This window comes from Ictalurus furcatus, chromosome 25, assembly GCF_023375685.1.
Source record: "Ictalurus furcatus strain D&B chromosome 25, Billie_1.0, whole genome shotgun sequence".
Lineage (NCBI taxonomy): Eukaryota > Metazoa > Chordata > Actinopteri > Siluriformes > Ictaluridae > Ictalurus > Ictalurus furcatus.
In genome coordinates, this window is record NC_071279.1 from 17,970,078 (window position 1) to 18,217,577 (window position 247,500).

The 247,500-nt window shown below is 42.5% G+C and overlaps 7 protein-coding genes across 14 annotated transcripts in view; 5 read left to right on the top strand and 2 right to left on the bottom strand.

Moving 5' to 3' along the window:
- The window catches only part of susd6 (sushi domain containing 6), a 33,378-nt gene extending 17,322 nt beyond the window's left edge, over nucleotides 1–16,056 (top strand). The window contains exons 3-7 of the mRNA XM_053613744.1: nucleotides 9,454–9,645; nucleotides 10,359–10,550; nucleotides 11,031–11,169; nucleotides 12,300–12,718; nucleotides 13,639–16,056. Of these exons, the coding sequence (XP_053469719.1) occupies nucleotides 9,454–9,645; nucleotides 10,359–10,550; nucleotides 11,031–11,169; nucleotides 12,300–12,718; nucleotides 13,639–13,664 (968 nt within the window). The 3' untranslated portion in view covers nucleotides 13,665–16,056. The remainder of the gene's footprint in view (nucleotides 1–9,453; nucleotides 9,646–10,358; nucleotides 10,551–11,030; nucleotides 11,170–12,299; nucleotides 12,719–13,638) is intronic.
- Nucleotides 16,057–17,912: 1,856 nt separating this feature from the next.
- On the bottom strand, nucleotides 17,913–21,000 carry slc10a1 (solute carrier family 10 member 1). The gene is made up of 4 exons (XM_053614918.1): nucleotides 20,594–21,000; nucleotides 18,806–19,007; nucleotides 18,530–18,708; nucleotides 17,913–18,138 (listed from the first exon to the last, which is right to left on the bottom strand). The coding sequence occupies exons 1-4, from the start codon at nucleotides 20,992–20,994 to the stop codon at nucleotides 17,913–17,915; spliced, it is 1,008 nt and encodes a 335-aa protein (XP_053470893.1). The 5' UTR covers nucleotides 20,995–21,000.
- Nucleotides 21,001–31,436: 10,436 nt separating this feature from the next.
- Nucleotides 31,437–52,125, top strand: max (myc associated factor X). 3 transcript variants are annotated; one of them, XM_053613754.1, is made up of 4 exons: nucleotides 31,437–31,936; nucleotides 43,148–43,302; nucleotides 45,880–46,066; nucleotides 50,340–52,125. In XM_053613754.1, exons 2-4 carry the CDS (start codon nucleotides 43,168–43,170, stop codon nucleotides 50,525–50,527), a joined length of 510 nt encoding a protein of 169 aa, XP_053469729.1. In that variant the 5' UTR covers nucleotides 31,437–31,936; nucleotides 43,148–43,167; the 3' UTR covers nucleotides 50,528–52,125. The 3 variants fall into 3 exon arrangements, with proteins under 3 accessions (XP_053469729.1, XP_053469728.1, XP_053469730.1); XM_053613753.1 differs by having other exon boundaries at nucleotides 31,454–31,936; nucleotides 43,195–43,302; XM_053613755.1 differs by having other exon boundaries at nucleotides 31,466–31,936; nucleotides 43,195–43,302; nucleotides 45,880–46,003.
- Nucleotides 52,126–52,443: 318 nt separating this feature from the next.
- Nucleotides 52,444–65,168, bottom strand: fntb (farnesyltransferase, CAAX box, beta). Its single transcript, XM_053613738.1, has 12 exons — nucleotides 64,653–65,168; nucleotides 64,252–64,316; nucleotides 59,708–59,780; nucleotides 58,839–58,930; nucleotides 58,091–58,237; nucleotides 57,920–58,003; nucleotides 57,702–57,788; nucleotides 56,773–56,902; nucleotides 56,038–56,170; nucleotides 55,168–55,279; nucleotides 54,076–54,190; nucleotides 52,444–52,913 (listed from the first exon to the last, which is right to left on the bottom strand). The coding sequence occupies exons 1-12, from the start codon at nucleotides 64,737–64,739 to the stop codon at nucleotides 52,791–52,793; spliced, it is 1,248 nt and encodes a 415-aa protein (XP_053469713.1). The 5' UTR covers nucleotides 64,740–65,168; the 3' UTR covers nucleotides 52,444–52,790.
- Nucleotides 65,169–66,729: 1,561 nt separating this feature from the next.
- On the top strand, nucleotides 66,730–80,650 carry rab15 (RAB15, member RAS oncogene family). Its single transcript, XM_053613748.1, has 7 exons — nucleotides 66,730–66,950; nucleotides 73,661–73,721; nucleotides 73,813–73,873; nucleotides 75,336–75,413; nucleotides 78,830–78,919; nucleotides 79,011–79,076; nucleotides 80,019–80,650. Exons 1-7 carry the CDS (start codon nucleotides 66,827–66,829, stop codon nucleotides 80,175–80,177), a joined length of 639 nt encoding a protein of 212 aa, XP_053469723.1. The 5' UTR covers nucleotides 66,730–66,826; the 3' UTR covers nucleotides 80,178–80,650.
- A 15,557-nt stretch (nucleotides 80,651–96,207) lies between these two features.
- sipa1l1 (signal-induced proliferation-associated 1 like 1) lies at nucleotides 96,208–168,191 on the top strand. 6 transcript variants are annotated; one of them, XM_053613711.1, is made up of 22 exons: nucleotides 96,210–96,924; nucleotides 121,846–121,919; nucleotides 134,569–136,332; nucleotides 136,646–136,776; nucleotides 140,280–140,468; nucleotides 140,587–140,761; nucleotides 141,803–141,906; nucleotides 142,002–142,159; nucleotides 147,540–148,119; nucleotides 150,946–151,220; nucleotides 152,201–152,491; nucleotides 152,708–152,860; nucleotides 153,060–153,178; nucleotides 157,647–157,744; nucleotides 158,142–158,581; nucleotides 158,697–158,915; nucleotides 159,385–159,544; nucleotides 159,737–159,971; nucleotides 162,353–162,520; nucleotides 163,000–163,111; nucleotides 163,658–163,736; nucleotides 164,607–168,191. In XM_053613711.1, the coding sequence occupies exons 3-22, from the start codon at nucleotides 134,793–134,795 to the stop codon at nucleotides 164,748–164,750; spliced, it is 5,370 nt and encodes a 1,789-aa protein (XP_053469686.1). In that variant the 5' UTR covers nucleotides 96,210–96,924; nucleotides 121,846–121,919; nucleotides 134,569–134,792; the 3' UTR covers nucleotides 164,751–168,191. The 6 variants fall into 6 exon arrangements, with proteins under 6 accessions (XP_053469692.1, XP_053469686.1, XP_053469688.1 ...); XM_053613713.1 differs by having other exon boundaries at nucleotides 162,353–162,499; XM_053613715.1 differs by having other exon boundaries at nucleotides 162,383–162,520.
- Nucleotides 168,192–187,702: 19,511 nt separating this feature from the next.
- Nucleotides 187,703–247,500, top strand: part of rgs6 (regulator of G protein signaling 6) — a 99,869-nt gene continuing 40,071 nt past the window's right edge. The window contains exon 1 of the mRNA XM_053613756.1: nucleotides 187,703–187,898. Coding sequence (XP_053469731.1) covers nucleotides 187,797–187,898 — 102 coding nt within the window. The 5' untranslated portion in view covers nucleotides 187,703–187,796. The remainder of the gene's footprint in view (nucleotides 187,899–247,500) is intronic.

Genomic DNA, 247,500 nt, shown 5'->3' on the forward strand with positions numbered 1-247,500 from the left:
AACGTCTGCTGCCCGACGGCGCTCAGTCAGGTCAGGAATAGCTTAGTCGGCTTTAAACACGTCGTCTCTCTGTGGCCGGAGTCGCTAAGGAACGTGAGCATGCAGGGTGTCGACGCGTCTGAACGCAGCTGCTGTGGAGTAAAGGCGAACACAGTTGTGTGTGTGTGTGTGTGTGTGTGTGTGTGTGTGTGTGTGTGTGTGTGGAGGGGGTGGTGATGGGATTTACCTACGAACAAACTCCGCTCTGTCCTCGACAGCAGCTACAGCACATTCCAGGAAGGGGACAAGACATGAGACGGACAGAAGCGTTACCCTGCTCTACTCCGTCTCTCTCTCTCTCTCTCTCTCTGTTTGTGTAAACCACGGAGGAGGTATTCCTGCCCCACAGATGTCCCATGCAGGGTGAAAGGGCGTCTGACCCACCCCAATGTCAACTCCCATCTGTCACTGTTTGAGAAACAATAGAGATTCCCCCCCGTTCCAGATCGAAGGGCACACGTGCGAGATATTTCTCCTCCCTCCTCCCATTCTTTTATTCGTTTAACGGGGCTGCCGGAGGGCGCGACCCAGAGCGCCGAAAAGACTTAATGAAGAGCATGTGGCACGTGGTTTTGTGTGTGTGTGTGTGGGTGTGTGTGTTGCCTCTCTGAACTGGACACACATTGAGAGCGATACCGATTTGTAAATGTGCGCGTCCTTTAGAACAGGTCTGTTTACCACATTATGGCCACATATGCCAATTTATGATCATTGAATCCTGATCGATCCTCGGTTAATGAAACACATCTGGCGTCGTCAGACGTCTTTACACCGTTGGTATCTGTGTATATACGACGATTCACTTTAGATGGATCGCCGTACAGACTTATTCGCTTAACTGAACAGATTTAAACGGTTCGCTCTTCCGAGGAGGAAAATGTTTCTCGCTAGATCGAGGGAAAAACCGAAGGGAACGCCCGTTTGAACTCGTGTGCGGATGTTCAGGAAGGTGTCGGCTAGCTAGATTGTCGCTGACGATGTAAGACGAAAGCCGAGGCGTCCGTGTTTCCCCCCGCGGAGGTGGGAAGTGACCGGGCGTTCCCGCTTCCGAGTTGAGTCGAGCGCGGCGTTAGCCGTGTGCCCTTCGTACGCGTAGGGAACACGAACGTGTCCACTAGGGGGCAGAAAACCTCAGCGTAAACGAATACTGCTTTACGTCCGGGTTGTAAATCATCGACACGGCGGTGTTGGGTATTCAAATCGACCAGGGAAGAGGTTTGTTTATTTATTTATTTACTCTGAAAGTCTTCACCAAACCTACGGAACGCTTCACCACGTCTCCAGGTGCGGGACCGGACACGCCTCGCTGCCTCGACCAGTCCCTCCCTAAATGTTTTCCATATTATTTATTTATATTATTTATTTCGGCTCTGCGTTATCGATTCCCGGGATTTCCTTCCGTGAGAATCGGACCGGGTCTGGTTCTGTGTACTCGTGATAAACCGTCGCGAATAAATGTTGACGTTTAGTCGTTATGATGAGCAGACGTCTATAGCATCCTATAGCTTACAGGATTAACAGAGTAATCTGTACACAAACTCGGGCGTCCTGACTCAGTGAGGGTGTGTGTGTGTGTGTGTTTTTGTTTACGTGGTGCTGATCGCAGATCGGCCCTGGGTGTAGCTGCCGTGCCTACACAGCGCTGATGTTCTGGGTTGGAGAGCCGAGCGAGCGAGTGAGTCAGTAGCGTGGGCCTGTCAGTGTTTCTGCCAGGGCTCATTCCATTCTGACAGCCACGTCTGTCCATGCGCGTGTGTGTGTGTGTGTGTGTGTGTGTGTGAGAGCATGTTGAGCTCTGACTGAGATTTGTTCTCCCTTTGGAGATGATGAGTGCATGTGGAAACCTGCCTCCTACCCAACATTCCTATCACAAGCCTCCACTCCTCCACTGTGTATACGTGTGTGTGTGTGTGTGTGTGTGTGTGTGTGTGAGACCTCTGGAGCTCCGATTCCGACCTCTGACACTCATCTCTGAAGTGTTTTAGAGCGATCTGTCTCTTGCCCTGTGTTTCCTCGATGGATTAAACCAGAGATGGTGAATTAAAATTCACTCAATGACGTAAAATTCCAAAGACAAACAAACAAGAAGGTCCGACGGATGACGCGACCGTATAGCGATCGTTACGCGTCGGACGGCGGTCTGATATCCAGGATCGAGCCGGATAACCAGCAAACATGCCGGATCGGATATCTGATGGGGAAAAAGAAGAACCCGATCCCGTAACAGAATGGAAAAGGTTGGAATTGGGTTTGGAGAAGATTATATAAGACTTTATATAATATAAGGTTTCGGTGTCAGTATCGCGGGGACACGCATACAACCAAAGCCTTTTTCAGTTCACGTGCGTCGAGCACGAGGACAGCTAAAAGGTCTCGTTTACCAACAAACATCACCACGAAACACTGTGTAGTTTCAAGTAGTTTTACACACACGCACACACACACACACACACACAAAAGCATACGAATTGAGCATTCGGTGACCAAACACTCCAGAAGATGCTGTACGGACCGATGAGTAAGACTGTGTGAAGAGCTTGTTTCGTTTTGCCTCGAGTGAGCACTTTTTTTTGGCTTTTGAACCCATCTTCTGGAGCGTTTGCCGTCCGTTCATCTGTTTCCCTCGTGGAACGTTTCCTCTACGTGAGGAAACCGATCTCTGTAAGCGTGTACGGGAGCTAGTCTCTGATCCGATGAGCTGCTTTCAGCGAAATCATTTCCATAAACTCACGTGATTTGCTGTAAAAGAGGATCTGCTACCTGAGACATATAAATATACGCGCACTCGGTTTGCGTGTCTCCGGTACACATCGAGCAGCTTTTACTAATCATGCCACAGGAAGTAAAACCGCTAATGAAATTTCCCCATGCCACAAGTTCCCATGATGCACTTTGCGCATGTTTTGTTCCCGTCTAGAGTCTGGGGATTTTCCCCCCCGCCTCTTATACACACCAGACCTTCACTTTTCAGTACTCTAAAGCATTAACTATTAAGGTTAACTAGCTAAAATGATGTACGTAAGTAAGGAATAAATCACTTCGGAGAGTGCTGCTCTAGGATAATGATCACGTGCGTGTCGGTGGACGTGAAGCGGGGTTACTGTTCGCACCGGAAAGCTGATCATTTTAATCTAACGGCATGTTCCGAAGTGTTTTGTGCTTCTTATACCGCAGCAAATTGCCAAAGAATGCTAGCGAATACTTTTATTTTTTTTATTTTTATCCATTTACAGGTGTAAGATTCCGACTTTAGTGACGGCAAATAAGCTGTCGTTATAGAAACGATGACGTATTGAAACGAGCGCGTATAGAGTGTACTACTCGACGCCTTCCGACCAATCGGAGTCCGGAATGGAGCGGCGCTGCGGTGTAAACGGCACGTTCGCTCCGGGAGAAGACTGAATCGTAGTGTTAGTCAGCGTTAGTAATCGATTACAGAAAGGAATCCGGAGCTTTCCTCAACACGCCCCCTCCTCCAAAATCTGCCTTCCTTTAAAAAAAAAAGACAAACCACAAACAAACAACAGCAGCAGTTTCCCAGCAGCCATTACGTTTACCCAGAAGTCCTATTTTCATCACTCGGACACGCCTGCACACTTCTTTGTCTTCTCTTCACACACACACACACACACAGACATCTGACTATCCTTGTGAGGACCTCCCATTAGGATAATTATTACCGCAGCTCATTTGCGCCGTGTTAAACGTCTCATCTAAACGTAACTTCATTATCTTAAATCCTAGAAGTAAACATGACTCATCAACAATTTTATTTATTACTCTTCTTCTTCTCTCACACACGCACACACGCACGCACGCACGTCGCGACTCGGCCGACCCGTCCCCTCCGGGGAAGCGTTATACGTGTTAACGGGTTCCGAAAGCGCACCTCGGCCTATCTTTTCCACTTGCTCTCGCACAGGAAACCGCACACCGCTCGTTTCTCTCTGCTGGCAGTTTGAGACGTGTCGAGTTGCGTCACGGTTTGGTGTTCGAGGAGCGCTTGCACTTCCTGAGCACAGAAACATATTTACACCCTGTATCTCTATCAGCAGGGAGCTCCAGCAGCCCACACGCTAAAATCCTTCTGTTTGGGGGGAAAAGTCTGTGAATTGAACAGACTTTCAGAGTGTGTGTGAGGTGTGTGTGTGAGGTGTGTGGGGGAGAAAAAAAACAAGCTTAATGTCTAGCAGATAGATATTCTCTCTTCCTCTCCTCAGGGATTAGGCTCAAAGGACTGGCCCAGAAAAACACACACACACACACACAAAACCGTGCTGAGTTTAAAAACCCGAACTGGTGCTCCGTCTAGCGGATCAGGTCCTAATCCAGGCATGTGGAGCAGGGTTTAGCCTGGCTAAGCTCTTTCGGTCTGAAGCGATCAGTATAATGTGATCAGCTTTACAATGATTACAGTTTCTTGTAAGTCCTCCTTTCCCCTGTGTTCCAGACCGCGTTCCTCCAGAACATCCCCCGAAAATGAAAAAACGTTCAGACCCGCTACATACGCGCGCCTGTGCAGCGTTGCTCAAAGAAGAGTTCCTGAACTCTGCCTTTATCAGTCGCTGTACCTTTTACTCGGAAAGATGCATCGCGTTAAAGCTTTACTAAGCTTTCAACATGAATTACGCTCCGTTTATGTATACGGAAGGTACAATATGCTTATTATTAATATCGCTTATTATTATTATTATATATTAATGATATAAATACTTTAATTGGCATTCATGCTTTACCCAGATTGTTTATTTCATGCACTCTGAGCACTTTTATGGAGTTTTGTGGGTGTCGCTACATGCAAATGAGCTGTGTCAGAGTTTCAGGGAAAACCGGTGTACGCGTTTAGTATTTAAATGCATTCGAATATTAATTAGGTATCAGATCTGCGTGAAATATCTACCCCTTCATCAGACGAGCAAATATTCGCTCCTGTAGTGTATAGATCGCGTGAGATGTGCTAGTCACAGTTTAACGTGCTAGTCAGTCGTTCCGTTCGCGTTACGGATTCCTGACGGTCGTGCCCGGCCGACCCCGCCCCCTGTCGAGAGCGCGCTTTTCCTCCAACGAGCATGGAAAATCATCTCACCAAAAGCAGAAGGAATTAGGAAGCGCCTGTTTCTCAAGAAGTGAAAGTAAAACACGCGAGTGTAAATATTTCAGGGTGGAGCTCTACTTTCATCGTGTGTTCGCTGGAAAAAAAATGTTTTTTTTTTTTGAAGAGCGCCTGCCAGAACAAAATGCGATGGGGGGGGGGGGGGGGGGGAGTGAAATATGCTGCACAGATGGCGTTGCCTTGCATTCGCCTTTCATCGGTGTATCGCAGTCGTGCCAAACCGAAAAGCAATCTCTGGCGGATCGCCGTAAGGTAAGCTGCACTCAGGAGTGTGAACGTAATCGGAGAAGGGCGCGAAAGCGACATCGCCAGTCACATAAAACAACGCCCTAGCGCTGAATTTCTATAATAAATTCCTGGCGTAGGCAGGGACTCATTCTTGCTCAGAACATGTGACGGACACAGTCTTTTCTAACTAACACCACACCTGCATACCATAAACCAAGAAGGAAATAAGAGCGAGTTTGCGAAAGGTCCGTATGACCATGTTAGCCAGAGACATTTGTTTTCCATCTGTTACAGCAAACATTTTCAAGAATTCACAGGTTCACCAAGACGGGATTGGAGTTCGTGTGGGTTTATTTATTTATGTAGTTCGATTATCAACCGTATATTCACTTCAAGGAAGAAATGATGCCGGTGGTGGGTCCAGGGTTGGGCAACACAAGTCGCTCCCGTTTTATACAGACAGCATTAAAAGTTTATGGCGTCTGGCGGAGGTCATTCAGTGTGGAGAGCGTTTGTGTCCGTGTGTGTCAGGTCAGGTTGACACGCGCGGTATTTGGTGTGTGTGGGTCGACCGTCCTCGGTGAAGTGCGGTTTGTTTGGGCAGAGGTGTGAACACGAACATCGCACTCGAGTGTCGATTAAAAAGCGCATGACCCGGAAGAAGGAGCTCGGAGTGACGGCGTTTTCCAGCTACGAAGCCGCCAAATCCTCCGCGTTCGTCTTCTGTAGCTGTGATGACTGATGCGTGTAGTGTAGTGTAGTGTAGTGTAACTCGTTTAAACGTAAAGACGCGCAGCCGTGTGGATTTGCCGTCACTTGCTGAGTTTCCGAGTAGGAATTCCTTGCTTTTTATTTAAGCAAGAGCTCATTGACGTGTCCCGAGCCCCAGGTTCGGCACACGATGTCACGCCGACATGGCCGCTCACAGCGCCGACGGTACAGAAAGCGCCACTTCTCTTCTCTTAAACGAAAATATCGTCGTATTCGCTTTAGCTCAGTGAGCACGCAGAGACATTATTCAGTTATATGTAACCGCTCATCATTATCCAGAAGCGAATACATCCCGAACTGTCATGACCGTTGGTTAGTTAGATCGCTTGTTACGAGAAACGACAAAGACACAAGCTCTCATGGGGTCGTCCATGTTTGTTTGTTTGTTTTGTTTTGTTTTATCCCCGCTTTGCAGCTCAAATACGCAGATGTCTTCTACGACGAGTAAACGACGGTTAATTCGAGCGCAGCGTTAAAACGACGGTTCACGATTGCTCGGTTGGATCACACCGAGAACAAGATTCAAACGTAACCTTGAGAGAAATGTTCACATTCTCAGAGCATCGATAAGCGACTCGTTTAGGACTTTCGACTTTTATAGTTGTGAACAGACCTGCACCTGTAAATCAGGGAGAGCGGATAATAGAGCTTTTCATGGATGGATGGATGGATGGATGGATGGATGGATGGATGGATGGATGGATGGACGGATGGATGGACAGATAGATAGAGCTTTTGATAGATAGACGGATAGATAGATAGATAGATAGATAGAGCTTTTGATAGATAGACGGATAGATAGATAGATAGATAGATAGAGCTTTTGATAGATAGACGGATAGATAGATAGATAGATAGATAGAGCTTTTGATAGATAGACGGATAGATAGATAGATAGATAGATAGAGCTTTTGATAGATAGACGGATAGATAGATAGATAGATAGAGCTTTTGATAGATAGACGGATAGATAGATAGATAGATAGATAGAGCTTTTGATAGATAGACGGATAGATAGATAGATAGATAGATAGAGCTTTTGATAGATAGACGGATAGATAGATAGATAGATAGAGCTTTTGATAGATAGACGGATAGATAGATAGATAGATAGATAGAGCTTTTGATAGATAGACGGATAGATAGATAGATAGATAGATAGAGCTTTTGATAGATAGACGGATAGATAGATAGATAGATAGATAGAGCTTTTGATAGATAGACGGATAGATAGATAGATAGATAGAGCTTTTGATAGATAGACGGATAGATAGATAGATAGATAGAGCTTTTGATAGATAGACGGATAGATAGATAGATAGATAGAGCTTTTGATAGATAGACGGATAGATAGATAGATAGATAGATAGAGCTTTTGATAGATAGACGGATAGATAGATAGATAGATAGAGCTTTTGATAGATAGACGGATAGATAGATAGATAGATAGAGCTTTTGATAGATAGACGGATAGATAGATAGATAGATAGAGCTTTTGATAGATAGACGGATAGATAGATAGATAGATAGAGCTTTTGATAGATAGACGGATAGATAGATAGAGCTTTTGATAGATAGACGGATAGATAGATAGATAGATAGAGCTTTTGATAGATAGACGGATAGATAGATAGAGCTTTTGATAGATAGACGGATAGATAGATAGATAGATAGATAGATAGAGCTTTTGATAGATAGACGGATAGATAGATAGAGCTTTTGATAGATAGACGGATAGATAGATAGATAGATAGAGCTTTTGATAGATAGACGGATAGATAGATAGATAGATAGAGCTTTTGATAGATAGACGGATAGATAGATAGAGCTTTTGATAGATAGACGGATAGATAGATAGATAGATAGATAGATAGATAGATAGATAGACGGATAGATAGATAGATAGAGCTTTTGATAGATAGACGGATAGATAGATAGATAGATAGATAGATAGATAGATAGATAGACGGATAGATAGATAGATAGATAGATAGAGCTTTTGATAGATAGACGGATAGATAGATAGATAGATAGATAGATAGATAGATAGATAGAAAGCACAGAAGCCAATGTAACCCGTCACTGCTGTGATTCAGAATCGGACTTCAGCAGCAGTTCGTATCTCTAGATCTGTATTTTGGCTTGTTTGTAAACTAAACAGAATACTTCCTCTCAGCTTTCTGGTGATGGCTGTACTGGTCAAACTGGTTTGTGCTGGAGAATCGAGAAATACCAGCACCATACATAATCGCATGTACATGCCTCCTTTTTTTATTTCTTTCTTTTCCCCCTTTAAATCTTTTGTTGGCATGCCAGTTCTCCAGTCGCGTTTAATAAGCGTACCATTGTCTCCTTCAGATTCAGAATCAGTGAAGTTGTGGCCCGACCTGTCCAGACATGTTTCAGCAGCTGGCCTAAATCTGTACCCTTCCGCAGTTCCGCGATTCTTTTCATCACCAGTTTCTTTTCGGTTTGAGTGACTCATGGAATGTTGGAACAAAGTTAAGAGGGGGAAGAGCGTCAAGTTCCAGTTTTATGAAATCTCGCTCTCTCTCGCTCTCTCTCTCTCTCTCACACACACACAAAACCTGTTATTATTATTATTATTATTATTATTATTATCATAATCACCGTGTTAATTATGATGTATTACATACATTAACGCTGTGATCTCGGGCCTTGCTCGAACGCCCGATGAGGGCAATAAATTGCAGGTAAATCCATGTTTTATTAGCTGGATAAAAAAAAGAGGCAGAAAAGCCTTTTTGTAAAGCGCGGGGCTCAGAGGACGACACGGTCCACTGCTCTCGTCTACAGCACGGACAAACGTGCACGTACAAATTTGCGTATGCATACTTTTTATTTATTTATTTATTTGTTTGTTTGTTTGTCTGTCTGCGCTCGTATTGGCCATCGCATGCGAGTGCTCCCGTACTGCAGGTGGCGCTGTTGTTGAAATTTCACGACGATCTCATTACTACAGGAAGACGATCACCCTCTTCAGCGTCGATACGACAGACTGTTGCCGCCTGTCGGAAATATCGTAACGGCCGAGCGAGCGCACTTGGCGTCGATGATGATGAGAAAAAATAACTAATAAAAACAAAGTCCGTTTATTTCTCACGCCTTCAGAAACGGGATTTTTTTCTTTTAATGATGTTACGCTTCATGTGATATCAAAGGTTAATGTTGTAACATGCAGTATGGATAAACCGATGTATACTTGTGGAGTCCTGCCATGGCGTATGTGTGGTGTTGTATATGGTAGTGACTCGTTCCCTCTTCTTCTGGTCCTTCTACAGGTTGCTCCAGGCCCTCAGCAGTGCTGCATGGCCGAGTAAACCTCACCGAGACCAACCGCGGCTCCTTCCCCGTAGGCACAGTGCTGCAGTACAGCTGTGATTCAGGATACACGCTGAGCGGCGAGAGCGTCATCACGTGCACCGCACTCGGACGCTGGTCCTCCATCACGCCGCACTGCCTCAAAAATGACGGTGAGTTCGGAGATCATATATATATATATATATATAAAGTCCAGTATGTACACACTTTAAAAAAAAATATATGTAATTATATATTTAACTTTTATACAATTCCCCGCTTTATTCAGTTTGTTATTCATATTTTCTCTGAATTGTTGACCTGATATTTAGGGCTGGGCGATACGACAAAAATATCACATCACGATCCTTTCTACGATACATGATGCGTATCACGATATGTAAATTAGCGAACGAACCGTCTGTTAAACAGTAGTAAAATAAACAGTATTCTTCTTTAATGCCTACAAAGACAAAGAAAAAATGACATCAAATCAACGGCATCTATTCAGTACCTTTTAATTTCACCACCATACCAACGATACCTCAGACGAGTGTATCGCGTAATCATTCATCACGACATCGATATTCTATCCGTATATCGCCCAGCCCTACTCTTACTTGTTCTACGGTTCCTTTTTATTTAGTTCATTATTTGTGAGAAACATTTTTCATTCTATTATACTGTTTAATTTACAATTTGTATTTTAATGTTTTCAAATATATTTATTATTTAGTTTTATTTTTATTGAATTTTATTTGAATTTCTAATACCGTTATTATTTTTTCTATTTAGTTTTTTTTTTTTTCCCCTGATGCTTTTTATTTCTCTTTTTCCCCTTGCTTTATTATTATTATTATTATTATTATTATTGTGTGTTGTCCAGTGTGCCGTCCCCCCAGCGAGCCGGAGAATGGGGGCTACATGTGCCACCCCTCACCCTGCCACAGTCTGACTGAAGGCACAGTGATCGAGTATTTCTGCGATGAAGGCTACACGCTGAAAGGATACAGGTACCACACGTGCAGGAACGGAGACTGGGACTCTGCAGCGCCCATCATCTGTCACCTGGGACAAGGTACATATTCCTGCAACAACAAAAACAAACAAACAAATAAATAAATAATGAGTGTCCAAACTTTTGAGCGGTAGTGTACGTTTTTTATTTTTTTAATTATTATTATTTTTAGAGAGTTTGAATTGTACCGAAGTTTACATTTTGCCTGAACGTTACCGGGACGTTACCCCAAAAGAAAAAAGAAAAAGTGAATTAATAGACAGACGGAATGCTTTTTGAAAAATGCATTTTTCAAAAATTAAAAAAGAAACTATTCCAGCGCCCTTTTTCCGCCCGCGTCAAGCGACGAAGGTCATTTGGCTGAGAAGTTGACGTGGGATCTTCAAAATTCAAATTTTATGAACATTTGAATATGTAAATAAATATGAAAATGTGCTGTTTGGCCAGACAGGCCTAATTATATATGCACTATGTGTGGACTGTTTATTTCCTCCAGCTGTTTGTCTTATTAAGCTGTGTGTGTGTGTGTGTGTGTCACAGGGAAGGAAGAGCGCTCTCCTCTGGGTATGCCAGCTCTCTCTATCGTGGCCTCCACTGCCAGCTCCGTGGCCCTCATCCTGCTGCTGGTCGTCCTCTTCGTCCTGCTGCAGCCCAAACTCAAATCCATCCATCACAGCAGGTCCGACATTGACCTCCTCTCACACCGTTTCAGACGGCTTCACGTCACCATGAGAACGCTCATGAAGCCAGAAATTCACTGAAAGATCAGTGGAGAGCTGAGATTAACAGTACACTCACCGAGCACTCCTTATTAGGAACATTCACGTAATCATCCAATCACGTAGCAGCAGCAGCAGCAGCAGCAGCGCATAAAATCCCACAGATACCGGTCAAGAGCTTCAGTTCATGTTCACGTCAAACGTCAAACGTCAGAATGAAGAAAAAAGTCTGTAAAGCGTGATTATTTGAGTTACTATATAGTTACTATATCCTTCCCGGCAGCTCGAACCGATTTCCTGGCCATTTTCCTCTGCTCTGATTGTTTTTAGTTTTTCGCACCATTCTGTGTAAACTCTCCAGACCGTCACGGTTCAAGTCGCACTTTAGAGACCACACTTTTTTTTTTTTCCTTCTTTCTTCATTCCGATGTCTGACGTCAGCATTAACCGACGCTCTTGTCATATAATCATCTGTTTTTTAACGGAACACGTTAGTCAGGACGTTTTAATTCCAAAGCGTATTTAAATCCGTCTGTCCGAGTCCGTTGTACGTCATTACGACGTATGAGCTTTTACGAAAACCACAGACATTACGTCTCGCTTTGTTTAAAGAGAGCAGTGCAGCAGCGCTTTAGTCGTGTTTTTAGGAGCTAATAGTGAAGCCTGATTGTTTTCTTGAGGAATTTCCCCGTGATGATTTTTAAACAGTATTAAAGGAGTTCACCCTGACGCCGGACTCTTATCGGCTGCTTTTCCCAATATTTCTCTCCAAGTCGTCCGATTAAAACAATATTTTTTTTTTGTAAGTAAAATGTTAAACGAATACACATCGAGACGATTATATTTTTGTCTACGACACCGATTTAATCAAAAGGGTTTTAACATCATGAGAAACGTTTCAGTCGGGCGTCCACAAACTTTTGACCCGCGGCGTGTGTAATGTTCGAATATAGACGTGTTTAGAATGTTTCAGGGTGGAGTAAATATCCCTGTAATGTATAAAATACCAGCTTGGTGTGAGGTGCTGCACGGTTTGTCGTCCGTCCCCTACTTTTCACACTCCTCCTTTCCCCTCTCTGTGTTGTTGTAGACGTGAGCAGGGTGTCTGCGGCCAGGCCGCCTCCATCGTCGTAGAGGGAGTTCAGGTCTCGCTTCCTTCTTACGAGGAGGCGGTGTACGGCAGCGGCGGAGCAGCCGCTCCTCCCCCGGAGTCCCGTGTGAACATCGTGCTCTCCGAGGGGCCTCAGACGGAGCCTCCTGCTTCAGAGCTCAGCCAATCCCGACCTGAGCACAGCCTCCCCTCCACCTCCACCGCGGCACGCTCCTGTCACGCCGAGACCGTGCTCGTTCACCAGGACCCCTCCTCCTCCTCTCCGTCCTCCTCCTCCTCCTGCACCTGGGTGTCGGAGCAGCGCGGGGCGGCGGGAGCAGGAGCGCGTAGGCCGAGCAGCACGAGCAGCGACCAGCACAGCCTGCTCTCGCTCACCTCCGTAGAGGAATATGGAGACGGTACGCTGGGTTTTTTGTCTTCTTTTTTTCCTTTCTTTTCTTTCTATGACTATTTCAAGACGTGAATGCATCCATACCATCCTAATGCTAATGTAGGAATTGATTTAATATGAGCTTTATTACAAAACTATACAATTTTATGTCACTTTTTTATATATATGTTTACTGTCTGGAGGACTTCAGAGGATTTGTCCTTGGGTGTTCACAAATGAACAGCAATTTGCGTTCACTGACAAAATCACCGCTTCCTGTGATTAAGTAGCGCCCCCTTGTGCTAATTTGACTCTTTTATTCACCAAAACAGCATCTTGTATTATTATTATTATTATTATTATTATTATTATTATTATTATTTTCTGATGTAAACTTTGTCAATAATTGAGCATGATTCCTCCGACAAACCTTTGACTTTTGACCTTTTCGTCTGACCTTTGACTGTGTTACTGTAGAATTGGGGGCGGGTTTTAAAGTCCCCCTTGAAGCGCGCAGTAATTTCCACAGAAACAGGAAGTCACGGCAGGACATATCGAACGACGACGACTCCTTTTAGAATAGCCAATAACGTTTAGCTGACCTCACAGCCCGGGCTAATCCGTACCGTACTCGACGACGGCAGCTTCGTCAAGGCGATTTTCGTAACGTCGTGGGCGGGACACTTCGGACTCTAGAGAGCGTTCGGTTGGACGGGAAATCTGACGAGACGCTGAAGTACAGAACGGCGTCATCGAAACGGTTGATCCGTATCGGTGGTAGAGAGCGTGTAAGTTTTAATATCTCCTAAATGCGAAATCCACTTCGTCGCCACGCCATTCCGTCGTCGCTCCGTTTCAACCCCGAGTGTTTTATTCCCGACTTAACGTTTTTGTTGATCTAAGAATCTACTACTCTGTGACGATTTGTTTTGTTCCCTGTTTTTACAGATATTCCTCTGCTGAAGGAGGCCTGAGAGCACAGCGTCCTCCCGTGTGCGGACGATGACCAGGACTGTGGCTCCTTAAGCTTTTTACCAAACCCTTCTTCCCCCATTGCTGCCGTACAGAACGCAGGAGTAACCAAACGCCCCTCCGTTGACCTCTCCGCTTCACCTCTCTACAAACTCTCTGAGCCGCACCGGCACCGCGTAATCGCTCGTCCTCGCCTCGCCTCACTGTAGAACACCGCCACACGCTCCCACCTTCTCCCTCAAAGACGACCGCACAGATGCTGTAGAATATATAGAATTATGTATAGCGCGTCCCTACGGGCTGAATAACACGTTTATAAACGCCACCTGTTCCCCAGCCGTGTACTAACCAGCAGTTGCACTTCATCTTCTCATAGCTGTCGCAAATCACGAACGCATCCGATCGGTTTCTGTGTGAACGGCGAACCTCTGGTCGGTCAGTGACCGTGACCGTTTACTCAATCAGGTGTTTGTTTGTTTTTGGGGTTTTTTTTGTTTGTTTGTTTTGTTTTAAAATGCTGCATGATCTGTGCATCTGTATTTTTTTATTTTTTTTTTTTCTTTCCTCCCCCAAACTAGCGCACACGTAAGAACGCGCATGCTGCACAGGATGGATGGACAGGAGCGAGATACAGAGATGAACTGGTTTACATAGTACTGTATTCAAAGACATGCTTGCCTTTCTGTTCGCTGCAAACTCTGTGTGTGTGTGTGTGTGTGTGTGTGTGTGTGTGTGTGTGTGTGTACGCGTTTCTCTGAACGAAGAGGGCTCAAATGTGTCAACTTTTTTTTTTATTCCATTTCTCATTTTAACTCCGCTTAGGATTGTTATTTTACCTCCCGGTTTTCAACCGAGAGACTATCACGTATCGGATCATATCGCAGGACAAGTCTGTCCGCTTTTAAACGTCTCTGGGTCGTCCTGTACTAAATAAACAATGATAAATTAACAACGCTCTTAAAACGTGAAGCGGCAGACAGATGACTAGTTCACGCGCCGAGCTGTATAGCCGTCAGGTTTGTTTGTTTGTTTGTTTGTTTTTACTTCATCAAAGAGTAGAAAACGTCTACTTCTCAAACGCTCCCACCCTGTCGAGGAATTTCACAAGAGCGTGTGAAACGTTTGGCGTGTTTTTGAACGACGAATCCCAACAGCGTAGTCCGAAATGAAACCGCGGAGCTTGTCCGGTCCGCCTTCGGCGAAAAGGACACGTTTTGATATGGCGTTTTTGTTTAAACACAGCACGCTCCATTTGGACCAAGCTGCTGCGTTACGCTCGAAACCAGTGACCGTTGATGATGGGAACTCTTTTTACCAGCTGATCTTTATCAGCTCGGACGGACGCCGGACAATATTTCCCCAGAATGTAGAAACCAGGACAACTGAGCAGAATACTGTTGTTGGGTTTTTTTTGGTTTTTTTTTTACGTGCAATGATCGAGTACTACATCATCATCATCATCATAAAGCCATGAGACGTGATCAGGAGAGGATGAAGACTAAAGCTACATAAAACTGCTTATCTTCCATCATCTGTATTAACGCACATAATTATACCGTCACGCTTTTGAGTTAAATCCCGCCCAGTTACGCTTTACACACCGACGTTGCTAATAAATTTATAATTTGCCCAAACCTTGAACAAATCCTACTCGAAGTAAGCGTTTTTTTAGTGATTATTTTTGCAGCCAGAAGCAGCTCTTGGTCGCGTATGTGCGTTTTTGCATGCACGTTTAATTGCAGTCGCTATTTACTGATTCGACAAATTGGTAACGAACAAATCCGTCATTACGTGTCCTGATATTTCGGCTTGCCCGAGTCCAGATAAGCGAGGGTCGGGTCCGTGTGGTCAGACATCCTTTTTTTAGTTTAGTGTTTTTTTGTTTTGTTTTTTTCTGCAAAATTGCTCACCGAAATCAAAGCCGAGCTTTCGCCTTAACAATCTTGTACGTTTCGTTATTTCTGTAATCATGTTTCTTCCATCACGGTGTCGAATCGTCTTCAGTTTACGTTTTATTTTCCTATGCATAAACGAGTCTTACGGCTTTTTCGGACGGTGTCGGGTTCTTAGTTCTTCGACGCCGTTTTTTTTCCCCCCCAGTCGGTGACTTTGATCTCTGAAGTCCGCTGCAGGTCTAAAGTCATACTTTCAGTTGTTGTACTTTTAAAAAAAGAAAAAAGAAAGAAAGAAAGAAAAAGAAATCCTCGACACCATTGTATGGTGTTACCCATCTCATCTTACCCTTTTCAAAAAAAAAAAAAAAAGAATTTTCTTCTCTGTACATTGCAGTGGGTGTGAAGATAGAATTTTAATATTTGTATAAAGTTTAATTTAATTCTACAGTTTGTGTGTGTATATAACTATTTCTAATTAAAGCTTTTCTTTTAAAGTGCACCTTGGACTAGGATTGCTTTCTGAATGGACATCGTCACAATACAGCGTTTAAAATATATATATATATATAATAAAACTGTGACGAAGAAAACAGAGGCGCCGGTGATGAGGAGGAAAATCTTTTGACATGGCGTGAAGAAGAAACCTTGACTCAAGGGCCCTCTTTTGGGTGACATCGGGTAGTGCGAGTTTAAATCAAGTAAAAGTATACAGACTATTCAGTGTGATCGTGTTCTGAATGGGAGGCAGGGGATGAGAGACTTTATCTGCTAAATACAGTCCCCTCGGAAAGTGTTGGAACGGCGAGGGCAGTTCTTGTGTTTTTGTTTGAGATCGAAAGATGAATCCGAACCGATAGATCAGAATTTCAGCTTTCATTTCCTCATATTTACATCTGGATGTTACACAGCTTAGAACACGGGCAGCTTTAGTGGCAGACCACTCAGTTTTTAGGTGCGCATAAGTGACACTACGTCCACCGTGTTTCACGGAGGAGCTTGTATGTTTCGGATCACGAGCAGATCCTTTCTTTCTCCACGCTTTGGCCTTTCCATCACTTTGGTAGGGGTTCATATTGGTTCCTGAACTTTTGTGGATCGTCTCTGTGTTTCTTGGCTTTTCAGTTCTTGCTGATGATGATGAGCGGGTTGCATCTTGCGTCATGGCCTCCTATATTTCAGCTCTCGGAGTCTTCTTCCAGCGCTGGATTGTGATACCTTCACCCCTACCCTGTGGAAGTTGTTGTCGAGGTCACTGACTCTTTTGGGTTTTTCTTTACAGCGCTCACAATGTTTCTGTCATGAACTGCTGCTGTTTTCCTTGACCCACCCGTTCCATGTCTGGTTGTTTAGTACACCAGTGGTTTCTTTCTTTTTCAGAACATTCCAAATTGTTATATGGGCTATGCCTGATGTTTCTGCGATTTGATTTTCCCTCTTTTTCTCAGCTTCAAAATGACTCGCTTTTCTCCCATCGACAGCTCGCTGGTCTTCACGTTGGTTTATCCTTTTTAACAACAAACACAGTCTTCACAGGTGAAACCCAGGGCTCAGACCAAGAGCAGACATTCAGAGCTGTTACCTCTTTAAACAATCGAAAGCAAAAGAACTGGCCTCCACCATGTTCAGAGCTCTGACACCGGAGACTACTTCCATAAATATATAAACAAACATCTTTAATAGAGGAAAATGTCACCATATCGACAGTCTCACACTTTTTTAAACTAGTTCAAGTCGAGTGTCAGTGGTACAACTCCCTGTGGATAAGTGGTTACTATAGAAACGATAACGCTTTCGAATTTCCTCTGCACACATTTAATGAAAGGTTGTATATGACCGGATGAATGTGCGATACAGTTGGTCAAACTGATACGATAGGACGACTCGACAGCGTACCCAGTGGTTCATGAGCACGGTTCAGCCCAAGACGTCGTTTCTCTCATTGCCCACAAAGAAATGATTACAAGTCGAATTATACCTTACATCACAAGCACAGGTTATGTCACGAGGCATACACTGTTTACCTGTATTTATTTACTTTGTTTTATTTTTTGACCAGGCTCCATCACTGTTGTGCTTCCGTGCCATGCGAGGTCACATTTTTAGCACATCCGCAGCAAATGTACTCCATTGAGGAGGGTAATGTGAAGTCCTTACTTTGCTCGTACCATTATTGTTTGTAAAGTTCTCTGCTTTATTTCATCAAACGTGTAAGGGAAAGATAAGCTGAACAACTTTTCTACAAAATAATAGCACGTCCGTTGAATATGTAGACTTGCATGCAATTTCCTCAGTCCTGACTGGACGTTGGCTTATAGTACGGTCGTTTGTATTGGTCCTAGGTTTTCTCCAGTATACTCAGAGGTCCTGATTACTCACTGCCGGTTCAGCTGAAAACTTCTGCCTGGTGTGCCACCGGAAGAGCGCGATAAAAACCATCGCCTCCGGAATTTGGAAGAAAAAGTACAGAAACGGGAAAAGGAAATACGGGCCGATGAACTCTGGCTCGAAGGCTACTTTTAGGATCGTGTAGCAGAGAGGGACGTTCTGGCAACCCGTCTCTATAGCAACAGTCCTCTGACACCTTAGGGTTACAGTAAAAGAGAAATCGAACGTCAAAAAAAAAACGTTTTCGTGGCAAAGAATTTAAGACCTTTCTTAAGATGAATTAGCACGCTCTTTAAACGTGAAAATAAGTTTGAATATTAATTATATCGGCTTTGCTATAGACTATATTCTTTAGGGTTTCAAAGAGGCGAGTCTAACTTGTCGGGTAAGGTAAGTGTAACTTATAAGGACTTTTAAGAAACTTTTACATGTTATATAACTTCATACGATGGAAGTCTATATTCTAAATGAAGTTGGACATTTTACTTTCCATTTTAAAAAACGTATGCATTTACACTGTAGAAGTACCCGAGGCTAGAATTCGGTTTCGCTATACAACGTTAAGAGGCACAAGTTCCTTTACTTACGGTCCGTCAAACCTGAAGAAGAGTGACAGCACGTAGCCGAGTCCATATCCAATAAGTGGCATCAGTGCTGCTGTGGCCACGAGTCGAGGTGCTGCAACCGTCAGGATAGACTCGCCTAGTAAAATCCCGACCAGAACGGCGAAGACGATCAGACTGACCAGCATTATACTCAGCCCGACCTGTGGCAAAAGAAAAGATGCCGACATAACGAACCACGCTTCCTGCTCTACAACCTTTCCTAGTGTCCGCTGCAAGCGGATCGTGTTGTTGACCTACCCTGGTGAGAAGTTTGGAGTACTGTGGTATGCGATAGTTAATATAGATGCCAGTAGCACAGGGCAGCAAAGTCAAGAACAAGGCCAGGATGATGCTACCGTAGGGGATTGCACCCAGGTTGGAGAAGCCGTGGCAGTAAATGAAAAGCAGAAGGGGCATCATTCCCAGCGCTGCCAGTGTAGAGCAGGTCGTCATCACGATGCTGAGATAGAAGAAGAACAGTCATAAAAAAAAATCTTGACGCCGAAAACTCACCATCACCGATTTAGCTACGATGGAAATGTCCCTGGGCAATTGTACTAACACAATAGCGTGCAAGGATTATTGTGAAATCGGTGTTCTGCATATACGCATGCTACCGAGAACTCATGAATAGTTTGAGAGAAACTTGTTTGGTATAATCCAACACTGTCATATGTTCTGTATCGTTTAAGTCATCAACCACTTGACAAGACGAGTTGAAACAAGACGGAGCTCTTTGACCGGGCAGCGAATGGGCAGTGGCTAACAGGTTGTGGAAAATCTGGCCAAGGACGGCTTAAAATCTAAGGCGGTAGGGACTCCAAGGGGTCCCTCAAATGGCGGAGGCTACCGAGGCCACCCTCTCTGAGGAAGGAAGTAGCTGCTGCAGGGCTGTGTGTTACTGAATACCGCACTCCTCTAGACCAAACACACCTTCTTGAGCTTGTTGAACATCCAATTCCAGATTTATTCCCCTCTTTGCTGTTATAGTGACCTTCTGGGAAGGCTAACTAATGCAGCTAACATCAGAAGATCATTAAGAAGCTGTGAACATAAAGTCTTCATCTATCTGGGGTGCAAAAAGAAAGAAAAAAAACGAATCCTAAGTAACTCGATTTAGTCGACTTGTCTGCTCTCTTGCAAACCCTTTAATGATGTAATTGTAATTCTAATAAGTAGTAGGCTAACATACATTAAGTTGCTAGCTCATTGCTGCTCGCCATGACAACAGTAGCCTATCACCGTGCAAGCCAACCACTACCAGTGAAGAAATGATTTACCGGTGTTCAAACCTTTAACCATGTAGTAGCTGGTTTTTGTCTACTTAGCGTTTTTGTAGCTGGTTTTTGTCTACTTAGCGTTTAATGATCATTTTTCAATTCTATAATTGCTACAAATTTTTATTTCCTCATTTGTATAGTGCTTGTTCGGTCGTTCAGTTCATCCAACCATCCATCCATCTTCTATACCGCTTATCCTTCAGGGTCTATCCCAGAGGGCATTTGGCACAAGGCGGGGTACACCCTGGATGGGGTGCCAATCCATCGCAGGGCGTAATCACATAAACATTCACACACTTTGGATACATGCATGTCTTTGGACTGGAAACCGGAGAACCCAGGGGAAACCCCGCAGCACGGGGAGAACATGCAAACTCCACACACACAGGGCAGCGGCGGGAATCGAACCCCCGACCCTGGTGGTATGAGGCAAACGTGCTAACCGCTAATCCGCCGTGTGCCCTCGTTCAGTTCAGTTATTTAATTTATTATTAAACTGTTTTGCCTTACGAAAGGTAATGCTAATGATAAATCATGAAGCATTAATTCTGTTCATTCGTGCGTATGAAATAATATTGACTACCCTGTCTAAGTAGTCGTTAAGGGCCCCAGAATGTACAGAAGCGGCCCTGGCTGTCACTACGAGTATACAGATGTCTACCAATGGAATAAATGCTAACTGATTCGTGAGCATGTGTAGACATTGGTGTACAAGTCTCAAAGACTCTCACTATAGACCGTTAATGGTATAATGTCAGAAATGTACCTGAGATTCATGTCCCCCCGGAAGGCAAAGGACAGGACATTGGAAAGCACGCCTCCTGGAGAGCAGCCACAAACCAGCACTGCCATGGCCTGACTGGTCCTAAGCTGGAACACTTTAGCCAGAGTGAAGGCCGTGAGGGGCATCACCCCGAACTGAGCCAGTATGGCGACCACCACCCCTTTGGGCTTCACGATGTGGGCTTTTATCTTGGAGACCTCCATCGTGCAGCCGAGGGCAACCATAGTGTCACAAAGGATGAAAATGCTAACAAAGTTAGCAGCCTTGTCCAGATTCACAGAAACTACGGACCTGTTCGAGAAGGTGACATCGGTGAAATTCTTTTGGCTCCATCGATCCACATCATGAGAAACATCTGCAGTTCGGTTGAAGGCCAGCTCCATTTCCAGTGTGAGTATTTCTAGACAAAGTAGACGTGGAAGACGAGATCAAGTTATGAACGTGCAGATGGAGTAAAAAGAAACGCAAGGTACCAGGTATTTACCTCAATGAGTACCCCCAGTTGATGAGTTTGGATCTTAATAGAGATGTTTTCCCACCCTGTCTTTGTTTTGCACTTTTTGGCTAAGGGGTATTCATTTGAATGGAGCAAATAAAATACAAATCCTGATTAAAAATGATGACACGTGACGGCAGAGGTGGGGTGTTGGGCGTTAGGTGTTGCTGCCTCACATCTTCAGGGTTCCCGGGTCGATCCTGAGCTCAGTGTCCTTTATGGAGTTGAGAGTTCTTGACATGTTCGCATGGGTGGCCTTCAGGACCTCTGGATTCCTCCTACCTCCCACCTCCCTTTTAGATGGACTGGCTATGTTAAATCAAACATCTGGGTGCATAGTGCTCTATGATGGACTTGAGATCCATCCAGGTTGTATTCCCATCCCGCATAGGTTTCACATACAGCACATCCCTGACCAAGATAAAGTGTATACTGTACCGAATGAAGGAATGACCGAATCAACAGATATCATATTATGTATGACTTACATGCTAGGGGAAGCTGGGTAAAATCTTCGTTCGGTCACTACTGCATCCCATAGTCTTTGCCCCGTCTCTCACAACCTGTGCGTTGTGTTCCTGTAAGACACAATACACAGGTTGTGAGCTCAAAAGTGTGGGAAAGCAACATCTTGCTGTGGGCTTTTGACAGTCTACCCCAACGCTCTGTATTCAAATCGTGCAGTTACGTCAAATCTAAACTTGCCCGAGAATACACTCCTACATACGTACAGTACGGTCTGGGCTGCGTTTAAACCCAGCATTAGTAACAATGTGTGCCTTAACATATTGTAGCCTTTCAATAATTTGTGATTATTAGGAAAATTACACAAGACGGCACACAATGTAAACGTTCGAAGTACCGAACCCTTCTTTGTAGTACATCTTGTTTTAGGGAGGCACGGTGGCTTAGTGGGTAGCACTGTTGCCTCGCACCTTCAGGGCTGGGGGTTGGAATCCCACCTCTGCCCTGTTTGCATAAAGTTTGCATGGATGTTCCCTGTGCTTTCGGGGTTTCTTCTGGGTACTCCGGTTTCCTCCCCCAGTCCAAATATAAGCGTTGTAGTCTGATTGGTGTCTCTAAATTGTGTGAATGTGTGTGCAGTTGTGTTCTGCGATGGGATGGCATACCCATCCAGGATGTCCCCTTCCTTGTGCCTCAAGTTCCCTGGGATAGGCGTCAGGCTTCCTGCGACCCCGTGTAGGATAAGCGGTGATGATTCCTTCCTAGTTTGACCTAGAATGAATTTGGAGAGTTTTAATTTTGAGAAGTCGATGACAGAATTCTAGCCACTGTGCATTTGCACCCGCTCTTTAGACTTTCTTTAGACTTCTCGATTTAGATGGACGACCACGTAACCCACGTCGAGTTCAATAGATTGAGATCGAGAAACGTGATTATAATCTTGGACAGAAAATCCAGGTTCAAGTTATCTCCAGGCTTATTTGTGCCACGCTACTTGCGTCTTCTGTGGGATCCCAAAGAGGTGACGTCCATCCAGAACATTCTGTACATGGCGAAGAGAGACCATGTGACACCCTGAGGGAACCTTAATGTGGGAAGGTATGATGAGCAATAAAACGATCTTGTTTCCAGTGTCCCAGTGGCACCACGAAGCCCTTCAGCCTGTGAGGCAGGCTGTAGTGATGACTGTAGCTCTCTCTGGTCTCTCTGGTTCGGTTATAAATGCACTACACCATCTCCAGGCTCCCTCTACCGAAACAAGGACACATTTCAGTCTGTGACATTTCAGGTCCAGTTACAGTCTGATGACTCATTTCTGGCATGCCCACATTTCCAGCTAGTCTGGAGGAATTACAGATGTGTCTGTCTGGCTTCATCAGTCCAGCCTTTCTCAACAGAAGCCGATACTGCAGGCGATGGCTTGGCTTGGATGATCCTGATTGGTAATTATGATCATATTTGTCACGTGATGGCGGGAACATGTGGATTGTGTTCCAGTTGGCCTGCTCATTGGTGTGAGCACACAGGAGCTAGTCGTTCAGATAGACACACGTCAGGAGATATTCTGATGCTATCCGTTGTACACTAATCGTAGGGTCGGCGGTTCGATTCCCGGCCCACGTGACTCCACATACCGAAGTGTCCTTGGGCAAGACGCTGAACCCCAAGTTGCTCCTGATGGCAAGTTAGCGCCTTGCGTGGCAGCTCTGCTACCATTGGTGTGTGAGTGTGTGTGAACGGGTGAATGAGAACCAGTGTAAAGTGCTTTCAAAGGCCTCAGACTGATTGGGAAAGGAGCTGACCAACTGATCTCTCCAAGCTCTCTCTAAAATGAATCTTATGTTTGAAAACAACATGAAGAAAACTATTCATACGATTCAACTATTTATAACAGCAAACTAAACACAATAACGATTCGACTATTTCGCGAACATGTTTCCGAGCTGTGACTCGCGCTATGTAAGTTTGCCTGCTCAAATTTTATTGAACGTATATTACAGTTGAGTAAATATTCCTAGTCTGTGTTCCTTCTTTATTGGACCTTTTTCATCAGAGAATTGCCGAAAATCTTCACTTTCATTTTTAATTTTTTTTTTTATTAGTGTAAAAGGATTATGATCGTGAAGGCTCTTTCCAATGCTCCGGTGTTTGATTTGACTTCAAAGGAAAGCCTGTTGACAGTAAGAGAACATTTGCAGTCGTTAGATCTGTTATTGCGAACTCATTTCATTCGATTGTATATCAAATAAATTGGTGAAATATCACCGAGCTCAAAAGATTTTGAATGGGCATGAGGTCTGAAGGATTTTTGAACGAATCATGACACTTTTAATGATCAGAGATTTGTCTCTAGAGCTTGAGTTATTTGATGTTTTTTTTCTTTTTCTTTTGTTTTTACGTAAACTCATCGAGGCTGTGATGATTCAGCGCTGGTTTAGATGAAGATTTCGTGCTGCATCTGAAGATGACGATGAAAGCTAATGCCTCAACGGTTTGAAAGAAAAAGTAAACAAAAGGGAAGACGATGAATGGGAAGATGAACGCTTGCTCGAAGGTTACTTCTAGGATTGTGTAGCAGAGATGGAGGTTTTGGCAACCTGTCTCCACAGCAACAGTCTTCCTACAGCTTAGGGTTCAAACAACAAGAGAGAGACAATCTCAGAAGTGTACATTCGAAACATGATATCGCACAGGCATGTTAAAGAATGTGTCAGATGGGGTGAGGAAGCGTTTTAAATACCTTCCTTTACAATAATACAACTTCTTCTCAGGGTAAACTACAGCTAATGCATAACAATGTTCCCATCATCTCTCAGGATCCAAGGAAGGCCTGCATCAAGACTCTTCTCAGTTCTGGCACCTCGGTGGTGGACTGAACCTCCCCTAGATGTCCGAACTGCTGAGTCACTGGTGGTCTTCAAATAATGATGAGAACGTTCACTGGCTTGTTAGTCAATGAACACCTTTTTAAAATAATCAGCTAATGGATATGAACTATACATAAGAAGATACACAGTGTCTTTTAACTTAATCTGTATTATCTTTAGTGTGTAATATGTAATTACCATGGATTAAAAATCCATCACATGCAGTGACGGGCGGCTGTGGATCAGGTGGTAGAGCGGGTTGTACGCTAATCGTAGGGTTGGAGGTTCGATTCCCGGCCCACGTGACTCCACATGACGAAGTGTCCTTGGGCAAGACGCTGAACACCAAGTTGCTCCCGATGGAAAGTTAGCACTTGCATGGCAGCTCTGCTACCATTGGTGTGTGTGTGTGTGTGTGTGTGTGTGTGAATGGGTGAATGAGACACAGTGTAAAGCACTTTGTGAGTGCAGACCATTTACAATACAGTATCAACAATCGAGGACAGTACCTCACCTCACCTGTAGAGGTCAGTTCTAATCAGCTGTTCACTTCCTGGTTTGTCTCTATACAGTACACGCACGTCACACGGTCACTCGTTGCGAAGTCTTGCCTTCAGGACAATAGTGCAGATTCCTAATAATATTTGGGATTCCCTTTTCTTCCTTTTGAAAAGCGCACTCTTTCCAGAGACGTGATACAGGACGGTCCATCAGACTCGAAGGCCCGTTCATAGCCGAGTCCATATCCAAGAACCAGAGAGTTCTTGCGGAGACTGCAGAGAGAATCAAACCCAACAGCGCTAACCTCAGTGACAGAAAAGACCCCATGCTTCCTGCTCATTAAAACGTCCCGCTCTTCAATTTTCCTCTAGTGTTTAAAGGCATGCCTTGGGGATAAGTGTGGAGCGCCGGGGATGTGGCCTCGTCAGGATCCAATCTTCCGAAGACGGGGTGAATGCTTTTCTGGTGTGCTCAGAAGTTGATCAGGTCATCAACGTCTTTTCTCGCCCGGTGATCATGAGATGAAATGTTGCTAGCTAATTAACTAGTGTTACTCGGGTTCCCTTCTGAGTCTGGTTCCTCTCAAGGTTTCTTCCTCGTATCATCTCAGGGGGTTTTTCCTCACCACCGTCTCCACCGGCTCGCTCAATAGGGATAAATCCACACGCTTAAAATCTCCATCCTGTGTTTATATGTTTCTGTAAAGCTGCTTCGAGACAACGTCCGTTGTTAAACGCGCTAAACAAATAAAGTTAAATTGAATTGTTACTTATAAATAAATCCAACCATGTTCTGATGCCTCCGCAAAGTTTTGAACGATGCCAGTAAGGAATCTGCTTAGATCCTAAGCAAAACACACGCCGCTAGTTATTAACGATTAATAACGACTAATTAGTTATGATAAGAGTATGATTCGTATATTAGTTTTTAAAAACGCTGTCTATTTTACCTCTAAACAGTGAATTCGTGTAGCAGCAAAGCACCACCAAGATTCAACTGCTCGCAGGCGAAGGCTCTGCCCCTGTAAATAATACTGTGTCCGGGCAATCTGGCGCCACCTCGTGTCGATATTGTTTATTGTACGAGTTGTTCTGGTGAAAGAAGGGCTTTGTTTAAGTTATGACTTTGAAAAGCCAAGTACTACCCCTCACACGGGGCACCAGAAATGTAAAGGTCTATTTTAGAGCATAGAAGAAGCACCAGACCTGCTTCATTGTAAATTAGTGAATGAGTTTCATTACATAATCAGTCAATACAATGTTCAGTAAAATGGGATTTAATGAAAAAGAAATAATAATAATAATAATAATAATAATAAACTCTAGTTAACTAGGGTTAATTTATAAATAGGGACAGAAAATGCAAAGGTGTGTGTGTGTGTGAGAGAGAGAGAGAGAGAGAGGAGGAGAAAGGATGAGTGTGTGTGTATGTGTGTGTGTGTGTTTGTGTGTGTGTGTGTGCGTGCGCTTCTGTATGTGTTGACGTGTGCTCCACCCTAGAGACTGTGCATGCCCGTCTACATGTTCGTATTGAGCTTCCTGTGTGAGACACCTGGCCACGCCTCCTCACCTGTCAAATATTCGAGCGAAAGGCAGAAAAGTTTGGAAGGGAGTTCAGAGACACTCCACCAGGAGGACGTCCAGAGATAGAAACCATCAAAATGCAGTCATTCTGATGACGGGTAAGTTTCGAATCTCAGCGAGGTTAACCGGTTCCACACATCAGGGTTTATTCTCCCTCTGTTCCTGACTGTAAAGGCAACACAGTCTCCGCCTCAAAGCCTTTAAAGCTCTGCACAAACAATACTGAATGCAGTCGCAATCTTACTATTACTGGCTTTCTGTTTGTGGCATGAGGAATGTGACTCCTTTGTGTGCTTTGAATGAATGCCACAGCAGGAGATTGAGAAGCTTGGGCTCCAGGTGTGAGTGCGGTTTACCTACGGAGCCGTCGTGGATCTGAACGGATGACGATGTGGCACGGTTAGGTCTGGCCGCGCCACAAAGATGCGTAGCAGCCTTTTCATGACTTTCTGTACAGACAAAATGTACCTCACGTTCGTGTCCCCATTGAAGGCGAAGGGCAGGAAATTGCTGAAAATTGCCCCGGGGCAGCAGGCGCACACCAGCACTGACACCAGCACTGACACACAAAACAACAACAAAACCTTACACATGTCAGCTGGAAATTTTCCAGGAATTGGATTCATGAGCTAAGGCATCTGGACTCCAAGAGTCCAATAAACCCTGTATTTATATACTTTAATACCATTATACGCACTGCTGCCAGAATGTCTCATATCAGAGTAATTATTGAATACAAACCTAGACAGACAAAGCTTGTGGAAAGCTAAGCGAATCCTCGAGGAATAGTCCAAAATGATATATTTCAGTCAGAGAGAGAGAGTTGTGAGAAACAGATGTTTTCCTCAGACGGTTCTCCAAGACCTCAATGATTTGCTGCCACGAAAGCAGTGGACTCCTGATCAGAAGGTCGTGAGGTCAAACCCCAGCACTACCAAGCGACCACTGTTGGGCCCTTGAGAAAGGCCCTTAACCCTCAACTGCTCGGTGTATAAAGTGATTTTAAAAAGTGTTAGTCGCCCCGGATAAGGGCGTCTGCCAAAATGCCGTAAATGTAAAAGTCAAATGCACTTTGCGTGTGAGCTTTTTTCAAGCCAGCTTTGAAAGGTACAGTATATTGTCACGTGGTCGTATCTGTAGGTGGTAGCTTGCATATATTTTTCATCACTTTGCCTGAAGTTTTTGACTAAGAGGCATTCATTTGGATTTTAGCAGAACGCATATAGCGCTCACGAGAACGATTACCGTCCATATTACACATTTCACGACACGTTACAAACGAACAGTTGAGGGTTAAAGGTCTTGTTCAAGAAAACCCAAACAGTGTGGTATGATGGAGCACGGATTTGAACTGACAACTCGCTGATCAGTAGCCCGAAGCATTAACCACTGAGTTAGCACTTCCCTGCCAGGCTTTAGTGTCCATGTCTAACCCACCTCCAGGCCTTGTGCCGGTATATAATGGAAAATCTGCATGTATATAGCACTTTTATCCAAAGCTATGTGTCTCATTCGCCCATTCACACACACGGTAGCAGAGCTGCCATGCAAGGTGCTAACATGCCATCGGGAGCAGCTTGGGGTTCAGCGTCTTGCCCAAGGACACTTTGACATGTGGAGTCACGTGGGCCGGGAATCGAACCGCCGACCCTATGATTAGTGGACGACCACCTCTACCGCCTGATCCACAACCGCCCCGGGAGTGAAGTGGGGAGTGAAGTGTATTATTTATATGGAAGTGAAGTGTGTTATTTCATCCCAGAATGGCTGGAGATCTTTGGCTGTCAGGGTGGGAGATATGACACGCTTTCTGCCCTGTCATTCACAGCAACTGCAGTCATTTGTAGGCATCTGTGAGCAAACATATGTGCAGTAGATATGCTTCACGTGTCTCGGAGAAAGCGCACGTTTGCCACACCCTCCTCTGTTGGTCGTCGTTGTGTGATAGCAGAGAGTATCTGGTGGGTGGGAATTGGCGAGACAGAAATCCAGAGTGGATTTGTACTTTACCCTCCAAGAACTATACAACTACACGTTGACAGCATGTTGCCAGCTGCTAATTCAAAAGTGTACAGTATGAACGCAATGACTTGCTGTAGGCCTTTCACGGTACACTTCACAAAATATGCAAATACATTCATATAAACGCTGTGGCCCTGGCAGTGGATTTGCATGTTTTGAGACGTGTATTGGGGGGAAAAAAAGACTGAGAATCCAGTGGCTTTAGGGTTGTTTTTTTTTTTTTTTTTACATAACAAATGTGCTCTAAAATACTGAAGGGGGACAGTGAGTTTGCCTGAATTGATTGATTTATCATTATTGTTTCTTTGTTTATTTACTTACACTTGTTTACAGCGTAAAGATCAATGAGACTACTGTGGATGGTGCCATAATGAAACCGTGAAGATGGCTGTGGATGTTCGTCTTTGGATATCTTTAGGACTGCGATCGCTACGAATAGTTTTGTGCCCAAATCTCCCTCACTGAACAGTTAATAACGTCAACGTAATAGACTTCAAGACAGACTTAAAACGATAATGAGTTTAGAAATGACTCTGATGCTCATATTTAGAAGTTGCTCATTAATTCGTAAGTTCCTGGTTACACAATTGCACTTTTTGACTATTATATAGTACTTGGGTATAGAAGAGAAAGTGTTTATTGTTTTACTATCCGTCGTGACCCAGATGAGGACGGGTTCCTGTTTGGGTCCGGTTCCTCTCAAGGTTTCTTCCTCATGTTGTCTCAGTGCGTTTTTCCTCGTCACCGTCACATCTGGCTTACTCATTAGGGATAAATTTATACATTTAAAATGTATATCCAGAATGTATATATTTCTGTAAAGCTGCTTTGTGACAATGTCCTTTGCTATACAAATAAAATGTAATAAAATTGAATTATTTACCATATTTATTAATTATTCATTATTATGGTGATTAATTACCATATTTGTTCTTAGATGTCTATTAATGTCATGCCCTATTACTTGTAAGCTTCTGGTCTTGGTAGTATGTCAATTACTTGCGAATATTTTAAAATATATATATATATATATATATTCTGGGTGTGTACAGTGCTGCCAACTTAGATTTGGCAACTTTTTAGATAGCTTATTGACTTTATTTTTTTTTTCTGTCCTGCACACAATATGGCTCCCCAGCTCACATCACAACTGCTGTTATAGGAGTTGAGATAGCAGGTTCACTTGACTCACCACCAATGTCTGACTTGAAGTTAAGCTTGTGCAAGCCGATGCTCCCAGCAACCAATCACCGATCACCATTGTTCCCAACGACCAATCACTGCTCACCATTGTTCCCAACGACCAATCACTGCTCACCATTGTTCCCAACGACCAATCACTGCTCAACATTGTTCCCAACGACCAATCACTGCTCACCATTGTTCCCAACGACCAATCACTGCTCACCATTGTTCCCAACGACCAATCACTGCTCAACATTGTTCCCAACGACCAATCACTGCTCACCATTGTTCCCAACGACCAATTACTGATCACCATTGTTCCCAGTGACCAATCACTAATCACTGATATTTGTCCCATAAAAGTGAGTTATTCCAACTGTAACTGTTTCTATTGTCTATTTCCCAACTTCTCATTACAAATGCGCAGGAAATAAGAGTGTAATTCAAGTAGTCTTTTGAGTTTCTGTTTATATTTCAAATCAGGTAATACTTTGATAATTTAAATATTAATTCACTTTCTGCAATATTTCTGTTTGTTTAATCAAACTGATCTATCATGCAATTTTCTGCGCTGTTATCCTGGAAAAAACAAATCGGCTGTTGCACCTTTAAAAAGCAAATCAAGCAATAACCAAACCACTCTTTAATTCCAGTTTGTTTGTTGTTGTTTTTTTGTAAATAGCATAGGATAAGGAAGCCTTTTATCCATCCATCCATCCATCTTCTACCGCTTACTCCTTTTCAGGGTCGCGGGGGAACCTGGAGCCGATCCCAGGGAGCATGGGGCACAAGGCGGGGTACACCCTGGACAGGGTGCCAGTCCATCGCAGGGCACACAATCACACACACATTCACACACTACGGACACTTAGACACGCCAATCAGCCTGGAAGCCTTTTATTTACTGGAATAAAGTTGGTATGATGCTGGACGTTCGATATTCGCGAAAATGCGGAAATTAAGGGACCGTCTCTAAAGTTACATACGACATTGATAAACACGTTTCTAACTTCAAGAGCATTTGAAGGGAATGACTTACAGTCATATAACCAACTGTACAGTGTTCATCTGGGTGTCAGTCATGAGGCCCACCTTTTAGAGTTTTCATATTTATCAAAATAAGCTATTAAATCATATGTAAATTAGACATGAATTTCACTGCAAAATGGGCTCATACACAAAATATACCATTTTTAAAGCTCCAGGTGTTTCTCATACTTGACACCTGGATGAACACTTTCCAGTTGGTTGTGTGATTGTACATCATTCCCTTCAAATGCTACTGAGCTTTAAATCATGGTATATTTTGTGTATGAGCCCATGCAGTAATAAAATACATGACAATATTTACATATGTTTTAATAATTTATTTTGTTAAATATCAGAAATCTAAAAGGTGTTTCTCATACCTGACACCCAGATGAACACTGTACAGTTGGTTATATGACTGTAAGTCATTCCCTTCAAATGCTATTGAAGTCAGAAACGTGTTTAACAATGTCGTATGTAACTTTAGAGACGGTCCCTTAATTTCCGCATTTGCGCGAATATCGAACGTCCAACATCACACCAACTTACGAATATCGAACGTCGAACCAACTTTATTCCAGTCTTTTATTTCCGAATTCAGGTTTGTCGCGGACGCAGGATTTTATTAGCGAATATATTTATTTTTTATTTTACTTCCGCCTCACTAATCCGTCCGCGCTGATTGGCCCAACATATTCGCAAAGGATTTCGGGTAGGAGGTCGTGTATCGAGATGGCGCTATCGAGCACCATTTTGAAGCCTGAAAACGATCAATTAGGAGGGTTCAAGTGATACAACACATTACGTGAATGGTGAAGTATGTCTTTAAAAAAATGAACGAGTTTTACTTTTCGTGAGAAGAATAATAAAAAAAAATTATCCGGGTAAATGGGAGTTGTAGTTTTTCAACTATGTCAACCCTAGCTTGTGAGCAGTAAAGAAACCACAACTCCCATACGCCTTAGCGCGGGTAGCACTGCATGCGTCACGCGTCAACGAATGTCCGCGTGTAGGCGAGTCACGTGCGGCGCAGCTCGCGCATCGCCTGGCTGTTGACTGTTGGTCTGATTGAGCAGGATCTCCTTCTCTCTCTCTCTCTCTCTCCGCTTCATGCTTTCCCGTTAAAAAACTCGACTGAAGAATGAGCGATAACGATGACATCGAGGTTGACAGTGACGTGAGTGACGTGAAATGTTTTTTATTATTATTTTTATTGTCGCTATTACAGTCATTGGACTTGTAGTAGTGTAGCGCGAGCGGCTTTTTTTTTTTTTTTTTTTTTTTGGAACGCGCGAGACGCCGCGCTGTTTTGTCGATATCTGATCCTCTTCAGCGCCCTGGGTAGCTTTAGCCACTGAGCTAACAGCATAGAGAATCATAATCTCTCTCACACACACCGATAAAAACCTTTACAACGACAAGTAAAAAATAAATAAAAAGATAAACCTGACTCGGAGATGTTTAGTGGTCAAGCTACAGTGCTAGCTAGCTGTGGCTAAATCCTATAACATAGCCACAAACTCCATCCTCTAGCAGCAAGTGTAATCCTCTTCTTTTATTTCTTTTCTTTTCTTTTCTTTTCTTTTTATTTTACAGGAAGAGTCGCTGAGATACCATTATGTGGTGCGCAATAAACGGAGGAATTAATAACCTTTAGCCTTTAATGATAACAATGATAACAACAACAACAACAACAATAATAATAATGACTGCTTAACTACAATATAATCAGTCCAGAAATCACTCAGAAATGGTATAAAAAGAGTCTTATTTTATTTTAATAACTTTACAAGAGTCAGTTTTTACATTACAGACTCCTGGATTTATTTAGGAGCCTCCTTTTATCTATCTATCTATCTATATCCATCTCTCTGTCTCTCTCTCTACATATATATTGTGTGTGTGTGTATATATATGTGTGTATATATATATATATATGTGTGTGTGTGTGTGTGTGTGTGTATATATATGTATTTATGTGTATATATATATATATGTGTGTGTGTGTGTGTGTGTATATATATATATAATATATATATATGAACTATGTATATGATCTATCTATCTATATTATCTATCAATCTATATATGATCTCTTTATCCATCTAGACATGATCTATCTCTGTTTATCTATCTATCTTTATGTGATCTATCTATCTATTTATCTATCTATATATATCAGCGTATATAAATATAAACAGATCTAGTAAAGGTCAAGTGTAGTACACAGTGTTTCCATGGCAACGCAAGTCCTTTCTTCCTGAAATGCACTACAAGGAATTGTTTACTACAGCCGTTCTCAAACTGGGGGCCTCCAGATGGTGTTGTGGGGGCCACATAGTAATTCTAGAACAATGTTATTTAAATTTATATATATATATATATATATATATATATAAATATAAAAATTATATATATATTTTACCTGTATGTAAGTCGTGATTCTGAACCTTTACACTATGATGTATATAAAAAAATGAGAAATATTAATAAATGAAATCAATTATACACCGCACACTATGACGTGCACCAAACGGAGACATCCGTTGATGTATTAGTGCACAGTACTGTTATCCACACGCGGATAAATCCTCGGACTATTAGGATATAAATGGATGAGTTTTTAGATGGAGGACGTAGTCTCTTATCTTAAAAAAAAGTGTGTTCTGAAAAGTGTGATTTTAACCGTGGCGTGGATGTTGTTACTTAAATGAGATGGAGCTGGTTTGAATACAACCCCGATTCCAAAAAAGTTGGGACGCTGTGTAAAATGTAAATAAAAAAGGAACGCAATGATTTGCAAATCTCATAAACAGTATGGAATGGGCAGCTTGCACATCTGGAAAGGCACCATTAGTGCTGAAAGGTGTATACAGGTTTTAGAGCAACATCTGCTTCCATCCAGATCCCATCCCATCTTTACTTCTGAGAGACTCCGCCTCTTTAAGATGCTCTTTTTATACCCAATCATCTTACTGACCTGTTCCCAATTAACCTAATTACTCGCAAAATCTTCCTCCAGCTCTTTCTTTTTCCTAACACTTACTTTTCCAGCCTTTTTTTTGTCCCCCGTCCCAACTTTTTTGAGATGTCTTACAGCCATCGAATTCAAAATGACCTTATTTTTTCCCCTTAAAACGGTACATTTCCTCAGTTTAAACGTCTGATATGTTTTTCTGTTCTGTTGTGAATAACACCTGGGCTTATGAGATTTGAGAATCATTGCGTTCCGTTTTTATTTGCATTTTACACCGCGTCCCGACTTTTTTGGAATCGGGGGTTGTGTATCTCAGAAGCTGCTGTTAGTGCAACAAAAAACAACCTAGATTCTGGTGGCAAACTCATGACTCGGAATTTCCAACCAGGAAATAACCGGATACTCGGAAACCTCTGTGTTCGGCAGGTGACGTTAAATCAAAAATGGCCGCTCACAACATCAACAGTGAAACACAGCAGCACTTCGTGGCTTATAATGAGTTACACTGTATATACACGTATTAGCTGTAAAATTCTAAATTCTAACTCCTCCTTTCAGAGAGCATACTCTGCTCTGATCGGTCAGACGTCCCAGTCTGTCGTGATTGGTCTTCCACTGTCAGCGAGCAGCCGATGAAGACCAGAGGCGGGGCTTTTTGTTACAAACCTACATAGGTTAGTACAGGAAGTAAAGTCTAACGACTAACGACTCGTTTCAGCTGTCCAGAATCGATTCCTTCTTTTCGGAGTCGATAACTCTGTTTGTCGTGCGCTTTGATCGTTGAAACAAACAGCTCTATAACGCGCTACATGAAAGGGAATATTTGAAAAACCGCAATATGTGCACTTTAAGTCGAACGCACATTAGCTACAACAGTACGATGTAACCGCATGATGTTACGTCCGCGTAACAGGTTTACGAATGTCAAAGGTTTTGTTTTTTTTTTAAACCATCAGCTTCATGAAAGGGAAAAAAAAAAAAAGATGAAGGTGGCAGTGCTGGTTTGAATTGTTGCTGTGAACGTTTCTTATGTCTTCGTTTCGTTTCGAATGTAAACGCGACTCCCTGATGCCGCATAGCTCGACTTCCCTTCGTAGCTAGAAGTTAGTACACACACACAAAAAAGTTGAGAATCGTGTTTTTAAGAATCGATTCTTGGGTGGAAGAGAGCGTCACGATGTGTTCTACAAACCTCTGATAAATGAAAACAAAGCGTCAGAAAGTCATCGAGGATGGAGGGTGTTGGATTTATCCATCCATCTTCTATACCGCGTGTCCTACAGGGTCACGGAGAACCTGGAGTCTATCCCAGGGAGCATGGGGCACAAGGCGGGGTACACCCTGGACGGCGTGCCAATCCATCGCAGGGCACACTCACACACACATTCATACACTACAGACACTTGACATGCCGGCGGGAATCGAACCCACAACCCTGGCGGCGTGACGCAAACGTTCTAACCGCTAACCCACCGTGCGCCTTGTTGGTTTGATCACGTCGCTGTATCGAAGTAGACTGAAGCGCTTTATTTAAATCGTCCGCTTTATCGACTACACCAGTGGTCACCAACCCTGTTGCTGGAGATCTACCTTCCTGAAGACTTTATCTCCAACCATAATCGTGTCCACCTGACCAGCCTTAAGAAGTTCTTGATCGACTAAAACTAGGTGTGTTGGATTTTGGTTGGAGATGAAACCTGCAGGAAGGAAGATCTCGAGGAGGAGATCTGGTGGCCACCGGACTACAGGCTGTCAACACGGGGTCATGTGACCGTCATGAAGCGGCCAGTCAGCTGACTCTCAGCCGGTGTTTAGTGTTTCATCTACAGACTGTCTGCCGCTTTTGCTTTCACTTCACTTCACTTCACTTCACGTAAACAGCTCTGAACCTGTGGGCCTTTGCCAAATAGACAATCCACAACCTGTGAACTGTAACAGGAAATGGGATTTAATTTTTATATATATATATATATATATATATATATATATATATATAAAAAAGGACTACACGTACATATTTGAGGACCATTTATAGATTACAGGAGTATAAAATGTTCTAAAAAAGGCGAAGATTATAATATAGCCTGGAGTCCTACCCAGTTTAACGTCTGGAATGTAGATATGAGATATGAGAAGAGCTCGTGTCTGTCCGTATCTCTTCTTTGCTTTTGTCTGAGCTGAAAATATAATAATTAATACATCATCGCATCGTCCTTTTCCTCACGTTAGTGTCTTTAGGTCTGTTTGATTTGACCCCCGTTCCTTATTCTGCTGGCTGAAAGGTTTAAAAGTGTTGAATATATCCTCATCGATGGTAATGATGATGATGATGAACACGTGTTGCATCTTTTAGATTATAATCGTTTTTAATTATTACTACAAAAAGACATCACGTCATCTTAAACCTGTAGCGATCCTCCCTGATGTGGGCAAGCTTTAAATATCAACTTCTTTTATTACGTAGGAATAGGGCTGGGCGATATATCGATATAACGTGGTGATATCGTGATAAATGATCACGCGATACACTTTTCTGAGATATCGTTGGTATGTGATGTTTTTTTTTTACTTTTTTTTTAATAATTACAAATAATATTTGACTGAATGGATGCCGTTGGTTTGACAGAATTTTTTTTTTAACTTTGTAGGCGTTAAAGAAAAGTATCGTCAAACTCAGTTTAACAGTTTAAGTTTATTTTACTGCTGTTTTGAAGACTGTTTTTTTTTAAAATAGCTAAATGATGTATTGTTCTACGCATCGTGTATCGTAGAAATGTCCTCCAGTAACGAGTGGATTGTCGATTTTCCTGGATTTGTCCATCCTTTGGCATTGAAGCTGCTTGTTGGATTTGTTACCAATGCAACAGTTCAAACCTGCTCAGCTGGTTCAACGTAAACAAGATTTTATATTTATATATATATATATATGTACACATACGGTGCCCTCCACTAATAACAAAGACGGCTGTGAAAAATTGTCTTTACTGTTTAACATTTTGAGCTTTTGTTTAAAAAAAAAAAATTCACGAAAATACTCTGCTCTCATGGAGATCAATCATATTTGCAAATACAACACCGGTTTATCAAAAAACAACCTTTGTTAAATGTGTGTGCAACAATTCTTGGCACCCTTTTAGTCAATACTTTGAGCTAGCTCTCTTTACCAAGATAACAGCTCTGACTCTTCTCCTGTAACGCCTGATGAGGTTGGAGAATACATGGCGAGGGATCTGAGAGCGTTCCTCCGTACAGAATCTCTCCAGATCCTTCAGATTTCGAGGTCCACGCTGGTGGACTCTCCTCTTCAGTTCACCCCACAGGTTTTCTATGGGGTTCAGGTCAGGGGACTGGGAGGGTCATGGCAGGACCTTGATTTTGTGGTCAGTAAACCGTTTTTGTGTTGATGTTTTGGATCATCGTCCTGCTGGAAGATCCAACCACGGCCCATTTGAAGCTTTCTGTCAGAGGCAGTCAGGTTTTCATTTAATATCTGTTGATACCATTTGAAGTTCCGGTAGTGTCTGGCAAACTGAAGATGCTCGAGTTTGTTTTTGGATGAGAGTGGAGGCTTTCCACGGACACAAAAACTCTTAAAGGGACAGGCAGATTAAAGCAACGGTGCTAACGGCAAAATGCACAACAGGAAAGTTCTCTGAATTAGCGATGTCATGTGGGCGGGGTTAACAGACTGAGGTAAATTCGTTGCCGTTAGCTTGGCCGGCTAATGCACGATGGAGATCAAACACTCGGAATCATCTGAAGGGGTTTTGATGGAGCTGGCTGGGAGGCCCGGCAGTAGTGCGCTGCAGTAATCCAGTTTTGAGATGATAAGAGTCTGGACTGTGTCACCTGATCAGTGAGCTAAGGTCTGGTTTAGATCGGTGAGATCTGTCCACGTCGGGCATGTCAGTGTTTTTCTCCGTCCTCAACTGAAGGAATTACAGACCATGTGACCTGCTGTGGACCTGCTTACCTTTTTACGTATTTTGTATGTAGACAGAAGCAGCAGCTTCCCCCTCTCCGCCTCTCCCAGGTGCCCCCCCCCCACCCCTTCCCGGTTGGGACTACACGTTGTTCCTCTTCAGGGTTAGGCAGTGCTCATGTTTTCGTTTGTTGTTTTTTCGTTTGTTGAAAAAATAGTTTTTTTTTTCAGAGGTCTTTTTTGTCTCCATACTACGTAGCACGAGTGCGATCCTGAAGTCTGATTAAAGGGGATGTTATAGAGACAGCTACAGCTATTAGCCACCGATATATTCACACGCGCTACGATATACGTTATTTCGTTTTCTGGAAAGAAAGGGATGCGCATCGCTAATGAAGTGCCTTGTGTAATGCTCACGCCGTCTTCAGCGAATTTATCGACGAATCAGTTTACGAACTCCACGGATTCCTCGCCTGCTTCAGTCTTATCAGATACAGTACTGTATACCCAGATTCACGACACGACATCCCAAAGTCGCTTCCCCGCGGCGTGTAACACTGTGTATGACGGTGTAATAATCCGGGTTGCGTAGACAAAGCACCGTTTTGAAACGTGACCCTTGTACGTTAAGTTAATCGCTGTCGTTTATATACGATGTGAAGAAGAACACGCCGTTGCTCACCACAACGGAACCAAACAACCATCTGTTTTTGGCTTTTTCCTCACAACCACCCGCTCGTTTGCGTCATGACAACCACCGACAGTGTCGCTTCAAGCAAAACATCGACGAACAATTAGAGGATTTTCTGTTTGTTTTTTTTTGTTTGTTTGTTTGTTTGTTTTCTTTTGTTTTGTTACAAGCTTATGTACCTCCCTAATTTCTCCATCTGGGGATTAATAAAGTATGATCTTATCTTACAGACCGACTTCGCCGTGAACGTTTCCTTTCGTTTTCACCACCGGCTTGTGTGGTTTTTAAACGGTTGTTTTCAATACAGCGCTTTTATTATTATTTTTTTAATTATTTTTTTTTTTCCTGTAACGAGCATAACCGAGCACGACAGCCCTAGTTATGGGAGTACGCTGTTCTCTGTGTACACAGTCTCACCGTATAGTGCTACAAATGAAGAAATGACTGCGCTAGTACCGATCGGATGGCGTGGCGTGTCGTGTCGTGTTGTGTTGTGTGGTGTGCACAAGACTCTTTTCACACTTCACACAGTTGTTCTCAAGGTGGTGTCGTCACTTCTGTGTGAGGGTGAGAGAGTGTGGTTGGTTTAACGAGGGCATTTCTTGTGCAACGCCAATGACTTCCCAATTTCAGACCGCACTAGATGACAGTACATTACCCATGCGTGAAGTGTTAACCTGTTTGGTCAGGAGACACCCAGGCACTGTGTATACTTCCTTGTGTGTGTGTGTGTGTCATCACAAAGCCCTACTTACTGACTACTACACATTCCCAACCCATGTCCACACAGTAGTGGACTAGTCGGACCGGCATCGCGTCCTCGGCAGGCGTATCGGCGGAGGTGTGCGAGACTTCATCTCCTCGCCGTACGCGATCGGAGTCGAGATGTCCGAGTTTTATCTTCTGTGCCGAGAGGACGAACTTTGTTTAATATCAAGGTTTTTAAGCAAATATCGAATCAGACATTAAAACAGCACTGAGACGACGGAGAGCTCGTCTCGGTACACGTTCGAGCGTGGATTCGTACCAGTTTGTTTACGCGCATTGATGGTGACGATGGCGGTTAGTTTGCGGTATAACGTAAAGGGCAAGGCATACCGAATACCTCAAAGCATACATGAGAACAATATACCTGATCCTCAGGATAAAAGCTTTGTGTGCATTACCGACCGTATACAGAGCCACACCCTAACCTATATAACACACCATGCTCGTGTGTTGTCAACGAAACTCATCTGGATAACTGGTTTGCTTCAGGTGGGGAAGAATACAGAAGCGAAAGAGACTACAGTTTGCTTAGTATTGAAAGAAGCTATAGAACCTGTGTGGTTTTTAAAATGTTTACATATTCAACAGTGAATTAATTCAATGTAGTCACGCGTAGCAGCCTATTTTATTCGGTTTTATTTCACCTAGAGACATTTGACAAGACAAGACAAGGCAGCCAACTGTCACCACTAATAACCTTCAAACAGAGGAAATAAATAAATAAATAAATAAATAACACGAGTTGTTGGCCAAGATCAGGATGTTTATTACACACACGCGTTTCCTATTAGAAAGAATGTTGAGCAGTCTTAAAGGGATAGTTCACCCAAAAATGAAAATCCTGCCATCGATTCCTCGGCCCCGCGTCGTTCCAAACCCGTAAGACTTTCGTCCGTCTCCGGAACACGAACGGAGACGTTTATAATGAAACCTGGGAGATTTCCGCTCCTCCGCTTACAGTCCAAGTAACCAAAACTTCCAAGCACGCACCAGAAAGTTCAAAGTCGTCCAGCTGTTTAATCCGAATTTTCACGAGAGAACCACGACGCGTGCGTGTCGCGTCGACGCGAGAGTCGAGATCTGTAGACGTCTTTTGTTCTAAAGATCGTTCTGTGTGAGCGGAGGTTCTCGCGATACGACGGGACCCCGGAGCGCTGCACTGTGTACGGCAGACGAGGAGGGACGCTGTACACAAACTGAGTCACTTGGAACAATCTTTGCAATGAAGATGTCCGCAGATTTCGCCATGGAGGAGGATTTGGATTGTTCTCGTCAGTGCGTCAACGCGACACGCGCATGCTTCGTGGTTCTCTCGTGAACGCGGAAGAGAAGATATTTCGTGAATAAAGACTTCATTGCAAATTCTTTGCGCACACAAAGCGTCCGTTTCGCTTCATTAAATTGGGATTAAACCGCTGGAGTCAACATGGATTACTTTTACGACGCCTTTACGAACTTGAAAGTTTTGGTTACTTGGACTGTAAGAGGAGGAGTGGAAATCTCCCAGGTTTCGGAGACGAACGAAAGTCTTACGGGGTTGGAACGCCGCGAGGGCGAGTAATTGATGGCAGGATTTTCATTTTTGGGTGCAGCATCTCTTTAACTTGCAGGAAACCACCACGAGCAGTAAATCGTTCTCGTCCAGGTGACTCAGACCGTGGGATTATTGAGAAACTCTGACTCAGTAAACCGAAACAAGTCGCTCTACACCTTTTGCATTCGATGGACACCGTGTCCTCGGCGGTTCATTACCCCCTGCTGGTTAGGAGAACACCGTGGCAACACCTGAATCTCCCCGTGAGGGATTAATAACTTATCTCGTCAAGCTCATACCGAAAGTGTAGGCGTGACCGTGCAGTTTGTTGCTGAGGTTTACTGGCGCGCAGCGTGGCATTTAAAAACCTCTCGTCACTGGAAACGAAATGAAAATGAAACCAACCTGAGCAGCAGCACGAGCCAGTCCATAAAGTAGGCAAACACGCATGTAAATAACGACGTCAGAATATAGCTACGTCCTCTATATGACCTGCGTTCTAACCTGCACCGCGGCGTTAACCTAAAACACGTACTCTACAACCAAAAGTATGTGGACACCTGACTGTCACACCCGTGTGTGGTTCTTCTCCAAACTGTTACCACAGAATTTAACGCACACTCTTGTCTACGATGTCTTTGTACGCTGTAGCATGAAGATATTTACTTTAACTGGAACTAAGAGGAACCCAACCACAGCCACGCCCCAAAATCTAGTGGACAGTAGATTCGGAGAAGAGTGGAGCGCATTCTATCAGGAAAGGAGGAATACGTATGGAATGGGACGCCCGACAAGTGATCCGGTCGTGCGTTCACAAACTTTTGGCCGTGAAAGAAAGTCAGTCCTGTAGGGTTTGTGTCTCTCTTCCTGTTTGTTAAACCTACCCGTCAACTACCAGTTAAAATAAATAAATTAGCCCGGATATGAAATTGCACGTGTCGCAGATGCCCGTTTTTTTAAATTTGTATTTTTATACATGGAACAGATGGATGACTTTGTGGTTTTTCCATCATAATCAACACACTTCACCTTTTTAAATACGTATTTGCTATTAAGTATTAAATATGCCTGTACGTTGTGCTCTGTGTACGCCGTGGTCCCTGTGTTTTAGTTTTTTGTTCCTTTAATGAGTCACTGGATGTGAAACAGGTTTTTTTTTTTTAAACAATGTTGGCCGTAATGACAGTTGCGCCAGAAGCCGTATTGTTTCCGTCCCAGTATCAGCCCAGCTCATTAAAAACAGAGTAAACTGGAAGTCACTTCTACCGTATATGATCCAGCCCAAAGATATTCAAATTAGATTAGAGTAAAAAAAACAACAACAACAACAATCCAATATGGCAGTGCATCATCGACTGCAGGAGATCGATGACTTAAAGTGCATCCTGTTAAATATTCAGCACACCTAATAGCTGGGGAAATCTCCCGCCTAGAGTAAACCTAGCGACTCTTTAACGTCAGTCTACAGCACTGTGGGGACTCGTGATGGGCGCAGTTAGAGAAATACTCCTTGAAGATCACAATTTTAATAACGGGGGGTGGGGGTGGGGGGAGAGACAGACACGTGGGTTATTAAAATAAATAAATTAATGAGGTAAATAATCCCTGTGCTTCGGGGGTTTCCTCCTGGTACTCCGGTTTCCTCCTCCAGTCCAGTGACATGCGTTGTAGGCTGATGGAAGTGAACTATTGACTCGGGCGTAAGGCTCGCACGTATTTGTTTTTTTTTCTTTCCTCCCGTGTCTGGATCCGTATCGGATTGTTTTGTGCGTACGTTCTACAGCACCATCACGTTGTACCCTACAGGAAGCCATTTTAAGTGAAATTCAAGATGGTGGACATGCGGTGTCAGAATATATACATTATATATGTATGTATGTATGTGTGTGTGTGTGTGTGTATATATATGTGTGTATGTATATATATGTGTGTATGTATATATATATGTGTGTGTATGTGTATATATATATATATATATATATATATATATATATATATATATATATATATGTGTATATATATATGAAAATAAAATTTTTGGTTTCTTTCCTTCTTTCTTTGTCTTTTTTTCATTCTTTCTTTTTCTTTCCTTCTTTTTTCTTTCTTTTTCTGTCCTTTTTTCTTTTTTTCTTTTTCCTTTTTCTTTCTTTCTTCTCTTTCCTTCTCTTTTTTCTTTCTTTTTCTTTCCTTCTCTTTTTTCTTTTTTTCTTTTTCCTTTTTCTTTCTTTCTTTTCTTCTCTTTCCTTCTCTTTCTTTTTCTTTCTTTTCTTTTTTCTCTTTCTTTCTTTTTCTTTCTCTTTTTCTTCTTTCTTTTTCTTTCTTTCATTCCTTCTTTCTTTCGCTCCCTTTTTTCCTTTTTTTTTTTTTTTCCTTTTCTTTCCTTCCTTCCTTAAGTCAATCAAATTTATTTATAGTGCACATGTAAAAACAACCAAGGTTGACCAAAGTGTGTGTGTGTGTGTGTGTGTGTGTGTGTGTGTGTGTGTGTGTGTGTAGGATTATGAACATGATCTCTGATGAAACCTCTGACTGTGTCGTTGCAGGCGGACAAACGAGCTCATCACAATGCGCTGGAGCGCAAACGCAGGGACCACATCAAAGACAGCTTTCACAGCCTCCGAGACTCTGTGCCCGCCTTACAGGGGGAAAAGGTCAGTACACATCACAGGTTAAAACCAACACACACACACACACACACCATGAGCTGCTCTGAAACGTCCCACATGTTTTACATTAGCTTTAGCGTACACTGCAGTACTGAATGTCTGTAATTTCCTCCTCAGAGAGTCAGTTAGGCTCGTTTGAATATGAACATGAGATCATTATCGCTATCACTATATGCTCTACAAAGTGCAGTGCATTGTGGGATTACAAAGGTGCACATTAATTGTTAATTATCTGATTGTAACCCGGCATTTTAAACAAAAGCCGTTCAATACGTTTTCGACGGCGTTATTGAGATAATAAAACAACTAAGAGACAGAAATGGAGGAAAAGATTGCTCGACTTGTGAACGTTTTCCCCCTGTTAAATTTAAAACACAGTAAAAGTGCTGTAACGTGCAGCGTGTGTGGAATTCAATCCGTGCCAAAAGTACTGAACGTAACTTTTCAAGAAACGAACAACGATATACAATGAGAGAAGAAAAATAGAGTTTTCGTTTACGCTTACGTTCGCCGTTCTGGCACAGACCTCTCCTGTGGGCGGGGCTTAGCAGCGCTTTACTCACATTGGCTAGTGAGGTTTGGATGGACAGCTCCCTGACCTGGAAGTACAGACTTAATTCTATTTATTTTGACTTTTTTTTTTAGTACTTCACTTAACAAAAAAATGACACACAAATACATTTCTGAAAACAGTAGCTTTTTTTGGGGGGGGGGGGGGGCTTATGTAATTAAATGTGTACAAATAAGTAGTCATGTCTCTTTCATTCCAAACATTCCCCGTTCTGAAATATAATATATTTTCCTTTTGTTACAGGGTCTAATTTTTTTCTACGATATCCGATCCAACAATTTCTTGGTTTCTTTTTCTTTCTTTCCTCCTTTTCTTCTCTTTCTTTTTATTTCTTCTTTTTCTTTCTTTCCTTCTTCCTTTCTCTGTCCTTCCTTCCTTCAGTCAATCATATTTATTTATAGGGCACATTTAAAAACAACCAAGGTTGACCAAAGTGCTGTACAAATATAAAACTAACTACATACAGCAAAGTAAATGACAAGTACTATAATAAACAGAAAATAAACCACAGTGATCATGGAATATTGAGTACTGAATATTTCCCTCTTTCTTTCCTTTTCTTTCTTTCTTTCTTTCCTTTCCTTCTTTCCTCTTCAGTCGTATCAGACCTGATGGTGATCGTGGGTATCGGCTTGGTGTCGTCTCTAATACATTCTCAAAGAAATGCGTTTCCTATAAATAAGAAATGACGTAAGGAAGTATAAGCTCCTTCCAGTGTGCCTAATCATGCTGTATCGATACGTCGCAGAAGTCTTTCATAATAGCAACGCAAAAGATAACAAAAAAAGGGAAAAGAACAACTATTTTCATAACAGGCATTAATACGTTAAAAATAAATGCTTCAGTGCAGGGGCGTAACCCGGCCTGGGATTTAAGGGCTGTAGCCCCGAAGTTTTTTTTTTTCTTTAACGTCAGTAAAAGAAGACGGCGGAGTTATAAATTTTATATCTTCAGTGAACGGAGACGAGACCAATCAGACAGGGTTTACAGGAAAATACGTGGAAATACTCGCGTCCTATTGGCTGTTATGACGCGGAGTGTATCTGGGTTTTTTTTTCCAAAGTATTTTTGATGGAGAAGAATCTGGGCTCAGCCCCGGATGATTAACAGTCCAGCTAACACCACTTGTTTAGTGATACTGCTTTATAAATATTAGAAAGGCCAAAAAAAAAAAGTCGTCGCACACCCTAATATTTCACCGCACCACCGTTAGCTTTGATTAAGGCAAGCGTTCGTCGTGGCTTCGTTTCCGACAACCTTACGCAACGTCCCGTTTCATTTCCAATCCAGAGGCGCGTTCACTTTCCTCCAGCACTTCCCGAAGACCTTTAATGTTGTCCAATTCATGTGTGAAAATGATTCCTTATGCTCCCCGAACGACTCTTTCACAATCCGAGCCAGATGAATCTTGGCATCGTCATCCTGGAACATGCCTGTGCCGTCAGGGAAGAACAAATCCGTTGATGGGATAAATGCTGCGTACTCGGCTGACTTCATTTTACTGCCGCTGGACCTGGCCAATTGAAGCAACCCCCAGTTCATCACACTGCCTCCAGAGGCTTGTACAGTAGGCACCATTGCTCCATGCGCTTCCCTTCTTACCCTGACGTGCTCATCGCTTTGGAAAAGGGTCATTCTGGATTTATCAGATCACATGACCTTTTTCCATAGCCCCACTAAACATGTGGCTTTCACAGCTGTTTGGTCCAAATCCTAGAAGTTCTCATCGCATTGTGCGTGTGGAAATGCTCTTCGTTTCACTATAAAACATCGTTTTTTTTTTTTACGATGTGACGTCGCCGAGCGTTTTAGAGCTCTCCGATCACGATCGTTGAAGAAGTGGACAGTTCACCACTCTCCGTCCAATAATGCCTGCTGCCTTCAGGGAAGAGTTTTTATTTTCATTTATTTATGAATTTATTGAATAAAGTAACTGATAAGGAGACGTTGTTTCTGTTGTGTTTGTTTTTCACGCTCTGTGTATGAACCAGGCCTCCCGAGCTCAGATCCTAGACAAAGCTACAGAGTACATCCAGTACATGAGACGGAAAAACCACACGCACCAGCAGGACATCGACGACCTGAAGCGACAGAATGCTCTGCTGGAACAGCAAGGTGAGAAGCTCCGTCTCCATCCCACCTCCTCCTCCTCCTCCTCCTCCTCCTCACACCACGCAGGTACTCATCATCTGCTCAGAGTTCACCATGCCAAAACTCAGCACTGTGCTTAAACCCTGAATCTGGTGCAGAAACGTCCTCTCTCCCTCCCTCTCTCTCTCTCTCTCTCTCTCTCTCTCTCTCTCTCTCTCTCTCTCGGTCTCTCTACCTCTGTCTCTCTCAGGGTACGACTGAGTGTTCCTTTTAATATTACAAACGTAAATACTGTGTTCAGTTCAGGAATTATCTTCAAACGTGTGTATCGTAAACAATGGTGACAAGTATTTTTTTTTTTTTTGTTTTTGTCCCCCCCAACCCCACCCCACCCCCCCAGACATAAACCGAACATTCTGCTAAAATCACGTAGACACTACAGCTGGGCGATACGATAAAAATATCACACACGCAGGCCTGTCACGATAATTCCATCGATTCCGTCATGGACTTGTGCTAGGACATACGGACGTGACGGCGGTCGTTATTACCGACCTCGAGATCGCCCGTCGTGTTCACATGCGTGTTCGTGTACAGAAGAATGAACGTCGCCAACATTTTAGCCGTTCGCGCCGCTTCCGTCCTCTCGTCCGCTCCAGTGCTGTCCAACTTCAATCGGATGAAAACTTCCAACGTCGGTGGAATTTAAGATAAAAACACACATCGGAGTCGCAGGCGTGTCGCGCGCACTAGCAGCGGTTTTAATCGAAACACTCTGAAAACAACGGGTCGGATATTAACGGTGCAGTAACGGTGTTTTTAGAAGAAGGTAAATGTAGAAAGAATAGCTGTAGTGTTTCAGATAATCCAGTCGTAGTCAGTAACGCGGGGGATCGAGGAGGCGTTTAATCTGCGTGAGCTGAAGCGGAGCGGTGACGGGACGGCGGTGAACTGAAGCGCTTTACTAGCGGGTTAATGAATTAACTCACCCGAACGCTTCCTATACACACACGAGATTAATCAGATATTTACACACAGCATAAACACAATATTACAACTCGCCAACGCACTGAACGACGCCAACGCATGAGCCAAGCTGAACTTCAGTACGGCGCCAGGGTAGAGCGGGTAAGTCACGTCGTGAATACGCTGTTTCCATAACAACGCACTAAAACACGCACGAGGAAGAACTACAGCGTAAAAAGTCCATTTTATTTATTGTTTTGGTTGTGTGGCTTTTATTTTATTTACGTTTTATTTATTTAGGATGTATTTTTTTTTTTTGACATTCCAAAACCAATGTCTGAATATTTTTAAGTATTAAAAGTTCATCACTCTGTGAAAGGCTGTACTTGCATTATTACTCTGTTATATTATCATTATATCAGTGGCATTAAAATGACAATAATATCGTTTATCGCAATTATTTTCCGGGACGATATATCGTCCGACACAAGGAGCTATCGTGACGGGCCTACCTACACGACGTATATCGCAACACAATCTGCCAGCAATACGGTAGTTTGATGATCGTTTCTTTTAAAGGTGCAATAGGCGATTATTTTTTATATAAATAAAAAAAACTTCTATAAACACCAAATCATAAAAAAACCAAACATGCGTTAAGTTGTAGTCTTGGCAAAAGTGTGTAAAGTTTGAGAAAACACGCTTGGAAAATGGACTCCTGGTCCCGAGAGCTCGTTCATATTTGTACGCGCTTCCTGTCAGACGTTTTATAGATACTATCATCTATGGGCTACTGAAGTTCTGGTGGGCGGAGCTTCATAAATATGGGTGGGAATTATTCAAATGTCAAACCCACCTAACCGTTAGAGACCTGATCTTTTTGGGGGGATCTTACATAATGCACCTTTAGTGTCTACGAATATGTATCTCCTTTTTATATTTTAAAGAATTATTTATATATATATATATATATATATATATATATATATATATATATATATATATATATATATAAAAAAAAAACAATTACACTCTGTAAGTGTTATCATTTTACAATTTAAAGTACGAAACTTTAACACCGCTTCGGCTGCCTCCTGTCAGTTTGTAACGAAATTTATTTCACAAAAATAAACTTTATAATCAATTTTATAATACGTCTCTGTGACACAATATACTCAGCTATCCGCAGTATCAGAAAAGCATATTGTGACATGATTTATAACAATATAAAAATGATCATATCGCCCAGCTCTAGTACACACGAGTTAGAACTAGTTATTATTATTATTATTATTATTATTATTATTAATAATAAATGATATATAAGCACCTTTCTGGGTACCTAAGGATGCCGTACATTTTTTAAACATATATATTTTAATAGCACTACAAAAGAAAAGAAAATAGAAAGGAAAATAAAACAAAAGCAATATTTATTATAACCACTTGTAATAAAAAGTAAATGGTTTAGTGAAAATGTTGTATAAATATTAAAAAGTAATAAATATAAGTACATGGTATACATAGTAGCTATAACTGTAACAAAGCACTGACACTGGAGACTCCTTCCATAAAAGTCTGCTTACAGAAAACTTCTCCGTATCAGCGATTACAGACTGCGTTTAACGTTTTACATGCAAGTCCCTGAACTTCTGTCAGAGCTGCTTTTATAGAAGATGAATCAACACCTCCTGACCAATCAGAACGGAGACTTCAGCAGCGCTGTGGTTTAATTATACTCTTAATACGTTATCGTTTCTATAGTAACAGCTCGCTTAAGGGGGACTTGTACGGCTGATGCTCCACATTTTCTAAGACTTTCTAAAAGAAATGTATAATCGTTCATGTGTCGTTTGGAGAAGTTTATTTAATATTTATGGAAGGAGTCGCCGGTGTCAGCGATTTGTAACGGCGCTTTGTAAAGTTTCCTCACACGGGAGAGTCTTCAGGACAGAAGTTTCCTTATCTGATTTCTCGGTTAAATGATAAGCTGTGGAGAGGAAACGACAGAGGAAGGGGGGAACGGGAGGGAGGGAGGGAGGGAGGGAGAGAGAGTGAGAAAGGGAGAGGGTGAGAGAAAGATATGAATAGAGTGATATGGAGAGAGAGATGGAAAGAGTGATATGGAAAGAGGTGAAGAGTGATATGGAGAGAGAGATGGGAAGAATGATAGGGAAAGAGTGATATGGAGAGAGAGAGATGGAAAGAGTGATATGGAAAGAGTGATATGGAGAGAGAGAGAGATGGAAAGTGATATGGAAAGAGTGATATGGAGAGAGAGATGGGAAGAGTGATATGGAGAGAGGGATGGAAAGTGATATGGAAAGAGAGAGATGGAAAGAGTGATATGGAGAGAGAGAGATGGAAAGAGTGATATGGAGAGAGAGAGAGAGATGGAAAGAGTGATATGGAGAGAGATGGAAAGTGATATGGAAAGAGTGATATGGAGAGAGAGAGAGATGGAAAGAGTGATATGGAGAGAGAGATGGAAAGAGTGATATGGAGAGAGAGAGAGATGGAAAGAGTGATATGGAGAGAGAGAGATGGAAAGAGTGATATGGAGAGAGAGAGATGGAAAGAGTGATATGGAGAGAGAGAGATGGAAAGAGTGATATGGAGAGAGAGAGAGAGAGATGGAAAGAGTGATATGGAGAGAGAGAGATGGAAAGAGTGATATGGAGAGAGAGAGAGAGAGAGAGAGATGGAAAGAGTGATGGAAAGAGTGATATGGAGAGAGAGAGAGAGAGAGAGATGGAAAGAGTGATATGGTGAGAGAGAGAGAGATGGAAAGTGATATGGAAAGAGTGATATGGAGAGAGAGAGATGGAAAGAGTGATATGGTGAGAGAGAGAGAGATGGAAAGTGATATGGAAAGAGTGATATGGAGAGAGAGATGGGAAGAGTGATATGGAGAGAGAGAGAGAGAGATGGAAAGAGTGATATGGAGAGAGAGATGGAAAGAGTGATATGGTGAGAGAGAGAGAGATGGAAAGTGATATGGAAAGAGTGATATGGAGAGAGAGATGGGAAGAGTGATAAACAGAGAGAGAGGTGTGGGTGAGGGAGCGACTGGTCCTGTACGGTCTCTGTAAGGTGAGTGAGAACAGGAACTAACTCGTCTCTCCACAGCATTAACTCCAACTAGAATCTGTTCATGTCCACCATGTGCTTCATTAATAAATGAATAAATATAAAACCTTGTAATGGAGGCCAGACTGCTGGGGTATAAACCGGGGGCAATAACACTCCACATACCCTTCCTAATGCCCTTCACATCGCGCCGCGGCTGGAAGAAAGGTCGAGGTGTTGTTTCAGAACACCATCACGCTCCTACATGACTGCACGGTTGATCTGAGTGAATGTTCCTGGTGTGTGTGTGTGTGTGTTGTGGCAGTTCGAGCGCTGGAGAAGGTGAAGGGGAACACACAGCTGCAGGCCGGCTACTCCTCCTCAGACAGCAGCCTGTACACTAACCCTAAAGGCAGCACCGTATCAGCCTTCGACGGCGGCTCCGACTCGAGCTCGGAGTCAGAACCCGAGGAAACGTCCACCAGGAAGAAGCTCCGCCAGGAGGCCAGCTAAGACCAGCACCTCCTCACGCGCTTCCAGCTTCTCCTCCGCTGCTCCCTTCTTCCTCCTCAGTGTGCACCAATCAGAGACTCCACAACTTCCTGTTTCGTGTCTTTACAGGCTTCCCAGACACCGGCCCACACCCAGAACCAGAACCAGACCCAGGGAGCTAGTAGAGAAGGACTCGTAGCACACGTCTCTCTCTCTCTCTCTCTCTCTCTCTCTCTCTCTCGTCCGTCCTCCCTCCGTCTCTCTCGGGCCGGCTCAGCAGTAACAAGCAGCATCTCAAACCCACAACGAGGCAGCTTCATGATTTACGGACCTGACGCTTCTCCCGTATGGAAGCTTACAGCTCCGGGCACTGCTCAACAATTCCTTTGTGTTTTTTTTTTTTTGTACATGTTAAAAAGAACAAAAAAAGCAAAAAAAAAAAACAAACAAACATCATAATCATCCGAGTACTTACCCTTAGCGTGACCGTTCCACAAAGGAGCGGTTGGGTCATCTTTCTAAATATTTGTACTTTTCCACAAGAGAACGTTCTACACCGCGAACGCAGACCGATCGAATCTGATCAAACCACTGACTAAATTTGGTTTAAAAACAATAATAATAAATGAATCAAATTTTCTTAAGTTGTTTTATCGTGAATTAGTGAGTGAGTTAGTGAGAGATAGCTGAAAGTTTTTTTATATAAAGGAATACATTAATTTATATTCTCCCCTATAGATATATATATATATATATATATATATACACATTATAGATATATAGATAGATATTATATGTACTGGGTTTTGTACGTTTCATGCAATTTTGGGGAAATTAAATTTAATAAAATGTCCCCCATCGCCACAGTTTAGAAAACAAAATGTCTTCAGGGAAAACAAAATGTCCATGCTGATTGATTTTTTTGACGCACCTCCCATCCACTCCTTTTTAAAAAAAAATGTTCATGTTTATAAGTTGTGTGTAAGTGTGTATATATAAAAAAATAATTTTATCCATTTTTCCCCCCCTCATAGCACCTCCTTAAATTGATTCCGTTCCACGGAAGTGACCGGTATGTCGTACGTACCGCCAACAAATCGTCTTGCAAAATTGAGGCCTACCTTTAACTACGAGACTATAAATAAAAACTATTTTATCCTTTTCCCTGACTCGTCAAGTTTTATTTGGGATCATGTACACGTGTATAGTAGATCTCGTACCCCGTGTTCGCACGACGAGCGGGTGGAGAGTCCTCGTGTCGGACGGTACGACAGAAATAAACGATCGTATCGCGACACTCCTAGACGTTTCTATCATACACGACACGGTTTACCGACAAACTGCATTTAACAATCAACCTTTAAAAAAAAAAAGTGCTTTTAATGCTTTTATTTATTTTATCGTCTACAAAAATGACCCTGAAAAGCGGGAAAAATTGTTTACGAGACTGTTTGTAAATAAGTTTACAGTGTTAATGATTTAAACGGTGTCAAATCGGTCGCTTGTTATTTTAAACTAAAAGAAACATGTACTGAGAGACAAATGATCACAATATCGAGTAAGGACTGCTACGGGTGTTGCTTGTGGGCGTGGCCTGGCCATTATTATTATTATTATTTTTTAAAAACCATTCTACTTTTAGCTACTAAAGCTAAATAAATAACGCACTAAACAGTATGACGGTTGGTTGCGTCACGTGTTTAACGTGGCGTACTAGCTCTGTACGCTCAAGCAGAGGCACGGCGATCTCCGCTCCTTCCTTCTACGCTTTGTTTTTCTTCCTGCCATCTCTATGTTTAACGAGCAGTCGTAGATGACCGGGTTGACCCACAGTTATACGTTATTTTTTTGTGGGACTGCGTACCGTGTGCATCCGTTCTTTCAGTTCCCCGCTCCCCCGATCGGGCCAAGGAATCGTTCGGAGAAAATGATGACGCTTTTTCATTTCATTTGTTTATTTGTAAATTACGTAACCACATTAAATACAAACCGCTGAAGCTTTTATTTCCACAGCACCACGGAGGCAACGTCACGTTTTTAAAAAGAAAAAAAGCCACCGAGTACATTTTGACTGGTCAAGGACAGCAGAAAGCGTTCAGGTCCTCGCCGCAGAACTGAGGCCCTACAAACTGAAGGCCTCTGCTTTAGGTTTCAGTAAGACTGGTGCATTTTATTTTTCCCCCAGCATGGATTTTAATTACAGTGTTTTTACACACCAGGTTCCTGTGTACAGCCCAGATAACAACAGCAACAACAGCGTCATCTCTTAACAAAAACAAAAAGCCTACAGGTGGTGGTGTGCGCTCGCTGGAGCTCCTCTCGGCGCTGGTGCAGGCAGCTTGTGGAAATGCTGGATGGCTCGGGCAACTCTCTCAGGGCAGATGTTGTACACCGGGTGAGTCGGCGCCTGGATACAAAAGGAACGGTGATGAAGAGCACGTGTCACGTCTAATATACCCGATCAGCCAAGTTTCACGTGTCGTGTCTGATGTTTACACGCCGTAACGTCACAGCAGGTTTTGTATTTCACAACGCCACGTGGTGAGATCTGAAGCATGAAATGTTCACATTTTGTACTGTTCCTTCTTCACCTTCATTCTACCTAAACAAAATCATGCTGCTTTGGTAAAATCTACGTTTTCTGAAAGCCACCCTCCCCCCCTTTATGTTTTGATGCGGAATTACATCATCGTCCGTATGAGTTTCGGCATCCTGTACAAAATGGCCGCCCTGGTTACGTTCCAGCTCTAGCGCAAAAACGAAAGAAAAACAAATGTTACACGCCGAGACCATCTTGGCTGATCGACTGTGATTGTTCAGTGATTCGGATTAGCATCATCTAATTATTATTATTATTATACCACGGTCGGTCTGAATACTCGATTCTGATTGGCCGGAAGGTGCGCGATCAAACCGTATACTGCGCAAGTAGTTCCGGTCAGTTTAATCACCGTCCTAAATTTCTGCACTGTTTATAAACATCCGTAAGCACGGTAACAGTTACACTCACAGCTTCATTATTAGTGCACAGACGCAGGTAATTCACACACACACACACACTCTCACGTTCATTCAAATAAGTGTACTCTTACGGCCCTACTTTATCTGTGTGTGATTTCGAGCGTGTGGGATTCTGGATCTAACGACCCGTGTATAAAATAACGAACCCAAAATTATCCCTTATTCTCATCCTTTCAGTCGAATTCTGCGCCGCAGACACGGACGACAGCTTTAACTCGTCAGTGCCGTCACGTGACCGCGGTATCGGCGGGATCCATAATCCACGGCTAGGTGTGTGTTACACCGTTTTAATACACTCCGCTTCGAGTCGCTGCTTCTTTACCTCCACGTCACCGACTAAAACGGTGTAACGCACACCTGGCCGTATGTGGATTATCCCTCACGTGTTCCTCTGTAAAATAAATATATACATACTGTAGGATTCTTTATTACAATACATGACATCATGACCATTAGCCAAATGCACTAATTAAACACTCTCAGTCAAGACAACGATAACGTTCACCATCAGGTCGCTGATGAGCTACGGCGTTTCAGTATTCTCTCACCAGTCTGTTCTCAGCTCTGCCGACGACCAGCTGGTGGTGGAGATCTTTGTTCCCGAAGTGCTGTGCTATCGAGAGACCGCTCAAACAGTAGCACGTGTGGTAAAAATCCCGGGACCTGGAAACACAATACATCGTGTGTGAAATATCATCATCATCATCATCAGGGAATAGCTCTAGTTCTAATGAATAATGAATGAACGTTTATTCGTCAGGTTTAAATCGTTTCACCTCCCCAACGAATGAAACATCTTTTTGTAAAAGTGTACTGAGCTTCGACCGAGTCAGCTAACTGGCTAACGTTAGCCTTGGGTTATTATGTGATTTTTACTAATCACGCTCTGTGTTCGTGTGTTTAACTCGAGACAGAAACTCTTGTGAACGTGATTAAAATGACTCAGGTTCAGATATTACACTTGGTCCAAAAGCGACGTGTTGATTTACCGTACTAAGTAAGGAATAAAACACTCAGGGTGGTGCTGTTACAGGAAATAAATCAGTGACAGCACGGTGCCATGAAGATGACTATTTCACTATAACATCACGTCCTGAAGTGTTTTATTCCTTTTATCCCGCAGCAACCTGCCGACAGGTCCTCTTTTTTTTTTTGGTAATCATCAAGTAACGTCATGGCGTACTTTTTATCGGTTTGTAGTTGCCGAACGTCCATGAAACAAGTTCTCACTTACGTTACCGCAACTACAAATAAACAAACGAAACAAACAATCGTGAAGCGTCAACTCCTCTGTCCTGGAGCCTTAAACGCTTTAAAAAAAAACAAAAAACTTCGCCATATACAACGATTACTGTTGCTATAGAAACGACAACATAGTAGAACGAGTGCGTTAATATAGACCTGTGATTTGCAGCTGCGCTACTGACAGAGCTAGTGTTATATCGGCGAATTCTGACCAATCAGAATTCAACAGCGCTGTGGTATGATGATGATGATGATAAACTCATTAAATCATTATGAGTCAATAATAATGTTTAACACTCATTAAGACAGTGTATCTATTCTAGACTCAGAGCTATAAAACAGGTGAAACACACCCGTGTGTGTGTGTGTGTGTGTGAAACTGGAGCCGTACTCACTTGCCCGGTTTGTCCAGCAGGCCTCCTCCAGGGTTCTGGCAGCAGAGCAGGATGTATTCCTGTAGCGCTTGCTGCTCGAACATCCAACTGCTCACGCTCAGCGTCTCGTCTCCTACAAACGGCATCACAGCACGTTTACGCTCACACAGGTACCTGCTCACCATCACGACTCAACACACACACACACAGCACTGTTACACAGCTCTTACCCTCTTAGCTCCAATAAAATGAGGGAGAGAACGAGAGAGAGACAGACAGAAAGTCAGAGATACAGACAAATGGAGAGAGAGAGAGAGAGAGAGAATACAAACAGACTAGATAGAAGACAAACTAAATTACATCCAGTTACATGCTTCAGTTAATCCCCCCCCGCTAGGAAATTTTAGGAGCGCCAATAATTCCGACATGTGGCTCAGTTGAACTATTCTTCATCCGAGATTCATGCGGCCGGTTTGTAGGATTTATACGGAGTGATTCTCGTTAACCAGCAGGTTTTTTTTTTTTTTTATCAATCCAAACAGGGTCAAGGTCACAGCAAGGTCAAATGCGTGAAAGACTTGTTGGTGGCGGAGGCATCCCTGTCGACTCCGTTTGCCCCGTTTATTTTATTATAAATAATAAATCCATTATACACTCAACTAATACCAACTGTAATTTTATTTAGTGGCTACACTTAAAGGGCAGATTTCTCATTTGTGTGTCTCTCTTTTTAAAAAAAAAAACAATACCCGTCTTTACCGAGGGTGCCAATAATTCTAGAGCTGAGTGTATAAATATTGCCCGTGACAACCTTAGAAACGCTGGATGTTGAGTGAAAGTGGTACGGTAGGAGCAACTTGATGAGGCGGAGATGATACAGAAGAGTCTTACCGTCTTTAAAGAGCGCTCTGTGGAGCAGCGGCAGCAGGCCTGCCTGCCAGAACGAGTAACAGCCGTCCACCAGCTTGTTACAGCGACCCTGAAAACCGCCCTCGTAACGCATCTGCCTGCTCGTGACCCAGCGCTATAGATCACACACACACACACACACAGGAATAGAACGTCTGTTACGTCTGTACATACTGTATGTTTAGTCATTTAACACACATCATCGATATGGTGAGGTCTTCCTGTAAGGACACAGTTATTTAGCATTCATGGGAGGAGTCTCCAGTACCGCTTTGTGGTTTCTCTGTAACATTACAACTTCGAGGAATGGATTTAAAAAAAAAAAAAAAAGGTGATTCGTGTTGATTTAAAGACTCGAGGTTGTTTTAGTCATTAAAACCGAAAGATGGAGAGATCGACACTTCCTGTACGCTGTGGTTATTAAACCCAGGAGCTGATATCAGACCCTTCTCTCCTCCATACTTCCTGAAGTGCTACAAACAGCGTGAGCCGTGACACGGACTGGCTTTTCGCCCAGTAATTCATCGGCCCGTGTTATTCTGAGCAGAGCTGCGGTCTAGAGCGCTATCGGGTTAGGAGTTTATCGGGCTTTCACACTCGTCGCCAGTACGAGGTCTTGGAGAGCTCTCTGTTCGGTTACTGATCTGTTTGCATGGTGAGTGAGTTATAGAGAGACGACAAGGCATGCTGGGTAATAACGAGGGGGAGGGCACTCACTAATAAGGCCTTGAGGTCCAGCATGTGTTCCTTTCCCAGGATGACCAGAGCTGCCATGCCACAGAAGGTGTAGCCACCGTGAGCCTCCAGACCAGGCATCCCTCCCAAACCACCTTCCCAATTCTGACAGCTGGTGGGGGGGGGATAAACAAACACACACACACACACACACACACACTATTCAAGCTTTACCTGGGTTTTCTACTCATGCAGCTCAGTCTGAGTCCAAGGCGTCAAATCTATTCTTTTTCTCCATCATTCACTACTTTCACTTTGTAAAAAGTGAGAAATTTGGCTTTAAGAACAACAACATGAAAGAAAGTCAAGAACATACACAGATCTGAGAGGAGAATGCTCATCCTGTCTCCATTATTCATTCTAAAATGGGGTCGTAGTCTGATACGTTTTGTTTTAGTGATGTTTATCTGAGTCTGATACGTTTTGTTTGAGTCTGATTTTGTTTTAACGATATGGTTTGTCTGAGTCTGATACGTTCGAGTTAGCTCATTTTTTTCTGTTGGAGTTTGTTTGGTCCGAGTGTGTTACTTTTTTCTGTTCGAGCGATGCGTTTTGCCCGAGTCTGATATATTTTATCTGATTTAGCAGAATTTTTTCTATTGGAGATTTTGTCCGAGTCTGATACGTTTTATGTTCGAGTACTGGGTTTCGTCCGAGTCTGATACGTTTTGTCTGTATGACTGATATGTTTCGTCTGTCGTTTGTCCGATTCCTTTTCTGTTATGTTTTATCCGAGTCTGTTTAGTTAAAGTCGGACCTCACGTCGCGTACCTGTGAAAGTCCCAAAAACGAGACGTTCTTATCGTCGGTTACGTCGTCATGTCGGGATGTAGACGATGATCATGTTCACTCACGGACAAGATGTGACCAATAAGACAGCAGTGTGTTTTAAAAAGCAGCTGAAGAGATACCTGAGGATCCAGTTGTGTGTTCCCTCGAACAGTTTGGGGGTCAGGATGTTAGTGAGAGAGGCCACTGACGCCGCGCAGTACGCACTCCTGTAGAACAGCAGCACTCATTTACATTCATATCAGCTCTTAAGTTAGGCGAATGTCTGTTTGAATCCGGCCCTGGGGAATACGCCATCGTCATGACAACATAACCACGAAACCAAGGCAGAGAAGCTCACCTGACGTCCACCTCCCCACCCACATGCATGACAAAGGAGCCATCTGGCTGTTTCACCGTGAACAGGAAGTCCAGGAGCGTCTCTCTGGTGGGGGGAGGGGAGAGGAGTGGTGTTATACCATGGCTGTGAGTGAGATCTGTGTTTTAAAGCGCCGGTGTGGAAGGTACGCACCTGTTTATGACGCTGTAGGCCTCCTCCGTTCCCAGAATGCATAGGGCATTTACGGCGGCGTATGTGGGTGCCAGGTGAGCGTGCTGCCCCGGACCTCCTGCGAAACCCCCTTTCGGGCTCTGGCACCGCGCCAGGAACTGGCACACACTGCGAGATAAGCGTGCGAGTGTTATTACACGTCATATCAAACACAAAGTCTACAGCCTTCTAACTCTATACACGAGGGGTGTATAAACGACTACATACGGACATGACGGATTCTGTGACCTCGAGCGCTTTTTATTACGTCGACACGTACAGTACGTGGAACCCGGGTGACTATAAACCCAAGGAACCTTCCTTGCTTAGGAATATTAAAAGCAGCCTAGTGGGAAGTGTCGCGTTGTTATAACACGATAATCCACACGAAACATCCCCTGTCCAGACCGTGCAAGTTCCATATTAGGACAAAAACCTAATCTGGACAAATTACGAGCAGAATAAAGGCATCTTGCTCATACTACTCATTAAAATTCGCTGCATCCGCTAAAACAGCCTACGGAATTTCTGGACAAAAGGAGCCTCTGTGGCTGAGAGGCGTAACATGTGCCTGAGCTCACACCGCCACCAAAACCTTTCTGTGTGCCGTTTCTCCGAGCGAATTGAAAGGTCAGGGTTCAGCGCAGGCCCTGATCTCCTCCACCCCCACGCCGGGAGTCCTGGGTGTCCGCGGGGATGGTGGAGGGGCTGGGTGATGTTCTGTACTCACTCTGATGCTACAGAAGCAGGCACGGGTTCCTCCAGAAGCTCCAGACTGTGCAGGATCCAGTAACACAGCCAAGGCCGACTGGCATCCAAACACTGAGAGCAGCAGACAATACAGTGAGCCAACAGTCTTTACTACCACACACACACACACACACTAGACATGTTGTTTAACATGCAGTTACTCATGCATAAGCCCAAAATGATTCAATATGTCTTTGCTAACGTCTAAAAACGTAAAAGGAACTCAAATCACTCAAAAGAACGTGTTAATTAAGGCGCAGTCGACGACATTAATTGGCGAGTGTGGTTAGTGTTAGCGAACATCTCGTCCCGAGTGGTGCAGCACGAGCTAATCTGCCTGAACGCTAACTCTGGGGCTAACACGGTCATCAAGTTCACGGTCCGCGATTACATTTCGTAGTAAAGTGACCGAGCTCCGAGGACGTTTAGGCCGGACGAAGGCAGGCGTAGGATGCACAAGGTGACAGGAACTCTTTTAAAACAAACGCTCGTTATAGGGATAATTATAATACGGAGGAAAAGTTGAAGAAAAGCCAAAATGTTTTCGGTCCGGTGAGGACGAGCTGTTACGCCACGTTCGAGACCAATCACACTGTAGAACATGATCATCGGCGTCACTGGAGCATATGCTAAGCCGAGCAGACAGTACCGATTAACAATAACAAGGCGGAACTGGATAGAGAGAGAAACAACAACAAACGCAAAAAACGAGTATTAATAATTCATTTTGCCTATGGGGACGAACTGGGAAAAAAAAAAAACCCCAGACAACATTTATGTCCATTTAAAACCGTCTTTATCTAGATCAGTAACTGGCTTTTTTTTCCTGCCCAAAAGGCCACTGCTTACCTCATAGGCATCCGAGAGATGGCGTAAACCTTTCTTCAGATATTGGTAGTGTTGTTCTCGTAGTAACGTTGGCCTAAAAAACAGAGCGGAACAGATCGATCACACCAGTTTACTCACCTGTCTCCTATAACACTCTCTCTAAATGAAGACGGTTCAGACTTCAAAGTCGATATGAATTGATCCATTTCAAGGTCAAGGGCCTAGGGTTAGGGTTAGATCGGCTAAAAGATTTACCTGCTAAAATGCTGTTAAAGTGAACCGAGAGCCAGCGTCTCAAGTCTAGAGACTGGTCTAAAGTCTGAGGTCTAGTCTGGTTTAAAATCTGAAGTATGGTGTAAAGTCTGGTCCAAAGGCAGGTCTGAGGTCTGTTCTGAAGTCTAATCTAGAGACTGGTCTGAGGTCTGGTCTGGTTTAAAATCTAAAGTGTGGTCTAAAGGCAGGTCTGAAGTCTGATCTAGAGACTGGTCTGCAATCTGAGGTCTGGTCTGACCTAAAGTCTGGTCTAGTCTAAAATCTAAAGTGTTTTGGTATAGGGATTGGTCTGGTCTCAAGTCTGGGGTCTGAGATTTGTTCTGAAGTACGGCTTAAGGTCTGGTCTAAACACTAATCTGAAGTTTGAGCTGCAATCTTATATGGTCTAAAGTCTGGTCTGATGTTTGTCCTGGTCTATAGTCTGAAGTCTGATCTGATGTTTGTCCTGGTCTAAACTCTGAAGCCTTATCTAAAGCCTGGTTTAGAGTGGATTTATTTCCACAACCTCGTTAACAAAAACTAGCAGCAGGTTCTGAACCTCACACGCTCTTCTGCCACACTGAACCCACCCTGGTTCCACGGAGACCCGAGTGTTCGTCAGCGTTGGTCCTAGAGTTGCTTCTGCTGCTTCTCTAATTGTAACTAAGCTTCTCTGTACTACATGTGAGCCACCTATCATTAAGTCCCGAGCTCAAATCTGCTGCTTCCCACTGAGCCACGGCAAACCCAGTAATTATAACGGAGTATCAAGCGGCTCTACACCACGCAGGGGTACGAACAGCCCTGATATGCACACCCGCTCACCGCTAAAGCCTCTAATCTGCACAATAAACACAACCTAACAGCAGGAACAAACACTCGGATTCTCACCGCAAGCCGTAGAGCCCCAGATAAAATGTCTCTCGTCCGAAAGCGAGATTAGAAGATTAAGGAAGAGGTGTGGGTTTCACATCATAAGTTAATAAGAGTGGAAAAAAAAACAAAAACGCAGCTAGTCGTGTCAAAGCGAAACCGCAAAGAAGCGTAAACTCCTCTCTCCCGAAGAGATCAGAAAACTTTACAGCTTTACCACTGCCCGTTACAAAGCACTGACGCTGGAGACTCCTTCCAGCACTGATGCTTACGTATCACGTTTTGGCGGATGATCGAGATTCGCTTACTGATCGAACAATCTTTGGTGCTTGGACCCCTCGAACTCATTCATTCACGCAGCCACTTCCTCCAGCGCCTGACTAAACTGGATTTATTTATTTATTTAAAATACATCGATCTCAAAATGAATCCAGATGATGATGATGATTTGTATGGTGTCATGAAGAGCTTTCATCCATGACTTTAATAATGACTTACAGATCTAGAAGCATGTCCCGATGTCAACAACAGATTCTTTTTTTTTTTCCACCGGAACAAACGTGTGCCAGACGTTCACAGAAGAATCTGCTAACACGAACAAAATGTTTAGCATCACGAAGATGGCACGAGGACAGTCGGTACAAACCGCATGACTCACGGCACAACCGTTTCTGACATGAAACATACGAGGTAGTTGGCATGGCAACCTCCCAACTTTAAGTTGATTCGGAAGTGGGGTTGAGAAATATGTATGGTTTATAAATAATAAATGAATGGCACGTGATGATGATGTGTGTGTGTGTGTGTGTGTGTGTGTCACAGATACAAGCAGTCACCCGGTTCACACTCGACTTGTTTACACCCACGAGATTTAACACTTAATGGAAAGTTGAACAGAACACAGAGTTCTTAAATAAACTCACTGCATCACGCTACACAGATACAGAGTTTAACTGTAATGACTCCGGGAATGAAGAGTAATAACCAAGCGTGGAAATGTTATCTTCAGCACAGAAGAAGAGGTTTTTACGGTTTGCGGGTTTCACCATTACGTGACTTGTAGAATATTCCAGAAATTCCATATTGGCAAATGCGTGAGACACCTTTATCTTATAATATCTCATAACGCAAGGGTTCTTCACCTTTATCAAGACTCCGTTTTAAGGGTCCGGTCTTCTTTCGACGCCGTACACGAGCCACAGAACGGCAGGCACCAGTAAGGCTGGGTTTGTTGGTGTAGTCGGATTTCACGTAATGTCTTCAGAAGCCCATTTTACAACAAAACCACCAAGATCTGCACACGTTGAAGAGCGGAGCGCTCATTTCTGTGCTTTCTAGCACTGGTTTAGCAAAATATAGCATCCAGAGTAGATAGTGGACTTAACCGTTACTGATAAACAAGTCGGGCTCCGAAAACCCATTAATCGACCGATAGATTCTAAACCTGATACTGAATGAAAATATAAACACTCAAAGTAAAATATTGCTGCAAAAAAAAAACACTTCAAACAACATGACAAAATTAGTCAGTGATTTTTTATTTCGCCTCTAGAGGCCGCTCTCGTACCGTATAAGGACAGCGGACGCTTCTCAGCCGCTCCTGCAACCGGGAAAAACCATCGGTGTGGATTTTTGTTGATAATCAATAGTTCTTAGCAAAATATATATATAAATAAATCGTTTAGAGGTTGACCTCTAATTCAGATTACTGTAAATATTATAAACATACATTATTACTGTATGCTCTGAGGAAGTTTGGACTCCAGAGCGCTCGCTGCAGGCTGAAATATCGCCCGTGTGCTGTTTAGATAATCGTCATCTATCCGGTTTGGGCGATTCCCTCCTGGGAAGTTCGTATTTACGAGTTGGGAAGACATAATTATGAGGTCAGGTGCGTTCGAGTCATGTCGGTGTACCTTCTCTTAATTAACTACAAAAAAATACTGCAAGGTTTTTTTTAACTCCTTCTAGAAAGCGAAGAATGTGCATCAGGCGGGTTTTGCGTTTTTAATCCATTTATGAAGCGATCGTATTTTGTGCAGGCAGTTGCTTTTTTATTTACAATAAAACAAGCTAAACGCATAATAACAGAAATCAGCTTCTGAGACGAGTAAGCAAATTTACGAGTAAAACAAATTTACCGTCAACTACAGACGCCGCATCCAGCGATTCCACCATGTTTTCTTACCGGCACGCCCACAACGCGAAATAAATCCAGAGTTTCCATGCTCGTAATTACGACTTTGCCGTGGCGTTCATGTGCGTTCAACTCGGAAATACGATCTTCCCGACATGACTCGGACTAGGGCTGTGCGATTAACCGAACTTTCTATTTCAATTTCGATCATGGCCTCCGACGATGATGAAAACAAAATAATTGAGATAAAACGGTTATTGTACCACGTTCCGTTCCGCAATGTTCTCGTTTTTTGTTCTCTTTTTAAAAACCGAGCGCAGTTTTTCTTTACAGCGGTGCGGTGTTTAATAATCATGATCTCAATATTGACCAAAATAATCGCGATTATGATTGTTGCCATAATCGAGCAGCCCTAACTTGAACGCACCGTTAGTCCCTAAAGCCTCTGGTATACTTCGTTTTTAAAGCGTACGCGAGCGTATGCGCACAGTCGTATGCATAGCCTCTCAAAGTATACTCCATCTGACGTGTACGCTTACACAGGCGGGCGATGACGACTTGCGCTACCCCTCCTGGCCTACAAGAGTCAGTACAGAGCAGTAAAGAAGGTCTTTTGGGGTCACAACAACACGAAGAACAATGCTTGGGCCATCTCTCACCACGATTAGCACCCGTATGCAAATCCTTATACTCTTTACGGCTAGAATTATACAAACGCGGGTACTTTCTAACCTGCACTTGTTTCCGTCTCTTCTGACTACCTTGAGGATCCACGGCCCTGGGATACTGCTGCCACCTTGTGGAAGACCTAATAGTGCAAAAGCGTCCTGCATAGCTGTTCCTAGCTTATGTGTAAAACAGTGAAGTATACTTTCTGCTTAAGGGTTAGGTGGGCTGGACGTTTGACTTATTCCCGCCCATGTTCATGGAACTCCGCCTCCAGGCTCTACAGGGCGTGTCTATAAGGAGGCGCATCCAAACATAAACAAGTTTTCCGAACAGGTTTTCTCAGTGAAGTAATATACTTTTACTAAAGCCAGGTCTTTTTCTTTAAAAAAAAAAAACAACAACAACAACACATGCTCTATATATCTCCCATGTTATTTGTACAAATAAGGAATAAAAAAAAATCTACTATTGCACCTTTAATACTTTTATATACAGTATTCGTGTGTGCATGTCAGCACAATTACTCTAAAGCCCTGCCAGGAGGCTATTTATAGCCATTTTAAATACATGTTTTGTTAAAAACCACTCACTGGAGTTATGTATTTTAGCTCGGAGAAGGTTGGAGATTACTCACTGGGGTGAAGGGTGGATTTGCTGGTAAACACTGAGCACCTCTTTAATGCTGCGTTCAACTTTCCTCTGCACAAAGAGATTAAAAACACAGAAAACAAACACATGATTTTCGCGAAATTACACAGTTCGTTTATTTATCTCGAGCTAGTTAGTTTATAAGCCGTTGAAACTCTTAAAGAAAAATAATAAATAAATAAATAAATAAATAAATAAATAAATAAACTACCTAGCTAACTCGTTTGACCACCGGAAGTGACGTAACTCGCTACATGCACATGCTTAGCGCTGCTGGTTACGACACAAAAGCAGCGAGTTAACGATTACTAGTCTAACGTTTCTCCACTGTTGCTAATGGCAACCGCTAGTCCTGAGTTAGCTACCAGCGCGTGACATGTCTCTCACCTGCTCTGCAGAGGTCACGGTCTGCAAACCGTCATCTTTAAACTCCTCCAGATGATGGGAGATGCTCAAACACCGCAAAGACTCCATTTTAGCACAGTAATAATAATAAAATTAATTATACCAATAACAATAAATTACAAACGACTCCGCGGACTAGCTGTTAAGCTAGCAAAGTTTTTTTGTGATTTCTGCCGTCAGGGTTTTCCGTCTTTCCTTTAGCTCAGATCTTAACCCCATACACAGGGCTCACTTCCGGGATATAATACATTGAAGATCCGCGTGAAATTCGCGTCACTCTAAAGCACCCACAGATTAAACCGGGTATTATATTTCCCCACACTCGTATTCCGACAAACCCCGCCCACCTCTCGATCCCGAGCGCTTAATGGCTATTTGTGAGTGCCTGTTACAGCGTTAACCAATTGTCTCGTGGGATGTCAGGATATTAGCCAATCATAACGCGGGAAACGAACTTTATCATAATGCGCGTGGGAAAGAAATAAACACACGTATAGGGTTTGAGCCTACTGAATTTTACCGACTACGGCAAGCCGGAAAGGACTGTTTTTTTAGAAAAAAAACGCACATTCACAGTGTAGAAAGTAAATCCTTTTATTTTTCTTAAACTTTTATTTAACGAAAAAAAAAATCAACAATATGTGAGTTACAAATCATCAAAGTAGGCATACATTTTAAAATAATGATACTGAATATTATTATTAAATGATTCAAATTTAATTTATTCATAATATTTAAATAAGGTCTAAATCTCAATGCCTTTTAAAGCAAACAAAAAAAACAGATTTTTTTTTTTTTTAAAAATAGAATTTACACTGAAGAATATAATCGTTAAAGTAAAAGAGAAAAATTCACAATAAATTTCACAACGTCTTCTCTTGTAGAAGCACAAAAAAAGCTATTTGGCTGAGATTAATTAATGAATACATTTTTTAAAAGGTAATAAATGTATCTGGAACGGTGCATGTGCTATAACTTTAGCTAGATTTTTTCAGTAAAGCTTTAAAGCTACATGAGTGGTACTTAAGGTGAAGTTACTGTATTGTAACTTGAATTGTTTTTAAAGGTGTAGACACACAGTAACATTACCACTTTGATGGTACCATCCGCGAGATGGAAAAGTACAGTTCGGTACGTTTATGTCTAAGAGCGAATAATAAATATAATAACTTGTAAAAACAAAGGGTTGTGATTTCCAGCTCTGTAACCAAAAATTTTAAAAAGTATCAGGATTCCTATCGCTTTGCTTCACAAAGTTTACACAACAGGTCTATAAATACTGTCTGAAATGTCACTTACTCAATATTAATGTCTCATTAACATCGAGTATGAAGTGCAGAAAATATATAGGATAAAGTGATCTATCTGTCTGTCTATCTATCTATCTATCTGTCTGTCTGTCTGTCTGTCTATCTATCTATCTATCTATGTGTCTGTCTGTCTATCTTTGTATCTCTCTATCTATCTAAACACAGTTAGCAGAGATGTGTATGTTGCTTGTATAAAAAAAGCAACTTAAATATTTGTTAAATGATTTAACGGACACCTCTGATCTACTCTGAAGGTTTAATAAAATGTAAGGAGTGAAAAGTCTTGGGAAAGTGATGAAGTAAGAGTATTCCATTTCAATAATCCTTACATAAAGTATAAAAACACCAACTTAAGTACAGTAATGAAAAGTACTGTACACTCCTGCATTCTCGAGCTGGGAATAAGCTATACAGCGCTGAACCTGCTACAGCACCACACAGTAGCAACGTGGTAACCATGGTAACCTGTGACATGCTACAGTAGGGTAGGGTAGGGTAGGGTAGTGTGTGTGTGTGTGTGTGTGTGTGTGTGTGTGTGTGTGTTTAGGCCCCGCCCCTTTCCGAAGGTGAACGGATCTCTCACCGCACCCTTCCTCTCCTCTCTCCTCTCCCGCACCGCACCGCAGTGTCTCCTCCTCCTCCTCCCGCACTCTCTCCTCTCTGAATGAGCCGAGCAGACCCGCGCTGTGGATGGACAGAGGCGGAAGGGTAGCGCAGGATGCGGGTTCGCGGTGCGGGGCGTGTGTCTGTGCTGGGAATCCGTCACTGAGCTAGCCGAGCGCTTTCATCTTCCTCTTCCTCATCCTCCTCCTCTTCATCCTCCTCCTCCTCCTCTTCTCCGACATCATGGCCAAGCAGTACGATGTGCTGTTCAGACTGCTGCTGCTCGGAGACTCGGGAGTGGGAAAGACCTGTCTGTTATGCAGATTCACCGACAACGCGTTTCATCCCGCACACATTTCCACCATCGGTAAGATCTCACACACGCACACACACACACACACACTGTGCGGGGGCGGGGTGGGGGAGGTGCAGGGGTTGGTTAAGAATGGCTAAAATAATATGATCACTGCCTCTGTTGTATTGAGCTGATATCATAGTTAGAAATGCATTATTATTATTATTATTATTATTTTTATTATTATTATATTTATTATTATTATGATGATTATTATTATGTTTATTTTATTTTATTTTATTATTTTTATTATTAAGCCAAATAGGCCTCTTGTTCTGGTGCCAGCAAACATCACTAGGGTTCTCTTCTTCAAATAGTAGGGATTTTATTTTATTTACATTATTAAATAATATGCTAATTTATTTCAACAATCCCAACAACAACAACAACAACAAAAGCAAATATTATTATTGTTCTTTTTGTCGTTGTTGTTGTTGTTCTCAGGTATGGACAGTGTTTACGGTCAGGGATCAAGGTGGAAATCTAAATAAAACAAAATATTAATGAATGTAAAAACAAATAACAATTATAACAACTATTATTATTATTGTTATTATTATTATTATTATTGTTGTTGTTGTTGTTAGTGTCTAATGACGCTAAAAGTCTGATTATTTATTGGATGCCCCAAACATTATCAGGGTCACGCTTTAAATCGGTATCTCTTGTTTAAAAATATTAAATACATTTTTTTAAATAATTTCAACAACAACAGCAGCAACTGTTATTATTATTATTATTGTTGTTGTTGTTGTTGTTGTCAGACATTGATAGTGTCAGGAATAAAGGATGGAAATCTATAAGAAAATAAAAAAAAACAAATTACTAAAATAATAATAATAATAATAAGTATTATTATTATTATTATTATTGTTATTATTATTATTATTATTATGGGGAAATAACTATTAACTCGCCCTCACAGCTACATTATTTATGTAGCTACATCATTAATATAACACATATTTGTGTTAAAAACAGAACTAATCACATGACCTGTGAATTAGAATATTTCCTATTCAGACAATTCAGTAGCACTTTTGCTAAATATCAAGAATTCAAGTGTTCGAGAATTCATTACCGTTTCTATACTGTATATAACTCATACATATCCACAGGCGTGATCCAGCATCAGCACAGCGCGGGTGCGTTTAAATCGATATTTATTTAAATCGATAAAGTATTAAACGTTAGAGTATTGAATTATTTTCTACACTGTCATACTTCTCTAACATAGTCGTTTCCCAAAAGCATGTTAGTTTAGATCATCTTAACCGGAAACGAGAGAGAGAGAGAGCGAGAGAGAGAGAGAGAGCGAGAGAGAGAGAAAGAGAGAGCGAGAGAGCGAGAGAGAGAGAGTGCAATTTGATGCTCGCTTTACAGTGTAATAATGAACTTTGTGAGCTTTTAAACTTGGTCCCAGTTTGTGTTTCCGTCCTCACGCAGAGTCGAACAGAATAAATACTGTGTATAAACCATCAGCTCAAAGTCACCCGTCTTCTGTCACGGTCCACGACTGAGCCATAAACAGGGATGAAGCTTTATTTATTTATTTTTGCCATATCTGATCCACTGATGTTTATCGCCACTGGCGTGTTTGAAGGAAATGAAAGTCCCAGATGTTGCCAGGTTGAAGCATCAGAAATCCTATTTTTAAAAATCAGCCCCGGGTCACTTTGGTATGTGGTCGTATTCAGAATGAAGTCGATGATCAGATTATTGCTGTCCATGTAAACGTAGTCACTGAGACGTGTGTAACAGGTGTAAACGAACCCTTTCTGAATACTCATTCCTGTGTTTTGTAGCGTGTTTACCGAAAACAAGAATTTCAGCACATTCCCCTGAACATTAGCGCAAGTCGCTCTTCCAAAATTCACATATAATTAAAGTCTGGATTCTAATTTCAGCTATAAAGAGTTAAAAGATTCACACGCAGCCTTTACACTGAACTGTAAATGTTTTTTACGAAATGAGAGAAAGTGACGTCGTGTCCTACTCTCCAGTACGCTCAAAAGTAGTTCCGGTTACTTTACACTTCCTTGACGGTTTTGTGGTATCCGTACGCCACCGGAGTCACACGACTTCAGGGTCCCATTTCAGAAAGGACAAATTCTACAGGTTCAGAGCGTCGTTTACAGTACACACGCGATAAAATCATTCGATTTAGACTCGCATTAGAATTGAGTTTGGAATAGACCGCTTTTCTGGTCTTTTCTCGGGGCAGGAGCTACCGTCGACTCGGCAGAACGACGAGGATCCGTGTCTGGAGTCGATTTTAAACGCGAACTAAAATCCAAGACATCAAGCAGACGAAAGCGAAACACGGTGAAGACGCAGGTCGTGTTAGAAAAAACGCAATCGGCGAAAGCACGGCTCAGAAATGACACAACGCAGGAGATAGACGCAGGCAAGACTTCGCAACGAGTGACCGTGTGACGTGCGTGTACTGTATAGAGACAGACCGGGAAGTGAACAGCTGATTAGATCTGACCTCTACAGGTGAGGAGAGGTACTGTCCTGGACTGTTGATGCTGTACTGTAATTACATATTACACACTAAAGATAATACAGATTAAGTTAAAAGACACTGGAGTATTCCTTTAATGCCACCTTTCTACCTAAATTATTTGCCGTAATACCTTAAAACCACCTGGGATTTTTATTTTTATTTATTTTTTACTCATCTGCTTTTTCCTCATGTTTTCAACCTTAGCTCGGAACACCCGACTTAGTCTTGTAGTCAAGGCTTCCAAGGGTTTTTTTTAAAAAATTTTTTTAAGAAAGCTGACTTTTGTTACAAAGCTGCACCAAATGTAAATTCATAAACATACATTTTTTTTAAAAAAAATTCAGTTTTCCTCGCTGTACATAGAGAATGTTTTGGAACTGATTCGTTGTCTGATTTGTGCTTGGATGTCTGATTTGTGCTCGTCTTGTGTTGTACTCTTACTGAAAACATACAGGACGTGTCAATTTTAAGAGCTCTCGAGGTGTAGTAAAGATGAAGATGTTTTTGGGTTGTTGTGTTTTTTTTTTTGTGTCGTGAAGAATGTATTAACTTGCTAAGACTGTATTTTACGTTTTTAACTCTCGCACGCTAAGAGCTGTTATCACATGACATGAGCAATTCAATCAACCGCTATCTCTTGTTACGTGTGAGGTTACGGTAAACGTTGGAATATGAACTATTCTAATTGATTACGCTTTTACTTGTAATCGTATCCAGTGTCTTATTCAAATTGAGCTTAACGCCAGGGTCACATTTCCATCACAGTCTCACAGAGTGCTGGTTGGAAATCCCGGCTTTATAGAGGATATTAGGATTCTCTATAAAGATGCTCGTGGAGATCGTAGGTACCAAATCCACCACTGATTCATGTTTCTAACAGAACCCGGGCTTTAACACCATCCATATCAATACCAATGAAAAAAAAATCTTAGTCTGACTCAAAAACAAGTCAAAAATATTCTTGCTATATTTTTAAAGTGTAAACGTCTCACCAAGATGGATCCATGTTCTGATCTCTGGCTTCAGAGCAATCACGAATCCAAAAGTACGTCAGAGAAATATTAAATTAAACAGCGGTTCTTAATCTTTTCACCAGCTGGGATAAAACTGTGACCACAAACAAGCCCCTCGTGGGTCGTGTACAAAAAACGGCTAGCTCATCTCAAACGTATTTAGCTGTTTATATACAGCGGGGGAAGTAAGTATTGGACATTTTTCTTCAGTAAATATATTTCCAATGAGGTTATTCACATGAAGTGAAATTTTCACCAGACTCCAGTATTAACTCAAGAAATCCGGAAACATAAAGAATTCCCAACATTAAAGTCCATAAATGAAGTTATGTGTAGTAAAGAGGAATGACACGGGGAAAAAAAGTACTGAACACGCTAAGAAAAAGCAGTTCTCCAGCTGGTACCTTGCCTTGGAGAACTGCTTTTTCTTAGCGTGCACATAACTTCATTTATGGACTTTAATGTTGTGAATTCTTTATGTTTCCGGATTTCTTGAGTTAATACTGAAGTCTGGTGAAAATTTCATGTGAATAGCCTCATTGGAAATATATTTACTCAAAAAAATGTTGACGCGTTCAATACTTATTTCCCCCGCTGTGTGTATATATATACTAAGAATATTAATCGTATTAATATTAATACTAGTAATTAATAAAACTCCAGTTTGTCAGTGGTGCATGAAGTGGACTTGAAGTCCCTGCTGAAAAAAACAACAACAATAAAAACCATCACAGAAATGCTAATGGGTTCCACTACAAATAACATTACACACCATCAGCTACCCATTAAAACTATCACCTTTTTCATAATTGGTCCATAATGATATCCACTAGACATAACATGCCACCAATAGAAGACAACAAATTACCAGTAGAGACCCACAGTTTCCATTAAAACATATACGATTCCCATTATAACCATTAAAACCATTCTATATTCTATGAGGCTTTCTATTGTTTGGGGTTTTTTTTTTTTTTTTTCCAGAAGGACTGTAAGTGATGTGTAACTAACTTTAAAAACCTCACAGTGACCTACCAGAGTTTTAATCATTTATCTGAACAATCCTACCTGCTATGTAGAACTGTTATTTATCCCAAATGTCACATATACCCGTTTCCTTAGCTAGCTGCATTATAGCAGCCGCTGTTGTAGAAAATTAATCAGTGCCTTTCGACCAATCAGAATCCAGAATTCAACAGGGCAGTCGTTATAATTATGAATACACTACATATCATATTGTTTTTCATATTGTTGTTATTATGCGTCATCTTTTATTATTATTATTATTATTATTATTATTATTATTATTATTATTATTTCTTCTTCTTCTTCTTGAGCTGATTTGTTTTTTTGTTTTTAACATTTCTATCTTAAATTCTGCCCCATTTTTATTGTTATCGTTTCAATAGCATCATGTCCGTGCGGTCAATTTTTTCCATCCACTACAGCAACTCGACCAACCAGACGGCATTCTGTGACAATAAAAAAAAAAAAAACCCCCACACACACACGCTGGCTTTCTGTTTGCAGAGTCGGTGTACTTTACCAGCAGTCGAAAAGAAAAAAAACAATCAATGAGGAACCTTTCCAGTGAGGCGCTTATTCATGCCGGCAGGATGGGATCTGTCTGGATTGCACTATTTTGATTAAGCATTAACCTTTAGTGAGATAAGGTCCCGGACCGGAGAGTTAATCTCCTCCAGCGACTCTGAGAGATGGCTCGAGATGGAATCTGACCTAGATCTTACTTCAGTAAGCTTTATGACAGCGTGACATATGTTACAGCAACAATGAACGCTGTCAGGGGCCCGAGTGCCGTAACCGCGGGATAGAGACGAGCTCTCTAGTAATGATTAATATCTCTTTTATTGTGAGTGTGAAAATTAATTTCATGTCACAAAATAATTTCCAGCACAAGGAAACAGTTTTCCTGTTCTGCTTCTTCTGAATGAAGGGCCTGTCTCTACTACGTGCTATTTATATATATCTATATATATAAATATATCCTAGAATAGCTTGTATGCAGTTAATGAGAGCTCGTTGTGGAAAATGGTTCATAGATTGATCTTTATGCTAACAGAGGAAGCAGATTATATCAGGGCTAATTAATACTTTCCTTTATACCACACGCTGCCGAATTCTCGAATCTGATTGATCAGGAGAGGTTGTAGTAAAAAAAGGTGCAGATGCAAATCACAGCTGTGTACACCAATCAGCCATAACACTAAAACTGTACACCACAGAAAGCTCCTACAGTGGGCACGTGAGCATCAGAACTGGACCATGGAGGAATGGAAGAAGGTGGCCGGGTCTGATGAATCACGTTTTCTTTTACATCATGTGGAGGTCGGGTGTGTGTGTGTGTGTGTGTGTGTGTGAGTGTGTGTGTGTGTCTTACCTGGGGAAGAGATGGCACCAGGATGCACTATGTGAAGAAGGCGAGCCGGTGGAGGCAGTGTGATGCTCTGGGAAATGTTCTGCTGGGGAACCTCGAGTCCTGGTGTTCATGTGGATGTTACTTTGACACGTACCACCTACAGTACCTAAACACTGCTGCAGAACAAGTACACCCCTTCATGGTAACCCTGAGACACTGCAAAAATAGTTCAGGGACGCATCGAGGAACATGACAAAGAGTTCAAGGTGTTGACTTGGATTCCCAGATCTCAATCCGATCGAGCGTCTGTGCGATCCATGGAGGCCCCGCCTCGCAACTTACACAACTTAAACGACCTGCTGCTAACGTCTTAGTGCCAGAAACCACGGCACACCTTCAGAAGAGTCCGTGCCTCGATGGCTCAGAGCTGTAGAGGGACCTACACGATATTAGGCAGGTGGTTTTAATGTTATGGCTGATCTGTATATATATTCACATCGCTAAAAAGCTCATTTCCTGAAGGGGAAAGGATGTACGACGTGAATGATGCTCGTTGGTTTCCGATGACCTTCACTTTCACTTCGTGCCAACTTCATCTAGATGAACTTTGACCTGAGAATTCATGAGCCTCAGTCTGGGGAGCTAAAAGAAGCCTGTCTTTTTGTTCAGTTAACAAATGTTTACTAATTAAGTTATTATTATTATTATTATTATTAGTAGTAGTAGTAGTAGTAGTAGTAGTATTAAGTAGCATCACACCAGACTTTTGCCTCACTGTTGTATCTATCGTTATCAATCTGCCGTTTCTGTCTTTGCTCGTCAGGAGTGGATTTTAAAATGAAGACGTTAGAGATCGATGGAATCAAAGTGAGAATACAGATATGGTGAGTAAGCAAGAGGTCGTGCGGTGCGTGAACTCTACACTCTGATGTGTTGGTGTTAGTCCTGACTCTCCTGTCCGCCTGTCTCTTATAGGGATACGGCAGGACAGGAGCGATATCAGACCATAACTAAACAGTACTACAGACGGGCACAGGTGAGTTCATCCATCACACAGCATCACAATTAGTGCAGTAACACTCCTGTTACATCCCACAGTCTCACAGGACAGGTGTGGGAAATGATACATGCTGCATTTTGTAATAGTACAGTGCAACTCAAACGGACCAGACACTCCAGAAGAAGTGCTTCGGGGCCCGTAGTTGTGCATTTGTAAACGTTTGTATCTGTAAATCAGCCTACTTTCGACAAATCAGTGCACAGTGCGATATGGAGAAGATCCCATGCTGGTAATAATTAGTATTAATTCTGAATTAAGGGTTCAGTGCGGTAGGAATGAAGAAATAATGAGCCGATTAAAAAACTTCCTTTATGTGGATGCCGACACCTGATATTTTCAGGCCCGTGCTCCTTTCTCTGATTATAGCCACGCCCCCAAACGCAGCTTAGATTTGGACGTGAGCGCGTTTCAGCGCGGCACGACTGCGGTGCAGTAATAGAAGCGAAATGCAGTGCAACAGGAAATGACATTTCCCCCGCTTATTCTTGCTTCTTTTTTTTTCTTTCAACGAAAAGATAAAGCGACCCGACAGCAAAGCAGTGAAGGTGTTTGCTTTTCAGTGTAACGCGTCGTCTTCGTGTCACCAGTGAAAACAAACAAACAAACAAACAAACAATACTCTCTGAGTGTGCACCGCTACAGTTTGATTGCTTTTCTATCTGGCACAAAATCTTCACCATAGCATCACAGTATAGTCACTAATGCAAAACAGTGCTCGTAAAAGGCTAGCGATTTCTACGGTTACTAAAATACTACTCCGAAGTAGGTCATTTATTCGATGTAAGAATGGTCTCGCTGTCTCACTCACATGGTGAACTGCTGCAAGACACAGTGAGTAGTCCATACAAAGCCGGGGGTGCCGATACTTTAAACAAGCAGGCTGGATCGCAAATGGCCGTTATATTTGGGGTACTGTACACCAGTTCCCACCAGTACCATTACGTTCTACCCTGTGTCGTGAGCATATGTAGTGAACAGGAAGCGGATTTTACACGGATCATGGGGTAATTTAAATGCAAAAGATATTTCTTTTAAAACTAATAAAATGAATCCGAATCATGAGATCACGTGATAAAATTCTGACGTTGCCTCATAAAGCGGGCAGAGAAGGATTAGAAAAGAAAAACAAGCTTGCCGGAGTGTCCGGTAGGACCATTCTGTGATTCGACCGATTAGGGATCTGTGTTATTCTAGCCCCGCCCACATTTCCCTGTTTGGTTTTCTTAAAGGAAAAGGAAAGCAAATTGAGCAGGGGTACATAGTTACAGTACGACTCGATCGGCAGTGGAAATAATGCCAGAATGTGGGATCATGGATTCGGTACTGAGTTTGGTACCGTACCACGTTGTTCAGGTGCTGGTCGCTTGGCAGTAAAAAAAAAAACAAAAAACAAACTGTTTGATGTACAAAATGACTCACTTCTATTTTTCTTCACCAGGGAATCTTTCTGGTGTATGACATCACGAGCGAGCGCTCCTTTCAGCACATCATGAAATGGGCCAGTGATGTGGACGAGGTGGGATAAACATAAACATCATCATAATAATAATAATAATAATAATAATAAACATACTTGACACCTAAAATGCACTAAACAGGTTTTTTCAGATCGTTCGAACCTGATACTGCACTATGAACAAACATGTAGACCAAAAACAACAAATTATTGCATCAGCGCCGAAATATTGAGACGCTTTATATTTAATATTTAATAATAATGAAGTTCACGAGGTATATTTTTTATATTTGCATCAATTCGCTCGTATAGAATAGAATTACTCTGACGTAAGTGCAATGTAACAGAGTAAACCTTTACCACTTTACACAGAATATAATAGATTTACAGGGTCAGATCACACAGGCTTACATAGAGGAAAATAGAATAATCTAATAGAGTGGAATGGCACTGAATGTAGAATATAATAGAATATAATTTTGCTGATAGGATAGAAATACAGCAGCTGTAATAGGAGAAAACCCAATACAGTATAATGTTACTGAGTCCAATAGAGTAGAGTAGAATAAAATAATAGAATAAAACCGAACAGAATTCCAGTGAAATAAACGGAATAGAAATCCCATGAAAATGTAGAATATATTTTCACCCACTATCTGACTGGCTGTTCAAGCTCTTAGAATAGAAACTAAATAGAATTCTATAAAATGAAGCACAACAGAATTGCACAGAATGTCATTTTAGGACAGAGTAGAACAGAATTATAACATTTTTATGATGAAATGTGCGAGCTCAAAACTTTTGGTTTTATTCGGGTTTGCTGTTTTTAAATTGAGGGGGGCTTAGACTTTTGCACTCAGCTGTAGATGAATCGATGAATAGATAGATGTATGGTTAGATGAATAGATGGATAAAGAGGTGGATGGATGAATAGATGAATGGATAAATAGACGAATAGATGAATGGATATATAGATGAATGGATGAATAGATGAAAAATGAATGGATGAATAGATGAATGGATAAATAGATAAATAGACGAATGGATGAATAGATGAATGGATAAATAGATAAATAGACGAATGGATGAATAGATGAATGGATAAATAGATAAATAGATGAATGGATGAATAGATGAATGGATAAATAGATAAATAGATGAATGGCTGAATAGATGAATGGATAAATAGATAAATAGACGAATGGATGAATAGATGAATGGATAAATAGATAAATAGATGAATGGATGAATAGATGAATGGATAAATAGATAAATAGATGAATGGCTGAATAGATGAATCGATGAATACATGAATGGATAAATAGGTGGATGGATAAGTAGGTGGATGGATGAATAGATTAATGGATGAATAGGCAAATGGATAAATAGGTGGATGGATGAATAGATTAATGGATGAATAGATGAATGGATGAATAGGTGGATGGATGAATAGATGAATGGATGAATAGGTGGATGGATGAATAGATGAATGGATGAATAGACGAATGGATAAATAGACGAATGGATGAATAGATGAATGAATGAATGGATAAATAGATGAATGGATAAATAGACGAATGGATGAATAGACGGATGGATGAATAGACGGATGGATGAATAGACGGATGGATGAATGGACGAATGGATGAATGGACGAATGGATGAATGGACGAATAGATGAATGGACGAATAGATGAATGGACGAATAGATGAATGGACGAATGGACGAATGGACGAATGGACGAATGGACGAATAGACGAATGGACGAATAGATTAATGGACGAATAGATTAATGGACGAATAGACGAATGGACGAATAGACGAATGGACGAATAGATTAATGGATGAATAGACGAATGGACGAATAGACGAATGGACGAATAGACGAATGGACGAATAGATTAATGGACGAATAGACGAATGGACGAATAGATTAATGGATGAATAGACGAATGGATGAATAGACGAATGGATGAATAGACGAATGGATGAATAGACGCATGGATGAATAGACGCATGGATGAATAGACGAATGGATGAATAGACGAATGGATGAATAGACGAATGGATGAATAGATGCATGGATGAATAGATGAATGGATGAATAGGTGAATGGATGAATAGGTGAATGGATGAATAGGTGAATGGATGAATAGACGAATGGATGAATAGACGAATGGATGAATAGACGCATGGATGAATAGACGGATGGATGAATAGACGGATGGATGAATAGGTGGATGGATGAATAGATGCATGGATGAATAGACGAATATATGAATAGACGAATGGATGAATAGATTAATGGATGAATAGACGAATGGATGAATAGACGAATGGATGAATAGACGCATGGATGAATAGACGCATGGATGAATAGACGAATGGATGAATAGACGAATGGATGAATAGGTGGATGGATGAATAGATGCATGGATGAATAGATGAATGGATGAATAGGTGGATGGATGAATAGATGCATGGATGAATAGATGAATGGATGAATAGGTGAATGGATGAATAGGTGAATGGATGAATAGACGAATGGATGAATAGACGAATGGATGAATAGACGCATGGATGAATAGACGAATGGATGAATAGACGGATGGATGAATAGGTGGATGGATGAATAGATGCATGGATGAATAGATGAATGGATGAATAGGTGAATGGATGAATAGGTGAATGGATGAATAGACGAATGGATGAATAGACGAATGGATGAATAGATGAATGGATGAATAGGTGAATGGATGAATAGGTGAATGGATGAATAGACGAATGGATGAATAGACGAATGGATGAATAGACGCATGGATGAATAGACGAATGGATGAATAGACGGATGGATGAATAGGTGGATGGATGAATAGATGCATGGATGAATAGACGAATATATGAATAGACGAATGGATGAATAGACGAATGGATGAATAGGTGGATGGATGAATAGATGCATGGATGAATAGACGAATGGATGAATAGACGAATGGATGAATAGATGAATGGATGAATAGGTGGATGGATGAATAGATGAATGGATGAATAGGTGGATGGATGAATAGATGCATGGATGAATAGATGAATGGATAAATAGACAAATGGATGAATAGATGAATGGATGAATAGACGAATGGACAAACAATAAACAAAATATCGTGAAACAGCGATGTGCGGGGTCCAAGCACCCTTCACCAATCACGCCCCCAGTGGCCAGTTCTTGCCAGTTTTACACAGAACACTAATGAGACCATAGATAAACATGTTCTTTGAGTTTAACTTCGCCCCGTGGTTGGCCACGCCCCAAACTTACGTCAGTCAGGAGTGCAATCTTCAGCCACGACACTCTCGGGACAAGACTGATGAAGGAGCGATAAAACAACAATCTGTCACATCAGCTGTCTCTGTGTCTCGGGATACCGCTTTCTCAATCTTTACACTAACACTCTCTCATGTGTCTCCGTCTGTTAAGTACGCTCCTGACAAAGTGCAAAAGGTGCTGATTGGAAACAAATCTGACGAGGAACACAAGAGACAAGTGGCCACAGAACAGGGAAACAAGGTGTGTGTGTGTGTGTGTGTGTGTGTGTGTGTGTGTGTGTGTTCACCATTAAAACTGTACAAACAGTGATGTGTTTGTTCCCCGACTGTAGCTTGCTAAAGCTTATGGAATGGACTTTTATGAGACAAGTGCCTTTACCAATCACAACATCACAGAGGTATGTATATGCATCAAGCTGTTCATTTTCTGAGAAAATAGAGAGTAAATAGAAAACAGAAGCGAAAGGGTACGAACAGGGTTGAAGTGGATTGGTCAGTGAATAGTTCAGTATAAAATGGTAAGAATAGCGTGGAATAAAATGAAATACTTGAGAATTATATCGACGTGAATAGAAGAAAAGGTGTCGATAGGATAAAATATAGATGAAGCTCGTAGGTGAGAATAGAATAGACTTACTGTCAGAGAATGGTATAGATATATAAATATATACAGTGCAAATGTTTGTACACCATTAAGACAGAATGAGGACAAAGCTCTGTTCCGTACATGCCGCGTGTACTAGAGCTCGACCGATTTTACAGACACTGATAACTAAGTTGGGCTGCACCTGCCGATAACCGATCGATCCACCGATCGACCGATTTTTAAAAACTGATGCTGAATGAAAACATAACACTGAGAGTAAAATATTGCTGAACTTTATTACAAAAATACAAAAAAACAATACTGACTGTACCGTGAAAGTGTACGGTACTTTTTAAAATGAAGTAAATATATAAATATTAATATATATATATTAGTAAATAAAACATATGCATCCAAACTGAACCAAAACGGAACACTCCGAATAATAAATAAAAACAGAGACGTCCAAAAATGAATCAAAAAACACTTCAAATAACACGACAAAATTGGTCAGCGATAGTTTTTATTTCGCCTCTAGAGGCCGCTCTCGTACTGTAGAATGACAGCTGACTCTTCTCAGCCGCTCCTGCAACCGGGAAAAAATATCGGTGTGGATTTTTGCCGATAACCGATAACTCCAGCAATCGGTTATCGGTGCCGATTGATCGGCAAAACCGATCAATTGGTCGACCTCTAGCGTGTACCAGGCTCGCACAGCCATTACTCTGCTGCATGTCTCTCGCTTTTGTTTCAGTCCTTTACACGTTTAGCCGAGCTGGTGTTGCAGGCTAATAAAAAGGACCTTGATCTCCTGCGGGTGTCCATCAACGACCAGCTGGATCTAGCGGCGCTGGAGGAAGAGGCGGGAGTATGTGACGGCAGCAGTAACGCCCAAAAGAGCTGCTGGTGCTGAGGACAGGCAGTGACATCAACACATTTTCTTTTCTTATCCAGTGTCACTTTGGTGGGATTTTTTTTTTTCTTCTCGGTTTGGTGCCTTCCTTCCAGTCCCATCACGAACGAACGGACGAACGAACGAACAAGCGAACGAACGAACGAACGAACGAACGGATGAAGTCAGAAGACTACTGTGCTATGTTAAAGTCCTCTTTACATTCAGGAAGCCTAGCCTAAACGACTAGCTAGCAACCTTGTGACAAGTTAGTAGCAAGGTAAGTTATCCAGCTGTTGTTAGCGTCATACATTTTAGTGGTGAATAAATTCGCACAGCAGCTGCAGCTGTTTTATTTAAATTACAGAGGTGCAGAAACGATACAGCCTGTCGTAGGAGTCGTAGGGGTGTCTGGAAGACTAATTTACTACTCGGACACCTTTCCTGACTCGTCTGATTAAGTGTGTTAGCGTTTACTAATAAACTTTTTCAGAAGGCATGATATTTAAGAACATTCCCAGCATTGTGTGCTTCATGTTCTTTAACTGTAACTGGATCGCTGACAGCCCTGTCATCGAGGGAAAAAAAGGTCCAAGCGTTCTTTGGCTTGTTCTTTTTGGGGAACTCTTAAAGGTTCAGTGTGAACCCCTGTAACAAAGTGTTTCGTTTTTACAAACGAGAAGAAAGTTCCAAGCAAAAATGACTCGTAACTATCCGAAGAGCTTGGAACACTTTTTGTGGGCGTGGCTTTTTGAAGGAAACGCTGAGAGAAAGTGCTGTTTTTGAAAACCGCTAGCTTCGGCTGAATCCAACCAAAATTGCTGATTGCACCTTTAATGTGAGAGACACGAGGTATTCTGAGTTCAGCTCATGTACCTGCATTTACAGTGTTTTCCCCACTAGATGGCACTGTGCGATTAGTTTACTTTTGGCAAGCGTCTCTCTCTCTCTCTCTCTCTCTCTCTCTCTCTCTCTCTCTTTGTGTGTGTGTGTGTATGTGTGTGTGTGTGTGTTTGTGTGCAGTATGTAAATGAAACTTTTTCACATCTTTCCTGCTGGAATTCGTCTTCACAGGGTAAAGCTACTTGCGCTACAACAACAACAACAACAACAACAAAAACAATGTCTGAGTCAAACACTGTTTACAAAACGTTTTATAGAAAAACAAAACTGCAGCGGAATCGAAGAAACAGCTTGAAATATCAGCACTTAAGTAGAATTTAAGGGCAAATAATGTGAAACCACAGCGAGTAGAAATGTTTTGCTAGGTAAACAAAGCTAATCTGACAGACCTTTTGTGTCTCTTTGTTCCTCCTCATCAAGCGTCAGCATCGCTACGAGCGTTAACTCGTCTCTCAGTTAACGGCCGCTAGCTAACGTTAGAAAAAGGATGCTATCAGCGCTAACACTTTTACTAACCTTTTCACCTATCCCCAGTGTTATCATTGTGTACAGCGCTTCATGTAAACGAACCGAAATATTCAATAAAAACATATGCAATATCGGATAACTTTATCGATATAATAACATCTAGCTAATTATCAGGAACGCGAACATCAGTTAACGTTACTGCATTCCTTTAAGATGAATTTATCCTTTATTTCAAGAGTGGTGTTTTTTTTGTACACCTTTCATGTGGCTAAAGCCATCCATTAAGGAACCGGACATACTATGGAGGTGACCAATCCTGTGATGTGACCTGTAGTCTTAAAGGAGCGGTTTGTAATTTTTAGCGCCCTCTGTTGCCCATGTAAAGAATTACAAATGCAAAAAAAATTATAAAAAATACACCCACACACACACACACATTGACAAGCCTTCAATCTTTTGTTTAAACTATATATAGTCGAATAAATGGCCTTTTACGGAAAGAAAGGTTTCAGCTGTGCTTTAGTTGTGGTTGGGGGCGGAGCTAATTTTAGGGCTGGAAATTTTTTTTAACAAAAAACATGAAAAACAAACAAATAAAATTAGGAAATCTATTACATGGCAATATTGCTAATCACAGTGTTTGTGAGGTATCATGAAATTATAGGATCGTTTCAGGCCCAGAAACACCTGCAAACATTGCGAACCGCACCTTTAATAAGGAGTCTATCAGTTTCCACAGATTTGTTTTTTATTATGCTCATGCCCAATAAAGGGAGATCATGTCTGAGGCATAGATACACCGGTACTTTAAAAACTATCGTTGGTGAAATCCTCCTAAATTAAACAAAAGCGAACGTTAAAAGATTGTTGTTATGAATCGAGTCGTCCTTACATGTTCTAATGAAGTGTTTAATATTGATGAAATGACTTTAATATTCATTATGTTCATTCATTATTCGCAGTAGGAAATCATTCGGAGGAAATTTCTTTTATTTTAAAGATCGTTTGAAAGTTTTACGTCAAAAATTTCACATTTTTTAAATTAATTTTACTCTAATTTGAAGTGAATCTACTGAACCTGACGGACTGTAAATGGTCTTATTGAAGTATGTGTGAAGGTGGTATTATGGTATGTTGTATTGGATGAAATGTTGTACACTATAACACTATGATCTATGTCTGTTCTGTATGAAAAATGTCAAATAATGAAAATAATGTTGAAATATATCAACAAGACTCTTGTTTAGACTTCTTTTAATGCATATGTGATTATATACAATCTGTATTAGGCTTATGGTGATTCTGTTGAAGGAGTCGAAATGTTTATGAATAAATAGACTCTTATTATGCAGTACCGCATTTATCCACAAGGAGGCAGACATGAGACTTTTTTCCTTTTTAAAATACGTTTAAGATCCCAAAGCATACATAGTGTGAATTACATCACATGCATCTCGCATGAAGCCAACGTTTCCATAGTAACGTCATTACGAAAAAAGAAACTGAACTACACCAACAAAGTCACGGTACTTTAATCCTCCCACCTCTGAATATCCAGCCTTCAGCTTCTTCATTGACAGTAGAACTTTTCTGCTACCCAAGCCAAAGTCATACTCATTAAGACTAATTAGCATATGACTCATTAACATATGCAAATGATCTTGACAATTCGATGAATGTTAAAATATGTTACATGAAGAAGGAAGATTTCCTGAAAAGAAAATTGTTTTATTAGAATAAAAAAGTATAAAAACATGACGATGTGCTACTATAGAAAAATAATCATTGACGTGGTGATGTGACGCTAAACATACATACTGTTACCACCCGGTGTTGATTCTTTTCTAATAATAATACATCCTGAAATATCTTATTACTCTTATAGCTCAGTGATTACAATTTATAATTGATTGAGATAAGTGGTTAGTGGTTGGGAGCCATGATGATCCGAGATTAGTGGTAGGGAACAACGGTAATCAGTGATTAGTTGTAGGGAACAGTAGTAATCAGTGATTAGTTGTAGGGAACAGTAGTAATCAGTGATTAGTTGTAGGGAACAGTAGTAATCAGTGATTAGTTGTAGGGAACAGTAGTAATCAGTGATTAGTTGTAGGGAACAACGGTAATCAGTGATTAGTGGTAGGGAACAGTAGTAATCAGTGATTAGTTGTAGGGAACAGTAGTAATCAGTGATTAGTTGTAGGGAACAGTAGTAATCAGTGATTAGTTGTAGGGAACAGTAGTAATCAGTGATTAGTTGTTGGGAACAGTAGTAATCAGTGATTAGTTGTAGGGAACAGTAGTAATCAATGATTAGTTGTAGGGAACAGTAGTAATCAGTGATTAGTTGTAGGGAACAGTAGTAATCAGTGATTAGTTGTAGGGAACAGTAGTAATCAGTGATTAGTTGTAGGGAACAGTAGTAATCAGTGATTAGTTGTAGGGAACAGTAGTAATCAGTGATTAGTTGTAGGGAACAGTAGTAATCAGTGATTAGTTGTAGGGAACAGTAGTAATCAGTGATTAGTTGTAGGGAACAGTAGTAATCAGTGATTAGTTGTAGGGAACAGTAGTAATCAGTGATTAGTTGTAGGGAACAGTAGTAATCAGTGATTAGTGGTAGGGAACAGTAGTAATCAGTGATTAGTTGTAGGGAACAGTAGTAATCAGTGATTAGTTGTAGGGAACAGTAGTAATCAGTGATTAGTTGTAGGGAACAACGGTAATCAGTGATTAGTGGTAGGGAACAGTAGTAATCAGTGATTAGTTGTAGGGAACAGTAGTAATCAGTGATTAGTTGTAGGGAACAGTAGTAATCAGTGATTAGTTGTAGGGAACAGTAGTAATCAATGATTAGTTGTAGGGAACAGTAGTAATCAGTGATTAGTTGTAGGGAACAGTAGTACTCAGTGATTAGTTGTTGGGAACAGTAGTAATCAGTGATTAGTTGTAGGGAACAGTAGTAATCAGTGATTAGTTGTAGGGAACAGTAGTAATCAATGATTAGTTGTAGGGAACAGTAGTAATCAGTGATTAGTTGTAGGGAACAGTAGTAATCAGTGATTAGTTGTAGGGAACAGTAGTAATCAATGATTAGTTGTAGGGAACAGTAGTAATCAGTGATTAGTTGTAGGGAACAGTAGTACTCAGTGATTAGTTGTTGGGAACAGTAGTAATCAGTGATTAGTTGTAGGGAACAGTAGTAATCAGTGATTAGTTGTAGGGAACAGTAGTAATCAATGATTAGTTGTAGGGAACAGTAGTAATCAGTGATTAGTTGTAGGGAACAGTAGTACTCAGTGATTAGTTGTTGGGAACAGTAGTAATCAGTGATTAGTTGTAGGGAACAGTAGTAATCAGTGATTAGTTGTAGGGAACAGTAGTAATCAGTGATTAGTTGTAGGGAACAGTAGTAATCAGTGATTAGTTGTAGGGAACAGTAGTAATCAGTGATTAGTTGTAGGGAACAGTAGTAATCAGTGATTAGTTGTTGGGAACAGTAGTAATCAGTGATTAGTTGTAGGGAACAGTAGTAATCAGTGATTAGTTGTTGGGAACAGTAGTAATCAGTGATTAGTTGTAGGGAACAGTAGTAATCAGTGATTAGTTGTAGGGAACAGTAGTAATCAGTGATTAGTTGTTGGGAACAGTAGTAATCAGTGATTAGTTGTAGGGAACAGTAGTAATCAGTGAGTAGTTGTAGGGAACAGTAGTGATCAGTGATTAGTTGTTGGGAACAGTAGTGATCAGTGATTAGTTGTAGGGAACAGTAGTGATCAGTGATTAGTTGTTGGGAACAGTAGTGATCAGTGATTAGTTGTAGGGAACAGTAGTAATCAGTGATTAGTTGTAGGGAACAGTAGTAATCAGTGATTAGTTGTAGGGAACAACGGTAATCAGTGATTAGTGGTAGGGAACAGTAGTAATCAATGATTAGTTGTAGGGAACAGTAGTAATCAGTGATTAGTTGTAGGGAACAGTAGTAATCAGTGATTAGTTGTAGGGAACAGTAGTGATCAGTGATTAGTTGTAGGGAACAGTAGTGATCAGTGATTAGTTGTAGGGAACAGTAGTAATCAGTGATTAGTTGTAGGGAACAGTAGTAATCAGTGATTAGTTGTAGGGAACAGTAGTAATCAGTGATTAGTTGTAGGGAACAGTAGTAATCAGTGAGTAGTTGTAGGGAACAGTAGTAATCAGTGATTAGTTGTTGGGAACAGTAGTAATCAATGATTAGTTGTAGGGAACAGTAGTGATCAGTGATTAGTTGTAGGGAACAGTAGTGATCAGTGATTAGTTGTTGGGAACAGTAGTGATCAGTGATTAGTTGTAGGGAACAACGGTAATCAGTGATTAGTGGTAGGGAACAGTAGTAATCAGTGATTAGTTGTAGGGAACAGTAGTAATCAGTGATTAGTTGTAGGGAACAGTAGTAATCAGTGATTAGTTGTAGGGAACAGTAGTAATCAATGATTAGTTGTAGGGAACAGTAGTAATCAGTGATTAGTTGTAGGGAACAGTAGTAATCAGTGATTAGTTGTAGGGAACGGTAGTAATCAGTGATTAGTTGTAGGGAACAACGGTAATCAGTGATTAGTGGTAGGGAACAGTAGTAATCAGTGATTAGTTGTAGGGAACAGTAGTAATCAGTGATTAGTGGTAGGGAACAGTAGTAATCAGTGATTAGTTGTAGGGAACAGTAGTAATCAGTGATTAGTTGTAGGGAACGGTAGTAATCAGTGATTAGTTGTAGGGAACGGTAGTAATCAGTGATTAGTTGTTGGGAACGGTAGTAATCAGTGATTAGTTGTAGGGAACGGTAGTAATCAGTGATTAGTTGTAGGGAACAGTAGTACTCAGTGATTAGTTGTAGGGAACAGTAGTAATCAGTGATTAGTTGTAGGGAACAGTAGTAATCAGTGATTAGTTGTAGGGAACAGTAGTAATCAGTGATTAGTTGTAGGGAACAGTAGTAATCAGTGATTAGTTGTAGGGAACAGTAGTAATCAGTGATTAGTTGTTGGGAACAGTAGTAATCAGTGATTAGTTGTAGGGAACAGTAGTAATCAGTGAGTAGTTGTAGGGAACAGTAGTAATCAGTGAGTAGTTGTAGGGAACAGTAGTAATCAGTGATTAGTTGTAGGGAACAGTAGTAATCAGTGATTAGTTGTAGGGAACAGTAGTAATCAGTGATTAGTTGTAGGGAACAGTAGTAATCAGTGATTAGTTGTAGGGAACAGTAGTGATCAGTGATTAGTTGTAGGGAACAGTAGTGATCAGTGATTAGTTGTTGGGAACAGTAGTGATCAGTGATTAGTTGTTGGGAACAGTAGTAATCAGTGATTAGTTGTTGGGAACAGTAGTAATCAGTGATTAGTTGTTGGGAACAGTAGTAATCAGTGATTAGTTGTTGGGAACAGTAGTAATCAGTGATTAGTTGTAGGGAACAGTAGTAATCAGTGATTAGTTGTAGGGCATTGACTGTCAAATCTAGCAACAAAGTCACTAAGCTAGCAACACTGATAAACCATTGGCATTGATTTTTTTTAATGTTTCTCCTTTTAATTTTTTTAAAGAGGAGTTTTTAGTTGTTGAGTTTAAACACAATACCTGAGAGGTTTGAAAGGCAAATTATTAAGCTCTGGATGAGTGGATTATGTCATTAGACCTTTAGAATAAGACGTATATAAGTGACAGGAAGGGTGCACAAACTTTTATACAGGCCCCATTTAGTGTTAAAATCCATTCAAGTGCAATAACCTGCTGTTGTACAACATAAAGTAGAAAAATGAACGAAATGTGATTTGAGCTGGGTGCCAAAACTTCTACAATCGACTGACAGTGGTGGTTAGCGGTTAAGGCTCTGGGTTACTGATCAGAAGGTCGGGGGTTCAAGCCCCAGCACTGCCAGGCTGCCACTGTTGGGCCCTTGAGCAAGGCCCTTAACCCTCTCTGACCCTGTGCTCTGACCCCAGCTTCCTGCCGTGCTGGGCTATGTGAAGAAACTAATCTCACTCTGCTGTAATGTATAGGTGACCAGTAAAGGCTTCTTATTGTTATACTGTTCTGCCAGTACGATGTTCATTTAGCTGCTGTGCCACGCTGAGAGCGCTGAGAGCCCACTGCACTGTAAGAGATGTAAATTTATAACTCTGTAATTAGAGCGGCTGTGCGGAGGGACGGCGCTCCACTCTCACACTTGGCTCGCGTCTTTCTTCCAGGCGCTCGGCGAGGAGTCGGTACAGGCCAGACTGAAACGACGAAAATAGCGCTGGCTGGAAACGGCTGTGACTCTGACCCAGCTGTTCGATCTCACACACCGCCGGATTAGACACAGCAGCAGTAACTAGTGACAGAGTGGTTAATTAAGCTCAAGATTTCCAAATTAAACAAAGCAGACTGTGTGTGTGTGTGTGTGTGTGTGTGTGTGTGTGTGTGTGTGGTTCACTGAGCTGCATTATAACACCACTGTTACATAAGGAACAAAACACTCCGCGTCATGCTGTTATAGGAAAATAATCAACAACATGTTGTTGTGATGAAGCGGAGTTACTGTTGATTATTTGCCTCGAACTTCTCGTCCTGTAGTGTTTTATTCTTCTATCACAGCAATCTGCCTACGATTACAAGCGTACATTTATTGTCATACTTTAAAAAATATTGTTTTTTTTTTATCTGATTATAGTTACATTTAATGTTATGGAACATCCATGAAACAAACATGAAATCCGTGTTCTCACTTACTGATTATGTACGTTACAGATTATATCGGCTGACGGGGTGCACAAACTATCGCGCATGCCTTTACGTTACCATTGCGTTCCTTCCGAAGTGTGATGGGGCGTTAACTTTAGCAGGGATGTCATTTCTATGCTGCGTTTTCACCGTCGGTTAGGAAATGTGATTTGAGCGGGGGTGCACAAACTTTTGCGTCCGACTACGTGCATATGGTAGGACAGAAGATATATAGTGTTCGTATCGAAGACGCAGGATGGGAAGAGAGCGGGGTGTAAAGCCCGAGATGTATAAAACATCAGAGACGCTGCAGAGATCCAGATCTAATTCAGCTTTTATATTAGCCTCCAAAGCAGGGAGAACACTGCGACTAATCACCAGCTCAGTTTTACAGTCGCAGCATCCTGGGGTTTGGATGTTGCGTCAAGCTGGGCTTAATTTAGATTGAAAGGAGAGAGAGCGTGATGCTTCTGAAGGCAGACGTTGGCTCGTATCTTTCTCTTTAACTTCAAAATCTTCTCACACCGTAGCCAAATATGGCAACCACCGCCTTGGCTTGGTTCTCGCTGTCGTCTGTTTATTTGCTTTACTGCAGAGCTCTTGGACAGAGAGAGAGAACATATAAAAAGAGCCGTTCCCTTAGGGAGAGCGATAGAGAGCGAGAGAGAGAGAGAGAGAGATGGGAAAGAGAACTGAAAGATGTGCCTGGCCATTATTTTTGTGTTCTTGTGCGCACGTGGCGGGGGCGTTCGATGTGGGTGGAGCTTTAGGGCACTACTGCCAATCGTTGTGATGTCACATCCGCCCACGCCGCCACTCTGCGCTTTCACACCGGAGTGAGTCATGTTAGCGCTGGAGGAGGACACTGAGGAATGCTAAGCACCCCAAAAAAAGACTGAACTTTGCTGCATGCCTGCGATCTGCATCTCTCTCTCTCTCTCTCTCTCTCTCTCTCTCTCTCTCTCTCTGGAAATGTCATTCTTTTCAGATTTGTCTCAATACTGTCGCTGTCGCTGTCTGCTACGATGCCACCTGCACTGCAAGTGTACTGATGCGGCAGATGGTGTGCAGGGGGGCGTGGTCACTTTAGCTCGAAATAACCGCGAATCAAGTTTGACCTCATGCCGGCTTTACGAATCACGCCATGTTCATTAACCATAACGTAAGCAAATCACTTCAGTACGAGGAACTCCAGAGAAACTACGAAGTGCGGCGTTGCCACCTCACAGCTCCAGGGTCTCTCAGCTCGGGTTAATGTCTGCGTGTTCTCCTCATGTCTACGTGGGTTTCCTCAGGGTTGTCCGGTTTCCTTCTACCTTCCCAAAACATATCAGTGAGCGGACTGGAAATTCGAGGTGTGAATAAGCGTGTGAATGTGTGATTGTGTGTGTGCACGGTGCCTTGCATCCAGGACGTACTGTATCAAATCCACCACCCTGACCAGGATAAAGCAGTACTGAAGATCAGTGAATGAATGAATGAATGAATGAATGAATAAATGAATGAAGCTAGTACAGTGATGTCATAACATGGTCCTTTTCGCCCGAAACATGTGAAGGCAGTGAGTTCTGCCTAGTACTGGCTGAGAAGGTGCCAAAACTTTTGCCCATGCCACGGTTTTATTCTTTTCAACGGGTTCAATTCAGCGAGTAAACAGTAATTGTGCATTAGCAGTAATAAGTCATGTACAGTTGTGCCGAAAAGTTTGCACACCCCTTGCAGAATCTGCTCAATCTTAACACTGTTAACAAAATAAGACGGATCATTAAAATCCCATGTTGTTGTTTATTTATTTCTGTCCTGAATAAGAATAATATAAAATAATAAATAATAATAAAAAAACAACTTTTAAACAGGATGATCGGTGTAAATGGTTAGTATTTTGTCTTCTGGGAGACATGTAACTATCTTATTTAGCGTCTGAAGGGCGGTACTAAATAAATAAAAAAGATCTTTAAACAAAATAATAACAATTGACACCAATCGTCCTGTTCAAAAGTTTACACCCCCGGGCTCTTAATGTATCGTGTTGCCTTCTTGAGCATCAGTGAACGTTCGCACCTTTCGTAACAGTCGTCTACGAGTCCCTCAGTCGTCCTCAGTGTGAAAAGACGGATCTCAAAACCATATAGCCGCTGATGGAAAGAGCTCGAATATGTACTGCAGAAGATGCTGGAAAAGTAAAGAATGTGCAGGACCTGGAGGATTTTTCTGAAGAACAGTGGGCGGTTTAACTGCTCAGGATGAACAAGGAACTCATGAAGAACTCTCACAAAACATAAACACATCATGTCGGTCATCATCCATGTAACGACACACGGTATTAAGAATCCAGGGCGTGTAAACTTTTGAACGGGGTCATTTTTATAAATTCAGCTATCATCTTGTCTTGTGGACTATGTGTAAACATCTGTTATGTGAAATAGTTTATTCAGGGCAGAAATAAATAAACAACAACATGGGATTTTTATGATCCGTCTTATTTTGTTAACAGTATTTAGATTTAGCAGATTCTGCAAGGGGTGTGCAAACTTTTGGGCACAATTGTATTGTGTGTTTAAGACTACTATACAACAAAAATCAACAATATGTCTGATTAAAGCATATTTCTTGCCTTACACCATTCTATAGTAACAGAGCTAGTCTAATGTCTAATCTAATGTCTAATCTAATGTCATGTGATGTGATGGTATTGCCCAGAGACTGTGACTACCTGAAGATATTATGACGTTTCTTTAGTGGAATTCAGTTACACGTCTAATGATCTATAATTCGTTTGAATGCTTTCAGGTCAAGGTTTTGACTCCTAGCACCAAAGCGTCTTGCTTACTCATGCTGCGTTTGACCATAGGTCGCAACTCGTCATTGCTAACCAAGACAAACGAAAGAAAACACCCCCCTGCTCAGGAACTCAGGATGGTCTCCTTAACTCAGAGTTCAGCAAGTGACGTCAAATCAACATGGACGCTCACAGCATAAACAAGTAAACGAAGCAGGACTTCTTAACTTCATACCGACCAACATGAGTTCCACTGTAAATACACGTATTAGTGTTACATCCAGCAACATACAGACATTCACTGGTTAAATCTATAAGACTGACTATACTCAACTATGATTTTGTATTTAGAATGTATTTGATTATTTATTTACGCTTATTTTCGATTTAAAAAGAACGTTTTGTAATCATTATTTCTTCGTACAGGCATGAACATTGGATAAAAGGGTAGACATAGCGCTTCTTGGTCCTCTCATTGGTCCCTGACTTTTGGGACATATGGAGGCGTCCAAGTTTAAAAAAAAAAACAAACATTTTTTTTTATCCAACTTTTTAAGTCGACCACACGGAGTTGGAAAATGACGACATTCCGAGCTCCTACTTCCCACTTCCAAGGTAAATCCGATGCAGCATTTCTAGCTGGGAAATACCACATAGAATGAGATTTATAAGCTAATAATAATATCAATAATTATAGCTAATACGGCTACAATAATAGATTGTAGAGTGTTAAAGTCAAAAATAACCTCATGATAAGATAATAAGATAGCTCAAAGTAACCAGATACTTAACTAGAAATTGTGAATTTTTAAATAAATAAATAAATAAATAAATAAATCGGAAGTAATATCTTGAAATAATGAGGATATATAAACGATGTAGTGCTTCAACTCCCCCCCCCCCCAGAAGTTGTGGTACAGGACTTTTGTAAAAATTTGTGTCACTCGTTCTTTCGAGACGTTCTAATGTTTGTACTGAGCTGGATGAAAGTGCGATACGCAAAAAAAAAAGAAAAAGAAAAGAAAACCCAACAACAAAAAGCCCATGTCATTGTCTATGTGTTAGTGCCTGAGAGGAGCTGATGAATGGGGTCTTTCTTCCCATCGCCCTTCAGCCAGGGGTGCGAATGCCACACATTCTTTACTGCCCCGTACATGCTCCAGGGGGCGTCCGCTATTACACAACAACTTCAACCAGGCCAATTCAGTCAGCACTTTCCTTTCCGTTCCTTTCCTAACCCTAGGGCTCGTTTTCTGCAGAGTTTACATCCTACAGCACCTGATCTTCAGAGACGTTCGATTTTTACCAGGAGGAAAAACCGGCCTTATTTCTTCTATTTATGCAACAAGATCAAGATCTGTTTTCCAAGAGAGACCTGTTACAGATATAAAACCGACAAACATGGACACACTCGACACAGACAAACAGGTAAAGGATCAAATACAAAAAAACAAAACAACAACACGTACAAAACAGGATTAAGAAATAATTAAAAAAAAAAACATTTCGATTTAAAAAGTTGAAGTAAATCCTGTACAAACATCATTACAAAGATAATGGATTTTAAATGATTCATTCAACACAACTTAGGAACTAAATGTTCTCCTCGAAGCAGAACACTGGATGTCAGTGTATGTGAAGACACCGTAGCATTTTCAGTAGTCAGTAGTAAGAGTTTGGATATTTAACTAATCCTACATATAAAGTAAGGTATAATACACTATTTCTGAAGAGTGGTATGCCATCGCTTCAATATCTAATCTGATGACAATCAACACACTTTTAATGTCACTTCTGCATCAGTGAACTGTTTGCAGTCTATACAGTGATCCTCGCTCAGACGTTGTGAATGGTAAATATATACCTAACGTGCTTGAGTGTAATATTACTGTATGTGAAGATCAAAGATGAATCATGTTTTAAGTAAGAAATAAAACACAACAGGGTTGGGATAGGTCCCGAAGTATTTTATTCCTCTTACACCACAGCAGTTGAGCAACAATTATTTAAATTGTTCATTTATGAACAATGATGACACGTCATATACTTCTTATCGCTTTATAGTCACATTTAACGTCATGGAACGTCCAGGAAACAAGTTAGTTCCTGTTCTCACTTACGTTTTTACGCAGATTTAAACAGTCGATCCCTCACCAGAGTCTCTTTTTTCCTCTCTTTTTTTGTTAGTAAAGAAATCGCAGCTCGTCACATTACCAAGAAACCACAAAGCTTAAACTCCTCTGTCCTGAACGTGCCGGAAAACGTAAGGCTTTACTTCGGACTGTTACAAAGCGCTGACACTGGAGACTCCTTCCGTAAATGTTAAAGGTTTTTCAGATATTCCCTTTCATGTAGTGTGTTATATGTGTAGCTGTTTGCGAATGTAAAAAACGTCTGCAAAGTTTCAACGATCAAAGCGCACGACAAACGGATTAATCGACTCCCAAAAGAAGGAATCGATTCTGAACAGCTGAAACGACTCGTTAGTGATTCCAGACTTTACTTCCTGTACTAACCTACGTAGGTTTGTAAGAAAAAAGCCCCGCCTCTGGTCTTCATCGGCTGCTCGCTGACAGCGCTAGACCATTCACGACAGACTGGGACGTCTGACCGATCAGAGCAGAGTATGCTCTCTGAAAGGAGGAGTTTAGAACGAATATTTTAAAACGAATCATTTAATGAGTCGTTTGTGACACCGGGGGGAAAAAAAGGTAACGCTGCAGTTTAAATGATGAGCACATTAAATGAGCATGTTTTTTGACCTCGGATGCGTGTGAATCTATTGTATGAGAGCTTTAAAACAAAATTAGCCACGTTTCAAAACCATGATAGGTGCGCTTTAAATAAACGTCTCGTTATGGAAAACTTTTATGTGGAGAGTTTGCTGTTCAATTCCCTGTGAAGGAGCTGTTACTATAGAAACGATAACGTATTAGAACCAGCGCATTAATATAAACCTATGATTTGCAGCGAATCCAGTTTTTACTGTAAGGTGAAATGATTTTACTCACTAGACAATAAAAAATACTAAATACTGTGTTTTTAAGATAAAATGATAAAGAGCATACCGTATAGTACAGCAACGACCCAGTCATTTAGATCTTTGTGGACTGATTTTTTTCTTAATATTATGACTGAAAATGGCGTTATAATATTTTTTACATATCATCTGCTAGAACATGACCTTGAATTATAATAATATTTGCTTTATAAAAACTAGGCATGGTGTGACAGGTGCAGAATGCCACTGGTGACATTTGACTCCACAGCCAAATGAAAGCACTGTTATACATAAATACAGATATATTTAAGTGTTGGCTTCCTGTAATTTGTTTTTTTGTTCATCCTTCTACAGCGACAAACCCCCAGAAATGCAGCGAGAGAAACTGTGCTGTTGCTAGAGCAACGCTTTCCAGGACTTTCTATCATTCCCACTGCTACAGTGGCCATTTTATTTAGGGATACATACCTTATATCTATGTTTATTAGCCATAATGTCAGGATACAGTATATGGAATTAGCAGCTAGCCCATACACAGGTTGCTATCCTGATCATTAATGTTATAATATTATAATCTTACATAATATTCTTGCTGATTTAAAAAAGAAATAAACAAATAAATAAAGAAATCCATTTCAACTAGCTGTTAAATAGCTTTTATGGTTTGTTTAACTTTTACTGGCACATTACATTTAACGCCACTATAAAAATTCATATGAACTTTGCAGACTATTGTTGCTACAATTGTCAATTTCCATTGATGGATAGTGTAAACATGCCACTGTTGGGTCCATCCATCCATCTTCTATACCGCTTTATCCTTTTCAGGGTCACGGGGAACCTGGAGCCTATCCCAGGGAGCATGGGGCACAGGGCGGGGTACACCCTGGACAGGGTGCCGATCCATCACAGTCACTCATACACACTCACACACCCATTCATACACAACGGACACTTTGGACACGCCAATCAGCCTACCATCTTTGGACTGGGGGAGGAAACCAGAGTACCCGGAGGAAACCCCCGCAGCACGGGGAGAACATGCAAACTTCGCACACACAGAGCAGCGGTGGGAATCGAACCCCCGACCCTGGCGGCGTGAGGCGAACGTGCTAACCACTCAGTCACTGTGTGCGCCACTGTTGGGTTACAGGCAGTAATTTTAGGTCTACAATGTAAACCTAAACACTTCATTCACACTAGCGAGACAAGATGCAACAATGATCTCTGCTACTTCTTCCCAAGCTTTGTTTTTATTCCTAATAAGATGTTAATATATGACAAAACCATGGTTTTCCTTCCGTTCTGTGCATCAAACAGTACATGGAAACTAATTGCAGGTAGGAACTAAAGTTGTGACTGGGGAACCGAAGAAACGTCGAACAAAACACGCCATATGATTGGTCCGAAGAATCAGTCGAGTTTATATATGGTATAGTTTTGTGGGGGTGTAGTAACCACAACTGTGCTTGCGAGTACTGTCCAGCGTGTGTTTTTTTTAGTTCCTATGAGAAACTGTAGTAGCTATATATATCTTCTAAAGCTACTTCTTCTAAAACTACTTAAAAATGTCTGCTATATCCGTCCAAACTTCATTTTTCTTCATAATGTCTTTACATACAAGCGATTAGAGGATATACAGTATATGACAGGATAAGATGAAACCAGTGTTTATGTTATTCTTATTTTGTGTGTTAAACAGGGATTGGGAAATATCGCTTGTCACACTGTCACTGTTCTCTTTCCACCGTCATTGAAGTCTCAGTTCTGTTCAAGGCAATTTTGCAACTTGTAATTCATCACCTCCGACCAGTCAAACGCCCCATCAACTTGAAAGATCAACTCATCAACTCGGGACGGTCTTTCCAATGACCAATTCCTTCCTCATTCACGGAGCGACGTCGAACCAACATGGCTGCTCACACTGTGAACAGTGTAAAGTCCCCTTTCTCTACCTTTAAATGGCTGTAGACCAATCCATATTCAGACACTTGGTTAAGTCTATAACACTGACCACACTAATCACTGTTTTGAGAAGGTAAATGAAAAAAAAGTGGAAAAACGAACGTTCTAGCGTGAATGCACGCAGCGTGTGAACTGCTGCTGTAATCATAAAGACCGTCCCGTGCTCATCCCAGGACTCGTCCCGGATTCGCAATCACCTGGAAGGCCTTGTGTTTAACTTTAGAGCGTACTGTAGATCTGTAGAAGAGTAGCGATTTATAATCGTCCGAAGAGGACAAGCTCCCTTGTGAGTCTGGTTCCGCTCACTATATCGCCTCAGGGACTGTTTGTTTGTTTGTTTGTTTGTTTAATAGGGATTTGCTGTGGGATTGCCGTAAAGCTGCTTTGTGACGACGTGCGTTGTTAAGTAGCACTGAACTGAATGGAAATGAAACCCATGTAGTGGATGGGATTGATGTACCGTACATGACAGGACTAGGTTTTTAACGCTAACTGGGGCGTTCTTTGGCTCTCGTGAAATATCGCGTTAGTTCGAAAGCAAAGCGACGGTTGAGTTTTTGGCGAGATTTCAGCAGCTGCAGCGCGAGGCGGAGGCGGAGCTGGAACTTTGTATGAACTTCTGAGTTGAAGTTGCGCGAGCGAGAGAGAGAGGGAGAAAGAGAGGCACAGTCTGAAGAGAGAGGAGCTGCAGCGCGGCTGATGGACTACACCACACTTCATTTAACAGTTGTTTTTGCCTAAAACTATAGACGCAGCCCGACGGTGGGTGACTCGGAGACTGTCTCGCGCTTCGTCCACAGTTTTTTAAATTTTATTTACCCGCTGCTGTTGGAGTTTTTTTTTTTAATCTGAGGGAAGAAACGCCGACGAGGCTGGAGAAAGACAGAGGAGAGTAAAAAGAGAGAGAGAGAGAGAAGGTGAGTTCAGTCTGCAAACACGGCTTTGATTTAACCGTCGCGTGCATTATTTACCTCACCCCCCCCCCAGCTCCTTCTTTTTAAAAAATAAAAACAACCGAGCGCGTGCGACCCCCGAGAAGGATTATGAACATTATCTCCAGCGTTTAGCGAGAGATAAAAGTTAAACCTTCGTTTTTTCGGTTGAAATGTGGCGATATTAAATGCGCGCTCGCCTTAACGACGCAATTACAGCGTGTATATTGTCAGATTTTGTCGCGCACGCGGAGAAGCGCAAGGAAGACGTTAGAAATTTCGGTCTCGCGCAGCTTCTGTGCGACGCCGAGCTACCGAGTCGTGTTAACGTTAGCGCGGATCATTTTAATATTCCGTTAACGCAAAAAGCGTGATATCCGGGCCACAAATCACACGTAACTTACATAAACAGCTAACTACCTTCGTCAGGGTGACATTTTAACGTTCTCATAACTACTGTTAAAAAAAACAAACAAACAGGAGACTTAGTAATGATGGGTAACAGTCCTGCGCATGCGCAGTTGTCTAACATGATCCTCCCCAGCTATGGGTTTCCTCAGGGTTCTCTGGTTTTCTCCATACATGTGGTGTCTCTAACTTACCCCTAGGTGTGAAGAGAAATGTACAAAGTGGCTGCTGAATATAAATCCGTGTTCACGCTCACATTTTTTTTTGTGTGTGTGTTGTGTGACTAAAACACGTTTGATGACGCGGACGAGAGAGAACGCAGGAAGCTGGTTCGCACGTTAAGGCCCCGCGGTCACACTTGCCGTGTTTTTGTCGGGAACAAAAACGCGGCTGCCCAGAGCGAGGAATTATTTCTGCGTGATTTAACAAAGAGAAATAACATGGATCATAAAAACGACGTGTTACGGTGGCCATGTTGGAATTACGTTACAACCGTTTTCACAACGCAAAAGCCACACCTCAAATATAATCAAGTAGGGAAAAGGATGTAAAGGGAATTGTGCACGTGTGCGCACCGCCTTGTTGGTGTGACGTCAGGTTTGTTTATGTCTTGGAACTCCGACCGCTACTGTTGCACTTTTCCGTGTCGGAGGTCTTTCTTTTTTCTTTTTTTTTTATAACGATATATCGCAGTAACGGAGCAACTGGACTTCGCAACGTGAACGGATTTGGTAATCCGGGTGCTAGTCTTGGCTTTTCATCGCTAACTGAGAATGTTTTAAGTAGTAAGTGTGTCGGATCAGGAGTCCTATTCCACAAGAGCTTACGTAATTCACTCTTAGAAGTTTTGACCTTGGAAAGTCAGGAAGGCGTGTGTCCTCAACCCCGAGTTCAGGAAGTGTCGCCATTCCAACATGTCCGCCCACATTGCGAACAGTAACTAAGATATTACATCTACTGTAAATGAGGTTATAGTGGTGTTTCGTTTGTTTGGACAAAATCTTTAAATACTGACTTTATATTTTGAGAGAAGAAACACTTCCTAAGCTCCTGATGAGTGATCGGTGACGTCCACACGCGCTCCGCTCTAAAACGATGGAGTTGCGAGCTCGGGCGTCTGAGTCGAACTGGAAGGCAGCGTTTTTTATTTTTTTAGCAGGTGGTGGATTGTCGCTTGGTGCGTCTCCGAGTGTGGTGTCGATGCGTTGGTTTGTTCTGATCTCTCCTCTCTGGCTGCGTTCGTTGTGTGGGCGGAGGTACGCTTTAAAGAAGAGCTTCGAGTCCCTGACTCGAGCGCTGGCTTCTGCTGCTTCCTCATCAGCGTTGGCATTAATATCAGCAATGTGGTTCCTATTAATTTGTCGCAGTCAGTAGCATCATGTTTATTTCCTCTCCATACAACCGACTCAATCAGTCCTGTTTGCAGTTCCTAATTATTTTAATGACGGTCATGAATATAACCAGTTGATTGAGCCGTTGTCATGACTGCTGTGTATCGGTTCTTGCTGCTTTTATTTATCTGTTTATTTATTTATTTATTTATTTATTTATTTATTTTTAACATATATGAGCAGCGTTTTTGTGTCTGAACTAATGTGACTAGCTGAGCAGCGTCCGTTCTATCGTATGTGGGAGGTACGTTCTGGTTCTCACACAATTTGAACCGACAATCACGAGGACAGAAGCTTAATCTCGGCGCTCCTACTGTTACGGAGAGGAGACTGAGGTTTTCTTTTGCATGCGTGGACACGGAAAAACATTCACGCGCGTCCATCCACCTGAGACGTTGACGCTTAAGGGTCTCGCTCGAGGAAGCAAACGTTGGCAGCTTGGCGGTGACGGGATTCGAACTCACGACCTGAACCGCCGAGCTACCGTTTCCCATTTCTGAAGATTATTCCAGAAGAATACAGACTGGAGTAATCTTTTCAGATGTTTACTTGAGCAACGCAGATCACACGAGGTCTTAAAGTATACAGCGGCGGTACTCGTCTGGTCGTGTACTCGGTCAAACGTAAAACGTCCGTAGACAAAACGCTAACGTGGAGACGTGTTTCTGCAAGCTAGCGCTCTCCTCTACAAGCGTTTTTCTAATATCGGTTATGTAAGCACTCCAAAGATGCGGATACAGTGCCACATTTTTCTGTATTAAGCTGCCGATTGAGAGAGCGCGTGGGCGGAGGCGCACATGTTCTGCAACATGGAGAGAGGGGGAGAGAGCGCGAGAGCCTGGGCGGATGATTGGCAGCACAGGGATTCTCAAACGCCTTTCAGAACCCGAGCGACTGCACGCTCTAATGTTGATGGATTAAGCGGAAGCATCGCATAACCAGTGTTTAAATCAAACGTCACCTGTGGCATTTACAAAAGCTCTCCACAGCTCAGGAGAACACGGACACCATCAATCACGAGGTCGGCCGAACGGGTCGTCTCGACAGAGTTTACTCCGGCTCAGTGTCGGTTAGTGTCGACACCATTCGTCGATTAAAAAAACATCATCATAACGGAAATTTTCGAGATTCGCATCGTAGATTAAAAACGATAAAGATTTCTTCCCTGCATCTGTCAGCTTCCGGTTAACGTGGCCGATGTGACGCGAATATCACTTCACGGTCCTGTCTTCCGTACACCATACGCATACATCTATCTATCTATGTATCTACCTAATCAACTCTACAAGTATTGGCACCCAATCTATTTTCCACCAGTGTAGACACTGCCAGTTGTGGCCCAGTCGCTAGTGTGCGGTATATCAGTGAAGACGAACATGTTTTCTCTGAAACACGTGCCTCTCTGCTGTGTATGAGCAATGTACCGTCACAGAGCAGCTGAATGAGGCCCCTCTAGCCGTCCTCGCTCATATACACTCGGAGAATGGAAGAACAGGCGGTGATTCGCTCATCGGTGAAGACGTTGGGTTACTGATCGGAAGCTTGAGAGTTCAAATTAGGGCTGCGACTAACAATTATTTTCATAATCGATTATTTGGCTGATTATTTTTTCGATGAATCGGATGGGGGCGGGGCAAACGTTCAGTACCCTTTTTATTGTTTATTTAAAATAAAATCCACAAACCGAGTGTTACAAATATAAACCTCAGACTAAAACTTAAAACTTTACTGTTTGTCCAAAATAGAAAAGAACCCAACACACACACCCCAGAATATATATTATTCATTTAGGACTGTAGTTTAATTCAGTGCTTTTTGTGCATCCATAAAAATAATGCATAAATACTTATATACAATATAAGCTTAAATAAATAAATTATAATAAAAAAATATTTTATATATATGTGTGTGCGTGTGTGTGTGCATATATAATATATTTATTTATTTATTTATATATAAATAAATAAAATGTGTATATATTTATTTACTTATTTATTTAAATAAATAAAAATAATTTTATATATATATATATATATATATATATATATATATATATATATATATATATATATATATAAAATCATAAGTATTTATGCATTATTTTTATGGATGCAGAAAAAACCCTGAATTAAACTACAGTCCTAAATGAATAATAAAATCTCACGGTCACTGATTTCTGTTCCTCGCTGTCTCTAGACATATTATTTTACTTGTTTACTTTTGATCATAATGTTTTAATTAGACATTACAGATCTTACTCGCGCTCCTATCGCACGTCTACACCGCGCGCGATCGGCAACGCGGCCTCGTCACTAACACATCACTTCCGTTATAATAACCGACAGAAGTTACACTGCAAGCGCTCAGATACAGCATATAATCACAATAAGCTTAAACTAAACCTTTTAATCAGCTTGCGCCAGTTTCCCCGCCCCTTACACACAGTGGAGCATTCTGGATATAAACACGTTTGTGCTCGTGCAGCACTGTTTGATCTCCGCGGTGTTTAATATAAAATGCTCCCTTGCTTTAGAGGACTTTCTTCCTCATGTTGGGAATAAAAGGTAACATTCACATAAACAGTAAACTGGAAGCGGCTTATACTTCCGGTTAGTAAAAACCCGCTAGTGTTCTATTTGAGATGATATTACCTTTCTAAAATCCACACACTAGACGGTAGAGTACGCAGTGCATAGTGTAAGTGTGGACTACCTCATTTGGTACACAACTTTAGTGTTTACTCTCCGAAGCGTGTTTTCAGAACAGAAGTAACGTAGTGAGTAAACGTACCCCGTGCCGCGCGCAGACCAACTAATCCATAATGAAGGTTTATTTTGTCGTTTAGCTTGCGAAACGACACAACGGGCAGATTGGGACTTTTTTTTCCAAAGTCAAGCGTAACGATCAGACACAGATCAGACAGAACGATATGTGAACTATGAAGGTTAGTCTCTGTAGTTCTGTCATTTCTTTGAAACTCCATCAGACAAAAACAAAATAAACAAACCGGTAAGCTGAGATCAAAACCAGAAACGTTAGTAACCGACTTGGAAAACAAGGAAGCAGGAAACTGGGGACATAACGAGGTAACGTGGCTAGGAAATGAGGTTCAACACGTGCCAGGACTTTGTGAATAAGCACAACACAGGAACACAAGGTTTGGGCGTGTCTGGGTTAGAGGCAGGACATCATAGGCAGGCTAAGATATCACATCGCAACTCTTCTTCACCACGTGTTTCACTCGAAGGGCCACGACGGGGTCAGATATTTTTGTTCAATTAACAAACGTATCAAATAAAGAGGGAAGCTGAAACAGTTGGGAGAAAAATCAGTTGCGTTTTATAGCGAATAACAAGGAAGTAATGAAGTGACTGACACCTGAGGATACCGACGATAATTAGAAAGGTATCTCATGATGATACGATATCAATATCACAAAAAAAAACAAAAAAGTATCTCAGAACCAGTAGATTATGTAGAAATCTTATTAAAACGTCCAGATTTTAAGATTCCTATTATTATATTTTGTCTGGAAAAATCGTTTCAGCACTAACAGCAGTTCCGAATCCTTTTGTGAAAGGTGAATCACTTTCTGGTGTGTGGAATCGACTCCGAAGCTTCAGAGTTGACTCTTTAGTTTTTAATGCTTGGAATCAAGGAATCAGGGAATCGACTCTTTTTGGGATCGATTCCCAGCGCGTTTAATATGAACCGAAAGCAGGATGATCGAATGACTTCACACGCGATTTAGTGTCGACAAAACAGTTTCGTTACTTTTTCAAGCTAATTGATTCAAAAAGCTTCGTAATATGGACCAACGATTTGATGATGAAATTTGTTGCATATTTTATTATGGAATTTGATTGTTGATTAGTGGTTGCAGCCATAATTTCATCCCTTAAGCCCATAAATCTCTTTCACAAGCTCAACCCGTCCCGCCGTGACATGCGGAATGAGAATTTGTACACGAGCAGGATTTTTCCACTGTTCTCCATTCATCTGGAGGGATGCTGGCGCTGATGCCGATCTAATGAATGATGGTGCATATCGAAGCCTATGATGTTTTTTTTTTCTCCTCACAAAGAGGAGAAATGGTGAGCAGCTTTCTGAAGAGGAGAGAGAGAGGGTGTTAACATGGCTCCCGAAGGCTGAAATTAGTAACGAATGCACCCGTCTAACACCCGGGCTCCGTAATTACAGTCCTGTCTCCGGCACCGCTGTGGGCACCATCTTATTGCGAGCTGCTGCCTTGGATACACACACCCATTAGTCAAGACGTCCATCATTCCGACGTTCACGAGGACGAGAGCACACTTGAGCGATGATTCTAGCAATATTCACGCTCCATACGCTGGATTTGTGTTTAATACGATAGTGCTGATGTAAATATGTACGGAATATTGCCATACACACACCACACACAGTGAAATTTTGGATTACGATGCGTGTCAGACTAAATCTAAACCTCCTGAATCTTCCAAGGTTCCCATTTTTCATATATAATAAGTACTCTTGTGTTCCATTGTCTTCCAAGAACTGATTTCCTGTTATTAAAAAACAAAAAAACTTTGGTTCCCAACACCGCACCATACACGTGGGTGCTGCATCAAGAAACGCCAGCATCTACCCCGTTATTCAAGTCGTTTCAGTTCCCTGAGCCACGTTTGACCAAAGCTGCGTCCGGTACGTGCCGCGTTTGATTCAGTACCTACTGCCTGGCCGTCGATCCGATACGTACCGCGTTTGATTCAGTACCTACTGCCTGGCCGTCGATCCGGTGCGTACCGCGTTTGATTCAGTACCTACTGCCTGGCCGTCGATCCGGTGCGTACCGCGTTTGACTCAGTACCTACTGCCTGGCCGTCGATCCGGTGCGTACCGCGTTTGATTCAGTACCTACTGCCTGGCCGTCGATCCGATACGTACCGCGTTTGATCCAGTACCTACTGCCTGGCCGTCGATCCGATACGTACCGCGTTTGATTCAGTACCTACTGCCTGGCCGTCGATCCGGTGCGTACCGCGTTTGATCCAGTACCTACTGCCTGGCCGTCGATCCGATACGTACCGCGTTTGATTCAGTACCTACTGCCTGGTCGTCGATCCGATACGTACCGTGTTTGATTCAGTACCTACTGCCTGGCCGTCGATCCGGTGCGTACCGCGTTTGATCCAGTACCTACTGCCTGGCCGTCGATCCGATACGTACCGCGTTTGATTCAGTACCTACTGCTCAGAGTGTGTTAAGACCTTTATAGTGAAACAGTCTAAGTTGCATCAGTTTAAAAGTTAGCATCCCCCCTTTTTGAAGGATATAAATTCCCTCTTTACCTTACTAACCGCCTCTGGGCTCTGACTTTGTTTTCAAACTGGTTTTCAGTGTTGACTTTTTGCACTGTTTTGAATTGTCTTATCATTCTTAACATCTTAACGGATAAATGATAAACAAATAGTGGTGTGTTTTCAGTATTTCAGTTCAGAGGGAAAACTATTCACTTCATCTGCACATTAAATCTTAAAAACCACCTGCAGTGTGTTTCAAAGCGGTTTCGAGGACTCCTCGTTAATCATTCTCGTAACTTCGTTTATTTCCTCTTGGCTTCACTGTCGTCCCTGAACAATACGCTTTAAGATGAATAACTGACTAAGAGCCTGAGATTTTAAAGGCTTAAACGCCACTAGACGGTTTACATGGCCGATTTTTTTTGTTATAAGATTTTACTTCTCTCACCGGCCCTGGAGTTAGTAACGCAAAGCTAATTTCTTTCACTAAAAGTGCGGAAATGTGTCGTAATAAGCGTCAGAAGCCATCCATCATTAGCAGCGGCGTCTCCCTGTTCCCCAGGACGAGTTTATTCAGGCTGACACGCTGTCTAGAAGAGATGCGCTTTAATGAGGCTCTCTGCCCACTCACCTGATGAAATCACTGAGGATGCACCACAATTACACTCACAACATTGTAGACCGAAAACAAAAACCTACACCAACGTGTGCGAATACTGAAGAACTGATGAGTTTGCATGTTTCACCATTAAAGTATAGCATGGATTTAACAGTCGGTTATATCTGCAGTGGGAATTGGAAAGCCATGATTAAAGTGTGATGAGTAAGACGTGACGTGAGTCACGTGTGAATACTCGGCGTACGGTCGCGTTCCCTGCATGCTCCACTTCACTCATACCACTAATGATGAACCGTGAATGACACCACAGCAATAAAGCTCGTATATCACATCAAGAGTAGCAGAATGTTCTTTAACGGCCGCTACACCCCAAACCGCGCTCGTGCGTTTAAAGTGTGTATGCACGACACATGTAACGGTAACACTTACTGCCGTCTGCAGTGGTGGTTGAGGCGGCCCGTCTGCGGTGGCATTTGTGGTGGCGTCGCATCTGCTGTGGCATTTGTGGTGGCGTTTATGGCAGCGGCGCGTTTGTGGTGGCGGCCCGTCTGCGGTGGCGGTTTGTGGCGGCCCGTCTGCGGTGGCGGTTTGTGGCGGCCCGTCTGCGGTGGCGGTTGTGGCGGCGACGTGTCTGCGGTGGTGGTTACAGTAACATGTACATGAACAGTTACAGAAAGTGACCATAACATTCACCGTAACATTAACTGTAATGTTCCATTTACCTTCATGATTTTATGGAAATATTCACCATAACATTTACCGTAACAGTTATCGCAACATTCGCCACGTGTGTTAACGTGTTCGTTTATTTTTAAATTTTTGAGTTGATGTGAGGAAACTCTACATTTACACAGCGGTGTAAATCATTTATTAGGTCATTTCAGGGTTTTCGATCTCGGGCGAGTCAGTGCCCGTGATCGCCTCAGATTCCTGAGCTTGGCTGACGGGTGAGAAGCCTGACGTGGTCTTCCTCAAGGCCCGACGCGTTGTGTGTTCTGAGATGCTTTTCCGCTCACCGCAGTTGTACAGAGTGGTTAGTGGAGTTACTATAGACTTCCTGTCAGCTCAGAGCAGTCTGGTCTTCTCCTCTCATCTCCCTCATCTCTCTCTCTCTCTCTCTCATCTCTCTCTCTCTCATCTCTCTCTCTCTCTCTCTCTCTCTCTCTCATCTCTCTCTCTCTCATCTCTCTCTTTCTCTCTCTCTCATCTCTCCCTCATCTCTCTCTTTCTCTCTCTCATCTCTCTCTTTCTCTCTCTCTCATCTCTCTCATCTCTCTCTCTCTCTCATCTCTCTCATTAACAAGGCGTTTCAGTCCTCCACACACAGGGTGTGTTTTGTTTTTCGCACCATTCTGTGTGTGTGTGTGTGTGTGTGTGTGTGTGTGTGTGTGTGTGTGAATCCCAGGAGATCATCGAGCGGTTTCTGAAATCCTCAAATCCACGCCACAGAAAGTCACAGAGATCAGACTTTTTCTTCCTTCTGATGTTTGATGGGAACATTAACTGAAGCTCTTGACCTGTATCTGTGTGGTTTTATTTCTTTATGTATGTATTTATTTATTTATTTTTAATGGATTGCGCTGATCTCGATAACCGCCTGTGTGTACGGGCGTTCTTAATAAAGTGGACGGTGAGTGTATAGTTAGTACCGATTGCAGACCTGTCCCCTGCACCCGATGCGCAGTTGCGGCGCGGGTCCTCGGGCGTGGTGATCCTGTGATTCGGGCAGGGGTTCGAGGAGTTTCCTCCAGCCAGCCATGACTAAGACTGTTTATTCCACTCAGTCTGTTTGTGTTTGAACATCCTCGCCATTAAACCCTGTTTTTAAGGAATTAAAATGACTCTGAGCGACTCTTTCTTCAGGTTTATACTTATAGACGTGAGGTGTGTCGGGTCACGTGACCCGTCAGGACTCGTGAGCGATCGATTAATCTGCCGCACTCGTGGGAATGATCCTCTCCTCTCATGTCCTCACTGTAGTGGGGTTTCTTCCTCCTGGGTTTGGGATAGAGATGCATCGACGCTCGCTTTGAGTGATGGAATAACTCCTGTTGTTTAGTGTGTGTGTGTGTGTGTGTGTGTGTGTGTGTGTGTGTGTGTATGAGAGAGAGAGAGAGAGAGAAATCCATACAGCGGATTAGAGTATGATCCCAGCACTGAAGGTGGCGTCTAACTGGATTACAAACAATTGTGAAAGTATGAGTTGTTACCGAATGTGTTTTCATCCATCATTGTGTGTGTTGTTTTTTTTTTTTTGGAAGGTGTGTGTGTGTGTGTATATATATGTATGTATGCTGACATCAGCACAAGTCCAACCCTCTACAAAGCTTTCCCTCTTTCCTTTCCATAAAATATATTGCAGCCAGGTTTCTTTCTTTTAGTGTGTGTTAGCGGCGACTAACAATTATTTTCATAATCGATTATTTGGCTGATTATTTTTTCGATGAATCGTATGGGGGCGGGGCAAACGTTCAGTACCCTTTTTATTGTTTATTTAAAATAAAATCCACAAACTGAGTGTTACAAATATAAACCTCCGACTAAAACTTTACACAACTGTTTGTCCAATACAGAAAAGAACCCAATACACACACATGCGCACACCAGAATATATTATTTATTTAGGACTGTAGTTTAATTCAGTGCCTTTTGTGCATCCATAAAAATAATGCATAAATACTATAAAATAAACTTTATATATATTATTTTATAGTATTTATGCATTATTTTTACGGATGCAGAAAAAACCCTGAATTAAACTACAGTCCTAAATGAATAATAATAAAAACTCACGGTCACTGATTTCTGTTCCTCGCTGTCTCTAGACATATTATTTTACTTGTTTACTTTTGATCATAATGTTTTAATTGGACATTACAGATCTTACTCGCGCTCCTATCGCACGTCTACACCGCGCGCGATCGGCAACGCGGCCTCGTCACTAACACATCACTTCCGTTATAATAACCGACAGAAGTTACACTGCAAGCGCTCAGATACAGCATATAATCACAATAAGCTTAAACTAAACCTTTTAATCAGCTTGCGCCAGTTTCCCCGCCCCTTACACACAGTGGAGCATTCTGGATATAAACACGTTTGTGCTCGTGCAGCACTGTTTGATCTCCGCGGTGTTTAATATAAAATGCTCCCTTGCTTTAGAGGACTTTCTTCCTCGGTCACGTGACGATTTCTCCTCCGTCCGATGGAGACTGAGGTCGTGTTGTGAATAAAAGGTAACGCGGATAGAAAGTAAACTGAAGAAAGTCATTATCGGTGACTCTGGGTGTTTGCTCATGCTAGCGTGCGTATGACGTCATGCGCCGTCGTGGCTTATACTTCCGGTTAGTAAAAACCCGCTAGTGTATTTGAGATGATATTACCTTTCTAAAATCCACACACTAGACGATGGAGTACGCAGTGCATAGTGTAAGTGTGAAGTACCTCATTTGGGACACAACTTTAGTGTTTACTCTCCGAAGCGTGTTTTCGGAACAGAAGTAATGTAGTGAGTAAACGTACCCCGTGCCGCGCGCAGACCAGCTAATCCATTATGACATTCATCACAACGATTTTCATCATCGAGTATTATCCGTTTTATCGATTAGTTGTTGCAGCTCATGTGTGTGTGTGTGTGTGTGTGTGTGTGTGTGTGTGTGTGTGTGTGTGTGTGTGTGCTGTCATGGAAGTGTTTTTTCTTCACCGATCGCTCCGTAGTGAAGGCAACATGTAACAAAAAACAAACACTCGTTTTCTGAGGGGAAAATGGTTAGTTGAGAGAATGGGGTCTGTGTGTGTGTGAGAGTGAGTGTGTAAGTGCAGCGTGAACATCAGCTGGTTGATGTAGTGTGTGACGCTGACCGTGTCGGATGTAGTAAACTCCAGCTTGCTGCTGACCGTATGATTTTGAGGAGGTGTTTGATGATGTCATCATATTGCATCGTGATACTTTAAGACGTTACACGATATGGATCACGACGTACTCTAGGTTTGATTGATATATATATATATATATATATAAAATTTACGTTTAATTGAAAAGAATATAAAATAAATAAAGATAGAATTTTGAAAGGTAGATGGCAGGTTTGTTTGATGCCTACAGAGCGTTGCAGTGTAAATTCGGGGGAGGGGAAAATAAAAGGTGTAAAAGTTTGAAAGAGTCCGATCAGCTGCTTCCACGCAGTCCTTCCAGGGTTTCGCCATTTTGCGATCGCAGAAACGAACGCCAAATCAAGCGAGCTCCGCGATATCCGGAGGGCCGTGCCGTCTTTCATTCACGTGCGTCGTCCACGAGGAGTAAAGGCTAAAATATCTCGTTTACCAACAAACATCGCTAATTATTAGTTCGTAATTATTACAGAAAAAATACATGAAAAATAGATCGCACGATACCAACGATATCTCAAACAGGATTTATCACGATATCGGTGTTATACGGTCAGATCGCCCGGCACCAGTGTTTCTGTTCCACTGGAGCTGTTTATATTTAAATAATAAAAATACGTAGCTGAATAATTGTAATTTAATTGATAAAATCTGACCGCAAATCGGTTGTGTGTGTGTGTGTGTGTGTGTGTGTGTGTGTGGAGACAAAACACGGCCGTTCCCTTTCGGTATAGTTTTAGGCTCGGCCTCAGGGTTGGATTTAAGCAGAGCTGATAAGTCTCTCTCTCACACACACACACACACACACACACACACACACACACACACACACACAATAGACATGAGGTCATCGCTCTGAGCCCTGGTGAAGTCCAGCGAGCGCAGGAACGATCCGCACGTCGCACTGAGTCAGTGTAAATACTGACTAAGACAAACAGGTTAGTAATTGTTTGCATAGACAACACACACACACACACACACACACACACACGAGTTTCATTCATCTAATCACAGTGCAAGTTGTAACTAGTCTGTTTTTGCTCTGTAACCTCACACCTGATCACCGTCTCTTAGAGGAAAACAAGTTTAGTAATCAGGGACACGTTTCTCAGCGCTCTCGGTCACGGTCTGTCTCCGAGCGAGAGAAAAACGCGTGTTTGTACGGGGTTTTACGGTGAACATGCCAGGTGGCAGGTACGCCAGCTGCCACTCATCTGTTTTAGTTCAAATGTAGGCACTTGGTTTACACTGAGACGTTCTTTCTGATTACTGTGCTCAGATCGAAAGAGAGACCGTGTGTGTGTGTGTGTGTGTGTGCGAGAGAGAGAGAGAGCGAGCGCAGTTCTAGTGATTGACGGTGGTTGTGTCATTTCCTCACCTCAGGATGGTGATTGGGGTTGGTGTGGTGGCTCTACACCTCGTGTGTGTGGTTTAGTCTTTCTCCTGCATGTTTCTCAGAAACGGAGAATGGCTGCTTGATTTTCTTGGTTTGACACCGTGGCTACCGTGAGTCACAAACCACCCCCCCACCTCCTTTATTATTATTATTATTATTATTATTATTATTAGCAGCTCATACTTTGAGGAACGTTAGCCTTTTCCGCGTCTCTCCTCAGCACAGGTGATGTGCAGGTAATGTGTCGTAGGAGTCGGACGAGTGACCTGGCGTGGGTTTATATTCAGTGCTGCGAGTGGTTTATTAAATCCGTTATTAAAGAGATGACCCCCGTGGGGTTCCTCGAACCTCGTTTCTGTAGTTGGAACACAGGAAAGCCATAGAAAGGAAAGATTCTGCGCTCGCTGTAATAATCAGTCTCGACTTTTCTCTACTCTGGCGACGAGGCTGTAAACCGTTTCGATTCCTTCACGAAGGAACGTCGAGGTCGGTTAGCTTTAAATAGTGAGCCATCGACGATTCGTTTATGGAAGGAGTCTCCAGTGTCGGGACGGGGTAGATAGATGGGTAGATAGCTAGCTAAGCGCAGAGGTTAGTTTCTCCGTGTTAATCGTCATGGAAGTCCAGCAGTTTGATGACGGAGTTTTAACACGATATGATGGATGATGCGCTCCGATCAACAGCCGAGGAAAATCCCCGGAAGGGGGACATGAACAGTCAGGAGAAGAAAGGAAATGCATTCCGGCCACGGACAGGAGGAAGGATGTCTGTAGCAGGGTCGCTGTCTGACTGTCCTGGAACCGTAAATCATTTTTGTAAATGTCCGAGTACTAAAATGTTCTGCCGGGTTAGAAAAGTTTAAGAAGGGCTGGTTTTCTTCGCACTCAGGTGTGTACGTTGCTCAGCGTTCCCGTCACAGCTTATTCGCTTTTAGCGACGCCCACAAAACTCCATAAAAGGAGAGCCGAGAGTACGAAAGACCGGTCGAGGGTAAATGCTGAAAGATGGGAGTGGAAGATATTTTGACTCGCTTCTATGCCGGTAAAAATATTGAATAATATACGGTGTTAATGATAAGCGGGCGCTGCGTCCTCCATCGGCCGAGGCGCGCGTCCGGCGATGATCGATTCGTTTTATTCATCCTCATTTAAGCGTTTGTGTCGGCTGGCTTGCTTCAGTTTTTATGTTTCAGAACTAAAGATGATATAACAAACCAACTCTTTTTCACGGAAAGTTCTCGACGGGACTCGATCAGTCCCTGATCTAGTGAACGAGCAGGAGGACGTGTTTTTGATGGAGACTCCGAAGCTCTTCTAGAAGTCTCTGGATAAGAGCGTCTGCTAAACGTTTATAAACGCTCTGAGCGTAATAAACAATAAGCAGTCCAACCTCCGCAGTATATTCCAGGTATAAAAGTACAGTAATCCATGCAGGTTTTATGATTTGAAGTCGATCGAGTCACGGTTTACGGCAGTTCGTCTTCTTATGCGTAAATTTACACGCCTTCAGGAGCACGAGTAGGATTGGAATGCCCCCCAACCCCCCCCCCCCCGAGCTTAAAGTATTTTCCTGAATGTAAAAATACTCTTGTGTAAACGCTCCTGTGCAGCTGTGATTCTTCCTTGTCCCCGTGGTCGAGTGCTGTAGATTTAGGAAGGTTCGAGCCGAACCCCCAGCTCTTTAATTGTCGGAGTTTTGTACAGAAGTCTGTACTCAGGCGACGCTTCGACCCTTGCTTTAGACTCGGGCCGCGTGAGGATCAGAACGAGCTCGGCACGGGGTGTTCCGTTCAGACGCGGCCTCTGTGTGTTGGGGAAGGGGTGAAGAGGAAAGCTGCACATCTGGCAGGAGCGTTAGAGGCTCGTCTCCTCGGATTAATCGCGTAAAGAGCCGGCTTTTCTCACGCCCGTTAAACATCCACCTGTCTAGCTGGCTTTAATGGCTGAAAGTTTCTCTCTCTCACACACACACACTTTAAAATGTTTAAAAAACATTTCTTTTACATTCATAGACTGGGTTTTATTCTTTGTTTTGTTGTTTTTACTCAACTACACTTTTTTGCCCACATGTTGTGTGTTTGTATAGTTGCTTATAGATGGTGTTGATCGATTTTCTATAACAACATATATATATAAAATGCGTGTGTGTGTATATATGTATATGTAAAATCTATCTATCATCTAAATTAATGCCCACGTTGTAATACGTTACCGTTTCTATAGTAACGGCTCGTTTCCAGGGGGAGAATCTTTGGTGATTGTTGCTATGGTGATGTTTATGGTAATGTAAGTGTTCTTTAAGGAAGGAGCCTCCAGTGTCGAGAGCTGAAGCTGTGACTTTTCGCCACGTTCAGGACAGAGGGCTTTAGGCTTTGTGGTCTCTCTGTAACGCTGAGTGCTGTTCCGCTTCGCTGACTCCGCTTCATCACACCACGCTGTCGTTGATTATTTTCCTATAACAGCGTGACGCAGCGTTCTATTCCTCGTCTACACTTCACAACCTGCCTGTTCTTCTGAGCTTAAAGAAAGGAGAACGACGGGGTGTGTTATAATCTGGTGCGTTCTTCCCGCACCACACTGAGGCGTCGGTCTTTTCAGTGTGTGTGTGTGTGTGTGTGTGTGTGTGTGTTAATGTGAGAACACGGACATTAACAGCGTGTAATGGCTCTGAATGGACCGCCTCAGGGCGAAGGTTTGGGATGTGCGTGTCATCTTTGTGTTGGACGAAGGAGTCACGGCGGACTCTCCAGCGCCGCGCCGGACGTTTACGAGCTGTCGCTTGAGGTTTGGAAGTAATTTGCAGTCTTCATTAGTCAGGCCATGCCGCTCTTTCAGGGTTCCTCTGAGGCTCTTCGGTGAAGGAACATCCGGTTAGTCCATCATTTTGGAGGATTTAAAGGTCTGTGCGGAAAACGTGGAGTCTGCAGCTGAAATATCCTCAAAAATAACGTGTTTGGTAATATGTGGGGGTTAATTAGAATTTTATCACGTGCTTGTTTTTGTATCGTACGTGAACGTCGATAACCTGCCGTCTGACTTCAGAGCTGAGCAACACCACAACTTTTGTCTAATCCATCTTCACTTGTCATGTCCGTGAACACCTTCGCTCTTCTCTCACAACACGGACGGGGAGTTCAATTAAACGCTGCGCTGTTCCCGTGTATTTTTTTAATATAGATAATAATGAAATTATTAATTAATAATATGTAAAAATTTTTTTATATATATATAAAATATTTTGTATGATTTTCTTGGCCTCCTGTGTACTAATAAGTTCAGATATACCGAAATAAGACAGCGGTGTTTTTGTTAGATGTTCCTATTTTAATTTTATACAGAGAAAACAAATGCTGTCGTGCATTTTGCATCCAATCAAATCGGATGCTCGTATAGAACGAACGGACATGACCCGCCCCTGTTATCTATCGCTGTACACTCGGGGGGGGAAAAATGAGTACTAATCTTCTCGCTTATCGTTTGTACTGTAAAAAATAATAATAATTTTATCATCACTTGGATGTGTGGGAAATGTGTGTTTAAGATAAGAGTAAAAAGCTTGGAAGGTTCCCGTACCGTTAGCACCCTTTTATCCGTATAGAAGAGGCTAGCTAGCGTCGGCCGTGGGTCGGTCGCGTAGTTTGGATCCTGTGCGAGTTGAAAAGACGGTTGGAGTCCATGCTAGTCTGTAATTATTCAAATAAAAGATAGCACGGTACCAGCGATATCTCGGGAAAAAATCTATCGTGACATTTTATCACAATACGGGCGTGGCGTGGTCATATTGTCCGGCCCTAATCTCGAGCCCTCCCCTTCGACACACACCCTGTCTGACTTCCTGTATCGAAAGGAAGTGCAACAACATACAGAATCAAATCATTTCAATATTTACACTTAAAATTTTTTTTAAAGATGTCATCCAGATGTGGGGCGTGGCACGTCCATCAAACAGATAACAGTGTGAAGATCAGGAACATCACGGATCTGAGGATCCTCGTGAACGAAACAGAAACGCACACACTGCAGTTCGGCGCGAGGACAAAGTCCACAGTCTAACAGAGCTTCAGTTGTTTGTCTGCTTCTGACCGATATCGTTACACACCTTATCTAAAGTTCAGCTCTGACGCCGTTCTGCTCTCCTGCTTCTCCTCAGTTGCACTTTTCCCAGGATCGTAGTGTTGCCTTGGTGTTTATTTTGAAGCCGTAGTGGCAGGAAGTAACAACTGCAGGGTGTTTTTGTTTGCTAAAATTTCCCCTTAAGTATAAAACTGAAGGTGGTATGAGTGCGGGGGAAAAGTGAAGACGTGCAGATGTTTTGTTGTAGTACAATTCAATATTAAGCATAGCAACATTTACTCATTTCCAGGCTTTTACTACAACCTCTTTCAGTTATTTATTTATTTTGGGGGGGCGTGGAGGTTTGGGTTCTCCCTTCAGTCGCCTCTTCAGGAGGTGAAATGCTGCTCAATTGGGTTAAGGTCTGGTGATTGACTCGGCCAGTCTTAAACCTTCCACTTCTTTCAACACTTAATCTAACAGGACTCACCTGGGTACCACGAAACAGTCACGTGTTCCAATATTTTTTGGGTTCAAACAAAAGTTGTCTAACACATCTTGAGGTAAATGTACGGAAATTCTGATCCATCGTCCCATTCGTCTTTTGATCTCGAACCCAAATGTCTTCAGTGTATAGCAAGAGGAAAAGAATTTTCCTTGCCGTCCCGATACTTTTCGAAGGGGACCGTATACGTGTCGTCTCATGGGTACGAGGACTCCGAAAGCACCGCTACAACTGTTACGCGTGTTGGACAAAATGAGGTGATGCCTTTCGGGATTTTCTGAGAGTTCTTCATGTTGTGATCTCGCCCAACCCAAGCGCTAACGCAGAAATACGCCGTGTTCTCCTCCCCGGCGTTTTTTTCTGAACGGGTTCCGGACTTTCGTTTGAACTCCGCGCTCGTCGAATTCAGCGAAAGGTCCTCCGAACGCTTCCGATGAGAACGGCGACTTAAATAAACGACACCCGGAGCCAAAACCCATAAATCCTTTCATTCCTGAGCGCTGTCCAACAGCTAAAATAAACCCTGTATGGCTTCCACGTTTTCCCTGGTTTCCCCCAGAGAAGGTGCCGTTAAAGCAGTCCAAGGGTCGTCCGTGTGGGTTTTTCTCCACCCCCACCACCACCACCTCATCCTCCTCCTCCTCCTCCTCGACCTCCAGCCCCGCTCTGCTCCAGAGGAATGCAGGCACATCTTTCTCATGCTAATCCATCTCCCGAAGCTACGCTGCAGTCCCACGCTGGCCTCATCGTTCAGGAAAATCCTTAAACATGGTTAAATATTGACGCGCACCGCATGTCAGGGGCGTGTTTAATTATTCTACCGGAGTGTCGGGATTTCCCGTGACGCTCCACAGAAAGAGGCACGCTGTGTGTTGGGTTCACTTTAACCCTACGTTTAGATGTCGCTCGTCACTCGCGGTGCCGAGTGGTGGGTGAGTGGGGCTTTGTCAGGGATTCGTTCAGACCTCCATTTTGGATCTGGTACCGAGTGTCGCATGGTGTCGAGAAAACGTTTTATTAGTTGGAAAAGCAACGGAAAACGTTCACCCTGTACGTAGCCAGGAGAGCGGGGGGAATGGCCGAGCTGTCAGGGTAGGAAGGGGCGTACTCGCACTCCCCTGTCGATCACAGAGACGCTAGCCAATCGTGTGTGTCTGTGAGCTCGTGTGTGTGGGGAAGACGGCTGATGGCCAGAGATGGTTACAAAAAGTTTAGACCGAGGGACCTGGAATTGAGTAAAATCTTAATTAAACTGACGCTCGTCGGGGAAATCACGGCTCGGTGTCGTGTACATTAGGAAGCAAACGATACGTCCTTTCGCTTTCTCACTTTCTACCAAACTTTCGGATGGCTAGCTAGTGATGAAACCAGTGTAGTTGTCATGGTAACGTTGCTTTAATGTCATTTCGGCTGCTGACTGTAGAATCGGGCTCGTTTGCTCGCAGTTAGCAATTCGGCTAGCGAAACTTGTCTAGCTGTAATATCATAAAGATCAGGAACAGCAGCAGGACGCGGGGCCGGTGTATTTATAGACCTTGCGTGCAGGTATAGAAACTTTCCCAGGTCATTAAACAGCGTGGGATGTTACGTAGGTTATTTCAGTGGTTTGAAACCTCTCGTTGAAGTGAGCAAAGAAGCAGCATGCAACTTTTATTTTTATTTTATTCTGTAACTTTTCTTCCTCTGATGAATGAGTTGTCCGAGTTACGATACGTTGCGACAGCTCTCGGGTTGCCGTTTGTGTAACGAATCCATTGACACGCGATTAGCTTGACGCCGTCAGCTACAAATGATGAACGACACGGCCCTGTGTGACGGTAAGACTCGCTGAAAGGGGACAAAAACATTTACACAGACCCCATTTATAGACTGCTGTGGTGGACATTCTTTCTCTCTGTGCGTGCGTGCGTGTGCGTGCGTGTGTGTGTGTGTGTCACAGTGGAGGTCTGACCTACTAGAAATGTGCACAGGATACAAGGTCGCACAATAGACAGGAAATAAAGGGGGTGGTGGTTGTGATATCGGGTAACGGAGACCGGAGCGATTGTCCTCGCCGTCTGTGACTGTTTCTTCACCAAGACTGAGAGCTCACAGACTGAGACGCATGCGGGCCACAGCGATGCTGGTGAGGCACTGCGGTCATGTAGACGCTCCAGCGTGTTTGAAAATAAAACCTCACACACACACACACACACACACACACACGGGCACCCAAAGCACCGAGTCGGAGTCAAGCGTGCTGTGCTGGTTAAGGTAACGTAGCAGTTAATCAGTACATCACTCCTGCGAGATCTGCATTCCTCTTGTCCGTCTTAGTCATCCCGTCGCCATGGTTACCAGACGGAGCTGGGATTTTTCTCTTGATGCGTCGCATCGCTTCAGCGTGGCCACAAAAACGGACATGACGACTAGAGCACGGAGTTAAAAAGGCGAGCTACGAACGGCCAAGATTTTTGAATCGTGTGAATTTATGATTATTTAATAATCGTTATTTCATCAGAACCTCATTGCGTGAACTTCCCTGTCTGCGTAATTTACCATCCCAGGTTCGTAATTCGGACGAGCCCTTCCCGTCTCGTCCCGTCCCACCCCACAGGTGAATTCTGGACTCTGATTGGTCAGCAGGCGTTGATTTTAATCGTCTATCTAAAGATGGATCTACAGGAGGAGTCTCCGGCGTCCGAGCTAAAGCGTCAAGTTTTCCGACCTCCCCGGGACCGAGGCGTTTGCACGCTCTGCGACATTTCGTCGCGGAACAACGCCGTCGTCGTTGTAGGATGAGGCTTTGTTTCGTGGAACAGCCAGTCGGCCCAGATGCGCGTCAGGACAATGAGGGATCGCCAGTCGTTCCTTCCTCTGAGAACGTTCCCATGCCAGCGCTGAAACCCGAACCCCCGGCCTTTATTTTCCACGAAAGGAAGAGCCAGTGAGTCACTTCTCTAGAAGTCTGAGAACGGCCCCGGTCCCTCTTCATGCATATTAAAACTGCTGGAGTCTCAGTAACACTCTCTCTCTCTCTCTCTCTCTCTCTCTCTCTCTGACTCAGTCTCTTTTTTTAACAGCGTTAGTTGGCCCAAGTGTTAATATTGCCCGGAACATTCTGATAAAGCAGGTCTGTTGTACTCACTTGATATGAGTGAATTCATCGTATATGGAGTTATTAAGGGGAATTTTTTATTTTTTTTTTGCCATGCACGCGGTTGCTTATCGCGCTTCAAGAGGGATATTTCCTTCCTGTTCTGAGAATGAGTTTTGTGTATTTTTAATCAGAAAATGTATTTTGTTCCCCTCTGGAACTATCAGATCCAGTCCTCTTTTCTTTTTTTTTTCTCCCTCACATCAAACACATCATTAGCCTTTTGTTCGTTCTACTCGCAGAGCCGGAGATTTGAGCAAAGCCGCCCTCAGATCTGCGTTTTTTTTTTTTTGGTTGTATTTTTTTTTACAATAGGATTTGTGCTAAATGAGGAGAACGAGTAGGCGACCTTTTATCAAAATAAATACGTGCGGCAGAGCGGTGCGCGAGGCTTCGGGTTCAGCGGTGCGATTCTATTGTCCTTACGCCCACGCTCCGACTCGAGGCTCTGACTCCAGGCTCTGTCTCACCGAGGAAAACGAGCAGGTAGCACTCGGCGAGAGGTGGCGAGTGTGGAGGTGCGATTAAGGCCAGGTGGATGATTGACAGCCAGGGTGAGGGGTGGAGCTGCGACACCACAGGACACAAAACCACAGAGGTCAGAAATGGTCCGGGAAAAATAGCCGGGATCACATGGGTACGAGGCTGGAGTGGTGTGGTATAATCAGCTGTGTGATGTACCGTGATGGTGTTATGGGTAACATCATCACCTCACAGCTCCAGGGCACCCAGTTCCATCCCGAGCTCACGTTACTGTCGTTCTCCAGGTTCTCCAGGTTCTCCAGGTTCACCCAAAAACACTGCAAATCTCCCCCAGGTGCAAACAAGCACAGGAACGTGTCCTATCCAGCCTGTATTCCCAGGACAAGTCCACCCCAAACCTGGACATGAACCCTGCCCCCCCCCCCTCTTTTTTTTTTTTTTTTTTGCTCAATTTGAATGTATTACTTCTTACTTACAGTGGTTATAAAAAAAAAGTCATGTTGAAAAATTTAACCAAGATAAATCACTAAACCAAGATTCCCCCCCCCCACCTTTTAATGTGGGAAACGAAACAAAAAACCTTACAACAACATGGTTGCATAAGTGTTCACACCCCGTAACTAATACTTTGTTAAACACCTTCTGCTTGTTAGACAGAACTCTGGATTTGGGTAAGAGTCTAGCAGTTTAGCACATCCCAGTCTGCCAGTGTTCTTCCACTCATCCTTACAGAAATGCTCCAGATCGATCAGATTGTGAGTGGACCTCCTGTGCACAGCTCTCTTCAAGGTGTTCCACAGGTTTTGGACAGGGTTCACGTCAGGGCTTTGACTGAGCCGGTCCAAAACTTTTGAACAACTTCTTCTGAAGCCATTCATTTGTTGAGTTGTGATTCGGGTTGTTATCGTGCTGACCACCTTCGGCGGTCTAACGGAGACCTGCGGGTTCTGTGCCGAAATAGATTGGCTTTCGGAGCTGTGCACGGTTCGCTCGCTCAGTCCCAGCTGACGAGAAGCAGCCGTGTAGCACGATGCCGCCGCCACCGTGCTTCACTGTGGATTTGGGGTTCTTTAGGTGATGAGCGGTATCGATTTTGTGCCAAACATACGTAATAGAATTATGCCTAAAATCTCCTTTCTACCTCTGTCTGGTCAGACCGTAACACATCTTGCCACATGGTTTGGGGGGGATTTTCCATGAGAAGGGGCTTCCGTCTAACCACCCTACCCCATAGCCCAGACCTGGGAGCACTCCCCTGCAGGGAGTGACCAGCACTTGCCTGATGTGTTCTTAGGGCTCCTTTAACGTTCTTGTGGGTCTCTTGGCAGCCGAATGATGTTCTTGTCCGTTTGATCAATTTCGGAGGGACATCCTGTTCGTTGTGACGTCACCGTGGCGCTCCATTTTCTCCTCCTGTTGATGATGGCTTTCATGGTGTTCCATGTTGCGTCTAACGTTCTGGACGTTTCTGTACGTTACGACGGTGAGATCCAGTACATGCCTTGTAAGCTCACGACACTAAGAAGATGCCAAGAAACTCCTACAGAAGGAATGATTTTCTCTTGGATTCATTTTTTGCATCACAAGAACCTACAATTTGAACAGTGTAGAGTTTATTCATTTCTATATTTTATTTTTATTATTATTATTAGATTTTTAAAAAATTAATGAATCCCCTGTACCTCTCTTTCTTCTTCTTTCTTTTCCATCATCTTTCTTTCTCATTTTTTTTTTTTTTTTGTTCTGTTTGTATACCCCCGCTCAGATGGGGATGAGAACCAACTTCAGAATGGTCCCAGTCCTCTGAAGGACAGGGTGGTGGTGGTATACGAAGTCAGTTCGATGTTTCGGTTTCAACGTCTCAGTTTCTACCACATTGAGAAATGCATACGAGCTCCACTGGGCTGGTTTTTGGTGCTGGTTTTTTATTTAAATTTTTTCCCCCAATTTAATGATTTATTTATTTTTTGATTTCCCAGAATCCTAATTGCCTTACCAAGAAGTGTTCGATAAGATAATTTAACTACGATAAAGAAAATGAAAAGAGCATGCCTGTGTACTTGAGTTCTGAGAGTGAGGAAGGTTTTTGAAGACGATGATTCTGCAGATCGTGATCTTCTCTGACGTCTGTGATATAAATGAACACGTCAGTAGACGGTGCAGATTCAGACCCGAGGACGCATAAACTCGACTCACTTTCACAGGAGTTTTTATTCGGCGTGGTCGTTTTAAAGAGCAGCAGTGGGTTATTTCGGTTCCGGATGCTCGTTTGCGATTGGATGCGCCTCCTGTCAATCATTTTTTATAGACACTACTCTACAGAAGAACCTGGGGGCGGGGCTGAAGATCCTGGGGGTGGGGCTACGTGAACATGGGCGGGGATTATTCAAATGTTGAGAACATACCTAACCCATGAAATATATATATATTTTTTTTAACAGTTTTATCCTTTTACAGTTTTTTACAATTTACTTGTAATGTTGTGGAACGTTTGCGAAACAGGTTAGTTCCTCTTCTCACGTTGTTTTCGTGACCATATCGAGAGAAAATAACGAAATCCAGCTAGGATATAATGTCTCTGACGGGAACATGATGTTAGAAGAGGATAAACTTGTTGATTTTAGTCTGCATTATTAGTGCGCTCGACTAGCTAACTAGCTCGTCTCACCTTAACCACGTTACCACGTTTTAGCGTTGTTTTTGTTGCCAGGCAGCACAATCATGGACTGGGCAGCACACTGGAGCTCTTACACGCCCAGCGGCCTCGCTAATGAATTTATCGTCGAAGAACTTTCCCTCGCAGTCGGCACTCACTTTCATCCTGATCAGCGTACTGTCCTTTATAATGCACTGCACTGTAGAGGGGGCCATTACTTTCACTCCTGATATCCATGAGTTTTTATTCTGTTTACATGCTGGTCCAGCATCTCCCGCATCATTCTGAGCTAGATCTTTCTTTTCCGTTGTTTTTTCTCTCGCTCTATCGCTTGCTCTCTCGCTGTGTCTCTCTCTCTCCTTCCCTCTCTCTGTGTGTCTCTCTCTCTCTCTCTCTCTCTCTCTCTCTCTCTCTCTCCCTCCCTCTCTCTGTGTCTCCCTCTCTCTCTCTCTCTCTCCCTCCCTCTCTCTGTGTCTCCCTCTCTCTCTCTCTCTCTCTCCCTCCCTCTCTGTCTCCCTCTCTCTCTCTCCTTCCCTCTCTCTGTCTCTCTCTCTCTCTCCCTCCCTCTCTCTGTGTCTCCCTCTCTCTCTCTCTCTTCCTCCCTCTCTCTGTGTCTCCCTCTCTCTCTCTCTCCTTCCCTCTCTCTGTGTCTCCCTCTCTCTCTCTCTCCCTCCCTCTCTCTGTGTCTCTCTCTCCCTCTCTCTGTGTCTCTCTCTCCCTCTCTCTGTGTCTCCCTCTCTCTCTCTCTCCCTGTCTCTCCCTCCCTCTCTCTCCTTCCCTCTCTCCCTCCCTCTCTCGCTCTCCTTCCCTCTCTCGCTCTCTCTCTCTCCCTCCCTCTGTCTCTCCCTCTGTCTCTCCCTGTCTCTCTCCTTCCCTCTCTCTCTCCCTCCCTCCCTCTTTCTCCTTCCCTCTCTCCTTCCCTCTCTCTGTCTCTTTCTCTCTCTCTCTCTCTCTGTCTCTCTCTCCCTCTCTCTCTTTCTCTCTCCCCCCCCCCTCTCTCTCTCTCTCTCTCTCACGCTCTCCCTCTCTCTCTCCCTCTCTCCCTCGCTCTCTCACTCTCTCTCTCTCCCTCTCTCTCTCTCTCTCTCAGGAGCAGAGTGTGTGACAGCTGCTTGAGGAAATTCCTGACCGGTTCCACTTTGGCATGACGGGAATTTTTGCTATGTGAGTAGCCAAGCTCGCCCCACACACACACACACACACACACACACACACACACACACACACACACACACACACATCTCACAAAAGACAGACTAAACCACGGGTCATGAAGCCGAACTGGGAAATCGATGCTCTACCCACCTGTGTCATGAGATTCCTGATCCATGTGTTGAATATTTCCATGTGATGGACTATTAGAAGCAGTTCTGTAAAACGAGTTCCTTTGACTCATTTTATTCTGAAATAATTACTTGCTTCATTTTATTATTATTTATTGATTGATTTATTTCTCACGCTTGCGCATGTCTTTGATCAGCGTTCGTAACTAAACCAGCGGGCTGAAGGTGTTATTACGGACAGATAAAGCTCTGAACTTGCTTTCACCCTTGACTGTCCACTCCTCCGTTTTTCTCGCTACACCTCCTTTGTGGATCACGGTTCATAATGGAGCGTATCTGATTCTAATGCTAATTACAGTCTCTCCCCCCCTCCTCCCCTTTTCTTTTTCAAAGAGCCTTGTCTTTTTTTTTTTTTTGCTCATTTGAATATGAGCTGCAGTTTGGTATTTAACCCTTCCACACTGTTTCTCTGTTCACACGCTGAAGCGTGCACTCGGGTCCGCTTTGAAATCCGTTCTCTAAAGTGATAGAATCGCAACAGGGCAGATGAGATTAATCCAGTAATGAGACCTTTAATAAAGGAAGTGTTTCATTTTATACAGGTCTAGCCAGCGGTGCTTGTACTTGTGACACGTCGTCTGGCTGATCTGCCGTGTTCAGGAGACTCCCCCGTTCCTGGAGAGCACGAAGTGTTCTGGGCACACTTCCATATTTCCGGGTCTTTTCCATCTTTTCACGAGGAGAGCGCTGCTGAACGGCTGGCGTTTACTTCCACAAACTCTAATACCCATAATTCAGCGCGCCTAAACGCGAACCCTTTACTCTCCAACACTCGCATGTTTTCGCAGAGCTCCTTCGCACAGTGCGTAACGGTCAGCAGGTCTGGAGACGCTCCCGATAGAGGTGCTTCCCGTGGAATTGTTTTCCCTTTTCATCTTCATCTGACGAGCTTTCGTATTTTTTTTTTTTTTACGTCGGAAGTTACGTTCCTGAAAAAAGTATCGTTCGCCGTGTCCGCTGACGATGTCGGACTCTACTGTAGTCACGGTTACGCGCTAGGAAGTGGAGGTTCAGGTGGAGAACACAGACGGGCGGAGCGATACACGCAGCGAAACGTCCCAGTGCGCTTATAGGAAATGGACGCACTCTGCGAACGCTGCTCGACCAATCAGATCACTGGACCAGAACTAACTGTTATATAATCCTCGATAGACGTCAGCGGTAATGTAATATCGTGTACGCACGATATCGTTATATCGCACCACGTCAGTACTCGACACTGTAGCGCAGTATTTGTGGAATGACGTTTCTGATAGGTCTAAAAAAAATTATTTATTGTTTATAAAACAAATTATAATAGTGTATAATCAGTCCCTCCAGGATTTCGTTATCGTGCGATCGCAGAATCGACCGTGAAATCGAGCAAACGCAGCAGTATTCGGAGGAACGTGCAATTTTAAACAATCGCCGCAGATTTGTTCCTAGAAGCGTCACGTGACATCGTCACGGCACGCGTTCAGCCGAAGCCCTCTTCGAGTCATGTGCCCCGAACACGAGGATGGCTAAAAGGTCTCGTTTACCAACAAACATGACTTACTGTAAAATACCACGCAAAACTATTTCATCATTGCGATTTTGCAAATTTAAAAAAATCCACAGCACAATCGAGCATTTTCGGACGAGACGATGACAATAATAGTGAAATTCCGTACGGGCTGAGTAACATGTAGATCCAGGTAACGGAGATATAAGGCGTGAAAGTTCTTCCAGACCCTGGCACGTGGACTCGGCCCGTTAGATTGCAACGTGTTGGTTAAAACGGTAGGTTTTGTCCCGGGTCCGGTCGTTCTACATGGCGCCCCTGGGAGGGTCAGAGTGGGTTCCCGTGGCTAGCCGCTCTGACGCCAGGTTTCCCGAGCGGCCTCGTAGAGCGGACTACGTCTGACTCAGTTGTTTGCATACCTAAGATTTTACTCCCTCAAGCTGAAGGTCAGAGCCAGATGAAGTTATTCCGCGATATAATTCTCTCTTCACAGTGACTGCAGCAGGACGCATTTTAAAATCGTTTTAACTAGAGCGGCGTAATCTAAACTGAAAAAACAGTACACGGCGTAGCTTACTGCTAAACGTCACTCTCGTTACGCAGAGGATATCACAGTACAGCTGCTGAGTCTGCGACGTCCCGGTTAAAGACCACAGTCCGTGATCTCTTCACCCAAATTGCTCCCCCACGCAATATAACCACGTGGAATTACGCCCTGGGTTAGTCTTACTGTTGAGTGCAGAAGTTTACACACCCTTAGTCTAAAATGCCTAAAACACTGATGTTGTTAATGTGAACAGTTTAGTTCATGAGGCTGTAGTTTAGTTTCTTTCCTTCTTTATAATGGGGAATAAAAATGGATGAAAATAATACACCTCCATCATTTCGTAACTTGTTTGTTCAGCTGTAACTTTTAAACCCCGCCTCCAAGCTCTTTTTATTTCTGTCCTCTGAACAGCTTTTGGACTGATTTTCTGTAACGTTCGAGATGGAAAAATCTGCTACACCGCCGTCTCCAAATCTGGTTTCGTTTAGTCCCTTTTAAAAAAAATGACTACAAACACGTTTCTCAGTTTTCTAGCTTATTATTATTATTATTATTATTATTATTATTATTATTGTTATTATTATTATTTTCATTTACTCATTTCATATAATGACTTAATAGAGAACCGTTCCAAAGCAAATCCATAGATGAAGACGGATAACACCGAGACATTCATTCTGGATTAAAGTCATGGTGCCGTATAAAAGGAGGAGGACTTTGGGGGGGGGGGAAAGAGTGTGTGTGTGTGTGTGTGTGTGTGTGTGTGTGGGGTGTTAGCTGATGCGCTGTAGTGGCTGAGCTGCGTTACTAGAACGTTTTCCCCATGCCCCAGTCCGGAGGCGCTCTTTCACCGTTCAGTCGCCGTTTTGCCATTTTCAGCTCTCTTCGAGCATGGCCTTTTATGGAGTTTTGTGGGTGTGGCTAAATATAAACATGCACCAAACACGCTCGGTAATATACAGCCGATTTGTGTGTATCAGCATACGCACGTGAAGAGGACGCAAATCAGAGACCTGTGTGAACCTGGCCGGAATGAAGAGATCGGTTCGTCCTGTGAAATGACGAACGAGCAGAGCTAAAGTCGGAGTTTTCTGCGATTAGCACGTTATTGTAACCTAAAAGCATCTAAGAAACTCTGACATCGATGCTCAACTATGGGCCCCAATATGTGTTGGAAATTTTGTTACAGTGTATCCTGCGAGATCATTCTCTCGTGTGTGTGTGTGGTGTTATTTATTTATATATATATATATATGTGACGTAAGAATCAGCTAATGGCGTCTTCGAAAGGTTTTTGTTGCAGGATACGCCAACGATTCATTTGAAGTTGTTAAATAAAGTAGGTTTTAAAATAGGGGTAGCGTGCTTTTTTTTTTTTTTTTTAATGTTCACGCAAGCTCTGTGGGGAATACAAACTTCTTCTTCTGCATTTAACTGCCGTCCTTGCCGAATTGTTTCGGCATGCGAGCTGTGCGTTTTTATTCGTTCACAACCGTTGCCATGCTGATGCGTTCCAGATGTTGACTATATAGTGCAACATCATGATTCATGCCGGCGTGTGACGGGCGTCGAGTCGCTGTATTTCACCTCGTCGGTCTGGACGGTAAACACCAGCGAGAGAGAAACGGCAGCTGGAATACCGTACTAATGCGGTACACGTGGGGTCTGCCAGGGGACACCATGCTGTTCCCAGAAGAGCGGGATGTTGGCGCTGCTCCGTCACACATTCCATCCCTGTTCTCCAGAGAGAGGGGAATAAAAGTGCTGCAGCGAGGACGTGGTCTCAGCACGAACCCTGCTCTTGGGTTTCTTTTTTCCTTTTTTTTCTTCTCTCTCCATCCTCCCCCCTCTCTCTCTCTCTCTCTCTCTCTCTCTCTCTCTCTCTCTCTCTCTCTCTCTCTCTCTCTGCAGTGCCACAAATACCCATCAGCCAGCGCTGCGCTCTGGGGAAGCGTCAGCATGAGTCGCAGATGATAAGCGGATCTGTCTGTCAGGAATGGAAACAGAAGTGTGTTCGAGTGCGATGTGATGTGATGTACGACAGCCAGATCTCAGGTGTTTACCGCTCACCGCAAAGCCATTTCTGGATGTAATGACTCACACCGATATCCTTCCTCCTACACCGACCCGCTGGAGCACAACGTGTGGCCGGTTCACAGCCGCGCACAGGCAATTAACTCCTGCCTTTCCTGTACTTCTGCAGTCCGTCAGCTTCGGAGTGAAATTGTGCTCGAATAAGCGAGGAGCTAATTCGAACATCTGCATCAGTGATGCATCGATACCGGTACTGGTCCAATACTGCGCTCGTTTACTCGTACTCATAAAAAAAAAAAACCAACAAATGCTCAGATAGCAACATCCGGTACCGATGAGACGAAATGACGGCGATCTGGACGTGTTTCATACGAAGCAGACTGCAAACTGCGCGCAAATATCAAGAGAAGGAGCTACAGCGTCATCCTACGGTACAAGTCGGACCTCCTAAGTGATGTTCGCGGCAAACACCGGCTAGGCGTGAAAAAACGCCAAACGCCAGGTGAGTGGAAACATCAGCTCTTACCCGGTGTGGCGGTCCTGATGAGGCATTACAACTCGCTGAAAACAAAAAAGTACTTTACTTCACTTGGTATTTCTTAGTTTTATAGGTAATTAAAAAAAAAATGTAATGGATTGAGATAAAGCGATAGAAATGAAGAGAAACGAGAACAGGCGTTCTTTCAGGACTAAAGTAATGGCGTCTGTGGTAGCTGCAGTGGCTGAGCTGCGCTACTGGAGCGTTTTTAGCACACGCCGTGATTACACGGCGCTCTGTGAGCGTTTATTCGAAGGAAAACGTAGGCTATTTTCAGCAGTACGAAAGCACTAGGATTGGTTTACGTTTTACGGTGTTTGGCAGACACCTTCGTCTCATTTATACAGCTGAGCAGTTGAGGGTTAAGGGCCTTGCTCAAGGGCCCAACAGTGGTAGCTTGGCAGTGCTGGGGCTTGAACTCCTGACCTTCTGATCAGTCACCCACAGCCTTAACCACTGACCCTCCACTGCCCCATGATTCAGCAATCCTGCAGCTCTAGGTAGCGAGCGCACTTTATTATTCATTTTTCTTTGAGTCAGCGTTAACACTGAGACCACGTTCGCACCCGGAATTAACATCCCGTTTAGAACGATCCGATCACGAGCCGACGGATGAAATGCATATCCGGCATTCCGTACCCGCCTGCGACGGGTGCGTTTATTTTCAGGCAGAATTATCATCTGTGAATCCTTTCTCGTGTACCTGTACGGGCTGCTTCAAACGAGTCGGTTTGAATGGTCTGCTGATGGAACTTGTAGACGAACAGGAGCTGCGATGAGACGACGGAAGAAGCGTCGAGAAGCCGTGCTGTTCTAGCACCGCCTTCGCCAGGCTGTGGACGACTCGACCGTGTAGCGCCATTTCCAAACGGTCTCGCGATAATCGCCGTTACCCGGGGAATACGCGCATCGTCTGTGGATTAGGGACGCATCGAGGTCGTACGCGTCCCAGAAACCTGCTCCAACAGCGCGCCGAGTGATCGGGTCGTCGATGGTGTGCGTTCGGCGCTGTCCGCTTGCGGTAGGAAGACCCGGGACGCAGGTTAACGCCCGGTGTGAACTGTGGGAACGAGTATAGAGTGCGGGTCTAGTAGTCTAAGTGCATGAACACACACCTGCCGCTGTTTAAACCAGGTGAATGTAAACGGAGAGAAATAAACCCTTCCGTTGTATACTGGATCAGTACCAGAAATAAAATATCCCATATCCACGCATGGCTTTATCGGAGCATTAGATTAACTGTTTGATCCGCATTGTTGTTTATGAAAAGACAGAAACTTGGACCGACACCAGGTTTTTCTTTTCTTCCTTCCTTTTCTTGTGCTCGTCTGAAAGCCTAGAATTACACGCCGTGGTGTTTGACAGGCTTTTCTGTTAATTGCACCACAGAGTGCGCTCTCTCTCTCTCTCTCTCTCTCTCTCTCCCTCTCTCTCTCCCTCTCTCTCTCCCCTTTCTTTCTCCCACACTCGTTTTTCTCAGCTATTTTTGCTCCTTCCCTCCCACCGTCCCCCTCACTGTGTTGCTATGGGCTCTTGTCGGAGATGGCGATATCGCCACAATGACTCGAGGCTCGTGATGATGGATCATGGATCACGGACACCGGGGACGTAACAGTAGGAAAATAACCCGTCGTCAAGTGGAGTTACTGTTACCGTGTATAAAACGGCACGTCCCGAAGCGTTTTATTCCACTTAAACCGCAGGAGTTTGCCAACCATTACAATGTTTCATTCATTAACCAACAAAATCTTTTTTTTTATCCATTTATAGTTACGTTTTTAATGTCCGAGAAACAAGTGAGTTCCTCTCTCTCTCTCTCTCTCTCTCTCTCTCTCTCTCTCTCTCTGTGTCTCTCTCTCTCTCTCTCTCTCTCTCTCTCTCTCTCTCTCTGTGTCTCTCTCTCTCTCTCTCTCTCTCTCTCTCTCTCTCTCTGTCTCGTGAAGTTAAAACGACAAAGAAAAGCATCGCATGTCACGTTACCACGTGACTTTCCTGCGACGGAAAACTTGGCAACCGCTGTTACAAAGCTCTGACACTGGAGACTCCTTCCATAAACGTTACCTGAACATCTCCGTACAGAACACTCCATTACACATGCCCTCAAGAGGTTTTATTCGCCTTACAAGTTACTATAGAAAGCATAACATATCGGCACGAGCGCATTAATATAAACCTCTCACTACTGTCGGCGCTGCTTTTCTAGGAAATGAATCAACACCTTTTGACCAATCGGAATCCAGAATTCTCTTACTTTCATGTAACAGCCTGTTACATCCATGTGTGGGTTTAAATCTGCTTTGTTTGACAGTTCCCAGTTGCAGAAGTTAACCAGGCGCTTGGTATTTTATTGCCGTACATACACACACACACACACACACACACACACACACACACACACACACGCGCGTTAAAAAGGCAGGGAGTTGACAGTTAAACACATCAGTGAACGTGTCCTGCTGAGGGAACTTGGCATCAGCGCCTCGAGCTCATGTTTATCTGCTTCACCCGGTGTACACGTCTGGAGGTAAGTGGGCGTCGGAGAGAGAACGCAGGAGACGGCGTGAACTATTGTACAGCTGTACAGCGGCCCGTTTGTTCCCGTTTAGCGCGAGAGAACAGGTGAACAAATGAAGGGTTATTATCACCGACCACCATGAAATCCAGCGCTGTACCCGAGTGTCAAACATTTCTCTACCTTTCTCTAAGCACAGCGTTAGCACCGGATTATGTCGTAGCTCACGATTCTCTTAGCCCACACACACACACACACACACACACACACGAAGCTGAGTGTTTAAATCAGTAACAGAGGAGACAGAATGCGAGGCTGGGGAATATTCACACTTGGCACAAACCCCAGGAGCGAGAACTCCACGCTTTGTCTCTGCTTATTGCATCACGCTTCATCAAGTCAGCCACATGGAGAAGTGTGCCTTACATTTCACATTATAACTCACCATCTCTCCTGATCGTTCCATATTTCACCCTGTGTAAATACAACCCCAAGTCCAAAAAAGTTGGGACGCTGTGTGAAATAAAAGTAAATAAAAACACTGTTTTTACAAATCCCGTAAAGCCATAAATTATTCACAATAGAAGCAGAAAAGTCGGGAGGGGGACAACAAAAGGCTGGAAAAAGTACGTTAGTAAAAAGAAAGAGGCGGAGGCTGGAGACTCCTTCCATAAATCTTACATGAACATCTCTACTTTTTTTTGAACATCAAAACAGTGTATCTCTAAGATCATCTTACTGACCTGTTCCCAATTACCCTAATTACTTGCAAAATCTTCCTCCAGCTCTGTCTTTTCACTAACACTTACTTTGCTAGCGTTTTATTGCCCCCGTCCCAGCTTTTTGGAGACGTCTTGCGGCCTCGGATTTAAAATGACCTTATTTCCCCCCTTAAAACAGTAAGTTTCCTCAGTTTAAACATTTGATAAGTCTTCTGTGCTCTATTGTGAATTACATAGGGGTTTATGAGAATTGAGAATCATCGCATTCTGTTTTTATTTACATTTTACACAGCGCCCCGACTTCTTTGGCATCAGGGTTGTAGTTAAAAGGTCTGTGCTGCTGTATGGTGTGGTTTTGTAACCAAAGTCAGCCTCGAAGTACAGTATTTCGATGAATTACAACCCCGATCCTACAGCGCTGACGCTTTTGTCCTTTTGAACTGAAATAGCCTTCGTGTTCAACTACATCTTACAGCTTATTTATTTATTTATTTATTTATTTTAACATAAATTTGCATAAGTGGGTAAATGGTAGCTAAATTAGGAGTAGATGATAATATATGGAAATGCTTTTTAGTCTGTATTTCAAAAAATTTGTGAAATTTAAATAAGTCGTATCATTGTGATTACATGTCCCGGGGCGTGAGTGCAGTCCGGCCTGTCCTCCAGGCCTGAGCGTTAGACAGGACGCCAATAGTTTTGGCAGCCTCGGTCCTGTATTGGCAGTGCAGCGATGTTGATGTAAAGACAGAGGACGAGAGGATAGTCGGGCCTGACGCGCTCTTTCTTACACCGTACGTGTGCTGGAGTTCTTACTCACCGTCTGGGTTTGTCATGCGTCTGTAGGATGACGGCGGGAACACCTGAGCCCAACGGCGCAGCCTCTCGCATACGATGATGCGCCCGCGCATAACACCTCCCGCTGCAGGTGTCCAAACCCCCGAGGTGTGAACCGAGGGATTTATAATCAGCACGACTTGCAGTCATCTAAACAGAGGGAGAGATGCTGGGAAAGTGAGAGAGACTGAAGGAGAAAGACTGGAGTGAGAGACGGACAGGGAGAGAGAGAAACTGGGAGAGGGACACTGGGGAAGTAAGAGAGACACTGGGAGAGAGGGACACTGGGGAAGTGAGCGAGAGAGACTGGGAAAGTGAGAGAGAGACATTGGGAAAGTAAGAGAGACACTGGGGAAGTGAGAGAGAGACTGGGAAAGTAAGACAGACTGGGAGAGAGAGACACTGGGGAAGTGAGCGAGAGAGACTGGGAAAGTGAGAGAGAGACATTGGGAAAGTAAGAGAGACACTGGGGAAGTGAGAGAGAGACTGGGAAAGTAAGACAGACTGGGAGAGAGAGACACTGGGAAAGTAAGAGAGACTGGGAGAGAGACACTGGGGAAGTGAGAGAGAGACACTGGGAAAGAGAGAGAGACACTGGGGAAGTGAGAGAGACTGGGAGAGAGAGACACTGGGGAAGTGAGAGAGACTGGGAGAGAGATACACTGGGAAAGTAAGAGAGACTGGGAGAGAGATACACTGGGAAAGTAAGAGAGACTGGGAGAGAGATACACTGGGAAAGTAAGAGAGACACTGGGAGAGGGAGAGATGCTGGGAAAGTGAGAGAGACTGGAGTGAGAGACCGAGAGAGGAAGGCAGACAGACACACGATGAAAGAACAGCTCTGGATAGAAGGGTACTATGGATCTTCTCCATGAATCTGCGTGTGTTTTGGAGGACAGCGCTCCGAGAGATGAGCTGTTGGCCCTGTATCCTGTACTGTGATTATAAACGGAGGACACCGGTCGTCTCTCTGCTTGTCCTTTTACAGGAGATGTGTTTACGAGCGTTGTCGTAACTCTGCGTGCTGATTATAAAGACGTCCGTGCAGCTCAGTTTCTTTAAGACCACGTCACATCTTCAGATCAGTTAGAATCACTTTGTTTTTTATTTATAATCAAGTTATTATTATTTTTTAATTCATGTAAAGTCTTTTCAGCGTTCGCACTAAATACCATCGACACCAGTATGTTAGTGAGGGATAAATAAGCACACACCCAGCCCGTGGCTATCGCAGACGGGTTTCCGCTCTATTATTTCCCCTCGCGCTGATTTTGCTCTCACATTTGTAACAAATATCTCGCTGGTGGTTCTGGTCGTGTTCCTCACACCGCCTCTCACAGGTACCGCTTTCTCATTAGCTCAGCGCTACACCGTACAGCTCCCATCTGTAAAGGGAAGGGCGGATCTGTCAGTCTCTGGGCTGTAATTTGACAGCTGTGGGTGACTAACTTCCACGCGTGTGCTCATCCTGAGTGTAGCACCTGCAGCGCGACCTCCAGATCACCTCGTGCGTGATCGGCGAGAGGATGAGAGCGAGAAAGCCATACCCCATGACTGTTCACTTCCAGGAATGGAAATTCCCATGATTTCACACTCTCTTAGATGCGGAACGTGTCGGGTTTGCATAAGGGTGTGTGTGTGTGTGTGTGTTTATCATGCATCCGCTCAACACCTTCCATGCTTTTGGGAGACGCAGTGACAGGAACATGACCTCACATTTACATCCTTCACAGGAACGGCGTCGTCCACCGCAGACACAATTTCATTTAAGACGCTCCGACCCGAGTCACACGGAGATGACGCAACACCAGTGCACTCGTATTCCTCTGATATGAGCTAAGGAATGTAGAGTAAGGTCTTGGGTTTTGTTTTGTTTGTTTTTGTTTTTTTTTGGCTCTGCTTGTGACCGCTGAGTAAAGTTTCAGATCAGTATGTTTACCAGTGCTGATGTGAGGCAGCGAGTCGAGTCGGGCCGCGTGTCCTGCTCAGCCGGAGGTGAATGAAGTCACACTGCAGTTATGTCACTCCGTTTTCCCTCCTCCTCCTCCTCCTTTTCTTCCTCCTCCGTCTCTATTTTAGATTTTCTCTCCTCTCCATCTCGCTCATTAAGGTTAACCCGCTAGCATCGCCGCGCTACGGCAGAAAACACTCGGCAGATGGTTGCTAGGCAACTAAGAAAACTGACATTTCGGAGCCGATCCTGAATGTGTCATGAGGGAAATACTCGTGGTGCTTTCATGCCGCATTTCATAGTATGAAAGCACACCACGCTGAACACACTACGGCGGTTTTAGTAGAATAAAACGGGGAATGGTGAAAATGAAATATTTTTAGTATCGAAATTTCCTCAAAGGGCTCTTTTAAATAAATAAATAAATTTCCAGATAGTTAATAGATGTATTACCCGATGTTTTGAGGTCCCTGTGAAACGGTTCGAGAGACACGATTCGGTTCCGTATCCGGACGCATTTCTTCTTGAAACAGGAAGTGAAGTGCTTTTACACGACAGTAAATAGTGCCACATCTCCAAGTCTAAGCAGACTCGACGGTAGCTTTGCGAACGAACTAAAAGTGAAACGGCGAACATTTTAACGGGCGCTTTTGTTGAGCCGTGGAGGATTTCTGACGGGGATATCTCGCACGACGAGATACTGTGCGTTAGCGGAACCGGACGGTGACGGGTGCGACGTCGAGAGCATTTAACCGGACGATAATACGACGGGATGAGTCATCAAAAATTGTAATTGTTTACTAGAAAGGGTTATCCTGTAATCCTAAAGGACAAGTACAGAAAGTTCTGGAACATCAATTTTCACTTAAATTGAATGCTCCTAAGTGTTACTGCTGTGGGAAACACAAACACTGTACCTTTTTACATTCGTGTGATCTTCAGTAGCGGAGCTAGTTTAAAGGTGCAGTCAGCGATTTAAAAATTTTTTTTTTTTTTTAAAAAGTCAGAACAATGGGTATATGTTTCTCCTTCACTCAACAACAAACATCTATAAAATATCTGCTCAGAGCAGAAACTTGCTTCTCTGTGGCTCCCCAGGATCTGTAAACAGTGTGCACAAACAAAATCCGACCAATCAGAACAAAGGTTGTTGATCCGTCAACTCGGAAGGCTCTTCCATTGTTCTCTGGCTTCCACATGTTCTCACGTGTGTTTGTTTTGGAGGTGGGGTTTTTGGAGAGCGAGGTGAGGGATCCTAATGGGTGGGGTAGGGGGTGGGGGGGGGTTTAATCGAATGCAAGTTCTGTTCCCTGAGCCCTTCCTGAGCATTTGAGCTTTTTGTACACTAACAAATATTTTTATCTCTGCGTGGGCTTGCTGATTAGTTTCTCGTTGTGGTGTACGTGGGGTTTTGATTCACTTTAGGCAGCCATGAGATTAAACCAAACGTTTCAGGAAGTGCGAATCCGTTCTCGTGCCTCAGTGCATGACTTCTGGCGGTTGGTGAACTAGAGGTGTTCCTGCTTGGCTTGAGGCCATTAATGATATCGACAGAGTGTAACGGTGAATTATGCCCAAGCCCTAAGTGGGTCGTTAATTATTATAGGAGAGTGATTAAAGAATAATTAGCCTTTCCCTTCCAGGATTTGTTTTCTTGGAACTGCTCTGCTGTGTAAGCCACACGCAGCATTATTGCAAGCTGTAAACTTTGCAGTATAACTTGAAGTATCCATTAATGTGGTCTGATGTGGTCTTTCTGTTGCTTTTACTTGTTAATGATGTGTGTCATGCAATCTTTTTTTTTTCTTCTTCTTTATCATTATTATTATTTATTTATTTTTTGCAGAATTCACTCTCGGAACTGATGGAGAAGGACCACTGATCATTTTGCCGTGTTGCCACGCGGCTTGACTTCCATTAGAAAGAGACCACTGCTGACTTTGATCTACATCACTTTGTGCCATCTTGGTTGTCCCTGGACTCCTGGCTAAGTGGCAGCGCATGATCTCCAGAGATTCCGAGTATTCCGCAAACATGCTCCAGTGCTGAGCTCTGTCTCTTGACTTCACTATGACCAGCCTGAAGCGTTCGCAGACCGAGCGCTCTGTGGGGGGCTCTGTGCCTGCCACGGATGAGTTTTACACCCGCCGCCTGCGCTTGCCCAATGGAGGGGCGCCTCCTCCACGCAGTGAGAGCACCCACCTGTCCGGAGGCACACCTGGAGTTCCCAAGATGGGAGTCCGGGCACGGGTCGCCGACTGGCCTCCGAGGAAAGATGGTGGTGGTGGTGGTGGCGGCGGTAGTGGTGGGAGTGGGAGTGGGAGTGGAGGTAGCAGTGGGAGTGGCAGTGGAGGAGGCGGAGGCGGTGTTTGGCACATTACAGTGGAGACCGACTCACCATCAACTACTTCTGGGAGCACCCAGAGCAACCTTTCTGCTAAGCTTGGCCACTTGATAAGCCCACAGGATTCGTCCATGCTGCGTAATATTCAGAATACACTAAAGAATAAGATCCATAGCAAGGGCAAAGACAATCGCTTCCTATCCCCAGACGGTTACTTGGGTTCACCACGCAAGGGCATGCGTCGCATTCGCCAGCGCAGCAACAGCGATATTACCATCAGTGAGCTGGATGGAGATGGCAACGAGGGTTGGTCCTTTTCTGGCTGGACACCAATGCACCGTGAGTATGGCAGTACCTCCTCCATTGACAAGCATGGCGTGTCCGGGGAGAGCTTCTTTGACATGCTCAAAGCCTACCAGACCGATGACCCCGATCAGCGAAGCCCTGCTCCTGAGAAATTAAGCGAACTGCTTACTGTGGCACACAAGCAGACCGCCCTCGACCTGCCAGACGGGCCCCTGGGACCCCCACGAGGTAGTCCCGCAAGTCGCCTCAAGGAAAGGGAAAAGCACCTGAAAAGACGCTCCAAGTCCGAAACCGGAGGCGAGTCCATATTCCGCAAGTTACGAAGCGTGAAGGCAGAAGGCGACTCCTCTCGTGCAGGTTCGGACGCGGAAGACGGGAAGTCAGAGGACACAGGTCCTCCTCCAAAGCCCTGGGTCTGTCAGAAGGGTTTCGCCCATTACGATGTCCAGAGCATTCTGTTTGACCTGAACGAAGCCGTGCAAAACCGACAGAGTTCCTCCAAAAGGAAGAACACCACCACCGGAGCCTCTGCCGCTGCTGCCGCGTCGGCCTCCACCTCCTCCTCCTTATCGTCCACCCAGAGCGGGGCCTATGGCTCTCCCTGCGGCAGCCAAGAAGAGCTCAACGCCAAGGACGGACCAGCGCTGGACCCCGGTGACGATAAAAGCAACGATCTGGTCCTCAGCTGCCCCTGCTTTCGTAACGAGATAGGGGGCGAAGGTGAGAGGAACATCAGCCCTTCCAAGCAGGGCAGCATTGGCAGTGGATCGGCTAATTCTTCCAGGGACGAAGACGGGTCCCGTGAGGCGGCGCCCAACACGCATTTCAGTAACGCAGGGGTGGCTGTGCTGGAAGCTCCCAAAGATGGGAAGAGCATGCACCATGAGAGGGGAAAGAACAATATTTTGGAACATGTGGATTTGGGAGCCTATTACTACCGAAAGTACTTCTATTTAAGAGGTGAGTGTGTGGGTTTCATTATTCGCCACGCTGTCAGGGAACAAATATTTGAGCTTGATAGATTTTCTCAGCACTTATTACCCCTGGAATGGCATCAGGTAAGTCTCTTAAACACATTATTACCCGTCACATCTCTTAAACACAGGGGACAGGGGGGCATGTCTACCAGTGACACACATTTGTGTGATGAGCAAAGGATTTTGAAGATGTTGAAACTGTAAAGTAATGGCATTTCCGTGATATTGGAGTGACGTGTACAGTGTTAAAGAATGTGGCTCTGCTGTTTATTTATTTATTTACCTTAACCCTATAGAGCACTGGAACTATTTGGGAGTGGACGAGACACTCGGCCCGGTCGCCGTGAGTCTTCGGCGAGAGAAGCTGGACGATCATAAAGAGCACGGGCCGCAGTACAATTACAGGGTCATCTTTAGAACCAGTGAGGTAAGCGTTCACAACAGAGACTTTTTCTTTTTTTTCTTTTTATTTCTCTGAATCCGTATTTGTAACGTCTTTTGGGCTCCGTCCATCAGTACAGTTCAGGACCCCCTATCCACGGGGGATTGGTTCCAAGCCCCCCGACAGATGCCTGAAACCGCGGATAGTAACGAATTCTATATAATGTACATACCTTTTCATGAAGTTTAATTTATAAACTAGGCACAATATGACATTAACAGCAATATCTACTAATAGAATAGAACAATTATAGTAATAATAATCATCCTAATGATGATAAAGTTATCTCTCTCACTCTCTCTCGCTCTAAAATATTTATTGTACTGTACTCGCCCTTCTTCTTCGTTCTTCTTCTACGCCGGACAAAGGGTTGATTTAATGTCCCGGGGCGGGACCGTTTTTTGAAATTTTCTATAAATTTTTTTTTAATGAAATCGAGGAAAATGAAACCGTGGGTACGGAGATTTTACTGTATACGGATCATTTTGAAAATGTACTTCTTAATCCGTCCATTTTCAAAAAAATTTTCCCGTTCACACAATCAGCATTTTTAGATGATCTTTGACCACACGAACAGCAGCAGCACCAAACCCCCCAAAATCTCTCCGTCCATGTGAACAGCTCTTTTTTGAAAATATCTCCATCCATACCGTGTTATCAACAATATCTTTTTCTCCTCACAAATGATTTTATACTTATTTGAAAAAGCTGGGCGTGCCAGCCCAGTAGGTGGTGATAGTATGTCTCAAATCGTTACGCCAAACGCCTCAAGAATAACATCAAGAGCTGCGTATCGAGTGCTGTAGAAGGAGAAATGTGGGAAAACGTTAACATGGACAAAAGTTCTGAAACCACAAACGACAATGACGAGGATTTGTACGTGTGCCATCTGATGATGTGGCGCCGGTGCTTAAGGTTACACTTGAACAGAGTGTTTGGGGCGGGGCTTAAACCGAAATCTCTTTGTAGTGCACTGAAATGTTTACATTCCTCCACTGTCTATATGGAAAAAAAAATTTCATTGATACAAAAACCCCCATTTTCATTTGGCTGGGAGACCAAAATGCAGAGCACAAGCCTACGTGTTTGATTTATTTATTTATTTAAATGTTTTTTTTTTATTTTATTTTTATACACTACTGCTTTTCAGCAGGCAGCAGCGATGAGAATTCAGCTCTGACGCCCACCACCATCTTATATAACGCTCTCAGAAGCGCAGCTAAGCGGCTGCCAAAGCACAGCGCTTATCACGCCAGCGCCCTAACTGGCCCACTGCCCCCTTAATCACACCGAGATCTGGACAGCTGCTCTAGATCAGGTCCTTGCAATCAAAAATAAAAGAGGAGAAGGCAGAACTCTCAGACCTCCTGATGGAGACGTCGCACTCTGGTCTCATTTATAGAAGCTACTTGTGATTCAGATGCACTCTGATGAAGCTTAATAGCTTTGATCCCGGCATGATTCATGGCCCTTTTTTTTTGTGCTGCTATTTCCAGACACACAGGTAGGTTGGAGGGTTTTTTTTAAAGAAACATTTCCAGCATTGTAATGTAACCTTGAACACTTTAAACCATTAAAGCTACCCTGTGTAGAAGAATAGACTAATGCAAAGGAAAGATGTAAACTTGCATCTGTAGATCTCGACATCTGTAGGTTCTCATTGAATCCTGGAGCACCTTTATGATGGTTAAAAATACTAGGATCTGTGAATACACGTTAATACGCGATGTGGAGATTGTTCCCAGCTCACAATATACAGCGGTCGATGCGAGCGGGGTTCGAGTTCGCGTATCGGTGTACGTGTACACTCTTTAATTTAATTACCAGCAGACAAACCGGTCAAAATAGAACCTTACCGTAACAACCACGTTATGTTCATCACCGACGTGAAGCATACAGGTTCAGTAGCTGAAAATTGTCTTCATGCGAGGGCGCATGGTGGATTAGCATGTTCTAAACCCCCGTGCTGCGGGGGTTTCCTCCGTGTACTCCGGTTTCCTCCCCCAGGCCAAAGACGTGCATGGCAAAAGTGTATGAATGTGTATGTGGTTCTCTGCGATGGATTGGCACCCCGTCCAGTGTGTACCCCGCCCTGTGCCCCATGCTCCCTGGGATAAGCTCCAGGTTCTCCACGACCCTGAAGGATAAACGCTATAGCAATTGAATGGAGGTCATCATCCTCTTATACCATCCTCATCATGCATCCTCTTTAATTTGCATGTCGTGTATGATTGGTCCAAAAGTGTATTCTTTATTTACTTACAGCTGTAATGGCAAATTACCCATAATCCTCCACGTTGTCATCACCACAAAGCAAGCCATGCTGAACTTAAGTACCCTTGTTGATTGAGTACCCTTATTACCTAGGTATGAGACTGGGATGTGGGCGGAGCTAGAAATTTTTTTGTGGTTTGTTTGCGGTTCGAACGTGAAATGTTTTAAATGTTAGTGATGTTTCTGATTCATTCGTATAATTATATATTCATATAATTTTTAGCTTCATTTTATGTCCTTCCTCACCACAAGCCAAGTGCAGTCCACCGTATTCCAGTTTTGGGTTCAGGAACAGTGTGACAAAGTATCGGCACCCACGGGCAGCCATTAAGTGAAAGTATTATCCGCCATGTCTCATGCTTAATCTCACTCTACGAGACAGAGCATTCAAGAACATTAATTTGAATTTCTAGAAGTATTACAGGTTGACCAGGGAAACTTCTCCTGCTTTCACGTGTAGTTATGCGATGGTCAGTTGACAGACGCGCTCGGCCAGGTTACAGATAGTCCTGTGCTGCGTCTGTGCACTAAAAGTATGTACTCTTTTTGTGAAGGAATAGAGTACGCAAGTACCGAGACATACCGACACGTCATGTAACGGAAGATAGTGTCGTTGCCTAGTTACACAGACCGTCACCTTAAACAACCTCCTCGTCTCATTTCAGCTTTTCTTCATTCGTTATTCCTTATAGCATTTATACATTTAACAGTAAATCATTTAATTTACTGTTCCCCTGATTTTTATTTTTTCACTTTTCATTTACGCCTCTCTCAAATGCGTCCTTGAATTCGGAGAAGCGAACGGTCACAAAACTCCTCCCTCCCTCGTGCAAGTGTCTACGGATCCACGCTTCGAAACTCTACCGGAAATAGTAAACTATCCGGGTACCTCTGGGAGACTCGTTTCAACATACTACTGTTTGGGACGCGCTAATTCTAATCTGGGATACTAATTAGGACGGATTGGGACAAATTGGGACGCAGCACTGGTCTGCATTTGTTGCCTGTTTAGCAGACATGCGCTATAACTGAGCTCAGACGTAGCCCCGCCCCCAAAACAGTCATAACGAAGGCCCAACCAACCACAGCTCTATATGATCGTGAGGAATTGTCCACTGAAATGTCACGTTTATTTATTTGTTTGTTTGTTTATTTATTTATTTAAAAACTCGTTACTCTCTTGTCTTTGCACTTTCTTTACTCTCTGCCCCCAGCTGATGACTCTGCGAGGCTCCATTTTGGAGGATGCTGTTCCCTCCACGTCTAAGCACGGTTTGGCTCGAGGCCTGCCCCTAAAGGAGGTTCTGGAGTACCTCGTCCCTGAACTGAACGCCCACTGCCTCCGCCTCGCCCTCAACACGCCCAAAGTCACGGAACAGCTGATGAAACTGGATGAGCAAGGGGTACCCAGTGCAGTTCCACACGAACATTAATGAGTACTCCGATACAGTGATGATGATGATGATGATGATGATGGAGCTGCTCTGTCTGCTCTCATGCTGTGTGTGTTTCTGTGTGTAGCTGAGTTTCCAGCTGAAGGTGGGGGTGATGTACTGTCTGGCTGGCCAGAGCAGCGAGGAGGAGATGTACAACAACGAGGCGGCCGGTCCCGCGCTGGAGGACTTCCTGCAGCTGCTCGGAGAACGAGTGCGCCTCAAAGGATTCAGCAAATACCGCGCTCAGCTCGACACCAAGAGTGAGTCTGATGCCTCGTGTCGTAGTGTGTCGAAGCTGCTTTTATCACTCTGATGATTATTTTCCTATGAAGGCAGGTCCTGACAGAAACCATATCATCGATTTACACACGTTTTAAATCCGTGATCAGACTGCTCTTTATCTTTAGCTCTTTAGTCTTTCTTTTTAACACGGATATCTAATAATATTAGCTAACTTCACTTACGCACGGAGCCGGAAATGGAAAAAAAAAAATCAGAATTGAGAATAAAACACGATTTCATCTCTCTGCCAAATCCTGCACCCGCGTGTTGCTCTCGCTAAGCCGACGCTGGCTGTTCAGCTCCAACATTTGGGACGATCACATGGCCATAAAGCCTCCTGCTGATTATGAGATCATGTTTCTGTAAAACGGTGGGATTGTGAGAATCCCAACATGCAGGTTAGTGTTGTAGTTCCCTGCTGCAGCGAGATAACGGCGAGATCCGACGATAATACAGACACGATGCTTAAATCCATACCGTTCATATAGTCCTTCTTATTTATTTACTCATTCACATCTAATTAGACTTAACACAAAGCAAGAACGGTGCTAGTAGCGGTTTTGTCTGCACGTCGCTACAGTAACCAGACTAAAACTATAATGGATGACCGATCACGCGAGCTAAGAGACCGCTGGATGAATTACATCAACGGACGGGTGCATTTGAGATGCTAGTGTAGGCTTTACGCTAACTTTATTAGAACGTATCGCGGTTTGAACTCGGTTTTGTTGGGAGACGACAGGAAAGAGAAGAGAGCGCATGCTTCCTCGGAGTGTCCGTTATAGTAGGTCAAAGGTTACAGACCAGCCGCACACACGATACTTCAACTCTACCGACTCTATCCAAATAGAGCTTTAGTGTCTGGTTATTAGTGCCTCTTAATGGACGATATTGACTCTGTATATCTGAGATATTAATCAGACAGTAAAAGAAAGGTGGTGCTGAGCTCTGAATGAATTCATTAAGACGTAATTACTGTACAAAACTGAGCTGACGCCGTAACGTGTCTTGTCTTGCAGCTGACTCGACTGGCACTCACTCCTTATACACCACTTATAAAGACTACGAAATAATGTTCCACGTGTCCACCATGCTTCCCTACACCCCCAACAACAAGCAGCAGGTAAGTCGGGAGCCCGGTGTTTTAAAAACAAAACAGAAAAGCACTCCCGATCCCCCGCGGTGCCGGAACTCACGTCTGTGCTTCCTCACCTGCAGCTGCTCAGGAAGCGCCACATCGGGAACGACATCGTCACCATCGTGTTCCAGGAGCCCGGAGCCAAGGCCTTCAGCCCCAAGAACATCCGCTCGCACTTCCAGCACGTCTTCGTGGTGGTGCAGGTGCACAACCCATGCTCGGAGAACACCTGCTACAGGTGAGCATCCAGTGCGGACAGGATGCTCCGACTTAAACTGTGCTTTAAAGAAAAGAGAAGACATTCTAGTTGTATTGGTGTTTGGTTTCTACTTGAGATCGGTATAAACATATTAGTGGGTGGGGCTAAGAGCGCTGCTTATTGCCGATTGTGTCATTGTTGCACAATGTGTAATATATACAAACTACAAGGTTTTTTAAAAAAAAGTGTTTGTGCTGTTAAAGTCCACGTTGTACTGTTTCTGTATTTTTGCACTCGCGATACAGCACTGATAAATATTTAAACACCTTTCATCATCAATGAGCACTTTCGCAACTATTCGTCCGCCTGCTGAGTCAGAATCAAATCGGAGCGAGATTGATTGATTCTTTTGGTTCATTTACCGTTTGGTTTGATTGAGTTTCACAACGTGTACGATCAAACGAACCCAAATCAAAACAAAAAAAATGCTGGACGAGGGGCGTGTAGGGCTGAAAAATATCCTTTGGTGCTCGCATCTATGAAAAACAATCTCGCAAGTCCCCCAGAACACACCGCCTGTTTGATTCACTCCCTGCAGTCGAGTCGATTCGGAGTCGAATCGCTTTGGCTTCACTCGGACGTGGGAGGACACCTTCCCGCTCAGACGCCCTCGGACCCGAGTGTGATTGAGAACACAAACGCTGTGTATGTGAACGTACTCGAACATCAGGCCGATCGGAGAAAGAAGCAGTGTTAATCCAAGCTCTTCTTCCACGCTGATAATGCAGTCAGTGTCACTGATCTGTCTTTTTTTTCTTTTTTTCCTCTCCACGTTTTTGTCTCCGTTCCCTTGATTCCCATGTGCGCATACTTATGGGTTATGTAAAACTCTCTCAGATGTGCAGGTGCTGTTTGAGAGCACAGTGTGTTTATTTATAAGGAGGTCATGATCAGTCCTTTTTGTGTGTTTGTGTGTGCCAGGTTTCCTCAACTGAGCCTTCCCTTCTGCTCAGTGTGTTATTTCCCATGACAGCTCTACTGCAGACTCCTTCTATTTCATTGTTTGTGTGTGTGTATGGGGTATACCGAACGTTGTTTAATTATGTTCTCTTTATGGGGGTGATGACTTGAGGTCACTCTCGGTGACCGTGACATGGTAGAGCTCTCTGTTATTTGTCAGAATCACTCAGTGTTGCTAGTTTGAGAGAATATGAATTAGAGAGCACATAAAGCCAGAAGCTAGGAAGATGGATGACACAGACCTTTTCTCTCTCTGCTTTGCCTCAGTGTCGTGTGTGTGCGTGTTTTGTGTGTGTGTGTGGTGGCATTTGCAGAAGTGGACTCGTGGGTTAACACAAAGTGCAGTGATTGTATTGGGAAGGTACAGACATCTATATCGAAAAGAGTTCTAGGGAAAATGAACAGATGGATAATAGACGGATGGACGGAAATGGCAGACTTGGACAGACTGGTGGGGACGGAGGCAGACAGACTGACCAAGACAGAAATCGACAGACTGATTGGAACAGACATGGACATTGACAGGCCGACCAGGACGGCTCTGGATGGACGTAGACGGGCTGACCGGGATGGACGTAGACAGACCGATGGACACGTACACAGATGCGGGGTTGTTGGGTAGTCAGGGGTAGACAGACTAAAATTGACGGACGTAGACAGACTGCCTGGAACAGACGTAGACAGACTGAAGGGGACCGATGTAAACGGACAGAACGAGATGGACATGGATACAATAAAAGACAACTGTAGATGGACAGACCGAGAAGGACCTTGACAGCTGGACAGGGTGGACAAAGTGACAGATTCAGATAGACTAAGATATAGAGACGCAGAGACTGAGATGGACATGCATGGAAGTAGACAGACAGACGTATACAGACAGAGACAATGCAGAGAGACAAACAGACAAGTATAGCTGGGCAGACGGACTGAGACTCGGACGGTTGGACAGAGACGGTTGGACAGAGACGGACTCTGACGGTTACAAAGGGACGGACTCAGACGGACAGATACAGACAGGGACGGACTCGGACGGAGAGACAGGGACGGACTCGGACAGACACACAGGGACACATGCAGACTGATGGAAAGAGACAGATGGACGTTCGTCAGTGCCCCCCCCACACACACACACACACTTATTTTCGCCGCGGTACGTACAGCTTTGCTCTCATCATCAGTCTCTGTTGCGGTTCTGTGACTCGAACGCAGCAATACGAGGTGTTTATTGCGGCGGTAAACGTGTTTTAAGTGCATACCTGCTGTTTTAAGGCCTGTCTTTAGATGCTCTGATGCTCCTAGAACGTTGCAGTCTAAAGGCTCGTCGACTTTTAATCAGAGGCACATGGAAACGTGTTTAAGAACGGAAAGAAAACTTCCAGGTTGGTTAATGAGACAGTCTGTCGCTGACCTATCTGCTTTTGTTCTGAACATACCGCAATCTTTTTCAGTCTGTGAACTTTCTATACGCACACAGACTTTTTAAGCTGGCCTCCGTGTAGGCAGTGTGTCGTGGACGAAAGCAGCCCACACGCTGTGTATTTATAGTGCACATGTGTAATCCAGTGAGCCTTGCTGTACCTAAGCTATAGGGGTCAGACAGGAACAATAAAGCAGCCCGATCACCGTGAGTCACTGGCCTTTCAGTCGACTCCGCAGCTCGGGGAGTGGATTTTATTTGCGTGGAATGTGCGCTGTGTTTTACTTGACCTTCAGAACGCGGGTGGTGACTATCGTTCTCTACGCCTAAACACGCTTCCGGACATCGTGTTCCAGCGATTACGGTTTGTGTTGGAAATCATCCATTTTTAACTTCTGGTCAATAATCTGCTCGACTTCATGACCCGATAAACATCTTTATCGACATTATTCAGAGCTCATGACTTCAGCTTCGGTATTCCTAGGAAATTTCAATGAAATTTTATAGCGGCGTATTGGAGAACTTTCTCGTCGTCCATGTTTGGTCATTAAACGGTCACAGTGCGCGTTGTAGGACTTCTGATCTCAACTCGCGTCCATGTTTTACAGTTGCAGTCAAAGTTATTCACCCTCCAGTGCAAATCAGGTTTATTGTTAAAATGTACAGACTTTCAGCTGTTTGCGATGAACAAATCGAACAAAAGCGATTGAAATTGTTCAACATGACGACTGCTTCAAGTGGTTTCCCCAAATTCAACTGAAAATGCAACTTATGATTTCTCCAGTCTCAAAATTATTCACCCCCTTCATGGCGAGCGTCTTTAGTACTTAGTAGAGCTCCTTTTGCTGTTATGACCTGCTGTAAACGAGATGCAGATCTTCTGGCAGCGTTCCTGAGGAATCTTCTCCCGTTCCTCATGAGCAATGGCCTCCAGTTCATTAATATTCTTGGGTTTGCATGCTGCAACCGCCTTCTTCAAATCCCACCAGAGGTGACTGTGATGGCACTGTAGAATCTTCCAGGACGACTTCTGCAACCAAGCCTTGGTGGAATTTGAGGTATGCTTGGGATCGTTGTCCTGTTGGAAGGTCAGATGACGACCAAGCTTCATCTTCCTCACAGACGGCATGAAGTTTTCTCCTAGGATTTCCTCATACTTCAATGACTCCATCTCACCTTTCACACGCTGCAGGTTTCCAGTGCCAGAGGATGCAGATCATCCGCAGAGCATCACCGAGCCACCACCATGCTGGACTGTGGACAGAGTGTTCTTTCTTCATTCTTCTTCCTCCAGACATACCGCTGATCCATCGTGCTGAAAAGTTCCTGTTTTGTTTCATCGCTCCACAGAACAGAATCCCTAGACTTCTGTGGATTATTTATATGATTTTGCACGACTTTTCTTGTGCTTTTGGGTCAGTAGCGGTGAACGTCTTGGAGTTCTGGCATGGAAACCTCTGGCACCAGGGGGTTGAATCATGAAATCATTATAATTTGCGTTTTCCAGTTGAATTTGTGGAAAATAAAAAATACAATCCAACTGAAATATTTTTCCATGAAGGTGCATCCCAGAGTGTTTTATTCATTTTACACCACAGCAGTTCGCCAGTGATTCCAGTTCATATATTTATTTAAATTATATGTACGACACGCCATAGTTTCAGTTCATAGTTACGTTTAATGTTCTGAAACGTCACTTATGTTATAGCATCTATAAAAAAAAAAATATTTTTCCCTCACCAGTCTCTTTCTTTCTCACTCTTAAAGTTAATACAATTTTTTATTTTTATTTTAATAACGTGCAGCTTGTCATGTTACCAAGAAACCACAAAGAGTAAACCTGTCTGTCCTGAAAAATTACTGGCACTGGAGACTCCTTCCATAAATGTTAAATGAATATCTCATTACAGAAAACTATGTCCATCAGACCAGTCCCTGTGAATGGTCTGTTACTATAGAAACGCTAACTAAACTCATCGAGTTAATATTTCAGTATTTAGAGGGAGGGATACGCAGCCTTTTGTAGTCAGCTGTATATCTACAGTACAGGAAGATACAGTGTTCATTCCTTTTCCTTTGTGTCTGTGTTTATTCAGGGTAAGTTTTGGGTTTTTTTTTTTGTTTGTTTACTGTGTGACTCTCTCTCTCTGTATATATCCTGTTTCTAATCTGTGCTTTACCTCCTTTCCCTTCTTTCCTGACTCCGTCATTGTACTGAGTACCGAGAGCTTCACTTCAGCTCCTTACAACTCCGCCTGGCCAAACCGCTCGCGAGTTCCACGCATACCAGACAGAACAGGAAGCTTTAGATGTCCATTCCAGAGGCTTAATGAAAGGAAAAGAAGAAGGGTTGGGTGGGGGGAAGGAGAGAGCTGCAGGAGTGGGAGGATTTTCACAGGCAGAACACAAAATACCAAAATTCAGCCAGAGATGTGGGTTTTTTTTTTTTTTTTTCTTTCCCTCCCCCTGTGAACTTGGCCAAGCCTCTCGGAGATTACTCCCACAAATCGGAACAAGTGCAGTGAAAGAAGCAGCGCTTTCTTTTTCCAACGGTTTCCGATTAGAAACGCAGAAATTCTTTCCGTCGGGTATCGTTTACACGGGTTTGACCTTGCCTTTTGATGGCAGACTCGTCTAATTAGAAACCGCTCCGAACTGAAGTTGTTTATTTTTGTGAAGTTGAAAGGCAGAACACCAGAGAGGTAGAAATGTATTACTCCCATGACTTATTTCAAACAGTGATGATCATTTCCTCTACTCGGGGAAAAGTTCGGCTCATCCATAAACATGAAACCCTTCAGCGCTGTTTTGGAGATTTTTAGCAATTATCTTGTTCATCTCTGCTCACTTTATCTTCTTTCTGTTGTGTATTAGATTGTTTAAAATTCCTTCGCCCACTCGTCTTTTCTGTCTCACATTTCTCTCTCTCTCTCTCTCTCTATTTATTTATTTATTTATTTATTTATTTATTTAACGCAGCGTCGCTGTGGCCCGTTCCAGAGACGTCCCCGCTTTCGGACCGCCCATCCCCGAGGACGTGAAGTTCCCCAAATCCTCCGTCTTCCGGGACTTCCTGTTGACCAAGTTGATCAACGCGGAAAACGCCGCGCACAAGTCAGACAAGTTCCGCGCCATGGCGACACGCACGCGCCACGAGTACCTGAGGGACCTGGCCGAGCGCCACGTCACCAGCACGCCCATCGACCCCTCGGGGAAGTTCCCCTTCATCTCTCTGGCGCACAAGCGCAAGGAGAAAAGCCGGCCGTACTCGGGGGCGGAGCTCCGCAGCCCCGGGTCCATCACCTGGGCCGTGTATACGGAGGACCACAGCGCCGGAGGAGAACTCGAAGCCCTGCTCGCCATCTCCAACGACTTCCTCATCCTGGTGGATCCAGACGCCAAGGCTGTGGTGTTCAACTGCGCCGTACGCGACGTCATCGGCTGGACGCTGGGAAGCCCCGCCTCCATGAAGATCTTCTACGAGCGTGGAGAGAGCGTCTCGCTGCGCTCGGTCAACAACAACACCGAGGACTTCAGGGAAGTCGTGAAACGTCTGGAGGTGAGCGACCGGGCCGTGACACGACGCCGATCGCGCCGCGCTTTTGTTTGTATTGTGTCTTGATTGGGAAACTCTGTTCTGGACTTCTCGGCTGGTAAGCAGGGGACCGAGTGGGCTTGTGAACGTTCTCCTGCCAGCAATGTTTACTTTTACAGAATTTTAAACAACAATGCGCGTTTAGACTGATGGAAATGAAATGTAATAAAATTAAATTATGACACATTAAAATCAGCCGAATAAAAAGTTACACACACAGATGTTTGTTAATGTTTTGACGACTAAAAAGCAGAATCTAAACCAAGACTTAAGATTTGGAAAAATTGTTTTCTAAGCAGGATATTATTATTATTATTATTATTATTATTATTATTATAACCTTTATTCACTTTTTAAATATTTTTTACACCACCACAGTGCAGTTGAAATCTCCGCTCTTACAGTTAATGCCGATTAGATTTAAACAGCATTGATGTTCTCCTTCTACATTATTGTAGTTATCGTTTCTATAGCAACAGCTTATTCATTTGAAGTTTTCTACTACAGGAAAGTCTTCAGGACAGAAGAGTTTACGCTTTACGGTTCGACAAGTTGTGTTTTTTTTTTTGTCTTATTAACTTGGAGAGAATGGAGAGAGAGAGTGTGTATAGAGAGCGGGGGGGAGATAGGCTGGTGAGGGAACGACTGTTGATGGCTGCTATAGGAACTAACCATACATGGAACTAAAATCGGCATGGCTTTAAGGAATAAATAGTGGCTAGTGTTGGAAAATTGCTGTGGCGTAAGAGGAATAAAACGCTTCGGGGCGTGCTGTTCTAGGAATCTAATCCACTTCATGGTGGTAACTGATTATTTTATGATAACAGCACTGCACGGAGGGCATCACTCCTTATGTACTTCATAAACACGGTTTAGCAAAGCAGTAGATTAGCTTATTGGAGAAATCTTGATATTACGAGCTGGATTAAAGTCCTGGAGAGTGTGTAGCGCTTCTTCGTCCAGGGTTTTTGCGCTCCTGAAACACACCTAATTGCTCACGCGTCGATATGTTGCGACGTCGAGACGATGCTTTAAGCCCGTCCTCGGAGCGAGGTGAGCGGTGAATCGGTCCGCGTCGGCCCGTTGTATTCCGTACAAGTCTCCTTTGTGCTCACGTTAACGAGGACTCGGTCCTCATGCAGAAATATGCGGAGGCTGGAATGTACTTTTGTTTTGGCCACCTGCCCGTGATGTCACTCTGCGAGTGCAAGAGCTGTTGCCATGGGAACTAGTCGGCGAACCGAATGTTCAGCGCTCTTCCGTCGCTGCTTCTCCACACGCTCAGAAACCTCAGGGTTTAACTCGGCTTTCAGAGACGACCGGAATATCATCACCATCGTCATTATTCCTATTTAAAATCTGTTTAAAAATGATACCGGGAGAAATAACACATCTGGATTTTACAGACATTTATGACTATTTGTTTTTTTTGGGGGGGCCGTTGGGGGTCGGTAATCTGTAGTAGAATTGGGCAATGTGACAAAAATATCGTATCACGATATTTTAAGATATTTCTACGATACCCGATACGTATCACGATGTTTAAACGGATTAGTAACAAACTCAGGAAAACAAATTAAACCAATAAATAAAGATGTTAGAAAAACGTATTACGTTTGTAATTAGATCATTCTTTAGATAATATTTAATCATTTAGTTGTCTACAAATGTCTACAGAAAATACATTTATACCATACGGTACTTTTTTTTGCTGTAATACTTGTAACATTTAACAGTTTTAAATCGTTAAGATAAAATCACCTGATTCCAGATTGGTCAAAAATAAGAATGAAACGAAACAGAAATTTTAACCTGTTAATTAAAGTGAAAAACAATAAGCATCATTTTAGGGGAATTAAAAAAAATAAAAAGTACAATACCCAGCTTGCATCAATGTTCACACCCTTTTATAATTGGGGACGTGGTAATGTTCAGAATCAACCAGTCACATTCAAACTCTTGTTAAATACTAGTTAGTGTACACCCGTCATCAATTACAGTGACTGATTACCCCCACGGGCCACAAAGAGCTTACGAAGCAGGTACGGGAACTCGCTGTTGAAAAATATCAGGCGGGAGAGGGTTACAATAAATTTCCGAGGCATTGGATATACCATAGAACACTGTAAAGATAATAATTAACACGTGGAGAAAATATGGCACGACGGTGACGCTACTGACAACAGGACGTCCTTCTAATACTGATGAGAAGATCAGGAGGAAACTGGTCCGGGAGGCTGCAGAGAGGCCTACAGCAACGTTAAAAGAATTGTGGGAAATAATTTCTGGAAAGTACTGGTTGCTCCCTACATGTGATGGCAACCTGTCCCGAATTCTTCATATCTCCGGGCTTTGGGGTAGGGGGCGAGACGGAAGCCTTTTAACCAAAAAATACATTTAAAATGCATTCATTTTCCAAAACCATGTGGAATAATGTGCTATGGTCTGATGAGACCAAAGTAGAACTTTTTGGGCATAATACCAAAAGAACACCATCCCCATGGAGAAGCACGGTGGTGGCAGCATCGTACTTTGGGGCTGTTTGCCTTCAGCTGGACCTGGGGCTGTAATCAGGGTCGGGGGATTAATGAATAACTAAACAATGGTACATTTTCTGTGTTTAGTGTTTATTTTTATTTAAGTTCTTGGTAGGATTTTATTTTGAATAGTTGATTGATTTTAATTTCTACATAGTAAAACTGCAGTGTAAGTTCTAGTCAAAGTGTGATCACGACGTTCCTCACATGACTGATGTAAACATGGTCCGTGTTGGCGTTTCGCTCCTTCCAGTTTCTGACCAAAGGCTGCGAGACGTCGGAGATGACGCTACGCAGAAACGGGCTGGGCCAGCTGGGCTTCCACGTCAACTACGAGGGCATCGTGGCCGAGGTGGAGCCGTACGGTTACGCCTGGCAGGCCGGGCTGCGGCAGGGCAGCCGACTGGTGGAGATCTGCAAGGTTGCCGTGGCGACGCTCTCGCACGAGCAGATGATCGATCTCCTGCGCACCTCGGTCACCGTGAAGGTGGTCATCATACCTCCTCACGAGGACGCCACGCCCCGCAGGTACGCACCACGACGAGACCGCGCCCCACTCAGGCTTCGTTCTGTTAACGCTCTGTGTAGTGAGCATGTATGATTTATTAGAAGACATTTTGGATTTGCGATTGAAGAGCTAACCCCCCCCCCTTAATTATTGAATAACATAATTAAAATGTATCTTTTCTCCCAACACTTTTCCTGCTAGTCTTCGTTTTTTTTTTGTTTGTTTCTTTTTCAGTGATGTACAAAAGGTGCTGTTAATGAAATTCATTATTATATTATATTAATCATTTTTATTAATAATTCAAAATAATTCTTGCTTATCCTGATTCAATCAAATAATTTTTAAAAACAATTTCTCCCAACACTTTTCCCTTTCTCCTTCATTTTGTATTAATTATTTAATTGTTTATTATTGTACATTTTTTTTTACCTATAATGATATTCATTTATTCATCAGCTGCCACGATTTTAACGGAGTTTAAGATATTTATGTAAAAAAAAATCTATCTATCATGTCAGTGATTAGGGCTGGGGGATATATATCGATATAATATTAGTATCATGATAAATCTCACACTTTTCTGAGATATCGTTGGTATGGTGGTGTTTTTTTTAATAAAAATGCTACTGAGCGGTTCCCGTATGTGACGTACTTAATAAATATATATGTATTTGTTTTTGGAGACATTTTAAGAAAAAAAAAAGCTTCATCAAATTCAGTATAACAGTTTTTGTTTATTTTACTGCCGTATTGCAGAGTTTTTTTTAAGCTAAATTATGTAATATATATTTCGTGATGTGCAGCGTGCATCGTAGAAATGATTTCAAGTATGGTGATGTGATATTTTTGTCTCCTAGCCCAGCCCTATCAGTGATTTATTCATTCCTTTACACTTTGTTACTCCACTGGCTAAACTGGCTTTCCTTTCTGATTAATCACGCTATCGAGCGTGTTGCATACGTCACCTAGCTAAATAGCTCTTCTGGGGGTGTGTGTGTAGGGGCTGTTCGGAGCTGTACCGGATGCCAGTGGCTGAGTATAAGGGAAGCAATGAGAGCGGTTCGTTCGAGTACAAGTTCCCGTTCCGCAGCAACAACAACAAGTGGCAGCGCACGTCCTCCAGCCCGCAGCAGTCCCTCTCTGCCTCGCCTCAGAGTCACACCGGGACTCCCAACCGCGCCGTCAGCCTCGGGGCTAGCATGGGCAAGACGCTGTCCGCCGAGAGACCGGAGAGAGCGACGGCCATCCCACGCAGCGTCTCCAGCGACGGCCGACCTCTCGACCCCAAAAGGTCTGTTTGATCACAGACGGAATCCTTGTCTTGGGTGTCGGCTCGCGTTCTCCCTGCTTTGGATGTTTTTATTAGAAATTTTTTTTTTTTTGTTGCGTCCTTTTTTGACATACCCTTTGTTTATGTCTCTCCTCCCCCTCCCCCTCCTCCTCCTCCTCCTCCTCCTTTTTTTTCTCTTCCCCTTTCTCTCTGTGTTTTATTTTATTCCTTTCTCAGGATGTCTCCCAGCTCGGAGAACTACGCGCTGGCTTCCTCCATGGCGATGGCTCGACCCACTCACACCCGCAGCTCCCCCAGCAACCTGTCCTGCTCCAGTGAGACCGGCTCGGGCAGCTCGGCCCACTGGAGGCAGAAGTCCATGCCTGAGGGGTGAGAGGCTCTCTGACCTCCAGCACCTCCCTGTTTCTCTCCCTCCATCTCTGTTTGTTTTTCTCCCTTTTCCCCTCACGCTCCTGTGTGTTTTGGGTCCTCGCATACCCGTCGCCTTTTCATTCACAGAAAATACGCCCGTGCTTTGTTATAAACCTTAGTGTGAGCTCCATCGTGTGTGTGTGTGTGTGTGTTTCAGATTTGTGCCAAACAGACACTCCCCTCTCCCGCCGGAGCGACAGATGATGGGAGACTCCAGCGGAAAATCCGCCCCCAGCTGGCCCCGAGTGGACGACTCTGAGAGAGCCGCAGCAGCAGGTCAGCTCGGCAGTCAGGAATTACCCACAATGCCGTTCAACGACTTTCTGATTATAGTGTGCTGTAGGATTTTAGAGAGTGTTGCAGCGGCGCTTTAGTCCAGCACTCTCACCTCCTCATCTGAGCGTCGGCTCTCGTAGACCTCCAGCTAGCCGAGTTCCTATAGCTGCATTGCATTCTGGGATTTATGGAATTTTTTTTTACATTAGAAAAAGCACTTTATTTTTATAGACTGTAAATAAACTATCATGCAGGGGGTCTTGTTTCCCCCTCAGTATATCGTGTATCTTAGAAAAGTCTTCTCTTCTAGAGAATCATGATATGATGTTTTAGTAATATCGCCCCACCACTAGTTGGTGCTGGAACAGTGCTTGTCAGCCTCCCTCAGCTCCGCGTGTGTGTGTGTGTGTGTGTGTGGAGACGTTTGTGCCACTCCTCAGGAACACCATCTGAAAAGGAAATTGCATGCTAGCGATCGGTCTCCATGGAGTGTCTCCGAGCAGAGAGCCTGCATTATTTCCTCAAGCACAGTTCAGCGCTTTTGACGACCAGCTCCTCATTGTTTCGTGAACTAATTGCAGTAATTGAAGTGGAACCGAAGTATCTTCTGACCTTCAAAACAAAACTCCACTTCCGGCTGTAGAGTTCGATTCGACTCATAGTGCGTTACTTTTACACAGAACAGGTGTGCGTGTGTGTGTGTGGAAGCCAGGACACACACACACACACACACGCAGAGACACGGACATGGTGTTTGTGTGTGCCTTCTCTCCAGCTGGCCCTGACACGAGCCTCCTGTTGTTGCCCTGTACTTGTGTTTGACAGTGCATGTGTATGCCAGGCACTCGTTATCTCTCGTTCTCACTCACTCATTCATACACTCACTCTCGCGCGCGCACACACACACACACACACACCCTGACACATCGAAACACACACAGCAGGTCATGTTTTTCTTCCGAGTCAAGCAGGAGGAGAAAATAGCTGGACTTTGGCTTTGGGGCGATATACTGTATAATAATAATAATAATAATAATAATAATAATAATAAATCTGATCACGTTATACCACAGCGCTGTTGAATTCTCTATTCTAATTGGTCGGAGGGTGTGGATTATTTTTTTGCAATGCTATCCCGAGTGAAACGTTAGACGTTATCGTCTGTATCGCGCTGAAGGGAATTAGGATAGTCGTTGCGTTCTCTTTAAGGACGGTCAAATTCCAATTCAAAAACACAGGCGGGGCCGTAGAGAGCTGCGTGAATGACGGAATGGGGAAAAGCCCCACGCTTAGCCGTGTGTAATCGTGAGCCTGAAGACACCCCGTGATCGGTGAACGGTTCAGATGTGTATATCGGTTCCCTGTGAGTAACTGAATGGAGTTACGTTCGCTCCTTTTCCTTTTTCGTTCGTCCAGCGTGATTCGATCGTGTCACTTCAAAGCCCTGAATAAAAGCGAAGCCTGCGCTCTCAGCCGAGCCGAGGATCGAACCCAGGGTCGGCGGCGTTCCGATCGTGTACCACACGCGATTTAATACCCCGCTCCTTTCTTCAGGTCAGCGCCGACATCATGAGATTTCATAACGTGTTCGGATCACGTGACCGATGGCGTTAACTCTGCGTAATTGAAACGTTAGCGGAATTCGAAACTTGTTTCATTAAATAAGCAATGAAATGTTTTGATAAACGTTTTTTTTTTTTTTCCTCTCTTAAAAGTCACTCTTAGATCTGACCGACCTCATGCTCCTTTTTTCCCCTCAGTGTAATGAGAGACCAGCGCGTCGAATCTGAGCGCTGCGTGTCGCTACACCGCTAGTCAGCAGGCATTTGTGTTCCCGTAGTAACGCCCCTTTTCTTCTTTTTTCCTTTGCACAAAGTGTCGCACTCTGCTGTGAGTGACGCTGCAGTCCTCTTCCCGTTCTCTCGTTCCTGTACATCACGACCCGGACGCATCTCCTGGGCTTTTGACAGGAATCCTCCCATTCTGGCATTTTTGCTTTTGCCTTACATCACTCACCCGCTGTGTGTGTGTGTGTGTGTGTGTGTGTGTCTCTCTCTCTCTCTCTCTCCCTCTCTCTCTTTGTCAGCATGTCTTTCTGAGAGTGTGGGTGGCTTTTGTGGTTCCGTTCTTGCTTTGACCCCTTTTAACGTCCTCAGATATCCTTGTTTCCCTCTCAGAATGTGCCAGTAATAACAGGGTGCAACCCACACTGAACACACGCGGCCCGGCCGCTCCGCAGACGCCGTGGCCTGAGCGCTGGACAGCTCGCCTCAGCCTAGAATTATTCCCCTCTCGCATGTCCGTGGACGCCGGCTCAGGTCACGAAAGGCCAGCGCAGACGTCCTGACCCGCTCCAGACATGCATTCAACCAGAACTCTCAGTGAAAGTGCTGTTTATGATGGGTTTGCAAATGAAAGAGTGCCACTGGATTAAAAAAAGAAGAAAAAAAATCTATATATAAATTTATACCCACTGCCGATTACAGTGTTTAATTTAGACAATGTGGAGCGTATTCAGATCGCAGTTGTATTTGTACTCCGTGCTTTTCGCGCAGTACCGTCTGAGCAGGGACGCAGGCAGGAAGTGAAATGTTGGGAACGGAAAGGAAGTGCCTCCGTCTGTAGCATTCAAATAACGCCGTGCAGGGTTGTGCGGATATACATACAGGAAACGGGAAAAGTGCAGTCCTCCAGGTTGATTCGGATGTCTGTGTGTATTCGTGTGCACAGACTGTACTGTATTGATGTGGTGGTGGTTTTTTCATTCTATTTGTTTATTTTTATTTTTTTTTAGAACTATTTTCATACTATACATACCACAGCTAACTGAATTCTCAAATTCTTGTGCAGCCAAAACGAGTCTCCGGTGTCGGGGCAGTAGCGTAAAGTTTTCTGACATCATCGCCAGCATCCGAACCAACATTTCAACATCCTGTTGTGTTGGATACCAGGCCGTATCGGGCTGTCTGGGAACAAACAAGCAGACCTGGCTGCTCAGGAAACCATCAAACTGAATCCTCAAAATCTCCAAACAATTATAAACTCGTACATCTCAACAAAAGAAGGAAAAGAAAGTGGCAAATGGAACAGGACCAGTGTTGCTCAACCCCGTTATTAATAAAACACCTCCCTCATTTCCCTTTAGGATCCAGGCATGCGCAGACCGTATACACAAGATGCCGTATTGGACGCTCGAGACTCGCGCACGCGCGCGTTCCTACTGAACGGGGAAGAACCACCACCGTGTGATTCCTGTAAAACAAGAATGACTGAAAAGACGTACACAGAAGTCTTCCAGAATGCCTCATCGGGAAAAATCCTGGAGTTCTGATCAAATATTAACGTGAAGGACGTTTAATAGGTGTAGTAGAAGCAAGCGTTGGAGTGATGTAGAACGTTATCGTTTATTTACGGCCTTGATCTTGCCATGAAAATGGCCGGTGGTGCTGACGTGGCGTTAACAGAATCGATCAATAACAATAATGGTTTGTTTGAAATAAACGAGCTTCTACAGTTTCTCAGTAACACGGCGAGCTGCCTCGGGAGAGGCGAGACGGTGAGGATGGAGAGGACACGACTGGAGCCGCTAGAACGCAAGCGAGGACCCGTCTCGCAGACGTTCCACAAACGGATTTAAAAAGCACGCCGCCATCAAGAGTCGTCACGTGATGGATCGGCGTGGTACGCGCATCAGCGCCTCGTGTTCGGGTGTCCGTAAATAAATAAATAACTAAACTCTAGCGTTCTGTCTTCACCGTGTAAGGGATTCTAACTCGGTGTTGTGCCGTGTCGCTGATTATTTTCCGTTAATAGCACACCACCTAGTGTTTTATTCCTTCTGTAGCACAATCTAAGGAAGGAATAGAGACATTTCACCGCAGTGTGCTTTGGATGTTCTAAATAAAGATGATTAATGTTGAGAGTGTAGATTCAGAGACACGTCTGCATCTGTGCCTGCATCGCTCGCTCTCTCTCTCTCTCTCTCTTCTTCCTGTTCCTCTTAGCTTTGTTCTTTTTCTCCGAACCGTTCACGAAGTACTGTCTATTTTAGTTATCCTGCTCTTATCGAACACCTCGGAAATTACACAATGGTTCCGTTTACATCGCCATGTCGAAGCAGAGCTAGAACACGCACAGCCCCGCCGAAGTCTGCACTGAAAATGTATTTCTTGCGCTGTGTTTTGTAATGGAGGCGTAACGACAGTGTGAGCTCCAAGCTGTGTGTGTGTGTGTGTGTGTGTGTGTGTGTGTGTGTGTGTGTGTGTGTGTGTGTGTGTGTGTGTGTGTGGGGGGGGGGTGATGATATTGCCTTGCATAATGAGTCTGGAGTGTTTCTCCTGTGTGTCGTTTTAAATCGCCTGCTGTTGTGTCGTCTTTTTCAGAGCCGCTTTGTGTCTAATCTCTTTGTGTCTGAGTGCGCTGGTGAATTACGTGCATTAATAATAACCGTCGCTTCGTGTCTCTCTAGACGCCCCGGTCGGTAAATCCGGACCGTCGTACTCGGGTGGCCCACGCATCCAAAGGCAGGATCAGGTCATTCATCTGTCGCCTAAGAAGAGCAGCCAGGTGAGTCGAGACAGGCGAAAGCTTGGGTAAAGCTTCGTGAGCTGCTGAATTTTTGGGGGTTTCAGAGCAATAGGAGGATGTCCGCAGGCTGTCCGTCAAACAAAGGACGTCGTAATGGTAACGATTTTATTAGCTAATAAGCTTTATTAGACAAATAAAACTCCAGCAGTTCAGTGTGAGGAAGACGATACACAGTCACATGGTACACTTGGAAAATAATCAACGATGTTGTGTGTGTATATAGCAGTGTTTTCTGAAGTGTTTTATTCCGATTGTACCACAGGAATCCATTTACAGTTACATTTAATGAGCAAATTATCTCCTAGAAACGAGTTAAAGGGATGGATTTGTGACACGGCGTAAATATTTTTATTTTTTCCTTCTGGTCCTCGCGCAGTCCGAGGGCCCGTACTCCCACTCGAGCAGTAACACCCTCTCCAGCACAGCCTCCAGCGGCGCTCACAGCGATGACAAGTGGTACGATCTGGGAGCCGGAGGTCCGGGGGACGTCGGCGAGTCCGAGCCCAACGGTCTGGGCGGAGGCGGATACCTGCAGGGCTCCTCGGCCGACAGCGGCATCGACGCCACTTCCTACGCGCCCCATCACGGCAGCGCTGGCTCGTTGCTCACTGTGGGCACCTCGGCGCCCCGAGAGAGGGTCGCGTCACCGTGGCACGGGCCGTCCGAGGGAGGCCGGCGCGTGCTGGAGCGGTCACCTCCGGCCGCGGAGTCACCTGTCGCTCCTGCTGAGGCTCCGACCACGCGCAGTCCTCCTACACATCTCCTAATGCGCGACAGCAGCTCGTACAGCCTCAGCGACATGGCCTCACACTCCAGGTGTTCACTCGTATACACAGTGCTTTTCAACTTAGACTGATGTGCTCTCTTCAGGTCGAAGAAGGAGCGCAGCTTTTAAACCTGCGCTTTTTTATTTTTTTAAAATCCCTCACAGCTCACGTCACTCTGGCAGCCCCGGCGTGCTCAGCTCCAGTCACAACTCTCCCCGAGACGAGTCTCCCTCCACCACCTCGCCCTCCTCCTCCTCTCAGAGCTCGGTGTCTCCGGGACCCAAGAGCTTCTACCCTCGCCAGGGGGCCACCAGCAAGTACCTGATCGGCTGGAGGAAGCCGGGGAGCACCATCAACTCCGTGGACTTCGGAGACACTCGAAAGTGAGAGTCAGGAAGCACTGTAACACCCGCAACTTTTTCATTTTAACCAGCCAAATTGAGTTCCAGTACTGCTGTATAATTGACTTGAAGCTTAATCTATCATTAATTACCTCTTATAATGGTAAGAATTTGATCAATCCAAAATCACAGTAAACAAAAATATACTTTGCTTCTATTTAGTTGTTTAGTGCTTGATCGCCCCCTTGTGGACAAACATGAGTATGACTACTCGTCAGAGTAACACGCTCAACATTAAAACGCAGAGTTTATAATACAGGTGTCCATCCTAGTCATGAAATGGTGAATGAAGCAAACATCTCTCACACACTGTGCACAGAATTAGAGTTTTTTGTTTTTTTTTAATCCTAATTTTAGTGGTTTCGTCGTTCCAGCTATTTTAGAGTCTGGTATGTAAGACTCTGCTGTCTGAAAAGTGTTTGATTTGATTCGATTTTATTCCCGTTCCCAGGAGGCCTCAGGGCGAGGGAGTGGAAAGTGGGCCGTCTCAAACTCGGCCCTCTCTCAGAGACCTGCACTCTCCTCAGCCGCTGGGCAAATCCACTGTGGAGGAGGATCTGAAGAAACTCATCACCCTGGACAGCCCTCCTGCCATCCATCATGATGGCAAGGTACACACACACACACACACACACACACACACACACACACACACACACACTGGCTGAAGAGCAGACCAACACTCTCATTAAGGATCACAACAGCTTCTAACGTTGCAGCTTTATCCAACAGAACTGTTGAATTCTCATTTCCGATTGGTCAGAGTTACGATTTATTCCGCAACTCTGTGTGTATACTCTTAGTCTCTGCAGCCGTCGTGCTCGGGTGCGAGCGGTTCAGGCCGGCGCTCGCTGCAGCGCACCCTCTCCGATGAGAGTATCTATCGAGGCCAGCGCTTGCCGTCACTCGGAGATGCGGTGCTGGAGCAGGCGCTCGCCAGCGACGTGCTGTTCAGCTGCTCCACCCTGCCACGCTCGCCCACCACCCGCGGGGCCCCCCTGCGCAGACCCTCCTACAAACTGGGCATCAAGATGCATGGTGAGTAGCTCGTGGGTATGGTGCTGCCACTGTCACAGAAGGTACAGGTGAAGTTCCAGCATTATTGCGTCATATCCTGCTACTGTACAGTACTGACCAAGAAACGGAGCCAAAAAATCTGACGGGAAATCGAAAGTTTTATGAAAGAAGCTTCTTACAGTCGCCTTCTTCCGTTGGTGCTTGCTAGAGTTTTCTACGTTTCTGCGTAAATACGACCTAAAACATCATCAGATTTTTACATAAGTTCTAAAAGTAGATAAAGAGAAGCCAGTTAAACAGATGAGACAAAAACATTATACTTGGTCATTTATTTATTATTATTTCTTTAAATAAATATCTGTATATTTATTATGCATTAGGCCGTATAATTTCCTCATAGCTCGTTCATCATTTTATTGGGGTCCGTTTTCTCCCATTCCTTCAGATGGGTGGATCAGTGGATGGTTGGATGGATGGATGGACAGACACATGGAGAGTTTGATGGATAGTTGGATACAGATGGAGAGATGGATGGATATTTAGATGGATGGATGGATAGACAGATGGCAAGATCAATGGATGTCTGTTTAGATGTATGGACGTATGGATGGAAGGATAGACAGATGAGGAGATCGATGGATAGATGAATATTTAGATGGATGGAAGGATAGTTAGATGGCAAGATTTGTGGATAGATGGATGGAAGGATAGACAGATGGCGAGATCTGTGGATAACTGGATGGAAGGATAGACAGATGGCGAGATCTGTTGATATTTGGATGGAAGGATAGACCGATGGAGAGATCTGTTGATATTTGGATGGAAGGATAGACCAATGAAGAGATCTGTTGATAGATGGATGGAAGGATAGACCGATGGAGAGATCTGTGGATTTGATGGATGGAAGGATAGACAGATGGCGAGATCTGTTGATGGATGGATGGAAGGATAGACAGATGGAGAGATCTGTGGATAACTGGATGGAAGGATAGACCGATGGAGAGATCTGTTGATATATGGATGGAAGGATAGACTGATGGAGAGATCTGTTGATAGATCAATGGAAGGATAGACCGATGGAGAGATCTGTGGATAACTGGATGGAAGGATAGACCTATGGAGAGATCTGTTGATATATGGATGGAAGGATAGACCGATGGAGAGATCTGTGGATAACTGGATGGAAGGATAGACCGATGGAGAGATCTGTTGATAGATGGATGGAAGGATAGACCGATGGAGAGATCTGTGGATAACTGGATGGAAGGATAGACCGATGGAGAGATCTGTTGATATATGGATGGAAGGATAGACCGATGGAGAGATCTGTGGATAACTGGATGGAAGGATAGACTGATGGAGAGATCTGTGGATAACTGGATGGAAGGATAGACCGATGGAGAGATCTGTTGATATATGGATGGAAGGATAGACCGATGGAGAGATCTGTGGATAACTGGATGGAAGGATAGACCGATGGAGAGATCTGTGGATAACTGGATGGAAGGATAGACCGATGGCGAGATCTGTGGATTTGATGGATGGAAGGATAGACCGATGGCGAGATCTGTGGATTTGATGGATGGAAGGATAGACAGATGGCGAGATCTGTTGATGGATGGATGGTTAGATGGATGGATAAATGGATTGATGGATAGAGAGTGTTTATTGATCTCTGAGGGAAATGGTTTAGTGTAAGACCGATTACACACAAAGGAGCGACTAAGTGAATAAAACTAAAAAGAAGTAATATGATTATTCTATTACAACGTTATAACACGGTTATGTAATGTGTGTATGATTGTTGCTATGGTTACATTTTGAAGAGGATTCGTGTTTATCCCACTCCGTTCTTGTTGCTTTTAATAAAATCTTTAGAGGCACTGTAGCCTTTTATTATTCTTCCTTTCTTTCCAGATCGGTCATTCTGGTTTTTTCCGTTCATTTGTGCATTCATTCATTCTTTTTTTTAAAAATATGTTTTATTATTTAGCAGCGATTTATTGTATGCATTTATTTATTTATTTATTTATTTTTCATGGCATGGCTGCCTACACTGTCAGGACTGATTATTTTTAAAAATATTTCTTTAATAAGACATTAGACACGTCCTTGTCAAAGTAAATAACTTCACCTCGAGATCGGATGCGCTTTTTCTCTTCGTGTGGTACAGAGTGTCTAGTCGAGTCAAGTGGCTTTTATAGTTTGTCTGCTGAAGGCAGCATGATGTCCCTAACACGTGACGTTATTATCACGTGCACGTATCGGTCACAATCTCGGACCCGATCGGGACAAGTCCGGCAGCAGGTCACAGTCCTAGTGTGTTATCAGTGTAATAGCCAGACTCCGACTCAGTCAGCTGACACGCACCGTGTGATGTTTTCTCATTGGCCGTGGGTCAGGTGACCTCTCCGCGTCTGACACCTCTCTAGCAGACCTGCACGAGCGCCAGAGGCTGCCGTCTCCAGAGCTGGGCCTCCTGCCCCTACCCGACACGGACAGCGGCCTGGACTGGAGCCACCTGGTGGACGCCGCCAACGCTTTCGAGGGTGAGGGGAGACCCCCACGCAGTGAGATACCCTTCTTTTTCCTCTCTCTCTCTTTCCACCTCGTCTCACTCGCCGCCCTGCGCTCCGGTCCTCCCACATAAACACCACTGATTACAGACAATCTGTACCTGGTGTGCATATATACTGTCCTTTAAATCCAGTTTCCAGTGAGGTGTGTGTGTGTGTGTGTATAATCCCCACCCCCATGAAAGAACTGTTACTATAGAAACACCGATGCATTATTGTCAGCGAACCTGAACAACAGCAACACTCGGGCCACCAAATATGAGTGCAGGCTGAAGGTTAATTGATGCGACAGGCGTTTTTGAAAGGCGTGATGGTATTAGAGTTGGGCAGGAGGGTTGGAGCGCACGGCTCTGGGTGACGCACACGGGGTTTATAATGCTTACTGCTTTCCACACAACAGGACTGACCCTGTCTCACATTCTCATCTCTCCTCCCCTCGTCTCTTACCGTCACGTTCACACTCCTCGTCTCAGTCCAGAGGAGTTTCATGTTCAGTTCTCAGGACCTCAGTCACCGTGGTGAGAGTGCAGTGAGCTCCCAGCAGCTGGAGCTGCAGCCCGTACCCCACTCCCGACTCTCTCCCAGGTGACCATCAGCTTTACTGCCACTCTACTGTACGGACTGTGTGTGAATACTGACGCACTAAATCTCTCTCGCTCTCTCTCTCGCTCTTGTGCTCTCTCTCGCTCTCTCACGGTCTCTCTCTCTCTCTCTCTCTCTCTCTCTCTCTCCTCTCTCTTGCACTCTCTCTCGCTGTCTCACGGTCTCTCCTCTGTCTCTCTCTGTCTCTCTCTCTCTCTCCTCTCTCTTGCACTCTCTTTCGCTGTCTCACGGTCTCTCCTCTGTCTCTCTCTCTCGCTCCTCTCTCTCTCCTCTCTCTTGCGCTCTCTCTCGCTGTCTCACGGTCTCTCTCTGTCTCTCTCTGTCTCTCTCTCTCTCTCTCTCTCTCTCCTCTCTCTTGCGCTCTCTCTCGCGGTCTCATGGTCTCTCCTCTCTCTCTCTCTCTCTCTCTCTCTGTCCTCTTGCTCTCTCTCTCGTTCTCTCTCTTTCTCTCGCTCACTCTCCTCACTCTCCTCTCTCTCCATCTCTCTCTCCCTCTCTCTCCTCTCTCACGCTCTCTCTCTCCTGCAGTGATATTCCTGTGGGTTTTGCGGGGAAAGTGTCTCAGCTCGAGGCGTTGGTGAAGATGCTGCAGGAAGACTTGAAGAAGGTACCTGCATCACACTGGGTAGATTCTAGAAAATGCTGGAAAACAGTATCTCCTGTACGGTGAACATTAGAACCTCAATAAAGTTCTATCTGGTTCTGTCCGTAACCCGTGGGGAGGGAGGAACTAGCTGAGTGAGGGTACAGTAGTCAGGGCCTTGGAGGGAAATAAATACCAAGCTAACTATAACACAATGTCAGTAAATACGTAAACAAGGAAATAACTCAATAAAAATGTTAGTAAATACATAAGTAAATAACTAAATAAGAACAAACGCATAAACAAGCAAATAACTCAATAAAAATGTTAAATACATAAACGAGTAGCTAAATAATGTTAGTAAGTTAACAAGAAAATAACGAAAGAACATAAGGAAAGGCAAAAATAAATAACTAAATAAGAATGAAAGTAAACAAGAGCGTAAACAAATAGGTAAACAAGTAAATAACTAAGTAGAACGTAAATTTGAAAAAAAAAAAAAAAACCTAAAGAATACATGTAAATAAGTAAATAACAATGTTTGTAAGTACAGAATGTAAGTAAATATCTAAATAAGTGTGAAAGTAAGCAAGAGTGTAAATAAATACATAAACAAAGAATAAGTAAATAAAAATGTATGGAAATAAAGAAGTAATAATGTAAGTAAGTAAATAAATAATAATTAAATAAGAAAGTAAGAATTTTAAAAAGTAGATAAAGTAAAATAGGAAAACAAGTGTATATAGGTGAAAATCTGAAATGAAGTAAATAAGTAAGTAAATGAAGATGTAAATAAGAAGTAAATAAATATTCTCGCCGTGGTTATTTTGAACAAAAACATGTAAGGTTTGAAGTCCGGAGACGTTTGTGATGTCTGATGTTCCGTCCGTGCAGGAGCGAGAGGAGAAGCTGAAGCTTCAGGCTCAGATCAAGCGGCTTTGGGAGGACAACCAGAGGCTCCAGGAGGAGTCTCAGAACTCGGCGGCCAAGCTGAAGAAGTTCACAGAGTGGGTCTTCAACACCATCGACCTGAACTGAGAGCAGCGCCGGAGCAGCTGCTCCATCATCCAGCTCCACCCGGGACCAACGCGAGCACCAATCAACACGCCAACACTTCCTGGAAGCGAGTCAGAAATACGGCGCAGGAACCATCAGCTCTTCTCCAGCCCTCTCGTCATGTTTAACAAGAGGACCGATTCGTACTTCTGTCATTCCCTTCGGAGGTTTCTCAGAGAGCCAACCTGCAGGGATGAGTCCGTCGCTTCCGTCACGTGCATCACGACTACGCTACTCCTCACATCCAGGAAGAACCTGACACATCTTTTTTTTTTTTGAGCTTCAAGAGCCATGTTTGTGAAATTTCGCTGGGTCACTGTGCTATTCAGAGTTGGTGTGCGTTTTTCTTGCTTTCCTTTCTCTCTAATTAGCGAGGCTGGTGGTGTGAATCTACAACGCAGCAGTACAATCAAACAAAACAACAACAAACAAACCAAGGAAGGAAGCCACGTCTTTTTTTCCCCCTTCTTTTTTATTATTATTATTATTATTATTATTATTATAGATAATCTGATAGTACAGACTCATCGACGGCATTTTGTTTTCTTTCTTTTTCTCTCTCCCTCAAACGCAAAAGCAATAGACTGATGATCTCAATGCGTCAGCTTCACCGGACTATAATAATAATAATGAAATCTCACCGTGTCGGATTCTTATTTTCCGTAAAAAGCAATCGCAGGTCTGTGGTACGAACGCTGAAAACTCGAAGAAAAAAAAAAGGGGGGGGTAGTGTTTTTTCTCTTTACTTTTTTATTTTTGTTTTTTTTTTTTGGGACAATTAATTTATTCCGTTTGTATTATAAATAAATATCCGTACAGTAGAACGTTAATGTTTATTTTCCAGACAGATGCTCATAATTTAGGTGTATTATTATTATTATTATTATTATTATTATTATTATTATTATTATTATTATTATTATTTTGTACATTTAATTTCAGCCTGATGCTGTTTATCTTCCGCGTGCTTTGTGGTGCCCTAGCCTGCCGTCGTCGTGTTGCCTTAGTGCCCTCTTGTGGTGAAAAGTGATCGTTTCACTCGCTACAATCTATATTTCAGTTTTTAAAAAAAAAACAACAAAAAAAAAAAAAACACAAAAACAAAGCGTTCATCATTTCCTCCTTTTGCGTTTGTATTATTGGAATCAGAGATCAAGCTCAGGCTCAGTGTGTGTGTGTGTGTGTGTGTGAGTTATTCGGGTTTGGAGTTATTCTGACTGAGGAAACGGATCAGCACAGGAAGTAGATATCTGAGTTTCCTTGTAGTAATCGGGGAGATTGCGGGACAAACCGGAGTGCCTGCTCAGAGGAAGGGCTTTACTCAGCCGATAATCCTGGCTCTCAGTGCTGGGCTTTCTCTCATCAATCTGAGACCCCCCCCCCCCCCCCCCACAAACACACACACACCCCAATCAGGTGTGTTAATGACCCGATACTGCAGTAAGTACACACACAGGGCTGTTCTGAGCTCGAAAAGTTCGCAAGCAACTCTAGAGAAAAATGTAATATTCAGCAGTGAATGGAGATTATCGATTCTGTTCTAAGAATCGTTTGAGTCGTATGAATCATTTGAGTCGTATGAATCGTTTGAATCATTTCTGGCTACCAGCCGCTTAACGAAGGAATCACGTAGAACCCTAAAAAAAACCCCGAAAACTTGATCAATTCAGGTTTGTACATTATAGAAACCCTAGAGACCGCGTGCCTGAGTGAGTTAACGATAACGAGTCGTGCTTCTCCTTTTACTCGTACAGGAAGGTTTTACACAAGAGCTCCTGCTCTATTCTGTGGAACTTGAACGCTGAGAAAGAAAAAAAACGTTCGAGTATGAATTTCCTAAATTTGAATGATGTACACGTCACCTCCCCCCCCCCACCCCCCCAGGTGTGTGGTGTATAACAAAATTTTCACCGTGTTTGGTTTGAGCTTGCTCGAGGTAAGATTTGACTTTAAAAAAAAAAAAAAAACGTTTCATTCAGAGTGACGGGTTACGATTTTGAGATTTAAAAGAAAAAATAATCGCCAAAGGTCAAATATCAAAAACTGCAGATTTTATGTAAATTCGGCCAAAGGAGAAAAGTAGACACTTTTTAAAGCAGTCAAACGAATAAATAATTGTCTTTTCTACCATGCTGGTAAAACTTCGATGCTTAGCGTAACTTATTTAAGCGACGTTCTAGCTAGTTACGCTGTGCTAACATCACGCTGTAACATGTCTTTATTTCACGGACGTGAACGTGACAGATGTGTGATTTGGCGGAATGCCCAGAACATTTACTTTTCCCCGCGAGTCCCGATGCTATTCGTCTACGGCCGAATTTACCTAAATTTACATAAGATTTGTATTTGCATGCCTCTTCCACTAGGTGGTGTGAAAGAGTCATGTTTTCAGGTTCTTGCGTGTGTTGCGTCCAGTGTTTTCGTAGGATTTATATAGAATTGTTGCTGTAACCTGCAGATTGGATTCTTTGGATTAGATGTTTGGATTAGATCCAGTAAGGTCAAGATCACCGCAAGAGTCAAAAGTATTTTCATCAAGAGCTTCCTTCCTGATTGAAGTATTATATTTTAATGCATGCATGTTAGTAAAAAAAACAAAACAACAACAAAAAAAAACACAAAGCAGGACTGGACCTCTTGGTGGCGCTGTTGGTGTTGAGATTTATTTATTTGGGGATTTTTTTCGATCTCAAAACCGTAAACACGTTGTTTTATAGTTTTAAAGGCAAGCTAACAGATTTAAAAAAAAAAAAAAAAAAAAAACTCTGGCAAAAATGTAAATTTACATACACCACAAAAAAAAAGAATCAATCGGTACATAATTAAAATGTATGAAGTTTATATTCGAATGCTTTCATCAGCTTTTAAGCTCCACGACCGTTGTTTACTCTTCACCTTGTTCAATATTCCACAGTAATCAGATGTCTTTTAATGTGAATGTTAACTTTCTTTTCTTTTTTTTTTCCTTTTTTTTTTTTTTTTTTTGTCGTTCTCAGTCGGATTAAAACTTTAATTTGCACTGTAAGATTTTTTTTTTTTTTTGTATAGATTTATTCTAATTATTGCTATGTTAACAGTTGATGGAGCCTCATAACGTAAACGTCTTCTAACCGGACATCGCCTTTCCTGGCGTGCGTCATCACGTGCGACGCGGAGAAGACGATCGTCCACCTCCGCCCTTCTCCGGATTGACACGTGTTTCATCGACGGGAGTCGTGTTCCGCTTCGACGACGTGCGCGGTTCCCGAAAACGACAATAAAAACAGACACGATGATACCGAAGCGTTATATATTTAACGAGAAGAGAAGTACTGTTTACATGATCCTGTTCATTTTATTTGTAAAGTGTAAAGGTTTAAAGAACCGATTTCCCAGTCATCATAGCAGTATTAAAACATTTCTTAAATAAATAAATAAACACTGTTTGAGGTGCTGTAGTTTTTCATGACGTGGAAGTGGGGAGTGAAATCGTCTGGATGAGGTGTACTGCTGTTGCATTCTGGGACGATAAATTCCATCTAATTTCCTAGGCGAGATGGAAAGCGACGGCTCCTTGTGCTTTCTTGCTAAATGCTCGTCACTGCATTCGCACTCTTCCATCCTTTCCACCAGAGTGCTCTGTGTGCGTGTGTGTGTGTGTGTGTGTGTCTTTTCCATCAGCAGCCAGATAATTGCGTGTCGCAGCGAGTAATCATCCGAGGTCGCTGAAGAGGCGGCGAGTGCCGCTGCTGTTCTCCTGCTGGTCCTCCGAGTCGGTCAGTAACCCTCTGAGCACCGCGCTTACATGCAGCGTCACATCATCGTTTCATTCATTTGAATCGGTGAACGGTTTTCCAACGCTACCAGCCCCTGCGTGGAAAAGTAAATGCCCCTCTTCGTTACCAAATCAAGCGTAATGTAATTGGTAATCGGGTTCAGTTAGTGTAGACACGCAGGCTTGATTACCGGCAGCCCTGATGAAGCGGCGCGTCACGTAGATGGAACGTGATGAAGTCTGAGCTCTCAACGATAAAACACACAGAATTTCCAGTGGAATATCCAAGATGCGAAACGATTACGAACTTCCACGATGAAACCGTTTTAATGGTAACGATGCAGTGATTTTAAAAAGTGCCGTTTGCTCAGTTTGTATAAAACATCAGCCATGCAGAGACTTCTCACAGTTTCTACCCGGAACATGAGGCCTGTGATTTATAAAAGGGCGGTTCCTCTTCAGAGCAGCCAGGTCTGCGTGTACAGGTGTCCCACGTCTCCACACACCCATTTATTTGTGTGTGTGTGTGTGTGTTTGTTTTGTGGGATGTTTGGAGATGTGTTTTAGGTATTATGTAGTTAGTGAAGTTTTATTGGAGTCTGTGTTTGAGTCAGTGTGTAAGCATCTATATGGATGTATTTATGGATATGTTCGATGCCGGTGTCGAAGACATATTTCCGCTCTGTGACAAACAGAATAGACAAAGTTAAACTAAACTACACTTTACACAGGGGAAATCAACCCTTTTTTTACCAGAATGTTTTTATACTTGGTTTATTATGTTGTTTTTTCCAGATAGCCTTGAAGAACACCTTTGATAAAAGGAGAACGTATTGAAATCGTTCTCCTGGCCGGATCTGCGATGAAGGCTGCGATGGACTTTAACAGGAAGCGTGGCGAACACATCAGACACGACGCTGTCGCCAAACTTATTAACGAATACAAAGAGACTGGACGTGTTGAGGACCGACCGAGAAGACGCGGACGTCCAGGAACATCCACTGACGAAGGAACGACCGGCGTGGTCCTGGTAAACATAGTCCCCTATATATGGAGACTTCTGGGACACCCTGTGTATTAAACTGACTCCGAGTCTCAATCGTTACACTCCAGGATTCATCAACATTAAAATAAAAGCAAAAAAAAATAGAACATTGTGGATAAATTGTGATTAAAAACCAGCGAACGCAGCCTTTTCACACGCACACAAACACACACAGTTTATTTCTCACTTCCTGTTTCTTGACATGGTATTTCCTGGCACCGGATTGGTCTAGAGACTCGATTGACGCTGTCGGAGCACTTCGAATCTCAACAGTACGTCGGTGGGGTCTGTAGACCAATCAGCTGCCAGGAAATTCAGTGTTATGGGCGGGGGAAAAAACAAAACTGCTTACAGAAGTAGTTTACTAATTATACTGAATAAATAAAGAGCATTTAGAGCATCTATCAGACATAAATTACTTAAAGACTCAGGATGTGCTTTTATTATATCATGCAAAAAACCCACAAAATTATTATATTCACCACAAAATCAGAAGATTTTCAAAAAATCTTAAAAAAAAAAAAAAATCTAGCTGCATTGATGACATTTTTCTTGTTCATTTCTTCAGAAGAAGAACATTCTAAAATGTTAATGAATGTTGGATTTCATGCTGAAAATGATCTTCATTTTACAACCTTTTTATTTATATATATATATATATATATATATATATATATATATATATATATATATATATATATATATATATATATATATATATATATATATATATATATAAAAATAAAAATATAAAATAATACCTGGTGGTTTCTTGGCTATGCAATAAATAAAAAATGTAAAATTTAATTTAATTCTGTCATTATGAACATAGTTTTTATTTTTATTTTATTAGTAATGGAAACTTGTGTTTTTAATTTATTTATTTCTGTAAATGAGTGCACTTTTGGAAAAACCTCAAATATTTGTAAGAAAATCAGCTGTTTTTAAATATCTGTTGTTTGGGGAAAAAAGAAAAAAAAACAAGAAGAAGAAGAAGAATGGTCCCTTTCTCGTGTTTGAACTCGTCTTAACAAATTCCTGACCTTCAGGATCTGAGATGGTTATAAAAGAGCAATCTGCAGCAATCTCCATTAAGAGCCGCGGCGTGACGTGAACTGATGGTCGTCTGTAAACAGGGTAAATGAGCTTGGAAAGCCAGCTGATGTGCGGCGGGGTTTAATGGAACGGGAAGTGTGTGTGTGTGTGTGTGTGTGTGTGAGGCTTGAGTGCATGGCTCTGGAGTGAACTGGAAAGCTCTCAGCGGCGGGACACGGCAGGAGCTTTAGTTATGGAGCTGCTCAGGAGCGTCGCTAAACCTCTGGACTGGACCGAACTCTTCTGTCCTGACTCGGGTCTCACATGAACCGTGAAAACCCCAAATCCTACGACGCCTGGAGAGAAATCCATAGAGAGCAGACGCAAACAGAGCCAGTGGCTCATGCACAGGCTTCTTCTGATTGGCCCAAAGGTGTCTATTAGCATATTAATGCGCTCGTTCAGACACGTTATTGTTTCTATAGCAACAGCTCATTCACACAGATAAATAAATATATATATAATATAATAGAAAGAGAAAAACAGAGAGGCTGGCGAAGGAATGACGTAATCTAACATAAGTGAGCTCAGGAACTAACTTGCTAACATTCCACAACATTAAATGTAACTGTAAATGGATAAAAAGTGTCACAACATCCTTTACAATATAAAAATTCATGTGTTGTGAATCGAACACTTCCGAGCATGATGTTCTAGAAACATTCGTGCAACCTGGCACTGCGCTACTGTCAGAGCTGCTGTTCTAGAAAACTAATCAACACCACCTGACCAATCAGAATCCAGGATTCAGCAGCGCTGCGGTTTCAACCCCTCGGACGAGAATATTCAGCAGTTAAAGATCCATAATCAGTGTGTATGAAGAACAGGCCTTTCAGTTTTAACGTGAAATTATAAAGCACGGCCAGAAATTAGCTTGAGATGATCATTTTGGTGAAAATAAATCATCCTCTACTGGAAAATATCACCAAGGTATAAAATATTAAAATGGTATCTTGAAACCAAAATTGTACTTTATTAAAGCGTGTGCATTTTATTTCCCAGGTCGTAGAGCAGCAGTGAGTCAGCGTTCGTTACTGCATTAGCAGTAAGTTCATTTCTTTACCATGAATCAGACGGGAGGAGCGCGACGTTCAGAGCGTGGAAACCGGCGGATTTGATTCGTTTCTGAAGCAGTGTGTAATCTGGCTGCTTCTCCTATGCACATCTGTCTTTCAGCATGTTCTCAGGACCTCCAGTTCCTGTTTCTCCTCCGCACTGTGAATTATTAATCCGGCCTGGCGGTTAAAGGGCTGATCGATGCACTCGGCCAAGGGTGTGTAAAGTAAGCTCGTGTCATTAGCCCTATTCAGACCGGATTAGTTTTACACGTTTTTACACGTGGAGGTGAGAGAGAGTAATTCTTTTCATCCGACTCCATTGCGTCGGTCATTTCTACGGACTGTTCGTGCACGTGTCTGGAAAGACTTGACTGTATTTCACCCTGTAGAAATAACTCCAGGTAATTATACGATATCCCGTCTGAATCGACTTATTCTCAAAGATGGCGTTAAATCCGCTGAGGTGTTACATTGTTTGTTTGTTTGTTTTCACTCGATGATGCCTCGCGACCAAAACGAAACCCGGTTTAAAATGGCGCGACAGAAGAGAAGTCGGAGATACTCGGATGTTTCCCGGTGTTTTAGGGAAGTTATTGAGTTCTTAGCTCAGCTACGTACAGTTATAGCCTAGTCATGTGACCTATTAGTGGTCAACTTGTCTAGCCACGCCCCCTACAACAAGCACCTATTTGTACCCGGAACCCGGAAACCCAACCTCCGACGTGTCCTTGCTCTTGGCGTCCATGTTTTGCTCCAGGACACGTTTTAGAAAAAAAAACCTCCGGTTCTGAATACGATGGATTGCAGCATTAAAGTCAACAATCAGACAAAACGCTACGTTCATTCGTGCTTACTGACGGAAACACGGTTATAACGTACAGCTTAAATATGACCACCGAGTCTCAATCGGGAGCTCAAAAGTTTGCATCCCTCTAACCTGCTGCAGTTAAATGATTTAAACGAGCCTCGTGAAGGCGTCTAATGACTGAAAACCCTACACACGTTCGCTTTAAGTCTTACTGAAGACAAGAAAAGGCAGAAACACGTTAAGAGTGGGTCAGGAAAACAGCTCTGGCACACCCTAAACCAGAACATATTCACTTTTTTACAGAGCCAGGGAACGATTAGAAACGGTAATTGGAAAGTATCAAATAAAATCGGTGACATTCCCGAACAAACCGCCAGAGTCCTGCCTTAGAAGAATAAAAACAACTGAAGCACGTCCACATTTATATTACGTTCAGTATTTGAAAATCTCTGCGTGCATCGTTTTAACGGGTTTTGTTTCTTGTGATTTGAGACTGGCAGGGGGATTTAAAAAGATATCCAAATGATTTGAAATACATCGTTACACTGTAAGGAAAATCGTCTGCAAACGGTGCGGATTTCAAACGACTGCCAATTAGTCCAGGACCGGCCGTCCCTGCGAATTCAGCCCAAGAGCAGACCGTCTGATGCAAAAAGAAGTCTCCAAAACCTAAAAATTGAACTACAGGACCAAAGGCAGTTTTTCAGGAGAAGCACCTCATACCAACTGTGAATCACGGTGGTGGAGTTGTTATGGTTTGGGGTTGCTGCACTCCCTCACGGACTGGACAGCTTGCATTCATTGAGTCAACTATGAATTTTGCATCATATCCAGTCAAGTGGGTTTTTATTGTCAGCCCTCTATGTGGAACGAAATTCCATTTCTTCAGGACCATGGTGCAACATGGAACAGTATACACGAGTGCAAAATAATAAATACACAGGACAGTAGATACACATAACATGGACTGTAAACTGTAAGCTCTTGTGTAATGTAGCAGCACAAGTCTAGCAGGAATACGGTTCATGGAATTGGATTGGTTTTATCGACCCTTCCTGGCAACCTCTGACCAATGGTCAGTGACCCGGCCACATGGTTTACCCCCGTCCCGCTTAAAACAAGCCCTCTCAGAAGCTGAAGATATCATGGAGTGAATTACCGCATAAACTACTTCCATTTTATAACCCGAGACACTCGGCTCTATTATATCATGCGCTACAAAATAAACTAATGAGCCCGCTCGCCTAAATCGCTCTCCTCGGCAGCTTGGTTACAGATAAAATAACGCGATCGCTTTGCATCGTGTGGCACGTTTTCGGCGAGACGAAGCCCATTCCGGCGTCCAATTTAGCACCGCGGCGCACGGCCAGAAAACTGGGGTTTCGTTATAATGAATCCACTTCACCTGCAACAATGAGGCGGTAATGACTGGGATCAGTGAAATGAGATTTTCAATGTTGTTCATTTCACGATGTGAAAATCCAGCAACGGGTTGAAATGTTTACGCTCCAGCTCTGGCAAATTTAAAGCTTTTGTTCGAAAGAATTAATGCTGCTTTCACGCTATTTTTGACATCTTTATAGCGTCGGTGATGACTAAAAGCGAGCTGTGTTTGGGAAAATGAACAGCGCGGGAAATTTATAAACATCTGTAACTACTCACGGTTCAGGGTCTTGAATTTACCCTACAGCATTACATTACCGGTATTTGGCAGATGCTCTTATCCAGAGTGACTTACTTTTATCTCATTCCTACATCTGAGCACTTGAGGGTTAAGGGCCTTGCACAAGGGCCCAACAATGGCAGCTTGGCAGTGCTGGGGTTTGAACTCACAACCTTCTGAGCAGCAGACCAACACCTTACCCACTGAGCCACCGCTGTCACGGCAACACCTGCAGACAGCTTGAGTTCCCACCCTGACACGGATTATTTTTCTAACACAGCATGTCGGGACGCGTTCTGATTCCTTTAAAAACGACAGCAGCTTGCCGACGATGACGATTTAATTCAAAAACAAAAGGAAGATCAGACTTTTTATCCGCCTCTCGTCGCGTTTAATGATGCCGATCGTCCGTGAAAACAAGTTCTCGCTCTCACTTGCGTTGTAGCAGCTGTAAACGAGTTGTTCCCTCACTAGCCTCACTTTTTCCTTCTTGGCGTTAAGACAAAAACCGAACAAACGCAGCTCGTCATGTTACTGAGAAACCGCAAAGAAGCGTAAACGCCTCTGTCCTGAAAATGTCGGAAAAACTTACTTACATCTCTCCCTCTGACACTGGAGACTCCTTAAATAAACGTCTCGAGAAAACGTGACCAGATCGATGATTACACGCGTGTTCTACTCCGTTTACGTGGCGCATCCATGTCCACTGTACGAGCCTGGACGAATGAGCCATTGCTATAGAAACGATAACGAGCGAGTTAATATAAACCCGCACTAACGTCCGAGCCGCCTTTTTTTTAGTTTTTTTTTTTTTACTTTTTACGTCAAGAAATAAAAAGCGTACAAACCTTTTACACTCAATTCTTTACAACGTTAACGTTGGACGTCGGATTAACATGGTTACCGTCGGTGAAGACCACGTGAGGACAACGAGAAGGCGACGAGGACGAGGTGTTTCTGTTTGTAGATTTTCAGATTTAAGTGATGGTGACGCTCGTCGTGTTCAAACTTGGCCAACTTTATTGTTTTGTTTGGGTTTTTTTTTAGGAATAAGTTGCCTTGGTGTTTATCTGGGGAAAGCGCTGCCTAGCTGGAGGAAGAAAACAAAAACAACCATGACGCCGACATCCCAGACCGGTGTTCAAGTCGTGCGTACGTACATGACGTACGTAATTTCCTCATCAAACGGACCTGATCCTGTCTGAGGTGTTTGTTTATCAGCTCTTATCTCCTGGCTCTCACACACATACACACACACACACTCACTCACATGGCCCCGGTGTGCTAATCTATTACGATGTTTTTTTTACGACACTGTTTGCACTCGTGAGTCACGTCGCCGCGGCCCCGGCCGTCCGTGAGCGCAGCAGGTTCCTCCATTTACGCATTCGATTTCGACCTTGCGTCATTTCCTGTCTTCTGAACCCGAGGAGAAAATAAAACAAATGCTTTTAACTCCCCGAGTAGCGTGGTGTGGATGTGTTGAAGGGTGGTGGAAAGCCTCTGGGAGTGGGTGAAGAGGATGTGGACAAACATCTGACAGCTTGGTCAGTGTCGTGGAGGTCCAGCTGTCTGCTGAGAGAGAGCTGCGTGTCGTTAGAGTCATCACTGCATCAGCGTCCTGAGCTCTGTGGAGCCTGATGGGACAAGACGCAGGGTTCATTTGTTACTGCTCCTGGTCTGTGAGAACGTGTTCGGTCTTCCATGAAGGTTCAGGTCGGATATCGACTAAAACGCCTTCAAGTCCGTAGTGCATTAAAGAAAAAAAAAAATCCAGTGTTTTACACACTAATCTTGGTTTACTGTATAGTGTGTGTGTGTGTGTGTGTGTGTGTGTGTGTGAACAAAAAATCTGTTTACCCTTAACTCACATCTAAAGGAAGTCTAACAGGCCGATGCTCAACGCTCCGAACCTGTTTTATTCCGCAGCGCTGCTGAATTCTGGATTCTGATTGGTCAGGAGGTGTTGATTAATTTTCCAGAACCGCAGCTTTACGGACTTTAGTGCAGGTTTTGTAGTAACGCGTTCGTTCCGATACGTTATCTATACGTTTCTATAGTAACCGCCCGTTCGCAGGACGACACTGCACATAAAGGGATTTTTTAAAAAATGTGTGTAATCGTTGATTTGGTGACGATTTATTTGTATTTTTTTGGTTTATGGAAACATTGATGGAAGGAGTCTCCAGTTTCGGTGATTTGTGAATGATGAATCCGGTTTCTTGGTAAAATGACAAGCTGCGTTGTGTTTTTTTGAGAGAGAGAGAGAGAGAGACAGAGGGGAAAAAAAAGAGGCCGGTGAGGGAAGAAGTGTTTCTCGCAGCTATAACGTAAACGAGAACTCGTCTCTCGGACGTTCCGCGACGTTAAATTGAACTATTAACTGATCAGATGTGTGACATGTCTTTCGGTAGTTAAATGAAACGTTGTACTCGTAGGCACTCGGTGTGGTATAAAGCTTTGTGTCGAGCCGTATCACGCTACCCCGGGTTTCCCGACTCCTAAGAGCGAGGCGTCCGGTCGTCCGGATACTGAGTAAAGTTGAACCGTGAGCTAGTTGATGCGCGCCTCAGGCTGACCCCAATAAGATGAAGTTTGATAACGTTCACGGATACAGCCCAGCGAACCCGGTCTAGCACTGTAAAGGTATCAATACTGCTACTCTCAGTATTCGCGACTAGCATAGCGCTAGCATGTGCTCCGATCGCCTCACGTAGCTTTTAGTTGGATTGGACTTTACTGAAGAGCTAAAATTACACGGGGTCCCATATATAAGCCTCCATATACAGGGGATTGTGTTTACCAGCACCACGTCAGTGGAGGATGATCTCAGTCGGTCCGCAACACTTCCCGCCTTCTTGTGTTTGTTAAGAAGTTTGGGGACGGAATGGTGTGTGATGTGCTTGTGACGTTTCCTGTTAAAGTCCATCGCAACCTTGTTACAGCTTCCTGATCCACCATGAGAGTGATTTCAGTACAGTCTTCTTTTGGTCAAAGGTGATCTTAAAGGTTATCGGAATATATATATATATAAATAATATATATATAAACTAATTACTAAGTACAAAAATATTTTGGAAGACATTTTGACACGTAAAAAGTGTTACTTTCCCGTATGTATGAAGAAGGACACGCTTTACTGAACAAACGCTGTAGACCTGGGTGAGAGACGGACTGGTTCAGGGCTAAAAATCAACACGAAATCTTTTATCTTTATATTTATATATTGTGTATTTATGTATTTTTTTTTCCTCCTGTCTGTACTTGGGTTCTCATTTTCTTTTTCTTCTCCAGTTTAATTCGCTCATTAATCTAATCTCCTTTTGGTTGTAAGAATCCGAGCTGTAAGATGAGCTGATGGGAGAAAAAGACGGAGACAAGCGAGATTTCTCCAAGGACATGAGGTTTAAAATGCACTCCGGTCTGCACATTTTCCCCATTTCCCCCCCATCTCTCTCTCCCTCTCTCTATCTCTCTCTCTCTCTCTCTCTCTCGTTTTCTCTCGTTCTCTCTCTCTCGTCCTCTGTTATGCGTTCTAATAAATATGTTTCCAAATTGTTCTCCGTGATGAACGTAGGGAGATTCTCTGATTCTCTCCACCCATCCACCAGCTTCTCTACACCTCCCTCTTTAGCTCCTTCTCCCTCCCTCTCTCTCTTTCTCTCCGATACGCTCTCGCACTCGCATGCGTCCGGCTGCACACACGCCAGGATCTTCCCACTCTACCTGTCCGCTCTGTACCCGGCACAGCGGACACCCACGCTACCATCCTTCAGTCCTGAGTGAGAGAAAAGAAGGAGAAGGAAAAGCGAGAGATACAGTGAGAGAGAGACAGAGAGACAGAGACACAGAGAGGGAGGGAAGATTGCCGCAGCTGTCCTCATCCTACAGCAAGTGGAACTACGGCTCTCCGTCCGCTCCGCTCCTCATCCCATCTTTATCACCATGAACCTGCTCTTATCTGGTTGCTAAGGAGGTGAGATTGAGCTCGGAGGAGGAAGTGCACACGGCGGGAATTTGTTGCTAAGGTAATGAACACTTCCAGCTGTTCATGAAGGGAGTTGAGGGATGGATATGGAATGGACTGTGAGTGTGTGTGTGTGTGTGTGTGTGTGTGTGTGTGTGTGTGTGTGTGTGTGTGTGTGTGGTGAAGTGTGCTTCAGGTGACACCTCAGGTTTCAGGGTCGCATCCCGCTCTTGTGTCTGATTTGAGTTTTGAGAGATGCTCCTGTGTTTTTTTAATCGCTGCCTGTACAGGACAGAGAGGAGGGATGGAGGAGAGAGAGGGGGGGGGGGGGTGCTTCCCATTCTCAGGATTCATTTGGCTCGAACACATCGAGGCGAGAGCACGGTGTGAATGCAGCTGTTTCCGTTTCCCCGAATAGCAGCACATCTGTCTGCAGGTGCAGCACATCACAACCGAGAGCTTCACGCTCCAGCGCTCACATCACATCTTTTCCTTTCCCTCCATTTCTCTCTCTCTCTCTCTCTCTCTCTCTCTCTCTCTCTCGCCGTCTCTGAACTCAGTTATAACCCACCTTCGAAAAGCCGGTGTAACTGCAGCACTAACACACTGTTTCACCGTGTAAACACGCTCTCCGACATCAATACCATACCGTGTACAGGGAGCCGAAAGTGAGGAAAGGACGCATGGAAGGAAACGGAAAGAAGACGGAGGGAGGGAGAAGTGAGAGGGGTGAGAAATAAAGGCAGAATAAAAGATGATTAAAAGGAGAAGAGTGGAAGAAATGCCCATGAAGCACAGAGAGAAAAGAAGACGAGAAACATGGAAGGAAGGAATGAAGAGAAGGAAAACAGACCAGGAGGGAGAGACAGAGAGAGAGAGAGAGAGAGAGAGAGAGAGAGAGAGAGAGAGAGAGAGAAGTAAATATGGGGGGAAAAAATACGAGAGTGAAAGGAAGCGAAAGAATTGACATGAAGCAGGAAGGAAGGAAGGAAGAGCGAAAAGAAAGATGGAAAATAGAGAAAGTAGAGACCGGGAGAGAGAAGGGGGGAAAAACTAAAAAGAAAACGGTTAGTGTGAAAGGAGGAGTTTAAGCTGAAAGAAAAAGACAGAAGCGAGAAAGAAAGATGGAAAAGGAAGGAAAGAAGAGAAAGTATCAATTCCGAGACAGAGAGAGAGATGGGGGGGGGGGTGTGTTTATAGCTGTGTTTCACGTTTATATGTAACTATAAGTGGATAAAAAAAACAAATAAACTGAAGCGGTATAAGAGGAACAAAGCAGAATGAACGGAAGGGAAAGAAACGGAAAAGGAAGGAAGAAACGGAAAGAAAATGCCCGGAAGCAAGGGCAGAAGACGATAAACAAATGAATGAAGAAATAAAGAAGTACTGGGAGAGAAAAAACGGATGAATGAAAGATAGTCAGGAGGAGGAAGAGTAAAACTACGTACAGTGAGAGAAGAGTGAAAAGAGGAGGGGAAATGCACGTGAAGCGGATAGAGGAAAGGGGGAGAGATGGAAAAACAAAACAGATTTCAAAAAATAAGGAATGGAATAACGGAGGGAGAAAAGAGCGTCCTAGAGTGTGCACCTGCGCTGTGTTTGAGTTTAAAGCAAGGCTGCTGATTGGTCAGCTGTGGGGCTCGTTATGACATCACCACGGGCAGTTCAAAATGGAAAAGTTTCAATGCAAATATTGATCTTTTTTTTGTTCTTGTTTCTCTCAGACTCAATTCTAAACGGATGACATTTTATTTCATTTGTTTATATTTATATTTATATTTATATTTATAACAGCAGCACTGTGGAGATGTACTGATGAAGACAACATGTAGCAGTGGATAAAAGAAGGAAAAAAAAGGATTCATTACTGTCATGTTAAGCACATGATTTTACACACACACACACACACACACACACACACACACACACACTAACACTGGCACACTGGGAGCAGACAGCTGCTACTCTGAAACCCAGTGGGGACTGCAGTGTCTAATCTGAAAGCCAGAGTGTCGCCACAGTCAGGGGATTTCTCTCTCTCTCTCTCTCTCTCTCTCTCTCTCTCTCACACACACACACACACACACACTCACACACACACACACACACAGTCTCTCTGCTCCACTTTCCAGCAGCACTTCCTCTTAAAGGATAACTCCTGTGTTTGATAGTTTAATCTCTGTGCACCGTGTGTGTGGTGTGCGAGGAGAAATCAACATGCTGAGAGAATATGCAAATCTTACCGCAGGTGATTTTTAGGGAGGCGCCGACACCACCGTGTGATTCCAGGTGACAAAAGTCCAAGTGTAACGTTGTTGCGTTAATGAACAGATGAGAGATCAACCTGGAGATTCATGCAAAGCAGACCGCAAACTGTGTGAAAATCTCTCGTGCAGTACAGGCCACCGGATTAAAGCGTAGAGGACGCGAGGGGATTAAAAATGAGCGCACAGTGTGACGGATTGTGCGCACACGCACAGAGAAACGTCTGCGCGTGGAAGAGAGAGCACTTCGTTCGGGCGAGCACTGAGCCACGTGAGCGTCGGGCCTACGCGACACTGGACAGACTTATGCGCGCTATGCGGCGCCTTAAACACGCTTTCATCCCCTAAACGGGCAACGTGCACCACCACATACACTCTCTTCGGTACCAAAATACATGTCCTCATAAGCAGTCCTTCTCAAGAACGCTATAATCTGACATGTAAACTGTTCCTCTGTTTCTGGTTTAAAATACACGAATGAATTGCGGTTCGTTTCTAAAGGGCGGTTGATGGTAAACTCCGTCACATGATGATGATATAGAGCATAAATTTTGAAACATGTCGAGTCTATGGTGTAAAAATACAAAACTAGGTTCATGACAGTCAAACAATAAAGCTGAGAGGATGAGGTGTGGCATGAGAAATCTTACCAAAGCTCTCCTTATGGATCACTTATAGAGTAAGATATAGATTGTTCTAGGTGCATTATAGAGAGTGCATTATAGAGTATATGTTAGAGTTTACCGTGTTATAGAGTATGTTATAGATTATATGTTAGAGTATACAGTATGTTATAGAGTATGTTATAGATTATATGTTAGAGTATGTTAGTGTTACAGAGTGTGTTATAGATTATATGTTAGAGTATGTTAGTGTTAGAGTGTGTTAGAGTATACAGTATGTTATAGAGTATGTTATAGATTATATGTTAGAGTATGTTAGTGTTACAGAGTGTGTTATAGATTATATGTTAGAGTATATTAGTGTTATAGAGTGTGTTATAGATTATATGTTAGAGTATGTTAGTGTTATAGAGTGTGTTATAGATTATATGTTAGAGTATGTTAGTGTTATAGAGTATGTTATAGATTATATATTAGAGTATGTTAGTGTTAGAGTGTGTTATAGATTATATGTTAGAGTATATTAGTGTTAGAGTATGTTATAGATTATATGTTAGAGTATGTTAGTGTTAGAGTGTGTTATAGATTATATGTTAGAGTATATTAGTGTTATAGAGTGTGTTATAGATTATATGTTAGAGTATGTTAGTGTTATAGAGTATGTTATAGATTATATGTTAGAGTATGTTAGTGTTAAAGTGTGTTAGAGTATACAGTATGTTATAGAGTATGTTATAGATTATATGTTAGAGTATGTTAGTGTTACAGAGTGTGTTATAGATTATATGTTAGAGTATATTAGTGTTATAGAGTATGTTATAGATTATATGTTAGAGTATGTTAGTGTTAGAGTGTGTTAGAGTATACAGTATGTTATAGAGTGTGTTATAGATTATATGTTAGAGTATGTTAGTGTTACAGAGTGTGTTATAGACTATATGTTAGAGTATATTAGTGTTATAGAGTATGTTATAGATTATATGTTAGAGTATGTTAGTGTTAGTGTGTTAGAGTATACAGTATGTTATAGAGTATGTTATAGATTATATGTTAGAGTATGTTAGTGTTAGAGTGTGTTAGAGTATACAGTATGTTATAGAGTATGTTATAGATTATATGTTAGAGTATGTTAGTGTTACAGAGTGTGTTATAGATTATATGTTAGAGTATGTTAGTGTTAGAGTGTGTTAGAGTATACAGTATGTTATAGAGTATGTTATAGATTATATGTTAGAGTATGTTAGTGTTACAGAGTGTGTTATAGATTATATGTTAGAGTATATTAGTGTTATAGAGTGTGTTATAGATTATATGTTAGAGTATGTTAGTGTTATAGAGTGTGTTATAGATTATATGTTAGAGTATATTAGTGTTATAGAGTATGTTATAGATTATATGTTAGAGTATGTTAGTGTTAGAGTGTGTTAGAGTATACAGTATGTTATAGAGTGTGTTATAGATTATATGTTAGAGTATGTTAGTGTTACAGAGTGTGTTATAGATTATATGTTAGAGTATGTTAGTGTTAGAGTGTGTTAGAGTATACAGTATGTTATAGAGTATGTTATAGATTATATGTTAGAGTATGTTAGTGTTACAGAGTGTGTTATAGATTATATGTTAGAGTATGTTAGTGTTAGAGTGTGTTAGAGTATACAGTATGTTATAGAGTATGTTATAGATTATATGTTAGAGTATGTTAGTGTTAGAGTGTGTTAGAGTATACAGTATGTTATAGAGTGTGTTATAGATTATATGTTAGAGTATGTTAGTGTTACAGAGTGTGTTATAGATTATATGTTAGAGTATGTTAGTGTTAGAGTGTGTTAGAGTATACAGTATGTTATAGAGTATGTTATAGATTATATGTTAGAGTATGTTAGTGTTAGAGTGTGTTAGAGTATACAGTATGTTATAGAGTATGTTATAGATTATATGTTAGAGTATACAGTATGTTACAGAGTGTGTTATAGATTATATGTTAGAGTATGTTAGTGTTACAGAGTGTGTTATAGATTATATGTTAGAGTATGTTAGTGTTAGAGTGTGTTAGAGTATACAGTATGTTATAGAGTATGTTATAGATTATATGTTAGAGTATATTAGTGTTATAGAGTATGTTATAGATTATATGTTAGAGTATATTAGTGTTATAGAGTATGTTATAGATTATATGTTAGAGTATGTTAGTGTTAGAGTGTGTTAGAGTATACAGTATGTTATAGAGTATGTTATAGATTATATGTTAGAGTATACAGTATGTTATAGAGTGTGTTATAGATTATATGTTAGAGTATGTTAGTGTTACAGAGTGTGTTATAGATTATATGTTAGAGTATGTTAGTGTTAGAGTGTGTTAGAGTATACAGTATGTTATAGAGTATGTTATAGATTATATGTTAGAGTATACAGTATGTTACAGAGTGTGTTATAGATTATATGTTAGAGTATGTTAGTGTTAGAGTGTGTTAGAGTATACAGTATGTTATAGAGTATGTTATAGATTATATGTTAGAGTATACAGTATGTTACAGAGTGTGTTATAGATTATATGTTAGAGTATGTTAGTGTTAGAGTGTGTTAGAGTATACAGTATGTTATAGAGTATGTTATAGATTATATGTTAGAGTATGTTAGTGTTACAGAGTGTGTTATAGATTATATGTTAGAGTATGTTAGTGTTAGAGTGTGTTAGAGTATACAGTATGTTATAGAGTATGTTATAGATTATATGTTAGAGTATATTAGTGTTATAGAGTATGTTATAGATTATATGTTAGAGTATGTTAGTGTTAAAGTGTGTTAGAGTATACAGTATGTTATAGAGTATGTTATAGATTATATGTTAGAGTATGTTAGTGTTACAGAGTGTGTTATAGATTATATGTTAGAGTATGTTAGTGTTAGAGTGTGTTAGAGTATACAGTATGTTATAGATTATATGTTAGAGTATATTAGTGTTATAGAGTATGTTATAGATTATATGTTAGAGTATGTTAGTGTTAAAGTGTGTTAGAGTATACAGTGTTATAGAGTGTGTTATAGATTATATGTTAGAGTATGTTAGTGTTACAGAGTGTGTTATAGATTATATGTTAGAGTATATTAGTGTTATAGAGTATGTTATAGATTATATGTTAGAGTATGTTAGTGTTAGAGTGTGTTAGAGTATACAGTATGTTATAGAGTGTGTTATAGATTATATGTTAGAGTATGTTAGTGTTACAGAGTGTGTTATAGATTATATGTTAGAGTATATTAGTGTTATAGAGTATGTTATAGATTATATGTTAGAGTATGTTAGTGTTAAAGTGTGTTAGAGTATACAGTATGTTATAGAGTATGTTATAGATTATATGTTAGAGTATGTTAGTGTTACAGAGTGTGTTATAGATTATATGTTAGAGTATGTTAGTGTTAGAGTGTGTTAGAGTATACAGTATGTTATAGAGTGTGTTATAGATTATATGTTAGAGTATGTTAGTGTTACAGAGTGTGTTATAGATTATATGTTAGAGTATGTTAGTGTTAGAGTGTGTTAGAGTATACAGTATGTTATAGAGTGTGTTATAGATTATATGTTAGAGTATGTTAGTGTTACAGAGTGTGTTATAGATTATATGTTAGAGTATGTTAGTGTTAGAGTGTGTTAGAGTATACAGTATGTTATAGAGTATGTTATAGATTATATATTAGAGTATACAGTATGTTACAGAGTGTGTTATAGATTATATGTTAGAGTATGTTAGTGTTAGAGTGTGTTAGAGTATACAGTATGTTATAGAGTATGTTATAGATTATACTACATAGTTACAACATATAAGTAACTGCCCTTACACTCCGTTCCGGAGTAAAGTGGGTTTCTTGTTGCTGGAAAATGTGTTAAATTCCAGTGTCTTTCTCTCTCTCTCTCTCTCTCTCTCTCACACACACACACACACACACACACACACACACACACACACACACACACACTACAGATGGAAAGCACACCAGAGTATTCCTTAAAAGCCCCGTCTTGTATTTATTAACAGATAAGCGCATGACTAACACACAGAAGATGAGGTGAGACATGAACAGGGACCGTGTGAGACTCAATAATAACGCAGTTTATTGATATAGCACCTTATACTGCCAATATCTAATGTCTCGAGGTGCTTTTAGTACAATACAATATAATCTTACAATAAGATATTAAATGTAGTGCATAAAATTTCATCTGGAGTGAAATTTCATTACGTCTCTGCATCGGGCATGTTTCGTTAAAAGACCGTGTCTCTTGGATCGTCTATAAAGATCGAGGGAGCTTCAGCTTCTGAATATAAGCTGTACATATTTTGTCATTTATGTAAGTAAAAGTAAATAAAAACAGTGTGTCGTGCTGTTCCCGGAAAATAATCAACAACAGGGTGATGACGAGTTATTTCCCTAGAACAGCACACCCTGAAGTGTTTTATTCCTCGGCAATGATCGCAATTTATTTATTTATTTATTTATTTTAAAAAAACAGCACATCATGATTTTTTAAAAATCCGTTTATAGCTACATTTAATGTTGAGGGACGTCCATGAAGTTAATAAGACGGCGAAATATGCAAAGCGTAAACGTCTCCATCCTGAAGATGATGAATAAAAAGTTATAGCTTTACCTCTGATTGTTACAAAGCACTGGCACTGGAGACTCCTTCCCTAAATGTTAAATAAACATCCCCTTACAGAAAACTCAGTTACTAAAAAAACACTACTGTACCAGAACGAGCGCATTATTAATTATAACGCTGTGATTTGCAGCTGCACTACTGTCACAGCTGCTGTTATAGATAATTAATCAACGCCGACTGACCAATCAGAATCCAGAATCCCTGGTTCGTCCTGAGCAGTTAAACTGCCCACTGTTCTTCAGAAAAATCCTCCAGCTCCTGCACATTCTTTACTTTTCCTCATCTTCTACATATTTCCATCAGCGGCTATATGATGTTCAGATCCATCTTTTCACACTGAGGACGACTGAGGGACTCGTACACGACTATTACAAAAGGTGCAATTACAGAACGTTAAGAGCCAGGGGGGTGTAAACTTTTGAACAGGATGATCGATGTCGATTGTTATTTTATTATCATTATTATTATTATTTTTTTATTTAGTACCACCCTTCAGAAGCTACATAAGATATTTACATGTTTCCCAGAAGACAAAATAATATCAATTTACATTGATCATCCTGTTCAAAAGTTTACACCCCCCCGGGCTCTTAATGTATCGTGTTGCCTTCTTGAGCGTCAGTGAACATTTGCAGCTTTTGTAATAGCCGTGTACGAGTCCATCAGTCGTCCTCAGCGTGAAAAGACGGATCTCGACGTCATATAGACGCTGATGGAAAGCGATCAAATCTACAGAAGATGCTGGAAAAGTAAAGAATGTGCAGGAGCTGGAGGATTTTTCTGAAGAACAGTGGGCAGTTTAACATTGCACGCAGCCACGTAGCAGACAGCTCAATCGTGTCACAGGGAAGAAAAAAACCCGTCGACAGCAACCACAGCAGCGGCTGAAACCCTGCTTTATATCCTGTCGTATTGATTGTCAGTCTCTAGAGGAAATCCCACAGTAGGAGCAGGAAAAAATGGCTGCTGTTGGTTTCCATTTTCCAGATAAAATTCCTTTCACGGTGTACAAAGCAGCAGAAATGTGTTATGAGGTTAAAACCACGCGTTTGGTTGTCTTCTCTAGCTGATTGATCTCGTGATCATTTCCTCGTTTGCTTTCAAAATGGATTCCGTCTTCGGTTCTAAAATTGGACTTATTTGTCCTCACCGTCTCTCCTGCTCAGCGTCCTGCACCCTTTCTCCTGCTGCATGCTCTGAGCGTGTCCGAGCGTTACGGACCACCGTCAATAAACACACACACATACACGGTAATCAAATCCTACTGATGGCCATACGTATGTGTGTGTGTGTGTGTGTGTGTGTGTGTGTGTGTCTCCGAATCTATAAATCATTACCCGAGTTAAACGTTCCGTGTCGTCCTGTTATGGTAAAATGATCAGCGATGGGGTGGTGAGACGATCCAGCGTTACCTTTACCACCCCGACGTTGATTAATCTCCTGTAACAAAATGTCCTGAAGCGTTTTATTCCTGGATTTCTGACAACAGATTCATTTCACCGCAAGTCAGGCTCTACAAGTGTAAAGTGCACGTAAAGCTCTACACCAAACATTACCTAAATTATATTAAAGACAATTTTAAGACCTTAATAATTTCTGTAACTGTAAAATGAACAATAACTGGAAGAATCCCATGTTTTATCGCTGATGATGATGATGATGATGATATGTGTGTAATTTGGGAAAGAAACACTGAAATCTGAAATGTGCACCGAAAATGTCCGCGTGCACGAGACAGCTGGACTTTCACAGCGCGAAACCGGCGCCCGTGCTGTTTTAACAATTTTCCGAATGTATTTTTAATTCTTTTATCTCCTCCCTCATTGTCCAATCGTAACAGATGTTCAGTGCTTTTGTCTGTATAAACTCATACTGCTCGGCTCCCCCTCCGCCACATTGTATCGAGCTTATGAAATGTTAATCTGTTGGCATTCACGGTGATCAAACGGCTGCAGATGGGTAATTTGTTGCCTTCAAAGCGCTTCGTTGTTGGAAAGCTCTCCGGGATCCGGTCCATGTGATTGATCTCTTCTCGGTTTTCAGGCTCTGAGCTGCAGTCACATCGTCGTGGAGGGGGACAAAGAGGAGAGCATGGCCCAGGCCTCGCAGGAGCAGGGGGCGCCGGGGGCGCAGGGGGCGCCGGGGACGGCCGATCCCGAGGAGGACTCGCCCAACATGATCGTCTACAGGAAGGTACGAACGTGCTCGTTTCTGCGTTTTTTTACTTTCTGCTCTGAAGCGGAACGGAAATGTTTCGTGAACACAAACGTTTAACGCACCACCGACTGCGTGACTACTATCAGACCACACGGCCGTTAATAGCTGTACACAGGGTGCAAATGACATTTCCAGCTTGAATGCTTTTTAGGCTGCACTGTTCACCAGTGGAAGTAAATAAATCAGTGTAATAAATGTCAAAATAATTATTCTGCATATCATCTTACACTATCGATTCTTAAACCCCAGTCGTTTAATCTTTCCATCGATTCTGAAACTGAGAAATCTGTGTTGGACAAGAACTACTTATACGTTATTGATGAACGGAGATGTCTACATCAGCTCCCGGGAGGTTTTTCCTCCATATTCGACTCCTCATCGCCTGCTGCTTTGATCTGAGAGGGATCGAATAGCGATGCGCAACCCGCGGCTCTTGAAGTGCTTTTTTTTTTTGTTGTTGTTTTGTTTTGTTGTTGTTTTTACACAGCTCGACGGAATGCGCTCTGCCACAGTGCACAGATTATATTTAGCTTTAAAAGACAAAAATAACTGTGGGAGGAATTCATTTGGAGGTGTGTTAGACTTTAAAAAAAAAAAAAAAACAACAACAAAAAAAACCATTTCTACACATCATACACTGTGATTTAAAGCTGAAGGAGAAAAAAAAAGACATTTCTCAGCGTAGCCTTGTGAAGTCGAGGGTAGAAGTGGCTTCATCGAGTCTGAAATATCAAAGTACATTTAGCTGCTTTCTTTACCGTCTGCCTCACTGAAACACACACACACACACACACACACACACACACACACACAGACAGACACGGCCATGTTTGATTATCGCTCGCATATTAAAATGCAACTGGCTTCCGGCTTTTGGCCTCTCATTGGCCGTGAGCAAACACACAGAATGAGCTGGAGGTGATGTTTGATCTGAGATAGGGAGTTTGTGAGTCAGCATACTGCAGGCCATCTGTGTGTGTGTGTGTATGTGACATGACTGGGGATATCCACCCGTGCGTCGGCTGCCTGCTCATTCCCTTTTTCGAACGTTTGTGTTATTTACTCGTGGCTATCTCTTACCGTGCTACTTCATCGTGGTGTATCTAAATTTAATAAGAGAGCGAAAGGATGAGATGGGGCGGGGCAGGGACACTTTTCAGCTGTGTGCATGGTTATTTTGGGAGTTTGAGCTGAAACTCTGTTCTGCGTGCTGTCACCGGAGCCGAGATTCATTTCCTGAGCAATAAGGCCTGAACGCGGAATACGAGCTCCATTCCTGTATGAATGCCCTGACAGCACCACCTTCCCCGTTCGATTCCTGAGGATTTAAAAAAAAAAAAATCCCTATTTCAGCTTTACTAGCATGCGGATTTTTACCGAGAGCGTCATAATAATACTGAAAACTTTATGCACACGGCTCAATTACTGTCAGGAAGAATGTCCGCGAGATCCTAGAGGAACACTGTAACAGCACGTCCTCGAGGGTTTTATTCCTCTTATACCACAACAACTTGCCAACGATTACAATCTTTTAATAACTAAAGAACGTTCCAGTTCTAGCTTACGTTATAGCAGCTATAAACGCAGCTTGTCATGCTACTAAAGTCTTCCCTGTGTCGGGAACATGTAAAGTTCTACCTGATCGTTACAAAGCACTGACACTGGAGACTCCTTCCATACGTTTAAACTCAGCGAATGCCTCCTGACAGAAAACTTCAGCCTATCAAAGATTTGTCAAAATCTGTTTATTTGGAGTGTTAACATGAACGAGCTGTTACTATAGAAACAATAACTTACTAAAACATATTGCAGCTGCGCTTCGGTCACAGCTGCTGTCGTACCTTCTGCCCAGTCAGATTGGAGAATTCGACAGCGTTATGCATTAATACAGTCCAGAAATCAGGCGCTGGGGGAAAAGTGGTGCTCGATATACAGTAGAAATGTTTTCCATGATGCGTAGTAGGTATTGCAATAAGTAGGTTTGCTGACAAAAATACATCAAAGCATGTCTCAGACAAACAGCGAGGGAGGAGGCAACGAGATCCGATCAGATCTATTAAGCGAAATGTATTGTATATTGTTCCAGATCTCCAGAGCTGGAGGTTTAAATGTTAAGCATGTTGTGTTTGTTCCTGTAGATTGGAACTAAAGCAGGCTGTTTAACTGCAAATCAGTGAACAAATGCCAAAATGACCATTATTTTACTTAATATAAACTGTTTTTTATATATATATAAAATATTGTTGTTGTTGTTATTATTATTTACACACATTTGCTTTTCTGTAATTTGACTTGTTAGCATTATTATGCATGATTTCTAGAATGACCAGATAAAATTGCAAGTTTTTTTCCCCCCCAACTCGTTTAATGAATAATCTCATTAAATCAGATCTGCAAAAAAAAAAATTAAATAAAAAAATAAAAATTTCGGATCTGTAATTCATTAGCTCCATAGTACACCAGGAGAATAAATTAAAAACGCTGGATGGCCGGGCTAATTAAACTCACTTTATGAATATGAATCATTTGTTCATCAGCAGGTCTGTTCAGGGATTTACAGGTCACACTTTAACCCCTCCGCCTCCCCCCCAACCATATTTTGGTCTTCTCACGTGGAAAGAACCAGGCAGCGTTGTACGGCTGGGGCAATGGGTTGTTCGGATGCCTGCTGCTTCCACTTTTAATGGGTTTTTGTAAAGCGTTACTCTGAGAGGAGAAGAGTTGCCATGGGTAAAGTCTGGGAATGAGGGCTCATTAGTGATCCTGCTGACATGCCTGCTTACTGACACACGATATAACTTTCTCAGCTGACTCCAAGGTTTGTCCTTGGAGCTGGCAGTTTGGTGGTCACGGCGGGAAATGTGTAAAGCAGGAATGAGAAACTTAGTTGGTTTTTTTTTTGTAATGAAATGCAATCTGTTGTGTAGGAGATGTTGTAGCTGTTTAACCTTTCAGATAAATGCTGATAAATGAACAAATTAAGGAGGAGGGGAAGTGTGTTATTGATCACTAAATAGATTTTTTTGTGTGTAATGAGGCCTGTTTGGCAGCTGTGGTGTAGGATAGGTGTGTCTGAATTGGGGGGCAGTGGTGGTTTGGCAGTTAAGGGGGTTCAAGTCCCAGCACTGCCAAGCTGCCACTGTTGGGCCTTAACCCTCTCTGCTCCAGGGGGCGCTGTATCATGGCTGACCCTGCCCTCTGACCCCAACTTCCTAACATGCTGGGAAAAGAATTTCTATGTAATGTATATGTGACCAATAAAGACTCATTATCTGCTCAGTATGGTGGTTTTGATCCCAAAGTGGGCATGGCCTAAACTGAAAATGCCAGCATTTTGTTTCAGAATGATGTGTGACTCTGACAGTTCCTCAACCTCACCTACATCACTCCAGTTCAAAATTAATCTCAACTGGAGATGGATTGTTTTTGAAATCCAACTCACGCAGTTATTATTTTTATTTTGGTTCAGCGTATGTTTGTCAGGACCATAGGAACAGGAACAGGATCACTCATCACAGGCTCACACATCAGATAGATGGTGGTGATGTCTGTCATCTGGGTTGTCACAGCACACGGACGGAGTACGTCACCGCCCCACCGGAGTCACCAAAATTGTAAATCTTTCTGGATGACCATCAAAACACTGCCGTTTCATCCGAAGTAAGACGACTAAAGAATCAGGTTATAGTAAATGAGATGCTTTGCGTGAAATGACCTTATGCCAGCTTTTATAATGATGTTTGCTTGCAAGGAGACGCTCTCTAGACCGTATAGATAATGCCCAAGGCTTGGTGAGAAGAAAAACTTAAGGACAAAACATCGTGACCCAAGGAACGGAGATGTGTACACGGAGATGTGGTGGCTGTGGTTCAGGTGGTAGAGCGGGTTGTCCACTAATCGTAGGGTTGGCGGTTCGATTCCTGGCCCACGTGACTCCACATACCGAAGTGTCTTTGGACAACAAGTTGCTCCCAATGGAAAGTTAGCACCTTGTGTGGCAGCTCTGCTACCATTGGCGTGTGTGAACGAGACACAGTGTAAAGCGCTTTGGATAAAAGCGCTATATAAGCTTTATATAAGTGCGCCATTTACCATTTACACTATGCGTGAACAAAGACACAGAAATCACGTTCAATTGAATTAATCTTAAAATGAATCAGTCATGGATCCATGATCAAATAAGGACGGGCAGTGTTATATTTTTTTGTTGCAGTTTGTTTGTTCAGAAATGTATACATTTGGTCATATCTATTCCCAGATTGCCTTTAGGAGGGTTTCTCAGTCCAGCTGATTAGCTACTGTAATTCTCAAGCTCTCGATGAGGCGTATGAGATGTTCTGGAAGAAGGAAAAGCTTGAAATTCTGCATCACAGAAGCCAGTTCCACCTGAGTTCCACTTGTATTTGTACTTCTTCGCTTGGTTTATGCAACAATGCTTCTCATCTAGTGGCGTTTTAGCAACCAAGCGTCTGAAAACGTGATCTGCATTCAGACATACTGAACAATGGGACAGAATACAGCATCACGTTAATATTTACTGATTTAAGTCATAGCTAAAGGCTATGTTGAAACTATGCTACGTGGTGCGACTGTAAATTTTCCAGTAGTCTGAAAACACCAGTGTAGTGAGGATTTACGTTCAAACTATACTACGCTAGCGCTTACATTCTACATATGGCTGCTTTACTTGAGAAACTCTCTACAGGATGTACCATGGCAAAGTCATGAGTGTAAAAAAAAAAAAAAAAAAAGATCGTACTGACGTAAATCGTTTCAGTTTAAGTACTGAAAAGGCGAGGATTGTGGACTGTGTGATTTGCAGATGATTTGAGACTCATCAGATGCTCTGTTTGAGTTCTGTATAAAGGCAGGTGGATGAGCCATGGTGAGTAATATTTGGCCGTCCTTACTGTGGTCTCTCGGTACTGTGCAGTGATTGAGGATGGGCACCAGATGGTGGACAATATGTCCAAGGCTCTTAGGAGGAACGTCCAGCACCCCAAAGGCTAGAGGAGCCAACATTCTGAGCAAATTACATTTTTCTATGTGACTACCCACGTCTCCTGGAGCGTGATGGCATGGCCGACTGTCCCGCAGAGTGTGGAAGCGTTCCCTGACCTTTCAGTCCCCTGTCTGTCTTTTCTATTTCTCTCTTCCTGTTTTTGGCCCGAAGAGATCACACCACAGAGCACAAGTGTAATGTTGGTGATATAGTGATGTAGATGTAGTGCAGGAAATGACAGCACTGTTCCTAGAACATATTTGTTTGACAATAAACTGGATCTAAACACTAGCGAAGAACCGTACTCCGAGACAGGATGTCTAAATTAAAATGAGGACTAATGTCGTTCAGTTGTTGGACGTTCCCTCAGGCCAGGAACGAACTTCAGAAATGAAAGTGTATCGATTTCCTGAAGCCAAGGCGCAGCAAAACGCCTGGACTGCTGCGGTGAAGAGAGACGACCGGATGCACGATAACTCCAGGGTCTGTAGCATGCGTTTCATCACAACATTTATGAAATATCGCATAATTAGGCGCGGGTCAACAAACCGTATCAGGGTCTAACAGACATTTAATGCGGCATGTCGTATCCTCAACAGCTGAATATTCAGCTTTGTAAAGCATTCATTCACATAAAAAACTTAACCTCTATCAAGCTGACTCTCCCAAACATAGATGTGCAAGCTCGAAGCACGCGGAGTGTGTTTTAGACAGCGTTCGACTTGCTTCAAATTCACCACACACAATACGGATGTCATCCGCATTATAAAAGCAAACATTTCCCACCTTTCTGCTGGGGAAAGTGCTTGTAAGCATCCAGATTACTTTAAGCTTTCCTTATCTTACTGGTGTAAACACACTGCAAGGTATTAACCCGATAATGGTGCGCTTTGGTGCAAGTCGCTTCATGTAAAAACTTCATGTTTTCTCACATTCGTTCTCAAACGATAAAGGGTAATCGGACAGTCGAGCATTTATTTTTTATTTTGGTATATATCTTGTTTATTTGCATTTCAGGAGGTAGTTGAGCGGCTGTGGATCAGGTGGTAGAGTGGGTTGTCCGCTAATCGTAGGGTTGGCGGTTCGATTCCCGGCCCACGTGACTCCACATGCCGAAGTGTCCTTGGACCACAAGTTGCTCCTGATGGAAAGTTAGCACCTTGCATGGCAGCCCTGCTACCATTGGTGTGTGTGTGTGTGAATGGGTGAATGAGAACCAGTGTAAAGCACTTTGTCGGCCCACTAAGGTTAAAAAGGCGCTATATAAGTGCAGACCAGTTAGTCTTTTCTGACAGGTTCACATTTAAAAAAAGATAAAAAATGTCCACCGGACATGCTTTAGGAAAAGTCATGTGCAGAAACGTTCTGATTGAAACTATTAATTCTCCTCTCGACAGTCTCAGCATGACTCTGTAATATTGGCTTAGCTTTGAGAAGGACGGTGAGCGCATGTGTGAAGAAACACAATTAACCTGAATGAGCAGTGAGACAGGACCGACTCTGATGAATCTGCCCATTAAAGAGAGCACGCAAAGCCCCGAGGGGGGGGATCTGCATTTCCGACAGAGAGCGAGAACAAATACCCGAAAGGCTCCAATGAGCTGTGCAGACGTTTGTCTTTACCAAGCTATACAGCTCCATCGTGTATACTACTTTGTGAAATATAAAGAAAAATAAAATCAAATTTCTTCCTGTGGAGCGTTTAAAGACCGACAGCCAGAAGCTTTCCGCCACACCAAACACCGAATTGTGAAAAGCCATTGTTAAGATTTAGATTGAGCCGAGCGCTCCGGGCTAGTAAATGGTCTGATAATCGACAAATGAGATTTGTTTGTCTGCTTTTCACCATCCTTTACACTATCGAGCATGCTTCTGCTGACATCAAGGTGTATTTCTATGTGTTTAGCTCCGAGGCAGCGACGATTCCTCAAGATCACCTTTGCGTATATTGTGGATGCTTTAAGGCACTGGTGGTGTCTCGGTGGTTAAGGCTCTGGAATGCTGATCGAAAGGTTATTAGTTTAAATTACCCTAATGTCAATCTGCTCCTGGACCCTTGAGCAAAGACCTTACCCTTCATCTGCTCAGCTTGGATAAAAGCATCTGCCAAATGAATAAATGTAAATGTGAGGCACTTGCATTTAGAAACTGCTTACAGAACAGAATAGAGATCAAACACTGGGTAGCAGGAAGCCCAACTTTTTCCGTTAGTTTTTTTTCTTTCTTTCTTTTACCGGTCTAGGAATTCTCAGTTAAGTGCTAGCAATAAGGATGTGAGTCTAGGTATGTTGGCATTAAGTGTACCGTACGTTTACTGTAAAACTCCTGTCTTGAACATAGTTCGTATTGAAGCAGTCCATTACACATGAGCAGGAGCATGTAGACCTCAGACTGGAAGATGTAGGAGTTGAAGTAGGATCCAAACGTGATGCGGCGCTTGAATGACCTCAAGATGGGAGTTGAGGTAAGATCCAACTGGAGTAGCGGCCTGTAGATGTCAAGATGGTAGGTGTATGCAAGTAGGTTCCAAAAGGGAGCAGGAGCTTGTAGATCTCAGGATTACAGACTCAGGAGCTGAAGTATGTTCCAACAGGAGCAGGAGTTTGTAGATCTTAAGATGGCAGTGGTTAAAATGTTGAACTACTGACCGGAAGGTTGTGAGGTCAAATCTCTACACTGCCAAACTGCCACTGGTGGGCCCTTGAGCAAGGCCCTTACCCCTCAACCTGCTCAATTGTATAAATGAGATAAATACAAGTTGCTCTGGATAAGGACGTCGGCCAAATGCCGTAAATGTAAGATGGTAGTCATAAACATACAGTAGGTGTTGAAGTAGGATTCACCTGGGAGCAAGAGCTCAAGTAGGATTCACCTGGGAGCAAGAGCTCGTAGAACAGGAGTTTGTAGACATCAGGATGGTAGGCGTAGTAGCTGAAGTGAAATCCAAAAATGAGCAAGAGCTTGTAGATCTTAAAATGGCACACTTGGGAGGTAATTTAGAAGCCAAACAAGAGCAGGAACTTGTAGTCCTCAAGTTGGTGGGCATAGACATACGAGGTACAGTAGGATATAAATGGAAGCAGGGGATTTTTAGGCTTCAGGGTGGAAGTTATAGGAGCTGAATTAGGATCCAAACTGGAAAAGGAGCTTGTAGACTGCAGGATGGTAAACATAGGATATGAAATAGGAACCGAACAGGGACTTGTAGATTTCAGAAGCGGAAGGGTAGAAGCTTGTAGGCTTCTGAAGGGAAGTACAAGTTTGTGTTCACCAGAATAATATGTATCTTGAAGACCTCAGCATTGGAGATCTAGGAGCCTGTAGATTTCAGACAGGGACTAGGGGCTTGTGTGTCTCAAAATGACAGGGCCATGTGAGGTGAAATAGGATCCAAACAGAAGAGGAGCTCCTGTTTGGATCCTCAGGATGGCTGAAGTGGGATCCACCCAGGAGCAGGGGTAGATCTCAGCAGGGAAACAGGAACTTGTGGTCATTATGATGTCATGAGTCAGATCCTGACAAGATGCAGGGGCTTGTAGACCTCTGGATGGTAAAAGTAGGAAATTCAGCTAAATCTTGTGGGCCTCTGACTGAAAAGCTGGACATCAGGAGAGCAAGAAAAGAGAGCTGGAGTTTGTTGTTCTTGTGAGGAGAGCAGGAGCAAGCCTCTCTGGTGGATGGTGGAGTTAGGATCTGGGTATGGCAAGAGTTTGTAGCAAAGCCAAAGCTGTTCAAGTAGAGCAACATGGGCATAACTTCTAAAGATGATTGAATACCACATTATTCAGTGCGCAAGCAGACATAATTAGATCCAAGCCTAAAAGATCAGAGCTGGCACTCGGTGCAGTCTCGAGCACCCCTCAGACACCAGCAGTGGTCTTTCTTGAGAGATTGGAGGTGAAGATAGTATGGTGCTCATTGTGACTCGGGTTAGGGTTAGGGTTTCTTTCCTAATGTTTTATTTTTAGAGAATGTATAACATATTTCGGCAATCTCGACTGACTGTTTCCCTAAACAGAGTCATTAGAATGCAGGGGGTAGCGGTGGGGTCTGGGACCCGGAGAACTCCCGGCTAATGAGCTGGATGGAGAGATGAAAGGCTGTAGCTGCTCTTTCGCCTGTATGCTTCACATTTTGTTGCCTCGAGCACACTTGAACTTGTTGCTGAGGGACCGACGCGCATAACTCAAAACGCCCACAGGCAATTCTTAATATTTCTCAGCTCGTCCGTTTTACTTTGCTGTGTGATTTTTCACTTGAATGACGTGGGTAGAGAATAAGTGCTTACTTCACTTGTTAATAAGAGAGATTCTTAAATTACGGTGGAGGCGAAATTAAGAAAGCAATTTTATTGTGCGATTAAACACAGCTGGGGAAAGTTTCTGTTACGGTGCAAGAGAATGTGTTAACAAGACGGGAGGGAGAAGGAGAGGTGGAAAAGGAGGATGTTTATTCCTCCTGTCATTTCCCCTTAGCTGTCACAACCCAGCCTTGACCTGAGATCCCGTTTACATCACTGCAGGGCTGTGTGTGTGTGTGTGTGTGTGTGTGTGTGTGTGTGTGTGTGTTTGACCTACTTTTTATAGTAAAGCTTCACTGATTCATACAATCCCGATGGACTTTGCAGCATCTAAATCCTGTCTGGCTTTGCACTTTTACTATCCATGAGAAAAACATAGTATACTAATGTACTGTATGTGACTATACAAGTTGCTATAATAATAATAATAATAATAATAATAATAATAATATTAATAGAAGAAGAAAATAGTAAAATAGGAATAATAATAATAGTAAATCATAGCAGTGATGGAAAGAAGAAAACAATAACAATAGAAAACTGAAGAAATATAATAAAACATGTATACTTAAATAAATAAATAAATAAATAAATAAAATATAAAAGTCATGTAAAAGTAATGCTCAAGTATTAACCTACTGAATTCTAAATTTCAGCATACTTCCCCTGGGCTCGATAATTTAGTACTCCTGATGTACTTAATATAAAATATACATTAATTAATCCACTTTAAACCACATCTTTGCTGAATTCTGGATTCTGATTGGTCAGAAGGTGTTGATTAGTTTTCTATAACAGCGGCAGCTGACAGTAGCGCAGCTGCAAATCATGCGCTATAATGCGCTATCGTTTCTATAGCAACAGCTCATTCGCAGGGACTCGTACTGCAGCCGTTCCACATAAACAGATTTTCAAAAAAAAATTTTTTTTAAATGTGTGTAATCGTTGATGCAGACATTCCACAACTCTGAAATGCAACAATACATGGATAAAAATCCAATAATAGGCTCGTTAATAATTCGTTAATAGATCGTAAATAAAAATGTTATTATTTCTTTATGACACAGGATGTGTTTTAGTCCTTTCCTGATGTTAAAGAAATACTTTCCCAAATCGTCTCCCAAATAAGATTGTGTTATTTTTGGGAAGTATGCTTGAAAAGCTTCAAATATTGCTTTTGTATCAGCTGTGTACAGGACATACAGCACTGCTGTTCATCATGGAGGTGACACATGAGGAAATGTGTGTTCTGTGTATATGTAAATGTAATGACTACAAGCAAACTAAACAAATGACCTGGTCAGGGTCGGGGTGGGTCTGGAGCCTATCCCAGGAACGCTGTGCGCGAGGTACGAACACACCCGGGATGAGATTCCAGGCCATTGCAGAGCAGTGGTGTTTCAAATAATTGTCTAAGTGAAAATATACAAAAGTACTTTATGAATGTATACAAAAATATAAAGGTGGGCAAAGTATATCCTGATGCACCGAGTCCCCCCCCACAAAAAAGTTTCTACTTCTAGTCCTTGTGTATATTTGACCCCTAACGCTACAGCTACGTTAGTTACTCCTCATGAATTTTTCTCCAGTGGTGAACAGACTAGACTATAGAGCTACCGGTGGTCTAGTCCACCTGTTCTAGATCAGCGCTGGAGAACAGGACCATCTGCACCACTGTAGGGTTTCCTCTGCCTGCTCTGCTCCGACTTCATCAAAAATCTCTGAAAGATCCGGAATAAATGAACCGACTGCTGAGCGAGTCTGGAATTCTCGGATACCGGCGTGGAGCAGATGATCTCCTGAGCTCCTGATGTCTGCTTAGCACTTGATTTACGCTTTACTAGTGTAAAAATTCTTCAGTTATTGAATCAGGCCAAACGTGACTCGTTACATTTTGGGAGAACACGGGGAGAGCTTCTTTCTTCGGCGCACGGTTTGAGGATGCGTAGTTTCAGCGTAGATGAATGCCAAAGAGAGGAAAAGCAACCACTCTGCAAAGTCACAGACGAGCTGACGGAAGGCTTGTGCCTCGTGACGGTCAACCGAGTTATATAGCGCTAACAACCTCCCAACGATTGTAAAAACATGTTCACTGTCTGTGGTATGACCAGTCTAGACAGGCCGCATCATAAACAAGAGCGTCTCCTCTAACCTCCTGGTTCACTGACCACCGGACCCAAAACAGAGACTCAAGCAGAAGTATTAGGCAGAGGTTTATTCTTTTACCGGAGCAGTCTCTTCAGGGACGTTCACAGCCACACAAAACAGGAGAGAGAGAACACGCCAACGATACACCCACTACAGGAAAACAAAACAGCAGTGCGAACACACCAGTAACGGTACGACACTGTACTCGCACCGAACCCCAAATCATATTATGTCCCAGGACGTAAGTTTTTAAAAAAAATTAAATAAAAAAGTGAGTCGTTGATATGTGAACGTAACTTTTAAACATGTCGAGTGATGTGATATGAGATTTTCTCTAGCATAGATGGCACGCTACGGTGTTTTAAAGAGTGCGAGAGCGGCCGACTGCACTGTGGACCGAGACGCGTGCAGTTCCTTTCTCCTCATTCACGGTTCATTAAAGTAAAAACGGCATGGCTGAAAGTTGTTTTTTTAAAAAGTAATTTGTAATATTAATTTTATTAGTATTCTGACATTCTGTGAAAAGGAAATCAAATCTAAAACGCATCGTTTGAGTTTCTGTTACTGCTTTTATAACACTTTGTTGAAATGACCCAAGTTAAAGGCAAAGCGAAGTGTAAAAAAAATATATCAATAAACGTCCATGTCAACCTATTCCTCACCTCCCCACCCCCCGGGTCAACTGTCCACTATGGTTATTTCCCGCATGGTTACCATGGTTACCGGTACAGACCTACCTTTGGACTCGCATTGCTTCTCGTCGGAGTCTACAGAGACAATTCTATGCGTCAAACGTATAAACTTATTAAATAGTGAGTGATGGAGATTTGTGTCGTCTAAGGACAGCTTCAGAGCAGGTTTATTTGCATTTCTAATCCGGTTGTTTGCTATAAATCTGACGCCTGGCCGTTGGAAGACACCGGAAGGTGTCTTGAGTGGTCAGAAGGCCTCATAAACCTGAGATCGATCCACAGAGAGCATGCCCCGCCCCCATGATATTAAAAATACAAAAAAGATTGTTGTCTAAAACTACAAATTTGACATTAATCATAGACGTTGATCACTGAAGAAGAAGAAGAAGAAGAAGAAGAATCACTCGATCGAACAGACGTCCCAAAGACTCACCCTGTGCATGCTGAGTGGACTGTAGCTCGGCTGAGCGTTATGACTCATTAGTGCTCGGGGAATGGAGGGAACGACTTTGAGGAACAGTAATGAAGCGTTTAAATGAGCACTCGACATGTTCCTTCAAGTCTGCAAGCTGAACTTCAGGGGTGCAGCCCACACACACGATCTGTTATTTAGATTTATACCACAGTGCCGATGAGTCCTGGATTCTGATTGGTCAGGAGGTTTATTATTGTTTGTTATTTTCTATAACTGCATCCCCGACAGTAGCGCAGGCTTATATGAACGCGCTCGTTCTGATATGTTATCGTTTCTATACTGTAGTAACGGCTCGTTCATAGGGACTCGTTATGAAGGAAGCTCCACGTGAACTGATTAACACAATGTGTGTAATCGTCGATACGGTGACATTTCAGTTCATTTAATTATCGTTGACATTTATGGAAAGAGTCTCCAGTGTCGACGCTTTGTAAGTTTTCTGAGTATCTGGCTGTATCTCTCTGGGAGGAAGCGTGTGTTAGCCTTTACTCTCCCCCGCTGATTAGCTGTCAATTTTGACACGTGAATTAGCTTTAATGCTAACTGAAAAGCTAGTTTCCAGAGATAATTAAAGCCGAAACCAGATGAAATAAATCTGAAAAAGTGTTAAACAGAGTACTATATCAGCACGCTAAAAAATAAAACCGATCACAATTTACCCGTCGTAAACTTTGCAAAGGTACTGAATCGGCTACGGTTTTACAGAGGAATATTACTGGGAACCAAACAAAAAGCGTTCACGCTATTATCCTGAGATCGTGAGTTCGAATCAAAGCAATTACTACAGTAACTAAACTGTAAACTGTCTGATAACTAAACTAGCTAACACTTGCTTCCTCCAACACACGTGAAGTGAGCGCAAAAAGAAGCACATGACTGCACGTTAGCTATTAGCTAGTGTTAGTTAGTTAGTTAGGAATTGGCTAATGACCAAATTGGGAGGGAAAAAAACGCCCAATTAAATCTGATTTATTGTAGCCGGAACAATCATGTGGTAACATCTAAAAATCTTAATGGGTGGAGCTTTGGAAATCCCACATTTGCTTCCTGTCTAACAGATCTATTAGCTAAATGGATGCTCATATCCTGCCTCTGAGGCGTGGCACATCAGAGCAAGCAGAAAAACTTAACAGCTCAAGACTTATCCGTATCCTGTCAGGATTTAGAGAGAATTGTGAGCCGGAACCGAGGGGAACGTCGCGTTCAGCGCTGACATTTTTTAAAAAAGGTTGGTGTTTTTCCACGGTCTTGTAGTGTAGCGAGCACTGAGGTATGCTATTAGTGATTGAATCTGAGGAGAAGCTGGACCTCTCGACCTTGCATGCTCCTCCAGTGGAACATTTTTGGCCTTTTTCATTATGCTCTAATTTAGACCACATTCATGCTAGGCTCCCCCCCCCCCACCCCCTTACCCATCCACCAACGCTCGCTTTCTTTCATGTAATCCTTTCGGGATGAGGCTGTGAGGATCTTTGTTTTATTTTATTTTAATTTTTTAAGTGCTGCTGTCTCTGCTTTACATAGCAGAACATTCAATCTTTCAGAAAATATTTTTTTTGGGGGTGGGGGGATAGTCAAGTGAGAGAAACAAATATGGTGGACAAATGTATTTGGAGCTGCTTGTTCAGCACACATTAGCTACTTTGCCATGAAAGAATTAGTAACACTGGTCCAGTCACACAAGCAGCTCAGATTTTCTGCCTCCAAAGCTACAGCGAAGACAAACAACCCCTTCATCTGCATTACTGAGAATAATATAGATCTGATCTAATCTAGTTAGTTAATCGATTGGACTGGAGATCACTTTTTAACATTGTGTGAATTGGAATGAAATACACCGATCAGCCATAACATTAAAACCACTGAGCGGTGACGTGAATAACATCTGATTATCTCCTTACAGTGGCACCTTTCAAGGGGTGGGGTATATTTATTAGGCAGCAAGTGAACAGTCAGTTCTCCAAAGTGATGCGTTAGAAGCAGGAAAAATGGGCAAGTGTAAAGATCTGAAGGATAGCACCAGGATGAACTATGGGAAGAAGGCAGTGTGATGCTCTGGGAAATGTTCTGCTGGGAACCCTCGGGCCCTGGCATTCATGTGGATGTTTCTTTGACACGTACCACTTACCTAAACATTGTTGTAGACCAAGTACACCCTTCATGGCAACGGTATTCCCTAATAGCAGTGGACTATTTCAACAGCCACACTACAAAAACTGTTCAGGAACGCTTTGAGGAACATGACAAAGATTTCACTGACTCGTCCTCGACATTCCTCAGATCTCAATCCGGTCGAGCGTCTGTGGGACGTGCCGGACAAACCGGTCCGATCCATGGAGCCCCCACCTCGCAACTTGACCTTCAGAGGTCTTGTGGAGTCAATGGAGCTGATTTGGCAGTACAAGTGGGATCTACACAATATTAGTCAGGTGGTTTTAATGTTCTGGCTGATTGGTGTAATTTTACAATTTAGAAAAAATTCATTTTAAGGACTATTTTTCTTTAATTGCATGTGTTAATGATGAAGCAGGTGGGCAGAAACCTACATCTCAGGCTTGTGCACTTCATTATTCCGACAGCTCTGTTATCACTCCGTTTTTTTTCCTGCTCTAATTAATGACTACCCACTGTGCCGCTGCACTACCCGTTTCTGGCACGTGGCCCTCAAAGGCACGGCAACTCGAAGAAAAACGAGTCGTGCCAAAACTCATTCGATATGACAACGAAACGAGGAGGATAATAAAGCGAGAGCTGCTCCTGCCGGGACACGTGGCAGGGTGGAGGAAGAGCTCAGAGCCGTGTTGAAATCCGCTCGATCTGAGGAGAAGGACTCGCGAGGAGCTGCAATGAAGCCCGAGCAAGTGCAAGCTCTTTTAAATCACGAATACGGCCATTACGACTGAAAATAAATAAATAAATGCCTCTTTTAAAAGTAAACGTATGGTGTGCTGTGTAAATAAGCTAATATGTGCTCACTAATGCACACTTAAATACTGATTTAAGCCAACTTTTTGACGCTAATAATAGCTAGCAACACTAGCGTGTTGACTAAACATAAGCTTTGGTTATTTCTAATGAATCATCAACAAATATTCCCCTGATGTTCACGTTTAATACATCACCAACCCTGTCATGCTAGTTAACCTGTCTAATGTAAGCTAAATACAATAACAGCTAGCTAGCATTAACGAAAACACTTGTTAATGTAGCTAACCGTTCTAGCTAACATTTACCTAGCTGTATATAATATAAATCTTTATGTGATATATATATTATGAAATGTATGCAATTTAACTAATAAACAAAACATCCTGGATACAAATGAATTATTTCCTCCCTTCAATTTTTGGTGTTCACGCCTTTGATCCCGTTTCCATCCAACCCGACGGACGTTGATGGAAGGAGTCTCCAGTGTCGGTGCTTTGTTACAGTAACTTTTTTCTGACGTCTTCAGGACAGACGAGTTTAGACTCGACTGTTTCTCGGTTTTTCTTGTCGTTATTACAGGAAGTTCCTCAACATTAAGTGTAACTGTAAACGTATTAAAAGTATGAGGTGCAGTTAAATTGTTGCGTGGTGTAAGAGGGATAAAACACTTGGGGACGTGCCGTTCTTGGAATACGATCAATGTACGGACGGTGAAAGTAACTCGGCTTCATCACACCACTCGGTTATTGATTCGTTTCCTGTAACAGCATGACATGAGGCGTTTTTATTCCTCACTTTAATGACTGATGCAGGCTGGCAGAAGTTGATTATCTTATTGATTTCTTATTTCACCTTTCGTCTACTCTGAAAACACATGAGCTCGTTAAGATGCGAGGACGCAGTCCGTCTCAGTCGTGCGCTTGAACACACCTCGCTGTTTGAATACTGAGCACCGGGCTCGCAGTGTGATTACAGGGCACAGGAAGACGTCCTTCAGCCAATCAGTGAGCTGTGTTTTTTTTTTTTTACGGTTTTAGAGTCCTGCTCTATGTGTATCAGGACGGAGTTACTCGCCGCTGTGGCTTTGTGTAATGATAAAGCTTCCCCTGTGGTATGAACGGATTTGATCAGGAGGGTGACTGAAGATCCTCCTCACGTGTGCATGTGTGTTATTCGCTTCTACGGCGAGCCGTTCTAGCATTTAATTCCCCCTGGCTCTATTAGTAGCCGTAATTTAGTTTTGACTAGTCAAAATTCCAATCCACGTTATCTATTCTGCAATTTTTAATCGTCATAATTGACATTAACGATATCTACGTTGTTATTTTGACTAGTCATATACTTCCATTGACTTACATTGGAAAATATTTTCTGATATCTACATACAAATGAGTTTTGACTAGTAGAAATCGTAATTAAAGATCCCCATCATTCATTTTGCACTATGTGTAATTCTAATGGAGTTTTTTCACTAGTACAAAATGTCATTCGAGATATCTCTATTTGGGTTTTGTTCAGTCATGATTCAAATTTAAGATATCTTAAGTCCTCATCATTAAAGATATCCAAAAATACATTTTACATCTCTGAAATGAACATATAACTAGTCAAAATCGTTACGACACCTGAGGTGGAAGCAAGCGCAGGCGATGCCGAAGCAGGAAGGCGAGGAACAGGCTGAAGGCATAGTCGTGATACAGGCGTTAGTCAGACGATCAGGCGAACGGACAATACTGGGCTAAAGCAGGGAATCGTAGTCAAAACACGAGGCGGTAAATCCGTAAACCAGGAAGATCCAAAAACAATGGAGACGGCTTGGTGAAACGCCAGAGACGTGACGGCTGAGCGTTTACTTCGCAAAGTTCAAATGTTCCCAAGGTCTCTTATAAACTGTGTTGTGTGTGTGTGTGTGAGAGATTGACTGCAGGTGTCCGTAATCAAAACTCCAGAGAATGCGAGTGTGGGAAGTGTAGTCTTTGTCGGCCATGTTTGTAGTCCGCGCTGCATTCTGGGAACTGCAGTTGCGAGTTCGCAACGATGTGACAAAAACACAGTTGTAGATGTCTTGAATTTGATTTATGTCTAGTCCAAACTTAAATAAAGATATCTTGAAGTGAATTGATTATTAGTCAAATCTTATTTAAAGACATCTATAATGTAATTAAAGGGATCTCAAATGGATCTCTGACTAGGGCGAGCTTTATTTACTGTATAGAGATCTGCAAATGTCTTTCTGACCTGGACGAATCTCAATAGACGCATGTTGAATCAACATTCTAGTCTAGACTAGTCGACATTGCTTTATCGATCGCTAAATTGGGTATTCAAATAACCCTGTTGCTAAGCCCCGCCTCTCCAACAGCATCAGTCTTTGCACAGCACATTGTAAAGAAGTCTCATAACCCAGACTCCCAGTTATTACAAGTCAAGCTGTTTGCTTATGTCCCCTGATTCACTAAGATCCCTAATAGAAATAATAAGCAACAATCGAAGCTTGTTCGAAGGAGAATAAACAGGTGCGCTCGTTACGAGAGGTTTGTTACGAGTGATCTACAAAGAACGATCGTCGTAAATCACAGTACTCTGCAAGGCACCCTACTGTCTTAGGCACCCTATTGTTTTTGTGTGTAAACCGTCATCCCGTTGATTGAAAGCACCTGACTCTAACTTCACCTTCAAATGAACTGCTAATCCTAGGGGTTCACATACTTCTGCCACTCACGGATACATAAAATTGGATCGTTTCCCTCAATAAATAACAGACCAAGTATAATACGTCTGTCTCATTAGTTTAATTGGGTTCTCTTTGTCTGCTTTCAGGGCTTGTGTGGAAATCTGATAAGAAAATGCGGAAATGTAGAACATTCTAAAGGGTTCACAAACTTTCAAGCGCCACCGTACAGTAACATGAATATCAAATATCAGAACGGGGCGGATATATTTTTTTTTATTTGATAATCTTGCCTTGGCTTTCTGCAAAGAACATTTTGTGTAAGGGGCCAGTGTAAATGCAACTATAAACACTATATATATATATATTTATTTATTTATTTATAGCTCATCTAGGCTATGTAAACTTCTTTTAAAATCATATTTTTATTGATATTTGGTTCGGAGTACCTCAAACGCTTCACGCTGAGTAAAGATCGAGAAGATAATGGCGTAACATGCCTGGATTCATCATCATCCGTCTTTGTTTTTGCTTTTAGAGGTCCTTCTTCTTCTGTTCTTGTTGTGTCTGCTACTGAGTTGCAAGTAATTGCGTGTTATTTCTCATTCTCCAGAAGAGCAGTGAGTGTGTTCATGGTTAAGGAGCAGTAAAGTGCTTCATTTGCCTAGCACTTTTGGCAGCTGTTATCATGGCGGCCATTTCAAAGGCAGCCGTCTGTGAGCGCAAACAGACGTATTTACACCTCCGAGCTGCTCTCCTGAAAGCCTGCGTGTATATTAGTGACGAGTCTGGCGCGCTGGATGAAACGGTTCCAACCGGACGCACCTCTGAACAATGCAGCAGCACACCTGCGAAACATAATAATGTGCCCGCGTACAAATAAAACGACCCCGGCGCTTATATTTGTGTCAGTGTTGTATTAATGATTATAGAAACTATTCCTGTGAACATTTAGCCTTGTACAGAGTGTTGTGTGTAAGCAGCGTCTGAAAATAACTCGAATCAGCAATTCAGATCAGATCCTGCTCTTAATCAGGCACCGGCGCTTGTGCAGAGGATCATCACTCAGAGTTCGGATCTTGGAACGTGAAACTGAAGTAAATCGACGACTTTGAACACATTTCCAAATCATGTTTCTAGTTGAAACTGTTCTTAATCTCAGATATGATTGGTGTTGATTAATTCTCTAGAACAGCGGCTCTGACAGTAGCGCAGCTGCAAATCACAGGTTTATATCAGTGCGCTCGTTCTAATACGTTATCGTTTCTATAGCAACGGCTTGTTCACAGGGCTTCGAATGGCGGATGCTGTATGTAAACCGAATTTTAAACAAGGTGTGTAATCGCTGATACGGTGAAGTTTTGTGTAAGGAGATGTTTAATGAACTTTTATGGAAGGAGTCTCCAGTGTCAGCGGTTTGTAACGGTCAGTAAGTTTTACGACATTTTCAGAACAGAGGAGTTTACGCTTTGCGGTTTCTTAGTAACATGACAAGCTGCGTTTTTTTTTGTCTTATTCACTTCAAGAGAAAAAAGGGAGGCTGGTGAGGACAGTATTGCTTAGAATGTCAAAAAACAAAATAAAAAATAAAAAACCCAACCACCACTGCCACTACCACCACAACAACCACCGCTGCCACCACCACATTCACCACTGCCACCGCTGCCACCACCACAACAACAACCACAATCACCACTGCCACTACCACCACAACAACCACCGCTGCCACCACCACAACAACCACTACCACCACCACAACCACCGCTTCCACCACTACCACCACCACCACAACTACCACCGCTGCCACCACCACATTCACCACTGCCACTGCTGCCACCACCACAACTACCACCACCACAAAAACCACCACAACAACCACTACCACCACCACAACCACCACCACAACAACAACCACCACCACAACCACCGCTTCCACCACAACTACCACCGCTTCCACCACTACCACTACCACCATCACTACAACCACTACAATAGAATCCCTAATGATTGCATCGTAACATTGAGTGCGTTCATAGTTCATTCATAGATGTGGTCTTCATAGAAAGTGTTATTTTTTTCTGTTGTTTGTTTGTTTATTGTTTTGTTTTTTTTGAAAGGGGAATCCTCTGCTGTAGGTTTTTGCATGGAATGTAAAATCTAGGAATCCACGATTGTGCTAGATGAAACCTTTTGCCCGCACAACACTCGTTTGAGGTGTTTCAGGTCAGGGTAGGGCAAGCAGAGGCACATGCAGTGCTGGTGCTATTTGTGAGGGCATGATTAATAAATGTGAACTTTACTCAGTCTCTCTCACACACACACACACACACACACACTGATCAGAAAGTCGGCAGCACTCGCACACAGCAGAAGGTGCTTGGACCCCTCAGGCACTGCACTGGTGGACAAGGCATATATAATCTCTTCAGCACTTCCTCCACTCTCATCCATCTCGGTCACTCTGATCTCATGGGCTCTGATTAAAACCTGTACATTTGGAACAAGTCTCATTCTTTCAGTGAAGTCCGTCTTCTTCACTTTGGACCAATGGATTTGTCTCTCCTACTGAACGTATCTCTAATCCAGGGATCTTCAGCTGGAGGACCACGGCCTGGATGCAAAGTATTTCACCAGAAATTTTTCACCTAGGACTCGAAAAAATGCTGTAGCAGAGCTGATCCATGTAAGAAAAGTACTCCCTGTAGTTTGGAGACTCTAAACATGAACCGTCGGTTGGCAGTTTAACCAATCACGTTGATTTATGTTCATTATTTATCTCATCAGACCTGAGACTGGCTACAGAGAGAGCTGGAGAGGTCAGAAAGGGTATTTATGTATCGTTTAGGGTCTGATTAAAGTGAAGCGATGACGTGACTTGTTAAAAAAAAAGAAAAAGAAAAGTTGACTGCAGAACGAACAGAGAAGTATGTGTTTATTCTCTATTTCTAGTCCAAAACAGCTGTGTCATGAGTTTAGCACTCAGATGTGTGCATCAGGACAAAAAGTCATGGGATTTTACTTTAAAGCATCATATACAGTGCCGTCCACTAACATTGGCACCCTTGGTAAATAAGAGCAAAAAAGGCTGAAATTATCTTTATTGTTTTCATCTTTTATTAAAAAAACTCTGCTCTCATGGATATCAAACAATTGCAAACAAAACACCGGTTTATCAAAAAAAATCTTTGTTAAATATAGGTGCACAACAATTATTAGCACCCTTTTAGTCAATACTTTGTGCTAGCTCTCTTTGCCAAGATAACAGCTCTGAGTCTTCTCCTATAACGCCTGATGAGGTTGGAGAATACATGGCGAGGGATCTGAGAGCGTTCCTCCATACAGAATCTCTCCAGATCCTTCACATTTCGAGGTCCATGCTGGTGGACTCTCCTCTTCAGTTCACCCCACAGGTTTTCTATGGGGTTCAGGTCAGGGGACTGGGATGGTCATGGCAGGACCTTGATTTTGTGGTCAGTAAACCATTTTTGTGTTGATTTTGATGATGTTTTGGATCATCGTCCTGCTGGAAGATCCAACCACGACCCATTTGAAGCTTTCTGTCAGAGGCAGTCAGGTTTTCATTTAATATCTGTTGATATTTGATAGAGTCCATGATGCCATGTATCCTAACACAATGTCCAGGTCCTCTGGCAGAAAAACAGCCCCAAAACATTAAAGATCCACGTCCATATTTAACCGTGGACATGAGGGACTTTTCCATACGGCTACCTCTCTGTGTGCTCCAAAACCACCTCTGGTGTTTATTACCAAAAAGCTCTATTCTGGTTTCATCTGAGCATAGAACCCGATCCCATTTGAAGTTCCAGTAGTGTCTGGCAAACTGAAGACGCTCGAGTTTGTTTTTGGAAGAGAGTAGAGGCTTTTTTCTTGAAACCCTTCCAAACAACTTGTGGTGATGTAGGTGACTTCAGATTGTAGTTTTGGAGACTTTCTGACCCCAAGACACAACTAACTTCTGCAATTCTCCAGCTGTGATCCTTGGAGATGTTTTATCCACTCGAACCGTCCTCTTCACAGTGCGTTGAGACGATATAGACACACGTCCAATTCCAGGTCGATTCATAACATCTCCAGTTGACTGGAACTTCTTAATTATTGCCCTGATGGTGGAAATGGGCATTTTCAATGCTTGTGCTATTTTCTTATAGACACTTCCCATTGTGTGAAGCTCAGCAACCTTTTGCCGCACATCACAGCTATATTCCTCGCTCTTACCCAATGTTATGAATGACTAAGGGAATTTAGCCTATGTGTTACCTCATATTTATGCCCCTGTGAAACAGGAAGTCATGCTTGAACAATTTCCTGTTCCTAGTCACCCAGCTGTACTAACAAAATTTAAAATATCAATGGGAATATATTTCAAATATATTTTACTCATATGAATTCATCGGGGTGCCAATAATTGTTGCACACCTATATTTAACACAGATTTTTTTTGTTGTTGTTGATAAACCTGTTGTATTTGCAATTGTTTGATATCCTTGAAAGCATTTGTAAATTCTTTTAACAAAAGATCAAAACGTTAAACAATAAAGACAATTTTTCAAAGCCTTCTTTGCTCATATTTACCAAGGGTGCCAATATTAGTTTAGGGCACTGTATGAAGTTTGCAGTACAAAGAAAGCTCTGTGTGATGAATTTACAGCTTTCATTTGTTTATCTTCAGTAACGGCTGTATCCTGCTCAGAGTCACGGATGGTGTACATGACTATTTTGTTTATATTTTGGGAAACGGAACCGACTAAGGATGTAACGTGTGCGGGTGAAATCAGTAGTAATAACTGCAGGACCGTTTTGTTTCGGAGTTCATCGCACGGGACACGAGTACTAACGTGACGCACCACCACGAAAGAAAACATAAGCGCTTCAAATTATCTTGCGGTTAAGCATTAAAAGCAGAGGTCCCGCTTGTTCTTTTCCGATCCTGATACTGATAATGAAGCCTCGAGTATCAGCGGATATTGATACCCAGCTGGTATTTATTTATTTATTTATTTATTGACCGACTACTATGGTTTAAAGTAATTTTTTTTTTACTTTAAAAAAATAAATAAAAAACCCAAATACATAGCTGCAAAGACAACAAAACTGCAGCTTTCACACACACACACACACACACACACACACACACACACAAAAAAAACTATTTCCATTGCAAATATAATAAATAAATAAATAAATAAATAAATAAATAAATAAATAAATAAATAAAATCAATCCTAACCAAAAAGATTTCTTCAGATACAGGTTACAGGTATTTCAATGTAAAAGGTCGTTGCTAGTCGCTTACCTGGATCTTTTGTAAGCAAGGAAATTTGTTGTATCTGGAACTTTACAAATTTTTACTCGACTAGCCCTGTGCTAATCTAGTACATGTGTCAAGTGTCTGTTATGTTTCCTCCTACTGTGTAACTTGGGTGAATCCTGCCTCTCACCGAGCGAATAAATGAACAATAACTCACAATAACACAACATAAAATCCACTATTGAGAAACCTTTCACTCGAGAGCCTTCGCACTTGAGTGAAAATAGCTTCGGCTACACGGTACGCATTACACCTGCGACGTGCTATTGACATGAAAATTGGTGTTTCAGAGCTTTTTGTACACGTCATTTACTGTTTTTATCCGGATAGTGTGGCGGTCTGGAAAACCTGTGGCTGAATTCTGGCACAAAGACAGAAAAGAAAAGAAAATGGGTTTTGGCCAAAAATGTAGCTTTTCTGCCTATGACATACTCGGACACTTGAACTTTAAGGTTTCGTCTGGGGTCGTCGGTTTCCTCCCACTTCCCAAAACAAGTGTTATGTGTGTGTGGATACACCGGCGTCCTATCCAGGGTGTATTCCCACCTCGCTCCTAATGTTCCCGGGATAGTGATAGACTCCGGATTCACTGGAACCCTGACCAGGATCATTTCCATCCAGTAAACACTCTGTAAAACACACTGTATACACTGCTATATGAGGGGAAACGTCACCAAATATTACGCACAGTGTTCTGATTTAAAAGTCACTGACCTCCCCTTTAATCCCCTCCTCTCTTCCTCTCGTTCTTCGTGATATTCCGTGGCGGTCGGAGGAGAGATCAGATGTCGCAAGCTGCAGGATTACAAGATTCAACTTTTAGCCTGATCAGCTCAGCCTGCAGCTTGTTGGCATTTCAGCAGGGAATCAGATTCTCCATTTTTGCTTTCTGTATTCATGTCTTTATGTACACAAAGAGTTGACCAGCAGCCAAGCGGGTGGGATGATGGAAATATGGACGAATGTGACATTTAGTTCATAGTACGTAAATGTATATTCAGTGAAATGTATGCTATTTATACATGACTGATGTAGAAAGAACACTGAAAAACGATGCGTGGGATGCGGAACACTTTTTATGTAAGAAAGGGGCTCTGCACCAGGCATTTACGGATTATGTGTGTAGAATATGTGTGGATGAGCTGTTTATTAACTCCGGGAAATGCGTAAGGAACGTCAGCGAAAGACTCGCGTCAAGTCACGCACTTGTGGTCACGTCTGCGTACTCGTGTAGAGTATACAACAGGCCTTCGAGGTTGTAGCGGAGGGGCCACTGTTTGATTTTTGCTGAAAGGCCGTCGCACCAGAATAGAACGTTCCTTCATTTTGTCCAAATTTATAAACAAAACATTATAGTGACTGATTACCCCCACGGGCCACGAAGAGCTTACGAAGCAGGTACGGGAACTCACTGTTGAAAAATATCAGTCAGGAGAGGGTTACAATAAATTTCCGAGGCATTGGATATACCATAGAACACTGTAAAGATAATAATTAACACGTGGAGAAAATATGGCACGGCAGTGACGCTACTGACAACAGGGCGTCCTTCTAATACTGATGAGAAGATCAGGAGGAAACTGGTCCGGGAGGCTGCAGAGAGGCCTACAACAACATTAAAAGAATTGTGGGAAATAATTTCTGGAAAGTACTGGTTGTTCCCTACATGTGACAATAATTCTTCATATCTCTGAGCTATGGGGTAGGGTGACAAGACGGAAGCCTTTTTTTTAAACCAAAAAATAAATAAATATATCCAATCTCCCACAACCATGTAGAATAATGTCTAATAGTGATCTGAGGCGACCAAAGTAGAACTTTTTGGCCATGATACCATAAGATATGTTTGGCACAAAGAACACCATCCCCATGGAGAAGCACAGTGGTGGCAGCATCGTACTTTGGGGCTGTTTGTCTTCAGCTGGACCTGGGGCTATAATCAGGGAAGGGAGGGAATAGTGTACAGCTCCAAATACACAGTCAATTTTGGCACAAAAACTTAAGGCTTCTGGTAAAACACTTTGCTTTCAGCACGACAACGACCCAAAACAAACCTCCAGAGACACAAAGGAACGGCTTCGCCGAGACAAATTCAAGGTTTTGGGATGGCCCAGCCTCAATCCAATCAAGAATCTGTGGTGTGACCTGTTTTTATCTTTGGGTTCTGTTTTTGGTCTAGCTGCTTGGATTTTCATGCTGATGTTATTAATGTTAGCATCTCTGCTTTAGAGGTCTGCCTTGAGAAACTATTCAATTCGACGATTTCCAGGTTTAATTTATCTGTAGCACCTTTTCCACATGTATAGACTATAGATGCCCGCCGTTCTCCTCCGGATCAATCAGAAACCCATCTTCACAATGTAGAACCTTTTAGAAAGTTCCGAGGAACCCATTTCATTTCTGTGTATAAATTATTAAAATAGCGCAATTAACGTCTGTGAGAAAAGATGCTCGGCTATTCAGTATTGATCTGACTGTAGACACGGTCGCCTGATCTGAAACACATGTTCCTCGGTTCACATGAATATTCATTTCCACCACTTCATGGTACTCGGACAGGTTCAGACAATGAGAGTGTAATTAACTCAAGGATGAGGGTGAATAAAATAGTGTGTGCAAATGTTCCGGGTTGGTGTTTGGGCTCGTAACGGCTATAAATAGAGAACATTTTATAGTTTTTTTTAAAAAAGACAAAACAAAAAAGCTTATAACGTCAGATCGGCTTCCTGGAGGAATTAATCAGTCGATCAGTTTATATTCGAGAGACTCCAAATGAGATGCTCCGAAATCAACATCTGATACCAGGTGATGCTAAACCTAGTGTACACTGTCGCGCTAATGACCGAACAGCGCGAAAGGACAACGCTCTGAACGTATTTCATGATTAATCATGGCAGTTAAAGCGAATCAGACTGCAAAGCGTGAACATTTTCAAGAGGAGGAACTACGTCGTCTTCCTGCAATACAAAGAACCTGATAAAAACATCTTCATGGCGTTTAACAGAGAGCGTCCTGATTTAAAAAAAATAAGCTGGGGATGCTGTACGTTGCATCCACAAGGTTATACGCGAGTATGGAGCAGTGAAGCAAAGTGTTGCACGCGAGAGCACTTCACTTCAGCGAGCACTGTGCGCTGGGACGCACTTCATTTTGCCTGGGTCTACTCTTTGTTTGCCAGGTCAGCCATCTTAAACAGAAAACTCAGCATGAGCAAGTGACCTAAACAGAGCTAAATAAATAGTTCCATAACGCTCCTGATCGATTCATGCTAAGTACATTACTCGCTATCGGATCCGGTATCGACCGACACCATGAAACGTCCTCAGGCTCATACTCAAACGCCTGATTATAAGAGTGAAGCTGCATTTGCACAGAATTTGATGTTCCTGTTTAATTCGAATCCCTCTCCAAGCACGTCTACATGGAACGGTTTGCCGGTAATCTCTCAGAATCGTTTCGCCAGAGTCGGAATTTAAATCCAAGTTGAAAACGTATCTTTTTGATCTGGCGTAAATCCAGAGATTTTTCTTGGTGGGTTTTTCTGTTTAGAGTTTATTATCATGTACAGATGTCTTTTCACTTCTGTAGGGTTGTACCTAGACGGTCTCTATCTTTTTTTTTTTTTTAATAATTTTGTATTTATTTGTAGTTGGATGTACGGCACAACTAGTCAACTAGTGTTGCTTTTATTGTGCTTTATAAATTTACATTTACGGAATTTGGCAGACGCGCTTATCCAGAGCGACTTACATTTGTCTCATTTATACGACTGAGCAGTTGAGGGTTAAGGGCCTTTCTCAAGAGCCCAGCAGTGGTGGCTTGGCAGTCTTGGAGTTTGAACTCCTGACCTTCTGATCAGTAACCCAGAGCCTTTAACCACTGATCCACCCCTGCTCCAAATAAATAAAGAGATTGATTGATTGTTTATTCTCCAAAATGCCACACCTCTTTAGCTTTACCTCTTACAGTTTTCACTGTATTTGTCGTGCACTACCCGAGTGACGCGAGTAAAGCCGTGTTTTGGGCCGTGTTGGTCTGCGGGCTTTAACGGTGCGTTTAGTCGTGAAGGAGCAGCGTTTGGACAACAGGGCGAAATCTTTCTCACGGAAACCGAGCCATCCTGGCAGGGTGATGCATGAATAATTGAAGTGCAGATGGAGGGATTAGAGGTTGGTGTGTGTGTGTGTGTGTGAGACAGAGAGAGAGAGTGTCTAGATGAAGATGTGGGGCATTTCGAGAGCTCATTAAGACGATCTCTTATCTTCAAGGGGACGGAGTGCTCATTGTCAAGAAAGAGGACGTGAGACAGAAGTCTTGATTAGACTTTCTTGAAGTATAGTGTTACTCCCAGAGTGTTCATAGGGCTACTTAACCCCTTCATAACTGACACGGACCTACAAACTTTTATAAAGGTGCTTTCTAAATAGAAATCAGCTGTTATAAGGTCTTCTTGTGTCAGTTTTGGCACTTTATGCAGGCGTGGTGTTCATAAAGCTGCACAACACCTAAATAAACCTGCTATAAAGCCATATACATATACTGTACACATATACATACTTATGGCACTGCCATTAAATTATAATAACAGTTTATGTGAAGGCTATAACAATGACGGTCATTACACTTTAATAACAGCGTTGTGAGTATTTTCTTTGGCCAGTGATTATAATTATTAGTTTTATTTATTAAACTATTTATAACATTTTTATACAAGCCTTAATGAACCATTAAGTCCATTTTTCTCTGACTCTACCTTAGTGACGTTTGATTTTTTTTATTTATTTATTTTTTAAAAACCCTGAAATAAACTCGTTAGAACTCAGACAGTTGTCAGAACATTCTGATGAGTTGATTTTATTTATGTTTATTCGCAGTGCGTAATAAAGAATGTCATGACAGTGCTCTAGTGCATATGCAGAATAATGCTACAATGCTCTAATGCGTATTAGCTGAGAACGTGTCATAAGAAAACTTCTCTTCACTCGGCTGTGTCAACTTTATATATATATATATATAAAAAATGTTCCTAATGACAGCGATCACCTCATAGAATAAGCACTTGTGAATGTTTATGTATATTGTAATTAAGGGCTTATGTAGGTTTAAAGTAGCCCTATGTTAATAATATTGCATAGTATATATTAATGGCAGGTTTGTTCTTTGTGCTTTTACACAAGCTGAATTGGGTAAAAAACAAAAACAACAACAACAACAACAACATCTTTGTGTGGCCTACATTTGTTCCATACTATGAAGCATCCGTAAATCATCATGCACGTCGTTATACTTGTCTATGAAATGGTATTACTGTTCATGACAGTGTTTATAATGCATTTATATATTGTTAATGCATTGTACTGTAAGCAGTGTGTAAGGGTGTGAAGTTTAATGGGTTATCATAAATACTGTAAGTCTAACAATGTGTATAACACCTTATGAATGCATTATAACATCCATATGTCGGTGTACATAAGGCCTTCATAAGAAAGTATTAACCTGAATTGTTTTGCGTGTTAAAATGGAAGCATGTACATCACTTACTTTCTTGCTAAATGCTTTCGCACGAGTTTTGCACCAAATATTTCTTTCTTCGTGTACCTGAGCCACATGCTGAAGCCTCATAAAGTTTCCGAAATAAGACGGAGCGCATTCTCTCTCTCTCTCTCTCTCTCTCTCTCTCTATATATATATATATATAAATAAATAATCTCTCTTTCCTTTATCAGTAGATGATTCATCTCTGGCACTAGCCACTGGTTCATTAGCTCACTGGACTGAAATAAATGACAGTCAGTCCAGAGATTTTACTTTGAGTCCCTCAACTTTCATGTCCTTATTATTTGTCATCACGAAAAACATTTTCTCACTCTCTCTCTCTCTCTCTCTCTCTCTCTGTCTCTCTCTCACACACACACACACACACACACACACACACACACACACACACACACACACACACACACATATTGTTTCCCCTTCTCTTTCACTTATATGCATTCAAGAGCACATACACACTCTATAGTCACTGCAGTTGTACTTCCCCGGGGGTGAGACGGGTTTCCGATCCTCTTAAAAATAAAACCACTTTAAAATGGAAAGGGTAGCTGGTTTTCTGATAGAGCACACTGACATCACATCTCCTGTGTTCTGTGAAGATTGGAAAGCTTTGCTGTACTCATCTACGGGGTCGAGGCAGAACAAAGAAAATGTTTTGGAAGTAATTCTCTTCTCAAATTGGAACATTTCTCTTGTTTGGAGGAATGTGTTCAACCGTTACCAATTATTTACCGTTTTGTCCATCAGTCCAAGAATATGTTTCGGCTGCCATCTGTGCAACTCCCACACACACACACACACACACACACACACACACACACACACACAATCTATGGTTCACCACCATTCTCTGAACTGAAATTAAACAACAGAATGAAGCTAATAAAGACAGGATTAAGTTCCAATGAGTAAGCTATTATGGCTATGGAGGGAAAAACCCCAGCAATTTCTTTTCTTGTTTTTTATTGGTCACTGATGAATAGACGTGTAACCTGTATACTCCAAATATCTGCACATATATTCAGATTTAAACCCAAAGTGGGCGTGGCCTAAAGCAAAAGTTTTGAAAAATGCATTCCTTCTTCTTCTTCTTCTTCTTCTTCTTATTATTATTATTATTAAATATAAATATATGTCCGACGTCCCTCCAGAGTTTCACGTATCGACATACAGTTCATCTTCGTTATGGGACGGTGTACAGTTTTGGGTGTTTCATTTTTAATTTTTTTATGAAAGCTTCAAACAGACGACTGCTTGAAGCCGTGGGCTGCATCCCAAACCGCGTACTTACATAAATACATGCATCTCGCCACTACACAGCAGGCAAGTACGCGGTTTGGGACGCAGCCATGCTCTCTTGTTTGCCGTAAAACGGTCGAGCGCTGCCGTGTGTGTACGTGTCCTGTCGCACAATACCGTGAAAACTCCCACACGACGTTAATAGTGTGATTAAGGTGTGTACACGTCTGTAGTACACGTCGATAACGCGACTAAAACAGGAATACTCCACACGTCTTAATTCCATTTGTGTTTACTCCGAGTACGACTTTAATCAGATTACATGCTAGTTTCTTAATCAGAGTATTATGTTAATATGTTTACATGCTAGTTTCTTAATCAGAGTAGTATGTTAATATGTTTACATGCTAGTTTCTTAATCAGAGTATCGTCTTAATCAGGTTCATATCGGATTATTGTTGTCCATGTACACGTACTGAGTGTTTGTATCAGTTTAGAACACGATTACCTGCTCATTCTCCAACGGTGTATTCATATTCGTTACATCACTACTAAAAAAGCTCAAATGAAACATTAAATAATTCACTATGTACCTTAGACTATGGTTAAATACGATATACCCGAGGGAGATTTTACGTACAGATAAGAAAAACTAAAAAGTATCACAAATATTACTATAACATGACAAGGTAAAACTCTCTTCACTGTTATTTGCATCGTTTAGTGAGATCTACTGTAATTAAGTGCTGAAAAGCCGATCAGGGACATGGGGGGCGGAGCTAGAAATAGTGCAGCCCGTTTGATTGGTCATGTTACGGAAGAGTTCTCATAACAGCTCTGGCTAGAATGGCTTTTCTTCCAGACAGCGATCTTCAGGAGTGTGGTAACTGTAGGTCAGGCTTTTTTCCCCCTTTTCTTTTCTTTTCTTTTCTTTTCTAAGCTCTTTTTTGGACCATGTACACGGCAACGTCACAATTTGACTACACAACTAATCATGTTTTATTGTTGCAGATTTGTTTTGATTTATTTACCCACAGTGATGGTTAGTCTTGTCGCTGAGAGTTAGCGTAAACTTGCATTTCGTAACTCTGCTGTAATCTACGTTAAACGCAGCTTCTTCGAAGGTTTCTTTATGTACTACATTTGCTCACTACATACGTAGCGTGTACCGTAACAACGTTGTGAAAATGAACGTCGTTTTTTGTTTTTTTTTTCCAAAACCACTCAACCGATCCTTGCTGTATTTTAACATCGTCTGACAAAGTGTGAACCTCGACGTTATGTGTACTTATCACCACTATTATAAACTCGCGGCATCTTACGCTCAATAGTTCATCCGCGAGGGGACGAGCGACAGCACGCGACACACGTTTAAATGCGAATTAAGCTCCGTGTGAGTCATGTCAAAGAAAATCTATTCGCTAGTTGATCGTGACCATTACTTGTCCTTATCCCACAACCTCCTTTTTTAAACAGCTACAGCGACAAAGGTGAGCAGAATGGCAATGCGATGCAGCACTGCTGTTTTATAGACACAACCCTGCTGGAGTACTATTATTATTCTGTTCAGCGTTTGATGCACCTGTCCTGGTCCACAAAATAATCTTCTCAAGGCCTTTAGCGTTTCAATAAAGAAAACTCCCCAGGGCCTGGTTCAGCTCTTAGATGTGTGTGTAATGTTGAATGAAACTTTGAGCTGCAAATTTCTCTCTTCGCACACGTGGGAATGGACTCGGCTCTCGTAATAATCCTGAAAAACAGCTCCTCTGGTTCCACCATCAATTATGAACAAGACCTTCACTGATCTTCCCAAGTGCTCGGGGTCTGGGGATATTACCCGGAGGTGGTGAATCTGCAATGAGCGCTTCCCTGCTAGATGCTGTAAATGTTTTAGAAAAGGAAACGAAGATCGATGAAGAGTCTTGCGTTTGTATTAGAGGTCGGGGTTTGTTTTGTTTTATTAAGACCACTCAACGGGTCATCTCCTCTAACTGAGAGCGCAGCACGTCACAGAAACGCCTTATAGTTTAATGATGGCAGGAGGATGTCTACAGCAGCATCCAGGAGGTGTTTCAGTACAGTACCTGGAGGAGGGTCAGTACAGTCCCGGGAGGAGTTTCAAGACGGTACCTGGAGGTGTTTCAGTACAGTACCTGGAGGTGTTTCAGTACATTCCCAGTAGGTGTTTCAGTACAGTACCAGGAGGTGTTTCAATACAGTACCTGGAGGTGTTTCAGTACAGTACCAGGAGGTGTTTCAGTACAGTACCTGGAGGAGGTTTGGTACAGTCCCGGGAGGCGTTTCAAGACAGTACCTGGAGGTGTTTCAGTACAGTACCAGGAGGTGTTTCAGTACAGTACCTGGAGTCAGTTCAGTACAGTACCTGGAGGTGTTTCAGTACAGTACCAGGAGATGTTTCAGTACAGTACCTGGAGGCAGTTCAGTACAGTACCTTGAGGTGTTTCAGTACATTCCCAGTAGGCGTTTCAGTATAGTACCAGGAGATGTTTCAGTACAGTACCAGGAGATGTTTCAGTACAGTACCTGGAGGCAGTTCAGTACAGTACCAGGAGATGTTTCAGTACAGTACCTGGAGGCAGTTCAGTACAGTACCAGGAGATGTTTCAGTACAGTACCTGGAGGCAGTTCAGTACAGTACCTGGAGGTGTTTCAGTACAGTACCTGGAGGAGGTTCAGTACAGTCCCGGGAGGCATTTCAAGACGGTACCTGGAGGTGTTTCAGTACATTCCCAGTAGGTGTTTCAGTACAGTACCTGGAGGTGTTTCAGTACAGTACCTGGAGGTGTTTCAGTACAGTACCTGGAGTCAGTTCAGTACAGTACCTGGAGGTGTTTCAGTACAGTACCTGGAGTCAGTTCAGTACAGTACCTGGAGGTGTTTCAGTACATTCCCAGTAGGCGTTTCAGTACAGTACCTGGAGGTGTTTCAGTACAGTACCTGGAGTCAGTTCAGTACAGTACCTGGAGGTGTTTCAGTACAGTACCTGGAGTCAGTTCAGTACAGTACCTGGAGGCAGTTCAGTACAGTACCTGGAGGTGTTTCAGTACATTCCCAGTAGGCGTTTCAGTACAGTACCTGGAGGTGTTTCAGTACAGTACCTGGAGTCAGTTCAGTACAGTACCTGGAGGTGTTTCAGTACAGTACCTGGAGTCAGTTCAGTACAGTACCAGGAGGTGTTTCAGGACGGTCCCGGGAATAGGAATTTAAAGGCGATCGTGCACACACCTCTACTCTTTAAGTGCCAGTAGTGGCCTGTTAAAACATAGGGGGGTGAAAAGCTTTTTTTCCATCACCTTGTGCAGATGACCATTGAATTGGTTTTATCTAGTCTGAAATATTTTCACACCTACAAAATAAATTTTGTTGCTTTATTTACTGTCTGCCTTGCTGTATTTTTTTCACAGCCCCGACTAGTCGACATAGTTCATTTGGACAGTGAAGATAACGGCGTTCCTATTTTATTTTGATATCGACTTCTAGAGCTGTAGGACTCGAGTCCGGTCTCGAGATGTTTTCTGTGTTGTTGTAAATATTGTTTGCGTTGTCTTATCTTTTCGAGTGCACACAATTTGACAAGAAGTAATTCCTTTTTATCTCGCTGTGGTTGCTGGGACTACGGTTGCTGCGATGGCCTTGGGACTGCAATTACCATGTGCAGTTTTACACTCGGGTCTCCTTTAGTGAACAGTGGACTAGTTCAACAAACAGACTTCATATAAAAACCATAACGAACTTTCTTTTACTCTCACACTATCCGTCGTGACCCAGATGAGGACGGGTTCCCTTCTGAGTCCGGTTCCTCTCAAGGTTTCTTCCTCATATCATCTCAGGGAGTTTTTCCCTCACCACCGTCACCACTGTCTCACTCAATAGGGATAAATTCACACACTTAAAACCTCTATCCTGTGTTTATATGTTTCAGTAAAGCTGCTTTGAGACAACGTCCGTTGTTAAAAGCAGCATCCTGATGCAACAAACCCTCGTTCCAGTGTTGAATTTGTACCGCTCTTGAGAGCCCAGGTGCAGCTCAGGTGCAGGCGATGGAGCAAAACTGAGATGTCATTTCCTCTTAAGTGCTTGCACGCCACTCGGCAAGACCAGTGGTAATAAAGCTGTGCATGGTGTACTGCCCCGAGTCCTCTTACCAAGCTGAAATGTAATAACAGCACTTGTTTCATTTTTTTCTGGCTGGAAAACAGCTCCTCCAGATCAACCTGTTTAACTCCACTCTCATACTCAGGCCATTTTCGGGAGCATGGAGCACGCTTTCTTTTTACGCGTTCTTCAGCCGGTTCTTATATAAAAATACAACTTTTTTTTTTTTAATTGATAAATGAGCTTAAATACTTAGCCATATGCCATATGTACAATGACTAATGAATACATACGTTTGGCTCGGTGATATATCATGTTATGCACACGACTTTTAATGCACCGTTTTAACAATTCCTAATGCGTGATGAATAAATAAATAAATGTAATAAGTGATGAAATATGAATATATTTATAACAGAACATGAACATGCTCGTTTAATGCGTCTTTCTGACGATTTGTCGCGAGGACGACTATGGACATTATAAACAAGATATTAAACTTAATTTGGACCAGATAAGGATTTCAATCAGAAGTAGAATACACTTTATGTATCATGATATGACATATAGGTTTCCTATAAAAGAAAAATGTCTAAAAAGAATAAATAAATAATAAATACGTTGTTTAACACTGGAAAGAAATCTATAATAATGTAAAAAAAAATTTTTTTAAGAATTTATTAAAGAGGAATAACTTCAAACTAGTTGCTTAGATGAGTTACGTTCAGTTTGTACTTATCTCAGAAAGGTATACTGTGTATAATTTATCAAACTACCGACATTACATCATCATATCGCCCAGCTCAAATTATTCGCACCATATTAAGGCACCAAAAATAGTCCAATAACAAAGATGGGCCACTTTCTGATTTCCAGCTTAAATCAGTGTAAAATGGAGCAGAAATGGACTCATTGGTGATACTTATAAGACGCAGCAGTGTGGAGGCTAATAATTGTAATAAAGGCCGTTGGAGGTGCTGAGACCTCTGGGAGAATATCTCGAACAATTGTACACCAAGTGTTTTAGAATGTGAAGAGAACGCACTTTTAACTGTAATATAGGCACCAAAGTGAACACTTTCTTGTAAAGCTCTCCAAAGTGTCTGATTAATTGTACTGATAAAAGTAGCCGACTCTATTAACTGTTCTTTTTCCCGACTGCCGGAGGTGAGAAGGAACGATTTAGTGCCAGGAGTGTCATTTATTTCCCGGTATGGGATTCGTATCCATTTAAAAGCAGAGCTACAGTATGTTTCTGAGGCATCTTATCAAACTTAACCCTTCGGCTGCTGCGCCTTATTTCCAATGCAGTATGAAGTAGAAGTAGAAAGAGCTTTATTGCCAAGGAATTTGATTTGGTACTGTATGTCAAGCTTCCAGTACGTACACAAATGCGACAGCAAGACGCGTAACGTTAAGAACTGAAGAGAAATAAAAGTAGACAAGACGCAATAAAGCTTGAGATAGAATAGACATTGTATAGATGCTATGTACAGCTATGCACGGGGTAATGCAGTGTACAGAAGGCAGGGGTAAATATATACAGGCCATAGAATAAACAGGAGGGAATTTAGAACAGCACTTAAGATGATATCCGCGGTGAAAAACTGCACTAGGAGGGTCCGTGGAGGCAGTTCATGATGGAGATGGGCTGTGGGAAAAAGCTGCTCTTGTGGCTGGATGTTCTGGTGCTCAGTGCTCTGTAGCTAGCGCTGGCCATTTGTTAAATAAACATCAGCTTTCAGAAAGCGTCACCATATCTGCAATTCAAGTCCCTGTGAATGAGCTGGTACTATAGAACCGGTAGCGTATTAGACCGAGCGCATTGATATAAAAATGTGATTCGGAGCTGCGCTACTGTCAGAGCTGCTGTTGTAGAAAACTAATCAACACCTTCTGACCAATCAGAATCCAGAATTCAACACTGACTACGTTCACACAGACAGCAGTAATCTAATTATGGACCTTATTCTGAGTAAGACAATATTGTGATTAAGGTGTTTACATGAGTCTCTTTTAGAATACTCCTTTCATGTACCCGTTTTACATGTTAAAGAACACAGTTAGATTAACGGCACACGTCATTACGTCACCGTGATACGCCGTCCGACGTCCCTCCAGAATTTAACGTTTCGACATACAGTTGGTCTTCGTTATGGTACCGTATACAGTTTTGGGTGTTTTTATAAAAAAAATTTACAAATGCTTCAAGTGTGGTTAGTTATTTGTTGTGCTGTACGTGCAAATAGACGACCGCTTGAAGCCGTGGGCTGCGTCCCAAACCACGTACTTACCGTCTATATAGTAGCCGAGATACATGTATTTCTCCTACTACAGGCCTATAGTAGGCAAGTATGCGGTTTGGGACGCAGCCGTGCTCTCTTGTTCGCCGTAAAACGGTCGAGCGCTGCCGTGTGTGATCGTGTCCTGTCGCAAAATGTGGTGAAAACTCTCACACGACGTTAATAGTGTGATTAAGGTGTGTACGTGTCTGTAATACACGTCCATAATGCGACTAAAACAGGAGTACGCCACACGTCTTAATTCCATTTGTGTTTACTTCGAGTATGACCTTAATCGGATTAAAGTAATTAAAAATGGTTGTTTACATGCTAGTTTCTTAATCAGAGTATCGTCTTAATCGGGTTAATATCGGATTATTGTTGTCCACATTTTGAAAGTGCAGATTTAAAAAAAAAAAAAAAAGTATTTATTTATTTTTGTCGCCATCCCTGCTCTCTGTTGTCTAATTCCACTCTTATAAAGCGATGTTTGCTTCTTGTGTCACGCTCATCATTTCCTCCTGCTCATTGTCTTATTGTAAACACCGTAATCTCCACGGCCGTTACTCTGAACACATTTCCATGAAAACGAGAATCACAGCAGCAGCCCTCACCGGAGGATACAGTACAGTAACAATGGCTTTTCTTTCTTTCTTTCTTTCTTTTTTTTTGTGAGGACGAAGCACATTCTTTTGTGCTTTCCCGAATGGAACTTTCACACACCATTAATTTGAATGATCATGTACTCTCTAATAAGGAGTGAGGGGTGGGGTGCTGGGGGAAATGACGAACAAGTGCTTTCCTATGTGGAATACAGCAAAGAGGGAAAAAAAGAGGCATTAAAGTGTATGGCTGCATTAAGGCGTTAAAAATAAAGCCGAAGCTCGAGGGAGGAAGAGAGGAGAGGAGCGGCGTGTGGATAACGGACAGTTGGTCTCGGGTTCTGTCTAAGCCCACTGCAGAACACATTCAGATTTATTCATGTATTTCACAGCGGTCTGAGCATCTGTCATTCAACCTGCCGCGCTTTGTCCAGGCAATTCCCAACCAAACCAGTCGCTCGGAATAAAAGAGGAATAGAAAAAGCGTTCAGGATCGAGTGCTATTTATTGTCCCCATAGACTCAAATATCTGTCTGTGTGTTGTTTTAACTTTTACTACCTTCTTATATAGCGTCTTACTGCTGGTGGACTGTAGGGTTTTGGGAATTGACATTAACACCACATTGCATTGTGGGATTGAGTCACCAAAAAGTCTGTATTTGACATGGTTTAGCAGTTGAGCTTGAGTGCGAGTTTTTCAGTGTCAATTCTTACCGAGTACAAAAGCTGATGGCTGATATGACGGCAGTCGTCCCCCAACCCCCCCCCCCAACTCCGATACCGTAGATACAATATAATAATTATTTTTAATGTATTGCCATACATCTAGTAAACCTTCGAACGTTTATTTCATATAAACACTAAAGAACACTTAAGAGAAAAGTCTTATTGAATGAACTGACTGATTATGGTCCATTATATTAGCATAACGCTACTGCCCATCTTGGCTTTGGCAGCCTTTGCGATATGACTACTGTATGTGCAGTATGTTGACGATATCCATCACTCCATCCATTTTCTCCATACCGCTTAACCTACACAGGGTCACGGGGAGCCTGGAACCTATCCCAGGGAACTCGGGGCACAAGGCGGGGGACACCCTGGACCCTGGACAAGACACAATCGCACATTCACACACTATGGACAATTTAGAAACGCCAGTCAGACTACAGCACATGTATTTGGACTGGGGAAGGAAACTGGAGTACCTAGAGGAAACCCCCAAAGCACGGGGAGAACATGCAAACTTCACACACACCAATATCATTCAGCCATAAACTATAGCGAGTCTGCAATATGTGTCGTGCGAGTACGTCATACGCAGTCTGCAAAGCATTACGCTTTTCTCGCATTTGTTAGCTATCTTAGCTTCCAATGATGTTTTTTCACTAAACAACGGAAATCAAACAAACGCTATAGTGGATAGACGATAAACACTGCTTGTCGTATAAATAGTGGCTGATACAATTAACATAATTAAATGAATTAAATTGATTCCGCCTTTCGATCTGTTCTTTGGGAAATCCAATGGCAATGTAACGTGTTTACAACAGTAGCGGATTAAACACAGCCGAAGCGTTTCTGTGGAGCCGCGAACCGTAACCACGGTGCCAAGAGACGAAATTTTGGGGGAAATCGGGAATCAGTCAGACACAAAACGGAAGAGAATCGCCGGAGTAAGGACCGTCATTAATAAATAATCAATAGACGGTAATACAGGGTGATTCATTTTAATTGATATTTTGAAAAAGTTGGTTGAGAGGGAAAAGTCTGATCATACACCGCGAGTAACCGTGACACTGTCAGAGTAACCAGAAACCCTTCAGAAATCTGATGGAAGACATCAGACATTTCAAAATTGGATTGCGCTGGGACGCTCTGATGGACAGGGAGTGGATGAGAGGGTCAGTGTTTGGTATCTCGTAGGTAATTAAATACGGCCATGCAGCAGTTTTTTCTAGAAAATGTGAGTGTCATTTTGTCAGCACTCCATGTCTCCCTGTTCCATCCTTATTCCTCTAATGGGCTTTTAATTACACTAAATTACCCCAGCAGTCCTGTACAACATGACGTGGAGCCAGCGATAGCTGGGACAGGGAGGGGGTCTAGACAGAGCTGAGTGGGTTATTATAGCTTTATTTCCTCCAATTTTATGAGAAGCTCATCACTCGACGATGCCCGCTCCGTCCCCCCACGGCCTGCTGAATGGAGAGAACATTCACGACTTTCTGTCAGACTCAGGGTGAGACACGCACTGCTCGTGAAAAGCCTCTCAGCGGTGGAGCCGTAAAACCCCACCATCAAACACTCTCTCTCCATCCATGCTAATATGCTCTCTATTCACAAAGCCCTGAATACAATTTACTGATTGGTTGTTGGGGATGATGGTGATCAATGATTGGTTGTTGGGGATGATGGTGATTGGTTGTTGGGAACAATGGTGACTGGTTTTTGGGAATGATGGTGATTAGTGATTGGTTGTTGGGAACAGTGATGATTGGTTGTTGGGAATAATGGCGATTGGTTGTTGGGAACAGTGATGATCAGTGATTGGTTGTTGGGAATAATGGCGATTGGTTATTGGGAACAGTGGTGATCGGTGATTGGTTGTTGGGAACAGTGGTGATCGGTGATTGGTTGTTGGGAACAGTGGTGATCGGTGATTGGTTGTTGGGAACAGTGGTGATTGGTGATTGGTTTTTGGGAACAGTGGTGATTGGTGATTGGTTGTTGGGAATAATGGCGATTGGTTGTTGGGAACAGTGATGATTGGTTGTGGTGATCGGTGATTGGTTGTTGGGAACAGTGGTGATCGGTGAATGGTTGATGGAAACAGTGGTGATCAGTGATTGGTTGTTGGGAATAATGGCGATTGGTTATTGGGAACAGTGGTGATCGGTGATTGGTTGTTGGGAACAGTGGTGATCGGTGATTGGTTTTTGGGAACTGTGGTGATTGGTGATTGGTTGTTGGGAATAATGGCGATTGGTTGTTGGGAACAGTGATGATTGGTTGTGGTGGTCGGTGATTGGTTGATGGGAACAGTGGTGATTGGTGATTGGTTTTTGGGAACAGTGGTGATCGGTGATTGGTTATTGGGAACAGTGGTGATCGGTGATTGGTTGATGAGAACAGTGGTGATTGGTGATTGGTTTTTGGGAACAGTGGTGATTGGTGATTGGTTTTTGGGAACAGTGGTGATTGGTGATTGGTTTTTGGGAACAGTGGTGATTGGTGATTGGTTGTTGGGAATAATGGCGATGGGTTGTTGGGAACAGTGATGATTGGTTGTGGTTATCGGTGATTGGTTTTTGGGAACAGTGGTGATTGGTGATTGGCTGAATCTACTACAGGACAGTTAAAACGTCGCTAGATTTTATATGAAAAAAATAATATGCAGTATAGCTCATGCTCATGGTCTTAAACTGGAACACTCTTTTGTTTCTTTATTTTAGCGCATTGCTAACTTTTGACAGGAGACTATAATTACACACCCACATGGATTACAGTCAACACCAGAACAGGCAAAAATAATGATATAAACATTGCACACTTTTCACTCAAACACCATCCCTTTAACAAACCGCATTCTCAGAAGATCTTTTTTTACGTAACAGTATTTTTGATGAAATAGATGCCAATAATTCTGGAGTTGCTTCACAGCTGTTTGCTCTTTCCTTTACCGCACTGCTATCATGTAACAGATGACATTTAACAGTTAACTAAACGTCCTTATGGATCATATCGGCATCACGACAGGGGGAAAAAGTTTTATGTCTGTGTGGTGGCTGATGGAGCCCCCCCCCCCCTCCTCCTCCTCCTCCTCTTCCTCCTAGTCATCATCACCAGGCAGTCTGGCTGCTGGTCTTGGGAGGACGTCTTGCATTATTGAGCACTCATTTGTCTAATCAAGAACCAACATCCTGCTGCTGGAAAGCTAACAGGGACGTGGGACGTTTTCCTTTTTTCACACTGACCTAAATCTGTGGGTTTTTCTCCTCTACTGAGAGTTGTGTGTACACATGTAGAAAAATGTCTCTACACGGTGTGTGTGTGTGTGTGTGTGTGTGTGTGTGTGTGTAAATCAGTGAAATATTCTGTGTTGCACCCACTAAACTTCAACCTGAATTAATTAAAAAGTGCATTCGTTATTAATTATGAATTATTATTAGTTATTAATTAGTTTATTCATTTATGAATCCGGTGGCACCAGAAATTCACAATAATTTAAAATATGATCAGGCTCTCGTTTGTTTGTTTGTGCTTGTCTGTTCAAGAAATTGGTTGTTTGTTCATCATATTTTTTTTCTTTGTTTGCATTTGTTTTTCGTTAGTTTTTATTTGTTTATTTATTTTTTTTTAATTTCTGAATATTAAAATTGTTTAAAAAATTTTTTTATTCATTCTTTCTTTCTTTTTCTCTTATACCGGTGTATAATGACTGATATCATTAGCTCAAGATTTGTTTAAAATTAAGTGGTGCAAATAAAATGAAAACAACACCTAGATCTTAGATATTATAAATAAATAAATAAATAAATAAATATATTAATATAGCATTTAATCACTATTGCACATTTTATCTGCGATTCAAAAATTAAAAATTAAAAAAATTAAAAATTAGAACACCGTAGTCTTAACCGCTTACAGTCTCAGATTATTATTATTATTATTATTATTATTATTATTATTATTATTCTTCATCTGAAAGCAGATTATTCAGTAAACACTCTGCATTATTCAGGAAGTGTTTGTAGTTACGGGAATGAGAAATGGAGGATAAAACATTTATACTTTATCCTCTACTGAAGCAACATTGGGAGTTTATCAGTTTGGGAGTAATGTCGACTAAACGGGGCGGAAGTGTTACAAATACATTAGCGAGAAAGCTTTTAAGAGAGGCGGATTTTTATCTGAAGCTTCCTTCATTAGAAATGCAAGACGAAAGTGAAACGATGCAGACGCGTGCTCTCGGGATCATAGATATGAAGGTATTCGTCAGTACTGACGCCAGTGTGGAACTGGAGTACAATACATTATACAGTACATTACACTGCAGCGCATTTAGTACATCTGAACCCGCAGATGATTTTGCCAATAATGTTATAATCAGAACGATGAGGAAAAATGCTGCTTCAGTATGGGGATTATTTCTCGATCAATGATTAAAGCAGTTAAAGCAAAGCACACCGTCAGCTGTGTGAAAATATTACTCGGAGGAACTACGGCATCTTCTTACGACACAGAAAACCCCGACGAAACATCTCTAAGGCATTTAAACAGCATGTTTAATAGAAAGTGTGAGGACGACGTTCTGTGACGTCCCTGATCGATTACTACTAAGTGAGTCTGAACAAACGACGTGGAAAGAATCTGCATTTGGTGGCGTCCCACAAGTCTCGCTGCTCAGTCCTCTTCTCTTTTCCTTCTCGACCTGTTCTTATAGTGATGCGAGATCTTCCTGTAGCTACTCACGTTACTGTTGAGTCCAAAAAGACTCCGAGAGATCTGAAGCTCAGTGCATGCTGACCTTTTTTTTTTTTTTATCATTATTTTTATTTACTTTTATATCGTCGCCGTGTTGCGTTTGTTCGAATATAAGCAATTTTTCTGTTTGACAACAAAAGTGTGAAAGCAAGCGATAGGTCAATGTGCTAAATGCCGTAAATGTCGGACTAAATGATGGAGCTGGAAAGCTATTTTTACACCACAGAACAAGATTTTCCACATCATTTAAATCGTGCGACGCGTCACAGGACGCGGCAGAGAGAGTTTATGTTAATCTGATAAAAGCAGACTTGAGGAATATTCTTGCTGCAGTTTCTCCGGGTTAGACGTTCGACTTTGTTATTGGAAACAGATTAAAATGTCAAATCGAATGTTTATCAAGGAGGCAAAAGAGCAAACGAAGGAAGAAAACACCGACTATGCATTGCAGCAGAGCTGTTAAGAGACAAACGTAGAAATCGGATTTATTACGACGGGTAAAGTCGTACAGTTTTGCGGATAAAACACTGAAAGACTCGTTCATTACTTATGTCCAGTAATAGAGCCAGTTCTAAACGCTGTGAATCGAAATTCATTTTAAACCTGCTTTTTCACCACAGACCTAATGCGATGCATTACTGTGTTTCATGATCAGCCGTAACCCTTTCTATAATATTTTGGAACGCATACTCATTTGATAACGTCTATAAAGTCTAAAGTTCGGTCGAGTTTTAAACAAGACATCGTATACTGTAACTTCTGAGCTAAACCGCATGATTACTACTGGATTTGTTAAAAAAGTATACACTCATCAGCTATAACATGAACACCACTGAGAGGTGAAGTGAATAGCACGGATTATCTCGTTAACCGTGGGGGGGGTATATTTATTAGGGAGCAAGTGAACAGTCAGTTCTCGAAGTTGACGTGTTGGAAGCAGGGAAAAAAAATGGATCTGAGCGACTTTTACACGGCGCAGACTGTGATGGCCAGATGACCGGGTCAGAACATCTCCAGAACAGCAGGTCTTGTGGGGGGATTCAGGTATGCAGCGGGTAGTACCTAGACCCCTCTCAAGCCGATCGAGCGTGTGTGGGATGTTCTGGACAGACAAGTCCGAGCCATGGAGGCCCCACGTCAGGACGTACAGGACTTGGTCTTCAGACCTTCAGAGTTCTTGTGGAGTCCATGGTTCGATGGGTGAGAGAGCTGTTTTGGTGGAATCTACACGAGGTGTGGTTTTAATGTTATGGCTGATCGATGTGTGTGTGTGTGTGTGTGTGTGTGTGTGTGTGTGTGTGTGTGTGTGTGTGTGTTTTCTAAAATCTGTCATATTTTAGACCTAAACTTTTAGTTGAAAAAACTTTTCAGCCGTCCAGTTTTTACACCATTTTTTTTTTTAGAAAGAAAAAAAGTAAAGTCCAAATGAATTCGAATTTTCATTCAGTTTCTTTGATTAATCAATTCGCCAAACGATCTGGATCTGTTTTATAGTGACGTACGGATGTGAGGTTGAATTTTTGTGATTGGATCGCGTTAATTAAAAGCGCAGAAACCGTGTCAGAGAGAGCTAATCGGATTAAGGGGAAACGTTGAGGCGGAATTGTATTAATTATGTCATGTTAAATGACAGTGACGTGATATTTAACGAATGGAAACGGACGACTGTTACGTTGCGGTGTCTTGAATTTGTTCCACTTTTTAAAAAAAAATGAAATAAATAAAAACGAACGACTGTGAACACGTGAAAGCTGGAGACGTTTGCCGTGTAAATCACTTCCTGTCTTCGGTATCTGATGTATGACTTTCTTAATGATGGTTAAGGTTGGCGGTAATTGGCTTTCTCTCGCCGAGCGCGTTAATCCACAGAGACGCTTTTTGCTTGCTCTTAAGTGGCAGCGTGTCGATGTCGGGACCCAGGAGGCCTTCGTTTGAAATGGTCAGGAAACAAGGCTGAAATGTAATTAACCCTCATCACAATGAGGTCACAGCCGAACCATACTGATCCTCTCCAGGTCATCGCTAATTAGCACAAACTTAGCATTATCGTCTGCTAAATGCCAGAACGTCATAATCACTAAATAATAATAAAGGTGATTGCTTTGACTCTTTTTTTTTTCTTCTCATATTCAGCTCACACAGTGGGTGGTGTCGCCTATTTTTGGCTCGTTTCTTTTTGTTTGTTTTGTATTTTTGGAAATGTTTCCGAGCGGATCAGTCTGAGATGTCTTTCTGGAGAAGGTGATCGGGGCTTTTTTTCTGTCATCGTTGACTACAGACAATGACTCAGTCGATGAAGATGTGCTTGGACATGTAATTACGATTGGTGAAGTAGGCTAGAGATGCAGAAGCCGTTCGGATTACTCAGGAATGTTAAGAGATGCTAAATGGATTATTTTTTTAAAAATCATTATCATGTACGGCTGTTCTGATCCAGACAGGACTAGCGTGCGGCCGTTCTGATCCAGACAGGACTAGCGTGCGGCCGTTCTGATCCAGACAGGACTAGCGTACGGCTGTTCTGATGTGTGTGGCTGTTCTGATCCAGACAGGACTAGCGTACGGCTGTTCTGATCCAGACAGGACTAGTGTCCGGCCGTTCTGGTCCAGACAGGACTAGCGTGCGGCTGTTCTGATCCAGACAGGACTAGCGTACATAATGATGCAAGTACGTAAAAATTCCCAAAAATATTATTTCAATCCAAAATCCAACGCTAATGGTTTCAATCCAAGCACTGAGCTGAGCAGTTGAAGGTCAAGAGCCTCATCCATTTCTTCTGTCCACCAAATATGTAGTGGATTTCTGTTGGCTCTCGAACAGGAACAGGAACAGGAATCTGAGGCTACAGTGGACACAGGCTCGAGATGAATTGGACAAAGACCAGACGACGTTGTTGCAGTCTTTAACTGTCCAGTTTTATAGGCAGCTCTTTGGATTGTCCTGAAAGCCATTCTCAATGTAGGACCTACTGTAATACCAGTGGAAAGATGTGTGTAAATATTGTGCTGAACTCCCATGATTCTACATTAGATGTGGACTGTAGAGATCAGTTGGTAGCTTCTTGGCAATGATTTTTGCTGTTCTCCATGTATTTGGGATTTAGCTGGCCTCTATGATGTAAAATTGAGTCAATCAGGCTGGAGCTGGAGATCCCATATGCTTCATGATCATACTGTAATATCCAGCGGTGTTTGCGCGTTTCAGACCCTACAAGACTTTTTCCAGTTCAGGAACCTCAAAAAGCCTCGGGACGACTTTGATGACTTTCGCGACTTTCATGACTTTCCTTTCCAGGCTGTGAGCAGTGTGCATTTTACAGCTTGTTTACGATCGCTCTTTTGTGCCTCCTTCGAAAGGAGACGTGGTTGGGTGTGACAGATAAAGGTGAATTTCTGCACAGCTCTGCAATGACAGATTACACTTCAGCTATTTCCACTCAAAGCTGTGGGATTTTGCTTTGCCACTACACTGACATATCGGCTAACGATTAGGGATGTCGGTAACCGAATATGAACACATTCTCAACATTTCTTTTAGAAAAAAAAACAAAAACTACAAATGTCCAAACCTACAATTATGAATGCGCCACAACAAAATTCAGCACATCTACGCCTGGGGTTCCCAAACTAGGGGTCTTGACCCATCATGGGATCCCTATGGTTTACAAATAATCTTGTGAAAGAAACTCACAGCCTACTATTCTGTTTCATTCATTTATTCTACGATTTAATATTAGAAATATCGGCGATGGATTTTGTACAGTAATCTTTTGAAATGTTACTGGGTGTTACACTCAGACAAGCTGCATTTAAATTCATAGCGTACATGTTGTTTGAGTCTTTTCACTATCCGGACATGCTGCACTAGCGTAGTTCAGCAATAAAAATGAACAAATTTCCCAGCCCATCTACCGCCACTAAACACATAAGCGTTGTATCTCAATACGCGTACTTGCGTATGATTCTAGACCGTTACTGAGCACTAACAGTAACCGGTTTTCTTATTACAGTGTAGGGATTGAAATTTAACTAACGAGCCTTAAAACATACCGAAAGCTCTGTTTTGCGTAACAGTGATCTGGATTTTCTAGATTAGTAAATACTTCTCAATGAAAGGCGTTCAGAGTTTTCGAATTGAAACGCAGATCATGACACCGATCACGACGACAGCTGTTTGTTTTTGTTGTTTTGTTGTTTTTTTTTAAAAACGAGAAAACAGAGCTTGTTAGTGTGTTAGCTGTGCATAAAAATCACTCGTTTAAAAACCCTAGTTTGACTCTGAAACCCGACGGGCAGGAATGTGACGTCTCTGACGGGACATCTCTAACGAACGTTGTTTTCTGGATTCACGTAAGATACGCAGATACGAGAATAATCCGGTCTCCTCCGCTTCGTATCACACAGTCCTAGCGTGGATTATTTTCCTATGACAGCACAGCAGACCGTTAAACCGGTTTAAATGTCACAGATTGAACGTTATATATGGAGAGTTAAATAAATGTCTTAGGCTCAGAGAAACTCGTAGAACAGGGGTCATTTGCCGATCCCCTGTTCTACGTAGTAGCTCCGTATTAAAAGATGCAGGCTAGGGATCGTCAGCTGGACACGTGAGGTTGGAATGCGGACTCGGCAAAGCTTTTCAGTGGATTAAAACTCTCTCGCTCTCAGGAAAGAAATATACTGAAGCAGAACTGATAAACATGTGGGAAAACATGAACACCCACTTCATATAATCTTATAGAAATAATAATAATAATAATAATAAGATGTCATGTTCACGGCATGACAGTGTAGAAGTGATGACTGTACGCTGAGAGCTTTAAATATGCTGATGTGACAATGCTGTGCTCTGCAGGAGGAGATATTTTTAATGCTGCTTGCCTTAGTAGTCATACAAGCGGTCAAGCCTGCGTCATGGAAAGCGTGAGCTGAGTGCCGGAGTACCGAGCGCTACTCTAAACAAGACAAAAACGTATGTGGCAGGATAATAACGGGATTTTTTTTTTTTTTCTCCTCCATTGTCTGATACGTAGTAGAGAAAAACCAGAGGTCATTATGCCAGGCTTCTGACAGGAAATCTGTTCGCACAACGAGATAACAATGCTAAGAAGTCAGAGGTGTTGAGTTCATATCGATCCGTATGTCATATCATTAAAAAAATAAAAAGGACAGCTGACTCGTTCGAAATCTGTTCTGAAGCTGGGTTTCTGATGCACTGTAGAGTAACGGAAAGGACTTTTTAGAGACAATGCTAGCGTTACGGTATATAAGTATGTGACACAGCTTGAAAAAATAGCAATAATTGGGTTATAAGGGGGGTGTCTACTAATCGTAGGGTTGGCGGTTCGATTCCCGGCCCACGTGACTCCACATGCCGAAGTGTCCTTGGGCAAGACGCTGAACCCCGAGTTTCTCCCGATGGCAAGTTAGAGCCTTGCATGGCAGCTCTGCTATTATTGGTGTGTGAGTGTGTGTGTGAATGGGAACCCGTGTAAAGCGCTTCGTGTAAAGGAATAACCCCACCAACGTGGATTATTTTCCAGTAACAGCATGTCCCCAAGTCTTTTATTCCTCTTACAGCACAGCAGTTTGCTGATAATTACACACTTTGCGTGATTAAAGAATGATACGGCGTACGTTCATTCCATTTATAGTTACAGCTAATGTTGTGTGATGTTTCTATAGTAACCCAATGACACTTTTGCGGCGGACGTTCGACATGAACAGATTAGAAACGCGTGGAATTGTTGTCACGATGACGTTTTCTACTTAAACAAAAATAGATTGTTTTACATTCATGGAAGGAGTCTCCAGTGTCAGTGCTTTGTAAAGCTGTAACTATGTTTTTTGTGGTTTCTCGGTAGCATGTTTTTGTCTTATTCGCTTCAAGAGAAACCTTACAGCCGGTTGTAACGCAAGTGAGAACGGGATCTTGTCCTGCGGACGATCCACGACATTAAACGTATCTATAAATGGATAAATAAACAAAACAAAAAGCGCCGTGTGATGCAGCATTGTTTAAAAAATAGAAATTCACCAATAGATGAAGACGATTTTTAAGCTTGAAGTGAGTCTTTTGATTGCTTGATCGGTGTCTTCTCAGGAGAGATATCAGATCGATACGGCCAGATTGTGTTATTTGAGAAGATGTTTTTGCAGTGTCAGGGCTTAAAAATGAAAAGACTTTACCTGAAAAAACAGAGAAGAAAAGCTCAGAGTGTAACTTAACAGCTGGTATTAATGACACGATGACTCATTTTAGGCAACAATGAGTCTTATGTTAGACAAAATGTTGGACACTTGTGTGTGTGTGTGTGTGTGTGTGTGTGTAGTGATATTTCTGTCTGCATGGGTGTGTGTGTGCTTGTCTCTCAGCCTCCTGGATGTGAAGACCATCAAGCTCAGAGCTCTGTTTAGTTTATCCACACTCCTCCACTTTCCCTGTTCTCCTTTCATTCTGACGGTATTTCCGTCTCCTCCTCCGTCTCTCCCTACCCACTGGAATATACCGCATGTACGGCCTTCTGGACTCCTGAAGTTTAAATAATAATATCAATAAGAATTTAACGTACTTCACTCAGATCCTTTGAAGTCAATATGAACGCAATGTTACGCAATACAATAATTTACATTTACGGCATTTTGGCAGACGCTCTTATCCAGAGCGACTTACATTTATCTCATTTATACAACTGAGCGGTTGAGGGTTAAGGGCCTTGCTCAAGGGCCCAACAGTGCTAGCTTGGCAGTGCTGGTTTGGCTTGAACTCCGTTTCCGCTCTAACAACTCCTTCACTCGACTTGTATACTCGACGTCATCTAAAACGAACAACAAACAGATCTGTTGTTGTTTCATCAGCGATGAGAAACACGTAAGCATAGATATGGTGAAGCTTTCGCTTAGAAAAGATTCATGTAATATTTAAGGAAGGAGTCTCCAGTGTCAGGAAGTTTTCCGCTAGGAAAGGGGTTTGTGCTTTGGGTCCCCCCCCCCCCACACACACACACACACACCCTCCCCCTCCCGAGTGTGAGCAGGAACGAACGTTCCATGACGTTAAATGTAGCTATGAACGGATAAAAAAAAAAAAGCACAATGTTTTATTTATTAATAGCATTTAATTAATTTATTAATATTAATTAATTAATTAATTAATTAATTATTAATTAATTTTATTAATACAATTTTATTTTATTAGTAAATTTAATAATAAATAATAGGAATCATTAGATATCAGGGGTCTTGTGATACGTTAAGGAATAACACATGGTGGAGCATGCTCTTATAGCGTAACAGCAAAGATGGAGCTGAAATACAGCTTCAAGTTCGTCACTGTGGTATAAAGAAAAGCATAAAGCCTCTGAAATGTGTTTAACAGTATGAACGTATTTATACAAGAAAGAAAAAGAAAAGATCAATTGCATTTCTTCACACCACAAGTTTCAGATCATGTTTCTGCTACCTTAATATTATTATTATTATTATTATTATTATTATTATTATTATTATTATTATTATTATTTAAATCACTGTGTAAAAACTTTGTCAGGTTGAAAATGTGCAAACAAATCAGGTTGCGTTTCATTTACTGTGTGTTTCATGGCACTTGACTTAAGCTACGCTGTAAATTAGTCCAATGAATAGACTCTTCGTAACCCTTCTACATTAAGACTTGCTTTGGAAATGATGAAGAGTATACATCTGTGAAGATGCTTTAATTAAAAGCATGTTTTACAGCTCAATTTTAAGGCTGTTATCCCTAAGCGTTTTCCTCTCTTTCCGCGGCTTGGTCATTTTTCAGCTGAGTAAACGTCAAGACAAAATGGCGGAGCCTCTATTACAAGAACCGCAGGGACCGTGTTTAGTTCATTCGTAAGAAAGCAGATGGAGGAAGGTGATAAATCTGGGCAAATATATCTGTCACGCGCAAGTGTGGCAATCCGTTTTCCAAAGCACGCCACACTCCCTCGTCCGCGTGAAACGAGCATGGCCGGAGGTTTGCTTACCCAGCACTCCTTTAGAGGAAATGCGTATCAATAATGCATCCTCCTTTTCTAATTTTCCTGTAGCCTTCAGCGTCTACCCCATCTGGCCTCCACCTTTATCCCCCCCCCCTTTCCAATCTCATGGTGAAGAAGCATCTGAAGCTGAGCTCTTAGATCGCCAGGATGCCCACCGAGCCCACCGGAGCTGGCGCTGTAATGAGGAACTTCATTAGCTGATGCCTAGGGAGCACGGCGATCTCCTTCCTCCGGAGCGACTGTGTGTGCTGTAGTGGTTAGCGCTACCTCGGCGTTTTGAGATACATGAGGCTCACAGGGAGCAGGAAGTGAGCTAATTGGACCTCTGAGGAAACAGATTAGCATCTTTGAGTCCAAGTATGGCCGAGACGTTCAGGTTAAACAGCTTAAGATGACCATTACCGTATGCATGCGTAGTGATAAGTTTGGTATGGATAGGTATCAATTTCCTGTGGGGCAACTTATTGGGAATTCGTCATTTTGTCTTCAGAGAAGATTCGGAAGGGTGTGATCTAACGCCAATCGCTCGGACTATTTCAGTATCACTGCCGTATCATAAAATACATTTATGATAGTTCTGTTGAAGATGACTCGAATAAGATATTTGGGGAAAATTGTATTTTTATACGCTCCTTTTTCCTCTTCTGCGTTTCATCGGATGCTACATAGATGTCTCTGAGAGGCACTGATTTGTGTTTATTAAAGTATTAAATAACTAGCACTAGAGATAGAGTTACACAGAGATACACTATCATACCTCCTATTCATTCGGTAATATTAGCAAGCTTTTTGAGTAAGTAAGTGAGTAAAAAATGCTGAACAGAGTAAGAAAAGTAAAATAAAAAACAGAATAAAATCAAATAAAGACAGACAATAGACAACAGTAAAAAAAAAAGGAGATTAAAACGCCTGGGAGAAGAGATACGCTTTCAGCCTCTTTTTATAGAAGATGCGCGGCGGATGTCCGTGGCAATTAATTCCATTAATGAGGGGCAACGACTGAAAAGGCTCCATCCGCCTTAGTTTTTAATCGAGATCGAGGGACATACAGAAGAAACCTATCAGAAGATCTTTAAAAATCTGCTGGATGAATGTGGTGTTAGAAGATCTTTGAGATAGGAAGGAGCTCGATCATTAAGAGTTTTAAAGACAAACAACAGAATCTAAAACGGACCGGGAGCCGATGGAGCGACGGTAAAATCGGACTGACACCATCATATTTCTTTGCCCGGGTCAACAGCCTTACAGCTGCATTCTGAACCATCTGGAGACGAGCCAGAGATGACGAGGAAGACCCGAGTACAGTGAATCACAGTAATCTATCCGTGATGTGATGAAAGCACGAATGACCTTCTCCAAATCTTGGAAAGACAGAAATGTTTTAAGTTTAGAAATAATCCGTAATTGATATTAAAAAAAAAAAAAAAAAAAAACTATTCTTAACGACCGAATTTTTTTGCTCGGTTATGTATAATTCAGGATGATAGCAAGGTTCCTAACCTGGGAAGAAATTGAGGGGAAGTGATTGCGAAGCTCATTAATGAGACCGTCTCTCAATCTTGGAGGAGGACAGTGACATGATTTTGTGATAGAGTTTTATTCCCTTAAGGAAATCTGCTTTTTGACTGAAAAAACTGTCCAGATTCAGTTACTAAAACTGCTTTCATTTTTCATCAGCTAAATCTATGACTACTAAAATAAGACCATATTATTACCTCTTCTTCTTCTTCTTATTATTATTGTTATTAAAATGATTAAAATAAGACCATATTCTTCTTCTTATTATTATTATTATTGTTATTTAAATGATTAAAATAAGACCATACTATAAGATTTCTGTTCAAATTAACATTGCTCTTGTAGTAGGTACAGTAGCCATCAATACACTGCATGACCAAAGAGAAAGGCGTAGTCAGGAAATAATAATAACATTCCACTGATAATTATCCAGATAGGACATTAGTAATCGCGGAAAATTGTATTTTTTGTCTTAAAACAGACCTACGCTTCTTTTTGTCCTTCTGAACTTCATGGGACGTTACCTCAAAATCCCCGAGCTCATAGTGTAGCTATCTGGCTAGTACCTTTCAGTCAGAAACAGGGATTCTGATTGGTTAATCCTGCTTCTCTTTATAGCAGCTGGTAACCAATATGGCACGTGTATACTAACTGAAGTTTTGGATTTTATGAACATCATTATAGCACAATTACTCCACAAAATCATATTATCTGACATGCATATAATCAGGCGCGGGGGCACGGCGGATTAGTGATTAGCACGTTTGCCTCGCACCTCTGGGATTCAAAAATAGGGGTTCAAATCCCACCTCCACCCCGTGTGCGTGGAGTTAGCATGTTCTCCCCCGTGCTTCGGGGGTTTCCTCTGAGTACTCCAGTTTCCTCCCCCAGTCCAAAGACATGCATTGTAGGCTGATTTGTCTGTAGTGTGTGAGTGTGTGTGTTTGTGATTGTGCCCTGCGAGAAGTCGGCACCCCATCCAGGGTGTCCCCCGCCTTGTGCCCTGAGTCTCCTCTGAGCAAACAAACTTTCGGCTCGAACAGTGGGATACGTTTAGAAAGATTTTTTAAAGGACTACGCGCCCACCTATGTGGCTGAGGTAAATGAGGGTTAGTGTGCAAAGTCTAAACAAGGCAATCCATTAAAGGTTCTTGTTCCAAACCCACGCTAAGTATATTCTTGGTATCAAAAGAGCCTCTTCGGGATTCTCAATTGGAGTTAATGAGTGTGAGTGCCATTCCATGTAGGTGAAATCCCAGCATGCCACCTACTGCCTTCCCTCCCACAGAGCCGAGAAGGGTTAGGGTGCTCGAGATGTCTGAGCATCTTTAGTCTCATTTGAAACACAATCCACTGAATGGCTCTGAACTCCATCTGAGTGGGATGCAGACGGCTCTTGTTAGCTTTTGTATCTGCTCTCGTGTCTGACAGAAGCTTATCAATGAGAATGAGGGATCAGACGCTGATGCTTTGAACGCCGGCCAAGACGCGCGCCGAGCAGGAGGAGGAAGCTGTTTCCAATGACAGACGTCCTCCATGCAGACATAAACTGAGAAGTGACGTGTTTCTGAGTGGTAGAAATATTTCCGAGTAGGCGTCGCTTTATGATTTCACTCTAAAAAGCCTTTATGAAATGTCCTGTCAAGTTATTAGCAAGGGAACAATTATATACATTTATGAGTATCATTTTAAAAAAGAAAATTTCAGAAATTCAGTCAGGTTTGCCATTATTAGCTGTCTAACTCGTGAGAATTATGAATATGAATTTAAAAATGTGAAAAATGCTTCGCAGTGAATTCTATGACACTTTCTATGACTATAGCTCTTGTTAGTAGTCTAGTTTAGCAGTAAAGATGATAAATTATGAACATAAATGTCAAAATCCACTCAGAAATCCTGTCAGGTTAGCTGTTGCTAGCTAAATAGAAAGATATCAATTCCCACAGAAGTGCTGTCAGGTTAGTTCCTGTTAGCAAGGAAGATCATTGTGGATATAACTCAGGGAAATACTGTCAGGTTAGCGAGTTTTAGCTCTCTAGCTAACGCTAGCAGTGATTATAATGAATCATAAATAAATAACCAAATTCCTCTCACAAATCCTGTCAGGTTAGCCCATGTTATTGGGGCTAGCGTTAGCAGTGCGGATTATGGATCTTTAACATGAACTGTAAATCCTAACAGAAATTTTGTCATGCTAAAGTTCGTTAGCGATACTGTAGTATCTGTTTATCCCAATTTATGAATAAAATCCTATCAGGTTAGCTCATATTCGCTAGTAAGATGATTAGGTATAGAAGTCAACATTATGAACATATATATATATTTATATATATATATATTTAAAACCTCAGAAATCCTGTCAGTTCATGTTAGCAGATTAGCTTTAGCAGTAATGAATGAATTTTAAAGGGTAGTTATGAATGTTTACAAATATGCCTCAAAAATCCTCTCAGAGATCGCGTCTAGCTACTTTGTGTTAGCTAGTGGACTAGCGTAAGCAGTGAACATTTGTGAATATAAAGTGAAGGGAAAACAATCGTAGAAATTCTGTCATGTTAGCTGATTAGCTCTCTAACTAGCAGTGTCATCAGTTAAGATCATGAATTAAAAATTCTCTTAAAAATCCTGTCTCATCTTCTTAGGCTCGAGTATTTGTTTATCCCAATTTATGAATAAAATCCTGTCAGGTTAGTTCAGATATGCTAGTAAGGTTTAGAAGTAAAGATTAGGAACCTTTATATATAATTTAAAAAAAAATTTTTTTTTGTTTAAACTTCAGCAATAAAAAAAAATCCTGTTAGTTTACATTAGCAGATTAGCTTTAGTAGTACTGAATGAATTTTAAACAGTAGCTAATATGAATATTTACAAATATGCCTTAACAATCCTCTCAGAAATAGGCTAGCTACTTTGTGTTAGCTTCAGCAGTGAAGATTTGAGAATATAAAATGAAAAAAAAAATCTCAGAAATTCTGTCAGGTTAGCTCATTAGCTATCTAACTAGCATCTTATTAGGCTAGCATTAGTGGGCTAATCACTCTATTAGTTCCTCTCAGAAGTGATTTGCTAGTTTTTGGTAGCAATATAAAGCTTCAGAAGTTTTCTTCGTTTGTTTCTCACAGTTTTAGTCGGATCTAGGCCACCGTCTTTGTATTCGCTCTTCAAATGATTGCTTTAGTGTTGGATACATCGAGATAAATTCAATCCCGGCCCGCTGTGAGCTTTTCCTCGGAGCCGTACCTTCTCAGCACCACTCCTGCAAGACGTCTTTCATCTCCATCGCCTCTGTTCATTTAGCTAATACATCCTCGGAGCCTCGATATTGGCCTGTGTGTATATGAGATATGAGATACTAAACTTTGTAGTGGACGAAATAATTAAGAAATATGAAGCAAATCAAATGAGAAAAAGTTGCCATGTCGCTTTGTAGAGAAATAAATTTAATGTAAAAAAAAAAACCATAAAAGTACTAGCTTTTCTCGCTGTCTTTTTTCCCTTTATATATAAACTTGACATCGCTGTACGTCTCTAATACATGTTGTATCTTATATCTTGACTATCTTTTTTATGTAATATCTTTTTTAAACAAGTATGTGTGAGAATCCACTCAAGAAGGCACTTTAAGACTTTAATAGAAGAAGAAGAAGAAGAAGAAGAAAAAGCTTTCTGCCAGCAGCTTTGAAACTTTTCACTCACCCTCCATCTGTCAGCATTAGCGCCTGGCGCCAAAAATAAAATAATCTTTAATTAACGTAGCTTCACACCCTCCCACACATTTCTTCCTAGTCTTCGTGAGGAGATCTGCACGAAGCTACACACTGTACATCGTATTCTCTCAGCACAGGAGAAGAAAACCGGCGTTTCCTTGGGCAAGCGTTCTCACACTGTTTGTGTACGTTATCACGAGGATGAGGTGTCGGGAAAATGAATCTGATTAAATACCTGGGGGGTAGAGGGGAGGGGGGTGGACTGAGCTCAGCTGAGGATGTCTCCTGTTTTCAGGATTTGAACACTAGTTATTAACTAGTTGCTATTATCTGTATTTTGTAGCACAAATAATTCATATATTGTAAAACACAATTCCAAATATTATGAAGATATTATTATAATATGAAATATATATATATATGTGTAATATAAAAATATATCATTTATATATAATTGTCATGGTTCAGGGAGAACACAGACACTTGGGAGGTAGACAGCCATGTGCGCTTTTGCTGTCCAAAACGACCGGGGTGCTGAAACGGCGCTGTCCGCTCAGCACCCTTCCGGCAGCTGCGTGAGGAGCGTGACGTGCGTTGCGTGTGTGTGCTGCAGGCCCGCCGTCACAATAATACATTTATAAGTTCAATAAGTTTAACTATAAATTTCGATTGTAATCTATAGCCTTATTAAACTATATAAATATCAGTATCGATATGTAAATATCGATATTTACATTTTTATTCTTATACGGATCTTATATTTTACAATCATCACCAAAAGTCAAAATATATCATTCAAAATGTATAATATGCATCATTTTCAGATGTGGAAAATGTAAGATATTTATAAATTCATATGTAGTAAAATTGTCTAAATAATAATTTAAATATAAATGTAGAATTAAATGTAAATACAAGTGTATATTTTTATGATCATCTTTATAATTGTTTAGCTAATTAAATACGTGTATCAGTATTTAAAAACATTTTAAACTTTATTCTTATAGGTCTAATATTTTAAATGAAAAAATATATATATGATTGACCTTTTTATTTCAGATTTATTTAAGACATGTGTCTGGAAACTCTGTGAACTCCATGGATCTATGACGAGGTCTTTTATGGAACGTGATGCGAACGTGAGAACTCTCTCTCTGGCTTTGTTCTTCCTTTGTACCTTTATTATACCTCATCATCTGGGCAATATATGAAAGCAGCATTCTCATCAATGGCGTGGGAACAACACCGATTAAACCAACCTTTAACCAGTAATTACCCTGAACAAAGCAGACACACGATCAGTACATACACAGCGTCTAAAAGTGAGGAAGTGAAATGATTAAATTAATATTATCAACCAGAAGAGGGTGCATACGGTTTGAACTAAATTGTTTGATTTGTACTTACATCTCAGTACTAATCGCACCGTTCCTTAATCCCACGATCTTCTCGTCTCCAAAGCGGCGTAAGCTTTCTACCTAAATTTATTTGCGTTTGATGCCGTTTCTCACTTTGGCATGTTGCCATGGATACACATGACCTTCCTCGCTTCCTCCTCCTCGTCGCCGTCTCGACGCACTTGTAATAATTGTAAGAGTTCATGTCATCGGTTTAAGATTATTAGAAATCCGACGTTTTCTCTGGAAATCTCGGGAAACTGGTGAAGGAGTAATGGGCATTAGCTGTTCGGCGCTTAATGCACTTCAATAAACACAGGCAGTATATTACATAATGATATTAGTAAGCCCAGGTAATGTACAGCGCAGACCGCAAGTAATTGGACAGAGAGCAGTTCTTATTATTTCAGCTCCGCAGCTCAGCCTCAGCTCACTGGCTTTGAAATGAAGCAGGGAATGTTGAGAGCGCTTGTTTACGTTCAGGATATTTGCATTTAGATTGAAGGAAACACCAATCTTGTTACACCAAGTTTTACATTTCAGGGAAGAAAATAAAAATAAGAAGTCATCTTTATCTAAATATGTGTGTGTGTGTGTATATATATATATATATACACACACACACACACACCTACACACACACACAGACAGTACAGTACATATAACAAGTTCCCTGAATTTGGGAATATTCTACGTTGATACTCAGCTGCATTAATACTTACAGTATGTACGCTACGTTAAACCTGCATCAGCCCTTCGTAAGAGCCGATCCAGACCCATAAAGACATACATCAGGCGTCAGTTGTCATGACGACTGCTTTATTCAGTTTTCCGTTCAATTCAAGTTGAAATAACGATCGAGTCAACTGACGGATTGAGACTGAAATGATGTTATGTCATTTTCTGGGCTGAACTAACGTACGTCGGAGCGTCGTAACACGTCGCTGTGTAGCTACTTCTGGTATGTCCGAGTAATGATGAGGTTAAATGAAGAAATTCAAACGATGCTCTGTAGCGTCTGCTGAATTTGGCATAAAATGATAACTGCTTTATAACACTGTGACTTTATAGGTTATAGGTTATAAGAATTGTGGCAGTTATCATACTGTTATAACAGCTATATGGTATCATTTGATTGAATACGTTATCATGGTAATTATGATCCCGTGAGCATTATTAGGAAGCTACTGAAATGACACTGTAGTATTCTATATCACCTACATCATGAAGGTTATAACAATTCTGACAGTTATCATGCTGTAATAAGAGATATGTATATGTTGATTATCATGGTAATTATAATGCACTGAGGTTCATTATGAAGCTTCTACGATGGCTCATTTAGTGCAGCTGTAGTTCATAACACTGTGACATAGTGAACGTTATAACACTGACTTTTATTCTGCTGTAATAACAGTGTTATGTATGTACTTTGTTCCTACTTTAATATTTCATTAAAGATTTGGTTTACTTATAATAACGATATAGCACCGTAACGACACGATATATTATCTCTGATCTTTAAACACGTTGGGTTTTGATGTTAAATAAATCAGAGCTACGCTGAGTTACAACATGAAATTCATGACGTTCTAATATACGTCGGCTTGAAAAATCATAACATTACTGAATGTCAACCGTGATATGACGCTCAACACAGGTGTTATGTCAATCTGAGGTCAAAGTTCACGAAGCACTGTTTGAGACAGGTGACGGCTGTTGGATCAAGACGTCTATGAATTTGAATGTGGGTTGTACTGTACGCCAGAAAGGTTTATGTAGCTCTTATGAACGCCTTAAGACAGTTTTCTGTCGTTTGAAATCTGGTGTGAATTTTTACTTTGGTTTGGTTGACGGAAACATTCACACACAACTGTGTTTACTAAAAGATTGATGACTGAAGCCCAATATCTGTGTGGCGTTGCCACATTTACATGAATCACCCTTTGACTGTCGATAAATATACTTTGAGTCAAGCTGTTTTTATCATTTCTAGCACTACAGCAGAGTGTCCTTGAACAAAACCATTTGTATTCGTTAAGACAGCGCAGAACCTTGATCTAGGACGTGTGAGAGCCCCTAGTGTCTATGTTCCGTGACCTCTATGA

What these genes read in the sequence shown, in the direction of transcription:
- slc10a1 (XM_053614918.1), bottom strand. Translation starts at nt 20,994, where the DNA reads ATGGAGCTGGCCTTCAACCGAACTGCAGATGTTTCTCATGATGTGGAT. An exon ending in ACTCCAAACTTCTCACCAGG is followed by an intron (nt 18,709 to 18,805) that starts GTAGGTCAACAA and finishes CTTTTGCCACAG; the next exon opens with GTCGGGCTGAGTATAATGCT. An exon ending in TTCTTCAGGTTTGACGGACC is followed by an intron (nt 18,139 to 18,529) that starts GTAAGTAAAGGA and finishes TGTAACCCTAAG; the next exon opens with GTGTCAGAGGACTGTTGCTA.
- max (XM_053613753.1), top strand. Translation starts at nt 31,901, where the DNA reads ATGAGCGATAACGATGACATCGAGGTTGACAGTGAC. An exon ending in ACATCGAGGTTGACAGTGAC is followed by an intron (nt 31,937 to 43,194) that starts GTGAGTGACGTG and finishes GTGTCGTTGCAG; the next exon opens with GCGGACAAACGAGCTCATCA. An exon ending in CCGCCTTACAGGGGGAAAAG is followed by an intron (nt 43,303 to 45,879) that starts GTCAGTACACAT and finishes TGTATGAACCAG; the next exon opens with GCCTCCCGAGCTCAGATCCT.
- fntb (XM_053613738.1), bottom strand. Translation starts at nt 64,739, where the DNA reads ATGGAGTCTTTGCGGTGTTTGAGCATCTCCCATCATCTGGAGGAGTTT. An exon ending in ATCTCTCGGATGCCTATGAG is followed by an intron (nt 58,931 to 59,707) that starts GTAAGCAGTGGC and finishes TGCTGCTCTCAG; the next exon opens with TGTTTGGATGCCAGTCGGCC. An exon ending in GGTGGGGAGGTGGACGTCAG is followed by an intron (nt 57,789 to 57,919) that starts GTGAGCTTCTCT and finishes GCTGTTCTACAG; the next exon opens with GAGTGCGTACTGCGCGGCGT.
- rab15 (XM_053613748.1), top strand. Translation starts at nt 66,827, where the DNA reads ATGGCCAAGCAGTACGATGTGCTGTTCAGACTGCTGCTGCTCGGAGAC. An exon ending in AAAGTGAGAATACAGATATG is followed by an intron (nt 73,722 to 73,812) that starts GTGAGTAAGCAA and finishes TGTCTCTTATAG; the next exon opens with GGATACGGCAGGACAGGAGC. An exon ending in GGGCCAGTGATGTGGACGAG is followed by an intron (nt 75,414 to 78,829) that starts GTGGGATAAACA and finishes CCGTCTGTTAAG; the next exon opens with TACGCTCCTGACAAAGTGCA.
- sipa1l1 (XM_053613711.1), top strand. Translation starts at nt 134,793, where the DNA reads ATGACCAGCCTGAAGCGTTCGCAGACCGAGCGCTCTGTGGGGGGCTCT. An exon ending in CGCTCAGCTCGACACCAAGA is followed by an intron (nt 140,762 to 141,802) that starts GTGAGTCTGATG and finishes CTTGTCTTGCAG; the next exon opens with CTGACTCGACTGGCACTCAC. An exon ending in CCATCCATCATGATGGCAAG is followed by an intron (nt 159,545 to 159,736) that starts GTACACACACAC and finishes GTATACTCTTAG; the next exon opens with TCTCTGCAGCCGTCGTGCTC.